Source organism: Phyllobates terribilis, unplaced genomic scaffold, assembly GCF_046119375.1.
Source record: "Phyllobates terribilis strain yellow unplaced genomic scaffold, ASM4611937v1 Scaffold_10__3_contigs__length_209671492, whole genome shotgun sequence".
Taxonomy (NCBI): Eukaryota; Metazoa; Chordata; class Amphibia; order Anura; family Dendrobatidae; genus Phyllobates; species Phyllobates terribilis.
In genome coordinates this window covers 162,293,986-162,582,343 of record NW_027362770.1, presented here as the reverse complement: position 1 = coordinate 162,582,343, position 288,358 = coordinate 162,293,986, and the positions used below count along the sequence as shown (strand labels likewise).

Below are 288,358 nucleotides of genomic sequence, written 5' to 3'. Positions count from 1 at the left end.
AATCCAGGCCTCCATTGGTTAATAAATTTGATTTCCATTGATGATTTTTGTGTGATTTTGTTGTCAGCACATTCAACTTTGTACAGAACAAAGTATTCAATGAGAAGATTTCATTCATTCAGATCTAGGATGTGTTATTTCAGTGTTCCCTTTATTTTTTTGAGCAGTGTATATATATATATATATATATATTATAGTCTTTTCTACTAGTATGCGTAACCGTTTTGAGTCTACGTGGTGGTATTATTTAAGCGCTCTATGGTCCTAGTATTTCACAGTATTATTCATTCCCTGTATTTGCAGTGCTATGTCACAGTGTAAGAGAAAAAGATTTATTCTCTTCTCGCAGTAGAGTGAGTCACTATGGCGGCGCTATTTGTGCATTATATGATAGTAGTGTATTACATATCCATATTATTGATGAGCGAGCACTAAAATGCTTGGGTGCTCGTTGCTCGGATCGAGCACATTGGAATACTCAGGTGCTCGACCCGAGCAACGAGCCCAATATAAGTCTATGGGAAACTCGAGCATTTTTCAGGCGTCTCCCCCGGCGGTCTGCAGAGGGCCTAAAAATTGCCCAAATCGATGGGAACAGTGCTCAAATGACATGGGAACAGCATGGGGAAGAGCCCTGGAAGCATTTTTGATTCCCAGGTCACTGCTGTCAGCAATGTTGTCAGAGTATTATGCCACTTTTACGGGCTCACAATAAAACATACAAAAACTAAACCAAAATGGATTTTCCTTGGAAAAATGTTAATGAACATCCTTTCCAGGGTTGTATGTAAGGCAAAATAAATAACCAAAAACAAAAATGATCTTCCACACCTTGGGCTTTGTTCACACATAGCGTTTTTGATGCTTTTTTGCACTTTTGCATTGCTTTCGAAGGTGAAAAAAACATTTACCAGTAAATGTCATTTTAACATTTTACTACCTTATCTGGCCATGTGGTGTGCGACACATCATCCGACACATCCTGTTTCATTTATGAAGGAGGGACTCTGAAAGTCATAAAGCCTATTTTTATTGGGCCAACAGGCGGCCCTTACTATTCTTAAAGGGCCAGAAGTCGGCCCTCACTTTTGTTAGAGGGCCATCAGCTGGCTATGCCTTGTTGTTCCCATTATTAAAGAGCGTGTCTCCTATAGTGTTATAGCATATGCAGTTACTGCAATGTCTGCCTAAATTTAACAAAAACCCCAATACCAATTTAAAGAGACAAAGAGGAGGGCCTCGGTAACAAAATGCTCTCATTATAAAGGAGTGGTTCTGCTGTAGTGTTATTACGTATGCAGTGACTGCAATGGCTGCCTAAATTTAGGAAAAACCCCAATACCAATTTAAAGAGACATAGAGGAGGGCCTTGGTAACAAAATGTTCCCATTATAAAGGAGCGGTTCTGCTATACGGTTATTGCGTATGCAGTGACTGCAAGGGCTGCCAAACATTTGGATGCACTCCAATGCCCCTTGGAGGAGACGTAGAGGAGGGCCTCATTAAAAAAATGTTCCCATTATAAAGGAGCAGGTCTCCTATACTTGTAATGCCCATATATTAAGTGCATGGGCTGAAAAACATTTACCCCCGGGGGTGTATACATGAACATACTGTAAAACAAACATTTCCTATGGGCATCATAAACACCCTTAAAAAAATTTAGTGGGTGTTGCATCACGGTCACCCTGGTGATATGGTGGTGGAGGATGAGGAGAAGGAGGAGGACAACAGAAAATAGATAAAATCAGGAAGCGTATACCCATGTCTGGGTGTGAAAAGGTGCAAGGGAATAGACCTCCTAAAAAAAAGACACTGGATTTGAGTTTATGTTACACTGCTATCATTCAGTGATGTTGAGAAGTCTGGCCCAATCCAGCCCTTGTTCATTTTGATAAGAGTCAGCCTGTCAGTATTTTCAGTTGACAGGCGGGTGCGCTTATCAGTTATAATTCCGCCAGCGGCACTAAAAACTCGCTCTGATAAAACGCTGGCGGCAGGGCAGGCCAGGACCTCCAAGGCATAGAGAGCCAGTTCATTCCACGTATCCAGCTTGGATACCCAATAATAATAAGGCACAGAGGAATCACGGAGGACGTTGGTACGGTCAGCAAGGTACTCCCTCGGCATCTTTCCAACTTTGCACTCCTTGTGAGAGTACCCAGCGCCTCAGGGCCTGTGCGATGGGAGGGGCTGAGAAAACTGTGACCTCTGCTATCAGCGTTTTCAGATAGGAATTTTTTAATAATTCCACAACAAGGGCCTTCTGGTACTGCACCATTTTAGAAGACCTGTCCGCCATGAGAATGAGAGATAGAAAGTTCTCCTTGTAGCATGGGTCTAGAAGTGTCACCAACCAGTAATGACTGTCACCCAAAATTTGGAGAACGCGAGGGTCACAGGAAAGGCAGCATGACATAAAGTCTGCCATGTGTCCGAGACTGCTAACAGGCAAGACTTCCGTGTCCTCACCAAAAGGACGACTGACCATGCTCTCTTCCTCATCCTCCTCCTCCTCCTCAGGCCATCCACGCTGAACAGACGGTATGACAGTTGTGTGGGTAGTACCGTCTATAGCACATGAAGCTAGCTCATGTTCTTCCTTCTCCTCCTCTTCCTCATTGTCACCCAATCCATGTTGGGATGAGATGAGGCTGGGCTGTGTGGAATCACCCTGTCTGGTTCCTTGCTCCATCTCATCATGCTCTACCTGCAATGCCTCCTCTTCAATTGTGAGCAGCGATTGTTTCAGAAGACAGAGAAGCGGGATGGTAACACTAAGTATAGCGCCATTGCCGCTCACCATCTTGGTGGAGTCCTCAATGTTTTGGAGGACGGCACAGATGTCTGACATCCATGCCCACTACTGAGCTCTTATGTGCGGAGGCTGACCTGAATACTGACGGACGTTTTGAAGCTGGTACTCAACAACTGTCCTGTGCTGCTCACAAATCCATTGCATGTGAACATCGCACACCAGTCGGTGAGCTGGAAGCTGCAAACGCCGCTGAAGCACGGCAAGGGCGGCGGAAGCTGTAGCTGACTTTCTAAAATGTGCACACATGCGGCGTACTTTGACAAGCAGATCCGGCAGATCCGGGTAGGTTTTGAGAAATCACTGAACCACTAGCTTGAATACATGGGCCAGGCATGGTACGTGTGTGAACTCACCTCGCTTCAGAGCCGCCACCCGTTTCCGACCATTGTCACACATGACCATGCTTAGCTGTAGGTTCAGCGGTGACAGCCACAAATCTGCCTGCTCTTTTAGAGCTGTCAAAAACCCTTCAGTGGTTGGTGGTTTGTCATCTAAGCATATTAGCTTCAGCACAGCCTGTTGCTGCTTGGCCGAGGCAGTGCTGCAGTGCTTGCAGTTTCCGACTGATGTGGTCATTTCGGAGATGGAGGCTGAAGAGGAGTAGGTGCAGGAGCTGTAGAATGTGGGGGCAACCTTGATTGACCCAGGACCTGCAATCCTCGGCATCGGGAGGACGTGTTCCATCCCAAGGCCCGACTGGGTCCTGGCTTCCACTATATTAACCTAGTGTGCCATCAGCGAGATGTACCATCCCTGCCCACAAGCACTTGTCCACGTGTCCGTGGTTAGATGGACCTTCCCAGTAACTGCGTTGTTGAGGGCATGGCTAATGTTCTGGGACATGTGCTTGTGTAATTCGTGGACGGCACAACGGGAGAAATAGTGACGGCTGGGGAGTGAGTACCGAGGGACAGCCGCCGCCATCAGGTTGCAGAAAGCTTCTGTCTCCACGAGCCTAAAAGGCAATATTTTGAGCGCAAGCATTCACAAAATGTGTGAGTTTACTAGTGGGGCCTGTGGGGCGTTAACTCAATATTTGCGCTTGCTTTCCAAGGACTGGGGTAGGGACAACTGAATGCTGCGCTGGGACAAGAACGTGGTTGCTGATGTTGGTAGTTGCGAGTGTGCAATGACAGGTGCAGCGCGGGAGGCATCTTCGCATGCACCATGGACAGGGGATTGGCATGCACGCACAACAGCAGAAGAAGCAGTGGTGTCACCCGCAGACACTGTTTCTGGACCCTGGCGTTCGGCCCACTTAGTCGGGTGCTTTGCTGCCATGTGCCTGAGCATGCTGGTGGTGATCAGGCTGCTAGTTTTGCTATCGCTGCTGATGCTAGCCTGGCAGAGGTTGCAAATGGCCTTTTTGGGATTATCTGCAGAGTCTTTGTAATTACTTGTATGCCAAAAATGACAAAAGTATTCTTGGGGTGATACCTTTATTGACTAACCAGAAAATATATATATATATGCAAGCTTTCAGAGCACAGAGGCTCCTTCTTCAGGCGAGATTACAAATGAATTCATAAGACAAAAGGCACAGCATTTGAGAGATGTTACAACAAGACATTTGTTCATGAGGTATAAGTTGTGATACCTCCTACAGATAAGTTAGGCAGAGCAAATTAGTTTTTTTGTTGCAAAATGAGAGGCCTTGGGAATGTTTAATTATCTGGAGGTGTGAATTGTGTCCATGTAGTGAGTCATAAAGCCAGGTGTTATATTTAGTCATGTTGTCAGTGAATTGAACATCCTTATCAATTTGAATTCCCAAATTTTTCTTTCTCTGTTGCCCTTGAAGTGACCTTTTAGTATTAAAACTTTTAGATCTTTCATACAGTGACCCCAGCCAGAGAAATGTTTTCCCACAAGCGTGTCCAGTTCATTCTTAATTGTGTGTCTGTGTAAATTCATTCTCGTTTGCAGCCTTTGCATAGTTTCTCCAATATAAACTCCTTCTGGGCACCTTGTGCATTGTATCATGTACACCACATTGGAGGATGTACATGAAAAGACATCCATGATTTTGTAGTCCTGATTTGTGTTAGGTATGCAGACTGTATTTGATGGTAATATGTGGGTACAAGTTTTGCATTTTTTGTTTTTACATGGGAATGTGCCCGTCACTGATGGTGATGAGAGGACACTTCTGACAAGGAGATTCCTTAAGTTAGGGGGCTGTTTGTAGGAGAGAAGTGGTATTTTTGGCATACAAGTATTTACATCAATTTTTCTGGCTAACACGGTACCACAATATAACTTTGTATTGTACACTGCAGAGTCTTTAAAAAACAACCAGACTCGGGAAGACGTAGCAGCTGTACTGGCAACTTCCATCGTGTTGGTGTTTCAGGGAACGGTGGCCATCCTTGTGTCTGTGGCCATCACACTGCTTGTACCTGCTTGTTGTGGTGCTACACCTCCCTACCCCTGTGTGCTGCTGTCCTCGCTCTGCATGTCACTGTAGCACCCTGAGGATTCGGCTGCTACAGGGGTATTGCACCTCAATCCAGAGGTGTGATATTCCACTCCCGGGTAAGGATGGAGTGTGGATCTGAGCTCGGTAGGCTGCATGCACTACACACATCCCATTTCCGAGGAGCAGGCCGACGGTACTCCCACTTAGAAATGTGCAGGTACGACCGAGTCTGTTCCTGGCTGGAGTGGGAGGGGGGTGGTACATCCCAAGTAGTGTAGGGGCAGATAGGGGGAGCAGCCTGGGTAAAGATAGGAGCTCATTGGGTGCTGGTCACCTGAGCTCACACATAGAGGGTGTATAAAAGGTGGGCACCATCAGAGAACAGGGTCAGTCTGTCAGAGTAAGAAGCAGAGGAGGAGCAGAGAAGCCCCAGAGAGAGAGAGAGGAGAAGAAGGAGAGACCCAGAGGGGGAAACAGAAGAAAGGACTCTAAGACCCCAAATCCAATCCACGGGTGAAGAGTCGGCATCAGGGTACCGGAACCCAAGCTGGTGGGGGCAAAAACACACCCCAGCCAGAGACCGGAGGCCGTGGGCAGCGTCTGCCACGGCCACCCACCATATCCACCACGAAGGCATACCACGTGGAGGGTCAGGGAACCCAAGGCCAAGGGTCTCCCAACAGAAGGCCCGAGGGAGCTGGACCTGGGTGGATCACTAGTGGGGACGGCCAGAGAAAGGACAGAAGGAGAGCTCAGGGTCACGCTCCGGACTCGCTTGGGGGTTGGCTGGATCCAGGACCTGGTGGATGCAGCACGGCTCGGGAGGTCACTTGAAGCTGGAGTGACCGGAACATCAGCAGTGAGTAAATACCCTAAACTGCATAACCCGACTCTGTCTTCCTTTAACATCTATGCTGCACCACCACAACCCCCATCCTCTGCACCTGACCCCCTGAGGCTATACCCCACCCGTTGGGGGTTATACCATCACAAGCTGCACCTACACCATCAGCCTCAGCGGACCCTGCTGCAGCGGCGGCCATAGTGACCGCAATACAACGGGTGGCGTAGTCGACAATAAAGAACTTAATAACATCTGTAGGACTGCCACATACAACTGAGTTTGACACCCTGGGCACGGACCGGGTCATAGCCACTCGGAAGACTACAACTCCCATCTGATCCGGCTCCGGATATTCCCCCTAAAAGAATATGGCCCAGGGGGCGCGTCAACTTTGGCGTAGTCGGCAGGATTACGTGCCCACAACAGCCGGGTACTGCGTGCCTGAAGAAAAGAAAGAGTTTACCTCAAAAAGAAGTCTCCTGCCGGTTCCGGAGGGTCCCCGCCATCGGACCCCATCACAGGTCGATTCCAGCCGGTTGTCCGCCATTAACAGCGTTTTCCCGCCATCTGCAGAGTTTCCCGCCACTGGGAAGCGATTCCCGCCATTTCCAAAGGTTTCCCGCCTTGGAAGAGCGGACGCCATTATGGGCGTGCTAGAGGGTGGCGAGAGGCCACCTCCCATCGTGGGCCAGGACCGAAAATGGCGCCAAAAGTGGAAACCGCCCCCACCAACAGAGACTGTGATGCTAGAGGTGTCTGTCAGCGTGAAAGAACAGCCCCTGGAGCTGACAGTCACCAAGTGGCCCCGGGACCGCCCTCGAAGGGGGAGGAGACGAAAGAAGAGAGCAAAGATGGGTGTCGCTTGGAGCAGTCTAGAGCGAGCGCACCCGGAGGCAAGAAGCCTGGAGAAGAATATCGGAGGAGCTTACCCGGAGATGGCGAGAAAGCAGAGCAGCACCGGCCCGTTGGCCAGGAGCCTGCTAGAAACCGAGGAGGGAGAGCAGAGCAGCACCGGCCCGCTGGCCAGGAGCCTGCTGGAGACAACAGAAGGAGAGCAGAGCAGCACCGACCCGTTGGTCAGGAGCCTGCTGGAAGAAACGACCCCACTAGGCCTAGTGGAGGTCCTAGCACAGCTCCCCCGAGACCGGGAGTGTGCACAGACCGCTCTGGAGGGCCTCGCAAGGAGGATGGCCCGGGTGCAGCGAGAGACGTTAGCAGAGTGGAGCCGTTAGATGGCCCAGCAGACCGAGACCTGTCAGCGGAGCACGCCACCCGAGACGAGGAAACAGACCGCCTCTGAGGATGGCGCGGGAGGATTGAAGGCCGGAGACGGCGCCGAGAAGGGAGCCGAACGAGTGGAGGCAGGTAAAGGGGACGTCTATACCCCAAACCGGGAAACCGCGTACCTGCCCCAGCTCCCCGTCGCAGAGCCCGAAGTCTATCCTGCCGTGCCCGTCGCTGCAACGTCACCGCCGCAGACTAGGCCTCAAACGGGAGCCGCGACCCCTGTGACGTCACACGCCTCGACCCCGAGCGTGACCAAGCAGGAAGTACCACCAGCCTGGTCGCAAGGCCTAGTACCCCCGGGCGCCGCAATACCAACAGCGCCCCCTACCTCCGCGGAGCCCCCGGCCTGGTCGCAGGGCCAAGTAGCCCAGGGCGCCGCCGTCCTTACGGTGCCCTTTACCTTCCAGATACCCCAGGCCTGGCCGCAAGGCCCGGGCATCCCGGGCGCCACCACCACCGCGCCCATAAGACCAAGAGTGCCGCATCTGGGAGAGGACCTGTACGCCCAGCATACGTGCCAGGATGGGCAGCCATTTATATGGCCACCGGAGTTCCACCATCCCCGACTCCGGAGAGAGAGACCCCTGGATGAACCCCTCATCCCGGCTCCAAAGCCCGTAAAGAGGATCTCGCCCCCGCTAGCGGAAGCGCAGTTTGAGTGGGACCCCACCGGAGAAGATCTTATGGGGTTCACTCAAGAAACTCGGGCAGCTGCAGCGGAGCGTGCTGAGTGCTGCCGCCAACAGCTCGAGGACTTCGAGAGGGAGCGGAGAGAGAGGCGGGTCCGGGAACAGCAAGCTCAAATAAGGAGCGCGGAGCAGAAAAGCCGGGCCAGGAGAGACCCCCGTGCAGCGCATAGTCCCCGCACCACCGGGACTGTGATAAAGTTTAACATGCAGCATGGGTGGGGCTTCATCCGAGACCACCACACCCTAGGCGACGTCTTCGTAACCAGGAGAGACGTTGAGTCCCACCTACCGGAGGGACACAGAGGTCGTGACCTTTACATCGGGGACGAGGTCACCTTCACCCGGCACAAGTGTGCCAAAGGTCCCTACGCCCTCCATGTGCATCGCCTGACGGAGGAAGAGCTGCGGTGTGAGGAGCAAGAGCAAGAGGACCCGGACGGGTCTGAAACTAGAGCCAAAGGTAACCAAAAAGCAAGAGCAGGAGGACGCCGTCGCTAAGGACAGCGAAGCAGAAGCTGTATATAGTTGCCCGTCGGGGCACAGTAAACTGAAACCGTAAACTGAAACCATAAACTGAAACCGTAAACTGAAACTGAAACTGAAACTGAAACTGTTACTGTTGATAATATAGTCCCCGTTGGGACCAGCAAGTGTGAACTGTTACCCGTATCTCCCTTAATCCCACTGACCGAGGACTGAGAGCGGTCATTCCTCCCTAATACCTGGCCGAGGACTGAGAGCGGCCACTATCCCTGTATATAGTTGCGCGTCCTAAAGCGCCCCCTACCGGTTTTATAGGAAAACCAGTTTTCCAGAGAGACTGTCGCACTTTACCCGGTCACACGTTGCACAGTGACCGGAGGAGGAGCCAGAGGCGACGAGAATGTTTTATATGCTAATATATGTTGTTTTATATGTTTTATATGTTATGCAAAAATTTGTATGTTTTGGTGTTATGTCTTACAGCCCGAGGACGTGCTGTGATTTACCAGGGGGGAATGTAGCACCCTGAGGATTCGGCTGCTACAGGGGTATTGCACCTCAATCCAGAGGTGTGATATTCCACTCCCGGGTAAGGATGGAGTGTGGATCTGAGCTCGGTAGGCTGCATGCAGTACACACATCCCATTTCCGAGGAGCAGGCCGACGGTACTCCCACTTAGAAATGTGCAGGTACGACCGAGTCTGTTCCTGGCTGGAGTGGGAGGGGGGTGGTACATCCCAAGTAGTGTAGGGGCAGATAGGGGGAGCAGCCTGGGTAAAGATAGGAGCTCATTGGGTGCTGGTCACCTGAGCTCACACATAGAGGGTGTATAAAAGGTGGGCACCATCAGAGAACAGGGTCAGTCTGTCAGAGTAAGAAGCAGAGGAGGAGCAGAGAAGCCCCAGAGAGAGAGAGAGGAGAAGAAGGAGAGACCCAGAGGGGGAAACAGAAGAAAGGACTCTAAGACCCCAAATCCAATCCACGGGTGAAGAGTCGGCATCAGGGTACCGGAACCCAAGCTGGTGGGGGCAAAAACACACCCCAGCCAGAGACCGGAGGCCGTGGGCAGCGTCTGCCACGGCCACCCACCATATCCACTACGAAGGCATACCACGTGGAGGGTCAGGGAACCCAAGGCCAAGGGTCTCCCAACAGAAGGCCCGAGGGAGCTGGACCTGGGTGGATCACTAGTGGGGACGGCCAGAGAAAGGACAGAAGGAGAGCTCAGGGTCACGCTCCGGACTCGCTTGGGGGTTGGCTGGATCCAGGACCTGGTGGATGCAGCACGGCTCGGGAGGTCACTTGAAGCTGGAGTGACCGGAACATCAGCAGTGAGTAAATACCCTAAACTGCATAACCCGACTCTGTCTTCCTTTAACATCTATGCTGCACCACCACAACCCCCATCCTCTGCACCTGACCCCCTGAGGCTATACCCCACCCGTTGGGGGTTATACCATCACAAGCTGCACCTACACCATCAGCCTCAGCGGACCCTGCTGCAGCGGCGGCCATAGTGACCGCAATACAACGGGTGGCGTAGTCGACAATAAAGAACTTAATAACATCTGTAGGACTGCCACATACAACTGAGTTTGACACCCTGGGCACGGACCGGGTCATAGCCACTCGGAAGACTACAACTCCCATCTGATCCGGCTCCGGATATTCCCCCTAAAAGAATATGGCCCAGGGGGCGCGTCATCACCTTACCAGGTTGGGTCAGTTACTATATCATCCACCACCTCTTCTTCCACTTCCGCACCCTGGTCCTCCTCCTGACTTTCTGGCAATTGCGTCTCATCATCATCCACCTCTTGTGGCAGTAATTGCACTTTCACTTTCCCACCTTCGCCTTCGTGTGACCGTGGCTGCTCAAACATTTTGGCATCACTACATGCAATCTCCTTTTGCCCCGCTTGAAGCTGGCCAGGCGAGAGGCCAGAATCTATAAATGGAAAAGTGAACAGCTCTTCAGATTGTCCAAGTGTGGGATTAGTTGTCTCCGGGCACTCGGCATGGTGGAAGGAAGGAGGATCAGGGTGAGGAATATGCGGTCCAGACTCACGGCTACTGAGACTTAACCGTGTGGAAGACAGGGTGGTGGTAGTGGTGGCAAAGTGACTGGAAGCATTATCTGCTATCCAACCAACAACATTTTGACACTTCTCTGGGCCCAATAGTGGTGTCCTGCGGTCCCCTAGTAATTGGAACAGGAAGGTCAGACGACAAGATGTGGATGTTTGTTGTGGCACAATTTCAGCTTGCCCATAGCCTCGGCCTCTGCATGCACCATCACCATCACGTCCACTTCCCCGTCCCTTGGCACGCGCCTTGCCCATTTTAAATTGATGATAATATTTTGCATGGTCCCTACAAATGACTGGATTTGTACCACAGTTATATGGGAAACGACTGACGGACGCCCACGGTTTTAAATACCGGCCTTGTCGTTTCCTATGATTGACAGCGACCACGTGTCAATAGCTTCACCGACACACTTCTGCCTAACTGTAAAAGGAGTATAATATTTTACATGGTCCCTACAAATTGTTGGATTTGTACTGCAGTTATATGGGATACATCTGACGGACGCCCACGGTTTTAAATACCGGCCTTGAAGTTTCCTATTATTGGCAGCGACCACATGTCAATAGCTTCACCGACACACTGCTGCCTAACTGTAAAAGGAGGATAATATTTTACACGGTCCCTACAAATTGCTGGATTTGTACCACGGTAATATGTGATACATTTGACGGACGCCCACGGTTTTAAATACCGACCTTGTAATTTCCTATTACTGGCAGCGACCACGTGTCAGTAGATTCACCGACACACTGCTGCCTAACTGTAAAAGGAGGATAATATTTTACACGGTCCCTACAAATTGCTGGATTTGTACCTCGGTAATATGGGATCACGTCCGATGATGGAAAAGATCTGGCTGTATTCTGCAGTGCTAACAAGCAAATGGAGCAGTAAAATGTTCAACTCTATTACTTTTTAAGAAAATAATCAGGATTAAGAGCAAAAAAAAGCCCTTATATCTAGTCCAATGGCTACCTGTAACAGGCAGCAGCAGCAGACAGAACGTTCAATGGACACTATTGTGCTGTACAGTGTTCAAGAAGTTCTCTTCCTGCCTAACTCCTGCTATCACCACTGAATATATGCAGCTGGATTAGTCCTCAGAAGGACTGTTAGTTCAGATGGATATGTATCCTGGTGTGGAATACCTATACTAACTATTACACCGCCAATTCTTTCCCTCACACAGCAGCACCTCTCCCTACTCTGCCTGTCTAAAGGTTAAACTGTGACGAGAATAGTGTCACCAGGTCTTATATAGACCTGGTGACGCTATGCGGCCAGCCAATCACTGTAATGCCACAACCAACATGGCAGTGAGTGGCAGACAATCCCTGCATGTTCATTGGCTCTCTAAAGAGTGCCAAACCTGCAGGGCGGGGATCCGAGCTCCCACCCGAGCATCCCAGAAATACTCGCTGAGCGCTGAGGATCTTGAGCAGTGAGATGCTCGAGCGAGTACCAAGCAGTGACGAACATGTTCACTCATCACTAATCCATATTGCTTGTGCACCGTATGGCGGTATAATTAGTTTACTGTATGACAGCACTATCACATTTTACTGCAGAAGGTTTTAGTCTCTTCTGCTAGCATTAGTTGTGCAGAATCACTTGAAGTCTATATGTGTCAGGATTCCAGTTGTCCTTCTACAGTTTGACCACTAATAGCCGCTATTGTTCAAATTTTGTGCTGCAATCCCACTTCTTACCACTGGAGGCAGCTGTTATGTTTGTTTTGCAATTGCCCTTTACTAAGATGGCATATTATGAACCTGTGGGATCCATCTTGTTTCCTGTTTGGGCCTACTTAAAGCTGCATGGATCTCTCACTCATTGCTTGAGTATTGTGTCTAGCTGTTAGCCTAGTTTCCAGTCTCCAAGCTCCTGAACATTCTTACCTAGATTGTTCTCACCAATCTACGGATTGTTTCCTACAACTCCTTTTGCTAATTACAAGAACTTCTACTACCGCTTGCTGTTCTGGCTCGTGCTCCTTCGACCACTGGTTTCCAGCTGTACTCCTCCAGTATCGTAACAGTATGGTGGTATTTTTTGTGCACTATATGGTTCTAGTATTTGACAGTAGTATTCATGCACTAAAAGGCAGGGCTATGTCACAGTAAATCACTGAAAGTTTTAGACTCTTCTGCTGATATTCATTGTGTGAAACCATTTATAGTCAGTATGACGGTATTAGTTGAGCGCTATATAGTTTAAGCAGTTGGCACTATACGGCAGAAATATTTCTCTCCTCTAATAGTATTGTTTATGCAGTACCATTCAGAGTCTGTGTGGTGGTATTATACTATGGTGGAAGTATTTTTCAAGATTAGTTAGATTTTACATTTCGGCAATTCCTGTGCTCTGTTTGGCGGGATGAATAATTCCCTGTATGACCGTACTATGTCACAGTATATCCCAAAAAGTTTTAGTTTCTTCTAATAGTGTTAGTTATACAGAATAATTTGGTGGTATTATCTGAGTAGTATATATTAGTAGTGTTTGGCGGTATTATTCATTCACTATATGGCAGTGCCATATAACAGTGTGACAGAACGATTTGGCCTCTTTTAGTAGTTTTGTTAATGTATTACCATTCATAGTGTGGGTGGTGGAGCTATGGTTGCACTACATAGAAGTAGTATTTGGCAGTATTATTTACTCAGTATTGATTGTGCACTGTATGGCGGCATGATTAATTCACTGTATGGCAAGTCTACTTATAAGAGAAGTTTTTGCTCTTTGCTAGTAGTATTAGTTATGTGGTACCATTTGACGTCTGAGATGGTATTTGGTAACTATATAGTTGTGGTATTTGGCAGTATTATTTAGTCAGTATTGCTTGTTCACTGTATGGAAGAAAAATTAATTCACTGTATGGCCATGTTATGTATAACAGAAGGTTTTATTCTTTACTAGTAGCAATAGTTTTGCGGTTCTATTTGGCATCTGAGGTGGTATTTGTTCAATATATGGCTGTGGCATTTGGCAGTATTATTTAGTCAGTATTGCTTGTGCATTGTATGGCGGTATGATTAATTCATTGTATGGCAAATCTACTTATAAGAGAAGTGTTTGTTTGTTTCTAGTAATATTTGTTATGTAGACTATTTGGCTTCTGGGGTGGTATTTATTCACTATATAGTTGTGGTATTTGGCAGTATTATTTAGCCAGTATTTCTTGTGCACTGTATGGAGGTATGATTAATTCACTGTATGGCAATGCTACTTCTAGGAGAAGTGTTTGTTCTTTTCTAGTAGTATTAGTTATGCAGACCATTTTGGCGTCTGAGGTGGTATTTGTGCACTATATAGTTGTGGTATTTGGCAGTATTATTTAGTCAGTATTGCTTGTGCACAGTAGGACGGTATAATTAATTCACTTTATGGCCGTGGTATGTATAACAGAAGATTTTATTCTTTACTAGTAGTATTAGTTACAGTACAGACCAAAAGTTTGGACACACCTTCTCATTTAAAGATTTTTCTGTATTTTCATGACTTTGAAAATTGTACATTCACACTGAAGGCATCAAAACTATGAATTAACACATGTGGAATTATATACTTAACAAAAAAGTGTGAAACAACTGAAAATATGTCTTATATTCTAGGTTCTTCAAAGTAGCCACCTTTTGCTTTAATGACTGCTTTGCACAATCTTGGCATTCTCTTGATGAGCTTCAAGAGATAGTCACCGGAAATGGTCTTCCAACAATCTTGAAGGAGTTCCCAGAGATGCTTAGCACTTGTTGGCCCTTTTGCCTTCACTCTGCGGTCCAGCTCACCCCAAACCATCTCGATTGGGTCCAGGTCTGGTGACTGTGGAGGCCAGGTCATCTGGCGTAGCACCCCATCACTCTCCTTCTTGGTCAAATAGCCCTTACACAGCCTGGAGGTGTGTTTGGGCTCATTGTCCTGTTGAAAAATAAATGATGGTCCAACTAAACGCAAACCGGATGGAATAGCATGCCGCTGCAAGATGCTGTGGTAGCCATGCTGGTTCAGTATGCCTTCAATTTTGAATAAATCCCCAACAGTGTCACCAGCAAAGCACCACCACACCATCATACCTCTTCCTCCATGCTTCACGGTGGGAACCAGGCATGTAGAGTGCATCCATTCACCTTTTCTGCGTCTCACAAAGCCACGGTGGTTGGAACCAAAGATCTCAAATTTGGACTCATCAGACCAAAGCACAGATTTCCACCGGTCTAATGTTCATTCCTTGTGTTCTTAGCCCAAACAAGTCTCTTCTGCTTGTTGCCTGCCCTTAGCAGTGGTTTCCTAGCAGCTATTTTACCATGAAGGGCTGCTGCACAAAGTCTCCTCTTAACAGTTGTTGTAGAGATGTGTCTGCTGCTAGAACTCTGTGTGGCATTGACCTGGTCTCTAATCTGAGCTGCTGTTAACCTGTGATTTCTGAGGCTGGTGACTCGGATAAACTTATCCTCAGAAGCAGAGGTGAATATTGGTCTTCCTTTCCTGGGGCTGTCCTCGTGTGAGCCAGTTTCTTTACAGCGCTTGATTGTTTTTGCAACTGCACTTGGGGACACTTTCAAAGTTTTCCCAATTTTTCGCACTGACTGACCTTCATTTCTTAAAGTAATGATGGCCACTTGTTTTTCTTTACTTAGCTGCTTTTTTCTTGCCATAATACAAATTCTAACAGTCTATTCAGTAGGACTATCAACTGTGTATCCACCTGACTTCTGCACAACACAACTGATGGTCCCAACCCCATTTATAAGGCAAGAAATCCCACTTATTAAACCTGACAGGGCACACCTGTGAAGTGAAAATCATTTCCGGTGACTACCTCTTGAAGCGCATCAAGAGAATGCCAAGAGTGTGCAAAGCAGTCATTAAAGCAAAAGGTGGCTACTTTGAAGAACCTAGAATATAAGACATATTTTCAGTTGTTTCACACTTTTTTATTAAGTATATAATTCCACATGTGTTAATCCATAGTTTTGATGCCTTCAGTGTGAATGTACAATTTTCAAAGTCATGAAAATACAGAAAAATCTTTAAATGAGAAGGTGTGTCCAAACTTTTGGTCTGTACTGTATGTTATAACATTTGGTGTCTTAGGTGGTATTTGCTCACTATATAGTTGTGGTATTTGGCAGTATTATTTGTATGTAAGATTTCGACTTTATTTATTTATGTTCCTGCAATCGATTTATATTTGTCTCAGGCCAAGAATGGATAGAATTTCTCTCTCTTGTTTCATCCATTAGGTGTTCTCTTGCAGGTAATTAGCTAATTCCTGATTCAACCTCTGACTCCCACAGGTAATTTGTCATGCATGCTGCTAATTATCCAGCATTTTATGGCTGCGCTCTAGACCCAAATCCTGCCCTCTTATATTGACAGCCCCCTTCTCTTCTGCGGGTGGTGATCTCCAATATCTACCTAATGTTAATGAAGAGGAGACTGGAGTAGGCAACTAGGTCTGCAAGTGATAAAAAAAAAACAATATAAACATCATAATAAAACAATTCGAGATGGCAGTAATAGCGGCCTTCAGTGTACAGTAACCCGAGCCCTAATTATACCTCAATTGGGACATGTTTATCCACCATAATTAGTGCAATGTATAGCAATCAATAAAGTCTACTCCACCTGCTGTCTGAGATATGTATTAATAAACCTAACCTGCATATTCTAGAGTGTGAAGGAAGTGAAAGATAAAGAGGATTACACATATATGTGTAACTAGATGGTGGCCCGATTCTAACGCATCGGGTATTCTAGAATAGGTATGCGGCCGACCGGGCGCAGTCAGCAGAGAGGTGTTTACATTTGGCGCCAAAATCGCTGATTGCTCGAGGCCGGCAACCGCGACCAATCAGCAAAGCGGTGTTAAAATTTGGCGCCTATATCGCAGATTGGTCACGGCCGGCGGTCGCGACTAATCAGCAGAGGGGGGTTTAAATTTTGCGCCAATAATGCTGATTGGTCGCGGCCAGCGAACGTGACCAATCAGCAGAGCGGGGTTTCAATTTTGCGGCAATAATGGTGATTGGTCATGGCCACGACCATTCAGCAGAGCGGTGTTTAAATTTGGCGGCAATAATACTGATTAGTCGCGGCCGGCAATTTGGCGCCAACAATGCTGATTAGTCGCGGCCGGCAACCGCGGCCAATCAGCAGAGCGGGGTTTAAATTTGGCGCCAAAATCGCTGAATGATGGCGGCCGGCGGTCGCGACCAATCAGCAGAGCGGGGTTTAAATTTTGCGCCAATATTGCTGATTGGTCGCGGACGGCGACCGCGACTAATCAGCAGAGCGGTGTTTAAATTTGGCGCCAATACTGCTGATTGTTCTCGGCCGGCAACCGCGACCAATCCGCAGAGCGGGGTTTAAATTTGGCGCCAATACTGCTGATTAGTCACTGCCGGCATCCGCGACCAATTAGCAGAGCTGGGATTAAATTTGGCGCCAAAATCGCTGATTGGTCGCGGCTGGCAGCCTCGACCAATCAGCAGAGCGTTGTTTAAATTTGGCGCCAAACTCGCGGCTGGCGTCCGCGACTAATCATCACAGTAGTGTTTAAATGTGGCGGCAAGATCGGGGATTGGTCGCGGCCGCTATTTAAATGTGGCGCCCAAATCGGTGATTGGTCGCGGGCAGCGGCCGCGACCAATCAGCAGAGCGGTGTTTAACTTTAGCGCCAAGATCACTGATTGGTCAGGGCCGGCGGTCGCGACTAATCAGCAGAGGGGGGTTTAAATTTTGCGCCAATAATGCTGATTGGTCGCGGCCAGCGAACGTGACCAATCAGCAGAGCGGGGTTTCAATTTTGCGGCAATAATGGTGATTGGTCACGGCCGCGACCATTCAGCAGAGCGGTGTTTAAATTTGGCGGCAATAATACTGATTAGTCGCGGCCGGCAATTTGGCGCCAACAATGCTGATTAGTCGAGGCCGGCAACCGCGGCCAATCAGCAGAGCGGGGTTTAAATTTGGCGCCAAAATCGCTGAATGATGGCGGCCGGCGGTCGCGACCAATCAGCAGAGCGGGGTTTAAATTTGGCGCCAATAATGCTGATTGGTCGCAATCGCCGTGCGCGACCAATCAGCAGAGCGGTGTTTAAATTTTGCGCCAATATTGCTGATTGGTCGCGGACGGCGACCGCGACTAATCAGCAGAGCGGTGTTTAAATTTGGCGCCAATACTGCTGATTGTTCTCGGCCGGCAACCACGACCAATCCGCAGAGCGGGGTTTAAATTTGGCGCCAATACTGCTGATTAGTCACTGCCGGCATCCGCGACCAATTAGCAGAGCTGGGATTAAATTTGGCGCCAAAATCGCTGATTGGTCGCGGCTGGCAGCCTCGACCAATCAGCAGAGCGTTGTTTAAATTTGGCGCCAAGCTCGCGGCTGGCGTCCGCGACTAATCATCACAGTAGTGTTTAAATGTGGCGGCAAGATCGGGGATTGGTCGCGGCCGCTATTTAAATGTGGCGCCCAAATCGGTGATTGGTCGCGGGCAGCGGCCGCGACCAATCAGCAGAGCGGTGTTTAACTTTAGCGCCAAGATCACTGATTGGTCGCGTGCGGAGAGCGCGACCAATCAGCGAATCGTATTGGTGAGGACCGGGGAGCGGAATCGTATTAGTGAGGACCGGGGAGCGCCGCTGCCTGTGCGGATTCTTCCGCTGCGAGAAGCCGAGACATGAGCGATTGCTCGCAGCAGAAGTATCCCGACCCACAGAGCCGCTCCCCGGTCCTCCCTTGACACGCTAGCCGCTGATGTCCCCACAGTAACTGCATGGTGTTACTAAGGTCCGGACATTTGTGTTAAAAATCGCTGATTGGTCGCTGGCGCTGCCCGCAACCAATCACCGATTTGAGCGCCAAATTTAAATATCGGCCGCGACCAATCACCGATCTTGGCTCCACATTTAAACACCGCGGTGTTGATTGGTCGCCGACGCTGGGCACGACCAATCATCGATTTTGGTGCCACATTTAAATAGCGTCCGCGACCAATCAGTACAGCGGTGTTTAAATGTGGAGCAAAGATCGGTGATTGGTCGCGGCCGATATTTAAATTTGGCGCCCAAATCGGTGATTGGTTGCGGGCAGCGCCAGCGTCCGCGACCAATCAGCACAGTCACAGTAGTGTTTAACTTTTGCGGCAAGATCAGTGATTAGTCGCGGGCGAAGACTGCGACCAATCACCGATTTGTGCGGCACATTTAAATAGCGGCCGCGACCAATTGGATGTCAGCGCCACTCCCCGGTCCTCCCTTCGCACCCTAGCCGCTGATGTCCACACAGTATCCGCATGGTGTTACAAAGGTCCAGACATTTGTGTTAAAAATCGCTGATTGGTCGCCGACGCTGGGCGCGACCAATCACCGATTTTGGCGTCACATTTAAATATCGGCCGCGACCAATCATTGATCTTGGCTCCACATTTAAACACCGCTGTGCTGATTGGTCGCGGACGCTATTTAAATGTGGCGCCAAAATCGGTGATTGGTCGCGCCCAGCGTCGGCGACCAATCAGCACAGCGGTGTTTAAATGTGGAGCCAAGATCGGTGATTGGTCGCGGCCGATATTTAAATTTGGCGCCGAAAACGGTGATTGGTCGCGGGCAGCGTCCGTGACCAATCAGCACAGTAGTGTTTAACTTTTGCGGCAAGATCAGTGATTGGTCGGGTCCGAAGAGCGCGACCAATCATGGAATCGTCTTGGTGAGGACCGGGGAGCGGCGCTGCCTGTGCGGGTACTTCCGCAGCGAGAACCCGGGACATGAGCGGGCGCTCGCAGCAGAAGTATCCCGACCCGCAGCGCCGCTCCCCAGTCCTCCCTTCCGCATGGAGGTCAGCGGCGACCGCGACCAATCAGCAAAGAGGTGTTTAAATTTGGCGACAATAGTGCTGATTGGTCGCGGCCGGTGGTTGCGACCAATCAGCAGAGTGAGGTTTAAATTTGGCGCCAATGCTGCTGATTGGTCACGGCCGACAACCGCGACCAATCAGCAGAGCAGGGTTTAAATTTTGCGCCAATACTGCTGATTGATCTCGGCCAGCGACCGCGATTAATCAGCAGAGCGTTGCTTAAATTTAGCGCCAATCTCGTTGATTGGTCGCGGCTGGAGTCCGCAACCAATCAGCAGAGCGTTGTTTAAATTTGGCGCCAATCTCGCTGATTGGACGCGTCCGGCGTCCGCGTCCAATCAGCACAGCAGTGTTTAAATGTGACGCCCAAATCGGTGATTGGTTGCGGGCAGCGGACGCGACCAATCAGCAGAGCGGTGTTTAACTTTAGCGCCAAGATCACTGATAGGTCGCGTGCGGAGAGCGCGACCAATCAGCGAATCGTATTGGTGAGGACCGGGGAGCGCCGCTGCCTGTGCGGCTACTTCCGCTGCGAGAACCCGGGACATGAGCGACTGCTCGCAGCAGAAGTATCCCGACTAGTGTTGAGCCACCCCCGTAGTGTTCGAGTTCGGTTCGGTTCGTCGAACACCCGTGTGTTCGCCGAACTGTTCGTCGAACTGTTCGTCGAACACCTTCGAACACCGTTAAAACCAATGGCAGGCAAACAAAAACACATAGAAACACATAGAAAACACCTTCAAAGGTGTCCAAAAGCTGACAAACTGCTCAGAAGACATAACTAACACATGGAAAAGTGACAAGTACATATAGTCATGCGAAAATAAAAGAGGTGGAGGAGTAAAAGGAGGGGGAGACACAGATATAGGCATGTCATGCCCTTCTAAAATCCAAAAAGTGAGAAGCCGACACGGCCAGTCCGCTCCTGCCCGTGCCACCTCCGTGTCGCCGGGTTTGTGCCAGAGCCGCGGTGAACCCTGACGGCCAGCCCCCCTCTCCCAATACTGGTGCCTGTCCGCTGGTGGGTCGAGCGAGCCCCCCTGTGGTGGAGGCAGCTCTAAGCTTTTTAATTTAAATTGTCCCTCTAATTTGAATGAATACACTTTAAATCCATTTACAAGGATCTATTGGAGGGCAAGTCTCATGCCAGCAGCCGCGGTAATTCCAGCTCCAGTAGCGTCCACTAAAGCTGCTGCAGTTAAAAAGCTTTTATAAGGATCGAGCTCGGCTGTCCACCGCAAGGCATCCTACTGCCAGTCCCAGCCCCTATGCCTTGGGGTGCCTCCTGATGCTCTTCACTAAGTATCCCATGGTCCCGAAGCATTTCCTTTGAAAAAATTAAGTGTCTAAACTACAGGTGGTGCAGCTTGCTTAACAGCCGGGATAATCCGCTTACTAGCAGACACTGCTACTAGGCACAAAGTATTTCCTGGGCTAGATGCAGTTAAAAATTTGTAATTAGATACTCTCGTTGGATGCTGAGAAAGCATTCCATAGAGTCTCCTGGCACGCCATATATGATTCTCTTAAAAAGCTTGGGGTAGGGGTCTAGGGGACCCTTTTATAGCCAAAATCACGGCCCTGTATCGCAATACGTCACCTAGGCTGAAGATAAATGGAACTGTAGCACCCTGAGGGCTCGGTTGCTAAAGACGTATTGCACCTCACCCAGAGGTGTGATATCTCACTCTCAGGTAAGGATGGAGTGTGGATCAGGACCCGACACCTGCATGCATTACACCACATTGCCGTGGGGCAGGGCGACCAATATGCCCCTGAGATGGGCACGACAGTCCCTGTCCCTGGCTGGAGTGGGGGGAGGGAACACTGAGGAAGGGGAACCCTGTAGTGCAGGAGCAGGGAGGAAGCAGTTCCTGGGTGCATTGAGAAGGGAGTATAAAAGGTGGGCACCATCTTAGTTCAGTGCAGAGAAGTCTGAGCAGAAGTGGCAGGGAGCAGGGGCTCTGCATGAGCTCTGCTCCGGAGGCGGGCCTAGTAACAGAGGCCCAGGCCTGGAAGAGGGAGAAGGAAGGAAGAGGAGCGGAGAAGGCTCCAGGAACGAGGAATGAAGGGATCCCAGGGGTGCGGACGGGCGAGTCGCCACCGCACGCCCGAATCCACCTGCGTGGAGGGGTCAGGCCAAAGGGGGAGACCGGTCCCCGAACTAGTGGAGGCAGGAAACGACCCTCAGCTAGAAACCGGAGGCTCTGACATTTTATGTGGCGCAGCCCCTCGCTACACCCGCTAGGAAGGCACCACATAGGGTCAGGGAAACTGGCGCCAAGTTTACCAAGAGGAGGCCCGAGGCAGCCGGACAGAAGTGTTGGTAAGAAAGGCCAGACAAAGGACACACAAAGGGGGTCCTGTGAAGTGCTCCAAAGTTATCTGGGAGTTGTCTGAGCCCCTCACCTGGTGAGCACAGTACGACGTGGGCAGCCGTTACCTGCAGACGTGGTCTGGATAATAAGAACTGTGAGTAAAGGCCCTGAACTGCATCACTGACTCCGTGTCGTTACTGCTGCTGCCCTGCACCATCACCCCCATCCTCCGCATACACTGCCCTGAGGCTATACTCCTCCCGTGGGGAGTTATGCTACGCTCTGCTGCACCCACAACACCAGCCTCAGCGGTCTGCCCTGTAGCGGCGGTTCACTCTGACCGCAATCCACGGGTGGCGTAGTCGGACATTTAAACATGAAAACCACATAAATAGTTCCGCCACTGGTTTGACCGCCCTGAGCCACGGAACTGGGTCGCCGCCACGAAGACTACAACCACCAGCATCCACCAAAAAGGGTCCGGCTCCGGGTGTCCCAAGGCCCAGGGGGTGCGTCAGAACATTTTCATCACCTTTCACAATCACCAATGGGACAAGGCAGTGATGTCCTCTGTCCCCTCTCTTATACATCCTAGTGACGGAGCACCTGCTCTCATCAATTCGCCATAAACCCAATATTAGGTGGATTGAGGTGGGAGGCACCGAGTACAAGTGCTCTCTATTTGCTGATGATGTCCTAGTATATATCACTCAATCACATATATCCATCCCTGCTGTTATGGCTGAAATAGATCACTTTGTTACATGGCAAAATTTTAAAATCAATGCAGCGAAGTCTGAGGCCCTCGATGTCTCCCTCCCCAAATCCATATAGGATTCCATCCAGTCCAACTTTCCCTTTGCCTGGCCCTCACAGGGTATCAAATACTTAGGAATTCCTATTCATAGAGACCTCTCCCATCTATGTTATCTTAATTTTGGGCCCTTTATTGAACAACTCCATACAGACCACGGTTGGCAAGTTAGAACTGTAAGATTCACTACGTGAACCACTGGTGTTTTGTGGAAAAGCACATGTACACTGCGTTCCAAATTATTATACAAAAAGTGTTTAGGAGTGATAAGGGAAGAATTTGTTTGTTTGTCAGTTAAACTCATTGATGGTGATGTGTGTCAGGGCTCTTTATATCACTGTAAGCAATTGCAGACACCTGTGCTAATTAGTTTGGCAGGTGTGTCCAATGAAAGGCAAGACTACTTAAAAAGGCTCTCTCACATTATTAAGCAGCCTACATTTTCTGCCAAAATGGGAAAGAAAAAGGATGTGTCGGCTGCTGAGAAGCAACAAATTGTGGAGTGTTTAGGTCAAGGCATGACTACAATCAACATTGTGCGATGATCAGGATGAAGTGTCCTGGCAATCAAGAAGTATGTAGCTGATTCACAGTACACACGTGTGCGTGCTGATAAGGGCAAATTGAGGACTCTTTCCTACAGGCAATTACGTCAGGTTGAAAGAGCAGCGGCAAAAAAGCCTTGTCATAGCAGCAGACAAGTTTTTGAAGCTGCTTGTGCCTCCAACGTCCCCCGAACAACAAGATGCAGGGTCCTTCAGAGGTTTGCAGCTGTGCATGCGCCATCCTGTCGACCTCCTCTATCCACTTCACACAAGCAGAAACGGCTCCAGTGGGCCAAACATTACATGAAGACTGATTTCAAAACTGTTTTGTTCACGGATGAGTGCCGTGCAGCGCTCGATGGTCCAGATGGATGGAGTGGAGGATGGCTGGTTGATGGACACCCCACGCAAACACGGCTACAGCGCCAACAAGGAGGAGGTGGAGTAATGTTTTGGGCTGGAATCATGGGGAGAGAGATTGTCGGCCCCTTTAGGATCCCTGAAGGCGCTAAAGATGAACTCCATAATGTATGTGGATTTTCTCAAACAGCACTTCCTGCCATGGTTCAAGAAGAAGAACCGTGTATTTCACAGCAAGATCATTTTTCTGCATGATAATGCACCATCTCATGCTGCACATAAAACATCTGCATCTCTGGCTGATATGGGCATAAAAGGGGACAAACTTATGGTGTGACCCCCATGCTCCCCTGACCTCTACCCCATTCAGAACCTTTGGAGCATCATTAAAAGGAGTGTCTATGATGGCGGGAGGCAGTTCACATCTAAGCAACAGCTCTGGGAGGGTATTCTGTCCTCATGCAAAACAATTGAAGCAGAAACCATCCAAAACCTGACAAATTCAATGGACGAGAGAGTTCAGAAGCTCCTTTCGAACAAGGGGTCCTATGTGAAAATGTAACATCACCTAGAATAAAGTTTTGAGTTGAAAACTGTTTGATTTCAGTTTCTAACAACCTGCTAATGCTTATAATTTCAAAAATGACCATTTTTTTGGTCTTTATTAAAATGAAAAGGTTGATCGAAAAGTTTGGGGGATCTAAGAGTGTGGCAACCCAGTAGTCATGATTACTTCGAATTCTGACAATATGAGGGTCATGCTGCAGGTAGTGCAGCAAGAAGGCACTTATGTGCCTTGCGCATCTCGGAGCCCCAAAATTATTTTCCGGGCTAGATGCAGCTAAAAATTATTTTTAATTTTAAATCTGGTGAAGCTTTAGTATAGATGGCCTAATAGGATCAGTGCTGCACACTGCTACAAAGCCCAAATTATTTTCCAGTCAAGATACAGATAAACATGATTAGTAATTTGAAAGCTTAAAACGGTTGGTAGGGTGATTTTAACCAATCATCAAGCTTTTACTCTCCCCAGGATGACACAGGGGTAGAAAAGTCGTTTCGGATCCATGATTTGTTCATCTTTATGAACGTGAGTCTGTCTACATTATCAGTGGAGAGCCGCGTGCGCTTATCTGTCAGCACACCACCAGCAGCGCTGAACACACGTTCAGACAGAACGCTGGCTGCGGGGCATGACAAGATCTCCAAGGCGTAAGTGGCTAGCTCCGGCCATTTATCCAGATTGGAAGCCCAAAAAGAGCAAGGGTCCAGTGACACAGTCGTGGCTTCAATGTTTACTTGGAGATACTCCTGTACCATCGTCTCTAGGCGTTGACTATGTGTCAGACTTCTTGTCTCCTGTGGCCTTGCAAAGGATGGGCTAAAAAAGTGGTGAAATGATTCCGCAAAATTGATGTTACCAGCAGATACTGTGGTTCTGTTACGGTTTGAGTGCTGAACACTTGACGGTCCCACGGTTGGCAAGTTGGAACTGTGAGATTCACTACGTGCACCACTGGTATTTTGTGGAAAAGCACATGTAAGATTCTGCAACAGTCTCTGCTGATACTCCTGCATGCGTGCATCCCTTTCTATGGCAGGAATAATTTCTGCAAATTTACTTTTGTACCGGGGATCTAACAGTGTGGCAACCCAGTAGTCAGGATTATTTCTAATTCTCACAATTCGAGGGTCATGTTGCAGGTAGTGCAGCAAGAAGGCACTCATGTGTGTTGCGCATCCAGGAGCACCAAGTCCCTGTTGTGTTGGTGGCGAGGTAACAATCATGCTTCCTTCCTCTGTCCTCTCCCCCCAACCTCGCACAACAGAAATGTGATCAAGGTCTCCCTCATCTGATGAGTCTTCCATCAGTTCGTCCTCCACTTCTTCCTGGGCTCCTGCACCTTCCTCACTAGTTTGGCTGCTACCATGCGCCCTGGTAAAACCATCTCCCCCACCCTCACATGCCTGCCGCCTTGGTGCTGCCGACCGTCTGGACCTTGCAGATGTTAGCCCTTCCGCATACAACTCCTCCTCCTCTACTTCCTCCACCTCCTCTTGTACCACCACCTGACTCCGAATTCTGTTTAACATGTGCTCCAGCATGTAAATCACCGGAATAGTCATGCTGATAATGGCATCGTCAGCACTAAACATCTTCGTCGCCATTTCAAAACTGTGCAGAAGGGTGCATAGGTCCCTGATCTGAGACCACTCCTCCAGCGTGATTTGCCCCACCTCTGAATCTCGTTGGCCCAGGCTATACGTCAGAACGTATTGCACCAGGGCTTGTCGGTGCTGCCACAGTCGCTGCAACATGTGCAGAGTTGAATTCCACCGGGTAGGCACATCGCATTTTAGCCGGTGAAGTGGCAGGCCCAACGACTTCTGTAGAGATGTAAGTCGCTGAGCTGCGGGATGCGAACGGCGGAAGTGAGCACACAGCGACCGTGCCCTCTGCAGAAGGCCATCTAGTCTGGGATAGTGGGCTAAAAATTGCTGGACAACCAGGTTCAACACGTGAGCCATACAAGGCACGTGTGTGACATTGCCCCGGCGAAGGGCCGCACCCAGGTTTGCAGCATTGTCGCACACGGCCTTCCCTGGTTTCAGGTCCAGTGGAGACAACCATTCATGAAATTGGTTCTCCAGAGCTGACCACAACTCCTCAGCTGTGTGACTCACATTTCCCAGACATTTCAATGTAAAAACCGCCTGATGACGTTGAGCCCTACTGCCAGCATAGTAAGGAGGTGTGCAGGATCCCTTCTGCGCAGTTAGAAAGCTTGTTGCATGACCAGACAGGCTTTGGGTGCAGGTGGAAGACCGAGAGGAGGTTGAGGAGGCAGAAGCAGTGGAGGAACTTTGACATAAAGAGGATTGACGCACAACTCGTGGGGACGGCAAGACTTGGACAGCAGCCCCTTGTCCTGCTGTCACCATAGTTACCCAGTGCCCAGTCAGCGACATGTAACGCCCCTGTCCATGCCTACTCGTCCAAGTGTCTGTGGTGAAATGCACCCTGTCACACACAGAGTTTCTCAAAGAAGCGGTGATGTTGTGTGCGACATGCTGGTGGAGCGCAGGCACACCTTTCTTTGAGAAGTAGTGTCGACTGGGCATCTGGTACTGGGGCACTGCGACGGACATAAGGTCTCGAAAATCCTCTGTGTCCACCAGGCGGAAAGGCAGCATTTCTGTAGCCAAGAGCTTGCAGATGGTGAAATTCAACCTCTTAGCTTTCTCATGGCTAGGAGGAAATGGTCTTTTACTTGTCCACATCTGAGGGACCGAGGGCTGGCTATTGTGCTTAGACGGGGTTGATAAGGGTGTCCCCGGCAAACTGCCGGTCTGTGAGGAAGATGCAGGCGGACATGTTAGGTTGCCTTGATCCAAAGGTGGTGCTATCGATGTCGGACAGCGCTCAACACCAGCTGGTGTTACCACCTCCAAAGAAAATGATGACCTGCCAATCACGCTGGCTGTTGCGGGTAAAGAGGTGGCAGGTCTGCGCCCCAAAACAGGTGTGACTGCTGTCCCCCCAGTCACAGAGGATGAAGAGGCCGCGGATGCACAAGATATGGCAGACGGTGATTTGCCCGGCCGGCTAGGCCGCATTGTAGCACACTGAGCTTCCCACTGCAACTTATGCTTCATGTCCATGTGCCGGTTCATGCATGAAGTACTTAAACTATGTATTTTTTGGCCTCTACTTAGCTTTTGCTGACAAATGTTACAGATAACACGAGTTGGGTCATCTTTATCGATCTGAAAAAATGCCCAGGCTATGCAAGGCTTAGCACCCATGCGACCTGAAGAGCCACCACGACTTGTGGTGAGAGGCAGAGTTGTGTTTGAGGATGCAGTTGTTGACGTGCTTCCAGTACTACGTCTCTGTCCAAGAAGGCGCAACCTGACCTCGTCGTCACTAGCATCTTCCTCCACCTCCTCTGCTGACCTCATCTCTTGGCTGACTGTGGGTTGACAGTAAGTGGGATCTCCGACCTCATCATCATCACCCTGTGCGTTATCACACCCGTCGTCCTCAGAGCCAACCTGTTCCTGCCCTGACAAAAAACTAAAGTTGTCGCTCCAATCAGGTATTTGAGTCTTATCATCGTCTTCCTCATTGTCTCCACCAACAGGAGTTACAGTTTGGGAATGAGGGTCTACATTATGGTCAGAACCTTCTGCGTCTGGTCCTGGATCCGACTCATAAAGATTCTGGGCATCAGGGCAGATCATTTCCTCGTCTGGATTCACAGAAGCGCTGGAGTCGACCTCTGATTCCCAGGCTATAGTATGAGTAAACAGCTCTGCAGACTCAACCATCTGTTCTACCTCATACTCAGACGGGCAGCTGGAGATTTGGGAGCTGTGAGGAAGCAAGTGCGATTTGGGTGACACCTTTGAGGACTGGAGTATTTGTGATGTTGAAGTTGATGTGGAGGAGAGCCCACTTAAAGGAGCACTTGATATCCGTTGAAGCACCTGCTGTTTTTGTGCCTCATCTGGAATTTGTAGCGATTGGCGTGGCCGTAAGAAAGGGATCTTATCACATTGTCCGCTAAAAGAAGTAGACATTTTAGTTTGGCTGGAAGATGGTCTTTCTTCTGCACCTACCCCACGGACACAACCTTTTTTCCCCTTCCCAACACGCCTATTCCCCTTTCCACCAGCAGCAGGCCTTTTTCCACTCATTTTGGTGGTTAACTAATTCACAACTCTGGAGTTGTTTGCACAAAAAAACAATGGATGGTAACCGAGCAGAACTGAGTGGCCAAACTGTGGTATTAGGCCAAAACTATTGGCTGGGTTAGATGCAGAAAAAAATTATTTTTAATTTGCAACCTGATGGAGGTCAGTATAGATGGACTAATAGACCAAGTCCCACACACCGCTAGAAGCCCAAATATTTTTTCAGAGCTAGATGCAGAAAATTTTTTTATTCAATTTGCAACCTGATGGAGGTCAGTATAGATGGACTAATAGACCAAGTCCCACACACTGCTAGAAGCCCAAATATTTTTTCAGAGCTAGATGCAGAAAAAAATTATTTTTAATTTGCAACCTGATGGAGGTCAGTGTAGATGGACTAATAGACCAAGTCCCACACACTGCTAGAAGCCCAAATATTTTTTCAGAGCTAGATGCAGAAAAAAATTATTTTTAATTTGCAACCTGATGTAGGTCAGTATAGATGGACTAATAGACCAAGTCCCACACACTGCTAGAAGCCCAAATATTTTTTCAGAGCTAGATGCAGAAAAAAATTATTTTTAATTTGCAACCTGATGGAGGTCAGTATAGATGGACTAATAGACCAAGTCCCACACACTGCTAGAAGCCCAAATATTTTTTCAGAGCTAGATGCAGAACATTTTTTTATTCAATTTGCAACCTGATGGAGGTCAGTATAGATGGACTAATAGACCAAGTCCCACACACTGCTAGAAGCCCAAATATTTTTTCAGAGCAACATGCAGAAAAAAATTATTTTTAATTTGCAACCTGATGGAGGTCAGTATAGATGGACTAATAGACCAAGTCCCACACACTGCTAGAAGCCCAAATATTTTTTCAGAGCTAGATGCAGAAAAAAATTATTTTTAATTTGCAACCTGATGTAGGTCAGTATAGATGGACTAATAGACCAAGTCCCACACACTGCTAGAAGCCCAAATATTTTTTCAGAGCTAGATGCAGAAAAAAATTATTTTTAATTTGCAACCTGATGGAGGTCAGTATAGATGGACTAATAGACCAAGTCCCACACACCGCTAGAAGCCCAAATATTTTTTCAGAGCTAGATGCAGAAAATTTTTTTATTCAATTTGCAACCTGATGGAGGTCAGTATAGATGGACTAATAGACCAAGTCCCACACACTGCTAGAAGCCCAAATATTTTTTCAGAGCTAGATGCAGAAAAAAATTATTTTTAATTTGCAACCTGATGGAGGTCAGTATAGATGGACTAATAGACCAAGTCCCACACACCGCTAGAAGCCCAAATATTTTTTCAGAGCTAGATGCAGAAAAAAATTATTTTTAATTTGCAACCTGATGTAGGTCAGTATAGATGGACTAATAGACCAAGTCCCACACACTGCTAGAAGCCCAAATATTTTTTCAGAGCTAGATGCAGAAAAAAATTATTTTTAATTTGCAACCTGATGGAGGTCAGTATAGATGGACTAATAGACCAAGTCCCACACACCGCTAGAAGCCCAAATATTTTTTCAGAGCTAGATGCAGAAAAAAATTATTTTTAATTTGCAACCTGATGGAGGTCAGTATAGATGGACTAATAGACCAAGTCCCACACACTGCTAGAAGCCCAAATATTTTTTTCAGAGCTAGATGCAGAAAAAAATTATTTTTAATTTGCAACCTGATGGAGGTCAGTATAGATGGACTAATAGACCAAGTCCCACACACCGCTAGAAGCCCAAATATTTTTTCAGAGCTAGATGCAGAAAATTTTTTTATTCAATTTGCAACCTGATGGAGGTCAGTATAGATGGACTAATAGACCAAGTCCCACACACTGCTAGAAGCCCAAATATTTTTTCAGAGCTAGATGCAGAAAAAAATTATTTTTAATTTGCAACCTGATGTAGGTCAGTATAGATGGACTAATAGACCAAGTCCCACACACTGCTAGAAGCCCAAATATTTTTTCAGAGCTAGATGCAGAAAAAAATTATTTTTAATTTGCAACCTGATGGAGGTCAGTATAGATGGACTAATAGACCAAGTCCCACACACCGCTAGAAGCCCAAATATTTTTTCAGAGCTAGATGCAGAAAAAAATTATTTTTAATTTGCAACCTGATGTAGGTCAGTATAGATGGACTAATAGACCAAGTCCCACACACTGCTAGAAGCCCAAATATTTTTTCAGAGCTAGATGCAGAAAAAAATTATTTTTAATTTGCAACCTGATGGAGGTCAGTATAGATGGACTAATAGACCAAGTCCCACACACCGCTAGAAGCCCAAATATTTTTTCAGAGCTAGATGCAGAAAAAAATTATTTTTAATTTGCAACCTGATGGAGGTCAGTATAGATGGACTAATAGACCAAGTCCCATACACTGCTAGAAGCCCAAATATTTTTTCAGAGCTAGATGCAGAAAAAAATTATTTTTAATTTGCAACCTGATGGAGGTCAGTATAGATGGACTAATAGACCAAGTCCCACACACCGCTAGAAGCCCAAATATTTTTTCAGAGCTAGATGCAGAAAAAAATTATTTTTAATTTGCAACCTGATGTAGGTCAGTATAGATGGACTAATAGACCAAGTCCCACACACTGCTAGAAGCCCAAATATTTTTTCAGAGCTAGATGCAGAAAAAAATTATTTTTAATTTGCAACCTGATGGAGGTCAGTATAGATGGACTAATAGACCAAGTCCCACACACCGCTAGAAGCCCAAATATTTTTTCAGAGCTAGATGCAGAAAAAAATTATATTCAGTTTGCAACCTGATGGAGGTCAGTATAGATGGACTAATAGAATGATGCTATGCCCAAAAGATTTTACTTCACTAGGTGCAGTAAAAAAATTGGTATTCTATACACAGGTGTTATATCTTGCAACACAGATAGGCTACTCCACTGACTAACACACTCTGCAATAGGCCAAAAAGGATTAGCTTTGCTAGATTCAGCCAAATGCTGTGAAAAAAACTTGCACAGCACTGGCACAGACCTGCCTGGCAAAAACTGATAGGAACTGATGTAACCTAGTCCTGAAAAGGACTCCAATTACAATTAGTCTTTACTCCCACAACCTATCTATTTAAGAGCACAGACCTCCCTGATAAAAGTCGTAGGAAATGCTGTAACCTAGTCCTTAAAAGGACTGCAATCACAACTATTCCCTACTCCCAAGCTATCTGTATATTTGTGCGAAAATTGGCTTGAAATTAACAAGGTATAGCGCACACAGCAACAGCGGTGCCGTCTAACACGCAGCTGCAGCAGTGAGAAAATGGTGGCGACGGGGAAAATGGCTTGGTCTTATAGGGCAAGGACATGTGACATACACTGCCAATCACACATGCCCTTGCTTGTGTGAAAAAAAGCACTTCGCTCCGTGTGTGCGCTGCTGATAGGCTGACAGATTGCACCTCCCCACTGCAAATGCGGGAAAGAGAAAAAAAAAATGGAGATCCTTCATTGTTCCTGCAGAGATCCATCCCCTGCCCCTCCCCCCGCCCCGCTGTACACTCAAACTGCGTATTAACATTAATTTTCATCATTACTGAGAAAAAATCCAGTTATGATTTTGGTGCACGAACAGTTATCGAACATAACCTCGAACAGCCGAATTTTTCTCAAATTGTTCGTGTTCGCCGACCGGCTCGAACACCGCCCAAAACAGCTCGAATTTGAGATTGGCGAACAGTTCGAGTAGAACAACGCTCATCTCTAATCCCGACCCGCAGCGCCGCTCCCCGGTCCTCCCTTCACACCCTAGCCGCTGATGTCCCCACAGTATCCGCATGGTGTTACAAAGATCAGGGCATTTGTGTTAAAAATCGCTGATTGGTCGCTGGCGCTGGCCGCGACCAATCACCAATCTTGGCGGCAAATTCAAACACCGCTGTGCTGATTGGTCGCCGACGCTGTGCGCGACCAATCATCGATTTTGGCGGCACATTTAAATAGCGTCCGCGACCAATCAGTACAGCGGTGTTTAAATGTGGAGCCAAGATCGGTGATTGGTCGCGGCCGATATTTAAATGTGGCGCCCAAATCGGTGATTGGTCGCGGTCAGCGTCCGCAACCAATCAGCACCGTAGTGTTTAACTTTGGCCGCAAGATCAGTGACTGATCTTGGCGCCAAAGTTAAGCACTATTGTGCTGATTGAAATATCGGCCGCGACCAATCACCGATTTGGGCGCCAAATTTAATATCGGCCGCGACCAATCACCGATCTTGGCTCCACATTTAAACACCGCTGTGGTGATTGGTCGCGACCGATATTTAAATTTGGCGCCCAAATCGGTGATTGGTCGCGGGCAGCGTCGGCGACCAATCAGCACAGCGGTGTTTAAGTTTTACGATAAGATCAGTGATTGGTCGGGTCCGAAGACCGCGACCAATCATCGAATCGTCTTGGTGAGGACCGGGGAGCGGCGCTGCCTGTGCGGCTACTTCCGCTGCGAGAACCCGGGACATAGCGGGCGCTCGCAGCAGAAGTATCCCGACCCGCAGTGCTGCTCCCCGGTCCTCCCTTCCGCATGGAGGTCAGCGGCACTGGCGGTCCTTCCGCTGCTACCGGCCGGGAGATGAGCGCCTCGCGCCGCTCATCTTCCGGCTGCATCTCCGTCCCGCAGATGGGGCCGGCGGTCGGGTTCCTTCTGCTGTTGCCGGCCGGGAGATGAGCGCCTTGCGGCGCTCATCTCCCGGCTGCATCGCCGCTGAGCTCCGTCCCGCAGATGAGCCGCTAACGGCCGCCATCTTTTTTTAGAAATCCCCCGGCGCTGATTGGCCGCTGCCGGACCAATGAGCGACGCGGGATTTCCTGGACAGACAGACACACAGACAGACAGACACACAGACAGACAGACACACAGACAGACAGACAGACACACAGACAGAAAGACAGACAGACGGGATAAGACGATTATATATATAGATGTATGTGCATAGTTACTGCACCAGCAGAATAGTGAGTGCAGCTCTGGAGTATAATACAGGATGTAACTCAGGATCAGTAATGTAATGTATATACACAGTGACTCCACCAGCAGAATAGTGAATGCAGCTCTGGAGTATAATACAGGATGTAACTCGGGATCAGTACAGGATCAGTAATGTGATGTATGTACACAGTGACTGCACCAGCAGAATAGTGAGTGCAGCTCTGGAGTATAATACAGGATGTAACTCAGGATCAGTAATGTAATGTATGTACCCAGTGATTGCACCAGCAGAATAGTGAGTGCAGCTCTGGAGTATAATACAGGATGTAACTCAGGATCAGTAATGTAATGCATGTACACAGTGACTGCACCAGCAGAATAGTGAGTGCAGCTCTGGAGTATAATACAGGATGTAACTCAGGATCAGTACAGGATCAGTAATGTAATGTATGTACACAGTGACTCCACCAGCAGAATAGCGAGTGCAGCTCTGGAGTATAATACAGGATGTAACTCAGGATCAGTACAGGATCAGTAATGTAATGTATGTACACAGTGACTGCACCAGCAGAATAGTGAGTGCAGCTCTGGAGTATAATACAGGATGTAACTCAGAATCAGTACAGGATCAGTAATGTAATGTATGTACACAGTGACTGCACCAGCAGAATAGTGAGTGCAGCTCTGGAGTATAATACAGGATGTAACTCAGGATCAGTAATGTAATGTATGTACACAGTGACTCCACCAGCAGAATAGTGAGTGCAGCTCTGGAGTATAATACAGGATGTAACTCGGGATCAGTAATGTAATGTATGTACACAGTGACTCCACCAGCAGAATAGTGAGTGCAGCTCTGGAGTATAATACAGGATGTAACTCAGGATCAATACAGGATCAGTAATGTAATGTATGTACACAGTGACTGCACCAGCAGAATAGTGAGTGCAGCTCTGGAGTATAATACAGGATGTAACTCAGGATCAGTAATGTATTGTATGTACACAGTGACTGCACCAGCAGAATAGTGAGTGCAGCTCTGGAGTATAATACAGGATGTAACTCAGGATCAGTAATGTAATGTATGCACACAGTGACTGCACCAGCAGAATAGTGAGTGCAGCTCTGGAGTACAATACAGGATGTAACTCAGGATCAGTAATGTAATGTATGTACACAGTGACTGCACCAGCAGAACAGTGAGTGCAGCTCTGATCAGCTGTTGCTCACTGTGGTGATTGTGGGTGTGGTGGCTGCAGATCCTGCTGTGTGCTCCTGAGGTCTGTGAGAACCAACACCTCTCCACCTGGGGATCTGCTCTCTCTCCTACCCAGAGAGGGAGTGGGATTCTTGGGATGAGTGATGGAGCCAAGTCCCAGGCTTCTGCTTCCCGAACCAGGCCGGCGGGGAGCAGGAGAAACCAGCAACCGGCCTGCACATCGGAGGACTCGGGGATGAGACTCTCTACCAGGAGTCGCAGCAATGTGGTTTCTACTCCCCCTGGGACTGTGGAGACTCCTAGAAGCCACAAGGCTTCCAGCATGGAGGGTAAGCCTGACAGCGTGCATGATGGCGCTCCTTCCGGAGGAAAACTGAGTGCTCACGGAGGTGAGGCCGACCTCACTGAGGAAGGTTGGGAGCTGCAAAGTCCCCGGGAGTCTGTGTCCACCTATGCCTCCCGGGTCATGAGCCACCTCCGTGAGTATGAAGATGCGAGTAAGCTCGTCAGGAGGCTTCGGGAGGAGCTGTGCTGCACAAGCACCAAAGCTGCGGGGGCCTCCAAACAGAGGAAGGCTAAACTCCAGGGGGAGGTAAAGAGGCTGACAACTGAATTAATGAGCTGGAAATAAGGAAAGCTGTCATAAGGGAGCAGAGTGGTCCGTTTAAGGAAAAACTAACTAATGAAGACCGCTTCAGAGAAATGGCTGATAACAGAGAGCAAAGGTAGATGGGGCTGGAGCCTGAGAGCCAGGTGGATGATGAGAGTGATGATGACCAGCAGAAAGCCCCACCTGGCAGCCTGCAAAGTCACCCGCAGGTCACGTGCAGCGAGCTCCCTGCAGGACAGGCGACAATGACATCCGGTCGCAGTTCTGCCGGCTCTGGGGAGGACAGTGACACCAGCGGCCAGAGAGGGGCGCTAATGGCCGAGATAAAGCTCCTGGAGTCCCCAGTGTGGCTCTAAAACTTCCATCTTGGTGACGATCTACCAGAAGAGGCACCTGGGGGCCAGAAAAAGGCTAAGAAGATCAAGCCAAAGCTGCAGGGAGCGGTAAGCTATGTATATGCCCCCCTCCCGGTACCCCCTGAGTTGGCGGCAGGCTTAGCTCGCTGTATAAGCCCCGTTGCCCAGCCCAGCCCGGGTTCTGCTGTGAATCCGGTGCAAAGACGCGGGGAGATTACACAGCGTGGTAGTGAGGCGCAGAGCTCCGTCTCTGCTTGTAGTAGCAGGGACGCAGCAGAAGGTGCATCAGCTGAGAGGCTGGACAGTGAGGGCGGCCTGGCGGCGGGCGTTCCGTCAGGCCACGATGCTGTGGTGCGCTCCTCAGTGGGAGGGGGGAGCAGCCTGGTGTCGGGGGCAGCTCCGGTAGCCTCGGCACCTCTGAATGCTGTTGCCGCTGATCACTTAGTTGAGAAGCAGCGGTAGTGTGAGGGGGCTGTCGGGGCTGAGCGTTCCAGTCCTCCCACGAAAGTGCTATTTTGTGTTGGCGTCGCTGGTCCGGAGGATCCTGATGCTAAAGATCAGTGGCGCCTCACAGCGGCTAAAGATCAGCGGCGCATTATACTGAATGCCAAACAGAAATTACCGACTGATGATGTGGAGGGCACACATAAGACCAGGGATGAGGTCGCCTCCAGTTCTATGGAGGTGACTGAGCCCCATGTGCCTGATGATGCTGAGGTCAAAATGTCATCCACCATTGTTACTGGTCCAGCAGGAATGAATGTGGTGGTGGGTGTGAATGAGGCCAATTCATTGTCTAGTGATGGGGTTGCTGGTTTGGTGGAGGGTGAGATGGAGGTGGGTAATGGTGATGCTCTTGGGGCTGATGTAGTCACTGGTCCGGTTGCCTCCCCCCGGTGGTGGCAACGACTGTCCAGAGTTATGCCAGTGTCACCTCTGGGGCAAATAGGGCATCCTCCTCCTCGTCTCCGGGCTTTGGGGACGGCATGTTGCAACGGCGCCTTCTGGAGGCTCTAAAGATGGGGGAGAGATCACTAATGGTAGAGGGTCGAGAGGTTGATCTATCCTTCTGGATAGAGAGGCATGGCCTCGGGGCCTTCCGAGAGCAAAAAGGGGGGGATACAGTGTGGTCCCTCCCAACAGCCGGGCCAGGCAGTGTGCGTAGGAATGTGGTCCATCTTCGGTGAAGGGGCAGTGATGCATGTCCTCCAAGGTCTAAAGTTGTGGAGCTCCTGCTGAGGATGTGCTTCAAGGCGATTGACATCTACGCCTTGATACATCCCTATTCCACGCCTGAGTTTGATGTCAGCCTTGTTCGGCCGGAGGGGCTTGAGCTCTTCTGGACGAATTATGAATTGGCAAAAAATGAGCCCGGCTGGCGAGACTTTGCCGTTCAGGCAGTGTCTCGCCAAAACCAGATCAAGGAAGTGACCGTGATGACTCGTAACGAGTCGCTTTCTTGTTATGACATCATGACGTGGCTTGGTCGGTATGGAGAGGTGGTGGAGATGCCAAAAAAAAACCACGACGAGTTTGGTATCTGGTCAGGGGCCTGGACGTTTATGGTAAAACGTAAGCGTACAGGTGGTACGGTTGCCCACATTCCATCATCTGCCTTCCTGGATAGGGATCGTATCCTGGTCTTCTACCAGGGGCAACCGAAGCTCTGTCACAGGTGCGGCGACCCCACACACTTCAGTGCAAACTGCACTGTGCAGAAATGTGCGTTGTGTGGAGGTGTCGGCCATCTTGCTGCCTCTTGTGTGGAGATTAGGTGCCACCTGTGTGGTGAGTTAGGTCACCCATTCAGCCGTTATCCTCGCTCCTTCACTAATGCAGTCTAGACCCCGGTGGGAGAAAGCCGTGAGGCCGATTCTGCTGGGGAGGGGACTAGCAGGGGTGAGGGAGCTGAGGGGCCAGGGAAGAAAAGTAATAAAAAGACGCCTGCCCAGCTGAGGCATCTAGACAAGTGCAGACAGGAGAGGCAGCGGGGCGAGCCCGGGCTAATGGGGCAGCCCCTGTCCTGGATGCCAGTCTTGCTGCTGAGGCCCCGAGGGATAATGAGTTGGATGAGGAGGTCAGGAGGATCCACAGGGAGGAAACCGCCTCTGCCTCAGAATCCTCCCATTATGAAAGTATGGATGAGGATAATAAGCGGTGGCTAGAGGACAAGCGTAAGCTTGGCACCAAAAAGAAGAGAAAGAAGGGAGATAAAACATCTTCTCCCGCTCTGACCAAAGTACCTAAGGAAGGTAAAACTGACTCCCCTCTAGTTGGTCTTTCTAACCGGTTCCAAGCCCTAGCCTTGATAACATCTCTTCCTCTGAAGAGGAGGCTGAGGGTGAGGTTCCAGCTTCGGCGGAGCTTACAGGGGGCTCCGAGTCTCCTTCTCCTGGGGATGCAAGGTCCTTGGGGGGAGGAACTGGCCCAGAGTCCGGAGACGAGGATGAAAAAAGAAGGAAAAATGTGGGAATGGACACCACTGTGTCATTAAAGAGGGGGAAGGATTCCTCATCTGAGGCAGAGGATAAGGGGAGTGGGAAGAAGAAAGCCATCTAACTCAATCACCAATGATGGCGGTACCCACTCCGTTGACACTGGCGTCCATTAATGTCACCAGCATTAAGTCAAATATAGCTAGATTTGCGGCCTTTGATTTTCTCAGCCGGGTTGAAGCTGACATTTTCTTTTTGCAAGAGACCAGGCTGCCAAATATGGCAGAGGTGTTTATCGCTAAGAGGGAGTGGAGACTCGGGCCCTCCTATTGGTCTCTTGCGGCCAAGCCGTATAGCGGAGTGGCGGTCCTTTTTACCGCATCGGTAAAATGCCGACGTGTTATTGAGTTAGAAATGGGGAGTTGCCTGATATTAGATGTCCTCATGAAGGGACAAGAGCTATGGCTCATTAACATCTATGGTCCCAAATCTAAGTGGGATCGGAAGTGTCTCTTTATGAGGATCAAGACCTACCTTTTTACGAGTCGACAGGACGTTTTTGGAGGGGACTTTAACACTGTCACGAGGCCCTGGGATAGAGGAGGTTCCAGAGACAAGCTGACTTATGATAACGTCGCCCTTAATAGTATAGCTAGTGAGGCTCGCCTGGTGGATGTCCACATCCGGCACACTGCAGGCCACGAGGGGTTCACCTATCATAGAAGTAACTGTAGGTCCAGGATAGACAGGTTTTATTTAAAGGAGGAAGCCGTCTCTTCAGCAGTATCTGTTGTTGAGGTGGAGTTCTCCGAGCACTGTTTGATTTTGTTTTCCCTGAATGTTACAGAGACCCCCCGGATGGGAAGAGGCTTTTGGAGGCTCAATTCGTCTCTCTTGGTAGAAGCGGAGATAAGACAGTCCTTTGAGGATTTTCTTCAGAGCCAGGTACCCTTACTGGATCTTTGTAATAGTAAGTCAGAGTCACTATTAAAATTTAAGAAGGGCATGGATGCCTTTCTTGAAAAGTATAATATTACAGGTTATAAATACTAGATTCCTTGACAGGGTGTTGATCCAGGGAACTAGTCTGATTGTCGTATGGAGTCGGGAAGGAATTTTTTTCCCCAATGTGGAGCTTAGTGTTTGCCACATGGTTTTTTTTTGCCTTCCTTTGGATCAACATGTTAGGCTATGGGTTGAACTAGATGGACTTAGTCTTCCTTCAACCTTAAAAACTATGTTACTATGTTCAAGAAAAGGGTGGCAAGATTCTTCCGCAAGCTCTCGAGCCTCAGGAGCGTGGACAGGTATCGCCTGTATCAGGGCCTGAGGAGGAAACTCGAGCATCTTGTCTCAACTGGAGGTAGCCGCGATGAGATCTCCAGAGTGAAATCTTTGCTAATGAGGTGTCAGTATGACAGACACGCATCTTTGGTTTTTGAGAGGGATTATGGGAAGTACCGCTCACCCGACCCTTACAGAAACTGCAAGATGTCAGTGAATAGTAAAGTTGTTACAGGACTGGTTGACACTGCGTTGTCCCTGAAAAGATCCAGATCAGGGATCCTGGAGGTCGTCAGATCCTTCTACTCGCACCTCTTGGGGAAGAGGGATCTGGATTGGGATGAGATGTCGGCTTTTCTGGCTGAAGCCGTCCCCGAACCAGGGGTAGACCCCTCTCTTGGCGTTTTGACAGAGATGATCAGGGAAGAGGAAGTTAAGTTGGTGATTGAAGGGCTTGCCCTACAGAAATCTCCTGGTCCAGATGGCTTAACATCTGAATTCTATAAGACCTTTAAGGACGCCTTGGTTCCCCTCTTGACTGAGGTATTCAATGAGTGTCTTTCCTCGGGCACTCTACCAAAGTCAATGAGGAGGTCTGCCCTGATCATCTTGTCAAAGGGTAAGGACCCATCTTGCATTGAGAATTGGCGTCCCATAGCGCTTCTCAATGCAGACAGGAAGGTTTTGGCAAAGGTGCTGTTTAATCGGCTGGTGAAATTTGTGCCCCGACTCCTTTCGGGAGCCCAGCATTGCTCTGTTCCGGGCGGTGGAGCAGGGTAGGGCTGGCCACTGGAAGGGGTACATGCTCTCATTGGACCAGGCAAAAGCGTTTGATCGGGTTAATCATGAGTACCTCTGGTCTGTCCTTCTGAGGTAGGGCCTGCCAGGGGGGGGGGGGTTTGTTGATAGGCTTAAGACCTTGCACGCTGGGGCAGAGAGTTTCCCGCTTGTGAACGGTTGGATTGGCAGCTCTTTTGAGGTTGGATGTGGTGTTCGCCAGGGTTGTCCCTTGAGCCCGCTGCTATATGTGTTTGAGATTGACCCACTTCTTAGGAGGGTGGAGCGTGGACCGTTGGCTGGGATCGGGATGGACCGGGCAGCACCGGAAGCCACTCTGAGAGTGGTGGCGTATGCCGATGACGTCACCATTTTTGTTTTCTCTGATGGGGAGGCAGAATGGCTGATGTCAGAGGTAAATCGCTACTCGGAGGCATCTGGGTCCAAGATAAACCGGGATAAGTGTGAGAGTCTCTGGCTGGGAGGAGGAGATCCTGGTTTCGATCTCCCGGACATCATTCCAGGACCCAAAGTCTCTGCAAAAGTTCTTGGCATCGAATTTGGCCAGGGGGATTACCCCAAACAAAATTGGGACAGCAGGCTAGAGATTGCCACTCAGAAGGTGAACCAGTGGAAGGGTTGGTCTTTGACCCTAATGGAAAGGGTAAACCTGATCAAAACTTACCTGCTCCCTTTGCTGATCTATCTGGGCAGTGTGTGCATCTTGCCGGAGCCTCTCGGGACTCGGGTCTACAGTTTTTTCTTCCAACTGTTAAGGGAGAATAGACTGAACCTGGTCAAGAGGGAGGTTACTTACCGTACGAGGAAACTAGGAGGGTTGGGTATGGTCAACCCTGTGGTATTCCTTGTGAATACCTTCATTAAGATCAATATTGCAAACCTCTGTAAAGAGAGGGCTCCTCCGTGGGTATTCTCCTGTAGGGGATGGTTTCAGCCTTTCTTCCAAGAATGGGAGACAGGAGGGCAAGTAAAGGATCCACGCACACCGCATGGACATCTCCCGGCTTACGCTACCGTGGTTCTGAAGGTAATTCGCCGGTGGGGTCTGGGAATGTGGGAGGTCAGGACTGCCAAGGAAGCTCCTTGACAAAAGGGTTCTGTTGACCCATTTTCAGAGGCCTCTGGCGCTCAGGGATTGCCCAAGTCGGGATCTTTGGGTGGGTCTGCATCTTTTGAATTCTATCAGGATCCCCTCGAAGTTTTGGGACTTGGCTTGGCGCTGTTTCCATGGGAAACTGTGTGTGAGGGACAATCTGAAGTGTAGGAGCTCTGAGGACTGGAACTGTCCTCGGGAGCATTGTGGTACCATGCTGGAAAGCATGGACCACTTCCTGCTTTGTTGTCCCTTTAACACAGAGGTGTACAACAGGGTGGGCGCTTCCATTGGCTGGCCCCGGCTGGCCGGTCTCTCTTATGCGGAATGGGCCTATGGAGCATTCGGGGACCTGGGTGGTCAGGACCGCTGCACCTTATTTCTAGTTAGCACAGTGGTTAGGTATCACACGTGGAACCCACGGTGCTTAGTATCGACGCAAAGGAAAATCCTCCCAGTGGACGATGTGTTTAGGACCATACTTGGTGACCTGGTGAAGGTGCGTTCTCTGGAGTATGAGAGACTGGGTACATGAAGGGCCGCTCTCCCCTGGAGGGGCTTTTCTTTTAGTGTGCCCTAGTCTGGTCATCTCCTCTCCTGGTGGTGGGCTGCTGCTGACACCATAGATTTTTGCTTTGTTTTGATCAGTAGACAGTGATATAGGGCTGCAGGCACCGAACTTGGGCTTTGTCAGTTGTGGTTATTGTATTGTTTGTTATTGTATTGTTTGTTTCTGTATATATTGTATATAAGGATATGGATTTGGGTGTAGGTGTTAGGTTGGGTGGTGGGAAGGTGGAAAAAGGGGGGAGGTGGGTTCATCTTGTGGGGCTTTGGGACACTGGGTATTTGGGTGAAAAACTGGCACTGCCTGATCTGGCCTATGGACATTGGACATGGATTGAGGCATGAGACGCAGGACCAGCTCTCAGGTCAGTGCCGGGGTTGGGACTGGTGGGCTTGAGTGTGTGGTGCTTAGTTTAGTCTTGTATATATTTGTATAGTTAGTATTTATTTTATATTAATTAAACAAAAAAAAAAAAGTTTGTAAACATTTTGTCAGCGATTGTTTCTTTTATGTTTATATTATTTATTGTTTGTGGTTATTATTTTCTTTGGTAACCGGACCAGAAGTCTGTAATATGAGTAGTTGTTATTGTGTATATATGTATAATATGTGTGTGAGGAGAGAGGGAGCGGCTGGACCAGTTCATTACATTGTTTATTTTGTGGCTGTTAATTTTGTTATGTTTCTGTTATTATTATTGTTATGTTTTTCATTTTTATAATAAAAAGATCTACAGGATGTAACTCAGGATCAGTAATGTAATGTATGTACACAGTGACTGCACCAGCAGAATAGTGAGTGCAGCTCTGGAGTATAATACAGGATGTAACTCAGGATCAGTAATGTAATGTATGTACACAGTGACTGCACAGCAGAATAGTGAGTGCAGCTCTGGGGTATAATACAGGATGTAACTCAGGATCAGTAATGTAATGTATGTACACAGTGACTGCACAGCAGAATAGTGAGTGCAGCTCTGGGGTATAATACAGGATGTAACTCAAGATCAGTAATGTAATGTATGTACACAGTGACTGCATCAGCAGAATAGTGAGTGCAGCTCTGGGGTATAATACAGGATGTAACTCAGGATCAGTAATGTAATGTTTGTACACAGTGACTGCACAGCAGAATAGTGAGTGCAGCTCTGGAGTATAATACAGGATGTAACTCAGGATCAGTACTGTAATGTATGTACACAGTGACTGCACCAGCAGAATAGTGAGTGCAGCTCTGGAGTATAATACAGGATGTAACTCAGGACCAGTACAGGATCAGTAATGTAATGTATGCACACAGTGACTGCACCAGCAGAATAGTGAGTGCAGCTCTGGAGTATAATACAGGATGTAACTCAGGATCAGTAATGTAATCTATGTACACAGTGACTGCACCAGCAGAATAGTGAGTGCAGCACTGGAGTTTAATACAGGAGGTAACTCAGGATCAGTTCAGAATCAGTAATGTATTGTATGTACACAGTGACTGCACCAGCAGAATAGTGAGTGCAGCTCTGGAGTATAATACAGGATGTAACTCAGGACCAGTACAGGATCAGTAATGTAATGTATGCACACAGTGACTGCACCAGCAGAATAGTGAGTGCAGCTCTGGAGTATAATACAGGATGTAACTCAGGATCAGTAATGTAATCTATGTACACAGTGACTGCACCAGCAGAATAGTGAGTGCAGCACTGGAGTTTAATACAGGAGGTAACTCAGGATCAGTTCAGAATCAGTAATGTATTGTATGTACACAGTGACTGCACCAGCAGAATAGTGAGTGCAGCTCTGGAGTATAATACAGGATGTAACTCAGGATCAGTAATGTAATGTATGCACACAGTGACTGCACCAGCAGAATAGTGAGTGCAGCTCTGGAGTATAATACAGGATGTAACTCAGGATCAGTAATGTAATCTATGTACACAGTGACTGCACCAGCAGAATAGTGAGTGCAGCTCTGGAGTATAATACAGGATGTAACTCAGGACCAGTACAGGATCAGTAATGTAATGTATGCACACAGTGACTGCACCAGCAGAATAGTGAGTGCAGCTCTGGAGTATAATACAGGATGTAACTCAGGATTAGTAATGTAATCTATGTACACAGTGACTGCACCAGCAGAATAGTGAGTGCAGCACTGGAGTTTAATACAGGAGGTAACTCAGGATCAGTAATGTATTGTATGTACACAGTGACTGCACCAGCAGAATAGTGAGTGCAGCTCTGGAGTATAATACAGGATGTAACTCAGGATCAGTAATGTATTGTATGTACACAGTGACTGCACCAGCAGAATAGTGAGTGCAGCTCTGGGGTATAATACAGGATGTAACTCAGGATCAGTAATGTAATGTATGCACACAGTGACTGCACCAGCAGAATAGTGAGTGCAGCTCTGGAGTATAATACAGGATGTAACTCTTAATCAGTACAGGATCAGTAATGTATTGTATGTACACAGTGACTGCACCAGCAGAATAGTGAGTGCAGCTCTGGAGTATAATACAGGATGTAACTCAGGATCAGTAATGTATTGTATGTACACAGTGACTGCACCAGCAGAATAGTGAGTGCAGCTCTGGGGTATAATACAGGATGTAACTCAGGATCAGTAATGTAATGTATGCACACAGTGACTGCACCAGCAGAATAGTGAGTGCAGCTCTGGAGTATAATACAGGATGTAACTCTTAATCAGTACAGGATCAGTAATGTAATCTATGCACACAGTTAATGCTATTCTAAACTTAATATTCCTTTAAAGGACTGATATATGAGATTATTTATCAGAGACAGCTCCTCTCCTAACCATTGGCTGTTTTTGGTATTATTGGGTGTAATACCGCAGACAGACCACAGGTGTCTCTGTCTCTGAATAAAAGCAGACCCAATCTCAATTATCCCCTATAAATCTATTAATAATCACATCTAAGCTCCATCTACAATCATCTAGAATCACTTCCTCCCCTGGACTTGCACAATCCTCCTATTCTCCGCCAACAAAAATTGGTGCCACTTTCCCTATAATCCTTCATCTTGGCACCTGGATTTATGACAGCTCTGGAGAGCGTCATTAGGAATTTTTACCTTCACTCGGGGGTCTGTGAAATGTAAGGGTTTGGATAAGTGCAATTCGTTTTGCAGAGCGTGGCGTGCACGTGAGCCGCTGACATCCGCATGTTCGCCTGTGAGCGGAGGACACATTTGTGCATTCATCTTTATAAACCGTGCAGACAGCCCGTGGTTAATGAGCGCCTACTGTACCTGCAATTGTTTAAAAAAAAAATCAAGACTGCAGCATTTTTTATTTTATTTTTTTTCAACGTATAAAGAGGTTTTATGAACTAATAGGAACAGTTTTGTTCATTATTAGAAGCAGCTGTCATATAGATATAGTAAAAAGACACCAGGCCACTACATTCTGTCTCCTGTTGCAGATTTCGGCTTTCAGCAGAATCACCAGCAAGGACTTGTGACATTTCAGCAACCATTACAACATGATATGGAGGATGCAAGAGGGAACTGATGCACCCAACAGAGGTCATACTGTACACAAATAATAAATTCATAGTACCTGCACTGCACAAGCCTGCAGCTGTTGTATACTCCAACAGATCCAGCCTAAGAATCAGCCCTTACATTTTTTACATAGATTCACAGTATTGTGGCTTAATTTTGTTGAGGGAATATTTAAAAAATTATTTAAAAAGACGCCGCTTTAAGTCTGCACTAGAATATTGCTTAAAAAAAAAATAGCGCATTAATTAGAGATATTAATTGAAGATACCTGCAGATAAAAAGCAGCCGAAAAAATGCATAATTTACTGCATGTGTGAACATTGCCTTAAAGGGGTTGTCCGACCTTAGACTGCAAGTCTTCAAAGACTCTATGTGACTGAAGACTTGTGAATCCTCCCATCGCGCACACTGTGCACTGTGAGGGTTTTACAGTACCAAAAATGGACATTCATGTAACTTCAAGAATGTGATTTGCATATTTCCGGCCACATTCCGACTAGACGTTGTGACTCGCCCCCTGGGCCGTGGGACATCCGGAACCGGGCTTTAGTGCGATGATGGGGGTAGTAGTGGCAACCCGATCCCGTGGCTCAGGGTGGTCAGACCAAATGCTGTGGCAGTCTATTTATAGATTTGAATGTCCAACTACGCCACCCGTGGATTGCGGTCAGGGATAACCGCCGCTGCGAGGCAGACCGCTGAGGCTGGTGTTGGTGTGCAGCAGAGGGATAGGACAACTCCCCACGGGAAGAGTGTAGCCTCAGGGCAATGTAGGTGGATGCTGGGGGTGATGGTGCAGGCGCAGCATAAATCACACAGAGTCCAATGATGCAGTCCAGAGTTTTACTCACAGTTGTTATCCATGTCATTTCTGTCAGCAAGGACTGCCCAAGCCATGCTGCGTCCACCAGGTGAGGGGCTCGGTCAACCCCCAGGCAATTCAGGAGTATGGCACAGGACCCCCTTCTGTCCTTTCTCTGGCCTCTCGTGCCCCACCAGTGACCAAACTTCTGTCCAGCTGCCGCGGATCTTTGCGGGCAAACGTTGGCCCCCGTTTCCCGCTATCCTATGTGGTGCCTTCCTAGCAGGTTTGGCGGGGGGTCGCACCAATAGATGATCACGACCTCCGGTTTTTGGCTGAGGGATAATTTACCTCCACCAACTTGGGAATCCGGTACCCTTCCACGACCTGACCCTTCACCCGATATAACGTGGGTTTGCAACGGTTGCTGTCCGTTCTGCTCTCTCTTAAGGTCCCTTCTGCCTTCTTGTGTCTGGAGCCTTTCTACTCCTCTGTCTCTCCTCTTTCCTTCCTTCTCCTTCTTCTCTTCTCCTCTCTGGCTCCGGCCTTCACCCCAGGCCTGCCTTCTGAGCAGAGCTCCTACAGAGCCTCTGCTCCCTGTCACCTCTCCACTGTACTGAACCGACCACTGAACTAAGATGGCTCCCACCTTTTTATCTGCTTCTCTGTGTCTGAGCTCAGGTGACCTGCACCCAATGAGCTCCTTCCTGTGCTCCAGAAACCGTCCCCTCTGCTCCTACACCACTGGGTTCTCTCCCCCCTCCCCACTCCAGCCAGGGACATGGTCAGTTGTGCCTGCAATAAATGGGAGCACCGTTGAGCTGTCCCTCGGAAATGGGGTGTGTGTGTGTATGCAGCTACTGAGCCCTGGTCCATACTCCATCCTTACCCGGGAGTGAAATATCACACCTCTGGTTGAGGTGCAATACCCCTGTAGCAACCGAACCCTCGGGGCGCTACAGTTGCATTGAGCGAGGTTGAGCGAGACTAGTCGGCAATATCGGTGGGATCGGATGTATTTATAGTAGTGCATTTGAAAATGCTTTTTAAATACTATAGGGTGCCGACAATTAGTGGGGAAGTTTGGGCATGAAACCCCCACCAATCGGCCAAAATACTGCTCCTATATGACCCGTGTATGGGATAAACATTAAGCTCTATGGGTCGGTACACTACTCCCACAGAGCAGTGGTCAGACTCAGCTGTGTATAGAGATGTCTCCTGTGACCATAACCCTGCCTCTGATGATAAGGAGCCTGCTGAAAACTCTTCAGTAAATATCAGTCTAAAATAGCCCCTATTTGTCATTGTGAATACTGCAAGATTACTAATTTTTTTTTTATACAAAAACATTAACAAATATTTTTAAAAAGTACATCTAACACAAAAACCAGATTTAAACAACAGATTATTTTCATTGAGACATTGTTTCATCTTCACAAGTCCATCTCTAATTTAAAAAACAATTCTGGCAATCATTTAAATCTCCAGTGATCAGTAGAAGTTGTAAGAAGCAGTGTACTTTTCCTGCAGTGGCCGCTACAGGTGAGAAGTGGTATTACATGTCAACCATTCAAGTGAATGGATATCTATAGGCCATGAGTCCTCCAATGCTCAAATCACTCTTTATATCATACAATTGGTCTTAATAGTGCTTAGGAAGGCATACAAGAGCAAAAATGTATTCTTATCTCTGCAGGCAATTTCTTGGATTTGCTTTTTGCGCTGCATACAGTTCAAGAGACTCTTGGATATCTAGGAGGAGGCGTAAATAGGATTTGTATAGATTCATTTGTTCAGCATTGTATGGTTGCAGCTCTAACCCCCAACTGGTTTCGCCTTTGTCTTTCATGTTAAACCTCTAGGGGAATAAAATGACTGTATAAAACACAAAACATGAATATCAGTTATAAATATCCAAGCAGCGCCTCTTATACAGCACACATAATAAATACCACCACCACCTGCTGAATAATTTACCGCCAAGTAGGTCACAGCTATACAATCATCCAGTATGAATGTTTTTATCCTATTTAAACAACTCTACCACTATACTTGGGGTTATAATATATTCTTCTATCTAAGATTAGGAATCAGATGAAAAGATCAACAATGAAATGATAGATCAACTCTAAATCTTTAAAGAGAACATGTCACTTGCTCAAAAAAATTGAGTTAAAAAACTTGCAAAAATCCCTGCGCTCCCCTGATTCTGCCGCTCTTTTCCGTTTTGCTCTGCATCGCTCCATTGCAGAGATATTCACATTCGATTCTTCTGGAGTGCACAATGTGAAATCTCTGACTGTAGACCAGCTGGGCGTTTCTTCACAGTCTTCTCTGGGGGTGTGCACATTCACCCGTCCCTCCCAGATGCTGTCAATCACATCTTAGCAACTGAGCAAGCATTCTAGCAGCCTCAGATGCTACTGAAGTGAGATTGTCAGCGTCTGGAAGCAAGGGCTGAAAGCACACTCCCTCCAAGAAGAGCCCAGTTGGTCTGCAGTCAGCAATTTCACATAGACCGCTCCAGAAGAATCAAATGTGAATATCTCTGCAATGGAGCGACGCAGAGCAAAACGGAAAAGGGTGGCAGAATCAAGGGAGCTCAGGGATTTTTACAAGTTTTTTTAACTCAATATTTTGGAGCAAGTGACAGGTCCTCTTTAAAAGCCAAATGATTAATTTGATATATTGTTTTATGTATGGGTTTATGTTTTTATATTATGTTTATTACAGTGTATCTATTAACATTTTATTGTAATGAACTATTATTTATTTTAAGTACAGCTAGAACAAAAATTGTCTTGGGGTACAAAAAAAATATTTTTCTCTTAGACAAACCCTAAGATAGAAACAAAATGAGCATATACCCTACTGTAAGCAAATAGTAATAGTACATATAAATAACATAAGGTACTTGGCAAACACTGTTTTTCATTTTAAAAAAAAGCATAAAAGGTTTTCCTAAATCAGGATGGTCTTATCCTCTAGTATTAAAATCTCATCTAGATGACCTCAATGTAGATTGGGGAAGCAGGACCGGGGTCCTACTGGTTAGACACCTGGCCATGGGAATGTATGCTCTTATACAATGTAGGTATACCATTCTTCAATAACAACCTCTTTTAGAACCTGGATGCTGGATGGAGTGTGATGACAACTTGTCTCTTCAGAATTCCCCATAAATGTTCGGTTGGGTTCGGATCAGGAGACACTTGGCCACTGAACCACTTTCACCCTGCTCTTCAGAAATGCATCAGATTTGTGTTTTGGATCATTGTCCTGTTAGAAAAGTGCACATCTACCAAGGGCCCAGAGTAATGGTAGCATCTTCTGTATCAATTAGAGAGCAGTACATGTGCAGCCCCCTAGAAGAACACTGCCACCACCATGTCTCACTGTAGGCATCATGCATTTTGAAAAATAGATTTAGAAAAATGCGTGGTGCCTACAGTGAAACCTGGTGGTAACAGTATTGAAAAAGCAGATGCTGTCATCACTTTGTGCCTTTAGTAGTCAAGTATTTTTACAACATGACAGTGATCTGTTCTGAAGAAGAACATGGTGAAAGTGATTCAGGGGGTATGTGTGGTTGATGTGTGTATGTGTGTTTTTGTGGGGCATGTGTGTGATGTGTGTAGTGTGTATTTACAACATGTGTATATTTGTTTGTGTGTGTATGTTTGTATGTATGTACTGGATATGTGGTTGATGTGTATTTTTTTGTGTGTGGTGTGTATATGATGTGTGTATATGTATGTGTGTATGTAGTGCGTCTATGATGTGTGTATGTATGGTTGATATGTATATGATGTGTGTATGTAGTGTGTATATGTGAATATGTCTGTGTGAATGTGTGGTTGATCAGTGCATATGTATGTATGTAGTGTGTATATGATGTGTGTATGTGTGGTTGATGTGTATATGTGTGTGTGTAATCTGTATATATGTGGTTGATGTGTGTGGTTGATGTGTATACTGTATATATATATATGTGTGTATGTAGTGTGTATATGTACGTGCGCATGTAGTCTATATATGATGTGTATTTGTACACGTGTAGTGTGTATATGTATGTGTGGTTAATGTGTATATGATCTGTATATGTGTGTTTGGTTGATGTTTGTGTATGATATGTGTTTGTGTGTGAAATAAGCAATTTTATATATTATAATTTAATTTACTTATTTTCTATATATAACCATTTGTAAATGCTTCTGTAATTTACTGTTTTGGGTTTTTTTCTTGTTCTTTACATATGTAATGCATTTATTCTTCTTCTTCTTTTTTTTTAATTTACTCAAAGAAGCATTTTCCCTAAATAACATTTACCATCTCTATTTTTTATCAAATTTTGTAGTAACCTTTCAGAATAAAAAAAAAAGTCATTTTGAATGCATTAAATTATTTCTTAATCATTTTTCATAGAAATCCGAACATAGTGGGTGGAATAAATATCAGTCACCCCTGAAGTGGTCAGACAGTAGCATGGTCACTCACTCATCGCTCCACCCTGGTAGTTAGATCTACTGAGCAACCAGGTGCAACATGTCTGCGAGGTCCATGGGGATTACAGGCAAGGAGATGGGGGACTTGTTTAGTCCTGGCTGTCATGAGAGACCCTCTTGGGATCCCTGACACTTGGCTATGGTATCGGATGCTGAATGCTGTTACCAGTGACCACGGGGTAAGGAAACATGGATGGATGGATCATCTGGTGATGTGGTGTACAACAATTTTGATGTCTCTTTAAAAGTCCTCTCCTCTTTTTAGGTTGAGCTTGCAGTCACCACTTGCTTGAAAGTCTTCTTGGCACAGACCGGAGGACATATGGCTGAACTGCGATCACACATTACCCGCGAGTGCCCCTTCCCTTGGCAGAGGAGATGTAACACTCTACAGATCCGGGCACTCAAGCTTCTCTTGAAGTTTTATTTTCCATAAAACTCAATGTTTCCTGAAACACTCCAAAACTATTTTAGTTTTGCTGTTACCTTTTCGTTAAACTTTATTTCTTGGCAGCATCACAAAACCGAAAAAGTGCTAAAAAAAATTAAAAAAAATCCAAGTATTTCCTCACTGGCAGAATGAAAAATAGAAAAATTGTTTTTCTTCTTGTTTTTTATACATCAAGTTAGTAGAACGTTACAGTATGGAATTGGTCAACGATGGTTCATTTAGACCAACAATAAGGTGCCAGGGGGTTACCTAGAATCCTATGGGCCCCATGGGTTCCCCAACATCAGGTTGTTGTTTAGATGCGTTGTCCCCAGTGGTATATTCCCCCACCAAAAAAAGAAAGAACAGTAACAAGTAACTATAACTGAAAAAACCTAGTACAGCAAAATCACCAGTAATACCACTATATATGGAATAAATAATACTGCTAGACCATGACCACCATACTGATAATAAAAGAATAAATGTTCAACACTAAATCCAATATTACCACCATACACTAATCATATTGTGGTAGACTACACAGTGGGGAAAATAAGTATTTGATACACTGCGGATTTTGCAAGTTTTCCCACCTACAAAGAATGGAGAGGTCTGTAATTTTTATCGTAGGTACACTTCACCAGTGAGAGACAGAATAGTAAAAATAAAAAAAATAAAATCACATTGTATGATTTTTACATAATTCATTTGTATTTTATTGCATGAAATAAGTACCGGTGACTATAAGACGCACCGGACGATAAGACGCACCCCAAAATTTATGATGTAAAATAGGAAAAAAAATATTTTTTATAAGATGGGGGTCCGTCTTATAGTCTGAATAGGTATCTTTCCCTGGGGGGCAGTGGAGCTGGGATCACAGGAGGCAGGGTCCTTCAGAAAGCCGGCGGAAGTGGAGGCATGCTGGTACCTGGTGGCTGGGGGCCTGGCGCTGAGGGCTTGATGCCCTGGTACCTGGAGTGCTGGGGGCCTGGTGCTGGTGCCTGGCGCTGGTGGCCTGGTACCTGGGGTGCTGGGGGCCGGGGTGCTGGTGGCCTGGTGCTGGTGGCCTGGGGTGCTGGGGGCCGGAGTGCTGGGGCCTGGTACCTGGAGTGCTGGGGGCCTGGTACCTGGGGTGCTGGGGGCCTTGTACCTGGGGTGCTGGGGGCCTGGTATCTGGGGTACTGGTACCTGGGGTGCTGGGGACCGGGGTGCTGGGGGCCTGGTTCCCGGGGGTGCTGGTACCTGGTGTTGGTGGCCTGGTACCTGGGGTGCTGGTGCCTGGGGTACTGGTGGCCTGGTGCCGGGGGTGCTGGTACCTGGGGTGCTGGGGGCCTGGTACCTGGGGTGCTGGTGGCCTGGTGCCGGTGGCCTGGTACCTGGGGTGCTGGTGCCTGGGGTACTGGTGGCCTTGTGCTGGTGGCCTGGTACCTGGGGTGCTGGTGGCCGGGGTGCTGGTGGCCTGGTGCTGGTGGCCTGGTACCTGGGGTGCTGGTGCCTGGGGTACTGGTGGTCTGGTGCTGGTGTCCTGGTACCTGGGGTGCTGGGGGCCGGGGTGCTGGGGGCCTGGTACCTGGGATGCTGGGGGCCGGTGGCCTGCTACCTGGGGGCCTGGTACCTGGGGTGCTGGTGGTCTGGTGCCCTGGTCCTGGTGGCCTCGTACCTGGGGTGCTGGTGGGGCCGGGGTGCTGGGGGCCTGGTGCCGGGGCCAGTGTATTGCTGTGGTGGTGGAGTGGGATCCCAGGGCGACGGCAGAAGAAGAGGTGAGGAAGGCCGGTATCTGGCTGGCGGCCGGGCCTGGCCGGGTACCGGGGCCAGTGTATTGCTGTGAGCGGAGTGGCAGAGCAGAGTGAGCGGCTTCCGGTGGCCGCGGCCATCTTTCTGAAGCTGTGCTCTACAGGAAAATGGCCGCCGACTCGGCAGAGCGCATGCGCCGGCTCCGACGGCCATTTTCCTGAGAGCACAGCTTCAGGAACATGGCCGCGGCCACCGGAAGCCGCTCACTCTGCTCTGCCACTCCGCTCGCAGCAATACACCGGCCCCGGTACCTGGCCAGGCCCGGCCCCCAGCCAGATACCGGCCTGCCTCACCTCTTCTTCCGCCGCCGTCCTACAATCCCGCTCCACCACCACCGGTAAGTTGCGATCGGACCATAAGACGCACCCCCCATTTTCCTCCCAAATTTGGGGGAAAAAAAGTGTGTCTTATGGTCCAAAAAATACAGTATTTGATACAATAGAAAAACAGAGCTTAATATTTGGCCCTGAAACCTTTGTTTGCAATTACAGAGGTCAGACGTTTCCTGTTGTTCTTGACCAGGTTTGCACACACTGCAGCAGGGATTTTGGGCCCCTTATCCATTCAGATCTTCTCCAGATCTTTCAGGTTTCGGGGCTGTCACTGGGCAACATTGAGTTTCAGCTCCCTCCAAAGAAGTTCTATAGGGTTCAGGTCTGGAGACTGGCTAGGCCACTCCAGGACCTTGAAATGCTTCTTACGGAGCCACTCCTTAGTTGTCCTGGCTGTGTGTTTCGGGTCATTGTCATGCTGAAAGACCCAACCATGACCCATCTTCAATGCTCTTGCTGAGGGAATAATAATATAATAATAATAATTTTTATTTCTATAGCGCCAACATATTCCGCAGCACTTTACATTTTAGAGGGGACTTGTACAGACAATAAAAGACAGTACAGAATAACAATAATCACATAAATCAACAGATACCAGGAGAAGAGAGGGCCCTGCTGGCAAGCTTACAACAATCTATGAGGAAATAGGGGAGACATGAAAGGTGAATGGCAACAATTGCTTGTATTCTACGGTCAACCAGCAATGTAATAAATAGGGTAATAATCACCTAATGCTAAATGAACCAGTCACCAAACAGTATTTGAACAAGTACAGACACATAAGTCTATTAAGTACATGGGGGTGTGTGAACAGATTATATGAGGGACCTGGTTTGGAAGGAAATTTTGTATGGGGGGGATAACAAAAGGGGATAGATAGTAGGGAAGGGGGTTGTTGGCCAAAATCCCGCAATACATGACCCCATCCATCCTCCCTTCAATATGGTGCAGTTGTCCTGTCTCCTTTACAGAAAAGCACCCCCAAAGTATGATGTTTCCTTAACCATGCTTCACAGTTGGGATGGTGTTCTTGAGGCTGTACTCATCCTTCTTCTTCTGTCAAACGCGACTAGTGGAGTTAATACCAAAAAGTTTTATTTTGGTCTCATCTGACCACATGACCTTCTCCCATGCCTGTTCTGGATGATCCAGATAGTCATTGGCGAACTTCAAATGGGCCTGGACATGTGCTGGCGTGAGCAGGGGGCCCTTGCGTGCCCTGCAGGATTATAATCCATGACGACATAGTGTGTTACTAACAGTAATGTTTGAGACTGTGGTTCCAGCTCTCTTCAGGTCATTAACCAGATCCTCCCATGTAGTTCTGGGCTGATTCCTGACTTTTTTCAGAATCATCTTTACCCCACGAGGCGAGATCTTGCATGGAGCTCCAGACCGAGGAAGATTGCCAATCATCTTGTGTTTCTTCCATTTTCTAATAATTGTGCCAATAGTTGTTACCTTCTCACCAAGCTGCTTGCCTATTGTCCTGTAGCCCATCCCAGCCTTATGCAGGTCTACAATTTTGTCCCTTGTGTCCTTAGACAGCTCTTTGGTCTTTGCCATGTTGGAGAGGTTGGATTGGGATTGATTGAGTGTGTGGACAGGTGTCTTTTATACAGGTAGCAAGTTCAAACAGGTGCAATTAATACTGGTAATGGGTGCATAGTAATAGGGCTTCTTAAAGAAAAACAGGTCTTTGAGAGAGACAGAATTATTGCTGGTTGGAAGGTGATCAAATACTTATTTCATACAATAAAATGCAATTTAATTATGTAAAAATCAAGCAATGTGATTTTCTGTTTTTTATTTTTAGATTCTGTCTCTCACAGGTGAAGTGTACCTACGATAAAAATTATAGATCTTCCTTCTTTGTAGGTGGGAAAACTTGCAAAATCGGCAGTGTATCAAATACTTATTTTTCTCACTTTATGTAACGGGTCTGGGAGGTGGAACCTCTGAGCAACTATACAAGGGGGCAGTCCTTGTAAGGAAGCAGGTGGCTCCCAGGGAAGGCGGGCAGGTAGTCACGGCTAGTGACGGGGACAGTCTCTTGACAGGCGGGTGGTCACGGCAAGTGACGGCAGAGCCTCCAGGTAGGCTAGCAGGCGGGTAGCAGGTGGACGCTCCCAGGTGAGCGGGCAAGAGTCTCTGGGCAGGCAGGTGGTCACAGCACGTGACGGCGGAGCCTCCAGGTAGGCTAGCAGGCAGGTAGCAGGTGAGCGCTCCCAGGTGAGCGGACAAGAGTCTCTGGACAGGCAGGTGGTCACAGCTCGTGACGGCGGAGCCTCCAGGTAGGCTAGCAGACAGGTAGCAGGTGAGCGCTCCCAGGTGAGCGGGCAGGCTGGTCCATAGACAGACTGACAGGTGTCGGAAGGCAGACCGTCGGACCGCAGGCTTGCAAGCAGGTAAGCGGATATCAGGCAGGTATCAAGCAGGAATCTGGCAGGTGACCGGCAGGTAACAAGCAGGAATCTGGCAGGTGACTGGCAGGTAACTGGTAACGGGACCTGAGGGCTGAAGCAGAGTGAAGGCTTTGCAACAACATTGCTCAGGCACCTCCATTTTGGAGGAGGTGCCTTATATATGGGAGGTCCTCCGGCAATTGGCCGGGGACTCCTTAGGACGGCGCGCGCGGTCCCTTTAAGAGAGGGGGAGCGCGCGCACGCGCGCGCCCTAAGCACACTGCCGGGGAAGGAGCGCGTGCCGGAAGCAGCGGGGAGAGAAGCGCTGGAGGACGCCGCGCCAGGAGCGGGGAGGTGAGAGGGACGGCGTCTCTGCCTAGTACGGGACAGAGATGCCAATGCTACAGTACCCCCCCTTTAGGCCCCCTCTTTTTTTGGCCAGAAAGAAATTTTTCAAGGAGAAGCGGGGCGTTGATGTTCTCCCTGGGTTCCCAAGTTCTCTCCTCAGGACCAAACCCCTTCCAATCTACCAGAAAAAAGGTTTTTCCTCTTACCCTCTTGGAGGCCAGAATACTCTCTACCTCAAAGACGTCATCAGCGGAAACCGGAGCAGGAGGGGCACCTGGATTATTGGAAAAAGAGTTAAAGACAACGGGTTTGAGGAGAGATACGTGGAAGGAGTTGGGAATCCGTAGGGTGGCCGGGAGTTTTAATTTGTAGGCCACAGGGTTAATTTGCCTGAGGACTCTGAAGGGACCGATAAATCGAGGGCCCAACTTGAAGGAGGGTACTTTGAGCCGCACATGTTTGGACAAGAGCCAAACCTTGTCTCCCGGACGGAATTGAGGCGGATCCAGACGTCTCTTATCAGCATATCTCTTCATCCGCTCAGAGGACAGAAGAAGAGCGGACCTGGTACTCTCCCAAATAGTAGAAAATTCGCTGACAAGAGACTCCGCAGCAGGGTTGTCCACAGAAACGGAGACAGGAAGTGGAATCCGGGGATGTTGGCCACCGACTATAAAGAACGGGGATTTGGAAGAGGATTCGCTCTCATGGTTATTGTAAGAGAACTCGGCCCATGGTAGGAGATCCACCCAGTCCGAATGGTGTGCATTAACGAAGTGCCAGAGGTAACTGGTCAGGATCTGATTGATCCGCTCCACTTGACCATTGGACTGTGGGTGGTAAGCGGAGGAGAAGTCCAGGGTGATGTCTAGCAGCTTACATGTGGCTCTCCAGAAGCGTGAGGTGAACTGAACCCCACGATCCGACACGATGTGGAGGGGCAGGCCATGGAGACGGAAGATGTCATTGACTAGTTCTTGAAAGACAGCGGGAGCATTACAGAGACCGAAGGGCATCACAAGGTACTCATATTGACCGTCCCGGGTATTGAATGCCGTCTTCCACTCGTCTCCTTGACGGATACGGACCAGGTTATATGCTCCTCGTAGATCCAGCTTGGAGAAGATCCTGGCACCCTTGAGACGGTCAAACAATTCGGAGATGAGCGGCAGGGGGTATTTGTTTTTTACTGTGATGAGATTGAGTCCTCTGTAGTCAATACAAGGACGTAGCGAGCCGTCATTCTTTTTGACAAAGAAGAATCCAGCTCCAGCCGGGGAGGTAGATTTTCGGATAAATCCCCTAGCCAGATTCTCTTCAATGTACTCAGACATGGCCCGGGTCTCGGCTGCAGACAAAGGGTAGATACGCCCACGGGGAGGAGTGGTGCCAGGTACCAGGTCGATCGGGCAGTCATATGGCCTATGGGGTGGCAACGTCTCTGCTTCCTTCTTACCGAAGACGTCCGCATAGGGCCAGTAAGGAGCCGGGAGACCTGGTAAATTAGCTGGAGTAGGCGGAGGGCGAGCTGGGCGGACCGGAACCAGACAGGTCCTATGGCAGTCTGGACCCCATCGGAATACTTCACCGGATCGCCAATTCAATACGGGTTCGTGTGTCTGGAGCCAAGGTAGACCTAGCAACAGGGAGTGAGAAAGTCCGGACAGCACATGGAATGAGATTTCCTCAGAGTGCAGCATTCCCACCTGCAGGGTTATGGGTTCAGTGACGAGCAGGATGGTCTCCGAGAGAAGTCTTCCATCCACGGAGGCGACTGACAATGGTTCAGCCAGGGACTTGGTGGGAATACGGTATCTCTCTACCAGAGACTGGGAGATGAGGTTTCCAGCAGCTCCGGAATCCAGGTGGGCGAGTTCAAAGTGACGGTTTTCTCCCCAAGCAATAGAGACCGGTAAAGTCAGAGACGGAGAGGGCTTACTTTTGTCTAGGACGACCTCTCCGAGCGGTCCTAGACACTGGAGTTTCCCGGCTTTTCCGGGCAGGAACGGATGAAGTGCTCCATACTGCCACAATAGAAACAGCTTCCCTCGGCTCGGCGAGATTCTTGGCGAGATCTGACCATCTTGGTCTGGTCGATCTGCATAGGTTCAGGCGAGAGCGCCCGCAGAGTGACTGGTTGAGAGGCAGGTCTCAGGGAAGTAGGAGCAGAGCAAGAAAAGTCTTTGTCCCAGGCAGTCTCTTTGGCACGTTCTTGGAACCGGATGCCAATCCGGGTAGCTAGTGACACCAGGTCATCCAGAGTGGTAGGAATGTCCCGACCAGCTAACTCGTCCTTAATCCGACCGGAAAGACCCTCCCAGAAGACGGACACCAGAGCCTCATTTTCCCAGGCAAGCTCAGAAGCGAGGATGCGGAACCGTATGGCATATTGGCCCACGGTGAGACTCCCTTGGCGGAGACGTAGCAGAGAGGAGGCAGAAGAGGTTTTCCGTCCAGGTTCATCAAAGACTTTCCGGAAAGCAGCGAGGAAAGACGGCAGGTCGGACACCAGGGGATCCCCTCTCTCCCACAGGGGATTTAGCCATGCCAGTGCCTCCCCAGTGAGATGGGACATGATGAAGGCCACCTTGGCCCGGTCGGAGATGAACTGGTATGCCAATTGCTCAAAGTGCAGGGTGCACTGGTTTATGAAACCCCGAGCTAAAGTAGGTTCGCCGGCAAAGCGTGGAGGTGCCAGAAGCCGAGGTCCATAGTCGGGTACCATGAAGGGACTGGATTGCGGTACCGCAGGAATGGGCACGGCTGGACCAGAGGTAGACAAAGACGAGTCACACAATGCGCCTAGACGAGAAGTAACGGACCGTAGATAGGACAGTACCACCTCCTGCTGAGTTTTATGACGTAAGACTTCCTGGTGCAGATCGGAGATCTGGGGACCACCGGGTTCCATGGCCCGAGCAAACTGTAACGGGTCTGGGAGGTGGAACCTCTGAGCAACTATACAAGGGGGCAGTCCTTGTAAGGAAGCGGGTGGCTCCCAGGGAAGGCGGGCAGGTAGTCACGGCTAGTGACGGGGACAGTCTCTTGACAGACGGGTGGTCACGGCAAGTGACGGCAGAGCCTCCAGGTAGGCTAGCAGGCGGGTAGCAGGTGGACGCTCCCAGGTGAGCGGGCAAGAGTCTCTGGGCAGGCAGGTGGTCACAGCACGTGACGGCGGAGCCTCCAGGTAGGCTAGCAGGCAGGTAGCAGGTGAGCGCTCCCAGGTGAGCGGGCAAGAGTCTCTGGGCAGGCAGGTGGTCACAGCACGTGACGGCGGAGCCTCCAGGTAGGCTAGCAGGCAGGTAGCAGGTGAGCGCTCCCAGGTGAGCGGGCAAGAGTCTCTGGACAGGCAGGTGGTCACAGCTCTTGACGGCGGAGCCTCCAGGTAGGCTAGCAGACAGGTAGCAGGTGAGCGCTTCCAGGTGAGCGGGCAGGCTGGTCCATAGACATACTGACAGGTGTCGGAAGGCAGACCGTCGGACCGCAGGCTTGCAAGCAGGTAAGCGGATATCAGGCAGGTATCAAGCAGGAATCTGGCAGGTGACTGGCAGGTAACAAGCAGGAATCTGGCAGGTGACTGGCAGGTAACTGGTAACGGGACCTGAGGGCTGAAGCAGAGGGAAGGCTTTGCAACAACATTTCTCGGGCACCTCCATTTTGGAGGAGGTGCCTTATATATGGGAGGTCCTCCGGCAATTGGCCGGGGACTCCTTAGGACGGCGCGCGCGGTCCCTTTAAGAGAGGAGGAGTGCGCGCGCCCTAAGCACACTGCCGGGGAAGGAGCGCGTGCCGGAAGCAGCGGGGAGAGAGGCGCTGGAGGACGCCGCGCCAGGAGCGGGGAGGTGAGAGGGACGGCGTCTCTGCCTAGTACGGGGCAGAGACGCCGATGCTACACTTTATATATAAAGTGTAGGGTTTCTACTCACTTGAGTGCATCGGGCAGCAAACAGGAAGAGTTTTCATTTAAATGTCCATGTCGGTTTATTACCGCAAAAGCAAAACAAACAGTCTTTAGTGCAGGAAAAAGGAAGTAAACAGTCCTTAAGGGAAAGTCTGGCTTAGCCAGTCCTGTGGTCAAGCAGGCTGGATAGCATCCAGTACACTGGCTCAGTCTGGAGAAACAACACACAGGAGGCCGTCTTCCTCCATACACAGACCATGTGCCAAACAACAGCCTCCACTTTAACTTGTTAACCACACCCAGAGGTGAGGTATGTGGATAGCCAGACCCGCCCATCTCTCTGGCTACCTGTAAAAGCTGGCCCAGATGTACCAAACAATCCTCTTAGTGCTTACGTGCACTAGAGCAACATTCCAGGATTACATCACAGATGACAACCATCTCTGTGATACATACAGTACCTCCCATCAACTATGTGTCCGTTAGCTATCTTACATACCTCCCCCCATCTGCCTTAAGCTGTGGGGCTTGGCACCTTCTACTACTAGACAGGGGACTCTCGAGAGGGCATCAGCATTCCCATGTAGCTTCCCAGCTCTATGTTCCACATGGAAGCTGAAATCCTGTAAGGCTAACAACCAGCGGGTGACTCTAGCATTTTTCCCTTTTTTCTCCCTCATCCACCTGAGTGGGGCATGGTCTGATACCAATTTAAACTTTCGTCCCAACAGATAGTACCGTAACGTGTCCACCACCCACTGTATGGCCAAACATTCCTTGTCTTTGACAGAATAATTCTTCTCACTTGAGGATAGCTTCCTACTCAGGTAGCGAACAGGGTGCTCCTCCCCGTGTATCTCCTGAGAAAGGACTGCTCCTAAACCGACATCTGAGGCGTCTGTTTATAGTATAAATTCCCTCTTGAAGTCAGGGGCAACCAGCGCCAGGTAGCTTACACAGAGCCCCTTTCATTTCTTGAAAGGCCGTCTTTGCCTCTGCAGTCCATTTGGCCATTGCTGATTTTGTCCATTGCTGATTTTGTCCATTTAAGGGGGTCAGTCAGGGGTGCAGTCATCATGGTGAAGTTTGGGATGAACCTCCTGTAGTAACTCACGATTCCAAGAAAGGCTCTAACTTGCTTCTTTGACAGCGGTCTCGGTCAGGTTTGGATTGCCTCCTCTTTACTGATTTTGGGTTTGATCTTGCCACTACCCACTACATATCCCAGGTATTTGGCTTCTTCTTTGCCCATGGCACATTTTTTTGGATTTATTGAAGACCCCGCCTTCCTTAGAACATCAAACACCGTCTGGACCTTTTCCAGATGACTTCCCCAGTCTGGGCTGAAGATTACAATATCATCCAGGTATGCCGCGGCGTACTTCTTATTGGATGCAAGAATTCGGTCCATGGCCCTCTGGAAGGTGGCCGGGGCCCCCTGCAGTCCAAAAGGCATCCAGACATATTGGAAGCATCCGCCGGGTGTAGAAAAAGCAGTCTTCTCCTGTGACATGGGGTTTTGACAATATCCCTTCATTAAATCCCTAGTCCTAGTCTCTCAATCAGCTCATCGGCACTCGTCATCAGATACGCGTAGAATTTGGAGAACTCATTCAACTTCCTATAGTCGTTGCAGAATCTCCATTTGCCACCGGGTTTTGGAACCAGGACAATCGGGCTCGACCATCCACTCTTGGATTCCACAATGACCCCGAGTTTCAACATACGATCCACTTCCTTGGAGATCAACTCTCATCGGGCCTCAGGAATTCGATAGGGCTTCGAGTTCATCCGCACATGTGGCTCCGTCAGAATCTCGTGTTCTATGACCTTTGTACACCCAGGCAGTTGCGAGAACAGGTCCCTGTTCTTCTGCCGCAATTCCCGACACTGCTGTTTTTGGGCCTTCGTCAGCGTCTCTGCTATTGCGACTCCTCCAACCTAGGCTTCTGGCTTGACCAGCAAGCATGGAGTTTCAACAGGCTCTCTGTCTTACCATGGCTTGATGAGATTGATGTGGTAGAACTGGTATGGTTTACGTCTTCCTGGTTGATGAATCTTATAATTCACTTCACAAAGCTTTTCCACCACCTCATAAGGCCCTTTCCACTTGGCCAAGAATTTACTTTCCACAGTAGGAATTAGCACGAGGACTCGGTCTCCAGGATTGAACTGCCTCACTCTGGCTGACCGGTAGTAGACCCTGGCCTCAGTCTCTTGTGCCTGGAGATGTCCTTTTACAATGGGCATCACCTTCGCAATCCTCTCCTGCATCAGTGCGACGTGCTTGATGATGCTCCTGTGGGGCGTGACTTTAGCTTCCCAGGTTTCCTTTGCTATATCAAGGACGCCCCGCAGATGTCGGCCTTACAGGAGTTCAAATGGTGAGAACCCAGTAGAGGCCTGTGGAACCTCTCGGATAGAGAACAACAGATACGGTAGGAGACCGTCCCGGTCTCTATCGTCCATCTCTATGGCTTTCGTCAGCATACTCTTAAGAGTTTTATTGAACCTTTCCACAAGGCCATCTGTTTGAGGATGGTATACTGATGTCCTCAGTTGGGAGATTTGCAGGGCCTTACATAATTCCCTCATCACCTTACTCATGAAGGGTGTTCTCTGGTCGGTCAGGAGCTCCCTTGGTAATCCCATCCGGGAAAAAATGTGGACCAATTTGCGAGCTATACTCTTTATCGAGGAGTTTCTCAGGGGGATCGCAGCTTGAGGATAGCATGTGGCATAGTCCAGCATGACCAATATATATTGATGCCCACAAGCAGATTTAACCAAGGGACCGACCAAGTCCATAGCTATTCTCTCAAATGGTACTTCAACGATGGGCAATGGCACGAGGGGACTTCGAAAGTGAGAGGTGGGGGCGGTTAACTCTAACGCAGGGCAGGACCTGCAATATATTAAGATTTCCTGGTGACATCCGGGCCAATAGAACCTCTGCATATCCATTCCTGAGTTTTTTCCACTCCCAGATGGCCACCCAAGACATGTGACTGGGCCATGTCCAACATCCTCCGTCTATAGGGCCCTGGTACGAATAACTGTTCCACAAGCCTCTCCCTCACTTTCGTAACCTGGTACAACAATTCCCCATTCAACATAAAATAGGGAAATCTTGTCAGCCCCCGGCTCCTGTGCAATACCATTTATGACTGTGACATTGTTAAATGCTTCCCTCAGAGTTAGGTCACTATGTTGGGCGGACCCAAAATTCTCGGTGGTCACCCCTAACTCAGGAATGTCAGTCTCAGAGGACACTACCTCCTCATCCTCCACAAGGACACAGAAGGGAAACCCGTCCGACTCTGGGTGTGGTGATACCTCTTTAGGGCTAACCGGTTTCAAATCCAAGCCACCGAGCCCTGAACCTTCCCCCACAGATCCAAAAACAAACAAAAGTCCCGGCCTATAATAATGGGGTGCAACAAGTCCTGGATGACGCCAACCTTGTAGGACTCGTTTCAATGTTCACTCTGGCCACCGGATAGTCTTTAGCATCACTATGAATCCAGCAGAAGCCAACCTTCTTCTCTGGGATCAGCTGGAGGGGAAGTGTGGCCACCAGACTCCCTGAGTCTAGCAGTCCAGTTATCTGACAACCATTTACCTTCACGGGACAAGCTTGTTGCCCCTTGTTGGGTGGACAGTTCACACTGCAGGCCGGATTCGCATAGTATGAATAGCGGAGTCCCAGGCTGCAGTCCATTTGCTCATGTATCAGGGAACAATGGGCGGCTATATGGCCTGGGCCGTGGCATTTCCAGCATATGATATCACCAGTAGGGACCTTTGGCATTACCTTCCCCACCCCTTTGGACCTTGGAATCCCCACCCCCCTTTGAGCCTCTTCCTAAGGAACCCTCAACCTCCTGATACCTCTCGACCAGTCCTATCAGTTCATCAGCATTAAAGGGATCACCCTGGGCAACCCAAGTATGTATTGGCCTTGGTAGGGAGAGCATAAACTGGTCCATCACCACTCTCTCTACCATCTGCGCAGGTGTAGAGGACTCTGGCTGCAGTCATTTTTGGACCAGGTGCAGAAGCTCAAATATTTGGGAGCGAGGGGATTTGTCACGGTAATACGCCCAACGGTGGACCCGCTGCACCCTGACAGTCATCGTCATCCTCAAGCGTGCCAGAATTTCAGTTTGCCATACTCTTTGGCGTCCTGCAAGGCCAAGTCATAGTAAGCCTTTTGGGGCTCAACCATCAAGTATAGTGCCAGCACCTTTGCCCACTTCTCCCTCTCGGCGACCCTTTCAAATACAGTCAAAAAGGCCGCTATGTCTTTCCCCGGGGTCATTTTCTTCAGGGTTCTCCTTACCGCCTTCCGGATGGAGAAATCGTCCACTGACCTTGTCGGAGCTGTCGCCGTGCCACAAATCGCCTCTGCGAGCAAATCAATTTGCTGCTGCTGTTGGCAATGCTGGTCCTGTTGCTGCTACTGCTGTACTGGAGCTGCTGCATATGCAGCTTACTTGTCTCCTGTTGCACCATTTGTTGCTGCTGTAACAACTGCTGGTGCTGTGCCTGCTGTGCTTGCACCAGATGTTTAAGCAGGTCCTCCATTTTATCTGGCGTCACTTGCTGGCTTATTGTAGACTTCACCCAGGACATGCAGTACGGTTTGTAGCAGTCACACGTACTTGCTGGGAACGCTGCCCGCATTCTCCACCAATTGTAGGGTTTCTACTCACTTGGGTGCATTGGGAGGCAAACAGGAAGTGTTTTAATTTAAATGTCCACGTCAGTTTATTACCTCATAAACCATCCATAAGCAAAAGCAAAACAAACAGCCTTTAGGCAAAGTCTCTGGTTAGCCAGTCCTGTGGTCACACAGGCTTGATAGCGTCCAGTACATTGGCTCAGTCTAGAGAAATAACACACAAGAAGCCTTCTCCCTCCATACACTGACCATGTGCCAAACAACGGCCTCCACTTTAACTTGTTAACCACACCCAGAAGTGAGGTATGTGGGTAGTCAGACCCGCCCATCTCTCTGGCTACCCGTAAAAGCTGGCCTAGATGCACCAAACATTCCTCTTAGTGCTTACGTGTACTAGAGCAACATTCCAGGATTACATCACAGATGACAACCATCTCTGTGATACATATACTGTATTTTTCGGACTATAAGACACACCGGACCATAAGACGCACCTGGGTTTTAGAGGAGGAATACAGGGAAAAAAAAGTAAGCAAAAAATGTGGTCATAATGCCCTGTTAAGGGGGAGGGGGTCTGCTGCTGACACTGTTATAGTAGTAATATCCCCCAATTCTGTATTAATAGCCCCCTTCCTGGTATGCATGGCACCACTCATCCTGGTATGCATGGCACCCCTCATCCTAGTGTGCTTGGCACCCCCAACCTTGTATGCATGGCACCCCTCACCCTTGTATGTATGGCACCCCTCATCCTGGTATGCATGGCAACCCCCCTCATCCTGGTATGCTTGGTACCCCTCATCCTGGTATGCATGGCACCCCTCATCCTCGTATGCATGGCACCCCCACATCCTGGTATGCCTGACACCCCCACATCCTGGTATGCCTGGCACCCCCACATCTTGATAGGCATGGCACCCCCACATCCTGGTATGCCTGGCACCCCTCATCCTCATATGCATGCCCCCCCCCACATCCTGGTATGCATGGCACCCCCACATCTTGGTATGCCTGGCACCCCCACATCTTCATATGCATGGCACCCCCACATCCTGCTATGCATGGCACCCCCACATCCTGGTATACTTGGCACCCCCACATCCTGGTATGCCTGGCACCCCCACATCTTGATATGCATGGCACCCCCACATCTTGATATACGCCCATGGGTGTGGGGAGCAGTGAATATTCATTTTCCTTTAGCAACGGGAACAGTGTAGGCTGCACACCACCCACAGTAACAAGACAGTATATTATAAGGTTCGAACTATAAGATGCACCCCCACTTTCCTCCAAAATTGTGGAGGAAAAAAGTGCGTCTTATAGTCCGAAAAATACGATATATATATATATATATATATATATATATGCAGACTGTGAATACGGAACAGAAAAATCCAGTGACAAATGAATGACATTCTCTCTAATTGTTGTTATTCATTTTTCCTTTTCTTCTCCATCCGACCCAGACCACCATGACGACTTCTTTCTTCCAGACATCTTTGGCTCATTGCATTCCCAGCACCGTCCCCATTTTTCCTCCACTTATACACAAACTACAGTGCTATGAATATCCATAGTACATAATAATAATCTCCCCCATTGTCATACATACTAATAGTACCCCGCTTTCATGCCTACTCCACAGTAATAGTGCCCTATAACATTAACAGTGTAGTCTTCCTTGTGCCTCCACACAATAATAGTGTGCTCTCTTTGCCTCCACACAATAATGTTGTCCTTTTTCAGCCCCTAACAAAATAATGCCTGCTTTGTCCCTTCACAAAATAGTGATGCCACCTTGTGCAATCCACACAATAATAATACCAATTTCTACCCCAAAACAACAATAATGCAGCTTTGTACTCCCACACAATAATAATGCTGTTTTGTGCCCCTACACAATAAAAATGCCATTTTGTACCCTAAAACAATATAATGCTGCTTTGTACCCCCACCGAACAATATTGCCGCTTTTTTACCCCCATATAATAATAATGCCATTTTGTGCTCCCACACAACAATAATGCCGCTTTGTAGTCCCACAAAGGTACATGCACAATCTTCTTCAGGCACGCAGTACCCGGTGGTTGCGGGCACGAAATCCTGCCGACTACGCCAAAGTTGACTCACCCCCTGGGCCGCGTGGGGAACCCGGAACCGGGCCTTTTTGTAGGATGCTGGGGGTTGTAGTCTCCGTGTGGCGGTTGTAACGGGTCTGGGAGGCGGAACCTCTGAGCTACTATACAAGGGGGCGGTCCTTGTAAGGGAGCGGGTGGCGACCAGGCAGGCAGTCACAGCAGGTGACCGGGACAGTCTCTGGAAGAACGGGCAGGAGATCACGACAAGTGACTGGGGCAGTCTCTGGGTGAACGGGCAGATGGTCACGGCAAGTGACCGGGACAGTCTCTGGAAGAACGGGCAGGAGATCACGGCAAGTGACTGGGGCAGTCTCTGGGTGAACGGGCAGATGGTCACGGCAAGTGACCGGGACAGTCTCTGGAAGAACGGGCAGATGGTCACGGCAAGTGACCGGGGCAGTCTCTGGGTAAAGGGTTGGTACGACCTGTGGCGGCTGATGGTAGACTTGAGCTCCCAGGTGAGCAGGCGAGAGTCTCTGGATAAACGGGTGGTCACAGCATGTGACGGCGGAGCCTCCAGGAAGACCAACAGACAGGCGGCAGATGAGCGCTCCCAGATGAGCGGGCGAGAGTCTCTGGATAAGCGGGTGGTCACAGCACGTGACGGCAGAGCCTCCAGGTAGGCTAACGGACAGGCAGCAGATGAGCGCTCCCAGGTGAGCGGACAGGAGTCACTGGACAGGCAGGTGGTCACAGCACGTGACGGCGGAGCCTCCAGGTAGGCTAGCAGACAGGTAGCAGATGTGCGCTCCCAGGTGAGCGGGCAAGCTGGTCCATAGACAGACTGACAGGAGTTGGAAGGCAGACCGTCGGACCTCAGGCAAGCAGGCAGGTAGCTGAAGTGCGCTCCCAGGTGAGCGGGCAAGCTGGTCCTTAGACAGACTGACAAGAGTTGTAAGGCAGACCGTCGGACCTCAGGCTAGCAGGCAGGTAGCGGAATATCAGGCAGGAATAAGACAGCAAGCTGGCAGGAATCTGGCAGGTATCTGGCAGGTAACTGGCAACGGGACCTGAGGGCTGAAGCAGAGTAGTGAACAGTGCAACAACATTGCTCGGGCACCTCCATTTTGGAGGAGGTGCCTTATATATGGTGAAGTCCTCCGGCCATTGGCCGGGGACTCCTTAGGACGGCGCGCGCGGCCCCTTTAAGAGGGAGGGAGAGCGCGCGCGCGCGCCCTAAGCACAGTGGCCGGGAAGGAGCGCGCGCTGCCAGCAGAGCGGGAGGAGGACGCCGGGCATGGAGCAGGGAGGTGAGGGGAACAGCGTCCCTGCCTAACAGAGGGCAGGGACGCCGGCGCTACAGCGGTGACCCGGTCCGTGGCTCAGGGTGGTCAAACCAGTGGCAGTCTATTGGTATTGTAATTGTCCGACTACGCCACCCGTGGATTGCGGTCAGTGGGGACCGCCGCTGCGCTGCAGACCGCTGAGGCTGATGTTGTTTGCGCAGCTGAGTTTGGGATGACTCCCCACGGGAGAAGTATTGCCTCAGGGCAGCTAGTGTAGAGGATGGTAGTGATGGTGGGAGCGTCCCAGTACTAATGGTAATGGTGCGGCGATGAAACACAGAGACGTGTGGTTGCAGTTTCCAATGCTTTACTCACAGTTCTTTACTGGTCCTAGTCACCTCGGTACCGGCGGTGACTGCCCAAGCCGTGCTGCGTCCACCAGGCAAGGGGCTCGACCAACTCCCAGGCAATTCCAGAGCGTGGCACAGGACTCCCTTCCTTTCCTTTCTCTGGCCGTCCCCACCAGTGACCCACCTTTGTCCAGCTTCCTCGGGCCTTCTGTTGGCGAAACCTATCTCCGGTTTCCCTGACCCTATGCGGTATGCTTTCCTGGTGGATGTAGTGAGGGGTCGCACCAAGATGTGGTCACAACCTCCGGTTTTGGCTGAGGATTAGTCGCCTCCACCAATTTGGGTTCCGGTACCCTGTTCTGCCAACCCTTCACCCGTTATCTCGTGGGTTCTTAGGGTTCCTTCTTCACTCGTGTCTCTGGGCCTTTCTCTGTGTTCCTGTTCCTTGCTTCCTTTCTTACTGTCCTTTCTGTTCCTTCTCCTTTCTCTCTCTCTCAGGCTCCAGCCTCCTGACAAGGCCTGCCTGCGGAGCAGAGCCCATGCAGAGGCTCTGCTTCCTGTCTTCTCCTCTCACTCTTAACACTGACTCTAAGATGGTGCCCACCTTATATACCTCCTTCTAACACCCGAGCCCAGGTGACTAGCAACCAATGGGCTCCTACCTATGCCCAGAGACCCACCCCTATCTGCTCCTACACCACTGGGTTTTCCTCCCCCTCCCCACTCCAGCCAGGGACAGATGCTGTCGTGCCTGCACTGTTAGAACCTTGCTCTTAGGTTTTTTTTCCTTTGCTGGTCACATGACCTTGTTGGCCTATTTAATCCTGCTCCGCCCTTCTGGCTTTGCTGGACTTCATTGTATATCTACTTTCTAGCTAGCCTGTGCTCTGTGTCTTGCTCTGTTAGTTTGCTTGGTCTACTGACCTCTATGTTCTATATATTTTGTTTGTTCGTCTGTCTGCTACTATTTCTGTTAGGAGGTGTCCCATATTCCTCCCAGTCCTTAGTACTTGTAGGGATTCCTTCCCCACATCTATAGGTCTCTGTACAGACTAGCTTAGGACTTTAGCAGGTCTGATCGCAGGATCAGGTCCCCTGTTACATCGTAGGGATTCAGCTGAGTTCTATCGTAGGGACAGATCTCCTCTCTTTCCTTAGCTCTGGTAGCAGAACATAACAGTAAGTCCAGCCTGCAAATTCTCTAAGGAAAGATTTTTCTGTTCCATCATGGTGTCGGTTCAGGATTTGGCTCATCGCCTGCAGGGACTCTCTCTGGAGGTGGCCGAGCTCCGTCAGCACGTGAGTAGCTGTCCTGGAGCACATTTCTTGGAGCCTAAGGTATGTTTGCCGGATTTATTTTTTGGTGAACACCGAGAATTTTTATCATTTAAAAATGCTTGCTTATTGTATTTTCGTTTGAGACCTAAGTCCTCTGGGGATGAATCCCAGCGCGTAGGGTTCATAATGTCACTTTTGCGCAAAGAGCCTCAGGAGTGGGCCTTTTCTTTGCAACCTAGTGATACATGCTTCAGATCAGTGGATAGTTTTTTTTCTGCTTTGGGACTATTATATGATGATCCTGACCGTGTCGCATCAGCTGAGACTGAGTTGAGACGTTTAAAACAGGGATCAGGTAATGTGGAAAAATATTGTACTCATTTCCGTCGTTGGTCTACTCAAACAGGGTGGAACGATTCTGCTCTGAAAAGTCTATTTCTTGCTGGGCTCAGTGAAAGGGTTAAAGACCTGCTAATTGCTTATCCTACACCTGAAGATTTGCAACAGGCTATGCAATTAGCTATACGGGTGGATAGAATACTGCGTGCAAGGGTTAATGAGAGCAAATCCTCTGCTATGTCAGTTTCTGGTTATGAGAATGTGTGTACTAACAGTGGTGAACCGATGGAGATTGGATCGGTGGCACCTCGCTCTCAAGAAAAAGACCGTCGATTTTCTGAAGGCTTGTGTTTCTATTGCGGAAAATCTGGTCATTTGATTAAAGGCTGTGAGCTTCGTATGAAGAAAGAAAAAAAAAAGGTCAGTGACGCCCGTATTGCCTGTTTAAATTCCAAGGGTATAGTTTTAGCTGCTTCCACGATTGCTCAGAAAAAATTAATGGAATTTCGGGTGTTTGTTGATTGCGGGTCTACTCTGAATGTAATTGATGGGGGACTCGTGGAAAGACTCAATTTAAAACCTGAACCTTTATCATCCCCCATTGCTGTGGTTTCTGTGGATGGTTCCCCTTTGAAGAATATTACTCTCAAGGTCTGTGAATTTCCTCTCACTATTAATGGTGTTCACCATGAGAAATTGGATTTGGTAGTGTTGAATAACTTGCCTTCTCCAGTAATATTGGGATTGCCCTGGTTAAAATTTCACAATCCTGTACTGGATTGGTCTACCAGTGAAATTAAATCCTGGAGCCATAAATGTTATGACAAGTGTTGTAACGGGCGTATTGCAGCTTTGGATAGGGGAGAATTGCCTGTTCTTATTCAGGATTTTTGGAGAGTATTTTCTGAGAAGGAATCGCAGGTTTTGCCTCCCCATAGAGACTATGATTGTTCTATTGAATTTGTCCCTGGAGCGACTCTTCCTAAAAGTCGTTTATTTAACCTTACTATTCCTGAGAGGAAGGCTTTGGAGGAATACATACAGACAAGTTTGGCCGCCGGTCACATTAGGCCCTCTAAGTCTCCTGTGGCGGTTGGATTTTTTTTTGTAAAAAAAAAAGGACGGCGGTTTACGTCCTTGTCTGGATTTTCGTGAGATTAACAAAATTACTGTACGCAATCCTTACCCACTGCCATTGATTCCTGATCTGTTTAACCAGTTAATGGGGGCCAAGTGGTTCTCTAAAATTGACCTTAAGGGGGCATACAATCTGTTGCGCATGAAGGAGGGTGACGAATGGAAGACTGCTTTTAACACTCCTGTGGGTCATTTTGAGAATCTGGTTATGCCTTTTGGTCTTACTAATGCTCCTGCATTTTTTCAGAATCTTATTAATGACATCCTTAGACCTTTGATCGGTAAAAATGTGGTTGTGTATTTGGATGACATTTTGATTTATTCGCCGGATCTGGAGTCTCATTGGCGGAGCGTGCGTGAGGTATTACAGTTATTAATGGACAATTCGCTTTTTGCTAAGCTGGAGAAATGTGAGTTCGCTGTACAGAGAATTAGTTTTTTGGGCTACATTATCTCCAGCAAAGGTTTTGAGATGGATCCGGTTAAGGTTCAGGCTGTGCAGGAATGGCCTAGGCTTATTGGTTTGAAATCGATACAGAGGTTTTTGGGTTTCGCCAATTACTACAGAAAATTCATAAAAAAAATTTCTAGTATTGTCAAACCTCTGACTGATCTCACCAGGAAAGGTGCTGATGCGGTTCAGTGGTCTTCTGAGGCCATTGAAGCTTTTGTGTATCTCAAGGAGAGGTTCACCTCTGCTCCCATCCTTATGCAGCCTGATGTTACTAGGCCGTTTTTGGTTGAGGTTGATGCTTCCTCTGTGGGGGTTGGCGCAGTATTGTCTCAGGATAACGGGGATGGATTACATCCCTGTGCCTTTTTTTTCAAAAAATTTTTCGGAGACTGAACTGAATTACGATATTGGTAATCGGGAATTATTGGCTATTAAACTCGCATTTGAACACTGGCGCCACTTCTTGGAAGGTGCGGAATTTCCCGTTCAGGTTCTTACGCATCATAAAAATCTGATATATCTTGATGCTGCCAAGCGCCTGAATGCCCGTCAGGCTAGGTGGGCACTGTTTTTCTCGCGGTTTAATTTCTCCGTTACTTACATCCCTGGTACTAAGAATGTTAAGGCGGATGCCTTGTCTCGCAGTTTTTCTCCCATAGTCGGTGCTGAGAAAGAGGAGAACATTTTACAAGAAGGTGTTGTGATAGCTGCTTTGGACTCCGTTTTGGAAAATGAGATTCTTAAAGCACAGGAGAATGCCCCTTCTAACACTCCTCATGGGAGGTTGTTTGTGCCTGGGACCTTTAGGAGAGATTTGTTTGTTGAGTGTCACGAATCTCGGTTGGCAGGTCATCCCGGAATCTCTGAGACCAAGAGACTGGTGGGTCGCAGTTTTTGGTGGCCTGGATGGCAGAAGGAAGTCATTAAGTGGGTGCGTCAATGTACTATATGTGCTAGATCTAAGTCCTCACATACTCCTGCTGTGGGGTTGCTTTGTCCTTTGGAGGTTCCCAGTGCTCCTTGGACACATTTGGCTATGGACTTTATAACTGACCTTCCCCCCTCTGAGGGTTTTACTGTCATCTGGGTGGTCGTGGACCGTTTTAGCAAGATGTGTCACTTGGTTCCTTTCGTCAAACTGCCCTGCGCTAAAACTCTCGCTAAGGCCTTTGTCAAGGAAATTGTCAGACTTCATGGCGTTCCTACTGACATTGTTTCTGATAGGAGTCCTCAGTTCGTGGCTCGTTTTTGGCGTGCCTTTTGTGATAGGTTGGGAGTTCATTTGTCGTTCTCATCCGGATATCATCCTGAATCTAATGGCCAGACAGAAAGGAAAAACCAGGATGTTGAGCAGTTCTTGCGTTGTTTTGTGGCAGACAATCAAGAGGGGTGGTCTGAGTTTCTGCCACTTGCTGAATTTGCTCTGAACAATCATACATCTTCTTCTGCTGGTTGTTCGCCTTTTTTTTGTTGTTCTGGGAGACATCCGTCGTTTGGGTCGTTCTCCAAGTTGGGATCTGCCGTGCCTGAGGAGGAGAATTTTTCCGGTGATTTGGAGAGAGTTTGGACGGATGTACGTGGTAATCTTCAGGAGGCCAACAGAAAATCTAAAGACTACTTTGATAGGAAACGACAGGAGGTTTTGTTCGCTGTTAGTGACATGGTTTGGTTGTCCTCTAGGAATCTGCGGTTGAGGATTCCTTCAAAGAAATTGGGTCCCAAGTTTGTAGGGCCCTTTAAGGTGCTTCAGGTTGTCAACCAATCTGCTGTTAGGTTGGAGGTTCCTACCTCCTGGAGAATTAATCCGGTATTTCATGTCTCTCTGTTGAAAAAAGCTGTTGTATCGGATTGTGACGCCTCTGCCTCTATTCCTCCGGTGGTGGAGGATGGGGAATATGAAATTTCTCGCATCCTTAACTCTAGACGGTATAGAGGTAGTTTGCAGTATCTTGTGGCCTGGAAAGGTTTCGGTCCCGAGGATAACTCTTGGGTGAGGTCGGATGATGTTTCCGCATCCAGACTTATCAGAGCGTTTCACAGGAGATTTCCTGATAAGCCTGGTCCTAGGGGATCCGGAGGATCCTCTTAGAAGGGGGGGTACTGTTAGAACCTTGCTCTTAGGTTTTTTTTCCTTTGCTGGTCACATGACCTTGTTGGCCTATTTAATCCTGCTCCGCCCTTCTGGCTTTGCTGGACTTCATTGTATATCTACTTTCTAGCTAGCCTGTGCTCTGTGTCTTGCTCTGTTAGTTTGCTTGGTCTACTGACCTCTATGTTCTATATATTTTGTTTGTTCGTCTGTCTGCTACTATTTCTGTTAGGAGGTGTCCCATATTCCTCCCAGTCCTTAGTACTTGTAGGGATTCCTTCCCCACATCTATAGGTCTCCATACAGACTAGCTTAGGACTTTAGCAGGTCTGATCGCAGGATCAGGTCCCCTGTTACATCGTAGGGATTCAGCTGAGTTCTATCGTAGGGACAGATCTCCTCTCTTTCCTTAGCTCTGGTAGCAGAACATAACATGCACTTCTGTCTAGTGGGAGCACCGTTGAGCTGTCCCTCGGAAATGGGGTGTGTGTGGTGCATGCAGCTTACTGAGCCCTAGTCCACACTCCATCCTTACCCGGGAGTGGAATATCACACCTCTGGTTCGAGGTGCAATACCCCTGTAGCAGCCGAGCCTTCGGGGTGCTACATTCCCCTCTGGTAAATCACAGCACGTCCTCGGGCTGGAAAAGAATAAAACAATTTTCAACATACAAAATTTTTAGAATGCATTCACATATAAGACATTTAACCAAAAACTCATCCCTTTATGGGAGGTGATCTTTTTCTTTTTAACGTTACTGGTATTCTTTTTCTTTTCTTTAACATTCTTCTGTCACTAGCTATGGTCAAAACTACCGGAACTCTTTTATCAAACATTATATAAAACTTTGGCATTTCTATTTTAGCAGCACATAGACTTTCCACATTAAGGCATTTTCAAATAAAACATTTTCTTCAAAAACACATTCTTGAGCTCTGGCCGCGGTGCAACTCGCGACCAGGTGTTCACTCTTCTTTTAAGTGCAACAGTCCATTTAATCTGTCTTGATTTAGACGTTGCAGTTCTTTTATAAAACCAGTAGGGGGCGCTTTAAGAAGCGCAACTATATACAAGGGATTGGCCGCTCTCAGTCCTCGGCCAGTGGGGATAGAGGAATGGCTGCTCACAGTCCTCAGCCTGGTAGGGGATGTAGGGGGGGTAACTATAACACAGTCAACAGTTCCACAACAATAAACAGTTCTCTGTACCCTGACGGGTAACTATATACAGTTCCACTTTACCATTCACTGGTAACGGTGTCCTCCCGATGCTCCTTCCTCGTACTCTTCAGACCCGTCCGGGCCCTCAGGGTAGTCCATGTCTGGGCGGTACCGCAGCTCCTTCTCTGTTAGACGGTGGACATGGAGGGCGTACAGTCCCTTTGCGCCCTTGTGCAGCAGGCCTTGTGGCGGGGCCTGGAGAAGGCCGCTGTTGATGACTCCTGGGGTCAGAGGGTGCGACTTTGGGCCTGGGCGCGGGCTGGTGGTGGCAGTGCCCAGGGCTGGAGGGCTCGGCTGCAGGGCTTGTTGCGGGGTCTGGAGCAGGTCGGTGTCTGCAGCGCCCGGGATTGGCGGCTCCACCAGGGGGCCCGGGAGCAGGCTGACGCTGGCAGCGTCCGGGACAGGGAGACTCCTCTTACCTGCTCCCGCGACCGCTCCTGCATCACGCGTCTTCTCCTGGCGCTGGTCGGGGCCCGCGACGGCTGGGGCACTGCCGATGCTGGGCAGCTTAGTCTGCTGCCGGTCCGCCATCTTGCTCTCCGTTCCTGGTGTCCTCCTCCCCCCTGGTGGACCGTGGCCTACCTTGCGTTGATCTCCCTCCGTAGGCCGCGGCTCCGCAGTCGATCGTCGGGGTTGAGGACCTTGCGTCGCGCTCCTGTGACGTCAGCGTCGCTCCCTCTCCCTTCCAGGACTTTACGCAGCGTCAGTGCGTGGGGCGGAGCTTCGGATCTCGCGCGCTTTCGGCGTCCACGCCCCTCTTCTTCCCGCGCGGCGTCCCGAAGATGGCGTCCAATGGCGGGAAGCAGCTTCGGATGGCGGGAAACGATCCAAGATGGCGTCTGATGGCGGGAATCGGCACTGGATGGCGGGAAACTTCTGGAAATGGCGGGAATCGGCTCCGGATGGCGGGAAAATACTCCGGACGGCGGGAAACTTCTGGAAATGGCGGGAGACTTCTTTTCAAGGTACATGCACAATCTTCTTCAGGCACGCAGTACCCGGTGGTTGCTGGCACGAAATCCTGCCGACTACGCCAAAGTTGACTCACCCCCTGGGCCGCGTGGGGAACTCAGAACCGGGCCTTTTTGTAGGATGCTGGGGGTTGTAGTCTCCGTGTGGCGGTGACCCGGTCCGTGGCTCAGGGTGGTCAAACCAGTGGCAGTCTATTGGTATTGTAATTGCCCGACTACGCCACCCGTGGATTGCGGTCAGTGGGGACAGCCGCTGCGCTGCAGACCGCTGAGGCTGATGTTGTTTGCGCAGCTGAGTTTGGGATGACTCCCCACGGGAGAAGTATTGCCTCAGGGCAGCTAGTGTAGAGGATGGTAGTGATGGTGGGAGCGTCCCAGTACTAATGGTGCTGGTGCGGCGATGAAACACAGAGACGTGTGGTTGCTGTTTCCAATGCTTTACTCACAGTTCTTTACTGGTCCTAGTCACCTCGGTACCGGCGGTGACTGCCCAAGCCGTGCTGCGTCCACCAGGCAAGGGGCTCGACCAACTCCCAGGCAATTCCAGAGCGTGGCACAGGACTCCCTTCCTTTCCTTTCTCTGGCCGTCCCCACCAGTGACCCACCTTTGTCCAGCTTCCTCGGGCCTTCTGTTGGCGAAACCTATCTCCGGTTTCCCTGACCCTATGCGGTATGCTTTCCTGGTGGATGTAGTGAGGGGTCGCACCAAGATGTGGTCACAACCTCCGGTTTTGGCTGAGGATTAGTCGCCTCCACCAATTTGGGTTCCGGTACCCTGCTCTGCCAACCCTTCACCCGTTATCTCGTGGGTTCTTAGGGTTCCTTCTTCACTCGTGTCTCTGGGCCTTTCTCTGTGTTCCTGTTCCTTGCTTCCTTTCTTACTGTCCTTTCTGTTCCTTCTCCTTTCTCTCTCTCTCAGGCTCCAGCCTCCTGATAAGGCCTGCCTGCGGAGCAGAGCCCATGCAGAGGCTCTGCTTCCTGTCTTCTCCTCTCACTCTTAACACTGACTCTAAGATGGTGCCCACCTTATATACCTCCTTCTAACACCTGAGCCCAGGTGACTAGCAACCAATGGGCTCCTACCTATGCCCAGAGACCCACCCCTATCTGCTCCTACACCACTGGGTTTTCCTCCCCCTCCCCACTCCAGCCAGGGACAGATGCTGTCGTGCCTGCACTTCTGTCTAGTGGGAGCACCGTTGAGCTGTCCCTCGGAAATGGGGTGTGTGTGCTGTATGCAGCTACCCGAGCCATAGTCCACACTCCATCCTTACCCGGGAGTGGAATATCACACCTCTGGTTCGAGGTGCAATACCCCTGTAGCAGCCGAGCCCTCGGGGTGCTACAGATGGATGGAGAGATATTTGAAAGGTTGGATGGAGAGATGGATGGATGGGTGGGAGGGTGGGTGGGTGGAGAGATACTTGAAAGGTTGGATGGAGAGATGGATGGATGGATGGGTGGGTGGATGGAGAAATAGATGGATGGGTGGATGAATGGTGAGCTAGAAAGATAATAGAAAGATATATGACAGACAGATAGATCGATCTATCGATAGATAGATAGATAGATAGATAGATAGATAGATAGATAGATAGATAGATAGAGAAATGGATGGATGGATCTCCCAATTACTACCAAGGTACTTTGTAGAAGATGTCAAGCAGCGACGTGTACAGTGCATGCGATGTTCCTTTCAAAAGTCCGCCAAGTGACCACCGTAGACAATAAATCCCGTTTGATTTCCTTTAGGAGCCTGAAAAATTACAAGCCATAAAACTTTGACTATTGACTCAGAGAGAAAAGGTTTATTCAGTTATGGCTCATACCACCGCCACAGTTCAGATACTAAATCAAGGTTTGCTCTCCATCCCCATGGCGGTGGAACGTAATGAAATGCGTTAGCCACTTTGTTTTTCACAGTCAATCTCTTCCTCGGTTCCACAAGAGTCAGGGCTATGAGACTTGTCGAGACTCCGGCTCCTGTAATAATCAGATTGCGGAGATGATGATGACACGTCTACTATCCTCCTGATCACAGGTACAATCTATTGTGTTGCCGGTGGAGGACCGGGATATTTATTTTCGAGACCTCATCGGATGGAGATGACAAGTCTCATTAAGGATTTTAATGTAGGAAGGTTCTTATCTTAATTATGCTGTCACTGCAGGATGGCGACAAAAAGACATCCCCAGGGAGATATTACATCGAAATATGCTCGGAAACGAGCTGTGAAAATGCTACAGCTGCCCGCGGACTGTTCCGCTCTACCAACATCAGGAGGACAGAATAAACCAGATGTTCCATTTTTTTCTTTTATCATGGACCGACTTGCCATTATCCCTCACCTTTCTTCTTCCCTTGTTCACATTTGATAATAATATTTGGGGGATACCTCAATAATAAGTTTATAAAATAAAAAGCCAGCAATTATAATCTGCAGGAGAACCTAGCAATAAGCTCTCAGTTTCCCAACAGCACTCCCACAGGTGAAATAAGGCATTACATGGCACCCAGTGAAATCAAGTTTGCAGTCATGATGTGTCCTCCAGGTAGCCATCTTCTACTTTAGGCCAGTTTCAGACTAAAGTAACACAGATACATATGTGCTCCTGTATTACGGATGCAAGGGCTAAGTCCAACCATGGGTCTAAGGATGCAAATAGGCAGCTTCATATATGTGCCCATAATATGCTACTCTGAAACTGGCCTTGTCTAGAGCTATTGATGTGTGCACCCTTACTTTGGCACAAATTTAGTTAAAAGTATTGGTCATTTTAATTTTTAGTTTATAAATCAATAGTACTCGTGAAAATAGGCAACTTTGTAATATATCTTATCAGTGAATTCTGCTTTTTTTTCCTCCTCCTGGACTGACTCTTAATTCATGGGTAAAACCTGTAAAATTTGTATTCAGATTTTCTAATTACTGAGATAGAAGATGACAGTTGGTGCTTATAAAGTTCTATGAAGGAGGGAGGAGCTAAAGACAGGAAGTTCTACATAGAACTTTACGAGCACCAACCTTCATCCTAGGAGATACAGTAACATACCAAATCAGTATATTTTTGCGACAGTAATGCAAAACCCTCGAACAGGCTGCAATTCACATCGCAACCACTATGTGGCAACAGAGAGATACATAGAGAATAAGCATCTCCTGACAGAGTATTGCAAAATCATGTTTGTTTGTTTTTTTTTAATATTAGTTATTTTGGGCCACTCATCTCCGGATATATCAAGCCAGACGAAAGATTAGGATTGGTGAATATTGTCTTTGCCCTGGCCTTTTTTGCCTTTTTTTTGCACCCTGTCCCAGCCCTTACAAGTTAGCACATATACTAAACTTTCCCTAGAAGAGTATTGGAAAATATTTTTTCCTTTCCAGTCCACTTTCCATTCCAGTCCAGCTCTTAAAGACGAGTATTTCCCTATTATATCAAATAAATTGCCCCCTAAGATATAAGATGCCCTCTATGAAAACAAAAAAGATATTTAGGTCTCTGACACAATCATTTAAAGGAGCTTTTTAGAGTGTTAATAGTATACTATATCTGGCACATCTGTACATTATTACATGGGAAGCTCATGAAATTAAATGAACTGTGTAATACTTCATTTCACCTGTGGGGGAGCTGTAGAAAAATAGAACACTTGCTTTCTAGTTCTTCAAGGTGATTGCTGTGGTTGCCAACAGTGGTACTCTCTATTTCCTGGGAATCCATCTCTAACAAAAGGATGATTGAAGTGGAAACCCTCTTTAAATTTCCTGGATACATGGAGGGAAAGAAAACAGATTATGTTAATCTCTACAAAACATCCTATTTGCAATGCTGAGATGAAGAGCAGACACAGCCACCTGGGCTCTCCTTTGTGCTATGAGCTTTACAGCTCGCTGAATCACGCCGTATCTCCATTGCAGCTATTGAATTTGTCACTGTACGCTCCTTCCTATCAATTGTTCTCGGCGGACAAAAAGAGCATCGGAGATATTGTGCTCCTTGTGTGCACCTTCAGCTTCTGAGACGGTTTTTCATGCTTGAGCTTTTGAAAAATTCAAATATAAGATCGATGACGAAAGTTACAAGTCACATGGATAAGGAGTGTCGCCATCTCTGGATAAGGGACAAAATAATGCAGAATATACAATTACATAAAATAAAAAGGAATTAATAAAAGAACTTACAATACCGATCCCAAAGATGATTCAGCTTACCGCATGGAAGCAATCCGATTGAAAACGTCTGGTTAATGAGATCAAGCCTACACTAGTATATACTCGTACCTTCCTCAGCATTGACCACAGATCATAATTCGCCTTGACCTTTTATCAGCACCTGAGTTACACCCACACACCCTACCCATTCTGATCTAATGTAGGCTGGGTTGTGGAATGTCCTCAGCCCTTCAGGTTTTTCTGAAATTCCCACATGAACAATATCTTTCCTCCCGACAATCACAGAAGTTCGAGATCGCCGCTGTATTTTTAATTGGGATTTTACCTTTCCCCAGAGACCAAACATGACATCGCTGTTGTCAGCGATCTGGCCACTTTTGATTTGGGGCTTATAGGCAGGTGTTACAGTTATGAGAAAAAATGCATAGTCTTTCCCGATTTGCCCTGAAGCTGAAAATGTATGTCTCATCAATATCGGATCTATACAAAAAACGATATTCAGAATTTTCTTTCTGAGGCCCCCAAGTCTAGGCTGGCTACTGTAGATATAACATTTCCCCTGAGGGGAACAAAGCCTCTCAGGATGTACTTTCTGGGGAGACAATAGGCATCCTGCCTTAATTACCTGCCCAATCTATAAACCTCTATCTCACGCACAAAAGACATCCTCCTTGGCACTGCATAGGTCTTTCATTTCCAAAAAGAGCCGCGTGCATTTTAATTAGGATTGTCACTATCCAACTATACTTAATTTCCTACTTCTTATGCCCATTACACCAGTCTATTTCAAGAAAGCCCAGATTGCAAGTTCTTGTCCTACTGCAAAAGAGAGAGGAGGAGGGAGATTTTAATATTTTCTATGACAATAGGTAATTAGTCCCGCCCCTTTGCTCCACCCAGTTGTGGGTGGAGATTCTGTAAACCTTTTTGTCTCTGAACCCTTCAAATTTGCTGGAATTGTTTCTGAAAAATTGGGACAGTCCAAGCAAATTTCGGATAGTTATGAACATTTGCGTAGGTGCCTAATCCAGCCTTTGGCTCTGTCCAATCACATCAGGAACCACCCATTTGTGGGTGTGATTTGTACAAGTAATGCCCCCTTTTTTGGCCAAGGATGCAGCAAATTTGTTAAAATTGATTCTGAAAAATCAGCACAGTTCTGAAAAATTTAGGATATAGACCGCTGCAGGCAATCACTATTTAGTCATTATTCTGCTCACAGCTGACAGCTATTCCTCCTAACCATCACCAATGGGAAAAGGTGAGTAAGCCACTACCAGATAAATCTGCCATCAACTTATCTCTCCCGAGACCCAAAGGATCGGGACTTGAAATTCAATATTATGATGTTGGCAGAAAGTTGGGAGGCCCTCTTCCAAGAATAAATTAACTTAAATGCATGCATTTATGAGCTAAAAATTTACCACTATCTATTGCTGGCTGCAGAATGAGGTTAACTGAGAATCCATCAGTGAGTTCATTCTGACCGGGAGTATGTAACTCTTTTTCTTGTCTTTTGGGGCTAATTTACAACCACAGGCCACAGCTCTAAGTTGAGCTGAACTTTGATGTGATCTTAAATAAACTGAGAGGAGCTCAGAAAAAGGCAGATAAAAGTCAGAATGAGCTCACTGATGGCTTACTGAGTTAACTCTTTCTGCAGCCAGCAGTGTGCAGAAAAATAACCTATAAAAAATGCTACATTTTTAATGAAAGAAATAGCAAAAATGTTTTTTTTTTACCCTACAATACATACGTTTAACTAAAAAAAAATCCCCACCCTTTAAAACAAAAAAGGGATTTATTTTATGGAAACACTAAATAAGGCTGTCCATAGATGCAAAGAAAAAAATGTGCTTGCCAGCGCCACCACTAGGGGGCTAAGTTTTATGTGTGTTATAGCACCCCTAGTGGTGAAAATATGCAGTGACTTTTTTTCCCACATATATCTATATATATAATCGTCTTATCCCGTCTGTCTGTCTGTCCTGGAAATCCCGCGTCGCTCATTGGTCCGGCAGCGGCCAATCAGCGCCGCGGGATTTCTGAAAAAAGATGGCGGTCGTTAGCGCTCATCTGCGGGATGGAGATGCAGTCGGGAGATGACCGGCACGAGGCGCTCATCTCCCGGCCGGTAGCAGCAGAAGGACCTCGACCGCCGGCGCCGCTGACCTCCATGCGGAAGGGAGGACCGAGGAGCGGCGCTGCGGGTCGGGATACTTCTGCTGCAAGCGCCCGCTCATGTCCAGGGTTCTCGCAGCGGAAGGAGCCGCACAGGCAGCGGCGCTCCCCGGTCCTCACCCATGCGATTCGATGATTGGTCGCGGTCTTCGGCCGCGACCAATCACCGATCTTGCCGCAAAAGTTAAACACCGCTGTGCTGATTGGTCGTGGACGCTGCCCGCGACCAATCACCGATTTGGGCGCCACATTTAAATAGCGCCCGCGACCAATCACCGATCTTGGCGCCACATTTAAACACTGCTGTGCTGATTGGTCGCGGACGCTGCCCGCGACCAATCACCGATTTTGGCGCCACATTTAAATCGCGTCCGCGACCAATCAGCACAGCGGTGTTTAAATGTGTCTGCAAGATCGGTGATTGGTGACAGATCTTGCCGCAAAAGTTAAACGACGCTGTGCTGATTGGTCGCAGACGCTGCCCGCGACCAATCACCGATTTGGGCGCCACATTTAAACACTGCTGTGATGATTGGTCGCGGACGCTGCCCGCGACCAATCACCGATTTGGGCGCCACATTTAAATAGCGCCCGCGACCAATGACCGATCTTGCAGACACATTTAAACACCGCTGTGCTGATTGGTCGCGGACGCTATTTAAATGTGGCGCCCAAATCGGTGATTGGTCGCGGGCAGCGTCGGCGACCAATCAGCACAGCGGTGTTTAAATGTTTCTGCAAGATCGGTGATTGGTCGCGGCCGCTATTTAAATGTGGCGCACAAATCGGTGATTGGTCGCGATCTTCGGCCGCGACCAATCACTGATCTTGCCGCAAAAGTTAAACACCGCTGTACTGATTGGTCGCGGACGCTGCCCGCGACCAATCACCGATTTGGCCGCCACATTTAAACACTGCTGTGCTGATTAGTCGCGAACGCTGCCCGCGACCAATCACCGATTTGGGCGCCACATTTAAATAGCGGACGCAACCAATCACCGATCTTGCAGACACATTTAAACACCGCTGTGCTGATTGGTCGTGGACGCTATTTAAATGTGGCGCCCAAATCGGTGATTGGTTGCGGGCAGCGTCCGCGACCAATCAGCACAGCGGTGTTTAACTTTTGCGGCAAGATCAGTGATTGGTCGCGGCCGAAGATCGCGACCAATCACCGATTTGTGCGCCACATTTAAATAGCGGCCGCGACCAATCACCGATCTTGCAGAAACATTTAAACACCGCTGTGCTGATTGGTCGCGGACGCTATTTAAATGTGGCGCCCAAATCGGTGATTGGTCGCGGGCAGCGTCTGCGACCAATCAGCACAGCGGTGTTTAAATGTGGCGCAAAGATTGGTGGTTGGTCGCGGCCGATATTTAAATGTGGCGTCCAAATCGGTGATTGGTCGCGGGCGGCGCCCGCAACCAATCAGCGATTTTTAACATAAATGTCAGGACCTTAGTAACACCATGCGGATACTGTCGGGAGATCAGCGGCTAGGGTGTCAAGGGAGGACCGGGGAGCGGCGCTGCGGGTCGGGATACTTCTGCTGCGAGCAGTTGCTCATGTCCCGGCTTCTCGCAGCGGAAGTAGCCGCACAGGCAGCGGCGCTCCCCAGTCCTCACCAATACGATTCGCTGATTGGTCGCGGTCTCCGCATCAGAATAATCAGTGATCTTGGCGCCAAAGTTAATCACCGCTGTGCTGATTGGTCGCGGCCGCTGCCCGCGACCAATCAGCGATTTTGGCGCCACATTTAAACACTGCTGTGCTGATTGGTCGCGGACGCCAGCCGCGACCAATCAGCGAGATTGGCGCCAAATATAAACAACGCTCTGCTGATTGGTCGCGGACGCCAGACGCGACCAATCAGCGAGATTGGCACCAAATTTAAACAATGCTCTGCTGATTGGTTGCGGCCGCCAGCCGTCCGCGACCAATCAGCGAGATTGGCACCTAATTTAAACAGCGCTATGATCTCCCGACGGCAAGTGTGAACGGAGGACCGAGGAGCGGCGCCGCCGGTCGGGATGCTTCTGCTCGCAGCGGAAGTACCCGCACAGGCAGCGCCGCTCCCCGGTCCTCACTAATACGACGCTGATCGGTTGTGGCCGCGACCAATCAACGATATGTGCGGCAAATTTAAACCCCGCTCTGCTGATTGGTCGCGGTGGCCGGCCCCGACCAATCAGTGATTTTGGTGGCAAATTGAAACACCGCTCTGCTGATTGGTCGCAGTCGCCGGCCGCGACCAATCAGCAGTATTGCCGCCAAATTTAAACCCCGCTCTGCTGATTGGTCGCGACCGCCAGCCGCGACCAATCAGCGATTTTGGCGTAAAATTTAAACAACGCTCTGCTGATTGGTTGCGGACGCCAGCCGCGACCAATCAGCGAGATTGGCGCAAAATTTAAACAACGCTCTGCTGATTGGTCGCGGACGGCAGACGCGACCAATCAGCGAGATTGCCGGCAAATTTAAACAACGCTCTGCTGATTGGTCGCGGACGGCAGACGCGACCAATCAGCGAGATTGGCGCCAAATTTAAACAACGCTCTGCTGATTGGTCACGGTGGCCGGCCGCGACCAATCAGCGATATTGGCGCCATATTTAAACACCGCTCTGCTCATTGGTCGCGGTTACCGGTCACGAATAACCAGCATTATTGGCGACTAATTTAAACACCGCTCTGCTGATTGGTCGCGGCCGTGACCAATCACCATTATTGGCGCCAAATTTAAACACCGCTCTGCTGATTGGTCATGGCCGGCGGTCGCGACTAATCTGCGATATAAGCGCCAAATTTTAACATCGCTTTGCTGATTGGTCGCGGTTGCAGGCCTCGACCAATCAGCGATTTTGGCGCCAAATTTAAACACCTCTCTGCTGATTGCGCCCGGTCGGCCGCATACCTATTCTAGAATACCCGATGCGTTAGAATCGGGCCACCATCTAGTATATATATATTCTTTTTTATTCTATCCATTCTATTATAGATTTAGAAATATGGATGGTTGTCAGGCTCCAATGTCAGGGGAGACAATTGATTTCGTACCGCCAAATGTGATTGTAAAAGTACATTCATGTGAATGAAGTCTTACGTCATTGGAAGGGTATCTCCACTTGTGTGCCCGATTCGGTGACGTGTCAGGCGGTATTAATCAATAGCGGATTATACATAATCCAAGTGTGACATTTCTATCAATACGAGTCCCAGCAGCCAGACGCTATCTATTAATAATCCTTAACCTTCCGCAAGTGGGATCTCATTCTTCATCAAGGATAAAAATAACCGGCACGGATATAACACCCATTTTTTTATCTCGGCATCGGAGAATCACACTGATTGGGCTGTTACTAGAATAGATGATGGTGTCAACAGCCTCGTGGTATTGTTTCCAAGGAGCCGTCATTGAAGGAAGAACTAACACTTAAGTTACCGGAACGCTCTGCACATTTATAGGGCAAATTAATCGAAAGCGGAAATTCCTGAAAATCATCCATATGGGACATCATAATACACCTCAGCTGCTGCAGAACCTCATAATACACCTCAGCTGCTGCAGAACCTCATAATACACCTCAGCTGCTGCAGAACCTCATAATACACCTCAGCTGCTGCAGAACATCATAATACACCTCAGCTGCTGCAGAACCTCATAATACACCTCAGCAGCTGCAGAACCTCATAATACACCTCAGCTGCTGCAGAACCTCATAATACACCTCAGCTGCTGCAGAACCTCATAATACACCTCAGCAGCTGCAGAATCTCATAATACACCTCAGCTGCTGCAGAACCTCATAATACACCTCAGCTGCTGCAGAACATCATAATACACCTCAGCTGCTGCAGAACCTCATAATACACCTTAGCTGCTGCAGAACCTCATAATACACCTCAGCTGCTGCAGAACCTCATAATACACCTCAGCTGCTACAGAACCGCATAATACACCTTAGCTGCTGCAGAACATCATAATACACTCAGCTGCTGCAGAACCTCATAATACACTCAGCTGCTGCAGAACCTCATAATACACCTCAGCTGCTACAGAACCGCATAATACACCTTAGCTGCTGCAGAACATCATAATACACTCAGCTGCTGCAGAACATCATAATACAGCTCAGCTGCTGCAGAACATCATAATACACCTCAGCTGCTGCAGAACCTCATAGTACACCTCAGCTGCTGTAGAACATCACAATACATAGGTGTTAATGATGTAATGCTCTCAGGCAAACAGGGGTATTAAGGTTCACTTATATAATGAATAGGGCTTATTTATGGGGCAATAATGGGCAAACCTTGTTCCGAATGTGGTGCCCTTCATTCCACATGATCAGTAGAGGAGAATAGATGGGAGCTGATGGCCCGGCCAATAAGGAGCCCACATACGTCTATGGAGGCTCAGGAAATTAGTCTTTATTTAGTACAACCTCAGCCGTGTTTTAGATTAGGATTACTCACGGAATTTTTCATTCTGCCATAGTTAGAAACCCAATTATTGCTCTAAGTGTTTTCCCATCCAGATTGTGGCCGAGGAAAAAATAGACTGTTTAGTTTGTTAATTAAGCTGACCTTTCTAAAAAGCAGATGGAAAACACAGATAAATGGCTGGAAGTACACTGGAACGAGGGTTGAAGACAGACGGACGTTATCCAGAACCATGCTGCTACGGTGATTTTCCAGTTTGCTCTAGGCATTTCCAATTTTTGGCTCTGAGACCAAATGCCAGATCCACAATGCCCCTTGTGAATTCCAAGGGAACTACCCTTTAAAATATGAGCAGGATGGAAAATCTGACTGTCCAGTTGGGATCGGGTGTTTAAGGGAACCTGTCACTACTCGGTTTGGGGGCCACTAAATTACCAGCATAGATATGTAGCTGGGCTTCAGTGTATCAAAACAAGCCACTCCGGCATTTGAGTGTAAAATAACTTATAAGCAACGCAATAGCTGGAGCATGCGCATTACGTATTTGTAGCTGGAGCATGCGCATTACGTATTTGTAGCTGGAGCATGAGGATTATGTATCAGTAGCTGGAGCATGCGTATTACGTATCAGTAGCTGGAGCATGCGCATTACGTATCAGTAGCTGGAGTATGCGCATTATGTATCAGTAGTTCGAGCATGTGCATTATGTATCAGTAGCTGGAGTATGCGCATTACGTATCAGTAGTTGGAGCATGTGCATTATGTATCAGTAGCTGGAGTATGCGCATTATGTATCAGTAGTTCGAGCATGTGCATTATGTATCAGTAGCTGGAGTATGCGCATTACGTATCAGTAGTTGGAGCATGTGCATTAGGTATCAGTAGCTGGAGTATGCGCATTATGTATCAGTAGTTGGAGCATGTGCATTACGTATCAGTAGTTGGAGCATGTGCATTATGTATCAGTAGTTGGAGCATGCGCATTACGTATCAGTATCTGGAGCATGTGCATTATGTATCAGTAGCTGGAGCATGTGTATTACGCATCAGTAGCTGGAGCATGCACATTACGTATCAGTAGGTGGAGCATGTGTGTGGCACCCCAGGGGTCTGGTTTCCACAGTAATGTAATGTTATGTCTGAGAGCAGGTGGGAGGTCCTTTGGTCAGGGATCCTGTGCATGCCACACCTCCTGCCCAGTCTTGGGAGGGGAAGAACTTCCCCTATATAAACCCGGGGCTGAGGCAGGGTTAGGAGTCAAGGAGAGTAGAGACGAGAAACAGTCATAGGAAGAAACAGCAGAAGCTCAGTGGGAGCAATACTACTACGAGTCAGGGGCTGGCAGCTGCAGAGCTCGCCCTGACTGAGAAGCTTTCTTACCGGACCCGGCGTCCGAGGCTGTGGGGGACTAACTCTTACCCAGCAGCAGAAGCCGACCGGCAGGGGATTTCAGGTCCTCAGGCCCAGAAACCCGAAGGCAAGGTCACACGCGTGGGACCAGCACCGCCATCGTGGAGCGGAAGCCATTAGAAGGCCCCGAGTCACCGGCCATACGGGTGAGCACCACACGGCACACTCAGGGACGTGGGCTACTTATATCCGCTTCTAGCAAGGTAGCCAGAAGAGTACAGTCAGTTTGGGAGGCCTACAACTCCGCCTGGCCAGGGGAGATCCCATCTGCTCAAGGACTGACCAGGCCCCGTTCGCTAGCAAGTACTCCGGGAGGGTCTATCGTTGTTACCAGTAAAGACCCTGAATTACACCGCACCGTCTCTGAGTGGTTCCTGCTACCCCCATCTTCCACGTCGGCTGCCCTGAGGCCATACACCTCCCGTTGGGGGTTATACTATCACGCTGCACAATTCTACACCGGCCTCAGCAGTCTGCCCTGCAGCGGCAGCTCCATAGCTGCAAATCAACGGGTGGCGTAGTCGACACTCAAATAACACCTATCAAGACTGCCACACAATGAGTTTGACTCCCTGGGCACGGACCGGGTCCCCGCCCCTCGGAGACTACAACCCTCATCTGATCCGGTTCCGGGTAAGCCCCCGTGCGCGAGACGCTGCGTGACATAGCAGGCCCAGGGGCGCGTCATGTGCATTACGCATCAGCAGTTGGAGCATGTGCGTTACGTATCAGTAGCAGGAGCATGTGCATTAGGCATCAGTAGCTGGAGCATGCGCATTATGTATCAGCAGCTGGAGCATGTGAATTACGTATCATAAACATGTATAAATACATCAGGGGGCAGTACAGAGATCTCTTCCATGACCTGTTTATACCAAGGATGGTGACAAAGACGAGGGGGCACACTATGCGTCTGAAGGAAAGGAGGTTCCTGCACCAGCATAGAAGGGGATTCTTTACGGTCAGAGCCGTGAGACTCTGGAACTCTCTGGGAGAGGAAGTGGTGATGTCCAACTCACTTAATGAGTTCAAGAGAGGCCTGGACGCCTTTCTTGAGAACAATAAAATTACATTTTATGCTTAGTGATAGTTAATTAATCCAGGGATTTAATCCGACTGCCAGATTGGAGTCGGGAAGTGAATTTTTCCTCAATGATGTAAATTGGCCTATACCGCATGGGGTTTTTTTGCCTTCCCCTGGATCAACGCTGCGGAATAGCTGCAGTGCACAAGAAATAGGCTGAACTGGATGGACGCTTGTCTTTTTTCGGCCTTATAAACTATGTAACTATGTAACTATCAGTAGCTGGAGCATATGCATTACGTATTAGTAGCTGGAGCATGTGCATTACATATCAGCAGCTGGAGCATATGCATTACGTATTAGTAGCTGGAGCATGTGCATTACATATCAGTAGCTGGAGCATATGCATTACATATTAGTAGCTGGAGCATGCACATTACGTATCGGTAGCTGGAGCATACGAATTATGTGTCAGTAGCTGGAGCATGTGTATTACGCATCAGTAGCTGGAGCATGCGCATTACGTATCAGTAGGTGAAGCATGCGCATTACATATCAGTAGGTGGAGCATGTGCATTACGTATCGGTAGCTGGAGCATGTGCATTACGTATCGGTAGCTGGAGCATGGGCATTACGAATCGGTAGCTGGAGCATGCGCATTACATATCGGTAGCTGGAGCATGCGCATTATGTATCGGTAGCTGGAGCATGCGCATTACGTATCGGTAGGTGGAGCATGCGCATTACATATCAGTAGCAGGAGCATGTGCATTACGTATTAGTAGCTGGAGCATGTGCATTACGTATCGGTAGCTGGAGCATGGGCATTACGTATCGGTAGCTGGAGCATGCGCATTACATATCGGTAGCTGGAGCATGCGCATTATGTATCGGTAGCTGGAGCATGCGCATTATGTATCAGTAGCTGGAGCATGCGCATTATGTATCGGTAGCTGGAGCATGTGCATTATGTATCATTAGCTGGAGCATGCGCATTACGTATCGGTAGCTGGAGCATGTGCATTAGGTATTGGTAGCTGAAGCATATACATTAGGTATCCGTAGCTGGAGCATTCGCATTACGTATCGATAGCTGGAGCGTGCGCATTACGTATCGGTAGCTGGAGCATGTGCATTACGTAGCGGTAGCTGGAGTGTGCACATTATGTATCGGTAGATGGAGCATGCGCGTTACGTATCGATAGCTGGAGCATGCGCATTATGTATCGGTAGCTGCAGCATGCGCATTACGTATCCGTAGCTGCAGCATGCGCATTACATATCAGTAGCTGGAGCATGCGCATTACGTATCAGTAGCGGGAGCATGTGCATTATGTATCGGTAGCTGGAGCATGGTTATTACGTATCGGTAACTGCAGCATGCGTATTGAGTATTGGTAGCTGGAGCATGTGCATTACGTATCCGTAGCTGGCAATGCACATTACGTATCAGTAGCTGGAGCATCTGCATTACGCAGTGTGCAAAGTAAGATGGGGACAGTAATAATTGCTTCACTGCGCAATTCAGTAATGAGAGGTGCACTAACCTCTGCTTCCTCTGCAAAATGTGCATGCACCCTTTGTAGTGAAGCTAGGTATGCAGTCCTTGGATTGATCCATTCAATGAACATGCAACATGAAGTGAGGTGTGATGTCCTTGGCTTCATCTGCACAATTGTTACTCACTTTTTCTGGCCCTGTCCTAATAAGCAACATTATTGTCATCATTCATGGCCTTTTAAAGTTGGCTCAGGCACCTATGTGTGCTTGAGTATTCAAGAATCATTGTTGCTAGCCATCACATAGGCAGGTGTCTAATCATCTCCCCTGTAACCCAGCAAATTGCATCTACTTCATAGAACAGTTTTGTGGATCCTGGTGCTTTTGCATTCTCAGCTCTGTTGCTACAAGGTTCCTGATAACAAAAACACATCTCTGCTGATTCTGGTGTTGTTGCAAGGCACCTGAGTATTATTCATTGCTTCTATGCCTATGCTGCTTATACTCGCACTTCTTCTGTTCCTGTGAGGAATCCCATCTCTGCTAACAAGTTACCAGTTTACCTACATTTCTGCTAGCAAGTTCCCAAATTACCTACATCTCTGCTAGCAAGTTACCAGATTGCCTATACTTTTCCTGTTCCCATGTGTACCCACACACCTTGCTCTGCATTATCTGGTGCTTTATATGCCAGTTGCTGTCCTACATACCTTGCTGTCCTGGTTCTCACTTATCCAAGCCTTCAAGCAACTTAAGTCTTGTTTCTCCACTGCTCCGGTTCTAAAACACCCTAGTGTCAAATGCTCATTCTTCCTTGAAGCGGATGCTTCTGCCATTAGTATAGGAGCAGTTTTTTCACAAAATTTTTCTGATTTTAGAAATTATCCCTGCCATTTCTACCTTAAGATATTCTCACCAGAAGAACAGAATTACTCTATTTGTGATCGAGAACTGTTAGTCATAAAATTAGCTCTGAAGGAATGGTGACATATACTTTGTTATGGTCACCTGGAAATATGCATTCACAAAGCCACAGGTCAAGGTAGACACACAGACCAAGGACATTGGCACAGCAGACTAAAAGGCTTGTGGAACAGACTTAGACAACAGGCTACGATGGATGACAGACAAACAAGTGAGGCAGAACACACTGGAAGTCACACGGAAGAAGGAGAGGAAAATGGCAAGTCTGAAGCAGCACACAGATGTAGGTAGCAAAATCTACAGCAGATAGCAACATAATCTGAACCAACTGCAATGACTCCAATAAGGTTGTGATGCTTATAGCAAATGATGGGTTAACCACAGCACATGCAGGTTATAGAATCTACAGCAGATTCTAATGTAGTGAGAAAAGTCTCTAATAGCAGTGCAAGATGCCTGCAGAAAACAATGGGTCAGCCAGCAGAAGATGCCACTAATGTTAACAGAGTCTAACAACAGTTTGTGGTGCTTATAGCAGACAATAGATTGACACTATCCTGTTCTTTCCTCAGATAGCCAATCTCCAAACTGAACATTTTACAGATTCAATACTCAAACTCAGGGGTGTCACTATTTAGGCCTTAAAAGACCTCGGGAGATGATACCCAAGTGTTCTTCATAAGGTGAATATTGAACAACCCCTGAGCAAATCCCTTCATATCAGGTATCATATTAATCAGCATCACAGCACCATTATAGCCTCTAGTTTATAGGGCTAAATCCTGCTGACAGGTTCACTTTAAAGAAATTTCCCAATTCCAGCTCATAGGGTCTGACAGTGGTGTGCAATTTGTTTCCTGTTTCTGGAGGAATTTTCTCCTTTGATTATTTCCCTCAAAGTAATCAACAAAAAGAGTAAGTCAATCATTCTACAAAGCAATAACTATGGATTTTCTCTAATTCCTAACAAGATAACTGCGTAGATTTGCTCCCTTGGGCCAAATTTGTCCATAACAATGCAGTTTCTGAGTCTTCTGGGAAATCTCCTTTTGTCCCAATGTACGGTTGAGAGCCTCATCTTCCTCTGCCAATTGCATAAAAAATGAACTTCCTGACATCTGGTCTAAGGTGAAATCCAATTTGGTATCAGTCACGACCAAGGCGGAAAGGAGTGCTGATACACACCATCAACATGTTGCCAACACCTCTTCTGGAGACAAGATTTGGCTTTCCACCAAACACATCCATTTAAAGACTCATTGCAAGAAGCTGGTTCCGATTACCTTCCAACTGAAATTACCTTCAACGTTGAAAACTCCCAATGCTATTCATATCTGCTTACTATGTCTTCTAGTGGTCAACAAATTCTCTCCTATCGTCAAGACTGTTCCTGTCCTGGAGTATAAGATCAACCAAATTCTGGACTGTAAGAAGATTTGTGAGAATTTATTCTACATGATTAACTAAAAGGGATGTGGTCCTGAAGAGAAATGCTGGATTTCTAGAAAAGATATTAATGCTTTAATTTTACTCATGAAATGTGATGCCAAACAGCCACTTTCTTCTGTTTCGAACTCTTATAGTAGGAGCCCTAAAAAGAGGTGTAATGTTTATCACCAGTCCCATTTCCAATCCAACACTGGTTTTGCTTCCTTTCCCAATAGCTGTCTCCCTCTGTGCTAGTGACGCGCCCACTGGGGCCATGGGGTACTCGATAGCCGGGCCGGTCGGTTCTATTGGGGTGGTCACGGCGGCAGTGACCCGGTCCGTGGCCCAGGGCGGTCAATCAATGAAAAGTCAATTGGGGGAATAAAGTGTTTGGGGATAAAGTTCTTGATGCCACCCCCTATATGTGGCCGCCGCTGCTATTCAGATCCACTGGGGCTGTTGGTGACGCAGCAAAGATGGTTCAGCTCTCCATGGGCAGAGCTAAGCCCCAGGGCAGTATATAGGACTTGATGAGGTAGTTGTTGTTGGCAAGGACAGTGTAGTGCAGGGCCGGTGACGCAGCAATAATTCAAGGACACAGTGGGGTGCAGTCTTCGGGTTTTACTCACAGTTCTTAAGCAGTTCCAGGTTACCGCTGCAGCTGGTTATAACCGCCCACGTCGTCCTGTGTCCTCCGGGGAAGTGACCAGCCAACTCTCAGATAACTTAGGTGCACTTGAATGGGACCCCTTTCTTATGTAACTTCCCAGGTCGTCTCGCTCTCTGCGCTGGCTCTCTCTCCTCCCCTGCGCCTCACACACAGTGTCCCGAGCCAGTGGCCGTGGGCCTTGTTGGGCGACGTCCAGTCTGTCCCCTTTGTCCTATATGGCCACCTTTTCAACGATTATGTGTGGATATTAGCTACGACACATGAAGATACTGCAACCTCTGGTTTGCTAGCTGAGGTTTGTAGTCCTCCACTAGTCTGGGGCCGGTCTCCTACTGCGGCCTGATCCCTCCATGATCAGCGTGAACTCGGGCGCACGGGTGGCATCCCGCACTCGCCGTGCCCCTAGGATCCCTTCTATCTCTGGAGCCCCTCTCACTGCTCCAGTGTTCTCTCCTCACTCTCCTCCTGGGCCCCTTTCACTGAGCCCCTTCGCCGTCAGGACCTTACTCCTCACGGTCCTCTGAACAACCAACTGAACTCCTGCTCCAAGGACTGGAACCAGGAAAATGGACCCTTCTAGATGTTTCTACGCTTCTTTTATACTGTTCTGTCAGTGCTCCCCTAAACTACTTCCTCCACCCACCTCCTCTACTTAGTTCCACCTTCCTAACAGGTACCAGGCCTGTGCGCTCCCTTAGGAGCTATCTGGACCTTCCCTTATGAAGTGGTGTAGTGTTGGATGTGAGTGGTTGGGTCCCAGGTAGTGCTCCCTCCTTACCTGAGAGTGGGGTACCACACCTCTGGATGAGATGCAGTACCTCTGTGGCAACTGGACCCGCAGGGGTGCCACACTAGCCTGCACGGGGTTACGGTGATAGCAAAATACCATGGATGTCATCATCCAAGGCCTTTTATGGTCGATTCTAGGAAGCAAGTATGCCTGAGTATTTAGGAAGCATTGCTGCTAACTACCACGTATGTTTCATGAGTTTGATTCATCATCCAGTTCTCTCAGCTCCAGCCAGGTGTTTAATTACTTCTCCAGCAAACTCCTGCCTGTTACCCAGCAATCTGTATCTACTTCCTAGCTCAGTCCCGTGAATCCTTGTGCTATTGCACTCTCAACTCTGAGAAAAAACTCATTACGCTAATATTGGTGCTGTTCACAGCCTCGTTTCTGCAAGCAAGGTATCTGATTATTATTTGTTGCTGCTATTTTTGTACTGTTTATATTCACAGCTCTTCTGTTCCTGCATGTATCTGCATCTCTGGAAGCTAGTTATCAGATTGCCTATTCATATTTTTTTCCTGTATGAAACCAAGTCACTGCAAGCAAGTTACCAGATTACCGGTACTTTTTCTGCTCCCATGTGCATCCTTTGCTTCATCATTTTCTTGTCGGTTTGCCACCCTGATGTTGTGGTCATCGCTGATCCACGTGCCAACATTGTCTTTGGTTTATGTTGCGCACCCTGACCTAAGGATTAGAGAATCCATTTCAACAGGTGAGCTCATAACAACAGTTCTCAGTTTGATCTGCACATATGCCTTGAAGCTAAATGTACTGTCCTTGACTTCACCTGGACAATGCACACACGCCCCTTGCAGTGAAGCAAGGTGTACAGTCTTCAGCTTGGTCTGCACAATGTAAATGAGCCGTGAAGCTAGGTGTACTGTCCTTGTCTTTGTAAGTGCAGTAAAGCAAAGTGTACAGTCCTTGGCTTCATCTGTCCAAAGTCCCCTTGGTCTGCCTTCAAGGGTGTCGACATCCCAATGCACTACTCTTTAAAATGGGGCAAACCCAATCAAAAATGACCTCCTTTTTTCCAGGACCACCAGTAGCATGATCTAACTTTATGATATAGATTACCTTTGCACTACTTTTTGGAAATATCTCCCATCGTTTTGTGGACATAAGCCATTCTCGACCTTGTCTCCATCAGATCGACTTCCAGTCTTTTACATACCATTTCCTTAATCTTAAGATTTCCAGTGAACATCTACTATTCCAGGAAATCGCAATGCTCTGCGTTCAGTTAAATCCCTTGTGCATTTTTCCAGCGAGTGTCACCACCGCGCCGAGAGCTGGGAATCCCACTGCAGGAAGTCACGGAGCGTGGGACTAGTTAGACGCTCACTGTTATCCGTGGTGAGACATTGCTATCACTGCATATTAGGCCGGGATGTTAAACTTGCCGTACATCTGACAGATCTTATTTATCAGGCCAGAAGAAATGTAAGGAAATGAAGGGCTGCGCGCTGACTGCCTGGTCGTGATTCACTGCAAGGAAAGAACCAGGATCCCAACATGTGTCTTGGATCACATTTCAAAACAATGTTCCAGTCCCGAGCAGGGTGCCATTATGTGTTTTTCAAAGGGATGGAACCCACATGAAGTGTATCTATCATCTTGCGGTTTTCTTTATAATTCCTAAATCTCATGTTGATTAATTTCATGATTTATTTTAGGAGTTTTTTAGGATTTTAGGAGTCAGGGCTGTTTTCTTCTACAGAGCTCTAAATTCTTTGAATGCCTCAAAGTGTTAAACCATATCTATCTATTATTTACCTATCTATAGTTTATCTTTATTTTGTTCTTTCTTTCTTTTTGGCTGAAAGTGTTGGCACCCTTGAAATTGTTGCAGAAAATGTAGTATTTCTCCCAGAAAACTATTGCAATTACACATGTTTTGTTATACACATGTTTATTTCCTTTGTGTGTATTGGATCGACACAAAAAAAAAACACAGAGAAAAAAAAGGCAAATTGGACATAATTTCACACAAAACTCTCAAAAGTTTGCAACCTGTTACCATCTTTTCAGTTAGCCATTAAAAGGTATCAACCACTGAGGACTCTCAAATTGAAATATTTTTCTATCTATTGGCTAACACGGTACAAATATATATATATATATATATATATACCAGAATGTAATGCATCTTCATGGAACTACTGTAAAGCCACTTCTGAAGAAACGTGCACAATTGGGCAGAGACATTTTTTTTCTTATCTAAATGCAAAAATGAGAATCTAATTCCTAAAGGACTCTGGATTACAAACCCAATTTTTCATACCTACAATACTCATTATGCACAAAACCTTTGCCACAGGACTTCTGAGAGACTAAGGAACCACCTTTTGCATGTCTTCTACAGCAGGGTTCCCCAACTCCAGTCCTCAAGGCCCACCAACAGGTCATGTTTTCAGGATTTCCTTAGTATTGCACAGGTGATGGAATTATTGCCTGTGCAGGTGATGCAATTATCACCTGTGTAATACTAAGGAAATCCTGAAAACATGACCTGTTGGTGGGCCTTGAGGACTGGAGTTGGGGAACCCTGTTCTACAGCATCAAGAGTAAAGTCCAAGGGCAATTTGAAACTCGGAGGAAAACACTTACAGTAAACACAGAGCAAAAATTACAGCAATACTACAACAAACTACGGACCCTTCTGAATCATAACAAGGAAAAGAAGCTACACAGATTGCGCCTAAATTCAGGACGCCATAAAAGCATATACAAATCAAAGCCAAAAGCTGACAACTTGGACAACCACTCCATTCCAGACACAGAAGCATCTAACTGTGTCATCAATCTCTCAGATTATACACCCAACAAACCGGAGCTGACCGTACTTTCTAGAGGACTCTAATTTTGTTCTACTAAGGCATTAGATAAAACTGAACTCTGCAGTGATATGGAAAATTATTTCAGGAGACTGCGCCTGAGGGAATACTTCAGTGCTACAGAAGATTCAGAACTGACCCAAACTGAAGGAAAAGGGATCTTGACAACCTAGAAGAGGTCAGATTGGACACCTCCACCTGGACGCAACCCTATCATAGAATCATAGAATGGTAGAGTTGGAGGGGACCTCCTGGGTCATCTGGTCCAACCCCCTGCTCAAAGCTCATAGACTCCTTCCAACATTTGATAAAATCCACCATCCTAGACACAAACAGGAGACAAGCATCCAACATCAGTGCCCAGGAGAGAAAGTCCATACAATCTAGGAAAACCAACAAAGAAATCATCATTATACCTGCCGACAAGGGTGGTGCAATAGTCCTGATGAACACATCAGACTACATGAAGGAAGCAAACAGACAACTGATGGACACACACTACTACAAAAAACTGGAGTCTGACCCTACACAGGACTATTGCAAGGAACTAAACAAGTTGGTATCTTGTCTGCCTGATGAATCCATAAGAGCCGAAGACCTGATACCAAAGAGTCCAAGAATAGGGACATTCTATATGCTTCCCAAAATCCACAAATCTGGTAATCCAGGAAGACCAATTATTTCATGTGTGGGCACCCTTACTGAGCAAGTTTCTGGATGGGTAGAGGGTGTTCTTAAACCACTGGTAAAGATTACACCAGTTACATTCAGGACACGACGGACCTACTGAATAAACTAGCAGCAATAGGTCCTCTACCAGAAGGAACCATCCTGGCCACCATGGATGTGGAATCTTTGCACTCTAATATCCCACACCAGGATGGATTAAACGCCTGCAAAATCTTCATGGAAAATACAGGAATTGATGCTGATTCTGTGGTCAAACTTACAGAATTCATCCTCACCCACAATTACTCTGAATTTGACAACAACATATATCTACAGGAGACTGCTACAGCGATGGGAAGTAAAATGGCTCCACAGTAGGCAAATCTTTTCATGGCCAAGCATGAAAGTGACTTTTTGTCCCCATGTCCCATCAGGCCTCTGGCCTACTATCTTACATTGACGATATTTTAATCATCTGGAAGGGGTCTAAGCAACAGCTGAAGACGTTCCATGAACACTTTAATCGATTTCATCCCACCATCAACCTAACAATCAACTACTCCTGTACTGAAATTAACTTTTTGGACACCATCATCAAGCTACAGAACAATGAAATAGAGAGATCCTTGTCCCGGAAGCCAATCGACCATCCAACATATCTTAAATGGGACAGTTTCCATCCGAAACACATAAAAAACTCTATTGTCAACAGCCAAGCCATCAGATACAATCGGATATGTTCCAACCCTTTGGATAGAGACAAACACCTTGGTGGCCTCAGAAAGACCTTTTTGAACCGGGGTACCATCCAAGAACAATTGAGAACCAGATTACAAGAGCCACCAGAATATCAAGGAATCATCTCCTACATTACGAAACCAAACAAGAAAGCAACCGGGTGCCTCTAGCAGTCACCTACAATCCAAATCTGAAGGTGCTAAGGAAAGCTGCATGGAAACTACAACCTTTACTACAAAAAGATGCCAAATTACAATCCATATTTCCAGTCCCCCAAATCTAAGAAGCATCATTGTCAGACGCTCCCTGTCATCTCCACCAGCTTCAGGTACCTTTCCTTGCAACCATAAAAAATGTAAAACCTGTCCATTTACAATGACCACAGAAAAGATGAAGATCCCCAATTCACATCAGAACTACAAGATCCCAGGTACTTTCAGCTGTATCACATCTAATGTAGTGTACTTAATGTACTTAATATACCAAATGTCCAGCTGGGTGTCTGTATGTAGGGGAGACGGGGCAAAAACTTAGGACAAGGATGAATCATCATCGCCACACAATAAAAGAAAAAAGAATAGATCTGCCTGTAGCCAAGCATTTTTGTTCCCCTGATCACAGCATCAAAGACATGAAATTACTGGTATTAAAAGGTAACTTCAAATCTCAGAGAGAAAGGAGAGTCTCGGAATATAAACTAATAGTGACCTTTGACACCTTCAGAGCAGGAATGAATGTGTCGCATGGATTTATGTCATTCTACATCAACTAAGGAATGTGTCCATCAGACTTGTGGTGTCATCACAACACTGCACCAAGCAATAAAACTTTCACAGTCCTTATCTATGAACTACTAAAATATTTACAGCCAGAAATGATTATCTCTCCTACAGTAATAGCTCTGCTTTTCATCACCTGTCTCAGCTATTGTATTATTTCTGTGCCATATTGTGTATAAATATGTGACTCTTCAGTTTTTGGGTTATACTAGCCTGATGAAGAGGCCTGAGTGTTACCATCTTTTCAATTAGCCATTAAAAGGTATCAACAACTGAGCACTCTCAAATCTAAATATTTTTCACAAAAAAAAACAAAAATGGGCGGGACAAAATTGTTGCCACCCTCAACTTAATATTTGGTTGCACACGCTTTGGAGTAAATAACTACTGAAATCAATCGCTTCCTATAACCATCAACAAGCTTCTTACACCTCTCAGCTAGAATTTTGGATGACTCTTCTTTTGCAAACTCCTCCAGGTCTCTCAGATTTGAAGGGTTTCTTCTCCCAATAGTAACTTTAAGATCTCTCCACAGGTGTTCAATGGGATTTAGATCTGGACTCATTGCTGCCACTTCAGAACTCTCCAGCACTTTGTTTTCATCCATTTTTGGGGGATTCTTGAAGTATGTTTGAGGTCATTGTCCTGCTGAAACACCAATGACCTAGGAGGCAACCCCAGTTTTCTGACACTGGGCACTACATTGCCACCCAAAATCGTTTGTTAATCTTCCGATTTCATGATGCCTTGTACATAGCAAGCAAAAGAACCCCAAAACATATTTGAACCTCCATCATATTTGACTGTAGGTACTGTGTTCTTTTCTTTTTAGGCCTCATTCCGTTTTTGGTAAACAGTAGAATGATGTGCTTTACCAAAAAGCTCTACATTGGTCTCATCTGTCCACAAGACGCTTTTGGCTTACTCATGTACATTTTGGCAAACTGCAGTCTAGCCTTTTTATGTCTCTGTGTCAGCAGTGGGGTCCTCCTGGGTCTCCTGCCATAGCGTTTCATTTCATTCAAATGTGGACGGATAGTTGGCGCCTACACTGATGCACCCTGAGCCTGCAGGACAGCTTGAATTTTTTTGGAACTTGATTGGGGCTGCTTATCTACCATCCGGACTATCCTGCGTTTCAACCTTTCATCAATTTTTCTCTGCCGTCCAGGGAGAGTAGCTAAAGTGCCATGGGTTGTAAACTTCTTGATTATGTTGCTCACCGTGGACAAAGGAACATCAAGATTTATGGAGATGGACTTGTAACCTTGAGATTGTTGACATTGTTCAACAATTTTGGACACACAGATCTACCTCTCTGGACCTGATATCTCCTCCTTACTAACCAGAATCCCACAATGTCTGTCCACTATTTCATCTTTCTTCTGTGCTAGATTCCTAAAACTTAATATGGATAAAACTAAATTCATAATCTCTCTGTCAATCCCTTCACTGGCTCCACATTTCCCAGAGACTCCAGTTCAAAACCCTAACCATGGCATACAAAGCCATCCACAACCTGTCTCCTCCAAACATCTGTGATCTAGTCTCCTGGTACATACCCGCACGCAACCTCCGATCCTCACAAGATCTCCTTCTCTACTCCCCTCTTATCTCTTCCCCCAATCGCATACAAGATTTTTCCTGTGCATCCCCCCTACTCTGGAACTCTCTACCCCAAAACATCAAACTCTCGCCGACCGTGGAAACCTTCAAAAGGAACCTGAAGACCCACCTCTTCCGACAAGCCTACAGCCTGCAGTAACCACCGCTCCACCATACCGCTGCACGACCAGCTCTACCCTCACCTACTGTATCCTCACCCATCCCTTGTAGATTATGAGCCCTCGCGGGCAGGGTCCTCGCTCCTCCTGTACCAGTCGCTGACTCGTTTTTGTTCAAATTATTGTGCTTGCTGTTTGCGATGTATACTCCTTTTTAAACATGTAAAGCGCCATGGAATTAATGGTGCTATAATAATAAATAATAATAATTATATATCCAATGTTTCTTTCATTCTTTGTTTCTTCTCCATTATTCTATATTTCTATTTGTCTACTTTACATAAATATATCAATTGTACGTCTATAATCTATCTAGTATCTATCTATTATCTATCTATTCTCTATTATCTATCTATTATCTATTGTCTATCGTCTATCTATTATCTATCATCTATCTATTATATATTATCTACAGTACAGACCAAAAGTTTGGACACACCTTCTCATTTAAAGATTTTTCTGTATTTTCATGACTATGAAAATTGTACATTCACACTGAAGGCATCAAAACTATGAATTAACACATGTGGAATTATATACTTAACAAAAAAGTGAGAAACAACTGAAAATATGTCTTATATTCTAGGTTCTTCAAAGTAGACACCTTTTGCTTTGATGACTGCTTTGCACACTCTTGGCATTCTCTTGATGAGCTTCAAGAGGTAGTCACCGGAAATGGTCTTCCAACAATCTTGAAGGAGTTCCCAGAGATGTTTAGCACTTGTTGGCCCTTTTGCCTTCACTCTGCGGTCCAGCTCACCCCAAACCATCTCGATTGGGTTCAGGTCTGGTGACTGTGGAGGCCAGGTCATCTGGCGTAGCACCCCATCACTCACCTTCTTGGTCAAATAGCCCTTACACAGCCTGGAGGTGTGTTTGGGGTCATTGTCCTGTTGAAAAATAAATGATGGTCCAACTAAACGCAAACCGGATGGAATAGCATGCCGCTGCAAGATGCTGTGGTAGCCATGCTGGTTCAGTATGCCTTCAATTTTGAATAAATCCGCAACAGTGTCACCAGCAAAGCACCCCCACACCATCACACCTCCTCCTCCATGCTTCACGGTGGGAACCAGGCATGTAGAGTCCATCCGTTCACCTTTTCTGCGTCGCACAAAGACACGGTGGTTGGAACCAAAGATCTCAAATTTGGACTCATCAGACCAAAGCACAGATTTCCACTGGTCTAATGTCCATTCCTTGTGTTCTTTAGCCCAAACAAGTCTCTTCTGCTTGTTGCCTGTCCTTAGCAGTGGTTTCCTAGCAGCTATTTTACCATGAAGGCCTGCTGCACAAAGTCTCCTCTTAACAGTTGTTGTAGAGATGTGTCTGCTGCTAGAACTCTGTGTGGCATTGACCTAGTCTCTAATCTGAGCTGCTGTTAACCTGCGATTTCTGAGGCTGGTGACTCAGATAAACTTATCCTCAGAAGCAGAGGTGACTCTTGGTCTTCCTTTCCTGGGGCGGTCCTCATGTGAGCCAGTTTCTTTGTAATGCTTGATGCTTTTTGCAACTGCACTTGGGGACACTTTCAAAGTTTTCCCAATTTTTCACACTGACTGACCTTCATTTCTTAAAGTAATGATGGCCACTCGTTTTTCTTTACTTAGCTCCTTTTTTCTTGCCATAATACAAATTCTAACAGTCTATTCAGTAGGACTATCAGCTGTGTATCCACCAGACTTCTGCACAACACAACTGATGGTCCCAACCCCATTTCTAAGGTAAGAAATCCCACTTATTAAACCTGACAGGGCACACCTGTGAAGGGAAAACCATTTCCGGTGACTACCTCTTGAAGCTCATCAAGAGAATGCCAAGAGTGTGCAAAGCAGTCATCAAAGCAAAAGGTGGCTACTTTGAAGAACCTAGAATATAAGACATATTTTCAGTTGTTTCACACTTTTTTGTTAAGTATATAATTCCACATGTGTTAATTCATAGTTTTGATGCCTTCAGTGTGAATGTACAATTTTCAAAGTCATGAAAATACAGAAAAATCTTTAAATGAGAAGGTGTGTCCAAACTTTTGGTCTGTACTGTATCTATTCTCTATCTATCATCTTTCTATTATCTATTATCTATCTATCATCTATCTATTATCTATCTATTATCTATCTATTATCTATCTATCATCTATTATCTATCATCTATCTATTATCTATCTATCATCTATTATCTATCGATCATCTATCTGTCTATTATCTATCTATCTCTCATTCCCACTCTCCATGTCTCAGTTTACAGTATATTTAGTCTATCCCCATACATTACCAGGCAGCTCTGTGCCTATTTAATAGGATGCCAGTTATCCACAGCTGTGGCACATCCATAATAACCCTATAATTTGTAGGTGGGCATAGACCCCTGCAGGGCACTCTCCTACCTAACATGCACATGGGCACAAGAATGCCTCCAATTCCAAACCTGATAATGAGACCAGGAAGACACAGGGACATTGTGACACCTGAAATGATGAAACAAATGTGAGAGATGCAAACTGCTCGCTCCCCTCTCCACCCCCTGAGTGTGAGGAGAGGGGGGTGCAGCGTGTATCAGGGTGTGTTACATGGGTGGGGGGAGTGAATCTGGCAGCTAAAGAGACTCTGTAATTGCCCAGATCCCTCACATCAGAGCTGTCACTGGGAGAGGAGCAGAGGCACAGCCACCATTTGACCTCTCAGATTCGGCTCCTGGATGGCAGCCAGTAAAGCTGAGGAGCAGAGAGAAGCACAGGCAGCTTGTTCCACAGAGCTCAGGGAGGGGGGAGTGAGAGGAAGACAATGAGAACACAGAGGGGACATTCATCCTGAGAGACATTACTTTCCCAGAAAAGTACAAGGGATCTGGAGAAACCTTGCTCCTTGGAGATATTTCTGCACTTTGCGCTCATTCTTGCGCTCTTTGGATCCGGCTTTGTGGAATGATTGCGCCTCCAGCTCTGGACAAGACCCTCAGATCTTCTCTGCGGCTCTCATCATGAGGATTTAAGCCCCTTATGTCTTGTATGCTAAGAGTTACTACTTTTCCCCCTTGGAGTATAGGATTTAGGTGAGGATGCATCTGAACATTGAGTCAGGGCTTGGAAGAGAAATCCCCTCAGCTCAAAGGTAAGTTCTTGGACTGTGAGGTGCACTTTCTGGGGTCACCTGTATCCTGTTGACACTGGGGTGCACCTATCATTACTCTGTACCCTGCTGGGGTCTTCTATATCCTTCTCTGCATCTTAGATGATCCATTATGTCCTTCTGTGCATTTCCCATGCTCGCCATAGATATATCAAATGTTGTCACCTATACCTGCTGTGCAATTTTATAGTCACCTGTACCTGTTGTTCATCATACATCACAACCTGATGTGCCTCTTGCTGGACACTTATACCTTCCATACATCATTATGATCCCATCTACCTGCTGTACATATATATGATAACCTTCACCTGTTGATTATTTTTGTGATCACTTATATGTTCTGTGCATCTTTATAATCACATGTACCTGCTGTGCATCTTCCATAGTCATGTATATCAACTGTGCATCCTATACCTGCTGTGCATCATTGTGATCACATATACCTGTTATAAGTCTTTAGAATCACATGTACTCCATGTGCAACTCCCATGGTTATTTAGTTTAACTGTGGCTCATGAGCCATCTACACCTGCTGTGCATCTTTGTGATCACATGTAGCTGCTGTGCATCTTCACAAGCATATAAACCGGCTGCAAATCTTTCATGGTTATCTATATAAACTGTGAATCCTGTACAGCCAATACTGCTGTGCATCTTCCATAGCCACCTATATTACCTGTGCATCATGTGCAACCTGCTGTATACCTGCTGTGTTTCTTCCATAGTCACCTACATTACCTGTGCATTATGTGCAACCTATATCTGCTGTGATTCTTCCATAGTCACCTACATTACCTGTGCATTATGTGCAACCTATATCTGCTGTGCATCTTCCATAGTCACCTACATTACCTGTGCATTATGTGCAACCTATATCTGCTGTGCATCTTCCATAGTCACAAATATTACCTGTGCGCCATGTGAAACCTATACCTGCTGTGCATCCTTTAGAGTCATCTATACCTGCTGTGCATCTTTATGATCACATACACCTGCTATGCATCCTTAGGGTCACCTATACCTTCTGTATATCTTTGTAATCACATATCCCTGCTGTTCATCTATATGATAACCTTCAGCTGTTGATTACTTTTGAGATCACTTACAGCTTTTGTGCATCTTTATAATCACATATTCCTACTGTGCATCTTTGTGATCAAATGTACCTTTTGTGTATCCTTATGGTTACCTATACCTGCTGTGCATCTTCCATGATCACATATACCTACTGCATATCTTCCACAATCACAAATACCTGATGTGCATCTTCTAATATCACCTAAAACCTGCTGTGCATCTTCCATGATCAGCTATATCCTGCATATCTTCCACAATCACATATACCTGCTGTGCATCTTTATGATCACATATACCTGCTGTGCATCTTTATGGTCACATATACCTGCTGTGCATCTTCCATGGTTACTTAAACCTCCTGTAAATCCTCCATGGTTCCCTATACCCCTTTGTACATCTTCTTGGTAACTTGGAGCACACTTGATCATGGAGATTCCTGTTTCCTATATTAACTTTGTTCCTCCAGGATCCTCTCCCTCCTTCTGTTTCATTGTTAGCAGATGTTTTTCTCAGTATTTACTTTAGGAAATGTATCTTTTTGTGAGTTCTGATACATTGTTACCGTCTAAACAAAGGACGGAATGATAACATTGACGTAAATATAAGAAGCTCTTATAATGCTAAGCAGAACTTTTTATAGTATGGCTATAATGTAAGGTCCACGTGTCTCCAGGAAGGGGCATAGCTGAGGGCTGATGGGGCATGTGCCCAATGGGCTTTATGCCAAGAATGCACCAACATACCACTTTGGCTTGGTCAAGGCATCTAGGGCAGCAGACCCCAAGCTCTAACTCTGCAGACAGGTGCGGTCATTCTGAGTGCAATGCTATGTCTTGATGGACATGAACATATAGGTTCTGGCCATGTATAGATTTCTGGAGGACCATCCTCAATGTAGAGACCCCAGTAAACATCACATGGGCCATTAAAGTCCTATAATTTGCACTATTTTTGGAGCGCTGCCTCCATTTTTTGTTTCTTCGGATGAGCACAATCTGATCTGTTTCAGATTTGATGACAAATTGCTCCTTTTATCTCTCATTTTACAAGGAGCAGCCGCCGTCTGTAACAACCTCCATAAGCTTTTTGGCAGGTGGCAGTGATGTACCTGCCCGGTACCATGTGACGGGGAAGAAGCCTGTGTGCTTGCAGACCCTTTTGATTATTTTTTGCAAATCTTCACAACTTTTAACCCAATCACTACCGTATGTCTTAAGCAGTTATGTTCAGCGTATCATATTTAATGTGTTGAAGGGCGCTCCCTGCTGGCCATTCTTGTTTATTGTTTTTAAAGCATATGTTTCATATTAGAGAATACTGCTTATATGTAAGAAAGATAGTTCTTGCTAAGTAGAAATTATATCAAAATAAATATACTTTTATACAGTATATACTTTAGCCTGGCAAGTCGTGCTGACACTTGTTGCATAACAGCCACAAAGCCTCACAACGGCCAATAATAGGGATAAATTATATATGAGGCATATATCATACATTACTAATCCTGTACTGATCCTGAGTTACATCCTGTATTATACTCCAGAGCTGCACTCACTATTCTGCTGGTGCAGTCACTGTGTACATACATTACATTACTGATCCTGAGTTACCTCCTGTATTATACTCCAGAGCTGCACTCACTATTCTGCTGGTGCAGTCACTGTGTACATACATTACATTACTGATCCTGAGTTACCGCCTGTATTATACTCCAGAGCTGCGCTCACTATTCTGCTGGTGCAGTCACTGTGTACATACATTACATTACTGATCCTGAGTTACATCCTGTATTATACTCCAGAGCTGCACTCACTATTCTGCTGGTGCAGTCACTGTGGGCATACATTACATTACTGATCCTGTACTGATCCTGAGTTACATTCTGTATTATACTCCAGAGCTGCACTCACTATTCTGCTGGTGCGGTCACTGTGTACATACATTACATTACTGATCCTGAGTTACATCCTGTATTATACTCCAGAGCTGCACTCACTATTCTGCTGGTGCAGTCACTGTGTACATACATTACATTACTGATCCTGTACTGATCCTGAGTTACATCCTGTATTATACTCCAGAGCTGCACTCACTATTCTGCTGGTGCGGTCACTGTGTACATACATTACATTACTGATCCTGTACTGATCCTGAGTTACATCCTGTATTATACTCCAGAGCTGCACTCACTATTCTGCTGGTGCAGTCACTGTATACATACATTACATTACTGATCCTGTACTGATCCTGAGTTACATCCTGTATTATACTCCAGAGCTGCACTCACTATTCTGCTGGTGCAGTCACTGTGTACATACATTACATTACTGATCTTGTACTGATCCTGAGTTACATCCTGTATTATACTCCAGAGCTGCACTCACTATTCTGCTGGTGCAGTCACTGTGTACATACATTACATTACTGATCCTGTACTGATCCTGAGTTACCTCCTGTATTATACTCCAGAGCTGCACTCACTATTCTGCTGGTGCAGTCACTGTGTACATACATTACATTACTTATCCTGCACTGATCCTGAGTTACATCCTGTATTATACCCCAGAGCTGCACTCACTATTCTGCTGGTGCAGTCACTGTGTACATACATTACATTACTGATCCTGTACTGATCCTGAGTTACCTCCTGTATTATACTCCAGAGCTGCACTCACTATTCTGCTGGTGCAGTCACTGTGTACATACATTACATTACTGATCCTGTACTGATCCTGAGTTACATCCTGTATTATACTCCAGGGCTGCACTCACTATTCTGCTGGTGCAGTCACTGTGTACATACATTACATTACTGATCCTGCACTGATCCTGAGTTACATCCTGTATTATACTCCAGAGCTGTATTCACTATTCTGCTGATGCAGTCACTGTGTGCATACATTACATTACAGATCCTGAGTTACATCCTGTATTATACTCCAGAGCTGCACTCACTATTCTGCTGGTGCAGTCACTGTGTACATACATTACATTATTTATCCTGTACTGATTCTGAGTTACATCCTGTATTATACTGCAGAGCTGCACTCACTATTCTGCTGGTGGTGCAGTCACTGTGTACCTACATTACATTACTGATCCTGTACCGATCCTGTGAGTGCAGCTCTGGAGTATAATACAGGATGTAACTCAGGATCAGTAATGTAATGTATGTACACAGTGACTGCACCAGCAGAATAGTGAGTGCAGCTCTGGAGTATAATACAGGATGTAACAGGATCAGTAATGTAATGTATGTACACAGTGACTCCACCAGCAGAATAGTGAGTGCAGCTCTGGAGTATAATACAGGAGGTAACTCAGGATCAGTACAGGATAAGTAATGTAATGTATGTACACAGTGACTGCACCAGCAGAATAGTGAGTGCAGCTCTGGAGTATAATACAGGATGCAACTCAGGATCAGTAATGTAATGTATGTACACAGTGACAGCACCAGCAGAATAGTGAGTGCAGCTCTGGAGTATAATACAGGATGCAACTCAGGATCAGTAATGCAATGTACAGTGGGTACGGAAAGTATTCAGACCCCTTTAAGTTTTTCACTCTTTGTTTCATTGCAGCCATTTGGTAAATTTTAAAAAGTTCATTTTTTTTCTCATTAAAGTACACTCTGCACCCCATCTTGACTGAAAAATCACAGAAAAACTGCAATATCACATGGTCATAAGTCTTCAGACCCTTTGCTCAGTATTGAGTAGAAGCCCCCTTTTGAGCTAGTACAGCCATGAGTCTTCTTGGGAATGATGCAACAAGTTTTTCACCCCTGGATTTGGGGATCCTCTGCCATTCTTCCTTGCAGATCCTCTCCAGTTCCGTCAGGTTGGATGGTGAACGTTGGTGGACAGCCATTTTCAGGTCTCTCCAGAGATGCTCAATTGGGTTTAGGTCAGGGCTCTGGCTGGGCCAGTCAAGAATGGTCACAGAGTTGTTCTGAAGCCACTCCTTTGTTATTTTAGCTGTGTGCTTAGGGTCATTGTCTTTTTGGAAGGTGAACCTTCAGCCAAGTCTGAAGTCCAGAGCATTCTGGAAGAGGTTTTCATCCAGGAGATCTCTGTAATTGGCCGCATTCATGTTTCCTTCAATTGCAACCAGTCGCCCTGTCCCTGCAGCTGAAAAACACCCCCATAGCATGATGCTGCCACCACCATGTTTCACTGTTGGGATTGTATTGGGCAGGTGATGAGCAGTGCCTGGTTTTCTCCACACATACCGCTTAGAATTATCACCAAAAAGTTCTATCTTCATCTCATCAGACCAGAGAATCTTATTTCTCATAGTCTGGGAGTCCTTCATGGGTTTTTGAGCAAACTCTATGCGGGCTTTCATATGTCTTGCACTGAGGAAAGGCTTCCGTCGGGCTACTCTGCCATAAAGGCCCGACTGGTGGACGGCTGCAGTGATAGTTGACTTTGTGGAAATTTCCCCCATCTCCCTACTGCATCTCTGGAGCTTAGCCACAGTGATCTTGGGATTCATCTTTACCTCTCTCACCAAGGCTCTTCTCCCACGATTGCTCAGTTTGGCTGGACGGCCAGGTCTAGGAAGACTTCTGGTGGTCCCAAACTTCTTCCATTTAAGGACTATGGAGGCCACTGTGCTATTAGGAACCTTGAGTTCTGCATAAATTCTTTTGTAACCTTGACCAGATCTGTGCCTTGTCACAATTCTGTCTCTGAGCTCCTTGGGCAGTTCCTTTGAGCTCATGATTCTCATTTGGTCTGATATGCACTGTGAGCTGTGAGGTCTTATATAGACAGGTTTGTGCCTTTCCAAATCAAGTCCTATCAGTTTAATTAAACACAGCAGGACTCCAATGAAGGAGTAGAACAATCTCAAAGAGGATCACAAGGAAATGGACAGCATGTCACTTAAATATGAGTGTCTGCGCAAAGGGTCTGAATACTTATGACCATGTGATATTTCAGTTTTTCATTTTTAATAAATTTGCAAAAATTTCTACATTTCTGTTTTTTTCAGTCAAGATGGGGTGCAGAGTGTACTTTAATGAGAAAAAAAATTAACTTTTTAGAATTTACCAAATGGCTGCAATGAAACAAAGAGTGAAAAATGTAAAGGTGTCTGAATACTTTCCATACCCACTATATGTACACAGTGACTGCACCAGCAGAATAGTGAGCGCAGCTCTGGAGTATAATACAGGAGGTAACTCAGGATCAGTAATGTAATGTATGTACACTGTGACTGCACCAGCAGAATAGTGAGTGCAGCTCTGGAGTATAATACAGGATGTAACTCAGGATCACTACAGGATCAGTAATGAAATGTATGTATACAGTGACTGCACCAGCAGAATAGTGAGCGCAGCTCTGGAGTATAATACAGGATGTAACTCAGGATCAGTAATATAATCTATGTACACAGTGACTGCACCAGCAGAATAGTGAGTGCTGCTCTGGAGTATGATACAGGATGTAACTCAGGATCAGTAATGTAATGTATGTACACAGTGACTGCACCAGCATACTAGTGAGTGCAGCTCTGGAGTATAATACAGGATGTAACTCAGGATCAGTAATGTAATATATGTACAAAGTGACTGCACCAGCAGAATAGTGAGTGCAGCTCTGGAATATAATACAGGATGTAACTCAGGATCAGTACAGGATAAGTAGCACAATTTAAGTAGTAAGTAGAGCTGTGATTGTAGCTGTGCAGTAAGATACCAGCTGCTTTTGAAGTTCAGTACAAGGTAAGCACAGTAGCTCTCCTGGGGAGCATTACTTGGACAGTAAGACTCACTATGCCATCTAACGGTCTCTCCATGGAGAACCAGTAGTCCCTAAGATTATTATTGCAATACATCAGGAATACACAACATATGGCCCATGGCCGCATGCAGCCCGCCGAAGGATGTTGTGCAGCCCACAGAGAACCAGGACACAGCGCAGAGGTCACGAGGATGTGACAGGAGATAGTAAGCTCTCAATGGAGGAGCCGTAGATTAAATATACTATTATAGGAGGGGTGAGGCTGGTGTTGATGTTACTTTTACTATGAAGACACCTTATGGGGCAATGGGAAGGGGTAATCGTGAAGGGGGCACAGCATGCAGAGGGGCAATGTGGGACATGTACTGTCAGTGGTTCTGGTGCTGTCTTCATGTACTGATGGTGGTTCTGGTGCTATATTCATGTACTGACGATGGTTCTGGCACTGCATTTATGCACTTATGGTGGTCCTTTCACTGTGTTCATGTACTAACAATGGCCCTGGCACTTGTATTGATGTACTGACAATGGTTTTTGCACTGTATTCATGTACTGACATTCATTCTGCCACTGTATTCATGCACTGATGGTGGTTCTGGCTCTGTATTCATGTATTGAAGGTGGTTCTGGTGCTGCATTCATGTACTGACGATGGTACTGTTGATGTTCTGGTGCTGCATTCATGTACTGACAGTGGGTCTGATGCAGCATTCATGTTCTGACAGTGATTCTCGTGCTGCATTCATGTACTGACTGTAGTCCTGATCATGTAGCAATCCATAACGTGCTTTATGTTAAAACTGAAATATCCTCAAAACTTATAAGTTTTGAGGTTATGAGGTGGATTTAGTTGAGTTTCTGCTCCTAAAACTCAGTGTAAGTTTTAGTGTGTTCACACTGATTTTTTTGGGATCAGAAACTGAGCAGAAACTCTCCAGATCTTTCTCAAATACTCAACGCTTGGTTCTGATGCTGTATTAATGTACTGACGATAGTTCTGGTAATATATTCATGTAAGTACCCTTTTAATTTTTTTTGCGGCTCCTCACATTGGATTAGCATGAGAATGTGGCCCTTGGACTCAAAAATTTTGTGCATCCCCACAATAGAATAAGTATGCACTGCCTATATATTGCTTTCGTTATCTAGAATTCTGCCTTTACGAGTACATTAGATACAGGTCTAGGGTTTAGAGTTGGATTCTCGCTGCAGGTGAAGTAATGCCTAGATATTACTTTGAATACAGGTACAATAACTCTAAATAACTGGCTTTTCAGAGTGCCAGTCAGCGGCTTTAACATGCGCCTCTAATTAGATAGCCCCTCCCCTGCGGAGCCAAAGAAGTCACATGACTCACACATGGCACTAAAATTCCTTGCCTGGCTCTCTATTAGAGTCACTCTTTCTATTGACACATCCATACACAACTTTTTTAATGATTTTATTTTAATTAAACAAAGATGAGTAAGTTACAAAAATAAATAATTTCATAAATTTTTTTGGCAAGTTTTGAGTCGGCAAACACATTTTCTGCAAATCCTACTCTGTACATTCCCACATGACAGTGCTCTGGTCCAGTTGGCTGAGGTAGCCTGGTCTACTGGTGGTGAACTCTGTGCCATTGACCATGTGTGCGCAATTTATTGCCACCGCTAGCCTTGGCGGTGGATCCGACAGATGCTGACGCGGAGAGTAAACAAGCTGAGCAGATAGGATTTGGCACTGCAAGACAATAAAATAAACAGCTAATGGCCTAACACTGCAAACCTACACAAATATTTTCCCCAGCATTCAGCCTACAACAGCTCGGTAAACACAAACAGCCCCGGACAAGCGCTGCGCAGACTAATAACGCGCGCCCCGAGCCAGATTTGTCATACAAATTGAATCTTCGCTTAGACAAAAAATAAATGTGTTCTAGATTTTTCTTTTTTTTTTCTTACTACCTTTCGTTTGGTTACATAACTCATCATTAGGGCGATTTGAATGACTACGGAGAGAGCGTATCCGGAAATAATGAGGAGTAGTAGGCGCGTACGGAAATTTCTAAGAAAATACGAAATATCTGCATGTTCGAAAAGAAAAGCCACATTGTGTCAAGAGCCAAAAAAGAGCAAAATATCACATACTTGCTTCCAATCTTGGATTTTGTTATGCCACGGTCACCAATGCCAACGGCTGAGCTGTGGTCCTCTGCCACAGCACGTGCCATACCAAAAGTGAGTGTTTATGAAGTTCTAGAACTAGAGTTGAGCAAAAAGATTAGCAGGACCATGGTCAAACAGTTTCTGGCACTGTATTCATGTACTGACAGTGGTTCTGGTGCTGTATTTATGTACTGATGTTTGTTCTAACTCTGTCAAACTCCGGGCACCTCTTCTGATTAGTATTCCTGGGGAGACGTCATACATGCATCACGTCACAATAATGACGTCGCTCCAGTCCTACTAGATAAAAGTGGTGCCGAAGATGCCTGGAGGTAGGAAAAAGTTCCCGCTTGACCATGATCTTTTTGCTCAACTCTACCCAGAAGGGGTTGTCCTATAAAGAACATATATCCCCTAACCACATGGGGGTCTGACCACTGGGAGCCTCTCTGACCACAAGAGCAGGGACCCCGCCATGTAAATGAAATACTACAGAGCCTTGAAACATGGTGGTTTTTCGCTTTTGTGCATCCATTTATTCCTCCTCACCTTCCAAGACATAGCTGTAGGATGGTTAATTTTTTTTTTTTTGCAGGATGAGTTGTAATTTTTAATGACACCGTTCACTTTACCAAATGATGTGCTGAAAAACAGGAAAAAGAATTCCAAATGGGGAAAACTAAAAAAAAATAGAAATTCTGTAGTCATATTTTGAGTTCGTTTTAATGACGTTCATTTTTTTGGATAAAAATGACCTTGTAACTTTATTCTGAGTCTGTACGGTTATGGTGATACCAAATTTATATTGCTTTTATTGTTATTTACTACTAAAAAAAGAAAAAAAAATTGTCTTTAATCACCATATTGTGATAACTTTCTTATGTTTTGGGCGACAGACTTGTATCAGGTCTTGTTTTTTTGCAGGACGAGCTGTTAGTTTTTATTGCTACCATTTTGGAGTCTACAGGGCTTTGTGACCTTTTTTTAATTAATATTTTTGGGGAGGCAGCATTACCGAAAACAGTAATACTACCACTACAATTTTATTTTGTTTTGATATTTTTATGAGCTTGTACAATTACATACACAGAGATAAAAAAAAATAATAATGAAATATTTAGTATTTTTATTTTATTCTCGATATTTTCTCTTGGAGGTGGATTTTTATATTTTCATTTTCTTTTTATATGTTTTTTTAATATTTTTTTAACTTTTAATTAGTCCACTTCAGGGACTTGAACCTGTGTTTGCTTGGTCCCAAAATATTGCAGCCTCCTGGTAGTAAGATGGCAGACAATGGATGACAACAACCCATTGGCTTTCCACGTCAACTGATCTGCGTATCTAACCTCTTACATGCTGCTGTCACAATTAACAGCTGCATCTTATCAGTCAAACTGTTACTTTCAGGTGCCTGTTGAATTTATTTATTTTTTGGGAATCTGGCTTCTGAGACCCCCAATGGTCCTGAGAATAAGTGAAGATTGGAGTATGTGGCTTCTCAGACCCTCAGTGGTCCTGTGAATAAGTGAAGACCTAAGAATCTGGCTGTTGAGACCCCCAGTGGTCCTGAGAATAAGTGAAGACCTAAGAATCTGGCTGTTGAGACTCCCAGTGGTCCTGAGAATAAGTTAAGACCTGAGAATCTGGCTGTTGACCCCCAATGGTCTTGAGAATAAGTCAAGACCTTAGAATCTGGCTTTCGAGGCGCCCAATGGTCCTGAGAATAAGTCAAAACCTGAGAACCTGACTTCAGAGACCCTAAATGGTCCTGAGAATAAGTGAATACCTGAGAATCTGGCTTCTGAGACCCCCAATAATCCTGAGAATAAATCAAGACCTGAGAATCTGGCTTCTGAAACCCCCAATGGCCCTGAGAATAAGTCAAGACCTGAAAACCTGACTTCTGAGACCCTAAATGGTCCTGAGAATAAGTGAATAACTGAGAATCTGGCTTCTGAGACCCCTAATAATCCTGAGAATAAATCAAGACCTGAGAATCTGGCTTCTGAGAACCCCAATGGTCATGTGTGAGTGAAGCGGTAGTGAGCAATGTGCGACCACCGCTCCATTTCCTGCCTATAAGAGTGGGTGGTCAATAATTTTTCACTCATACGAGCTACTTTCGGCCCCTTATTTTTGAGAATAGTGGGGTTCTTGGCAGCCGGACATTCAGAAATCATACTTTTCTCACCTATCCTGTACGTAGTGGCTGAATTTGTTGTATATAGGACAACCCCTTTAAATATCCAAAACATTGTGCCAACCACACAGCCGGGACCATAAAACGTTGCCAAAACTCAATGTCAAAAATCCGTAGTCACCCCTCATCTAGGCAAAATTTGTGGAAAACTGGGTGACAACATCGGCAGGAGCAGAAATGGTGGTACAAGGGTTGTCAGCCTTAGCCTAGAATTTTTAACCCCTTATATTGTCACATATTTTAGTCTTGCTATACGGCGTTAGTGATCATCATCTTCCCTGATAATGTCGCCCCCCACGTTTGAGAACCCGAATCCCATGGGGCGGGTGGTGAAACGAAATGCTGATTTTGAACCAATATTTACGCTATTAATTCGGCTGATGTCTTGATTAGGTGATTAGTGTTGTTTCCATGGCGACGCCAGCAATGGCTGTATCATGGATTTCATCGCCTCTTCGAGCTCGTTCAAATCCACACGTCTGTGACACCTGTAAGCCCTCCTGTCTAATTAAAGCTCGCGGTATCGTCACACCTGACTGTGCTCCTGAGCTACAGAGGGAAATACAGATAGAACCGTATCTATAAGATTACCGCGCTGGTAAATAATGGCGTCTCCTGCCCCTGGAGGACCGGGGGATGGACAGTGTACCACTATAGGGATGTAGGAGAGAAGATACCCTGAAATGTCCGCCATCAGAGGAGCGCCACTGCCCTCACATCACACAGCAGAGGTTAAATAAGGAGTCTTTAGGACCCAGCGCCCGAGAGTTGTAATTTAGGCAGTGTATGGCGGTATGATATCATTTTTGTATTTTTGGCACTGTATGGCCATTTTAATTGACCATTGTATCCCACTGTGATACCATAATTTCCGTTCTGATTGACGATACCATCACGGTTTTGTAGTTTTATCTCAGCAGTATATGGTGGTATTTTATGGGAAAAACTTGACTGTAGTATTCGTGCACCGTATGGCGGTATTATTTGTACATTGCACGGTGCTAATGTCTTGAGACAATATCAACAGAACAGACAACATAGTGTGTTCAACTACACGTCACAAAGTGGCCTATCTGCCACATAGACCCATAATGGTAGAGAGACTACACACTCCAAAAATATGGAATATAGCACCAAAAGCACGGAGCCAAATAGTCAATAAATTAAGGTGGACGTTTCTTTATTAAATTGTAACCAAAAATATAGGCAATCAGATATAATACATATAACAGACAAGATAATTAATAAAAAGGAGACCACTCTTACCCATGTTCAACCCTGTGCGATCCCAAACCTGCCGCCCCAACGCACGTTTCGAGTGGGCTTCCTCGGTGCAAATGTCTGTTTGCTGAATGCTCCGGAAATTGCATGATACTGTAATTAGTGGATGGTGTGATGTGTTATTCATGGTGTTATTTGTGCACTGTATGATGGTATTATTTACAGTATGCACTGCATACTTTTTTAGCTGTTTATTGCATGGAGTTTTAATTTGGGAATGGTTAAGGCTTTTTTTTTACTTGTGCACGGAATTATTACAGTTATGTTATGAAAGTATTATTTATGCACTGTATGATGTTGGGAATTGTGCAGTATTACAATTTATGATGTGTTATTTGGTCAGTCTGTCGTGCTGATATTTGTCCATTTTATTATATTATTATTGGGGTTTTGCAGGATCTTGTTATTTGTGCCCTTTATGATCACATTATTTGTGCACTGCATGGTGGTATTATATGGGAGTTGTATTGTTTTATTATTTGTGCATTGTATGGTGTTATTATGTGGGATATGTATGGAATTATAGTTTGTGCACTGTATGATAGTATTGTTTGTGCACTACTTGGTGTTATTTGTGTACTATATGGTGATATTATTTGTGCACTTCATTCTTTTACCATTTGGGAACTCCACGGGTTTTGTATTTTGTGCACTGTATGATGACTTTATATGTGCAGTGTGTGGTGCTCTTATTTCTGCATTTTATGGTAGTATTATTTTTGCACTGCATAGTGCTGTTATTTGTCTACTGCACAGTGATATTATTTGGGAATTGTATGGTATTGTAATTGTGTACTGTATGATATGATTTGTGCACTGTGTGGTACTCTTATGTGTTCATTGTATGGTGGTATTATTTATGCACTGCATAGTGCTGTTATTTCTGTACTGCATGGTGGAATTATTTAGGGATTGCATGGTTTTATAATTTATGAACTGTGTGATTGTATTATTTGTACACTGCGAGGTTTGTGCATTGTATGGTGGTATTATTTATGCAGTACATGGTGCTGTTATTTGTGTATTTTATCATGTCATTATTTGAGTTCCTTACTTTTAAAGCTAACCTTAAAGGGGTTATCCAGGATTACCCAACACTCTGCACCCCACCAAGCTCTGGTTGCAGCTGTATATTAACACAATGAAAAGAGCTGCACTGCTTTTTGAGCAGGAGATCAATATGTAAAGAAACCAGCAGTAAATGTTCAATTTCCCTGCAGCGCCACCACGGGAGAAATGAAGAATTACACAGTCTTCAATTAAATCATTATGTTGTCCATGAAATGCATGGATGAGTCCTAATAGATGAGGTTCATTGGCGTGAAATCAGCTGAGCTGCAATACCACATAAGGCCATCATGAAAGGTGGCACTGTTACTAGAAAAAAGCTGAATTTTTTTTTTCATCATTGAAGATCATTTGTCAGACGTGCCTGACATACATACATCCCCATCCATGAATCTAGACCTTTCCCCTGCATGTTATGCTTACAATATGAAATCATATTATATCCAATTATCCCGAAAAATTTCAGTTTTTATTGTTGCTGCTTTCTTTGAGGTTTTTCTGCAAGAGCCGCGCAGATGTAGCAGGAGCCGGCTGTGATCTCAGATCAGAGATTCTCCACTTTCAAGGGAACTTTCCTATTTTGGTCGCTAATGATACAGTTGTGTCTCGGTTCTGCTTCCACCATTTCGGCTTCCACAAGTCTTTTCTTATAAAAGGGATCTCCGGACTTTATTTCAATGTATTATGGCCAATTAATGAGATTTAAATGCAGTTACACTATATGGAAAAAAATATTGGGCCCCACATCTAATCATTGAATTTGGGTTTCTCTTTCAGTTCGATTGCCCCCGGTGTATAACATCCGGCCCCATTGTCCCCTGTGTATAACATCCAGCCCCTCACCCCCAGTGTATAACATCCAGCCCCTCACCCCCGGTGTATAAAACCCAGCCCCATTTCCTCCGGTGTATAACATCCGGCCCCATTGTCCCCTGTGTATAACATCCAGCCCCTCACCCCCAGTGCATAACATCTGGCCCCTCATTCCCCAGTGTATAACATCTGGCCCTATTGCCCCCCGGTGTATAACATCCAGCCCCGGATTCCCAGGTGTATAACATCCAGCCCCATTGCCCTGGTATATAAAATACGGTCCTTCACTCCCCGGTGTATAACATCCGGCCCCTTAACCCCGATATAAAACATCTGGCGCCTCGCTCGATGGTGTATAACATCTGGTCCTTCACCCCCGGTGTATAACATCCTGCCCCTCGCCCCGGTTTATAACATCTGGCCCCATTGCCCCCCGGTGTATAACATCCGGCCCCGGATTCCCAGGTGTATAACATCCGGCCCCGGATTCCTAGGTGTATAATATCCAGCCCCATTGCCCTGGTATATAAAATACGGTCCTTCACTCCCCGGTGTATAACATCCGGCCCCTTAACCCCAGTGTATAACATCTGGCTCCATTGCCCCGATATATAACATCTTGCGCCTCTCTCCCTGGTGTATAACATCTGGTCCTTCGCCCCCGGTGTATAACATCCGGCCCCTCGCCCCCGGTGTGTAACATCCAGCCCCATTGCCCTCTGTGTATAACCTCCAGCCCAAATGCCCCCTGTGTATAACATCCGGCTCCATTGCCTCAATATATAACATCCGGCGCCTCGCTCCCTGGTGTATAACATCCGGCCCCTCACCCTCGGTGTATAACATCCGGCCCCTCGCCCCCGGTGTATAACATACGGCCCCTCGCCCCGATTTATAACATCTGGCCCCATTGCTCCCCCGGTGTATAACATCCGGCCCCGGATTCCCAGGTGTATAATATCCAGCCCCATTGCCCTGGTATATAAAATACGGTCCTTCACTCCCCGGTGTATAACATCCGGCCCCTTAACCCCGATATATAATATCTGGCGCCTCGCTCCCTGGTGTATAACATCCGGTCCTTTGCCCCCGGTGTATAACATCCGGCCCCTCGCCCCCAGTGTATATGATCTGGCCACTGATTCCCAGGTATATAACATCTAGCCCCATTGCCCTCAGTGTATAACCTCCAGCCCCATTGCCCATGATGTATAACATCTGGCCCCTTACCCCCGGTGTATAACATCCAGCCCCTGATTCCCAGGTGTATAACATCCAGCCCCTGATTTCCCAGGTGTATAACATCCAGCCCCATTGCCCTGGTGTATAAAATCCGGTCCTTCGCTCCCCGATGTATAGCATCCGGCCCCTCACCCCCGGTGTATAACATCCAGCCCCATTGCCCTCAGTGTATAACCTCCAGCCCAATTGCCCCCTGTGTATAACATCCGGCTCCATTGCCTCGATATATAACATCCGGCGCCTCGCTCCCTGGTGTATAACATCCGGCCCCTCGCCCTCGGTGTATAACATCCGGCCCCTCGCCCCCGGTGTATAACATCCGGCCCCTCACCCCGGTTTATAACATCTGGCCCCATTGCCCCCCGGTGTATAACATCCGGCCCCGGATTCCCAGGTGTATAATATCCAGCCCCATTGCCCTGGTATATAAAATACGGTCCTTCGCTCCCCGGTGTATAACATCCGGCCCCTTAACCCCGGTGTATAACATCTGGCTTCATTGCCCCGATGTATAACACCTGGCGCCTCGCTCCCTGGTGTATAACATCCGGTCCTTCGCTCTCCAGTGTATAACATCCGGCCCCTCGCCCCCGGTGTATAACATCCGGCCCCTTGCCCCTGGTTTATAATATTCGGCCACTGATTCCCAGGTGTATAACAACTAGCCCCATTGCCCTCAGTGTATAACCTCCAGCCCCATTGCCCCTGGTGTATAACATCTGTCCCCTTACCCCCGGTGTATAACATCCGGCCCCTGATTCTCAGGTATATAACCTCTGTCTCCTCACCCCCGGTGTATAACATCTGGCCCCATTGCCCTGGTGTATAAAATCCGGTCCTTCGCTCCCTGGTGTATAGCATCTGGCCCCTCACCCCCCATGTATAACATCTGGCCCCATTGCCCTCGGTGTATAACCTCCAGCCCAATTGCCCCCTGTGTGTAACATCCGGCTCCATTGCCCCGATATATAACATCCGGCACCTCGCTCCCTGGTGTATAAAATCCAGCCCCTTGCCCTCGGTGTATAACATCCGGCCCCTCGCCCCTGGTGTATAACATCCGGCCCCTCGCCCCGGTTTATAACATCTGGCCCCATTGCCCCCCGGTGTATAACATCCGGCCCCTGATTCCCAGGTGTATAACATCCAGCCACATTGCCCTGGTATATAAAATACGGTCCTTCGCTCCCCGGTGTATAACATCCGGCCCCTTAACCCCGGTGTATAACATCTGGCTTCATTGCCCCGATGTATAACACCTGGCGCCTCGCTCCCTGGTGTATAACATCCGGTCCTTCGCTCTCCAGTGTATAACATCCGGCCCCTCGCCCCCGGTGTATAACATCCGGCCCCTTGCCCCTGGTTTATAATATTCGGCCACTGATTCCCAGGTGTATAACAACTAGCCCCATTGCCCTCAGTGTATAACCTCCAGCCCCATTGCCCCTGGTGTATAACATCTGTCCCCTTACCCCCGGTGTATAACATCCGGCCCCTGATTCTCAGGTATATAACCTCTGTCTCCTCACCCCCGGTGTATAACATCTGGCCCCATTGCCCTGGTGTATAAAATCCGGTCCTTCGCTCCCTGGTGTATAGCATCTGGCCCCTCACCCCCCATGTATAACATCTGGCCCCATTGCCCTCGGTGTATAACCTCCAGCCCAATTGCCCCCTGTGTGTAACATCCGGCTCCATTGCCCCGATATATAACATCCGGCACCTCGCTCCCTGGTGTATAAAATCCAGCCCCTTGCCCTCGGTGTATAACATCCGGCCCCTCGCCCCTGGTGTATAACATCCGGCCCCTCGCCCCGGTTTATAACATCTGGCCCCATTGCCCCCCGGTGTATAACATCCGGCCCCTGATTCCCAGGTGTATAACATCCAGCCACATTGCCCTGGTATATAAAATACGGTCCTTCGCTCCCCAGTGTATAACATCGGGCCCCTTAACCCCGGTGTATAACATCTGGCAACATTGCCCCGATATATAACATCTGGCACCTCGCTCCCTGGTGTATAACATCCGGTCCTTCGCTCTCCGGTGTATAACATCCGGTCCTTCGCTCTCCGGTTGTCACGGGTGTGTTGCCACGAAGATCGTCACGAGTACACAGCCTGACTTCTCGCAGCTGACTTGTTGGTGCTTTGTGTTTTCTCGGCAGTGTAGGAGTTAATTCTCTCTCTCTCTGGGCTAGCTGAGGTCCAGCCTCGCCCAGCTGCAATCAATGCTTCTTTAGTGAGACTCCTTTATATTCCTGCAGGTCTGTTTGGGAGGTGTCGGTGAAAGCTTTTCATTCAGACTTACAGAGCGGATCGTGGTGTTTGGAGTTGCTGAGATAAGTGTATTTGGAAGTGTTTTTTCCCTTTCCTCGCTTTATCATTTATCTCCTTTCCCGTTGGTGTTCCCTCTGTTGTAGTTGTGTAGAAGTTGTATGCAAGGTGGTTTTGGTTTTTCCCTTGTACTGTCTCGTTCGTCTAAATACTGTGTGTGGGCATATTATTTCTGGTTCCCTATTGTTGTGATCGGGGTCCTTCTCAGGACTAGATTACTTAGGTGCAGGGATCCTCAGGAGGTAGGGGTTACGCTGGCGGCCTGGACCTCTGTACCTTTAACAGTACCTCCAGGTTGAGGGGTTAGTCAGGGTCCCAGCTTAGGGTCAGCTTAGGCCCCCTACCTCCAGTATTCTGTGACAGTGTGACATTTTCACCGACCCACTTAGTTTTCTCCAGCTACCATGGATCCAGTAGCCGGTCTAGCTCGGCAGTTGCAGAGTTTGTCCATGGGGCTGGCGGACGTTAAGTCCAAGGTTTTGCATCCTCTGGAGCAAGCCGGACCAGAACCTAAAGTAGCTCTCCCTGACAAGTTCACTGGGGGGCGGGACAAGTTTTTTGTTTTCCGGGAGGCATGCAAATTGTACTTTCGGCTGCGGCCTCGGTCATCGGGCAGTGAAGAACAAAGGGTGGGAATTGTCATCTCGCTCCTACAAGGGGACCCTCAATCTTGGGCGTTCTCTCTTCCCCCAAGCTCCCCGGTTCTCCAGTCAGTGGATAGGTTTTTCGCTGCTCTGGGACTCGTATATGATGACCCAGATCGGATCTCCCTTGCTGAGTCTAAGTTACGTAGGATTCAGCAGGGAGATCGTCCGGCGGAGGAATTCTGTTCGGAGTTCCGTAGGTGGGCCACGGACACCCAGTGGAATGACCCGGCTCTTAGGAGCCAGTTTTGTCATGGTTTATCCGACAAATTACAGGATGTGTTGGCACAGTATGACTCTCCCGCGTCACTGGAAGCCGCTATGGCCCTTGCTATTCGTGTTGACAGACGGCTTCGTGAGAGGTGCGGGATAACTCTACCCCCTGTAATGTCTCCACCTCCTACAAGGTCCCCTCATATGGTGGTTCCCCTGGTCAGTCCGGAGGAGCCTATGCAATTAGGAGGGACATCATTTCGGGGAAGGGGACCGGTGGTGTGCCATAAGACAGGAAGGTGTTTCCTCTGCGGGAAAAAGGGACATTTTATTGGGGGGTGTCCATCCCGTCCCTTGCAGAGTAAAGAGTCGTCGAAAAAACTGTTGATCCCAGGTTGTGTGGTGGACGGCAATCTGGGAGTAGGTATTTCGGACCTAGGTTCGTCTCAGTTTCTCGTACCGGCGGAGGTGGTGGTGGGTACGAGAACTGAGAGGATATCTGTTCTTCTGGATAGTGGGGCCGGGGCTAATCTGGTTGATGCTCGGTTTGCCCGGGTTCAAGGTATGCGATTGAGTGAGTTGGCTAAACCCATCCCCATATTCTCGATCGATGCCAGGCCTCTCGGTCAGGGAAGTTTTTTGCAAGCTGTGCATGGTGTAAAACTTCAAGTGGGGGCAATACATAAAGAACTGTTGTCTTGCTACGTGTTGGAGGGTCTTCCCACTCCTATAGTGTTGGGCCTTCCTTGGTTAGCTAAGCATAACCCGGTTATTAATTGGCAAACCAGAGAGATAAGCCAATGGAGTAAATTCTGTAATAAAAACTGCATGAACACGGTCATCGGTGTGGTTACTCCTTGGGTCTTACCTCCATTTCTGGCGGACTTTGAGGATGTATTCTCGGAGAATGGGTGTCAGGAACTACCTCCTCATCGCGAGTATGACTGTTCTGTAAAACTGCTCCCTGAGGCCAAGTTACCTAAAGCTAGGTTGTATAACCTTTCTGGTCCTGAGAGGCAGGCCATGAAGGATTATATTTCTGAAAGTCTGGCTAAGGGGCATATTAGACCTTCATCTTCACCGGTGGCCGCGGGGTTCTTCTTTGTTAAGAAGAAAGATGGAGGCCTACGCCCTTGCCTGGATTTCCGTGAACTTAATCGGATTACGGTCCGAGATCCGTATCCGCTCCCACTTATTCCCGATCTCTTTAATCAGATCGTGGGCGCCAAATGGTTCTCTAAGTTGGATCTCAGGGGGGCGTACAATCTGATTAGGATGAAGGAGGGGGATGAGTGGAAGACGGCTTTTAACACTCCGGAGGGGCATTATGAGAACCTTGTCATGCCATTCGGTCTGACTAATGCCCCGGCGGTGTTTCAACACTTTGTTAATGATATTTTTCGCCACCTGGTGGGACAGTTTGTTGTCATATATCTGGATGATATCTTAATTTACTCGCCGGATCTGGTGTCTCATCAGGAGCACGTTAGACAGGTGTTACAGATCTTGCGGGATAATAAACTGTATGCCAAGTGGGAAAAGTGTGTGTTCGCCGTACAGGAACTCCAGTTTTTAGGCTTCCTGGTTTCAGCGTCCGGTTTTCGTATGGACCCTGGGAAAGTGCGGGCAGTTCTTGAGTGGGATCGGCCGGAGAATCTTAAGGCACTACAACGTTTCCTGGGGTTTGCTAACTATTACCGGAAGTTCATTCGTAATTTCTCGTCCATGGTTAAGCCTCTCACAGACATGACTAAAAAGGGGACGGATTTTTCTAGGTGGTCTGACAAGGCTTGTCAAGCATTCTCCTCCTTGAAAAAATGTTTTGCCTCGGCACCCATACTCATTCAACCTGATGCGTCTCAGCCATTCTTTGTAGAGGTAGACGCTTCCGAGGTAGGGGTGGGAGCAGTATTGTCACAGGGTTCGTCCCCTGGTAAGTGGCATCCGTGCGCCTTTTTCTCTAAAAAGTTGTCGTCCGCTGAGAGGAATTACGATGTCGGCAATAGGGAACTCTTGGCCATTAAGTTAGCTTTTGAGGAGTGGCGCCATTTTTTGGAGGGGGCAGTTCATCCGGTCACCGTCATCACCGATCACAAGAACCTGCTATATCTGGAGTCCGCTAAACGTCTGAATCCCAGACAAGCTAGGTGGTCATTGTTTTTTACCAGGTTTAATTTCGTCGTTACATATCGTCCTGGGTCTAAAAATGTAAAGGCGGATGCCTTATCTCGCAGTTTCCCTGGGGCCGGGAATACGGACGACCCGATTCCTATTCTTCAGGAGGGGGTGGTGGTTTCGGCAGTATGCTCTGAGCTGGAGGAGGAGATATTGGAGGCTCAGGGGGACGCCCCTGTTGGACCTTCGGGGAGACTGTTCGTTCCAGATCAGTTGCGACAAAAGGTGATCGAGGCACACCATAACTCAGTTTTTGCAGGACACCCGGGGAGTAAAGCAACTGTGGATCTCCTCTCGCGTCGGTTTTGGTGGCCTAACTTACATAAAGAGGTGGTAACTTTTGTCGCGTCCTGTGGGGTTTGTGCGCGCTCTAAGACCTCACATACCCGTCCGTCTGGGGCCCTCTTACCTTTGAAGATCCCGGAGCGTCCTTGGACTCATCTGTCTATGGACTTTATTACGGACCTCCCTCCGTCTTCGGGTAAAACGGTCATACTCGTTGTAGTGGACAGGTTTAGCAAGATGGCACATTTTATCGCTCTTCCGGCTCTCCCTAATGCTAAAACTCTTGCGCAGGTGTTCATTGGGGAGATTGTGAGGCTTCACGGGGTACCCTCCGAGGTGGTGTCTGATCGGGGGTCTCAGTTTGTGTCCAAGTTCTGGAAGGCGTTTTGTGCTCGGCGGGGGATGCATTTGTCATTCTCGTCGGCTTTTCATCCTCAGACCAATGGTCAGACGGAACGTATGAACCAGAGCTTGGAGACATATCTTCGGTGTTTTGTGTCAGAGAACCAGGAGGACTGGGCTTCTTTCCTACCTCTGGCAGAGTTTGCTCTCAATAATAGGCGGAGCGAGTCCACTGGTAAGTCCCCGTTTTTTGGGGCATATGGTTTTCACCCCCAGTTTTGTACTTTCAGTAGGGGGGGCTCTTCGGGGGTTCCGGAGGAGGAACGATTTTCCTCATCTCTCGCTTCAGTATGGAGAGGGGTGCTGAAGAATCTGAATACTATGGGGAACCGATACAAACGTATGGCTGACAGGAGGAGAGTGTCTGGTCCGGACCTAAGTGTGAACGATCAGGTATGGTTGTCTACCAGGAATATTAAACTTAAGGTTCCCTCCTGGAAACTGGGTCCCAGGTTCATCGGGCCGTACAGAATCAGTTCTGTTATTAATCCGGTGGCATTCCGTCTTGACCTCCCCCCTACGTTTAAAATTCACAACGTGTTTCACAGATCATTGCTTAAGAGGTATGTGGCGCCGGTGGTACCGTCACCTTTACCTCCCCCTCCTGTGGTTGTCAATGGTAACTTGGAGTTCCAGGTATCGAGGGTCATTGATTCACGCTTTAATCGCCGGTCCCTTCAGTACTTGGTTCATTGGAAGGGGTATGGTCCTGAGGAGAGGATGTGGGTTCCTGCATCGGATATTAACGCAGACCGATTAGTTCGGGCCTTCCACTCGACTCACCCGGATAAACCTGGCCCTGAGGGTCCGGAGGCCCCTCGTAGAAGGGGGGGTACTGTCACGGGTGTGTTGCCACGAAGATCGTCACGAGTACACAGCCTGACTTCTCGCAGCTGACTTGTTGGTGCTTTGTGTTTTCTCGGCAGTGTAGGAGTTAATTCTCTCTCTCTCTGGGCTAGCTGAGGTCCAGCCTCGCCCAGCTGCAATCAATGCTTCTTTAGTGAGACTCCTTTATATTCCTGCAGGTCTGTTTGGGAGGTGTCGGTGAAAGCTTTTCATTCAGACTTACAGAGCGGATCGTGGTGTTTGGAGTTGCTGAGATAAGTGTATTTGGAAGTGTTTTTTCCCTTTCCTCGCTTTATCATTTATCTCCTTTCCCGTTGGTGTTCCCTCTGTTGTAGTTGTGTAGAAGTTGTATGCAAGGTGGTTTTGGTTTTTCCCTTGTACTGTCTCGTTCGTCTAAATACTGTGTGTGGGCATATTATTTCTGGTTCCCTATTGTTGTGATCGGGGTCCTTCTCAGGACTAGATTACTTAGGTGCAGGGATCCTCAGGAGGTAGGGGTTACGCTGGCGGCCTGGACCTCTGTACCTTTAACAGTACCTCCAGGTTGAGGGGTTAGTCAGGGTCCCAGCTTAGGGTCAGCTTAGGCCCCCTACCTCCAGTATTCTGTGACAGTGTGACACCGGTGTATAACATCCGGCCCCTCACCCCCGGTGTATAACATCCGGCCCCTCGCCCCCGGTGTATAATATCCGGCCACTGATTCCCAGGTGTATAACATCTAGACCCATTGCCCTCGGTGTATAACCTCCAGCCCCATTGCCCCAGGTGTATAACATCTGGCCCCTTACCCCCGGTGTATAACATCCGGCCCCTGATTCTCAGGTATATAACCTCCGTCTCCTCACCCCCGGTGTATAACATCCGGCCCCTGATTCCCAGGTGTATAACATCCAGCCCCATTGCCCTGGTATATAAAATCCGGTCCTTCACTCCCCGGTGTATAGCATCCGGCCCCTCACCCCCGGTGTATAACATCCGGCCCCATTGCCCTCGGTGTATAACCTCCAGCCCAATTGCCCACTGTGTATAACATCCGGCTCCATTGCCCCGATATATAACATCCGGCGCCTCGCTCCCTGGTGTATAACATCCCGCCCCTCGCCCCCGGTGTACAACAACCGGCCCCTCGCCCCCGGTTTATAACATCCGGCCCCTCGCCCCAGTTTATAACATCTGGCCCCATTGCCCCCCGGTGTATAACATCCGGCCCCGGATTCCCAGGTGTATAACATCCAGCCCCATTGCCCTGGTATATAAAATACAGTCCTTCGCTCCCCGGTGTATGACATCCGGCCCCTTAACCCCGGTGTATAACATCTGGCGCCTCTCTCCCCGGTGTATAACATCCGGTCCTTCGCTCTCCGGTGTATAAAATCCGGCCCCTTACCCTGGTGTCTAACATACTGGCCCCTCGGCATGCTGTCCACCTTTACTAACATGACAGAACGGCTGGTGGTAATATTCTAGAGTGTGAACGCAGAGTACTCCAGTGTAATTGGCCCTAATGTGGTTCAATGGAACTCCCCTTTAAATATTAACTCCATCCAGAATACCAATTTTTCCTTCTTTTTTATCCCCTTCTGCTCATTTTTTATTCTTTCCCAGGTTCGTGAGATCCACAAAGCCATTAATTCTAGTTATTTCTTGTATAATCTATTCTCCTGTTTGTAAAAGTGAATAAGTAGATGTTAATGTGACCCGTAAGTGTAGAACTAATGGATGGCTCTACTCAGAGGTGTAAATTCTTGTAGGATCTTCCCCAGAGGATCTTAGAAAGAAAAACAAAGATTTTTTTGGCTCTCTTAGCTTCTTATCCAATTCCGTCCAAGGATTTTTTTTTTGTTAACCTGTTGTCAATTTTCCCATTATCTCTTCCATTTATGGAGTAACAGATGTTTGGGCAACGGGTCAATATTTTGAATATGATGTTTTTCTATAACAAAAATTTTTCTTTTTTTTTTCCAAACCCGAGCAGGAAAATAATCAGAGCGTGACAGTGGAAGCCAAGAAAACAGATGTGAAGGGGAGCAGTGAAGACGTTACGTTGAAGCCACGCTCTGTAGATAATGCTCGGCAACCCTGCTGGCTTTTCATGAGTTTTCTGACATCAGGAATCGAGGGGAAACCAGAGAAATAATTGGAAAGTGTTTATGTTCAGGAGCCTCTGAAGACCACAATCAGCAAAATGGAATTTAAAACTCAATTCAGCAAAACATGCAGGTGGCGGAGGATGAAGTTCATCGGTCTCATGAAATTGTTAGAACACTCAGGAATATTCTATCGGAACCCCGAATGTAGACATTCTTCAAGTCTGAATTTAGCTCTAAATTGTGACGATCAACTCAAAAATTCCACCAAACGTGGTCATCTGTTGGCCAGATGCACTTGACATCAAGGTTTGCACCTTTTCCAAGCTAGATCCCTCTTCGTCCAATTTTCACCTTCTTAGCACCCTTTCCATGCCTCTTCTACATGAAGGTTTTGAAAAATCTACCAAATCTCCCCATTTTTTACAAGGTTCTTGGACCTTGCGGGAATTGTTAGAACACTCAGGAATATTCTGTCAAAACCCAGATTGTAGAAGTTCTTCAAGTCTGAATTTACCTCTAAATTGTGATGATCAGCTCAAAAATTCCACCAAACGTGGTCATTCGTTGGCCAGATGCGCTTGACATCAAGGTTTTGTACCTTTTCCAAGCTAGACCCCTCCACGCCCTATTCCATGCCTCTTCTACATGGAGGTTTCGGAAAATCTACCAGATCTCCCCATTTTTTACAAGGTTCCTTAACTTTCCAGGAATTGTTAGAACAGTCAGGAATATTCTATCAGAACCCAGAATGTAGAAGTTCCTTAAGTCGGAATTTAGCTCTAAATTGTGACAATCAACTCAAAAATTCCAACAAAAGTGGTCATCTGTTGGCCAGATGCATTTGACATCAAGGTTTTGCAACTTTTTCAAGCCAGACCCCTCCATGCCCCATTCTCACCGTCTTTGCAACCGTTCCATGGCTCTTCTATAGAGGTTTCGGAAAATCTACCAAATCTATCCATTTTTCTACAAGGTTCCTGGACCTTCCGGGGAAATTGGGAAGCGTTAGGAATCAATAATGTCGCCACATTGTCACTTATTTGAGTAACGCTTACTGTAGGTATTTCATGATAGGCGAGTGACCAATATAAAACATGGGCAAAAGGGGTAATTGCCCCATGGCCTCAACCACATACCCCCGCTACCATTCCACACGGAAGCTTAAAGTTTTCTACTCTATTGAGGAACTAAGACTTCCTGATCCAAAAGATTGTTCAATGCACTCAGTGTATGACGGTCTCGGTGTATGGTGTTGTTTGTGTACTATTGGGTGGTATTATTTCTATACTGTATGATGATATTATATGGACACTTCTATTATTTTATAGCTGTAAGTTGTTATTAGTTGAGCACTACATGTTGGAATTATATGGAGACTGGTGTTATTATATTATAACGCTAGATTGATATTATTTGTCCACTGTATGGCGGTATTTTATAGAGACTGGTGGTATTATTTTATAACTGTAGATTGATATTACTTGTGCACTGTATGACAGTATTTTATAGAGACTAGTGGTATATTTTTATAACGGTAGATTGATATTATTTGTGCACTTTATGGCTGTATTTTATAGAGACTAGTGGTATATTTTTATAACGGTAGATTGATATTATTTGTGCACTTTATGGCTGTATTTTATAGAGACTAGTGGTATTATTTTATAACGGTAGATTGATATTATTTGTGCACTGTGTGGCGGTATTTTATAGAGACTAGTGGTATTATTTTTAGAACTCTAAGCTGATATTTGTGTACTATATGGTGATACTATGTGGACGCAATCTGGTGTTATTAAATTTTAACTCTATAGTATAGCGATATTATTTAGGTACTGTATGGCGGTATTATGTGGACACTGTAGTTATTATTTTTGAACTATATGGTAATAATATTTGAAACGGATGATATTTTTGAACTTTATTAGAAAACTTTATGGTTGTATTAAATGGACACTTGTGTTATTATATTTGAGTTGTATGACTGTTGTATTTGGGTGCGATACGGCATTATACTTGCACTGTATGGTTGATTTATTTTTTGGAACAATCCATGGTGATATTATAAAAGCACTATATGGTGGCTTTTATGCACACTGTATAGTGGTAATGTATGCTCACCGTATGGTGGTATTTTTAGGCAGTAGCTGTTTTTTTGTGCACTGTATAGGTGTATTATTATTCAGCACCATGATGCTTTCAGACAGGATAGTTTCCGATTGTGGACACGTTTTTTTCTCCACCACAACTTAGCACTGAGTAAGGAATGAAAGGGACAGTTATATCTAAGGGTCTTTAAACTTTAAAGTCCAAAAAGAATCTAAAATTTGACGATTTAGTAAAGTTTGCGAATCTGATAGTAAAAGAAACGTGTTAGACAAGACACGGGGTCGGAGATCACAGAAGTGCTTGTTAATAAGACGCTGGGAATATTGCGAGTGGCACTTTCATGGCAGCTGAGCATAATATCAGCCTTTACAGAACAATACCGACGGCAGCTCCTAATAACGGCGGCTTGTGACAAGCAACAAAAAATAATTGTGCCTTAAGGAAACATTTCACGTGTTCAGTGCCAGTCAGCGAAAAATGTTACGGATGGTACGGGAGGCTGAATGACACGTCTCAGTGATATACCTCGCCTGGATTAATGTGACACGACGTGTGCGCAATCACCGGGAGGATGTAACCCGAAAATCAAGTGTCTGCGGTGGAAATGATAAGAACTCGTAACAACAGAGGCTGCTCCGACTCAATAAGTGAAATAATAAGCAGAGTCATAGATCTGTATCAGTCACTGTACAGGAGGAGGAGGAGGTGAGCTGTGACATAGATATGTTATCATTATCAGTCATTGTACAGGAGTAGGAGGAGGTGAGCTGTGACATCATCTATTGTGAATGGTGGATCCTGTGTTATATACTGTATATAGAGGTATTATCAGTCATTGTACAGGGAGGAGGAGGAGGTGAGCTGTGACATCCCCTATTGTGAATGGTGGATCCTGTGTTATATACTATATATAGAGGTGTTATCATTCATTGTACAGGAGGGGGAGGAGGTGAGCTGTGACATCACCTATTGTGAATGGTGGATCCTGTGTTATCTACTGTATATAGAGGTGTTATCAGTCATTGTACAGGAGGGGGAGGAGGTGAGCTGTGACATCACCTATTGTGAATGGTGGATCCTGTATTATCTACTGTATATAGAGGTGTTATCAGTCATTGTACAGGGAGGAGGTGAGCTGTGACATCACCTATTGTGAATGGTGGATCCTGTGTTAACTACTGTATATAGAGGTGATATCAGTCATTGTACAGGAGGAGGAGGTGAGCTGTGACATCACCCATTGTGAATGGTGGATCCTGTGTTATCTACTGTATATAGAGGTGATATCAGTCATTGTACAGGAGGAGGAGGTGAGCTGTGACATCACCTATTGTGAGTGGTGGGTCCTGTGTTATCTACTGTACAGTGGGTAAGGAAAGTAATCAGACCCCTTTACATTTTTCACTCTTTGTTTCATTGCAGCCATTTGGTAAATTCTAAAAAGTTAATTTTTTTCTCATTAAAGTACACTCTGCACCCCATCTTGACTGAAAAAAACAGAAATGTAGAAATTTTTTTACAAATTTATTAAAAAAGAAAAACTGAAATATCACATAGTCATAAGTATTCAGACCCTTTGCTCAGACACTCATCTTTAAGTTACATGCTGTCCATTTCCTTGTGATCCTCCTTGAGATGGTTCCACTCCTTCATTGTCCAGCTGTGTTTAATTAAACTGATAGGACTTGATTTGGAAAGGCGCACACCTGTCTATATAAGACCTCACAGCTCACAGTGCATGTCAGACCTAATGAGAATCTTGAGCTCAAAGGAACTGCCCAAGGAGCTCAGAGACAGAATTGTGGCAAGGCACAGATCTGGCCAAGGTTATAAAATAATTTCTGCATTACTCAATGTCGCTAAGAGCACAGTGGCCTCCATGATCCTTAAATGGAAGAAGTTTGGGACCACCAGAAGTCTTCCTAGACCTGGCTGTCCAGCCAAACTGAGCAATCATGGGAGAAGAGCCTTGGTGAGAGAGGTAAAGAAGAAACCCAAGATCACTGTGGCTGAGCTCCAGAGATGCAGTAGGGAGATGGGAGAAAGTTCCACAAAGTCAACTATCACTGCTGCTCTCCACCAGTCAGGCCTTCATGGCAGAGCGGCCCGACGGAAGCTTCTCCTCAGTGCAAGACATATGAAAGCCTGCATAGAGTTTGCTCAAAAACACATGAAGGACTCCCAGACTATGAGAAATAAGATTCTCTGGTCTGATGAGATGAAGATAGAACTTTTTGGTGATGATTCTAAGTGGTATGTGTGGAGAAAACCAGGCACTGCTCATCACCTGCCCAATACAATCCCAACAGTGAAACATGGTGGTGGCAGCATCATGCTATGGGGGTGTTTTTCAGTTGCAGCGACAGGACGACTGGTTGCAATTGAAGGAAAGATGAATGCGGCCAAGTACAGAGCTATCCTGGATGAAAACCTCTTCCAGAGTGCTCTGGACCTCAGACTTAGCCGAAGGTTCACCTTCCAACAAGACAATGACCCTAAGCACACAGCTAAAATAACAAAGGAGTGGCTTCAGTACAACTCTGTGACCATTCTTGACTGGCCCAGCCAGAGCCCTGACCTAAACCCAATTGAGCATCTCTGGAGAGACCTGAAAATGGCTGTCCATCAACGTTCACCATCCAACCTGACGGAACTGGAGAGGATCTGCAAGGAAGAATGGCAGAGGATCCCCAAATCCAGATGTGGAAAACTTGTTGCATCATTCCCAAGAAGACTCATGGCTGTACTAGCTCAAAAGGGGGCTTCTACTCAATACTGAGCAAAGGGTCTGAAGACTTATGACTATGTGATATTTTACCTTTTCTTTTTTAATAAATTTGCAAAAATTTCTACATATCAGTTTTTTTTCCAGTCAAGATGGGATGCAGAGTGTACTTTAATGAGAAAAAAATTAACTTTTTAGAATTTACCAAATGGCTGCAATGAAACAAAGAGTGAAAAATGTAAAGGGGTCTGAATACTTTCCGCACCCACTGTACACAGTATAGAGGTGTTATCAGTCATTGTACAGAGGGAGGAGGAGGTGTGCTATGATATCTCCTATTCTCCTATTGTGACTGGTGAATAGTGTTAGATCCTATATTTCCATTTAAGCAATTGTTTGCTTTATTCTAAAAAGCGGCTTCAAAGCCGTCTCACACTCCATGGAGATTTTCCTCCACCTTCATCTTCATCAGCCTCCCTAACATATGTAAGTAACAGGAAGGTTCTTATACATTTTTTGATAAAAAGCCAGAAACACCATTACATCCCATCTTGATGCCCCTTGGGACGATATTCAGGAAGTTCCTCGCCCTTTACGGGAGATCTTGTAGGAGGACGACGTTACATTTTGGCATTTTCACATAGTATGAAATATATTATTGATTTTGTGGTGGTTGCATTAGTCATTGACTACGAGGAGCAGATAATCCCCACAGTCGTTCATCTTCCTAATGGAACAAGGCTGAGAATTAATGTTTTGCTTTTAGGAGAACATATAATGTTCTGGGTAATGGATTCTGCCGTCATTTTTTTTTATATATACCATTAAATGTATGTTGGCGTCCTACAGCCTGGAGTGATTTGCGTTGAGCGCGGTTTGTTTTTCAGCCAATGAAGACATAATTTTATGGAAGGAAGACAGAAAGTACATCGCATCGCTTCACACTTATCTTATCATTATTTTATATGGCTCCATAAAGACATCCGCGAAGCGTTGGATCCTTACGAGATACGTATTTAACCCCTTTGCCACCTGTAGCGTGCGTATCCGTCTCAAATCGGGTTCTGGTGTATGGAGCATGCTCAGGAGCTGAGTCTGCAACATGCACAGCAGGTGGCGGCTGTGTTGTACAGCCAGCAGAGATCGGAGCCAGCTCTGATTGCTTCTGTTTCACCATTTTGATATCACTTTTAGCGGCATTTCAATGGTTTGAAGGCGTCCATTCATATCCCATACAGAAATACTGGTGGGGGGGATGGATTACCTACGGGGTCTCCTACTGTAGGTCCCTACAATCAATATCTTGATCCCCCTTTAAAGCTCAACCTGTAGCTAGTCTTCATAAAAGATCAATATTTTTTCTATATACTGTAGTATATAATAATCAACCATATGAGTGGAGGTTTAAGTCCGAAAGGGGGATTAAAGAAATAAACAAAAAGTACATAAAATAGTTTGTAAAAGATATATATAAAACGTGTAATCTGTCTCAAGACCGTTGCAACCTTATTGTTGCAAAACGTACTGATGGCATTGCAAATATATTTACTTACATGTTCAATTTTTACAGAACCAGCTGGATATATATACACAGCTGGTTCAATAAGAATTGAACATGTCACCAATTTTCTAAATAAATATATTTCCAATGTCATCAGTATGATTTGCAACAATAAGGTTGTGAAGTTCTTGAGACAGCTCACTGGATTTACCCATCTTGAGATGTTTCTTGTGTGGCACCTTGGTAGTGAGACACCTTTTAATATGCCATCAGTTGAACAAGCTGATACTATTTTTCACTGATAGATATCAGCTGCTGTCATGACTTTCTATGGTCTTTTGCACCTCTTTTTCTTCATGTGTTCAATACTTTTTGCCTGTGTCATTTATGTTATTACATGGGATCCAAGGTGTAATGTTTCTCCTTGAGGAGAGTGACATGTTAAGCATGACAAGGTGAGCAGACTTTTAAGACGCAATGCTCTTCTGGGAAATATGTAAATTGTCTCTTCAGAGACGAAGAGGACTTGAACTCTAGCGCCACCTATAGGAAGTAGAAATCCTAAAAGTCAATATCAACTCTCTAACAAGCCTTGTCACACGACTTAGCATAAAAGCCAAACCAGAATCTCAATTTGCAGACACTGTGTTTCGGGTTACTGCCCCTCGTCAGTGCAAAGTGTGGTCAAACGCCTCTCACCTAGCCAAACCAAATCTCACACTTTGCACTGATGAGGGGCAGTACCCCCAAAACATAATGTCTGCAAATTGAGATTCTGGTTCTGGCTTTTATCCTAAGTCATGTAGATTAAAACTTAAAATTAATTAAACCATACCTTAAAGACATAAAGTAAAAATAAAACTTAAGAATGACAGAATTGCCCTTTATCAGGCATAAAATGGAATAAAAAGTGGTCAAAATGTTATATATTTTTACCCCATTATGGTGCAAATAAAAATCTGCTATGCAAAAAAAAAAACAAGTTCCCTTACAGTTCCACATTTGGAAAAATAAAAAAAAGGTCTGGGTCTTTACAAAAAGGCAACAAAAAACTGAAAATTGAAGAAAAAAAATATTAATTTTTGAAAATGCAATACAATAAAAAAAACTATATAAGTTTGGTATTGCCGTGATCGTGCTGACCTGAAAAATCAAGTTGCCAGGTCATTTTGAATAATAGAAAAATAAAACCCCCAAAAAAACAAATGCAGAATTGTGGGAGGGTTAGGGGTTTCACTATTTTACCCCACTTGGTATTTTCTTCTGGTTTTTAAGTAGACTGTATGGTAAAGTTAATGGTGTCATTCAAATCTACAGTTAATCTCATAAAAAACAGGCCCTTATATGGCTGTGTAGATGGAAAAAAAAAAGTTATGTCTCATGGAAGAAGGGGAGGTAAAAAAAAAAAATGAAAGCGCAAAAAAAAAAAAAATAACAGCCACCACTAGAGGGAGCAAATCATTCTATTATTCTCTATGCAATAAGCTCCTAAGCTCCCTCTAGTGGTGGCTGCAAGAAAAATCGCAAGGGAGAAGGCGATGGGGTGACAAGGGGAGACCATACCATCTAATTGGATGATATGGTTGCTTTGATTGCAGTATCTAAACAGCCAGGATCAGAGTTATCTCTAATCCTGGCCATTGCATCAGAAAGTCAGAACCTCCAGAAACTCTTATGTTACTGATATCATTAGCTCTTCTTATTTACTGATCTTTCAAGAAATTGAAAAAAAATTGGTTCATTTCTCCTTTAAGTAGGATCGTGAGCGATCAGTGGTTATATATGTGGTTGTAAGATTTCCCTGCAGCACCGCCACAGGTGAAATGAAGTATTACAATGTAATTTGTTTTGTGTGGACATGTTGGGTCCTCCAGGGCGAGTGACGCTCCTAGTGCCTGAAATTCACTCTACATTAAAGAAATCGATGAGGATTCTGATAGAAAGGTCAGAACTCACAAAGTAAAAGAAAACAATTGATTAGAAACTTAACTACCCCTCCAGCACTAATGTGTGTAGTAAGTGCATTGTATTACTTGTTCCGACCCTATCGTGTACTATCCTGAGTTCACATCTCTCAGCACCCCCTGCTTCAGTGTTTGTATTAGGCTCTCAGTGGTCATTCAGGATCTGGAAGCAAAGTCGTTTTTTTAGGAAATTAACCTATATACAGGTGTTATCAGTCATTGTACAGGAGGAGGAGTAGGTGAGCTGTGACATCACCTATTGTGAATGGTGGATCCTGTGTTATTTACTGTATATAGAGGGGTTATCATTCATTGTACAGTAGGAGGAGGAGGTGAGCTGTGACATCACCTATTGTGAATGGTGGATCCTGTGTTATCTACTGTATATAGAGGTGTTATCAGTCATTGTACAGGAGGGGGAGGAGGTGAGCTGTGACATCACATATTGTGAATAGTGGATCCTGTGTTATCTACTGTATATAGAGGTGTTATCAGTCATTGTACAGGAGGAGGAGGAGGTGAGCTGTGACATCACCTATTGTGAATGGTGGATCCTGTGTTATATACTGTATATAGAGGGGTTATCATTCATTGTACAGTAGGAGGAGGAGGTGAGCTGTGACATCCCCTATTGTGAATGGTGGATCCTGTGTTATCTACTGTATATAGAGGTGTTATCAGTCATTGTACAGTAAGAGGAGGAGGTGAGCTGTGACATCACCTATTGTGAATGGTGGATCCTGTGTTATATACTGTATATAGAGGGGTTATCATTCATTGTACAGTAGGAGGAGGAGGTGAGCTGTGACATCCCCTATTGTGAATGGTGGATCCTGTGTTATCTACTGTATATAGAGGTGTTATCAGTCATTGTACAGTAAGAGGAGGAGGTGAGCTGTGACATCACCTATTGTGAATGGTGGATCCTGTGTTATATACTGTATATAGAGGGGTTATCATTCATTGTACAGTAGGAGGAGGAGGTGAGCTGTGACATCCCCTATTGTGAATGGTGGATCCTGTGTTATCTACTGTATATAGAGGTGTTATCAGTCATTGTACAGTAAGAGGAGTTACGGATGGTACGGGAGGCTGAATGACACGTCTCAGTGATATACCTCGCCTGGATTAATGTGACACGACGTGTGCGCAATCACCGGGAGGATGTAACCCGAAAATCAAGTGTCTGCGGTGGAAATGATAAGAACTCGTAACAACAGAGGCTGCTCCGACTCAATAAGTGAAATAATAAGCAGAGTCATAGATCTGTATCAGTCATTGTACAGGAGGAGGAGGAGGTGAGCTGTGACATAGATATGTTATCATTATCAGTCATTGTACAGGAGTAGGAGGAGGTGAGCTGTGACATCATCTATTGTGAATGGTGGATCCTGTGTTATATACTGTATATAGAGGTATTATCAGTCATTGTACAGGGAGGAGGAGGAGGTGAGCTGTGACATCCCCTATTGTGAATAGTGGATCCTGTGTTATATACTATATATAGAGGTGTTATCATTCATTGTACAGGAGGGGGAGGAGGTGAGCTGTGACATCACCTATTGTGAATGGTGGATCCTGTATTATCTACTGTATATAGAGGTGTTATCAGTCATTGTACAGTAAGAGGAGGAGGTGAGCTGTGACATCACCTATTGTGAATGGTGGATCCTGTGTTATCTACTGTATATAGAGGTGTTATCAGTCATTGTACAGGAGGAGGCGAGCTGTGATATCACCTATTGTGAATTGTGGATTGTGAATTGTGGATCCTGTGTTATCTACTGTATATAGAGGTGTTATGAGTCATTGTACAGGAGGAGGAGGTGAGCTGTGACTGTATGATGTTATCAGTCATTGTAACCTATCTGTGATGATAAATTTCCTTTAAGAATATATCAGTTGACTAGTAGTAGATAGCATAACATTAGATAGATAATAGATAGATGATAGATAGATAGATAGATAGATAGAGAGAAGGTGGAGTGTGACCCAATATTCCGTGTCTGATGTTCTTTGTTCCCCTGTTTTGTTCTCCGCCTCATCAGACCCTGCCGTAGACATAACACAGTGCATCATTATAACCTAGAATATTTCTTAAAATGCTGGAACAATATTTTTTTTTCACATTCTTTTTCCATAAATTCCAAATATTTCCCACCAGCCAACCCTTATAGTTTCCTTTCCAAGCGCTGAAAGCGAATCAAGGTGTCAAATGTAATTTATCGTCCAAAATTTTTAGAATCTGCATAAAGCCGAACTTCACGATCAGGGGCTGCGTGAGCCCTACTTCTGCCTCTTTCCCCTCCTGCGTCCGGATTTTCTGCGGTTGGGACTCGATGAGTCATATTTTGATTTTGATTGGATTTTCGTTGTCAGACGAAGGATAACACAAGTGGTTTTCATTTCGCGATATCGTGTTTTGTCCGCAGTGAACACGTCATAGGAACCGCACGCTCGGAAAAAAAGCTGCCAAATGAGGCCCTGAAAACTCGCTCCGGGCTTGTATGGGGACGGCATACTCGGTCATATATTGGTCAAGTCTGCATAACTTGCGAATATTCGGCCAGACGTGGTCACGAAATATTTGTACACTAGCAAGGTCATCTTGACCCTCAACAGGGATGGGAAAATTTAAGGAGTACCGTCATTTTAAAATGTTTTTTTCTGCTTCAGTCGATTCAGTAGTCAACTTTGGAGCTTTTTTTTCCCAAGCAAAATCACCTCTAGAATTCACGTGTGGCTTCTTTTTCCACGTGGAAGGAGTAGAAAACTTTTCAAAAAAAGTTTATGCAAACTGAGTCTTTTTGCTGAGTTTTTGGAGTGGAAACTGAGCGGAAACACTCAAGTTTTTGACTTTTTCTGGAAGAGTTTGGAGAGTTTATTTTCCACTCCAAAAAGCGATTTGGCATGAACATATCCAAACTATGGACTTTAGAGCAGAATCAGCTCCGAAATCCAAACTAAAAATCTCCTTGTTAAAAAAAAAAACCTTAAGGAGTTTTTGCTTGGAAAGAAAAAGCTCCAGATTTGGATACTGAATAAATAAAAACATAAAAAACCCGATAAAGAAACATACTAAAAGAGTGGCCAAAAAATCAATCCAGAAAAATGTATGTAAAAAACCTGTGTGTCTAAATGCCCTAATTAGGCAAATAAGGGGCTAAATCACTTAATATTTGTCACTTATATTATCTGGGCATGTTAAGGTATGATAAGGTCCTTGAGATTTCTATGGGTGCCATATCATGGATCAGAGAATCTGGAGCCCAGGCTGATCTAGAAGAGTAGGAGCTCATGGCTCTCTTAGGAGGACAGCCAGGAGAATAGGAGGAGGAAGAGGGGTTTTATTGGGTGTGGAGCTATATGTGAGTCAGCAGGGGGCAGAGTAAATGAATCCGCTTTGAGTCTGGTATTGTAAACGATCCCACCCGCCTGCCCTAGAACTCTCTAGATAAAGTTAGGCAATTGGACACGGGATCAAAATGGGGGTACTTTCGCATGAAAGGAAGCCAAGCTGATCATGGTAGCCTTGTGGAAGGTGGGGTTTTTTTGAGTTTTGAGTTGGTAGTAAATTGGTTGTTGGAGTTCTTGGAGTTGGTGGTAAATTGGTGGTGGGAGGTCTTGGAGTTGGTGGTAAATTGGTTGTTTAAGTTCTTATAGTTAGTGGTAAATTGGTGATGGAGGTTCTTGGAGTTGGTGGTAAATACTGATGGAGGTTCTTGGAGTTGGTGGTAAATTGGTGGTGGGGTTTAACGAGTTGGTGGGGGGTTTGTGAATTTGTTGGTGGTGGAAGTTCTTGGACTGGGTGGTAAACTGGTGATGGAGGTTCTTGGAGTTGGTGGTAAATTGGTGATAGAGGTTCTTGGAGTTGGTGGTAGGCTGGTGGCGGTAGTTCTTCTAGTTGGTCTGTAGTTCATGGATTTGGTGGTAAATTGGATGTCTGGGTTCTTGGAGTTGGTGGTTAGTTGGAGAGGTGGTTTTGGAGTTGATGTTAAATTGGCGATGGGGGACTCTTAGAGTTGGGTATGGTCACCTTAATAAGTTTGTGTTTTCAATAAGTAAGATGTTTGAAGAAGTTTGGAGCTTTTTCATAGTGGTGTCCCTGGCAGTCAGTTGTGGCACGCAGAAGTAGCGCTGTTGCAGACTGTGACATGCAGAAGTAGTGCTGTTGCAGAGTGTGACATGCAGAAGTAGTGCTGTTGCTTTAAAAGCATTCAGCAACTATTAGAAGTAACACAAGCACATGAAACAGGAAGTGTTGTGCTCCAGAAGCATCCAGCAACTAGAGAGGTTAACACAGTCACAGGAGAAGGGGAGTGTTTTAGCAGAGCCCCAGGGGGATTGTGGGAAAGTTGTTTACTGTCTGGCTGGAGCCGAAGAGAAAGGTGGTGTGTGTGTTCTGTATCTCACAGAAGAGTCCCTGCAAGTGAAAAGGATTCAAGTCAGGAGTGAAGCTAAGCACAGGTCAGGTAGAGTTCCTGAACTAGCAGTGCAGAGTATTGTCAGGCAGAAAGAGAAGGACTGTAAGAAATGGTGTCACAGGGATCATCTCCCTCTGAAAACTTTCCCCTCCTCCATCTCACTGTGCTGTAAAGAATGCTGTGTTCATTAATGTGCCTTTGCATTAGAACTGTGCTGTCCTGTACTACTGGGAAGACTGTGAACTGCTATGCTGCTAAGGAAACTGTACTGTTTGTCACTGGAGCCTGTTGCCCATAAGACTTAACTTGCACTGGCTGTGCGGCTTCTTATAAATGCTACTGTTCTACCATTTATGAGTACTCTTGTCAAGTGTGTCTGGTCAGCAAGTGAAACAACCTACGTGTCTGTGCTTGAAGGTCAATACCTCTGTGTGCCTGAGAGAAGCTGCAGCACATGGTCTATGGTCGCCCTGAATAACCGTTCCCCCAGGATTCCAAAGAATTTGTGTAACCTGTCTTGCCCTTATCTGAACCTAGCGGCGTGCGTGTAACACAGTGAAAGGTAATAAGCCCAAAGGTGGCTTGCTTGCCCCTGAGATGATAGTCACGACTGAGAGTAATGCTGTAAAGTTTCCACTCTAAGAAGCATCAGGCATTTGTGGCTCCAAACATTATGGTTCCTGTTTGGTCTAATTAAATTGCTGCTGTCGCCAGTTTAATCCAATAAATATTTTTAAGTGGTATTTTTTGAGAAAAATTGCAAAAGAAAGTGGGGTGTAAACGAGTTATGGGTAGGTGGGTCAAACAGGAGGCCAGCCTCCCTCTTCAGTACTCGAGTCAAATAGAACCCAACTATACACAGAGTTCTAAAAAGATTCCCCTAAAACAACAAAACTTTTTCATAAAAGTAGGAATACCCGTCTTCATACCAAGACTAAGAGGGATCCAGGTCTTTATTCCAATAGTATTTTTGAAAATTCCACTCTAAACATTTGTAATGATCCTGTTTATGTCTATGGAACTGGACTCCTTGTTCTTTTTCCCAGAGGTCGGAGTTACACCCGTTGCACTTTTTTTTTACCTACCTAATTGAGATCTTTCAGATGGTGATGGCCTATCTCAGGTTCTTCTTGGTTGGAGGTAAATTGTTTGTGAGCGTTCTTGGAGTTGGTGGTAAATTGTTGGAGTTGTTGGCATTTGTGGTAAATTGGTTGTTGGGGTTTTTGTAGTTAGTGGCAAATTGGTGGTGGAGGTTCTTAGAGTTGGTGGTAAATTGGTTGTTGGGGATCTTGTAGTTAGTGGTAAATTGGTGGTGGCGATTCTTGGAGTTCACTCCTCTCCATACCTTCCTTTATTTACTCGAATCTAGCAATATCTTTCTTTCTATTCATTCCCGTTGAAAAGACACAAAACCGTCAGCTGTGCTTGTCAGAAGACGAGCCCGGCAATTCATCCCGTACCACCCCTGTCTCGTTATTCCTAAATGACTTGTCACTCGGGATGAGATAGGCCATTTGGAATAGAACATTAGCTGTTTTCATCTTAGAACACGTCAGCAAATATCGGCCATACAAGGAGATGATTGACTGAGATCAAAAGCCTCAGAGGCATTGGTAATTGGTGAGTATGTTTCGCGAACGTTGGCGAATGTGTCAATTGGTAAATGGAAGAAATATTGGACTTTTTAAGAAATTGATGTAAACCATAAAAGCTATTAAACTGGCATCTGTTCACTGTAATGACCAGGAAGGGTTATTTATGGAAAAAGCAGAGTAAGCAACTGATAAAACTGGTGTGGCATCAGTTTATAAGGCCGAGGAACAAGAGGATCTGGAATTTGAATTCCAACCAACTGATCCTTATTTCTCCGACCATCTCTACGTCCCCCACTAGTCAGCGGCCACTGTAATCTCAGCTTTCTGGGAGGAAAAGTGCTGCTGTTCTGCTGACCTCACAGAAGACTGGCTGGACTTATACATTGTAACAAAACTGCAGCTGTGCTCCCCCTAAATCACTATGATTTTGGGCGGGAAAGAATTATAAGATCACAAATGAATGGAGCCAACAGTCAAGATAATTCTGAGAATAGAATCACAAAAGAGAATGGGTTTACCAAAATTATGCCAAAAACTACTCTTTTAAAGGGGCGATCTCTGAGAGTGAGGCTTAACGGTCTAAAATTTGGCATTCTAAATGCTGGTAAGTCTGTAGTAAATTGGTTGTTGGGGTTCTTGTAGTTAGTATTAAATTTGTGATGAAGGTTCTGGGAGTTGGTGGTAAATTGGTAGGGTAATTTTTAGAGTTGGTGGAAAGTTGGTGGTGTTAGTTCTTGAAGTTGTTAGTATATTGATGGGGGGTCATGGAGCTGGTGGTAAATTGGTGGGAGTTCTTGGAGTTGGTCGTAAATTGTTTTTTGGGGTTCTTGTAGCTGGTGACAAATTGGTGGTGGGAGTTCTTGGAGTTGGTGGTTAATTGGTTGTTGGGGTTCTTGTAGTTATGGTAAAATGGTGGTGGGAATTTTGGGGGTTGGTGACAGATTGGTGGTGGGAATTCTTGGAGTTGGTGGTAAATTAGTTGTTGAGGTTCTTGTAGTTAGTAGTAAATTGGCAATGAAGGTTCTTGGAGTTGGTTCTAAATTGGTGGAAATTTGGTGGTGAGAGTTCTTGGAGTTGGCTAATTGGTGAGGTGGTCTTGGATTTAGTGGTAAACTGATGATGGGGGTTCTTCTAGTTGGATATAGTCCCCTAAAAAAAGATTTCTATTTTCAACAAGTAAAACCCAGGTATCTCATTGGAGGACCCAACTGTGTAATGCTTAATTTTCCCTGTGGGGGCTCTGCAGAGAAATTGAGTATTGTTGCTAGTTTCTGCTGCTGAATCACAGCTGATCACTGGAGATATTCCAGTGCTAAATAAATTTGCATTTCCAGCCAAAGGTATGATAAATGATTCATTTTCTTCAGCCCTTGCTTTTATGTATGGACACAGCAGATAGAATGAGAACACTATTAATGCGCTTCCCATGGACTCCTTTGTGCGGAGATCCCTCCGGCTGTACAGATGACCCACTTATCTAGTGCAATGAATTCTGCGTCTGGTGCTTGGATACTCCAGATTTGCTGCACTAATACACAAACAAGTCCTCGCTCCTATATATAGCTGAGAACCGTCTGCGTAACGTGGGGCACCATATTGATCGAAAGGGAAAAAAATCTATATTTTCTTGGACCTGTATATTAAGGTATAAATTACTTTACTGCTCAGACTAAAGATATAAGACATTGCGCCACGAAATAAAATGGATTTTTTTAAAAAAAAGAAAAAAAAATGAATAGAAAATCAATCAATGTGGAGACGTCAGGAGCTGATGGGAACATACAAATGAAGAAGCCACATTCTCAGCATTGGAGAGTGAGATGAATTTCTGATTTTCAGATGTTTTGGATTATCAGACAGGGAGACTAGAGGTGGGTTTGTCTAATCCTGCCGTTATTGACCCCAGTATGAAGAGGATGGACATCTGAGACAATGCAGGAAAAATCTATGGAGGACTATAATCTATGGAGGACTATACAGAGGACAGTAATCTACAGAGGACTACAATCTATTGAGGTGTACAATCTATGAAGGAATATAATCTATGTAGAACTGCAATTTGTAGAGGATTATACAGAGGACAGTAATCTACAGAAGACGATAATCTATTGAGTTTTACAATCTATAGAGGACTATAATCTGCAGAGGACTATACTCTATGGAGGACTACGATTTACAGAGAACAATAATCCACGGAGGACTACAATCTATGGAGGACTACAGTCTACAGAGGACTAGAGTCTATTGAGGTCTACAGTCTATGGAGGACTATAATTTATGGAGGACTATAATCTACGGAGGACTATAATCTACGGAGGACTACAATCTACGAAGGACTACAATCTATGGAGGACTTCAATCTATGGAGGACTACAATCTACGGAGGACTACAGTCTATTGAGGTCTACAGTCTATGGAGAACTATAATCTATGGAGGACTATAATCTACAGAGGACAGTAATCTATGGAGGACTACAGTCTATTGAGGTCTACAGTCTATGGAGAACTATAATCTATGGAGGACTATAATCTATGGAGGACTATAATCTACAGAGGACAGTAATCTATGGAGGACTATGAACTATTGAGGTCTACAATCTACAGAGAACTATAATCTAAGGAGAACTATAATCTAAGGAGGACTATAATCTAAGGAGGACTATAATCTACGGAGAACAAACAAAGTAGCACACTGTAACGCTGAGTATATAAATATGAATTATGAAATATGAATAGCATTACTGCTGTGGAAAATAGAAATAAATGAGAAATTTTAGCGCATAAATAGGCCAATTCATGTGTACCTGACAGCCGCAGTAAGGCGTTTCTCGATGTCAGGACCTAACAATGTGAATACCTCTCTAAGGGACATCCCTCTGCTTATGTATCAGGATCTTTCTTTCCCATACATAAGCAGACGGATGTCCCTTAGAGAGGTATTCACATTGTTAGGTCCTGACATCGAGAAACGTCTTACCGCGGCTGTCAGGTACACATGAATTGGCCAATTTATGCGCTAAGATTTCTCATTTATTTCTATATTCTACAGCAGTAATGCTATTCAGATTTCATACTTCATATTTACATGCGCTAAAATTTCTCATTTATTTCTATTTTCCACAGCAGTAATGCTATTCATATTTCATACTTCAGCGTTACAGAGTGCTACTTTGTTTGTTCATTGTATATGGAGGTAGCTCCTCTTAGTAAGCACCTGTTCACACCTATTTCTTGTAGTGGAAGTGCCATCATTTTCTTAGTTATAATCTACGGAGGACTATAATAATCTATGGAGGACTATAATCTTTGGAAGACTACAATATATGGGGGACTATAATCTGCAGAGAGCTCTTCTCTTTTTAGGACTGCAATCTATGGTGAATTAAAGTTTATGAAGGACTGTAATCTATGAAGGATTATAATGTAAGAAAAACGATAATCTATGGAGGATTGCAATCTGTCAAAGGATATTCTGTTACAGAGGACTATAATCTAAGGAAAACTATAATCTATGTAGGAATATAGTCTAGGAAGGATTATAACCTATGGAGGATGATAATTTATGAAGGACTGCCATCTTTGAAGAACTTTAATCTATGAAGGAGTATGTATGATGGACTACAATCTATTGAGGACTATAATCTATTGAAGACTATAATCTATGGAAAACTATAATCTACGAAGGACTATAATCTATGAAAGATTATAACCTATGGAGGATAATAATCTGTGAAGGACTTCCATTCTTGAAGAACTATAATGTATGATTGACTATGATCTATGAAGAACCATATTGTATGATTGACGATAGTCTATAGAGGACTATAATCTATGAAGAGCTGCCATCTATGAATCTATAATCTGTGGGCTACTCTTGAGCCCTGCGTGTGGCTGATTTCACGTAAAACGCTGTATGTGATGACAGCTGGTGAGATCCCGACTACGATGGCTTCTTCTGTCCTTTACATCTTCTTTGGTGCTGACACTTATTGGTTGCCGACACTTTCCATAAATTGACGATCAAGATGTCATTGGGACGATATCATCGTCCCGTAATCCCATTGCGTGGGGTGATGGGTCTCTTGATAAATCTTTTGCTATGCACCTGCTCTTGTCTTAAAGGCCCAGAGAAGAGATTCTTTGGATTATCATTTCCAAGGAAAGAGCAGGATTAATGGATGATGACGGAAATGGCTGGAGGAAGGGGAGGAACTGGATCTCAGACTAAGGGCTCATTCAGATGTGGTCTGTGTCATGGACGCAATTCCGACCCAAACACAAGTCCAATGATCTGATCTAACAGCTTCATAGGGGATTATGAGGTTTAATCTTCCTGTCACTCTGGTGTTACATGGAGCGATGGGAAGAGTAACCTGAGGATTTTAATGGCCATAACTTCTTCCATCCGCCATACTACCCACAATCATGCCGCACATGAATCTTGTATTGGGCCCCAATGCAAATATTGTAAGTGGGCCCCCACCTACATATTAGCCAACAGTCCTGCTTTGCCGGAACAATCCCACGAACTGGGCAACAAAAGGGACCTGGTTTAGCAAAGCCACGCTCAAAATGATTTGGTGGAGTTTCCAGATGTTCCTCAGGGGTGGAACCTAAATATCTTAAGTATGAAACTACCATGTGCCATTCATCCTATACAGTGCCCCTATCTCCAAACACTGCAGAAGTAATACCTCTCTATAGTGAAAACTCCTGACAACCACCAAAATTCTATATATAAAGTATATGACGGAACTGAGAATCTGTCACAGACAATAAGGGGGTGGTCTTTAAAAAAAAATAAATACTTAGTTTAAAGAGAAGCTCAAAGGCGTTATATTATAAACAACATCCTTCATATTTCCACAGGGTGGACAATGAATGTATATGGGACCCCGACAAATTCTGAGAACAAGATTCCTAGGGTCAGGTGTAGTGTTGAGCGAGTATGTTCTGTTCCGAGTATGCTCGGGCCGAGCTCCGAGTATTTATAGCTGCTCGGTGATATGGTTGAATCACTCCCGTGTGCATGATTTGTGACTGTTTGACAGCTTTATTACATGTGAGGAATGTGTAAGAAGCAAACATTCCTCCCATGTAATAAAACTGTCAAACAGTCGCAAATCATGCACACGGGAGCGATTTAAACATATCACCGAGCAGCTGTAAATACTCGGAGCTCGGCCCGAGCATACTCGGCGAAAGGGTTAATAGAACAAACTCGCTAAACACTAGTCAGGTGCGAATAAAATAATAGTGCGCATTCGCAACCACCACACCATTCACTTTTATAGGTCGATGGGAACAGTATCGCACCTGTGTGACCACCATACTATTCATTTCTATAGGTTTTTGAGAAAAATAGTACACATGCGCGACCACCAAAAAATTCACTTTTATAGGGTTCTGGAAACAATAGAGCACATGTGCGACCACCATATCATTCACTTTTATAGGGTTATCGGAAACCAGCAATGAGCATGCTTGACCAGCACACCATTCACTTTAATAAGGTTCTGGGAACAGTCATGAGCAATGCTTGGCCACCACACCATTCACTTTTATGGGGTTATGGTGACAGTAGTGCGCATGCTTGACCACCACACCATTTACTTTTATAGGGTTATGGGAACAGTAAAGAACATGCTTGACCAGCACACCATTCACTTTTATAAGATTATGGGAACAGTAGTGCGTATGCTCAATCACCACACCATTCACTTTTATAGGATTATGGGAACAGTAAAACACATGTACAACCACCACATCATTCATTTTTATAGGGTTATCGAAAAACAGTAATGAGCATGCTTGACCATCACACCATTCACTTTTATAGGGTTATGGTAACAGTAGTGCGCATGCTTGACCACCACACCATTTACTTTTATAGGGTTATGGTAACAGTAGTGCGCATGCTTGACCACCACACCATTTACTTTTATAGGGTTATGGGAGCACTGCTCAACAAACCACACCACTTCTATAGATCTATGGGAATGGTAGTGCGCATGCGCGAGCACCATTCAAATACATACTTCCACTCCACTTATACGGGTTACACAGGGCTTTCGTGATCTGTGTAAAAAAAAATTTGGTGGTGAGATAACCCCTTTAAGCAGCAGTATCACATCTGTCCTTATACAAATGCCGCCAAACAGTGCTCAAATAATACTAAGATACTGCACATGTGTAACTATAAATAAAACTGCTTTACTATTTGTTATTAAAGTTTGTGCTGGTTACATGTTTTGGATGGCGTTTTTTTTTTTTTTTAGTCGCCCTCCTCAAAGGGCCAACCCTTTCAGAGTTCGCGTGGCTCCTATAGTGAAGTAGAAAAAAAACAGCGGAAGCCCAAGGGTTAATCCGAGTTCATCTATTAAAGGCGCCTGTGATGTTGCTCCGCACACTAGAATGATGTATTTAAGCGATGTCCTATTTATAGCCCCGTAGACGTAGACAGGCGGGTTTTTTTTTTCCACTGTTTGAATATATATTTTACGGCTGGAAATGTTTTTGATATTTGGCCGATGCTGTCATTAAGGAATTCACGGCCAAAAATAAATATGTCTTAATATATACATTTCCTGATCATGAAGGTTATAGAGAGGTTTCCTTCAGACGCTGATTATAATTCTCAGATTACAAAAACATGGCTGTTATTTTCTGAAATAGCGCCACACCTGTCCATAGGCGATGTCAGGTATTGCAGTTCCGTTATAGCTAAGTGAATGGAGCTAAGCCGCAATACCGGACACAGCCATAGGGAAAAGAGGCGCTGTTTTTTTAAGATGTTTTTGTGATCTATTTTTTCCTAACCCTTTGGCGCATACAAAGAAACTGGCCTGGACGCCGATACGCCTGTGAGTGCCAATAGATTACCAGATCCTCACTGAAGGCCCCTGTCACTGCCATCTTGGTCCTCCTTACTATATTTTATAATCGCAGGTTCATGGTCCCTAAGAAAACGAAAAAAAATAAAAAAAATATATATGTAAAAAAAAAAGCTAAAAATGTATAAAACTTTGAATTTCCCAGTTAAAAATAACTAGATAAAATAAAAAATAAAAGTTTTAGCTGTAAAAAAATACAAAATTAATTAACCGCAAAGTGAAAAAAAAAAAGGATCGAATCTCCAGAATTGCTGTTTTTTGGGTCCCAAAAATTGCAATGAAAAGCGATCAAAACATCGCGTGTACTCTAAAAGGGTGGCAATAAATATGTCGGCTCACTAAAAACAAGTCCTGGAAAAATTTACAAAAAAGATACATGATTCAGAATATGGTGGAAAAAAATGAGCCCTCATATGGCTCAAAAGGTAAAGGAAAAAAAAACAATTAAAAAGTCAAACGAGTGAATGAGTTAATGGAGTTGTCCCAGTTTAGAGGGTAAATGTATGAAGTCCCGCTGTTGAGACCAGCACGGATTCCGAGAGCGTGGGATCTAAAGTTCACCGTGTGATTTCAGTGGTACTGAGCATGTGCTGCCACCACTTCTATAGCAGTTTTTGCACATGCTCAGTTCAGATTTTTACTAACAATTTGGACTCCTGTTCTCCTGATTGATGGGAGTTCCAGTGATTGGACCCCCAGTATTCATATTGTACTCACCAATCCTGTGGATAGGTAACATGTGTTGTTTATAGGAAGTAGGCAAAGGAACCTGAGTAGTGAAAGAGTACCCTTTTCAGCAGCACAGAGTAATTCAGGAGGAACTGTTCTGAGATTCATGGAGACAGTGACCTATCTATCCACGGGATGTGGTTAGCGACAACAGGACTGAAAGTGACAGAGGCAATATTGTGATGTAGGGAGGGAGGTCAAAGTATGATACAAGGAATGGGCCCAGTGCGATGCAGAGTATTTCAGGAGGAAAATGTGCTGATCTACAAGAAAAGCAGAATTCACTGTCCATGCTTGTAGTGGTGCAGAGGTGTAATTCTTATCATCACCATGACGCACATGTCCCACCTGATATCCACAGTATGCAAGGGTGAATCTACTCAGTGGTCCGATACCTGGAGTGATGAAGGAGTTAAAACGTTTCATTGGTTTCTTCTGCCAAATAACATATTGGAGAAACAGAAAGGACAAAATAAATAAGTGCGCATAACTATTCACCCCTTAAAGTCAGTACTTTGTAGAGCCTCCTTTTGGGCAATTTCAGCTGCAGGTTGCTTTGAATAAGTCGCTATGAGCTTTCCACATTTTGCTACTGGGATTTTGCCCATTTCTCAAGACAAAACAGCTACAGCTCCTTGAAGTTAGATGGTTTTCTCTGGTGAATAGCAATCTTCAAGTCTGACCATAGATTCTCAATTGGATTAAGGTCTGTGCTTTGACTAGGCCACTCCAAAACATTTACATGTTTCCCCTAAAACCACTCGAGTGTTGCTTTAGCCGTATGCTTTGGGTCATTGTCTTGTTGGAAGGTGAACCTCGGTCCCAGTCTCAAATCACTGACAGACTGAAACAGGTTTTGCTCAAGAATATCCCTGTATTTGCCACCATCCATCTTCCCTTCGACTGCTGAAAAACATTCCCACAGCATGGTGCTGGCACCACCATCATGTTTCACTGTGGGGATGGTGTTCTTGGGGTGATAAGCTATGTTGGTTTGGTGCCAGGCATAGCGTTTATCTTAGTGGCCAAAAAGTTCAATTTTGGTCTCATCTGATCACAGCACCTTCCTCCATAAATTTGGGGAGGCTCCCACATGTCTTTTGGCAAACTCAAAATGAGCCTTACAATGTTTGTGTGTAAGTAAAGGCTTTTTTCTGCCCACTCTTCCATAAAGGCTATCTCTATGGAGTGTACGGCTTATTGGGGTCGCATGGACAGATACTCCAGTCTCTGCTTGGGAACTCTGCAGCTCCTTCAGGGTTACCTTTGGACTCTGTGCTGCCTCTCTGATTAATGCCCTCCTTGCTTGGGTTCAGAGTTTTGGTGGGCGCCCTCTCTTGGCAGGTTTGTTTCTGTACCATTGTGGCGCCCCTGAGGGTTCGAGCGCCACAGGGATGCTGCACTTCTCTATTGGAGTGTAGTGTTCCTCCTCTGAGGTAAGAACAGCGTGATGGTCAGTACCCAACCTCCACATCCAACACCACATTTCTCCACAAGAGGGGGCTAGAATGCACTAGGTGCTGCCCTCCTGGTTACAGGGAGACTGGGGAACCAAGAGCTAGGGGAACCAGTTAGTGGCTGAGGGTGGAGGACTCACATTCTAGTGACACTGTAAATTTCATATTTAATAAAAAGCCATCTTGGTTCTTGGTCCTTGTTAGTCAAGTTTACTGGCTGTCATGTACTGTGATCTCCTACCCTGAAAGTGGATCCTGTGTGGACCTGCAGGGGATGGAGGCACAGCCCTCGTACCCCGGCCTTGGGACGAGGGGCAGGTTGCAGATAAGGAAGGTCTCAACCCGGTCAAGGACCACTACCAAGAAGGCCCGGAGCTTAGGAGTGTAGCTCCACCGCAAATGGGTCCCAGGGAGGATGCAGACGGAGCGGTATACGCCACCTGTCCTCTCCCACCTGATGTATTCAGAGGGAGCCCGGCTGCAAGAGAGGTACCGGCCCCCGACACCTGACCTTGCTACTCCACGTCCTGGTCGGGAAAGCCCGGTAGGCCCTGAGGATCCCACCGGGTAACGGAAAGAGCAGAGCTGCCACCCGTGCCCTTTTTCTGAGAGGAGTTCAGAGGGAGACCTGGCCTATCTACACATACGGACAGGAAAGGACCCGGTCTGAAGTCTAGGAACACTCTGGTGCAGGGTCCTGATTAAACGCTGGACTTACTCGGAGGTTGTCGGACCCTCGTCTCTGGTGGCCGCAGAACTCCGCGAGGAGCAGGGAGTTGCCTTCCTTCTGCCATCTCTGATGTGAGTAAAGCCTTGGAAGTTCACCCCTATGGCCTCCGGACTCTTTATTCTGCGCTACACCGCACGACACAGACTTTCTAGACTACTACCCCTGTCATCCTGTCTCTCTGCCCTGAGGCCTTGCTCCGCCTGTGGGGAGTAGTAACAACGTTGGCCGCTATACCACCATGCCTCAGCGGACTGCAGCGGCGCTGGTGGCCTTCACCAGGTGCCACAGGTGGCGTAGTCGTAATCAGCCACTCAACCCGGACAAGCCCGTACCATCTCTTTTTTTAATGTGACGCCCCTGGGCACAGAGCGGGTCCGGGCCACGGCTGCATCCCATCTCTCCAACTTAGGACCCGACTCCGAGTCCCCATCTCTCAGTGTAAAAAAAGGGACTTACAGGAGGCTTTGAGGCGTCACACCATGTTCTTTCCATTTGATGATAATGAATTTGATGGTGCTCCGAGGGATCATCAGAGATTGGGATATTTTTCTATAACCCAACCCTGACTTCTACTTCTCAACAACTCTGTCCCTGACTTGTTTGGAGATCTCTTTGGTCTTTATGGTGTTGTTTGGAGATCTACTTGGTCTTCATGGTGTTGTTTGGCATCTCCTTGGTCTTCATGGTGTTGTTTGGAGATCTCCTTGGTCTTCATGGTGTTGTTTGGAGATCTCCTTGGTCTTCATGGTGTTGTTTGGTTAGTGGTGCCTCTTGCTTAATGGTGTTGCAGCCTCTGTGTCCTTTCAGAAAAGGTAAAGTGTATAAACTGACAGACATGTGACACTTAGATTACACACAGGTGGACGTCCTGTCACTAAGCATATGACTTATGAAGGGAATTGCTTGCACCAGAAATTTTTAGGGGCTTTATAGCAAAAGGAGTGAATACATATGCACATGCCAATTTATGATCCCATAAATTAAATTTAAACCTAGATTTTTCTCACTTTTCACTTCACCAACTTAGACTATTTAGCGCCGATGCAACATATAAAAATCGGATTACAAAAACATTTGAACACAGGTTGTAATGTAACAAAATAGGTAAAAAGCCAAGGGGTTGAATACTTTTGCAAGCCACTGTAGATAGATACAGTGGCATGTTAAAGTTTGGGCACCTCTGGTCAAAATTACTGCTATTGTGAACAGTTAAACACTTTGAAGATGTAATGATCTCTAAAGAGTAAGACCTAAATTACAGATGACACATTTTCTTTGTATTTTAGACAAAAAAATTATATATTTTCATCTTTTACATTTTATAAATTACAATAATAGGCCGATGCAAAAGTTTGGGCACCCTGCATGGTTAGTACCTAGTAGCACCCCTTTTGCAAGTATCACAGCTTGTAAATGTTTTTTGTAGCCAGACAAGAGTCTTTAATTCTTGTTTGAGGGATTTCCATCCATTCTTCCTTGGAAAATTCTTCCAGTTCTGTGAAATTCCTGGGTCGTCTTGCATGCTCTGCTATATTGAGGTTTAGCCATAGATTTTCAATGATGCTCTGATTAAGGGACTGCGAGGGCCATTGTAAAACCTTCAGGTGGCGCCTTTTGAGGTAGTCTATTGTAGATTTAGACGTGTGTTTAGGATCATTAATTATCCATTTAGCCATCCTCTTTTCAGCTTTTTTACAGATGGTGTTATATTTGCATCAAGAATTTGTTGAAATTTCATTGAATCCATTCTTCCCTCTACCCGTGAAATGTTCCACGTGCCATTGGCTGCAACACAACCCCAAAGCATGATTGATCCACCCCCATGCTTAATGGTTGGCGTGATGTTCTTTTCTTAAAATTTTTGCCCTTTTTTCTCCCCACATACCTTTGATCATTGTGGCCGAATAGTTATTTTTTAACCTCTTCGGTCCACACAACTTGTTTCTAAAATGCATCAGGCTTGTTTAGATGCTTTTTTGCATACTTCTGACACTGAATTTTATGGTGAGGAAGCAGAAGAGGTTTTTTTCTGGTAACTCTTCCATGAAGGCCATATTTTTGCAGGTGTCGCTGAACAGTAGAACAATGTACCACAACTCCAGAGTCTGCTAAATCTTTCTGAAGGTCTTTTGCAGTTAAGCAAGGGTTTTGATTTGCCTCTAGAAATTCTACGAGCAGCTCTCACTGAAATTTTGCTTGGTCTTTCAGATCTTATCTTGACCTCCATTGTTCTATTGTTCTTGGTAACTGCCATTTCTTAATTACATTTCGAGCTGAGGAAAGTGCAACTTGAAAACGCTTTGCTATCTTCTCATAGTCTTCTCCTACTCTGAGGGCCTCCACCATTTTATTTTCAGAGTGCTAGGCAGCTGCTTAGAAGAACCCATGGTTGCTGTTTTTGGCACAAGGTTAGAGGAGGCTGGGTTTTTATAAAACTGGGAAATTTGCATCACATGACCTTTCCTAACGATGATAGTGAAGCCATAACCCTAACAGCCTAATTAAGCCTGTCAACTTGTGGATAGGAGTGGCGCCATTTGTGAAATTACAAGCACCATATCTTATTTAACTGCCAAGGTGTAGAAAATTGAGGTATTGAGCATTATGCGCAATATCAGGAGAAAAACGGAATTAATAATCTCTTTAATAAATGTCGGTAACATATACTGTGCGAAGTATACAGTGTGAGTATTTGTATTATTAGTGAAGGTGTAAGATGTGCATTTCTAGTCACCGTTATTCCCATTTCTCTTCTCAGCGAGGACATGTATTTTGCTTATTCGACTTGTTCTGATCGGGACTTTTCTCCCATTGTGCTATTATAATTAATCCTCTGACGCTGCGGTCTCCATCTCCCCTCGCGCCCCATCCCTTCATTAGTCTTTGTACTATAGCATTTCTTCCATCACATCATAAATCCGGAGAGTTCTTTGCTTTTTATTTTTTTATTTAATACACATTTTTATTCAGCTGTGGAATTTAAAGGGGGTCTCCACTGTGGAAAGTCCTCATCTGTTAGAAGGGTCCCACTGCTGATATCCTTAGTGATCACTGTAGTCCATTAGGAACGCAGCAGCAACTGTTCATTTTGTCTGCAGCACTACCGCAGGCGAAGTGAAGCATTACATGAGGCCCAGTGAAATCAAAGGGACAGGAGGAGTCCTCCAAGGTGTTATAGGGCCAGAGTTGCAACATGAACCTCCTGGGGCCAAATTTAGAACAAGGCGGATAATAGGATCGTCATGACTCATTAATAATAATGGCCCCTTTTGAGGACCCATCAGTCACCTGTTCCGCCTGTGTCTCTCATTTCAGCGCACCAATATCTGACCCAATGTGTGAGACAGGGGACCCAGTTCTGTTTGGCTTCTTTTTGACTCAATATGGGGGTTCTTAGAAGGGTCACCTGTCAATAAACTGATCACACAGTGTCCTACTCCTGCTGGGACCCCCAGTGATTGGCTGTATCGTTTCCCTACAGCACTCCCGCAGGTGAAATGAAGTATTACACAGCGTCCATTCACATCAATGGGATGTCCGCAATTTTGCTGAGGCAAAAATTATAAGTCAATGTAGAGACGTGAGAATAGTTTTGTAACGAAACAACTTTGCTACGAATTTACCAAATACTTTGGATTTTTAGAATTTTTGGCTTTTGATTTTGCGCGGTTCTTTTGCAGCCTGACAAGAAGTTAAAATAATTAAATATACAGTATATACTCCCCGGTCCTAGATTTTCGCCTGACTCCTTACGCCACCTCTGCTTCCATTTCCCCGCTTGGGTCTCTTTGGTTTTTCAAGTGCTGAGGTCACATGGGGCACAACGCTGGAGGAACCGAAGAGATGCGCGGAGGAGCAGCGGAAGGAGTCAAGTGAGGGACAGAGAGTGGTAAATATGATGAGCTTTTTTACTTTTGCACCCCTTTTCTCTCTTCAGTTTATTAACCTTTGGGGTCTGAAGTGACCTCAGAGCATGATAAATGTCTTTTCACGGAATTGGGAGGTACTTTCAGTTCAGACCGAATCTGCCGGCCAGTTTGTGTAAATCTGTCCGAAACTAATTGTGGGGAGGTTAGCTGACCTCTACCCCTGTAAGTTCCTTGGATTAAAGGGTTAAAAGGCCGATGTAATGAGATCATACTTAAGCACATCGTCCCCTGACTGCTGGTATTAGACTGAACCGAGCCGCTGACCTAGTTTTGCACATGTGAACCTTTTATAAATGGAGGCCTGGTAGCCTAGTTTGGTTCTTTGTGACGTCACGTAATAGTATGATGCTGCGAGCCGGTAAGAAAACTGGAACAGACTTGTCTTCTTGTTACCGTCTGACATGACAATGTGGATTAATTAAAAGTAATGAAGCCTTGGAGGCAGATGGAACGTTTCCATCATAAGATAATTCATGAAAAAGCACATATGAGCATATACTCACAGGCCTATATATATACAGTCATATGAAAAAGTTTGGGCACCCCTATTAATCTTAAGCTTAATGTTTTATAAAAATTGGTGTTTTTGCAACAGCTATTTCAGTTGGATATATGTAATAACTGTTGGACACAGTAATGTTTCTGCCTTGAAATGAGGTTTATTGTACTAACAGAAAATGTGCAATCTGCATTCAAACAAAATTTGAAAGGTGCATAAGTATGGGCACCCTTATCATTTTCTTGTTTTAAATACTCCTACCTACTTTTTACTGACTTACTAAAGCACTTTTTTTGGTTTTGTAACCTCATGGAGCTTTGAACTTCATAGCCAGGTGTATGCAATCATGAGAAAAGCTACTTAAAGTGGCCACTTGCAAGTTGTTCTCCTGTTTGAATCTCCTCTGAAGAGTGGCATCATGTGCTCCTCAAAACAACTGTCAAATGATCTGAAAACAAAGATTATTCAACATAGTTGTTCAGGGGAAGCATACAAAAAGCTGTCTCAGAGATTTAACCTGTCAGTTTCCACTGTGAGGAACATAGTAAGGAAATGGAAGAACACAGGGACAGTTCTTGTTAAGGCCAGAAGTGGCAGGCCAAGAAAAACATCAGAAAGGCAGAGAAGAAGAATGGTGAGATCAGTCAAGGACAATCCTCAGACCACCTCCAGAGAGCTGCAGCATCAACTTGCTGCAGATGGTGTCACTGTGCATCGGTCAACTATACAAGGCACTTTGCACAAGGAGAAGCTGTATGGGAGAGTGATGCGAAAGAAGCCGTTTCTGCAAGCACGCCACAAACAGAGTTGGCTGAGGTATGCAAAAGCACATTTGGAGAAGCCAATTTCTTTTTGGAAGAAGGTCCTGTGGACTGATGAAATCAAGATTGAGTTATTTGGTCATACAAAAAGGCGTTATGCATGGTGGCAAAAAAACACAGCATTCCAAGAAAAACACTTGCTACCCACAGTAAAATTTGGTGGAGGTTCCATCATGCTTTGGGGCTGTGTGGTCAATGCTGGCACTGGGAATCTTGTTAAAGTTGAGGGACGCATGGATTCCACTCAGTATCAGCAGATTCTTGACAATAGTGTTCAAGAATCAGTGATAAATATGAAGTTACAAAGTGGATGGATCTTTCAGCAAGACAATGATCCAAAACACCGCTCCAAATCTACTCAGGCATTCATGCAGAGGAACAACTACAATGTTCTGGAATGGCCATCCCAGTCCCCAGACCTGAATATCATTGAACATCTGTGGGATCATTTGAAGAGGGCTGTCCATGCTCGGCGACCATCAAACTTAACTGAACTGGAATTGTTTTGTAAAGAGGAATGGTCAAAAATACCTTCATCCAGGATCCAGGAACTCATTAAAAGCTACAGGAAGCGACTAGAGGCTGTTATTTTTGCAAAAGGAGGATCTACTAACTATTAATGTCACTTTTCTGGTGAGGTGCCCATACTTATGCACCTGTCAAATTTTGTTTGAATGCAGATTGCACATTTTCTGTTAGTACAATGAACCTCATTTCAAGGCAGAAACATTACTGTATCCAACAGTTATTACATATATCAAACTGAAATAGCTGTTGCAAAAACACCAATTTTTATAGAACATTAAGCTTAAGATTAATAGGGGTGCCCAAACTTTTTCATATGACTGTATATATATATATATATATATCTACTATATAATTGTCTTATCCCGTCAGTCTGTCTGTCTGTCTGTCCAGGAAATCCCGCGTCGCTCATTGGTCCGGCAGCGGCCAATCAGCGCCGCGGGATTTCAGAAAAAAGATGGCGGCCGTTAGCGGCTCATCTGCGGGACGGAGCTCAGCGGCGTTGCAGCCAGGAGATGAGCACCGCGAGGCGCTCATCTCCCGGCCGGTACCAGCAGAAGGACCTCGACCGCCGGACCCATCTGCGGGACCGAGATGCAGCCAGGAGATGAGCGTCGCGAGGCGCTCATGTCCCGGACGGTAGCAGCGGAAGGACCACCGGCGTCGCTGACATCCATGCGGAAGGGATACTTCTGCTGCGAGCGCCCGCTCATGTCCCGGGTTCTCGCAGCGGAAGTAGCCACACAGGCAGCGCCGCTCCCCGGTCCTCACCAAGACGATTCGATGATTGGTCGCGGTCTTTGGACCCGACCAATGACTGATCTTAGTGCAAAAGTTAAATACCGCTGTGCTGATTGGTCGCGGACGCTGCCCGCGACCAATCACCGATTTGGGCGCCAAATTTAAATATCGGCCGTGACCAATCAGCACAGTAGTGGTTAACTTTAGCCGCAAGATCAGTGATTGGTCGCGGGCCAAGACCGCGACCAATCACCGATTTGTGCGGCACATTTAAATAGCGTCCGCGACCAATTGGATGTCAGCGCCGCTCCCCGGTCCTCCCTTCACACCCTAGGCGCATGGATGTCAGCGCCGCTGCCTGTGCGGATAGTTCCGCTGCGAGAACCCGGGACATGAGCGGACGCTCGCAGCAGAAGTATCTCGACCCGCAGCGCCACTCCCCGGTCCTCCCTTCACACCCTTGACGCATGGATGTCAGCGGCGCTGCCTGTGCGGATACTTCCGCTGCGAGAACCCGGGACATGAGCGGGCGCTCGCAGCAGAAGTATCCCGACCCGCAGCGCCGCTCCCCGGTCCTCCCTTCACACCCTAGCCGCTGATGTCCCCACAGTATCCGCATGGTGTTACAAAGATCCGGACATTTGTGTTACAAATCGCTGATTGGTCGCAGGCGGTGCCCGCGACCAATCACCGATTTGGGCGCCAAATTTAAATATCGCCCGCGACCAATCACCGATCTTAGCTCCACATTTAAACACCGCTGTACTGATTGGTCGCGGCCGCTATTTAAATGTGGCGCCCAAATCGGTGATTGGTCGCGGGCAGCGGCCGCGACCAATCAGCAGAGCGATGTTTAACTTTAGCGCCAAGATCACTGATTGGTCGCGTGCGGAGAGCGCGACCAATCAGCGAATCGTATTGGTGAGGAGCGGGGAGCGGAATCGTATTAGTGAGGACCGGGGAGCGCCGCTGCCTGTGCGGATACTTCCACTGCGAGAAGCCGGGAGATCAGCGACTGCTCGCAGCAGAAGTATCCCGACCCGCAGCGCCGCTCCCCGGTCCTCCCTTCACACCCTAGCCGCTGATGTCAGCGACCAATCAGCGATTTTTAACACAAATGTCCGGACCTTTGTAACACCATGCGGATACTGTGGGGACATCAGCGGCTAGGGTGTGAAGGGAGGACCGGGGAGCGGCGCTGCCTGTGCGGATACTTCCACTGCGAGAAGCCTGGAGATGAGCGACTGCTTGCAGCAGAAGTATCCCGACCCGCAGCGCCGCTCCCCGGTCCTGCCTTCACACCCTAGCCGCTGATGTCCCCACAGTATCCGCATGGTGTTACAAAGATCCGGACATTTGTGTTACAAATCGCTGATTGGTCGCTGGCGGTGCCCGCGACCAATCACCGATTTGGGCGCCAAATTTAAATATCGCCCGCGACCAATCACCGATCTTAGCTCCACATTTAAACACCGCTGTACTGATTGGTCGCGGCCGCTATTTAAATGTGGCGCCCAAATCGGTGATTGGTCGCGGGCAGCGGCCGCGACCAATCAGCAGAGCGATGTTTAACTTTAGCGCCAAGATCACTGATTGGTCGCGTGCGGAGAGCGCGACCAATCAGCGAATCGTATTGGTGAGGAGCGGGGAGCGGAATCGTATTAGTGAGGACCGGGGAGCGCCGCTGCCTGTGCGGATACTTCCACTGCGAGAAGCCGGGAGATCAGCGACTGCTCGCAGCAGAAGTATCCCGACCCGCAGCGCCGCTCCCCGGTCCTCCCTTCACACCCTAGCCGCTGATGTCAGCGACCAATCAGCGATTTTTAACACAAATGTCCGGACCTTTGTAACACCATGCGGATACTGTGGGGACATCAGCGGCTAGGGTGTGAAGGGAGGACCGGGGAGCGGCGCTGCCTGTGCGGATACTTCCGCTGCGAGAACCAGGGACATGAGCGGGCGCTCGCAGCAGAAGTATCCCGACCCGCAGCGCCGCTCCCCGGTCCTCCCTTGACACCCTAGCTGCTGATGTCCCCACAGTATCAGCATGGTGTTACAAAGGTCCCGACATTTGTGTTAAAAATCGCTGATTGGTCGCTGGCGCTGCCCGCGACCAATCAGCGATTTGGGCGCCAAATTTAAATATCTGCCGCGACCAATCACCGATCTTGGCTCCACATTTAAACACCGCTGTACTGATTGGTCGCGGACGCTATTTAAATGTGGTGCCAAAATCGGTGATTGGTCGCGCCCAGCATCGGCGACCAATCAGCACAGCGGTGTTTAAATGTGGAGCCAAGATCGGTGATTGGTCGCGGCCGATATTTAAATTTGGCGCCCAAATCGGTGATTGGTCGCGGGCAGCGCCAGCGACCAATCAGCGATTTTTAACACAAATGTCCGGACCTTTGTAACACCATGCGGATACTGTGGGGACATCAGCGGCTAGGGTGTGAAGGGAGGACCGGGGAGCGGCGCTGTGGGTCGGGATACTTCTGCTGCGAGCAGTCGCTCATGTCCCGGCTTCTCGCAGCAGAAGTAGCCGCACAGGCAGCGGCGCTCCCCGGTCCTCACTAATACGATTCCGCTCCCCGCTCCTCACCAATACGATTCGCTGATTGGTCTCGCCCTCTCCGCACGCGACCAATCAGTGATCTTGGCGCTAAAGTTAAACACCGCTCTGCTGATTGGTCGCGGCCGCTGCCCACGACCAATCACCGATTTGGGCGCCACATTTAAATAGCGGCCGCGACCAATCACCGATCTTGCCGCCACATTTAAACACTGCTGTGCTAATTGGTCGCGGACGCCAGCCGCGACCAATCAGCGAGCTTGGCGCCAAATTTAAACAACGCTCTGCTGATTGGTCGCGGACGCCAGACGCGTCCAATCAGCGAGATTGGCGCCAAATTTAAACCACGCTCTGCTGATTGGTTGCGGCCGTCGACCAATCAGCCATTTTGGCGCCAAATTTAAACCCCGCTCTGCTGATTGGTCGCGGTCGCCGGCCGCGACCAATCAGCAGTATTGTCGCCAAATTTAAACACCGCTCTGCTGATTGGTCGCGACTAATCAGCGATTTTGGTGCCAAATTTAAACACGCTCTCCAGTCCTCACTAACACGGTTCGCAGATTGGTCGCGGCCGCCGCCCGCGACCAATCACCGATATTGCCGCCAAATTTAAACACCGCTTTGCTGATTGGTCGCGGTTGCCTAACGCGACCAATCAGCGATTTGGGCGCCAAATTTAAACGCCGCTCTGCTAATTGCGCCCCGTCGGCCGCATACCTATTCTAGAATACCCGATGCGTTCGAATCGGGCCACCATCTAGTAGTATATATATACTACGAGTACATATATACATATATATAGTACTCGTAGTATTGAGGGTTCTGTGTAGTGATCCCTACATACATTGCTCCCTACTGTGCTCGTACACTAAAAATTTCCACCTTTATATAATCCCACCATCAGATTCCAGTGCTAGTTCATGTGAAACAATATGTACGGAATAGGGAAGGGCATTTGGCTATCTTGTGTCTGGTTGTATGGCAGATTGCTATTGCAGAAATCTTCTCCATACTTTTCTCATACGCTAAAACTTCCATGTTTATATAATCCCACCATCAGGCTCCAGTGCTAGTGCATGTGAAGCAATATGTTTCATGCTGGGATGGGTCTCTGACTGCTTAGTCTGGTTGTTATGTAGATTGCAGCAGCAGAAATCAGCTCCTCACTGCTAATAGACACTACACTCTTTATATAACCCCTCCATCATGCTCGAATGCTAATGCATGTAAATCACACTATAAGGTACCAGTGTGAGTGTATGCAAATCAGTATGTTTTGAATAGGGCGGAGCCTTTGAATACTTTGTTTCTGGTTGTAGGGTTGATTGCTGCAGCAGAAACATTCTCCCTTATGTTCATAAACTGCCCCCACTTCCCCCCCTTATATAGTCCTCTTATCAGGCTCTAGTGCAAGTGCATGTGAAGCAATAGTCTTATATTATTCCTTGGTTTTGGGATACTTTGTCTCTGGCTGTAGGACAACTTGCTACAGAAGAAACCTTCGCCCTACTGCTCATAAGCTAGACCCCTCACCCTTTATATAATCCTACTATCAGGCTCTATTGCAAGTTTATGTGAAACAATACGTTTGGAATAGGGCTGAGCCTTTAAGCACTTTATTTCTGGTTGTAGGGTTGATTGCTGCAGCAGAAGCCTTCTCCCTGCTGTTCATAAACCAAACCCTACACCCTTTATATAATCCTATTATCAGGCTCCATTGCAAGTTTATGTGAAGCAATACGTTTTGAATAGGACTGAGCCTTTGAGCACTTTGTTTCTGGTTGTATGGTTGATTGCTCCAGCAGAAATATTCTCACTTATGTTCATAAACTGCCCCTCCCCCTTACATAGTCCTATCATCAGGCTCTAGCACAGGTGAAACAATAGTCTTATATTATTACTGGGTTTTGGGCTGCTTTGTCTCTGGTTGTGGGGCAACTGGCTACAGCAGAAACCCTCTCCCTACTGTTCATAAACAAAATCCCTTACTATTTATATAATACTACTATCAGACTCCATTGTGAGTTTATGCAAATCAATATGTTTGGAATAGGACTGAGCCTTTGAGCACTTTGTTTCTGGTTGTAGGATAACTTGCTACAGCAGAAACTGTCTCCCTACTGCTCATACACCAAACCCCTCATCCTTTATATAATCACATTATCAGACTCCAGTGCGAGTGTATGCAAATCAATATGTTTGGAATAGGGCTGAACCTTTGAGCATTTTTTTTCGGGTTGTAGGGTTGATTGCTGCAGCAGAAACCTTCTCCCTTATGTTCATAAACTGCACCTCCTCCTTACTTAGTCCTGCCATCAGGCTCTAGTACAGGTGAAGCAATAGTCTTATATTATTACTGGGTTTTGGGCTGCTTTGTCTCTGGTTGTGGGGCAACTTGCTACAGCAGAAATCTTCTCACTACCTTTCCCTTTTTCATCCCTCTTTTGATTGAAAAATAGATGACCCCACAAAATGTTTTGAGGTTCCTGGTTATTGATTAGGTGTACGGAAAGCTATCGTTCCTTGCTTTCACCACCAGATACCTACAGGACTGGCCAACAGACGTTTTCTTTTAGTCCACCCCAGTATATATACATTTATAGCACACGTGTGCTCCATAAATGTATTATTTATATCCCCACAGTAAGCCACTATAATTAGATTTACTCCTGGGTCCTACTTGTCTGATATAACTGATATTGTGTGCAGTTCTTTAGGAAAACATAAAAAGCAGAAAAACGATCTTTGGATGTAAATTTGCGGTGGTGCCTTCAAGCTCGTTTCTAAAAATCAAGGCTAGCCCTATATAATAACCCGTTAATGACTTCTCCCTGGATGTAACAGAGTTGGAAGCAGAATCGTTAAAATGCCTGAGCTAAATACTCTAGCAATCAATCAATTATCGCACTGACCTGGAAGTTTTCCATTAATACCCTCCAAAGCTCTGTTGGCATCCAGACAAAATTAAGTACATCTCCCGGTAGAGGCGGCACGGTGGCAGATTCCGCTTTATATTTAGCGCTAAAAAATGTGCCACTAAAAATAAGTGTCACAGTTCATGCAGGATTTTCACGGATCTTGTGGAGCTCTTGACTGTATCATAGATTAGGGACCGCGTCCCCATAGTGTCTATGAATCGTAATACAAATGAATGCTTAAAGGCATGTAACATGATCACATGTCAGGGGTAAAATACAAAGCCCTTTAAAACCTTCCAAACACTAAAGGTTCGGCATGGGTTCGTGCCCGAGCATGAGGTATTAGCAGTAACACATATGGAGAAAATAAGTATTTGATACGATGACGATTTTCCAAGTTTTCCCACCTACAAAGAATGGAGAGGTGTGTATTTTTTCTCGTAGGTACACTTCACCTGTGAGAGACAAAAATCTAAAAACAATCCAGATAATCACATTGTATGATTTTTAAATAATTAATTATCATTTTATTGCATGAAATAAGTATTTGATACAATAGAAAAACAGAACTTAATATTTGGCACAGAAACCTTTGTTTGCAATTACAGAGGTCAAACATTTCCTGAAGTTCTTGACCAGGTTTGCACACACTGCAGCAGGGATTTTGGCCCACTCCTCCATACAGATCTTCTCCAGATCTTTCAGGTTTCGGGCCTGTTACTGGACAACATTGAGTTCCAGCTCCCTCCAAAGATTTTCTATTGGGTTCAGGTCTGGAGACTGGTTACACAACTCCAGAACCTTGAAATGCCTCTTACGGAGTCACTCCTTAGCTGCCCTGGCTGTGTGTTTCGGGTCATTGTCCTGCTGGAAGACCCAGCCACGACCCATCTTCAATGCTCTTACTGAGGGAAGGAGGTTGTTGGCCAAAATGTTAATCATAGAATCATAGAATCATAGAATGGTAGAGTTGGAAGGGACCTCCTGGGTCATCTGGTCCAACCCCCTGCTCAAAGCAGGATTCACTAGATCATCTCAGACAGATGTCTGTCCAGCCTCTGTTTGAAGACGTCCATTGAAGGGGAACTCACCACCTCTCGTGGCAGCCTGTTCCACTCATTAATCACCCTAACTGTCAAAAAGTTTTTTCTAATATCTAATCTGTGTCTCCTCCCATTTAGTTTCATCCCATTGCTTCTAGTCTTTCCTTGTGCAAATGAGAATAAAGATGATCCTTCTACAATGTGACAGCCCTTGACATATTTGTAGACAGCTATTAAGTCTCCTCTCAGTCTTCTTTTTTGCAAGCTAAACATTCCCAAATCCTGCAACCGTTTCTCATAGGACATGGTTTGCAGACCAGTCACCATTCTGGTCGCTCTTCTCTGAACTTGCTCCAGTTTGTCTATGTCTTTTTTAAAATGTGGTGCCCAAAACTGTACACAGTATTCCAGATGAGGTCTGACCAAAGAGGGATAAAGACCGATAATGACTTCACGTGATCTAGACTGTATGCTTCTGTTAATACATCCCAGAATTGTATTTGCCTTTTTTGCTGCTGCATCACACTGTTGACTCATGTTCAGTCTATGATCTATTAGTATACCTAAGTCTTTTTCACATGTACTGTTGCTTAGCTCTATTCCTCCCATTCTGTATATGCTTTTTTCATTTTTATTGCCCAGATGTAGTACTTTGCATTTTTCCCTGTTAAAAACCATTCTGTTGGTTGCTGCCCACTGCTCCAGTTTATTTAGGTCTTTTTGAATACTCTCTCTCTCTTCTCTAGTATTAGCTATCCCTCCTAGCTTTGTGTCATCAGCAAATTTAATCAGTTTACCCTCAATTCCTTCATCTAAATCATTGATAAAGATGTTGAACAATACAGGTTCCAGGACGGAGCCCTGTGGTACCCCACTTGAGACATTCATCCAGCTGGATGTGAAGCCATTTACAACCACCCTTTGAGTCCGATCACTAAGCCAGTTATGAATCCACCTAACAGTTGCCTGGTCCATTGCATACTTGGTCATTTTTTCAATAAGGATGGTGTGAGATACTTTGTCAAATGCTTTGCTGAAGTCAAGATATACTATATCTACAGCATTTCCCTGATCCACCCAGTCAGTGATTCTGTCATAGAAGGAAATTAAGTTAGTCTGACATGACTTGTTAGTTACAAACCCATGCTGACTCTGGTTAATCACTTCATTCTTATCCATGTACTTACATACATGTTGTTTAATAATTTGTTCAAAGATCTTTCCTGGTATAGAAGTCAGACTCACCGGCCTATAGTTCCCTGGGTCCACCTTCTTCCCCTTTTTGAAGATAGGAACAACATTTGCTCTTCTCCAGTCTTCTGGGACTTCTCCTGTTCTCCAAGAATTTTCAAAGATTATGGAGAGTGGTTCTAAAATTTCTTCTACAATCTCCTTCAGTACTCTGGGGTGTAATTCATCTGGACCTGGAGACTTGAACTCATTTATGTTAGCTAAATATTCCCTCACAATCTTTCTGTTTACAGATAACTTGGATTCCTCTATTCCTTTAAAAGGACAGTGAAGATCAGTTGATGTTACATTTTCTTTCTGAGAGAAAACAGATGCAAAATAGAAATTAAAAAGTTCGGCCTTCTCAACATCCTCTCTTACCATTTCTCCATTTTCATCCTGTAGAAATCCTATAGCATCTTTGACTTTTCTTTTACTTTTGACATACCCCCAAAATCCTTTTTTATTGCTTTTGACATCTCTTGCAAGCCTTAATTCATTGTCAGCTTTAGCTAACCTGATACGTGCCCTGCAGGATCTGCAGACTGCATTATAATCTTCTTTAGATATGCCTCCCTCTTTCCATTTAATAAACATTTTTTTCTTTCTTTTTAGCATGTGTTTAAGTTCTGTGTTCATCCATCCTGGTTTCCTTAAATGCTTCCCATTCTTCCTACTTTTCGGGATTGTTAACGATTGTGCTTTGAGAATCTCATTTTTAAAAATTTCCCATCCTTCCTGGACATTTTTGTCCTTAAGGACATCCAGCCATTGGATCCCTCCTATTCTCTTTCTGAGTCTCTTAAAATCTGCCTTTCTAAAATCTAACCTTGAAGTTTGAGTCTTCACATGTCTTCCTCCTCTAGTTATCCAAAATTCTATAATAGCATGATCGCTGCCTCCTAGGGTCCCAGCCACCTTTACCTCCTCAACCATTTCCTCCCTGTTTATAAGGATTAGATCCAAAGTAGCAGATCCCCTTGTTTTCTCCCCTACCTTTTGGAAGATAAAGTTGTCAGCAAGAGAGGATAAGAATTTGCTTGACCTGTTAGTTTTACTTGAGAGAGATTCCCAACAAATGTCTGGATAGTTGAAATCTCCCATGACCACTACGTCATATTTTTTGGAGAACTTGGTCATTTGATACATAAAGAGTTCATCCATATCTTCAGCTTGCCCAGGTGGCCTGTAGTAAATGCCTACAATGGTGTCCTTTCCGTTGTTCTCTCCTTGTATTCTTACCCAAACAGTTTCCACAGAACTCCCAGTCTCTGAAGCTTCAATCTCTGTGCAGATATACACTTTTCTAACATACAATGCAACACCTCCTCCTCGTTTATCAAGTCTGTTTCTTGCAAATAAGTTGTATCCTTTTAGCCTTTTATTCCAATCATGTGTATCGTCCCACCAAGTTTCAGTGATTCCAATGACATCATATTCCTTTTCCTGCATTAGTAGTTCCAATTCTCCTTGTTTGTTGCCCATGCTTTGTGCATTTGTATAAAAACATTTTAGTTTGTGATTGGTTTCTCATGTTGCGATACATGACCCCATCCATTCTCCCTTCAATACGGTTCTGCCGTCCTGTCCCTGTTACAGAAAAGCACCCTCAAAGTATGATGTTTCCTCCACCATGCTTCATGGTTGGGACAGTGTTCTTGGAGTTGTACTCATCCGTCTTCTTCCGCCAAACACGGCGAGTGGAGTTAATACCAAAAAGTCTATTTTGGTCTCATCTGACCACATGACCTTCTCCCATGCCTCTTCTGCATCATCCAGATGGTCATTGGAGAACTTCAAATGGGCCTGGACATGTGCTGGCATGAGCAGGGGGACCTTGCGTGCCCTGTAGGTTTTTAATCCATGACGGCGTAGTGTGTTACTAGCGATAATGTTTGAGACACAGCTCTATTCAGGTCATTGACCAGCTCCTGCTGTGTAGTTCTGGGCTGATTCCTGACCTTTCTCAGAATCATCCTTACCCCACAAGGCGAGATCTTACATGGAACCGAGGAAGATTGACAGTCATCTTGTTGTTGCCTTCTCACCAAGCTGCTTGCCTATTGTCTAGTAGCCCATCCCAGCCTTATGCAGATCTACAATTTTGTCCCTGGTGTCCTTAGACAGCTTTCTGGTCTTGGCCATGGTGGAGAAGTTGGAGTGTGATTGATTGAGTGTGTGGACAGGTGTCTTTTATATAGGTAACGAGTTCAAACAGGTTCAATTAATACAGGTAATGAATGCAGAGTAGGAGGGCTTCTTAAAGAAAAACTAACAGGTCTGTGAGAGCCAGAGTTCTTGCTGGTTGGTAGGTGATGAAATACTCATTTCATGCAATAAAATTTAATTGAATTATGTAAAAATCATACAATGTGATTTTCAGTATTTTATTTTTAGATTCTGTCTCTCACAGTTGAAGTGTACCCACAATAAAAATTACAGACCTCTTCATTTTTTTTTTGTAGGTGGGAAAACTTGCAAAATCGGCAGTGTATCAAATACTTATTTTCCCCACTGTACGTGCCAACTTGTCAGGACCTTTTTGGTCTGTTGGAAACAGCAGGAAAGGGGCAGGAGTCCAGAATAATAAGGTCTCAGATTGGGGCAGACCCAGTCAGGATTAGGGTAGGACTAAAATGTTCCAAAATTGCCAAGATCAATGTTGGTAACATCCAACTGATACCCCACTTTCCAACGAGACGTGGGCAGCCTCGATCAATTCACTTGTATTGAGTGAGGCTGTGCACGTCTAGTAAGCATGTGACCACATGTATGTGACTCACCCCCTGGGCCAGTGCTGTAGTGCGGCGCGCGTGCGCGCGGGGGATACCCGGAGCCAGATCCGATGGGGGTAGTAGTCTTCGTGGCGGTGACCCGGTCCGTGCCCAGGGTGTCAAACTAAGTGGCAGCTATTGGTATGATGGTATTAGTGTCCGACTACGCCACCCGTTGAATGCGGCTATGAAGCCGCCGCTGCAGGGCAGTCCGCTGAGGCCGGTGGTACGGATGTGCAGCGTGGATGGTATAACCCCCAACGGGAGGGGTATGGCCTCAGGGCAGAGGATGAGGTTGATGTTGGGAGTGATGGTGTGGATGTCCCAGCACTAATGGTGCGACAAGGAAGCACGGAGACGCGAGGGTACAGTTCAGGGTCTTTACTGATGGTACAAGGCAAATTCCCCCGGGAGTACTGGCTAGTAGTTGGGGCCTGGTTAGTCTGCGAGTAAGCCGGAGTTCCCCTGGCCAGGTGGAGTTGTAGGCCTTCCCGCTAGTCTGTACCCTTCCTGGCTACCCTGCTTTCGGCGGTTACAAGTAGCCCACGTCCCTGGGTATACCGTGTGGTGCTCACCCGTATGGCTGGTGACCTGGGGCCTCCTGTTAGCCTCCGCTCCGGGATGGCGGTGCTGGTCCCTTCGTTGTGACTGAGCCTCCGGGCTTTTATGGCCAGAGGACCTGGAATCCCCTGCCGGATGGATTCTGCTGCTGGGTATATCTTAGTCCCCACAGCCTCGGACTCCTGTGTCCGGTTTTAGTACCTTCTCCCAGGGCGAGCTCTGCACAGCTCCAGCCCCTGGCGCTTCTCCTTGGCTCCTACAGAGCTCCTGATGTCTATCTGTCCCTGTTTCTGCGTGTCCAGACCAGACTCCGTCTCTGTCTGGAACTCCTCTCTCTAACCCTGCCTCAGCCCCAGTTTATGTAGGGGAAGTTCTTCCCCTCCCAGGACTGGGCAGGAGGTGTGGCATGCTTAGGATTCCTGCCCAGGAGACCTCCCACCTGCTCACAGACGTAATATTGCTATTACTGTGGAAACCAGACCCCTGGGGTGCCACATTCCCCCCTAGTGAAATTTAGTACTCCCGGACTAAACATATATATATTTTTTTTTTTTTTTAAAAAAAACATAACAGGGTATAAACAATAACAATTAAATACATGAGATGGTCACGGCGTGTCCGTAACCGGGAAGCAATAAGGGTGTCCATTTCACCAAAGAACAGGGAGCCGTAACCAGGTAGGGGTCTGTCCTGCCCCGAGTCTTTAACAGTCTTTAGTCCATTCCTGGGTTACGCTCCAAACATATTTACAACAGAGTTCCGGTTACTCACTGTCCATAACCTGTCAGTCCATATAAAGAAATCTGTAACTGAAAAACATAATTAGCAACGGCTACAACAAAACAGGTAAACATAAAATAGTTAAAGCAACTAGCCAACTTAGATTCTCCAACGTACGGGCATCTGGCCTCTGGTAACCCTAGTGGACCTACGGAGCTCACTCACTGGTCCTGCACTACAGGGTGTAGGAGGTGTTATGGGCAAGCTGGGCAGCTTTCTGCGCACTCTTTGGCTCACTAGGGGCACGGCAGGCTCACTACTAGCAGAGGGTTGATCCTCCTGTACTGCTGGTGTGGACTCTTCTGCCTCTTGGGCCGGCTGCTCTTCCAGCTCTTCCGGTTCCTCTGTAGGCACTTGCGGGGCTGGCTGGAGAAAGGTGAGGACGGGTACCACGACAGCACCGTTTACTTGTGTCCAAGATCGGGGGAAGTCTCCGAGTACAGTCCTGATCATTTCTTCCCTTTCCTCTGCGGGTCGAGGGTTTTCTTGATCTTCTTCTTCAGGGCTTTGCAGCTGCTCGGGACACTTCTTCAGGTGGTCTCTGGAGACAACGGCTGTGGTTTCTCCTCCATCCTTACTGATCACGCAAATCTTTGGGCTCTCATGGCTTGATGGCAGTACGGTGTACGGGTCCTTCTCCCACTGGTCGTCCAACTTGTGGAGCCGTCTTTTCCTCTTCAAGACCTGCTCTCCAGGTACCAGGGGAACAGCGGGAGCATACTGATTATAAGCCCTCTCTTGCCTTTTTCTAGCTTGAGACAGACTTCGCTCGACGCTCTCCTGTACTTTCCGATACTGCTGCTGCCGTTCTGTATCCCAGTCTGCCTCTGGCGAGGTGTCCTCGGGCGTCAGGACTCCCATATCCAGGTCGATAGGCAGCTTACCAGGTCTCGCTCTCATTAGGTAAGCCGGGGTACAGTTGGTAGAACCTACAGGGATGTGGTTGTATAGGTCCACCAGATCAGGCAGCTTCTCAGGCCACATACTGCGTTCTTCCAGGGGCAATGTTTTCAGGAGGTCCATCACCACCTGGTTCATCTTCTCGCAGAGTCCATTGGTTTGAGGGTGATAGGGCGTTGTTCTTATCTTCGTGCAGCCATACAGGTTGCAGAACTCCTGGAAGACTTCCGCTTCGAAGGCTGGCCCTTGGTCTGTCAGCACTTGGTCCGGGTACCCGTGTGGATGGCAGAAGTGCTGCTGGAAGGCTCTAGCTGCTGTTTGAGCCGTTAAGTCCTTGACCGGGACCACCACCAGGAACCGGGAGTAATGATCTACGATTGTGAGGGCGTAGACATACCCAGATCTGCTTGGAGCCAGTTTCACATGGTCCAGGGCTACCAGTTCCAGTGGCTGTCGGGTGATGATGGGCTGCAAGGGGGTCTTCTGGCTGGCACGGTCCTTCCTTCTTAGGTGGCACGGTCCACAGTCTCTGCACCACCTCTCGATGGCTCCTCTCATGCCTACCCAGTAGAACCGTTCACGCAATAAGAACTCCAGCTTCTTCCACCCGAAATGTCCTGCTCCGTTGTGGTACGCCTCCAGAATCATAGCCGCGTCTCGTCTGGGGACCACTACCTGCCAGGTCAACTCATGCGTTCGAGAGTTAACCATTCTCCGGCACAACTTCTCCCTGTAGAGGAACAGCCTACTTTTCTCCTTCCACAGTTGCTTAGTCTCCTCTGGGGCGTCTGGGTCCAGACTGGCATCGGCTTGGGTCAGCATTTCCTTCACCAGGCGGACTGCAGGATCACTGTCTTGCGTCTCCGCCCAGTTGTAGTGGGGCAAGGGATTGAACGTCGCGGAGCGCCTGTCCTTCACACGGTTGGAATACAGGGTAATCCCATGACGGTGGAACGCAGGGAGCTCAACTTCTTCCAGATCTTCTGGATCTTCCCCTACATCCGGTAAGTTCGGCATTCTAGACAGGGCATCCGCGTTGGCATTTGAGCGTCCTGCCCGGTATTTGATGGTGAATTCAAAGTTGGACAGGCGGGCCATCCATCTCTGTTCCAGGGCACCGAGCCTTGCAGTGTCCAGGTGTGTCAACGGGTTGTTATCCGTGTACACAGTGAATTTGGAGGAGGCAAGGTAATGTTTGAAACGTTCGGTCACTGCCCACACTACTGCCAGGAACTCCAGCTTAAATGAGCTATAATTCTCAGGGTTCCTCTCTGTGGGCCGTAGCTTTCGGCTGGCGTAAGCGATTACCCGTTCTTTTCCCTGCTGGATCTGGGACAGTACGGCTCCTAGCCCGATGTTGCTTGCGTCCGTGTGGAGGATAAAGGGCTGGCTGTAGTCTGGATATGCCAGGATTTCATCCCCCGTGAGGGCCATCTTCAGCTGGCAGAAGGACTCCTCTTCCAGCTTTTCCCACCTGAAGGGCGGCTTCTGGTTTTTGGCTTTCCGAGATTGACCTATCAGGAGGTCCTGCATAGGGGCTGCCATTTTGGTGAAACCGGGAATGAATCTTCGGTAGTAGCCTACCAACCCGAGGAACTGCCGCACTTCCTTTATGCTGGAGGGTCTTGGCCAGTCCTTAATTACGGTGATCTTATCAGGGTCGGGAGCCACTCCGTCAGCACTCACCACGTGTCCCAGGTATTGCACCTTTGGTTTCAGGAGGTGACACTTGGAGGGTTTCACCTTTAGGCCGTAGTTTGCCAGAGCTTCAAACACTTCCGCCAGGTGTTTCAGGTGGTCCTCGTAGGTCTTGGAATAGACGATGACATCGTCCAGGTATAACAGGACCGTCTCAAAGTTCCGGTGTCCCAGACAGCATTCCATCAACCGTTGGAAGGTTCCTGGTGCGTTGCAGAGCCCGAACGGCATACAGTTAAATTCGCTGAGACCCATCGGGGTGGTGAATGCGGTCTTCTCCCGGTCTGCCTCTGCTACAGGAACCTGCCAGTACCCGCTAGTGAGATCCAAAGTAGAGAAGAAGTTAGCAGATTTTAATGCAGCTAAGGACTCTTCTATCCTTGGTAACGGGTACGCATCTTTGTGTGTGATACGGTTGACCTTCCTGTAGTCTACACACATTCTCATAGTGTTGTCCTTCTTTTTCACTAAGACTAGTGGAGCTGCCCAGGGGCTACAGCTGTCTCTGATTACCCCAGCCTCCTTAATGTCTCTAAGCATCCCCTTGGCGTGTTGGTAGTGTGCAGGGGGTACGGGTCGGTATCTCTCCTTTATGGGAGGATGGTCTCCCGTGGGGATGTGGTGTTCTACCCCCTTTACTCGCCCGAAGTCTAACGGGTGTTTACTAAACACTCTCTCGTACTCTTGAACCACCCGATAGACTCCTTGTTTCTGGTGTGAGGGAGTGGAGTCGGTACCCAGATGTAGTTGCTGACACCAGTCCTCCATTGGTTTCTTAGAGCCGTTACCTTCCTCTGGTTGAGATGGAGGCAAGGGTTCCACGGCCTGTACAGAATTCTGGTTTATGGTGAACAATTTAGCTAGCGTGGCATACCGGGGCAGGTGTACTTCTCTCTCACCGATATTTATGATGCGAACAGGCACCCTCCCATGGCGTACATCGACCATCCCCCGTGCTGTCAAAATGGTGGGCCTACTGTCTGAGTAGACGGGTTCTACCATTGCTTGGTAGTCTCTACCTCTTAGACCAATAGCTGCCCGGCACCAAATCATCATCTCAGTTTTTGGGGGCATGGCAATAGGGAACGGGTCACACATTCTCACGCTACCTATCTCACCACCAGATAGTTCCACCTGTTGCCGCTTCATCAGTGCCCGGATCTCTTTTTGGAGCACATGCTGCTGGCCGGAACTGGCGTTCTTGGCAACCTGCTGTAAAATGAGAATCACCTCTACAAGACAATTTTCAATTACATTGGTTCCCAGGGTGATTCTAGGGTGACTCTCATGACGGTCTATGTCCACTATAATCAGTCCTTGTGCCGCCAGTTCGACTTTACCGATTTTAATGGTCACCTCCTTGAATCCCACCTGCGGCACGGGCTGACCATTGCTGGCGATGATACTCAGGTCGTCGTCTGGGTAGCGGGTTATGTCCGAATCATTCCAGTACTGCTTGAAGAGCACGTACGGGATGGTGGTGACCTGTGACCCAGTGTCTAGTAGGGCACTCATAGGAATGTCATCCAGTACCACAGGCAAGATTGGACGTCCCCCTACGTATTTATCACGCCAGTTTGATGGGCCTGATGGTCTTATGCCTGGGGGTTGGCCCTCTACCCCAGGTTGTGCCCGTTTAAATGACAGTACCTTGCCACATGTCCGGGTTGATTGCAGCGGCGGCAGATGGGTCGTCCGTCCTCGTTGTATCTGTCGCTGGGTCTTCCTCTGGCCGGTGGGGTCCTCCTCAGTCGGCGCCACGGCACGTCCTCCGGTCCGGATGCCAGCTGGATCTTTCCTGGAGAAGAGACCTGTAAAGACTGCACAGTTCGGGTTAGCGCGGCAACGCTTTTAGTTAGCTCTTGGACCTGATGGTGCAGGTCTGTAGCTGGGTCATTGTTTAAAGCCTGCGCATCAGCTCCCACAGGCCCTGCAGACAAGGGCGCCGTCTCCTGGTGATAAGTGATAGCAGGGCGCCTGTGGGTCACAGCGCCACCTGGTGCCGGTTCTCGGAGCACCCGGATGGCTCTGTCCTTGAACTGTGCAAAGTCCAGGTCAGGGTCCTGTAAGGCCATTGCCCGCAACTGGGTTCGGTGGGCATTGCACAGTAGACCCTCAATGAATTGTTCAGTCAACAGCTTATCTTCATTTCCCACGCTGTCAGGGTCTGCCTGCTTAATGGCTCTCAGGGCCTCTTGTAGGTTTAGAGCATAGTCTCTTATACTCTCATGTGCCCGTTGTTTGCACCCATAAAATCTTAGTTTTATTTCGGCTGAGGTGCGGGTGTCAAATGTGTCTTTCAGCCGGGTTAGTATGTCTCTGACAGTCCTCTTCCTCCCAGGTGGCCAGGACTTTACCTCCCTTTGGGCTGCCCCGATTAATTGGGCCACCAGGATGCTCACTTTTTGCGCCTCCGTGAGGGGATACACCTGGAAGAGGCTATCCAGCCTTTCTCTGAAGTCATTTAGGGTATGTGACTCCCCTGAGTACTGGGGTAGCCAGGCTGCCCCCGGGATATAGGGCATGGTGAAAGGCATGACCGCAGCAGCGGTGGCGCTGGCGGCGGCTGTGGTGGTGAAGCTCTCCTCCGTATCCGACATCCTCCTCCCCCCTAGTGGACCGTGGCCTACCTTGCGATGATCCTCTTCCGTAGGCCACGGCTCCGCAGTGGATCGTCAGGGTTGAGGACCTTCCGTCGCGCTCCTGTGACGTCGGCGTCTGCTGGGCTCCTTCCAGGACCTTACGCAACGTCCGGACGTGAGGCGGGGCTTCAGTTCTCGCGGGCTTTCGGAGTCCACGCCCCTCTTCTTCCCGCGCGGCGCCCTCAAGATGGCGTCCAATGGCGGTAAAACTCCACGGATGGCGGGAAGAAGGCAGAAGATGGCGTCGGATGGCGAGAATCGGCTCCAGATGGCGGGAAACGACTCCGGACGGCGGGAAACTTCACCACAGGTAAGTATAAAAGTCTCTTTTTTCAGGCACGCAGTACCCGGTGGTTGCGGGCACGTAATCCTGCCGACTACGCCAAAGTTGACTCACCCCCTGGGCCAGTGCTGTAGTGCGGCGCGCGTGCGCGCGGGGGATACCCGGAGCCAGATCCGATGGGGGTAGTAGTCTTCGTGGCGGTGACCCGGTCCGTGCCCAGGGTGTCAAACTAAGTGGCAGCTATTGGTATGATGGTATTAGTGTCCGACTACGCCACCCGTTGAATGCGGCTATGAAGCCGCCGCTGCAGGGCAGTCCGCTGAGGCCGGTGGTACGGATGTGCAGCGTGGATGGTATAACCCCCAACGGGAGGGGTATGGCCTCAGGGCAGAGGATGAGGTTGATGTTGGGAGTGATGGTGTGGATGTCCCAGCACTAATGGTGCGACAAGGAAGCACGGAGACGCGAGGGTACAGTTCAGGGTCTTTACTGATGGTACAAGGCAAATTCCCCCGGGAGTACTGGCTAGTAGTTGGGGCCTGGTTAGTCTGCGAGTAAGCCGGAGTTCCCCTGGCCAGGTGGAGTTGTAGGCCTTCCCGCTAGTCTGTACCCTTCCTGGCTACCCTGCTTTCGGCGGTTACAAGTAGCCCACGTCCCTGGGTATACCGTGTGGTGCTCACCCGTATGGCTGGTGACCTGGGGCCTCCTGTTAGCCTCCGCTCCGGGATGGCGGTGCTGGTCCCTTCGTTGTGACTGAGCCTCCGGGCTTTTATGGCCAGAGGACCTGGAATCCCCTGCCGGATGGATTCTGCTGCTGGGTATATCTTAGTCCCCACAGCCTCGGACTCCTGTGTCCGGTTTTAGTACCTTCTCCCAGGGCGAGCTCTGCACAGCTCCAGCCCCTGGCGCTTCTCCTTGGCTCCTACAGAGCTCCTGATGTCTATCTGTCCCTGTTTCTGCGTGTCCAGACCAGACTCCGTCTCTGTCTGGAACTCCTCTCTCTAACCCTGCTTCAGCCCCAGTTTATGTAGGGGAAGTTCTTCCCCTCCCAGGACTGGGCAGGAGGTGTGGCATGCTTAGGATTCCTGCCCAGGAGACCTCCCACCTGCTCACAGACGTAATATTGCTATTACTGTGGAAACCAGACCCCTGGGGTGCCACATATGCAAATTGTATAATTGCAGGATGTCTTGGGCAGAAAAGGGGCAGGAGTCCAAAGTAGGGAGCTCACTGATTGGGGCAGATCCAGATGGGATTAGGGCAGGGCTTAAATGTCCCAAAATTGCCAAGATCAATGTTGTTAACATACAGCTGACACCCTGCTAGCTCTGATCATGGATATTTAAACCCTGAGATGCCACAGTCATAGCGACTGCAGCATCTTAGGAGGCTAATCAAGGGAAGGACCCAGCAAGGCAGTTACAGGATGCCCATGGATCGTTATGACAAAAACCTGATAATCCCCACATCTGCCATGTATGAAAGCCTATTAGACCCAGTATAAGACTAGTCCTAATAGGTTGCCTATCAGTAGTATATACTGACAGGTAGGCATAATGAACTCCAATACAAAAGTAGTGCAGTGTATTATGGAAGAAATCAAAGGATCGCAAATTCAGACCTCTTTTTCGGACTAACAAGTCTCACTAAAAAATATTTTCTTAAAAATTGTTTTTAGAAATATAAGTCAAAATGATGATATATGTCCCATACAGGGAATTCTGTAATAAAAAAATGCTAAAATTATACCCAAAAATGGTGTCAGTGAAAACACAGGTTGCCTTGTAAAAAAAGCCCTCACACAGAAAAATAAGTATATTCCAACACAAAATCTGCATTCTTTGTCCAGTGACAGCGCCACATCTGTCCATAGGCTGTGTGTGGTATTGCGGTGGCTCAGTCCCATTGACTTGAATAGAGCTAAGCTGTAATACCAGAAATAACACATGAACAGGGGTGGTTCACTCTTTAGAAGAAAGCAGCATGTTTTTCTTATTCTGTACAACCCCTTTAAGGAAATGTAGAAACATCCAGTATTCATTTTTTTTTGCCATATTTTCAACATTTTTTATATAGATCTCCAAAACCATTTGATACAGATAAGTAAAATTATAAAATATTCTTTACCTGCAGCCACCACTAGAGGGAGCTTACAAGTTCACTGCATACTGTTTTAACATAGAGTTCTGTGTATACACAGTATGCAGTAAACTCTTGAGCTCCCCCTAATGGTGCCTGAAGGTAGATAGAGTTTTAAAATTTGATTCTATGTCCACGGAAATGATTTTGAGTTTAAAATATGAAATGAGTGAGTTCTATGACTTTTTTGTTAGCTTTTAATTTTGACAAGCCTTCTGGATCTTTACTCTAATTTTCTGTCTGTGTACCATTCTTTACTATCCATGAACCAGGAGGCTCAGGATGCGCAATGCTAAAGGTTCTACCCAGATGTTGGAAGGACAGAAAAAAATCAATTGAAATTCAGTTTGTGTTATCATGTATGTGGATCCTTCACTTATCTCTCAAGATCTTGGGCGTCTGTCCTCCAGCATCTCCTTTGTTGATCCTTTGAAATGTGAAGTTTCAGTATTCTTTTGATGTCTCTTTACAATCCTGTGGCTAAACAGATTGTCCAATTTTATCATGAAAGTGACAGGAGGACATTGATGTCATTGGGTGGATAGAATACATTTATTGTCTGCGCTTTCTTTACAGAAAAGGTCTCATGTCTCAGATATCATATTGATAGATGACGACTTACACATATCCACTCTTACCTCTCCGACCGTTTCATGACCAAACAAAGTAAAGAAACAGAAAGACACAGTGTAAACACTTTATTTGAAATACAACAGACACGTTCTTTAATCATTTAAATGAACCAATATACTCACCCCAGCTCTTATGGTAATCCAATGGCTTAAGCAATGTCCCACCAAATTTATTTAGCTCCAGAAATCATTCATTGATGCTCAAAAATGCTTTAAAAAAATGCATGTAAAAATGCATGTAAAAACGCACGTAAAAATGCATCAAAAACGCATGTAAATTCGCATGCGTTTTTTTCTGCCAGGGAGAGACAAAAACGCTCAGGAAATTTCTGCTTCAAATCTGCATCGTGGGAACATACTCTTAAAGGGGTTGTCCAGGCTTGGGGCTCAAATCTACAGTCACTCTCTGTGAATCCTCACAGTGTGCACAGTGCACGCTGTCAGGATTCCCAGGTACCGGCGCGGTCATGTGACTGCAAGTATACGATTTGTATACTTCCGACCACATTCCAACTAGACTTGTATTGAGTGAGGCTGTGCACGTCTAGTCAGCATGTGACTGCATGTATGCAAATTGTATACTTAGAGTCATGCACCTGCCTGTTCATGTCTCCTGTCCTGGATTCACAAGTCTGCAGTCACATAGAGTGACAGCAGACTTTAGTTACAAGCCTGGACAATTCCTTGAACTTCAATTTCTCACGATACAAATACATTATCACAACATGTTAGAAAAACCATTGATAGACTGCAATGCTCATCACAACCACTGGGTTGCCACACATAGTCACATGTAAAATAAACATCTCCTGACAAAGTGTTACAAAATCATGTTGCTGTTTTTTTGTTTGCTTATTTTTTTTAATATGCTTATCTCGTGCCAATCATCTGGGGATATGACAAGCCGAGAGGAAATTAAAGGGTTATTCCCATCTTCATAGATGGATATTGTTGGATAGAGCTTGTAAATTCAAGCACTTTTGCAATTTACTGTTCGTTAAAATTTGCAGCCGTTCTTGAGATATTAACACTTTTCTTTTGTTTACAGCTTGTTGCCTGGGAAACCGACCACTGCTGCTGTCTAGCTTGAAAGCACTGTGATGAAGCTGGCCAAGATTAGACCTTATTATCACTCTCTAGCTTCAAAACAGTGCTTACAAGCTCAGTAGAAAAGAGCTGGTAAGCACAGGGCTTGTTTCGCTGTCTAGCAGCGGTGGTCCATCTTCAAGGCAACGAGCTGTAAACAAGACAAAAATGTTAATATCTCAAGAACAGATAATAATTTTAATAACCAGTACATTTCTAAATTGCTTGTATTGTAAGCACTATTCGACAATGCCAATTTCTGAAGGTGGGAATAACCCCTTTTAATGAAGGACATATAGTATGGTGCAAAAATTTTAAGTATGGGAAAAATGCTGCAAGTAAGAAGGCTTTAAAAAATATATGTGTTAATAGTTATTTCTATCAATTAACAAAATGCAAAGTGAATGATCAAAAGAGAAACTTACATCCCAGCAATATTTAGTGTGATCGCCCTTTGTCTTCATCAGTTTTTCTAGATACTTGTACTTGTGCATAGTTTTTGAAGGATCTCGGCAGAAATTTTGTTCCAAGCATCTTGTTGAACAATCCACAGATATTCTGAGTTGGACGATAGGCACCATGATAAAGAAAAGCTAATTGTACGGACATTTCCTTGGAACTGCAGACCCGAGTTGGTAGACAGTCACATTGCATAGTAACATAGTTTTTAAGGTTGAAGGAAGACTAAGTCCATCTAGTTCAACCCATAGCCTAACATGTTGATCCAGAGGAAGGCAAAAAAAAAACATGTGGCAAACATTAAGCTCCACATTGGGGAAAAAAATTCCTTCCCTACTCCATACGACAATCAGACTAGTTCCCTGGATCAACGCCCTATCAAGGAATCTAGTATATATAACCTGTAATATTATACTTTTCAAGAAAGGCGTCCATGCCCTTCTTAAATTTTAACAGTGAATCCCTCATTACAACATCATGCGGCAGAGAGTTCCATAGTCTCACTGCTCTTACAGTAAAGAATCCCCGTCTGTGATTATGATTAAACCTTCTTTCCTCCAGATGTAGAAGATGCCCCTTGTCCCCGTCTCAGGCCTCAGAGTAAAAAGATCAGTAGACAGGTCTTTGTACTGTCCCCTCATATACTTGTACATAGTAATAAGATCACCCCTAAGCCTTCTTTTTTCCACAGTAAATAACCCCAAGTGTAATAACCTGTCTTGGTATTGCAGACCCCCCAGTCCTCTAAACCTTGGTCGCTCTTCTCTGCGCCCGCTCTAGTTCAGCTATGTCTTTCTTATACACCGGAGACCAGAACTGTACACAGTATTCTAAGTGTGGTTGCACTAGTGACTTGTATAGAGGTAAAATTATCTTCTCCTCATGAGCATCTATGCCTCTTTTAATGCATCCCATTATTTTATTTGCCTTTGCAGCAGCTGCCTGACACTGGCCACTAAACGTGAGCTTGTCGTCCACCAATACACCCAGGTCTTTTTCAGTTACAGTTTTGCCCAGTGTTTTACAATTAAGCATATAATTATACATTTTATTTCCTCTGCCCAAGTGCATTACCTTACATTTATCCCCCTTAAAGCTCATTTGCCATTTATCAGCCCAAGCTTCTAGTTTACATAGATCCTCCTGTAATATAAAATTGTCCTCCTCTGTATTGATTACCCTGCAGAGTTTAGTGTCATCTGCAAATATTGAAATATTACTCTGTATGCCCCCTACAAAGTCATTAATAAATATGTTAAAAAGAAGTGGGTCCAATACTGACCCCTGTGGTACCCCACTGTTACCTGAGACCCAGTCTGAGTGTTTTCCATTAATAACCACCCTTTGTTTCCTATCACTGAGCCAATTCTTAACCCACATACATATATTTTCCCCTATCCCCATTGTTCTCATTTTATGTATCAATCTTTTGTGTGGAACCGTATCAAAAGCTTTTGAAAAGTCCATATACACAACATCCGCTGCATTTCCTTGGTCCAGTCCAGAACTTGCCTCCTCATAAAAACTGATCAGATTAGTTTGACAGGAACGGTCCCTCGTAAACCCATGTTGATATTGGGTCATGAGGTTATTCTTCTTCAGATACTCTAGTATAGCATCTCTTAGGAAACCCTCCAGGATTTTACCCACAGTAGAGGTTAAGCTTACTGGCCTATAATTTCCAAGTTCAGTTTTTGTCCCCTTTTTGAATATTGGCACCACATTTGCTATACGCCAGTCCTGTGGTACAGACCCTGTTATTATGGAATCTTTAAAGATTAAAAATAATGGTCTATCTATGACGTTACTTAATTTCTGCAGTACTCGCGGGTGTATCCCATCCGGGCCCGGGGATTTGTCTACTTTAGTGATTTTTAGACGCCGCTGTACTTCCTGCTGGGTTAAGCAAGTGACATTTACTGGAGAATTTTTGTTATCACTAATCATGTTTTCTGTCATGCGATTTTCTTGTGTAAATACGGTTGAAAAAAAATCATTTAGCATATTGGCTTTTTCCTTATCCTCATCCACCATTTCACCCAGACTATTTTTAAGGGGGCCAACACTATCATTTTTTAGTTTTTTACTATTTATGTAGTTAAAGAATATTTTGGGGTTATTTTTACTTTCTCTGGCAATGATTCTCTCTGCCTCAATCTTTGCTGCCTTGATTTGTTTTTTACATAATTTATTTAATTTTCTATATTTATTTAATGCCTCATCACTACCCACTTGCTTTAGTTCTCTAAATGCTTTCTTTTTGTCACTTATTGCGCCCCTTACAGCTCTATTTAGCCATAGTGGTTTCCTCCTATTTCTAGCATGTTTATTCCCAAAGGGTATATATTGTGCACAGGTCCTATTCAGGATGTTAATAAATGTCTCCCATTTGCTTTGTGTAGCTTTATGTCTCAGGATATCGTCCCAGTTTATTGCACTAAGATCATCCCTTAACCGTTGGAAATTTGCCTTCCTGAAGTTTAGTGTCCTTGTAACCCCTCTACTACACATCTTATTAAAGGTTACATGAAAACGTATTATTTTGTGATCACTATTACCCAAGTGACCCCCAACTCGTATATTTGATATACGGTCTCGCCTATTGGTTAATATTAGGTCTAGCAGTGCCCCCCTTCTTGTTGGGTCCTGAACCAGTTGTGAAAGGTAATTGTCTCTCATAGTTGTCAAAAACCTATTACCTTTGCTTGAACTACATGTTTCTGTCCCCCAATGTATTTCAGGGTAGTTGAAGTCTCCCATAATAATGACTTCTTGAGTCGCTGATTCATCTATTTGTTTTACGAGGATATTCTCCGCTACTTCCATTATTTTTGGAGACTTATAACAAACCCTTATCAGTAATTTATTATTTTTTCCCCCTCCCCTTATCTCCACCCACAGTGACTCTACATTTTCATTAGATTCACATATATCCTCCCGCAAGACAGGTTTTAAGGATGATTTTACATATAAACACCCCCCCCCCCTCGCTTGTTTGTACGGTCATTTCTGAACAGACTATAGCCCTGTAAATTAACTACCCAGTCATGGCTCTCGTCCAGCCACGTCTCAGATATCCCTACCATGTCATAATTATTTTCCAACAAAATTAATTCTAATTCCTCCATTTTGTTGGTGAGGCTTCTGGCATTAGTGTACATGCATTTTATGTATCTCTCTGTACCTCTATTCCTTCTTACTTTATTGACTGTTCTAACCCCACCCCCAATTTCTTTATTTGTGCCCAGGTCACTATCTGCACTATCTTCCCCACCTATAAAATGAATACCCTCCCCCCCAATCCCTAGTTTAAACACTCCTCCAACCTTCTAGCCATTTTCTCCCCCAGCACAGCTGCACCCTCCCCATTAAGGTGCAGCCGGTCCCTAGCGTAGAGTCTGTAGCCAACTGAGAAGTCGGCCCAGTTCTCCAGGAACCCAAATCCCTCCTTCCTACACCAGTTCTTGAGCCACTTATTTATCTCCCTAATCTCCCGTTGCCTCTCTGGCGTGGCACGTGGTACCGGTAGTATTTCAGAGAATACCACCTGGAGGTCCTTGCTTTCAGCTTGCAGCCTAATTCCCTGAAATCATCTTTAAGGACCTTCCACCTACCTCTAACTTTGTCATTTGTGCCAATGTGCAGCATGACCGCTGGGTCCTCACCAGCCCCTCCCAGTAATCTGTCAACCCGATCAGCGATGTGCCGGACTCGAGCGCCAGGTAGGCAGCACACTGTTCGACGATCCCTGTCTTTGTGACAGATTGCCCTATCTGTTCCCCTAATAATTGAGTCCCCCACTACCAGCACCTGCCTGGCCTGCCCTACTCTCCTATTTCCCTCTTTACTGGAGCTAACACTCCTCCGGCTTTCAGGGGACATGCCTTGCTGCAGTAGTGCTACCCCTGTACCGTCACTCCCCTCATCTGCCAACTTTGCAAACTTATTGGGGTGTGCCAGATCAGGACTAGCCTCCCTGGCACTCTTCCCTCTACCCCCCCCCCCTTCTAACTGTCACCCAGCTAGCTGCCTCACTACCACCCTCCCCCACATCTACCCCAGTGAGCTGCTGCTCAGTGAACAGCAGACTCCTTTCCATGTTGTCAATGGATCTCAGTGTTGCCAGCTGCTCATTTAGATCCAGTATCTGGGCTTCCAAACGCACAACGTGCACACATCTCGCGCAGCAGTAAGCAACCCCACCGACTGTTGAAGGAATACATACATGTGGCAAGATGTACACTGGATAGCATTGTCAATAATGGAGCTCATTTCCTAATGGGGATTGCACTAGACAGAATGTTAAGTAAAAAGAAAAGTAAAGAATTAATACAGTCAGCAATTCAGTCCAAAGTCCTCCCTTCCAAACTCCCTGAATCCAAAGTCACTGAAAAACACGTCACACACTTAATTTCGTTCGCACTTACGCTCCGGACACACGCAGCTCGTTCACACTCGCAAACTAAGAGATTTAAAGAGTTTTTTTTTTTTTTCCCTTTTCCAGCAATGCACCCTTCACCTCAATGCACTTCCAAAGGGATTGTAAGATAGGCACCATGACATAGCAGATCCGAGAGTGAAGTAAGCACAGGAATTTAGGCACACTTATTCCACATATATGGTAGCCAGCATATGCCAAACAACCTGAATACTCAGGCAAGAACCACCTGTCTGAGCCAGGCTTAAAAGAACTAAGAGCTTGACACTGGAGATGAGTGGCAGGATACCTTGTTAACCTGACGTGCTCAAGAGCTGAGAGAGTCAGCCACCAGGGTGAATAACATGTAAGCAGAAGCAAGGAGTCTATAAAATAGATTGGTAGCAAGTGGGGGTATGCTACCTCGAGGACAAGCTAGAGACAAAGAGCAGCATGCAAAAAGCTTCATCCACCACTGCAGGTAATGTAATATGTAAGAAAGTCCTTACTGAGAGCTGAAAGATCTGACCATTCTCTTAAATAGTATGTCCCTTGATTAAGAGATTAGTCATCTTTAGTGAGAACCGCAATTACAGCGAGAGAGTGAAAGTTGCCACCATTGAGGCTTATCCCTGTGCGCGAAGAGCGTATCTGCTGACAGGGTCAACGTTTTGTTTGATGTCTGCCACAGAAGACATGTCTGAGTGCTGAAGTCTGAGTGAGAAGACAATTTTCACATCAGAGGCAGCCAGGGTCAAATGCCTGAGTGAATAGGATGCAGAGTGTGCAAGTTGCCAGACCACAGACTACTGCAGGACACTGCTGCCAAAAGAAGTAACTTTATGTAGGGGCTATGATCATCACTGTAGCTGTGTGCTGCGCTGTACTGTGAAAGTGACAAAGAGATTGTGACTGTGAGAAGGAAGTGCTGCTGAAATGTTTGCCAGCAGATTGTTTCAAGATAAGCAAAGTGTCACCAGTGTTAGCTCATAGATAACCGTGTAACCACCAAGCTCATTGGGCTATGATGAGCAATGTAGCTGTGTGCTGCGCTGTACTGTGAAAGTGACAAAGAGATTGTGATTATGAGAGGGAAGTGCTGCTGAAATGTTTGCAAGCAGGCTGTTTAAAGACAAGCAAAGTATCACCAATGTTAGCTCATCGGTAACCGTGTAACCACCAAGCTAACTGGCTACGATAAGCACTATAGCTGTGTCCTGAGCTGTACTGTGAAAGCGACAGAGATTTTACTGTGAGAAGGAAGTGCTGCTGAAATGTTTGCAAGCAGATTGTTTCAAGAAAAGCAGTTTCACCAGTGCTAGCTCATAGATAACTGTGTAACCACCATGTTCATTGCCTACCAGTGAGCTAAACTGTTGGTGTTGGCCTGCATTCCTTTTGCCATCCAAAAGTGGGCAAACCACTCTGTCCAACAAGGGCCAGTGTATAAATTCTATTTTAAGTACGCCCTCCACCGTATAAGTATCTAAGCTTACTTCTCCTCCACGTCTGTGGTAATATGTACTCCTTCCAGGCATCATCACAATTCATTGGATTCTCTGGGATACTGACATTTCTCTCGGCCATTATCTGCCAGGCTAATATATGTGCAGTGGATCCTTTATCACAATGGTGAGGCATGCCAGGGCGCTGTAGCTAGCGTACAATTACATTTTTGACAGTGCACACCAGAAGGAATCCATGATTAGATGCGCTGTCAGCTGTTAGACCTCGGTGTCATTCACATGACGGAGCGTCAGAGCGGATAGCTGTACAAAGCCGTCAGCGCCAATAACAAAACATCAATCATCTGGATCCTCTTTAGGCACTGAATGATGGGAGAAGTCAAAGAAGGTGTCACCAAACCTCGAAAACAGTTCTGAGCCAAACTGCATAACTCAGCATATGTGTTCTCCATCCAATTTATTTGTGCCTTTCGATCTGTAAAACTTTAAGATTTTTGCCATTTTCTTCAATTTCACCTCTCCTATACTTGGTGTCTGAGCTTTTGTGATTTATCATTGGCTTTTATGTATGCAGTGAGCTCCCTCTAGTGGCGGCTGCAGGTTGCCATCATTTTTTTTTCATTTTAAAGTGGATTTGTCAGTACGTCAAAATTAACCAGTTTTTGCTCCTATTTTTTCCCCCTTCTCCTCTGAGTATTCTGTTTTTTGATTTTTTTTTCTACAATCCACCTTACGGTTCCAGAGATATGAGACTTTTTATTTAGAAAGTATTCTTTATAAGTGGGTGTGGCTCACAGGGTAATTATGCAGAGCATCCTAAAGACACGCCCCAGAGGATCCTGTGGGCCACGCCCCCTTATTAAAAGTCATAAAAATTAGCTCTGAAAAAAAATGCCCATATCTCTGGAACCGTATGGCGGATTTAAAAAAAATAAAAAATGGAATACTTAGGGAAGCAATGGGTATAAAGTAGGGTAAAAAAATGGGCACTTTTGATCTATTGACAGGTCTTCCTTAAAGGGATTTTTCCTCCAAATAAATGAATCACCTATCCAAAGTGTTTATTTGCTGTGGATATGACCACTTCAATAAAGAGAACAAGGATCATAAAGTCCCATGTATGAATGGAGAGGTAGTGTACCTGCTGTCTATGGGAACGATGATGGTGTGGTGTGGTTTTATGGACAATCCCTTTATTTAAAGGGATGCAAAGGTTTTGGAAGCTGGTCAGAATTACTACAGATCGGGCCCCTCTGAACATTTTATGATAAAGAATTTGCCCTCTTGGCTTGCCAGTCAATAGGACTCCATTGTGGTGTGTATGGCATGGCTACCACTGTATCGTACCATTATTACTGAATATATGGCAGTATTATTTGGCACTGGGATTATGCTAGTTTGTACTGAACTATTATTTTTTTCATAAGGGGCCTCCCATAAAGTTTTGTTGGGGTCCACTAGGGACTTTGATGTTATAGGTTATTATTATTTACACGACCCTAAAATTACATAAGCTCCTCCCATTTTGTACAAGCCCCTCCCCTAAGTCCCAAACATCACATTGTAATTAAAGTATATAGTGAAATTTTGTATCTTCTGCCCTTTATACTTTCTTTGGAAGCTTAGCCTTGAAAAAAATCAGATAACATTAGTCGCATGAACTTATGTTCGTACTTACTGCTATTATGGCATTTGGGAAGGTTCTGGCAGAACATGTCCCTTCTTTTCACCATCTGGAACTTTATTCCCCTGGAGGGGCTCAGATGCAAAAATAAGAGCAAATGTCACAGAAAATAAGCTCTAAATGTAAAAAGGTCACAGCAAAATATATGAGAAGATAAAAATCGTGGTGGACAAGAGAGAAGCGTTACACTCTCCACTTTAGTGAATCTTTGTATACATAAAATAATCTGGATTGTATTTTGCTAGCACTTGAATCACGTTGTCCCTCTGTTATTCCGCTTGGAAAAGTTTTAATAATTGAACAATGAACATTCTATGTGACTGCAGACTTGTGAATTCTCACAGCTCACACAGTGCGCGCTGTCAGGATTCTCCAGTGATTTGCATACTTCTGGTCACATCCCAACTAGACATGTCCAGCCTCGTTCAATTCACTTGTATTGAGCGAGGCTGTGCACGTCTAGTAGGCATGTGACTTCATGTAATTAAACGACATACTTGCAGTCACGTGCACACCTGCTACTGGAAAATCCTAACAGTGTGGATTGCGCACGCTATGAGGATTCACAAGTCTGCAGTCACATAGACTGACTGCAGACTTTAACCCCAAGCCTTGACAATCCCTTTAAGAATGCAGAAATGTGTTCTTTCCCCAAGGGTAAAGTCCAACTGTCAATTTAGTCATATATTTTTAGAAGGAATAATACATATCTGTTCTTTTTAGCATTATTTAAGCGCTTTTTCAGGAGGAATTCCCCTGAGAAAGATGTTTTATGCACAAACCTAAATCTTTTTTTGCTGAGTTTTTGGTGCGGAATCTCCAAGTTTTGGATGAGTTTTAAGGAGGGTTTTGAAGAAAAGCACCATACACGGCAGTGTTTTTCCTGAAGTAACTTTTCTGACGACTCTTTGGACTTCTATGGCTAGTTGCTCACCACAACTTTTAAACTCAGGTGAACTCGACGAGTTCTTCAAACAGAAGGCGCTTCAAGGAACTTTGGAGTTTTTTGTGTCATTTTTTTCGGTACTTTCCTATAGTTGTTTCCGTTTGTTTTGTTTACTTCATTGAACAATCAAGAAAATGCTAGCTTTTTATTAAGCAAGAATTATGACAAAATGGTCCAAAAAAAACATCCAGTGGTCTTCCGGGGGGCAACTTTTTAAGTTTTTCCATTGACTTGTATTGTGATGTATAGAGCGTCTTCCGAGCAAAAAACAATGAAAAATAGACGTCACTTCTTTAAACTGCCTGACGTTTTTAGAAACCTAAAGGGGTTAAAAGACGTTGAGTGCTCATAGCCCATGGCGCAGTGGCATTGCCAGCCGGTGTATTTTCTTTAAAATCTATATGTAAAATATTGGTGTCTTTCAAGTGGAAGCCACCAGAAGAATGGACAGGTCAATTCTTTTACCTGCTTCACGGCTTTCGAAGCCTAAAGCCATTAAAAGAAGTGAAAAAAGATGGAAAATATGCACAGCATGTTGTTTTGAAATTGCTGTGCATGTGTTCGTTCTTTTTTACTTTTTTTAGAACTTTGAGCAGAAACTCTCTGAATCCTCCTCAAAAAGACGCAAAACTCCTCAACATTTTGGAGTTTCTGCTTTTTCAGTTGGATTTTGCACATCTTCATTCTTATGTCCTTTCTTTTGACCGCTTCAGGGTTTGGATACCGTGAAAAGAAGTAGTGTGATCATTCTTTGGGGCGGCTTCATTAGGAAGCACTTGAAAGCATAGAGCAAAGACGCTGTCGGCGGAGTTGTCGTAAGAACAAAGGTAAAACTGCCGGTGAAGTTGCTTCAGGAAAACGACCACTAGGGTTTTCCTGAATCATTTCCGCTATGGAAAACCAGACATTGTGTGCACGACCCTTAGACTATGTGGACTCAGAGTTTTCTTTGAAGCTGATCCTCTCTAAAGTCCTCGTCAAAAACTGCTCCAAAAACTCTTGGAAGACTCTTGTAAGAGTCAATGCAAGAGCGCTACCACAGGTTAACAACTGACAGCATTTTTATGAAGTTCAGGGGTGTAACAATCGAGGTCACAGAGGGTGCTACCACAACCGGGCCCTCGCAGGAGGGAGGCAGGCTGACATCTGTGCTTATTTCAGCTGGAGGTGTGTCCGATGACACAGATTCAGCTGAAATGGATTGCAATGCAGAGACCCACCGGCTCCCTGCACTGCAATAAGTGCTGCCGGCCAATCAGAGGCCAGCAGCTGATGTCGGCAAGCCAGTCACGAGAGATGCATGGCAGTAACGTTATGTTCTGTCTGTGGCGGGTATACAAGAGTACTCTGCACGTTGTGGCAGAAGAGGAAGGTAAGAATCGTTTGGTTTTTTTAAAAAAATGTGTTGGAGAAGAACGGCAGAACGGAGGACAGGGAGGGTCCACGATCGGGGACTTGTTCCAGGAAGGGGCCCAGGATGGGGGACCTAAATTACTGGAAGGGGCCCAGGATGGGGGACATAAATTACTGGAAGGGGCCCAGGATGGTGACATTACACCAGAATGGGGGATATTATTACTGGAAAGGGCCCAGGATTGGGGACATTATACCAGGAAGGGTACATGATCGGGGACATTATACCAAGAAGGTGCCCAGGATGGGGTACATTACCGGAAGTGACCAAGAATGGGGAAAATTTTTTCAGGAAGGAGCTCACTTGGGGGACATTATTACAGGAAGGGGCAGGGATGGGAACATTATTAGAGGAAGGGGCCAGGATGGGAACATTATTACAGTAAGGAGCCCAGGATGGGAGCATTATTATAGGACGGGGCCCAGGATGGGAATACTAATGCAGGAAGGGCCTAGGATGGGAACATTATTATAGGAAGGGCCTAGGATGGAAACATTATTACAGGAAGGGCCTAGGATGGGAACATTATTACAGTAAGGGCCTAGGATGGTAAAATTATTACATGTAGGGGACAGGATTGGTGACATTATTACAGGAAGGGGCCCAGGATGGAGGACATTATTACAGGATGGAGCCAGGATGGGGGAAATGATTACAAAGGGGCAAGGCACAAATGTTATATAGGATCTAGAATGCTACAAGAGCCCATACATCTGACCAACATGCAGGTGGAGGTCCAGGTCCAAATTTTGCACGGGGTCCTACAGTTATGCCATAGCTGAAACGGCTTCTCCAGGAAAAACTCCACATCTAAATGATGCTATTGATACTTATCCTTATTCAGTTCTATGGGAAATTCACTTTGCTGTCCATATGAGAAGTTTTTTGAGCTTTTTTTTCCACCATGCATTTTAAAAAACACGCGGTGGGAAAAAAAAAAAGGAAGCGCCTATCACATGTTTGAAGCAGAGGGAACCCTCTCCAAATTAGGCATTGTCCAATCAATAGACTGCAAAGAACACATCAGGGAAAACAAAAACGCTTCCGAAATGCTTCAAAATTGCTTAAAAAAAAGCGAATTCCACTTACAAACTCATCATTTTTGACAGCCTGAACAAAAAAAACTTCCTTGACATTAACGCCCCGGCTGGATACATGAGATGCAGCGTCAGCACCAAGTCTTTTAGGATTTGGCGCCTGGCGTCTGCTATAAGGTCGGATAAATAAACCAAGAATTAAAAATTAATCTAAACTCAATATAGCTTGGACCAGCACGCTTTGTTCTCCCAGGTCCGTTCCTTCACGAAATTGTTGATATTTGGACAGAAAATGTCATTTTTATGTATCGGATAAACTTCCGAGAACAACAGTTTTGGACGCCTCGATGAATAAACACATTCCTCAATGAGACCCCCGGTTGTGGCTGCTAAACCCTTTTGGAATCAGTTTGGAATTTTTGATGTTTTTGAGACTTTTTTCAGAATATTTTTTAAACCTTGTTAAAGTAATGCAGCAGCCAAAGGCAGAAAAAAAACTGTATTTCAGGGAATTGTAATAAGAGCAATTTCCTAATTCTGTAATATACAAATGAGAGAGGAGGAAGGGGGGGGTCCATACCAAATATCAAACTGAGCCCCCATATTACAGTGGTTTCTTAACCAGGTCGGGAGGGCCTGGTGTTTGTGTCCCCTTCCATGGCTAATAGCTGCACCTCATCGTTCACAACACATTTACTATATGGGGGGACTAGTGCAGGTTCTCGTTATCCAGTACTAAAGAAAGATGGACCACCCATGCCTGGGCCCCTATTGCAAAGGGCCCATAGGCCACTGAATGGTCTTTCCCCATGAGCTTAGTCCTGATGACTCTTCTGCACTGAACAGTAACAGGTTGTGCTCGTCTGCGTCCATCATAGACCTGACTACCTGTGCAGCAGACATAGCAGTTGTTATAGGGCCCAACAACTAACGGGGGCCCATTCGCACTCAGACAGACTGTAGGCTGAAGTTTAGATACTGATGGGTGCATTATGCCTTCTAGCTCTGTGACATCATTAGATGTTTCTTTCCTTTTGCTGTGAGGTCACAAAGTACTTTGATATTATGGTATGAAATGTCCCTGTACTGTGACGTAGCTGTGTGCTTTAGTTCTATACTTTGACATAAGTGTGTGCATTATTCCTGTGTTGTAATATGACTGTGTGTATTATCCCCTGTACTGCGACATCACTGTATGCATTATATCTGTACTGTGACATCACTGTGTGCATTATCCCCTGTACTGTGACATCACTGTGTGCATTATCCCTGTCCTGTGACATCACTGTGTGCTTTATCCCCTGTACTGCGACATCACTGTGTGCATTATCCCCTGTACTGCGTCATCACTGTGTGCATTATCCCTGTCCTGTGACATCACTGTGTGCTTTATCCCCTGTACTGCGACATCACTGTATGCATTATATCTGTACTGTGACATCATTGTATGCATTATCCCCTGTACTGTGACATCACTGTGTGCATTATCCCTGTCCTGTGACATCACTGTGTGCTTTATCCCCTGTACTGTGACATCACTGTGTGCTTTATCCCCTGTACTGCGACATCACTGTGTGCATTATCCCTGTCCTGTGACATCACTGTGTGCTTTATCCCCTGTACTGCGTCATCACTGTGTGCATTATCCCTGTCCTGCGACATCACTGTGTGCTTTATCCCCTGTACTGCGACATCACTGTGTGCATTATATCTGTACTGTGACATCACTGTGTGTATTATCCCTCTATGATGACATCACTGTGTGCATTATATCTGTACTGTGATATCACTGTGTGCATTATCTCTGTAATGTGATATCGCTTTCTGCGTGTATTATCTATGTACTGTGACATCACTGTGTGCATTATCTCTATACTGTGACATCACTGTGTGTATTATCCCTGTACTGTGACATCACTGTGTGCATTCTCCCTGTACTGTGACATCACTGTGTGCATTATCCCTGTACTGTGATATCACTCTGTGCATTATCCCTGTACTGGGACATCACTGTGTGCATTATCCCTGTACTGTGACATCACTCTGTGCATTATCCATGCACTGTGACATCACTGTGTGCATTATCCCTATATTGTGACATCACAGTGTGTATTATCCCTGTACTGTGACATCACTGTGTGCATTATCCCTGTACTGTGACATCACTGTGTGCATTATTCCTGTACTGTGACATCACTGTGTGCATTATCCATGTACTGTGACATCACTGTGTGCATTATCCCTATATTGTGACATCACAGTGTGTATTATCCCTGTACTGTGACATCACAGTGTGCATTATCCCTGTACTGTAACATCACTGTGCGTATTATCCCTGTACTGTGACATCACTGTGTGCATTATCTCTGTACTGTGATATCACAGTGTGCATTATACCTGTACTGTAACATCACTGTGCGTATTATCCCTGTACTGTGACATCACTGGGTGTATTATCCCTGTACTGTGACATCACTGTGTAAATTATCTCTGTACTGTGACATCACAGTGTATATTATCCCCGTAATGTGACATCACAGTGTGTATTATCCCTGTACTATGACATCACTGTGCGCATTATCCCTGTACTGTGACATCACTGTGTGTATTATCCCCGTAATGTGACATCACTGCGTGTATTATCCCTGTACTGTAACATCACTGTGTGTATTATCCCTGTGCTGTGACATCACTGGGTGTATTATCTCTGTACTGTGACATCACTCTGTGCATTATCTCTGTACTGTGACATCACTGGGAGTATTATCCCTGTACTGTGACATCACTGGGTGTATTATCCCTGTACTGTGACATCACAGTGTGCATTATTTCTGTACTGTGACATCACAGTGTGCATTATCTCTGTGCTGTGACATCACAGTGTGCATTATCTCTGTACTGTGACATCACAGTGTGTATTATCTCTGTAATGTGACATCACAGTGTGTATTATCCCCGTAATGTGACATCACAGTGTGCATTATCTCTGTAATGTGACATCACAGTGTGCATTATCTCTGTAATGTGACTTCACAGTGTGCATTATCTCTGTGCTGTGACTTCACAGTGTACATTATCCCTGTACTGCGACATCACAGTGTGCATTATCCCTGTACTGCGACATCACAGGGTGCATTATCTCTGTAATGTGACATCACAGTGTGCATTATCTCTGTAATGTGACATCACAGTGTGCATTATCTCTGTAATGTGACTTCACAGTGTGCATTATCTCTGTAATGTGACATCACAGTGTGCATTATCTCTGTAATGTGACATCACAGTGTGCATTATTCCTGTACTGCGACATCACAGTGTGCATTATCCCTGTACTGCGACATCACAGTGTGCATTATCTCTGTAATGTGACATCACAGTGTGCATTATCTCTGGTAATGTGACATCACAGTGTGCATTATCTCTGTACTGTGACATCACAGTGTGCATTATCTCTGTACTGTGACATCACAGTGTGCATTATCTCTGTAATGTGACATCACAGTGTGCATTATCTCTGTAATGTGACATCACAGTGTGCATTATCTCTGTAATGTGACTTCACAATGTGCTTCTGCATTAGGGAGACCAAAACAATGGAAAGTTTTTCTTAACCTCTGAGTTGCATTCTAAGTCTTGGTTACTTTTTACGCCCCTGATATCTATTACATAAAATTGTTATCCACTGGAAGAAACACAAAAAAGGTTGCATTATATGATTGCAAGCAGAGATCTTAAAGATCATGAGAAATCAAAAGTATGTTGGGAAAACTGTATAACCTCACAATGAATATCATGCATTTACCGGAATGGAAATACCCCTTTAAATTGTGAAATTTAAGAGACTTCAGTGATGTTAACCGCAACATTTGGCAAAGCTCGCACCTCATGGAGCAGCAGAAGTTCCCCTGGTTCTCACCTAACACCCACCTTAATATTTACATATTTATTCCATGTTTTGAAGACATCACTTTGGTTTATTCGGAAAGTCAGATTTATCATAAAAAAAAAAAGAACAAATCATGGTTGTGGGAGATAATTTGTTTTGTGACTACACACCGTGACCCAGATAAACTTCTTACAAAGAAAAAACTCTCAGGCGTGAAATAAGAAATTTAAGCTAAAATATCAAGATTGGGCCAGATGAAGGGAGAGGAATATAAATCAATGTCTCCAACTTTTGGTTTATTTTTTGAAGTTCTCTTGAAAAGTTTTCCCATTTTTTCTACTTTATTTTCTGCAGAATAAGTGATAACAGCGGGATCCTCTCTCCCAACGAAAAGACGCAAGAAGTAGAACCACAGAAACACAATGCACTTTTTTCTTTTTCATTTTGTTATTATGCTTAATAAAAAAACATTTTTTTGCATGTTCACTCCAGATCCACACATTTGTCAGAAACTGGGGTCACCTGGCCCATTTTCTCACTGGGAAGGTTGCCATTGGCACTTGACATGCGCACCTCTATCCATTCACTTTTGTCAGAGTTTCAGTGCAGGATCAAGGGCCCTCTTTTTGGACATAGGTAGTTATTGCAGAGTTGAGACCGGTATCTACCAGATATTTATTAAAAATGTCATCACTACAATATTCAAAGTAGTTATTAGATAGGGGGTGAGATTCAATTAGGTCTCATGGAACCCAGTGGTCAATACTATGGGACCAAGCTTCATTTTTCCACATCTCAGACTTTTTTTTATGGAAAGCGGTAGGATTCACAGGCTTTTTCTATGAAAGAATGTAAGGAAGTGGGACCAACAGGCTTTTTTTATGAGCATTTGGATGGAACTAGCACTCACAGGCTTTCTCTATGATTGGATGGAAGGAAGTACGACTCAAAGGCTTTCTTTATGAGGAGTGGAAGGAAGTAGGACTCACAGGCTTTCTTTATGAGGGATGAAAGGAAGTAGGACTTACAGGCTTTCTTTATTAGGGGTGGAAGGAAGTAGGACTCACAGGCTCTCTTTATGAGGGATGGGAGGAAGTAGGATTCACAGGCTTTCTTCATGAGGAGTGGAAGGAAATAAGACTCAGAAACTTTCTTTGTGAATGTTTTAAGGAAGTAAGACTCACAGGCTTTCTCTACTATTGGGTGGAAGGAAGTAGGACTCACAGGCTTTCTCTACTATTGCGTGGAAGGAAGTAGGACTCACAGGCTTTCTTTTGATGGATGGAAAGTAGTAGGATTTACAGGCTTTCTATCTGGGGTGGAAGGAAGGGAGACGGACAGGCTTTTGTTATGAATGTTTTGAAGGACATATGACTCACTGGCTTTCTTTATGAGGTGTGTAAAGAAGTAGGAGTCACAGGCTTTCTCCATGTCAGGTTGAAGAAAGTAGGACGGACAGGCTTTTGTTATGAATGTTTTGAAGGACATATGACTCACAGGTTTTCTCTATGAGGGATGGAAGAAATAGAACTCACAGGCTTTCTTTAAGAATAGTTGAAAGGAAGTAGGACTCACAGGCTTTCTGTATGATGGGTGGAAGTAAGTCAAACTCAAAAGCTTTCTATATTAGGGGTGGAAGGAAGTAAGACTCACATGCTTTCTTTATGAGTGGGTGGAATGAAGTAGGACTCACAGACTTTCTCCATGATTGATTGGAAGGAAATAGGACTCATGGGCCTTTTTATGATTAGGTGGAAAGAAGTATGAGTCACAGTCTTTCTTTATGTTTGGGTGGAAGGCAGCAGGACTCATAGTCTTTCTCTATGATTATGTGGAAGGATATAGGACTCATGGGCTCTCTCTATGATTAGTGGAAGGAAGTAGGACTCACAGGCTTTCTCTGTGAATGTTTGGAAGTAAACAGTACTCACAGGCTCTCTCTATGAAAGGATGGAAGGAAGTAGGACTCACAAGCTTTCTTTATCATTGGGTGGACTGAAGTAGGACGCACAGACTTTATGATTGAGAAGAAGGAAATAGGACTTACAGGCTTTTTTATGATTAGATGGAAGGAAGTAGGGCTCACATGCTTTACCTATGTTTGGGTGGAGGGAAGTGGGGCTCACAGGCTTTCTCTATGATTGAGTAGAAGGAAGTAGGAGTCATAGGGTTTCTCTATGAGTAGATGGAGTATAAGGACTCGCATGCTTTCATTATGAGTAAGTAGGGAAGCAGGATTTACAAGCTTTCTCTATGACTGGACAGGTAAAGAAGGATAATCAGGTTTTTTTCTATAAGTGGACAGGGAAATAAGGACTCACAGGCTTTCTCCATGAGTTGGCGAGTCAAGCAGGACACACAAGCTTTCTGTATAAGTTTCTGGCAGCAGTGAAACAGCTTTTTAGGTGAAATTGGTCAACTCGTAGAAAACTATACGTCCATAGTCCAGTATCTCCTCCTCTACTTTTTGTTGCCCTCACTTTGGATAGACAAAGCCACATTAGATTACCCTTACAAATAGGATATCATTCAGACAAAACAAATCAATTTATTTACCTGGGAAAAATAAAAAAAACTGAAAAATACCAAGTATGATAAGTTCTTCAAGACTCTTCCAGTACTGCGTATCTTTCCAGATAGGTTGAAATCCAACTGGTCTGATCCTTGTTTTCTCCGATGGTAGACGCGGTCATCGTCTAGGTTTTTTGCGTGTAAATCTGCATAAATTGACCTCTCTTGGTAATAAACACAGCACGACAGTGCCGTCAGCTTGTTTTGCAATCTGTAATCAAAGGGAATTTTCTGGATATAACCAGTGTTACTAAACAGTGACTCATTCTGTTGTATAACTCACGGATTTTGGAAATTATAGACAAGTCTCGGGCTCGTTGCCCAGCAGCATATCTTGGGGTATAATGTGCAGATTCTCCAGATATCAGGATTCTCATCGACTACCAATCTTTGGTACTGGTTGTGTACAGGATCAAAGCTTCAGGGGGCACAGAGGTAGCAGAGATACCAGGGCGGTGGTACATGGTCAAATGTTTGCTCCACTTTTCGTGAGCCTTAGACCCTTATTTGCAAACATAGGAGTCTTGCGGTCTGAGATTGGACCATCAAGGTTGTGCCCTGTCTCTCTAAGGAGTCAATAGAGTTTTCTACCTTATAGTAAGTAGATAATTGTCTTAGGTTCTACGTTGACTATCCATCGTCAAATGTTGCCATTTAACCCAAGGTCTACCCAAAGAGCCATTGACTTGATCCAGCCATTGTGTCCCGTAGTGGAATGCAGTCAACGCTAGCGATGTAAATTCCTGTGGCCAGGACATGGAGCTTCCTCCATATTGACTGATTATTTCTCTTTTTTCGTTCTAGGTGATTCTCTAGTGGACAGATGAGAGCAAAAGGATGACTAGCTGGGCTCACCGCTTTCTCAACGGTCTCATCTTATTTCTCTTAGTAATGTCTTCAAAAGGTAAATTATGTAAGTGGAACTTAAAGGGGGTGTTCAGTTTTTAAACTTTAATGGTCCAAAGGCTTGCTCTCTATAAAAATTAACATGTCGTTGTTGCTTACCTTCTGCTCTTAGATGGTCTTAGTTGACATGGCTGCAGTGTTGATATCACGACTGCAGCTGAAGCAGGAAGTCAAGGAGCTTAGCGGTACGGCATGACCACTAAGCCTAGTCATTGGCTGCAGCAGTCACCTGCTAAAGTCAAGAAAACACTTTTGCAGCTATTCAACAAAAACCGGTACAATTTTGCAAAAGTTTGCACGACCCTTGTCCAGCAGCCATATCAGTAGTCCATGGCCTCCAAACCAGAACACTTTGAACCTCCTCCTACTTTCCAGCATCCTAGGCAACTCTTTTGTTTGGAAATTCCCATATTGTAAAGTGATATTTGATATATCTTTAGGATATGTCATCAATCTATGATTGGTGGAGGTCCAACCTTTTGGTCACCACCAATTCTAAAAATAATGAAGATACAGTGCTGGTTTCTACAGTTTATCAAATGGGAAAATGACCAATCATGAAAAGGAGATGAGGCAAATATACCACATGTGCAGCCAATTCAGCTGTATAGGTGCTTGAGAAGGGGTCTGGTCACATCCACATGTGTCTCATTCAGGTCCTCACCATCTGTCTGTGCTCAGCAGATGCCCTTAAAAATAGTTAGTTAAATATTTGTGTTTGGTGAAATCTTCTTGTTTCTCAGGAGTCAAACTCTCAACCTGTACCATGGTAGGCAGAAACTTTATCAGTAAACGCTAGGCTTCACTGATAAGGTTATAAGAATTTTCTCTGCCTAAAGATCCAAATGGTATTTTTCTTTTCTACAGGCTTATTGTATTGGTACATAAAGATACATCACTATATACCAGTGTGTGAAGACACTGGGTTTTCCGTGGGCGTAAAACTACTCAGACAACACAGGGCGAGGGTAAAACAGTGTGGCAATACTTTATTGAACAACCAAATGGACAATAAACACATAGAACAGTCCCAGCAAATACCCAAGATGGTACAACATTACACAGTCTCACCCTTCTGCTGGCCCGCCTGGGATAGAACAACTGTGACTTTGGGACTTCCATGGCCAACTACCTCAACCAATGCCCCCCCATTTTTGGCGGGCCCCCACCGAGAGGAGGTAGCGGAAAGCTTGGGAAGCTGGCAGTCCATCTAGGTACAAGGCCAGGAGACCCGAGGGTCCCACCCTGGATCCTCCGAGAGTTTCCATGGAGCGAGATGACCAGCTGGTCCCAATCTGGCTTCTCCGAATGTCTCCATGGGTTCCAGGCGACCAGAGGGTCCCGTCTGGCAACCCCAAACAGCATATCCATGGGGCCAGGTGACTTCATCGTCTCAACCTGGACTCCCCAAATATATCCATGGGCTCTCTGATGGTCAATGGAGCAGATCCATATCTTTCCAGTCAGGGCCATATACCCTTAGGCTGGAATCATGCAGAATCCAAATCTGTGTCTCTTTGAATAAAGTCATGCTACCAAGCTGATGGTCTGAAGAGAGTCTGATCCTTGATTCTCCCTGTAAATTCTCCTTCAATTCTCTGTTTCAAATCTCTCTGCTACATAGGCATATGTTCCTTAAATAGTTCACATTTATTCTTTCAATTACACATCCACAGGGCAAGGGTTAGGGAGGGCATTATTCCACAGGGCTCAGGTCTCATTGTTTGAGCCTTTAATCAACCCACACCGCCGGCATAGCAGGGGGGGCTCATTAAATCTAGCTGGCTTTAGTATAATATGCAATTAGCATAGTAGCAAATATCATTGATTCAGAACCTAGAGAAGACAACATTCAGGGTTATACAAATACTGGTCTGTCCTTCTTGACCAGCCATAGAAACACACATACATTCACAAGTCAACACAAATACAATAGGGTATTTCTCTTGACTTAGCAAATCTAGATTATGATTAGAAGCTGTACTGTCACACAGTGTATCTCTATAAACCTGTATATTAGAAGTAGAATGAAAGTCAGAGATTATTTTTTCTTATACTTTTACTAAAAAAATAATAAATAAACAATTACAATTATTTTCTAATATCTTTTTTTAAATATATTCCCTGCAGATAAACAAATCCTACTGTCCTAAGTGGCTGCAACTATGATGGTGTAAACTGGTACCAGATACAGGTCCATTGGTAGGTTTCACCCCATAACCACTTTACACACCCTTAGACTCAACATGGCTGTACTTATTTGCCCCATTCTAGATACCCCTTTATAACATCCCAGCTGTTTGCGGTCATGCTAGTCCCATATCGCTGTATATATATGATATGGTCAAATCAGTTACACAAATGGACCTTTCAAAGTGCAATCCTATTTAATTATCAAATCCAGACTGATATTAGTACAATAAGTGAAGCCTGAATATTCCACATTTTTTAAAGCAAATTACATCAGCTGGGTGCTGCTGGGGCTTCCCCAAAATGCCTTGCAACTATCACATCTAATGGTATAACTCAGCCAATCGGTAGGGACTATTATCCTGTATAAAAGCAGAGGTAGGGAATGCAGCAGCCATTTTATAGTATATCTGGATAGTGAGAGGACGTCACAGTTGAAAGCATAGCCATAGAGATGGGGAGAGAAAATCATAAACCACTGAAGAAATCATACAGATAGTGTGTGATGGCACAGAAGTGGAGATAAGTTACCATCCATTTACCTCCAGCTAAATATATGGAGTTCACTTGGATATTAGTATGGCTGTTTTGTAGTAAAGAGTGTGGAAGGGGTTGGATACCATCCTCGGAGACCTTAGATTGTCCTACACATCTTTTCAGGGCAATTGGAGACATGACAGTACTTACAATTCGTCGCCAATAAAATTTTGAGGAAAATTCAGAACAGCTCGCTTTGTAAGGCCGATCACTAGACCACGGCTGTACATCCCTCCTCTAAATACTGTCCATAGGATATCCTCATACCAGTTAAGCAAACCTTTCTTTATAACCCCAACCCTTCCTTTCCTAACTTAACCTTGGCATTCATCACTGTCAGGTAGTCATCCCCTTGGTTGCACCTGTTACTTATCATTCCTTACTCTTCAACCACATGAACCATTGTGCATAATGTAAACTACTGTGTGCATCGGTGGTTGCTTTAGGGGGTGTCGAAATAGCAATTTCACTTGGACCCAGTGGCGTAACTTAAAACTTGTGGGCCCCAATGCAAATTCTCCTCCAGGTCCCCCAATTATTGTAGATTTTTAATAGTAATAGTCTTTTCATGTGGGCCAAAGGAATCTTTTGGGCCCCCTAGGCTCCAGAGCCCGAGTGCGATTGTAACCCCTGTACCTATCATAGTTACGCCACTGATTGGACCTTGATATCTTTTTTTTCACAGTCCTACGGATTTAAGGGTTATCCCCTATAACTTGCTGATTGTTGAGGGTCCAATCACTGGAACACTCTCTGATCCCATGAACGAGCTGTTGAGGGTCCAACCACTGGAACCCTCTCTGATCCCTCTTCATCCCTGTCTTCAATGGACCGGATGGGCGAATGCTTGGCCTCTACTCTATTAATTGTCTATGAGACTCAAGCAAAAGCCGGTTTTGTACAAAGTAATCGCCGTATTATCAATCTTATTGACAATGAATAAAGCAGAGGTCAAGAATGTCCACCTCAATCATTCAAGATGGGCCTGAAGAGCCACGTCCTTGGGGTTCCAGAGCCATGATCTCGCGATCGTTGTGGATAGGAGTTAACTTACTTTTTTAAGGAATAACAAAGAGATCTACCCTTGCATCATCGTGTTAGTCTCTTATCTAGAAGGTCGTTGCGTCTCCTTCAGAAAACATTGAGAACTTTTTGTATTGTACTTTTTAAGATCGGAGAAGTTTTTGATGAGCTGCCCAGTCCCTTGGAAAAATCCAATGCCATAAACTATTTTCACGAGCCCCAACTCATCAAAATGTCTAAATTGCGACGTCTGGATTTGCTGAATAAAACATTGGAAGTTAATGCAGGATGAAGTCATGTTGTATTACATCCATCATAAGAGATTTCTAGGAGAAAGTGAGACGAGAGAGGTGACCTCACAACCGAAATAGCAGCGTAGTGTCTTAGACTTTCCAAGAAAACCAAGCTGATGCGGGACGTATGTAGGTTACTGTCTCATCGAGTCACATCTCTCTCTGTTCTCTTGTGTGAGCCATTTAATTGTCTGAATCATAATTACAATAAAATATCATTTCCTTTTTTTTCGCTGGAAGAATTAATTCAGGCAACGCCGTCTGCTAGATTTCATGCATTTCCCATGTGGATAATGCAGGCGTAAAATAGAAGAAAAAAGGAGACATGTCAAGAAAATTGCTAGAAACAAAGCAAGTTTGCTCTCACGGAGCGCTGGAGATGATGTTCCTCTCCCTTAAAAAAGAGAAAGTGGAAACGGCTTTCATGATCAGATTATGGAGTCCAAAGGCTCAATGTTCCTAATACCTATTCTTTTCTATTGGTAGTCGGACATAAACACAACATATGCATATACGCACTATACACATATATACACATTACACACATATACACATTACACACATTACAAAATATATACACACTACACAAATATATACACTGCACACATATACACATTACAAATATATACACACTACACACATACAGTATACACACTATACACATTACATACATATACATATTATATACATATACACACTACACATATATACACATTACACATATACACATTACACACATATGTACATTACACATATATACACATTACACACATACGTACATTACACATATATACACATTACACACATATACACATTACACACTTTACAAAATATATACACACTACACAAATATACACATTACACATATTTACAAATATACACATTACAAATATATACATACTATACACATTACACACATACAGTATACACACTATACACATTACACACATATACATATTATATACATATACACACTACACATATATACACATTACACATATACACATCACACACATATGTACATTACAAACGTATACACATTACACACATCACACAAATATGTACATTACACATATTCACATTACACAAACATACACATTACACACATATGCACATTACACATGTATATACATTACACAAATATACACACATATGGACATTACACATGTATACACATTATATATGTATACACATCACACACATATGTACATTGTGCACATATACACATTACACACGTGTACACATCACACCGATATGTACATTAGACATGTATATACATTACACAAATATACAGATTACACACATCACACACATATGTACATTACACACATATGCACATTACACACTACACACATATATAACATTGCAGGTGCATGAACATAAGATTTTTTTTGTTTTCTCCCTCCCCATCCATAGCCATACCAGTCATACATAACTTTTTATTTTACGTTAACATCTGTAGAGAAGCCGTAGTGTTTTAGATGATATTTTGCCATCTACTATGCTAAACATACACATGCAGTATGATATACAGTACAGAAGTTTTACTTTATTGATCCATAATATATTGGTAAATAAAGATGTATCTGTATATACCTGGGACTATAAAACTGTAAAAAAAAAAATTGTGGATCATTCTAATTTTTTTTTCTAGCTAACTGGATTTATAGCCAAAAGACTGATCTTCCTTAAAGCATAACCCACTTATAGATTTCTCAAAGAAGATGATAGCATTAGGAATGATCTGTCAGCTCAGACCCCCGCTGATTAGACAGAACGGGCCTGTCACACTTCTTTGGCTTACACCCTGGAGGTTTCCATGTCTCAGGGATTATTTCCATGACTGCTGTGCGCCTCCATTTCTATAGTATACTGTGTATCTTTCTTGTATTTTGGACAATTTACAAAGGTTGGCCTTTGGGTGGCCATACACCTTAGTTATCCAAGGTGTATGGCCACCTTAAGGCCAACCTTGACTATAACTTGTCCAAAATACAAGAACATTTGGCTGACAGTTATGGGGGAGGTCAGGAGAAATAATATAACTGTTATCTAAGGTGTATGGACACCTTAAGGCCAACCTTGACTATAATTAGTCCAAAATACAAAAGCAATTGGTTGACAGTTGCAGTATTTCTCCTGACCCCACAATACACATACACACTCGCTTCCTCTAGCATTCATGTGTCCTCAACGAGGAGAGGGGAGTAAGTTACTACCAGACATCTATGGTGGTACGTTATCTTTTGGGAGAAGAAAAGGATCAAGCATGTTGAAATTCAACATGCCCAATCCTTCTTCCCTAATTATCTGTTGAGGGAGAGTCGAAAAGCCCCAACAATACACATATATTGGCAGCCATTCGTACCAAAGTTGAGTTTTAGTCGCATATTGGGGTCTTTAGTAAATCCATTGTCCCTGCTGATGAGGCGCCACTGATGGCCTGACACTTACAATTATGACAAATCTTAATTTTGATAGTATAGCAGTACTATTTATACATGAGACAACACTATGATTAGGTTATTTTATGTATGGAGCTGTGATTAACATTATACAGTATGTATGATATCTTTTAAGCATTATATGGCGGTATTTGCTTTGGCACTACTACTTAGACACTCTACAGTATCATATATTTACAGACTATGGTGACGGCACTGTATAGTATCATTATTTAGCCAAATGTGTAGAAGTCCTTCTGGGTCGATATATGGCGTTATTGGCACCAGTCTGTATGGCAGCCATAATTAGGCAGTGTAGTATGGTTATTTGTACACTGTGCACGCAATAATTACGGGGGCATCAATAGAAGATACCAGGTCAGGGAATTATCCAATGTAAGGGGTTTGATTTCAACATGTAACATAAGAAAAATTGAAGTCTGACCGCTCCTAATATGTTACTTTATCTAGTGACCATTTTTCTCTGGAGTTTCGCATTGAGTCATTTCGTCCTTTATTTTTACAGTTTGCTTTAGACTTTTAGAGTGTTCTCTTGAAGAGTAAACTTTTTTTTTATTTAATCACTAATCATCTTTTGTAAATCTATTACTTTTTGTAATATACGAGTATTTTGCTTCATTCTATCTTTAACACCATGCAGAAAGTGCTGATTTGTCTGCTTAGTTCTTTCTACTTAGTAGCTGATTTGAAGTGCAGGTCTAGATAAGATTCTTATTCAGAGAGTCCATTTTTCTTTTTACTCATTCCTGGCTCACTGTCATGGGTGTATCAGGTTTGACAGACAGTCGTTTTAGATCCAGCTGTAGAAGGTAGCTGCGCTTGACTTTGCAGACACCGTCTTGATCTTTTCATCATCCTTCTCTCACTAGGACCCAGTGGTGATCGCCACCTTCTGCTACTAATTAACACACCCTTGCTTGATATTTAAAAACCCTCGGTGTCTCCAGATAGTCACCGGTGATAGCTCTATTTTCCTCTGTTCAAACCTGGAGTTCTAGCAGTCGGCTAGTTTCTTCTTGGCGGATGGCTGTTGTGATCTCTCTGGTGTCTTCTCAAAGCTAAGTGTATCCCCTTGTCTGTATCTTGTTTGTCTTTAGTTGCAGTGGGGCTGACTAGTGCTCACCCCTTCCCCTCCCTACCTAGGGCCTAGCTCTAGGGTCAGTTAGAACCTATTTAGGGACAATAGGGGAGTCAGGGTGTTGTTAGATCTGCCTAGGGGTCTCCACTCTCCTTAGTTGTTGGGCTTCCCCCCTTTTCCCATCGTCGTACAATGTGTTCTTGCCATACCTAGCATGACACTCACACAGGGAATAGTATTTGAACTTTGGGAAGGGGAGCAGAGAAAATCCCTCTAAGATTTTAGTGTAACCTACAGTTCAAATCAGCTGCTAAGACATCATGAACTAAGCAGACAAAACAGCACTTTCAGCATGGTGTTAAAGATAGAAGAAGGCGAAATAAGGTGATAAAGCAAATTACAAAGATTCATAACTTCACAAAGGCTTATAAATAATTAAGAAAAAAGTTTAGTTACTCTATAAAGTAGTACCGCACCTTACATGTTAACCGTTCTTACCATATTTATCGATATTGAGTTGATACGTATTTTTCTCCAAAGTTTCGCTTCAAGTCATTTAATCCTTCATTTTTACAATTTGTTTTAGATTCTTTTTTTTTTCTCTTTCTCTCTGTTAGATTGTAAGATAACTATTTACCCACAATTCTCCCAGACTGCATACTTAAGATGTTAATGTCAAGTTTAATGGTTTTGAAAAGCTTTTCCAATGTAAAGGTTAATCCTCTAAGGCAAAAAGGACCGTTTTTCACGAAGCACTCGACTAGGTTTACTTTGAAAAATGACATCCTATCATTATATTGTCATGGATGCCCCTGCTATGTGGAAAGACAAGCTAAAGGTTATATAATAGACGATGGTAATGTACGCTTCAAACTCGATTAGTGCTACGGAGCCGAGCGCGTGCCGATAGGAAGAGTTAATACCAGATGTAGGCGGGCTGATCATTTCCGCTTTTAAAGGATACAAGCTCCTTTGGAAGAATTCTTTTAGTAATACTGTATTATATATTTTTGCAATTGGGTTTCATTATAAATTCTGAACTGTTTGGCTTCTACAGCCTCTATGAATCATAATACATAGTAGTTTGTAACCCTTATCGCTTGGACTTTAATGTGTTCATAAAAGCATACAAGAGTTCAGTAGAACAGGGATAAGAGTTCCAAATTCTACCAGCTCCATAACACATTCTGCAGCCTTCTATATACTGTGATACATACAGGCTCGGACTGGCCCACAGGGGAACCGGAGAATCCTCTGGTAGGCCGCCCCTGTGTTGAAAAAAATTATCATCTAATCATTCAGTAAACAAGCTTGCCAATTTAAAATTACATAGAAGCAAAAGTAAATTTGCTATTAGGGTCAAAACGTTTTTGCATCCAGATGAACAGTGGGCCCCAAGACCAGCTGAACAGTGGGCCCAAGAGTCAATGGTGGGCCTTTGCAATCCAGTCCGACACCGGATACATAGAGGCTGTAGAAGCTGGACAGTCCAACATTGTTAAAAAAAAAAACTTTTACAAAAATGCTTTTTAGCCAAAGATCCTTTCATTTAAAGAGTAACTAAACTAAATAACTTTTATCTATACTTGAGTGCCCTTTTGATTTGAAGCAGATCGGTGGGGGGTCTAAGTCCTGAGACCACCACTCATCAGTCGAAAAAAATCCTGAGAGGTTGCGCAGCTCAGACAACAGGAGCACACAGAAAAAGTCTGTGGGGTATGGATTCAATAGAAGGCATAGACTAGGAAGCTGTGTACCTCTCAGGGGATGGGGTTGAGCGATCGATGGTGGTCTTAGGGGACCCAAGTTTTAGTTACTCTTCAAAGGGGTTGTCTGGCATTGGGGTCAAATCTGTTATCACTTGATGTGACTGCAGACTTGTGAATCCTCACAGAGCGAGCCAGGAGCGAGAGGATAAGTGAGCACAAGTATGCCACATTCCGACTAGACTTGCCCAGACTCGCTTAATTCACTTGTATTGAGCGAGGCTTCGCACGTCTAGTCGGCATATGACCACATGTATGCAAATCACATAATTGCAGCTCCCGACACCGGAGAATCCTGACAGTGCGCACACTGCACACTGTGAGGATTCACAAGTCTGCAGTCATATAGATCCCCAAAACTGGACAACCCTTTTAAGTAAAAAAAGAAAACATCCCCAAAGGCGTTCATATCTTTTTATGTCATAATTATGACCTTAAAGGGACTCTTCACATTTGGAAATTATACATCAAGTAGATCAGACAAATCTTATGAGCAGATCATTTGTCACTTTGTGCACTTGGAACGATCTCCTTGATCTCCCAATTAAGTCTGGTCCATTACTGGTTGGATAAGTCATACTAACTATCCAATGGAAAATTGATCATCCGCATTCTGTCCAATGTGTATGACCAGCTTAAAGGGACATTCCCATCTCAGACATTTATAACATATTGACAAGATATACCAGAAACATCTGACTAGATGTCAGTGGAGAGGTGCGACACACGTCTATCATACATTTATACCATAAATGTCCTTGATTTGAACTATATAATTTTGTAAATACATTGTGTAAAAGTAGAGCTCTCCTTTAAATTGATTTAAAGGGGTATGGCAACAATGGCCATTGTATCATATTGGTTGGCTCTTTAGAAGTAAGGTTTTAAGCAGCAAAAAAACAACATTGGGTTACTGTTCTCCAAACTGGTGGTGGATCTAGGTTGCTTGACGGTCCCTCATAAATTACCTTGAGGGACTGTCTATCAAACTGGGGAGCTTACACAGATTTACATAAAAGAGCCATTCTACACTTTTTAGAATTCCTAGGTGGGGTGATTTATAACAACCCTCAATTTGGGTGGTATACTACAGAGACCATAGAGCCCTTAACTGGTCAACATGATCTTTTAGTTCCAGCTGATCCCTTGGGTTCATATGAAGTTCCCACCAAACTATCAGTCTTTCACATATGTCTCGGATTAGACTTTCCTGCCACTTTACAGTCAGTGACCGAGATGTTACTAAAAAATTCCCTTCATGTGACCGCATCAAACATCAGAAGATAGGATGTGGGAACTAAAGATTGACTTTCGACCAGATATCTAACCTGGATTCAGGCCAATCCTCTAAACACATGCCGGCCGGCTGTGTGCAGGCCACCGGAACTTCTGCTTCCACTTTTTTGGGGGATTTTTCAAAATTTAAACTGAACTGGACTTTTAACCAATTGATGGTTATGGGGGGGGTACAAATATATTCATAAATTAGTATCATGGTGGTTATTGGGGGGGCCACAACTATTTCATTAAATTAGTATCAAGTAGACGATGGTTGTAACAAATTTTCGAGAGGCAAAAGTAGACTATTTGGTTCATAAAGTATTGGCCATGGAGGGACCACGCGATCTTGCTCAGTTTGGGTTCTCCATATATTTTGAGTATTGGGCCTCAAGGGCATTTTGGTAAAGCAGTTTTCCCCTGTGTATGGGCCAATGGTGAGGATTTAAAGATATAAAACCTTTACTTAATTCCCGGAGTGCTTCCTTCACCTCGTCATCTTCTGAATCCCCTGCCGATCTCCAAATGTCCTGTGAAGACTGTAGCCAGTGACTTTTATATTTATTTTATTTTTTTTTTTTAATTCCTCACCCATAAGCCATACATAATAAGTTTTTAAAGTTGGGAGAAAACCCTTTAAGCCAAAACTATTGTGTGTCAATGATCTTTAATATTCAAAGCCATAAATTTTAGCTCATCAATGTCAATAGATCCGTAGGCCAAGAATTTTGGACCCTTTGGCCACCAAGGTATACGCTATGTCTGATGTCAAACCAACACAGCTCATCTCCCCAAGAACACCATCCCCACAGTGAAACATGGTGGGAGCAGCATCATGCTTTGGGGATATTTTTCGGCAGCAGGGACAGGGAAAACCCATATCAACCACCAAAGTTATAAAACACAGTCATGTGACCAATCAATGCCTACTTATGTTTCCTTTTTTTACTATGAGTGGCAGCCATCTTCCTTACTCTGCAGCGTCCGCTATTAAATAAAATTTATATGAAGTGAATAATGATTTGGTTCAAACTGTTATTTTTGCTTCACCTTCGAATATTTTTTCTAGACTGTAATGAATTTTACTCACTGCGCAATATATTACTTCCTACAACTACATGGAGACAAAGAGCACTGTACAACACTTTTCTGAATGAGAGCGCACCATGTGGTCCGGAGGGGTACTGCAAGCAAAATTTTTATATAGGAATTATTTTAGCACCTTTATCAGATTTTCTTTTAAAGATAAGGATTGAAAAAATCTGTACAATGTTTAATATTAATTGTAATCACTTTTATTTAATTTATTATTTAATGTGGTTCGTGTGTATGAATCCTGCCACTAGCTGGCGCCGTGAATTGTTAGACGTTGTTCAGAGTAGTGCCCTCGCTTCCGTTCTTAATAGAGCCTACTCTGGATTTGTTTTCAAACAAATACTGACAGAACCTTCTGAAATAATGAAGGGATTTATCTGGTTTCCGTGGTGGTTCTGGTATTTTTGACAACAGGAATTGCTCTGCAGGCTAAGTTATCAAAAATAAAGGAGAAAAAGCGTAATGTGAATAGAGCTTTATAGAGAGAGCACTGTATGTTCCATCAAACTATATCTACTTGTTTTGACAGCGCACCGTGTGGTTGGGCATGGTATTACAATTTTGAAAAATATATATAAAATACGTTTATGGTGAATATTATATATTATGTATGGTATTCATGTATATATGGTGGCGTTGTATACTACATACAGATATCTAACTATCCTTTCGTATCCCACAGCCTCTTCTGCACACTTCAGAGTTTGCGAGCCGTACACAGATCACAAAGGACGATATCATTTTGGATTCCACTGTCCGCGCCTTTCAGACAATAAGTCATACGTCTTGTGCTGTCACCACAACAACACCGTCTTCAAGTACTGCTGTAATGAGACAGAGTTCCAGAACGTCATGCAGATGAATCTCACGTTGGGTTCTGATGGCTACATGCATAAGTAAGTGACATCGTCACTCTCAAAAAAATTTGACATTGTACTTTTTTAGGCAAATGCTCCCATTGCCGACAGACTAAACAACTGTTATCTCATTTCCTGTGTTCTGTCAGAATTTTCCTCATGGATATGTTTACTGTATATTTATGCCTTATTTTTCTCCCTTTATATCTTATTTTTTTTACTTGTAAGGAATCACTTTCACTAGGTTGAAATTTCCTGAGTGACTGCAGTACAAAAATCCGCCACTAGTTGTCACTTTTATTTATCTACTCAAGGACTTAATAAATTGGACAGCACACCAAGTGGTTAGGCATGGTACTGCAAGCAAAACATTCCTTTTTATCAGGGACTTTCTGTGATGGCTTATCCCTTAGATATATGATCAGTGAAGGCATCACCCTAGTACCAACACTGATTAGCAAAATGAGGCCTTAAAAAGGACTTGTCACTTGCCATAAATATGTATTTTTTTAACCTGGTGTAAATGGCGCTGTTTTCCTGTTTTTCTTTTGTTCCTGCATCTCTTCCCTTCATATAAAGCTAGTTTTTATAGTCAAGTAGGCGTGGTCCTCATATCATCTCTGTAGGAATTTTCTTTCTGACCCCACCCAGTTGGCTAAAAAGAAGCAAATCATATACAAGGAAAAAGGAGCTATATCTTAGGAACGGAGAGGTGCAGGAGCAAAAGAAAAACATCGCCGGATTCAGGAGAACAGCGGCATTTACATCTCGCAAAAAAAAAATACATATTTATGTTCCTTTTTTGCTATAGTTCCTGACATAGTCATATCATTGTGTGCAACTGACCTGAGCTTAAAGGGGTTATCTAGAATTAGAATTACACACTTTCTTTTTAAAACAGCGCCACACTTATGTGCAGGTTGTGTCTGGTACTGCAGCTCAACTCCAATAAGGTGAGTGAGGATGAATTGCAGTACCATTTACAACCTGTAGGTGGTAAGAAATGAGCCATGTTTTTTTTCTGATCCTTGTCAGCCCATTCAATCGCAGTCTGCAAGAGCTCGTATAGGTAGGGGGTTCAGGGGGTTGAATTAATGAGGTGCTGGATGATCAAATATTCTGGATTATCAGTCATAGAAAATTGAATAGTCTCATTTAACAAAAAAAAGAGGGTTTTCCTTGGCTCTAAGGTTCTAGAAATACGGCAAAAGACTGTATAAAGGGGAATGAAAGTAAGATGAAAAGGTTATGGATCAAACGGCTCCTTTCGTCCATTGTTCTGCATGACAATCCTTCTGACAGACAGTTGCATCGGCTTCTTCATATGCAGATGAACTAAAAAAAAAATCATACCGCCTGAACGTGCACAGACTGATTTCCATTTCAATTCTGGAATCCAATTAATACCATTTATAAATAAATCTATAATCCATCCATTAGGCCATTGCTATGGTAACTATGTGAATCCTAAATAAAAGAAATAGGCGGAATCACAAGATGAGGACCCGAGCTGGCTGTTTGCTGTGATTCCACTTTCATCTCCCCGCCCGCAGGAAAATAACCCTTTACTGCTCGAATCGAGTCTCGTCTCGACTTATACAGAGCGCTAGAATGTTTTATAGGAAATTTTGCATCAGTAGGTGATAAAAAGTATAATTTTATATTTTATTTTATAAAAAGTTCATGTTTTTTTTTTTTGTTTTTTTTTTTCTGACCTATCACCATTTTTAGCATATGTGCCATTGTTTTATAAATCCCACCCAGGTCAGACCCCAAAAGTAAAAAACTAATCTTAGACCTGACCACGTAAAAAAAAAAAATATGGACCAAACCCAATTAAAAATATTCAGACCCCATCCGGTCCAGACCCTCTAAATAAATTGAAATCTTTGACCAGACCCCTTACTTAACTTCGCACCCCTGACCAGACCTCTAACCTTCAAAAAATGGCCAGAGGAAATGGATCATTGTTAAAAAATATAAATACAGTTGAAACCAGAAGTTTACATACACTATGTAAAAAGACACATATGCATGCTATTCTCAGTATCTGACATGAGATCAGAATAAACTTTTCCCGTTTTAGGTCAATTAGGTTTACCATAATTTTTAATATTTGCCAAATGCCAGAATAATGAGAGAGAGAATGTTTTAAGGCATTTTATTACTTACTGCAAAGTCAAAAGTTTACATACACTAAGATTACTATGCCCTTAAACAATTCTGGACTGCCCATATGATGATGTCATGTGTTTGGAAGCTTTTTTGGCAACATCTGAGTTAATTAGAGACACACCTGTGGATGTATTTTAATATGCACACCTGAAACACACTGCTTCTTTGTGTAGCATCATGGGAAAGTCTAAAGAAATCAGCCAAGATATCAGGAAGAGAATTGTGGACTTGGGTACAATTTCAAGATACCTGAAGGTGCCTCGTTCATCTGTACAAACAATTATACGCAAGTACAAACAAGATGGGAATGTCCAGCCATCATACCGCTCAGGAAGGAGACGGGTTCTGTGTCCCAGGGTTGAATGTGCTTTGGTCCAACATGTGCATATCAACCCAAGGGCAAAAGCAAAAGACCTTGTGAAGATGATGGCGGAAGCTGGTAAGATTGTGTCAATATCCACAGTGAAATAAGTACTGTATCAACATGGGCTGAAAGGCCACTCTGCCAGGAAGAAGCCATTACTCCAAAAGAAACAAAAAAGCCAGATTAATGTTTGCAAATGCACACAGGAACAACGACCTTAATTTTTGGAGACATGTCCTGTGGTCTGATGAAAGTAAAATGTAACTTTTGGGGCACAATGACCATCGTTACATTTGGAGGAAAAAGGGAGAAGTTTAGAAGCCTAAGAACACCATCAGAACTGTGAAACACAGGGGTGGCAGCATCATGTTGTGGGGTTGTTTTGCTGCAGGAGGGACTGGTGCACTTCACAAAATAGATGGCATCATGAGAAAAGAAGATTATGTGGCAATACTGAAGCAACATCTCAAGACATCAGCCAGGAAGCTAAAGCTTGGGCGGGAATTGGTCTTCCAAATGGACAATGACCCGAAGCATACTGCCAAAATGGTAACAAAGTGGCTTAAGGATAACAAAGTCAATGTTTTGAAGTGGCCATCACAAAGCCCTGATCTCAATCCTATTGAAAATTTATGGGCAAAGCTGAAAAGGCTGGTGCGAGCAAGGCAACCTGCAAACCTGGATCAGTTACACCAGTTTTGTCAGGAGGAATGGGCCCAAATTCCAACCAACTATTGTGAGAAGCTTGTGGAAGGATATCCAAAACGTTTCACCCAAGTCATTCAGATTAAGGCCAATGGTACCAAATACTAATGAAATGTATGTAAACTTTTGACTTTACAGTTGTGGCGCCCCTGCTGCGCATGAGTGCCACAGATCCTAGAGGGGTGCATGGATGGATTCCTCCACAAGAGGCCCTCATAGCATACACACACCTCCATCTTCCACCTCAGACCACCAGAGGGAGCCCGTTAGGGATATAAAAAGGGAAGGTGGAGCTAGGCAGTTCAGTCTAGTCCAGAGAACACAGCTAATAGTTCAGCAGTGGAGCACGAGGCTCCTGCAAGCTAGACTCAGGGAGCTCAGTTAGAGCCCAAGGCGTGCCGACGCCATAAGAGCGGTGAAGCGCTGCAAGGTGCCGCTAGTGTGTATAGCCTAGTGAGGGCCTCGAGCGCGGCCGAAGGCTAGAGGAGTGAGTAGCATTGGGGGCAGAGGAGCTGTACAAGCTCACCCCAGAAAACATATACCGGACACCGGGTCCGCGTCTACAGGGCCGTATATCCTCTGTAGAGACAACCGGAGACCCCTGGAAGACTTCATGTCCCAGGATCACCCAAGAGCTGATATGTTCCAGAGCCAAGAGTCACGGAGGCCCCGCAAGCTGGGAGCGTGTACTCCAAGAGAAAGCCCTACCACAAAGTCAGCCGGTGCAGGACAGAGACAAAGTTAGGCCTAGCTACAGGCAGGTCAGAAACTTACTACACAAAGGCAAGAAACAGGAGGCCCTACACCCTCTCACTGGGGAGAATCCTGATATGCACCCTTCACCCTACAGTGCTCCGGATTGTGCCTGGAATTCCATCAGTAAAAGGTACTGAAGTGAACTGTGTGTTTGCCTATCCTTCTTCAGACCCGGCTGGGTCCACCCCCGTCCTGCTTCCCTACATCCCCGCTGCCCTGAGGCCTAGCTCCACCTGTGGGGAGCTATACCACCCAAGCTGCCTTAACACCGACCTCAGTGGGCTGCCGAGCGCTTGTGAATCTCACCTGACACCACAGGTGGCGTCACGACTCACGAACTTTCACATAATTATCCACCCTTTTAAAGAGAGGCCCAGGGTACGGGCCCGGGAGCTGACTACCGCGACATCCCCAAGACCAGGCAAAAAGGCCCGGGCGCCGAGTCCTCCCCATCCCCTGGGCGCGTCACAGTAAGTAATAAAAATTCCTTAAAACATTCTCTCTCTCATTATTCTGGCATTTGTCAAATATTAAAAATGATGGTAATCCTAATTGACCTAAAACGGGAAAGGTTTATTCTGATTTCATGTCAGATATTGAGAAAAACACGAATATGTGTCTTTTTATATAATGTATGTAAACTTCTGGTTTCAACTGTATATATTGTTACTTACCCCCTCCAAAACACTGCCACACCAATGGACAGTTTCAAGTTCATACAGTCACCTGACCACCGAGGCCACTGATTGGCTATGGGATCAGATGACTGATGGACAATGATGTCATCACTTCTGGTTCCATCGATTAATCACCTGACCTTGCAATAAGTGACCTCAGCAGTGAGGTGACTGTATGAATGAGACATCATCACTTGTGGTCCCAACAGAGACCACCAAAGAGGGTTTTGAGATGTAAATAATGCTTCTTTTAAGTTTTACAATGATCTCTTTCTTCTGATTACTTCTGAAAAAGGGATGAGAAAACCCCTTTAATTACCTCCAGAGACACTGTTTGTAGCTGTTTTGCACTCTGAGGATCCCATTCTGGTAAATCAGAACTCCCTAATAAAAATCCCTAAAAGTGGACTTTTTGCAATTGGGTCTCATTAAAAATTTTGCATCGTTTGGATTTTACAGTCTCTTGTTTCCTTGCACATTGCTGGCTGCAGAATGAGTTAATCGGGAATCTGTCAGTGAGCTCTTTCTGATGGGAGAGTTTGTAACTCTTTTATCTGTTTTCTGCTCAGCTGATTTATGACCAACAAGTTCAGCTCAACGGTCATGTGGTCATAAATCATCTGAGAAAAAATGGATGAAAGAGTTATAAACTTCCTGTCAAAACGAGCTCACTAACAGATTCTCAGTCAACTCTTTCCGCATCCTGCAACATTCAACGTCATAGAAGGCAAACGGTGAAAAATTTTTAATGACACCCAATTACAAAAATGATATTTAGCACAAAGTACATGCATTAAAGTAAAAATAATATAAACCCAATGTTGTCCTAGATCAAAAATCCACTTTGCAAAAAATCACAAGTTCCCTCGACAATTTAAATGGATAGAAGTGGATAAACGTTGAATCATAAAAGTTAATGTAATGGAGATAAGTGTCCCCTCCATTTCTCTTGTTTTGAAGCAATGGGGCTTCTGTGCCGCTGTCAGCTGAGAAAGCATCTTGTATGATAGACAGATGTTATTTAGAGGGAGCAGATGGGAAGGCCACAGGCTGGGAGATTAATAAATTGCTGAAGATTGTATTCATTGAGAATGGCTGTTTGTTTAAGCTCTAGCTGTAATTGGCGGTTTTCAAATTCAATGTGACCGTGACCGCCAAAATAAATGACTCCATGGAGATCTCAATGCTGGATGTAAAGTGACAATATTACAGCGATTATTAACACAACTGGAGGCAATGCGGTATAGGAAATTAGCTTAATTTGTACCAATCACATAAAAAAAAAATTCTAAATTCTACAAGAGTCAAGAATTCTAAAAGAGAAGAACCACCTCCCAGAATCAAGAGATCTTCATTACTCTTTCATGTCTGTACAGGGAAAGGAAGAGAGAAAACCTAAAAGTATAACAAATTTGTGCCTCGTTGTTGGATTGTATCATGGAGATCCGGTGATGATTTTTAGGAACCACCATGGGGTAAAAATTTGGCACCTACAAAGCAGTTTAGTAAATTAGCTTCATTTGTAACAATCGCAAAAAAAAAATTCCAAATTCTACGAGCGTCGAGAGTTCTAAAAGAGCAAATCCAACCCCAGAATTAAGAGATCATCATTACTCATTCATGTCCGTGTGGGGAAAGGAAGAGAGAACACTCACAAGTAGTACAAATTTGTTCCTCGTTGTTGGATTGTATAATGGTGGTCCGTTGATGATTTTTAGGAACCACCATGGGGTAAACTTTTGCCACCTATAATGCAGTAGATTTGCTTTTCTGGAAAACATTCATAGAAGAGATAGAAGAGTAACATCACAATCCATTTGGCAGGAAGAATTAGGAAGATTGAGTGCCGGTGACAAAGTTAAAATTCAGTACTGACGATGAATAAGGACACTTGGCTTCTTGACCAACTAAAGCTATGTCTTACTCTTGAAGGACAAAGAACAAGGTTGACTAAAGGACTATATATCATGGAAGCTGCTCATACTACTAGTACGGAGCTCCTTGAGAGAAAGGCTCATTGTCCTTTTTGTACTTGGTGATAAGAAGTTCCATCAGGACAGTAATGTTAGTCCTCAAAGTGGAAAATGCACTAACATAGTAAAAATGCGGTGGGAGCACCAGGACCTCTTGTTATGATTGAATAGGAAAGAGTGTGTTCGTGTTGTGACGCCTCTACTCGAAAAGCCCTTTTCTTTACCCTGGGAGATGGGGGACTCGGAGACGGGTCCTACGATGGAGAGATGGAGTGCAGCCGTGGCCCGGACCCGACCCTTGCTCAGGGCCATCACAGTTAAAAAAGATAGTGAGGGCTTATCCGGGTTGAGTGGCTGGTTAACGACTACGCCACCTGTGGTACCTGGTGAAGGGCAACCAGCGCCGCTGCAGTCCACTGAGGCATGGTGTTATGGCGGCCAAAGTTATTACTACTCCCCACAGGCGGAGCGTGGCCTCAGGGCAGAGGGACAGGATGGAGGGGGTAGTAGTAGAGGAGTACCGGCCCTGCGTCGCACGGAGTGGCGTAGAATAAACAGTCCGGAGGCCATAGGGGTGAACTTCCAAGGCTTTACTCACATAGATGGCATGATGAAGGTGACTCCCTGCTCCCCGCGGAGTCCTGCGGTCACCAGGGACGGGGGTCCGACAACCTCCGAATAAGTCCAGCATTCAGTCGGGACCCTACTCCAGAGTGTTCCTGAACTACAGGCCGAATCCTTTCCTGTCCGTGTGTGTGCAAATAGGCCTGGTCTCCCTCTGAGCTCCTCTCAGAACAAGGGCACGGGTGGCAGCTCTGCTCCGTCTGATACCCGGTGGAATCCTCAGGGCCTACCGGGCTTTCCCGACCAGGACATAGAGTAGCAAGGTCGGGTGTCGGGGGCCGGTACCCCTTTTGCAGCCGGACTCCCTCTGAATATATCAGGTTGGCTAGGACAGGTGGCGTACTCCGCTCCGTCTGCATCCTGCCTGGGATCCATTTGCTATGGAGCCACACTCTTAAGCTCCGGGCCTTCTTGGTCCTGGTCCTTGGCTGGGTTGAGACATGCCCAGTCTACAACCTGCCCCTCGACCCAAGGCCGGGGTGCGAGGGTTGCGTCTCCATCCGATGCAGGCCCACACAGGATCTGCGCTCCGGGAGGGAGGTCACAGTGCCAAGACTTGACTACCGCTGTCAGTCAAAGAACGGTCAGTGAACAGACAAAGAACCTGGACCAAAGATGGCTCTTTATTAAATATGAAATTTAAAGTGTAACTAACTTGTAAGTTCTCCACCCTCACCCACTAACTGGTTCCCCTAACTCTTGGTTCCCCATTCTCCCTGTAACCAGGGGAGCAGCACCTAGTGCATTCTAGCCCCCTCTGGTGGAGAAATGTGGTGTTGGATGCAAGGCTGGGTCACGACTATCACACTGTTCTTACCTCAGAGGAGGAACACTACACTCCATTAGAGAAGTGCAGCATCCCTGTGGCGGTCGAACCCTCAGGGGCGCCACACTGTCAAGAAGCTCCTTAAAAGGGCTTCATTTTTATATCCTCTACGAATGCCAATGTGTTGAATCTTTGTCTGGATGTAGGGAACGGACCCAGATTTTCAGAAAATACAATTACATGTTGACATCAAGAAAACAAGCATTATGAATAACAAAATTAAGGAAAGCAACCCCAAAAAAATCATGAGCACATGAGAGACTGAAGACCGGGATAGAGAGAAGAGACCTTCTGAAGAACGGCCATTCATATGGTCTTCAGGAGCTGGATTATTTGTACCATGATTTTGAAGTGTTGCCATGAAATTCTGGTCAGATGTCAGAATTACCAAGACCTATAAAAAAAAAGGTCTTCATTTTTGGAATTTGATTGGTCAAGAATCTCAAGATGTCAATCATACACATTCTAAAAAATAATCAAAGGACACTTTTGGCTATCACCAATTTGCTTTTCATTGGGTCTATGGCAATGTTCACATGGAGTATTTTCATTCAAAAATGATAAGATGGAAACCTCTTCAGGAGGAGTTTTTCTTTTTTGAAAAAGGTTTTTATTCCAAAAGCTTTTTATTTTTTAAGCCATTCGTTTGGAACAGACTTCATCACAATTTGCTTCAAAGAAGTGACGTGTACTTTTTTCCTTCAGATATTTTTAATAACACTTCTTCAAGAAAAATAAACACGCAAATACGTAACTCCTCATGTGAAGAGCTAAATGGATAAGAAGGGATTTCCAAGCATTTTTTAATGGGGTTCTTGAGCAGCATTTTTGAGCAGATCCTCTTCAAAGACTAAAGGCCCCCATACACATTAGACTAAGGTTGGCTGAACCCACTGATATCAACGGGATCGGCCAACAGTCTGATGCATATGGGGGAGCTGACCAACTGATGGTCGGGAGAGATGTCATTTGTGCATGTCTGATTTCATACTGCCATTCTCATTTTCTCCCATAGATAAGCCACTGGCCAACTCGTCAGTCGGCAACTTTCTCATAGAGAACACAGTTCTTGGCCAAGCCAGCAGCTGAGATGGCCAATCAATCAACCAAAGCATTTTTCGGTCAACAGCCATCTAATGTGTATGGTTGACATAAGAGCAATTCCAAAAGTGGGCTTGGTTATAAGCTCTACAACTTCAACTAAGGAGATAAAATGATGGAGGTCCACTATACAAGGGCCATCACGAATATGGAGATAAGGACTTTGGGTTGCGTCATCTACTAATCATTCCCCTTTCTACTCGAAGCCCCATAAAGTTAGGGTTTTCTATGTTCCCAGGAGTGAGAGAAGTATCATGATGTGTAGATCGTAGATGAAGGAGCAATGTGTAAGTTCCTCTAATCTATAAGGTTTGGTAAACCTCTCCAATCTCCTTGGACAACGCTGTCCCAGTTTTGATGGGCGTACTTACTTTATGATGTCTGGTATTTATTACTATTCTGAATAAATCGCTTTCCCCTGTGTTTGCGAAGATGAATTTGTGTGCACCAATATATTCCTCTCACTGGCTCCATAAATCTTATTATATGAGGATACACGATCCCCTCCAGTCATTTTTACATTTTATAAGGCAGTTGACTGGGAATTTCAACACCGCATTGTATAATTACGAAATACTTTTATTTTTTTACTACTCGCCCAGTGTTTGCGCAGACCAGGGATAGAATATCTATAAGGTTTCTGTAAAATGTCAGCATGTATTTACTGAGTGCGAAATATTCATTATTATTTATTATATGGTCACTTGATAACGTACGTTGACCTGGATCCTCTTATTGTGTTGCACAAGAGAATGGACTGACATGGCCAACGCTGGTGGTCACAAGGGGTACATGAGCCATCTGTGTTTAAAGGGGTGCCTCAGATGGCCAGGAACCTTAAAGGGGTTATCCGGTTTTGGAACCCCCTTTATCTCCAGCTACAGTTTGTTTCAAATAAAAAAAATGCGCCTTACTCACCCTCTCTGGGCCCAGTGTTCCTGGTGTATTATTTTTTGCAGTGCTGCAACCAATCAGTGAGCTCAGCCTAAGTAGACGGCACTCAGGGCTGCTGAGTTCACTGATTGGATGCAGCGTTGTCGATGTAACGTTAGTAGTACAGACAATAAGAGTCATCATCAGCAGTGGCAGAGACTCAGTTCTGGACCCAGGGAGGGTGAGTAATGCATAGTTGCTTTTAAAACACACTTTAGCCGAGGGAGAGTGGTTTTCCGAAACTGAAAAACCCCTGTACCAGCTCCCTAACTTTGACACAGGCTCAGTAATTGAGGCTTCTTTGCCGGCTGATGATGGTTGTGTTTTTCAGCCATCATCTGCCTCTAATAGCCAAGGGTGAATCAGAGCTGTCAATCTGTGACAGTGTCATTAACAGCATGTGGCCCAGAAGGGGGGAGCTGTTCTAACAGCCCATCGGCACCCCAGGAATGAGATCGCGGGTCGCCAGTGGGTTATCATATCAGCCAGGGGTCTACTGAAGACTTCCTTGCCCGCCATGACTGTGTTCCTATGAAAATCAACCTGTGGTTGTTTCTTACAACCCCTAACACACATGCGTGCTCAGTTCGGGAAAAGGGCAGAAGGTTAAGGCAACTGACAAAGGAACAAAGGAATGGGGAGACGTAATTCAACATGCCTGATCTTTCTCTCCCCCTCGACATCCGTTAGAGAAGATTTAGGAGGCCACCGTAGATGGTGAGCCGGTCTTGCCGAAAGCGGCAACCTAATGTGTATCGGGCCCTATAAAATATAAACTTAGGCCCCAATTCATTCAGGAAACTGGTGAAAAACAATCATCAAAATTAAAATGTTTGCACAACGTGTAGTTTTGTATGTTATTGAATAGGAACTTGGAAGTCAAAAAGATTTTCAAACCCTCCAAGACTTCTTGCTCCATCCTGGCGTACAGTCAGAGGCGACATGCCTCATAGTCAGATAATTCCGGCACCATCATGCACTGCTGTGAAATTATTTTCTCAGGGGGTCTTCTAAATATTTCCTCTCTCTTTGTGAAATCCTCGGTGCCTGAGCTATGATCATCAGTTATGACCCCTTTGGAGTTTCCTTCAGTCACGTTTGTTAAAAGGAATATTTTCTGTCTTGTGAAGTTAAGATGCTTTATGATTCCCTTCCACATCTGTGAACCAAAGACTTAAAGGCACGGAACTCACCAGACAAATATAGAACTGAGTCTGCTTAAAGACACGGATACACAGTCACATAAAGAGGACCTATCTTCAGGTCAGAAGTGGCCAGTTTTTGATCCTATTTTATTTCTGCTTGTTCCCCTGAGTATTCCGGTTTTTGTTTTTTTTAAATCCGCCTTATGGTTCCAGAGATATGGGACATTTATATTCAGGGCTAATTTTTATGGTTTTTACAAAGTGGGCGGTGCTCATAGGGTAATTATGCAGAGCTGCCTAAAGACTCGCCCCCGAGGAATCACAAAAATACCATAGAAATTTGAACTAAATAAAAAGCACCATATCTCTGGAACTGATTGGCGGATTTAAAAAAAAATAAAATCGGAATACTCAGGGGGGCAAAACTGGTTGAATACTTGCCAGCAATTCTGATTTTGCCAGGAGGGTTCCACGAACTGAACCTCAAAAGGGGTGAGACTTATAAAAAAAATCATCTAAAAGTGGCAGTTTGGAGGAGTTTCTGTATTTTTTTCTGGGGGTGGCCCTGTTAGTAGGTATGTGGTTGGCGTCTGAGATTAATGTATAGAACAAAGGGGTTTCAGAACTTATTAAATCATATATAGATATATCTATGGGTCTTCCGGAAACCTATGGGAGCTCTTGGACCACTAGCTTTTGGTTGACATGTCTAAAAAAAATGGATCATAGGAGAACTTAAAATCATTGAGTAGATGGGAGTAGGGTCATATAAAACCCATCCATTCATCTTCATAACAGTAGTAGGGTCTATTTTTATCATGGGTTGGTTATTGGGCTAAAGGTATTGTCCACTTTGGTCGATCACTTTTTTTTTGTAAATTCCTCCCACCCCCCTCCGTGATAAACTGATTACAGTGTTTCCGATGGTGATCAATTCTAGTCTAATAAGAAATCAAGAAAATTTCCTGCAGCGCCCCCAGAGGAGAAATGAAGAATTACACAATTCTCATTGAAATTAGTGCCCATCTTTGTAATAACTGGGCAGTTTAACTATGACTTAATGGGAATTTATTGTATAAAGGACCCTTTCTATAATGTCAATAGCCTCTTAAAGGGATTTTCTCATGAGGACAACCCCTTTAATGCTACATCTAGCACCATGCATTATAGCAGAAGATGCCTGTAGAGATACACTAAGGGGCAGCATTGAAGCAGAGAAACAGATGTAGCAGAATTCTGAATGTGATTGGAATATAATAACCTGATTTTTAGTATTTTCAGAGTTTTAGTCACGTTATGAATTTTAATTTTTTTTGCCTGTTTTTTCACAGTAACTACAGTGCACTGGTCGGAGTGTGGGTCTACGGATTTTTCGTGGTCATCCTGCTTATTCTCGATCTGATCTATTACTCAGCAATGAACTATGATATTTGTAAAATGTACCTTGCAAGGTGGGGGATCCAAGCGAAATGGATGAGGCAAGGACAGCGGCAATGGAATAAAGCAGCACCGGAGCCTTCCCAAGTACAGACTCAGTCTCAGATGTCACATGCTGTACACACTTTAAAAGGAGATACTGTTAGTCCAACACTGATGTCCTTTCAGACTTCAACTGCCTGGTAAGACGACGGATATTCCTTCCCATTGCCAAATATTTTTTTTAAGTGAAAAAAAGGATGCTTTCTTCAGAAAACAGCGCCACATTTGTTCTCAGGTTGTCTATGGTATTGCAGCTCAGCTCCATTCACTTCAATGAAACACCAGCTTCTAAGGCTTTAACATGTGTGTAGCGGTAGTTAGAGGCTACATGTGAGGAAGCTGAGGTTTGTATTCTAGGTTGGGCTATGCTATATAAGGAGGCAGGCTAATGCACCACTTAGTCCATAGCCGCCACCAGTCCCGAATTTGCCAAGACTATCCAAAATTTTTATAACCATGAAGCTCTGTGACTCAGTTATGATGTGTAACCACCAAGTTCTGTGTCTCATCATTGATATGTGACCACAAAGCTCTGCATCTCAGCAGTGATATGTAACTCCCAAATACTATGCATCAACTATGATGTGTAATCATTAAGCTCTGTGCCTCAGTCATGTTGTGTAACCACCAAGCTCTGTGGCTCAGTTATGATGTGTAACCACCAAGCTCTGTGCCTCAACTATAACATGTAAACACCAAGCTGTGTCTCAACTATCTATATATATAATCGTCTTATCCCGTCTGTCTGTCTGTCTGTCTGTGTGTCAGTCTGTCCAGGAAATCCCGCGTCGCTCATTGGTCCGGCAGCGGCCAATCAGCGCCGCGGGATTTCTGAAAAAAGATGGCGGCCGTTAGCGGCTCATCTGCGGGACGGAGCTGAGCGGCGATGCAGCTGGGAGATGAGCGCCGCGCCGGCAACAGCAGAAGGAACCCGACCGCCGGACCCATCTGCGGGACGGAGATGCAGCCGGGAGATGAGCGGCGCGAGGCGCTCATCTCCCGGCCGGTAGCAGCGGATGGACCGCCGGCGTCGCTGACCTCCATGCGGAAGAGAGGAACGGGCAGCGGCGCTGCAGGCCGCGATACTTCTGCTGCGAGTGCCCGCTCATGTCCCGGGTTCTCGCAGCGGAAGTACCCGCACAGGCAGCGGCGCTCCCCGGTCCTCACCAAGACGATTCGATGATTGGTCGCAGTCTTCGGACCCGACCAATCACTGATCTTAGCGCAAAAGTTAAACACCGCTGTGCTGATTGGTCGCCAACGCTGCCCGCGACCAATCACCGATTTGGGCGCCACATTTAAATATCGGCCGCGACCAATCAGCACAGCGGTGTTTAAATCTGGAGCCAAGATCGGTGATTGGTCGCGGCCGATATTTAAATTTGGCGCCCAAATCGGTGATTGGTCGCGGGCAGCGTCCGCGACCAATCAGCACAGTAGTGGTTAACTTTAGCCGCAAGATCAGTGATTGGTCGCGGGCCAAGACCGCGACCAATCACCGATTTGTGCGTCACATTTAAATAGCGGCCGCGACCAATTGGATGTCAGCGCCGCTCCCCGGTCCTCCCTTCACACCCTAGCCGCATGGATGTCAGCGGCGCTGCCTGTGCGGATACTTCCGCTGCGAGAACCCGGGACATGAGCGGGCGCTCGCAGCAGAAGTATCCCGACCCGCAGCTCCGCTCCCCGGTCCTCCCTTCACACCCTAGCCGCATGGATGTCAGCAGCGCTGCCTGTGCGGATACTTCTGCTGCGAGAAACCGGGACATGAGCGGGCGCTCGCAGCCGAAGTATCCGGACCCGCAGCGCCGCTCCCCGGTCCTCCCTTCACACCCTAGCCGCTGATGTCCCCACAGTATCCGCATGGTGTTACAAAGGTCCGGACATTTGTGTTAAAAATCGCTGATTGGTCGCTGGCGCTGCCCCCGACCAATCACCGATTTGGGCGCCACATTTAAATATCGGCCGCGACCAATCACCGATCTTGGCGCCAAATTTAAACACCGCTGTGCTGATTAGTCGCGGACACTATTTAAATGTGGCGCCAAAATCTGCACAGGGAGGGTGTCGAGGGAGGACCGGGGAGCGGCGCTGTGGGTTGGGATACTTCTGCTGCGAGCAGTCGCTGATCTCCCGGCTTCTCGCAGCAGAAGTAGCAGCACAGGCAGCGGCGCTCCCCGGTCCTCACTAATACGATTCCGCTCCCCGGTCCTCACCAATACGATTCGCTGATTGGTCGCGCTCTCCGCACGCGACCAATCAGTGATCTTGGCGCTAAAGTTAAACACCGCTCTGCTGATTGGTCGCGGCCGCTGCCCGCGACCAGTCACCGATTTGGGCGCCACATTTAAATAGCAGCCGCGACCAATCACCGATCTTGCCACCACATTTAAACACTACTGTGATGATTGGTCGCGGACGCCAGCCGCGACCAATCAGCGAGCTTGGCGCCAAATTTAAACAACGCACTGCTGATTAGTCGCGGACGCTAGACGCGTCCAATCAGCGAGATTGGCGCCAAATTTAAACAACGCTCTGCTGATTAGTCGCGGACGCTAGACGCGTCCAATCAGCGAGATTGGCGCCAAATTTAAACAACGCTCTGCTGATTGGTCGAGGCCGCCGGCCGCGACCAATCAGCGATTTTGGCGCCAAATTTAAACCCCGCTCTGCTAATTGGTCGCGGATGCCGGCCGCGACTAATCAGCATTATTGGCGCCAAATTTAAACCCCGCTCTGCTGATTGGTCGCGGCTGGCAACCGCGACCAATCAGCAGTATTGGCTCCAAATTTAAAACACGCTCTGCTGATTGGTCGCGGTTGCCGGCCGAGATCAATCAGCAGTGTTGGCGCCAAATTTAAACACCGCTCTGCTGATTAGTCGCGGTCGCCGTCCGCGACCAATCAGCAATATTGGTGCAAAATTTAAACACCGCTCTGCTAATTGGTCGCGGTCGCCGTCCGCGACCAATCAGCAGTGTTGGCGCCAAATTTAAACCCCGCTCTGCTGATTGGTCTCGGTTGGCAACCGCGACTAATCAACATTATGGGCGCCAAATTTAATCCCCGCTCTGCTGATTGGTCGCGGTTGCCGGCCGAGACCAATCAGCAGTATTGGCGCCAAATTTAAACCCCGCTCTGCTGATTGGTCGCGGTTGCCGGCCGACATCAATCAGAAGTATTGGCGCCAAATTTAAACACCGCTCTGCTGATTAGTCGCGGTCGCCGTCCGCGACCAATCAGCAGTATTGGCGCCAAATTTAAACCCCGCTCTGCTGATTGGTCGCGGTTGCCAGCCATGACCAATCAGCAGTATTGGTGCCAAATTTAAAGCCCGCTCTGCTGATTGGTCGCGGTTGCCAGCCGCAACCAGTCAGCGATTTTGTTGCCAAATTTAAACACCGCTCTGCTGATTGGTCGCGGTTGCCAGCCGCGACTAATCAGCATTGTTGGCGCCAAATTGCCGGCCGCGAATAATCAGCATTATTGGCACCAAATTTAAACCCCGCTCTGCTGATTGGTCGCGACCGCCGGCCGCCACCAATCAGCGATTTTGGCGCCAAATTTAAACCCCGCTCTGCTGATTGGTCGCGGTTGCCAGCCGCGACTAATCAGCATTGTTGTCGCCAAATTGCCGGCCGCGAATAATCAGCATTATTGCCGCCAAATTTAAACACCGCTCTGCTGAATGGTCGCGGCTGTGACCAATCACTATTATTGCCGCAAAATTTAAACTCCGCTCCGCTGAATGGTCACGTTCGCTGGCCGCGACCAATCAGCATTATTGGCGCAAAATTTAAACCCTGCTCTGCTGATTAGTCGCGACCGCCGGCCGTGACCAATCAGCGATATAGTCGCCAAATTTCAACACCGCTTTGCTGATTGGTCGCAGTTGCCGGCCGTGACCAATCAGCGATTTTGGCGCCAAATTTAAACACCGCTCTGCTGATTGGTCGCGTTCGCTGGCCGTGACCAATCAGCATTATTGGGGCCAAATTTAAACCCCGCTCTGCTGATTAGTCGCGACTGCCGGCCGTGACCAATCTGCGATATAGGCGCCAAATTTTAACACCGCTTTGCTGATTGGTCGCGGTGGCCGGCCTCGAGCAATCAGCGATTTTGGCACCAAATGTAAACACCGCTCTGCTGCTTGCGCCCGGTCGGCCGCATACCTATTCTAGAATACCCGATGCATTAGAATCGGGCCACCATCTAGTAATGTATAACCATCAAGCTCTGTTTTAACGATGATGTGTAACCACAAAGCTGAGTGTCTCAACTATGTGTAACCACCAACCCAAGGTCTGTGTCTCAGCTGTGATGTGTAACCCGTAAGCTTTGTGTCTCAACAATGATGTATAACCAACAAGCTTTTTGCCTCAACTATGATGTGTGACCACCAAGCTGTACCTCATCTCAGATGTGTAACCATAAAGCTCTGTACCTTATCTCTGATATAAAATCACCAAGTTCTGTGTCTGAACTGGGCAGTGTAGCCACCAAGCTCTATGTCTCATCTCTGATCTGTAACTATTATTCTCTCTGTCTCAATTGTCATGTATAACCAACAAGCTCTGTGCCTCATCTCTGATGTGTAACCACAAAACTGTGCCTCATCTCTGATATGTAACCGCTAGTAATGAGCGAGCATGCTCGCTACTGCTCGGTGCTCGCCCGAGCATCTCCCTGCTCGAGATGCTCGGCACTTGCCGTGTATTTTCCTGCTCAAGATGCTCGGCGCTCGCCGAGTATTTCCGTGGGTTACTTGGCGGGAGCGCAGGTCCCCTCCCTGCAAGTTTGGCGCTCTTTACTGCACCAATTAACATGCAGGGATTGTCTGCCACTCACTGTAATGCCGCAGCCATGTTGGTTGTGGCATTACAGTGATTGACTGGCCGTACAGCATCATCAGGTCTATATCAGACCTGGCGCCGCCATGGTCGTCACAGTCACTCCGGAATCAGACAGTGTAGGGAGAGGTGCTGGTGAGCTAGGGAGATATTTGCTTGTTTCTAGTTAGTGTAGGTATACCAGACAATATTAGAGACACATATCCATCTCAACTAACAGTCCTTCTGAGGACTAATCCAGCTGCAGAGATATCAGTGCTAGGCAGGCAGGCAGGATATATAGCAGACTGCAGTGCACATAGCAAGAGGGTCCATTCCAGTTCTGTCTGCTGGTGCTTTTACAGATATTTGTAGAAATAGACCCAGGTATCAGGGGCCAGGAATAAATTTTTTGTATCTTAATCCTGATTAATTGCTTAAAAAGCAATCCAGAGAACACAGTTTTCTGCCCCATTTGCTTGTTGGCACTGCAGAGTACAGCCAGGTCCATTCCATATTACAGCGCTAAAAATCCGGCTATTTTAAACTGAGGTCTATTTCTGGCCTCCATTGAATTTTGTTGCAGTGTGTCAGTGAACTTATTGACACGAGGTCGGCGTTGTTAAAAATAGTTATCTACAGGCCAGCTATTTAAAACTGTGGTTTGTCCGTCACACGGATCACATAGAATTGCGTTGAAAATATTGCCATTTCTGGCCTCCATTGAAATTTTGTTGCAGTGTGTCAGTGAACTTATTGACACGAGGTCGGCGCTGTTAAAAATAGTTACCTACAGGCCAGCTATTTAAAACTGTGGTTTGTCCGTCGCACGGATCACATATAAGTTCGCTCCAAATTCAGACATTTGTAGTGAGCGTGGAAGATATTGTCCTCCATTTAAAATGGGCAAGGTACGTGGCAAGAGACAGAGAACTGGACGTGATGGTGATGATGGTGCATGCAGAGGCCGAGGCCGTGAGAAAAGCTGAAATTGTGCCACAACAAACACCCACATCTTCTCGCTCGACCTTCCTGTCCCAATTAATAGGGGACTGCAGAACACCACTACTGTATTTAACACAGAGCAGTGTGAAAAGGTTATTGGTTGGATAGCAGATATCACTTCCAGTCACTTAACAACCACCACCATCATCACCCTGTCTTCCACATGGTCAAGTCTCAGTAGCCTTGAGTCTGGACCGCGTATTCCTCACCCTGATCCTCCTTCCTCCCACCATGCCGAGTGCCCAGAGACAACTGATCCCACACTTGGACACTCTGAAGTGCTGTTCACTATTCCATTTATAGATTTCGGGCCTCTCGCCTGGTCCACTTGAAGCGGGGCAAGAGTAGATCGCATGTAGCGATGCCCAAATATTTGAGCAGCCATGGTCATACAAAGGCGACGGTGGGAAAGTGTCACAAGAGGTAGACAATGATGAGACACAATTGCCAGAAAGTCAGGAGGAGGACCAGGATGGAAACTGGAAGACGAGGTGGTGGATGATATAGTAACTGACCCAACCTGGCAGAAGGACATGTAGAGTGAAGAGCGAGGACAGAAACACACAGGGGGAGGGGAGCACCCCAACAGGCAGGAACAAGCAGTGTGGTGGCCGCAGACGACGGAAGTTGCCAGTACAACTGTTAGGTCTTCCTGAGTCTGGTTGTTTAAAGACTCTGCCGATAACCTCAAAAAGGCCATTTGCACCACCTGCCAGGCCAACATCAGCAGGGGTAGCAAAACTACCATTCTGATCACCACCAGCTTGATCAGACACATTTCAGCAAAGCACCCGACTTTGTGGGCCAAACCCCATGGTCTAGGAACAGTGTCTGCGGGTGACACCACTGCTTCTTCCGCTGTTGTGCGTGCAAGCCAATCCCCTGTTCATAGTGCATGCGAAGATGCCTCCTGCCCTGCACCTGTCATTGCACTCTCTCAAATAGCGCTATCAGCTAGCACGTCCTTGTCCCAGCGCAGCGTTCAGTTGTCCATACCCCAGTCCTTGGAACGCAAGCACAAATACGCAGCCAATGCTCCACAGGCCACACTACCAAATTCCCACATTTCATGACTGCTTGCGCTTGAAATGTTGCCTTTTAGGCTCATGGAGACGGAAACTTTCCGCAACCTGATGGCGGCAGCCATCCCTCAATACTTGGTCCCCAGCCGCCAGTATTTCTCCCGGTGTGCCGTCCCCGCATTACACAAGCACGTGTCCCACAACATTAGCCGTGCCCTCAACAATGCAGTTACAGGGAAAGTCGACCTAACCACGGACACGTGGACAAGTTCTTGTGGGCAGAGACGGTACATCTCACTGACGGCACACTGGGTTAACATAGTGGAAGCCGGGACCCAGTCGAACCTTGGGACGGAACACATCCTCCCGACGGGGCCTTAGGTCAATCAGGGTTGCCCCCACAGTCTACAGCTCCTGCACCTTATCCTCCTCAGCCTCCTCCTCCTCTTCAGCCTCCATCTCCGAAATGACAAAATCAGTCACAAGCTGGAAGCACTGCAGCACTGCCTCAGCCAAGCGGCAACAGGCTGTGCTGAAGCTAATATACTTAGGTGACAAACCGCACAATGCTGAAGAGCTGTGGACAGCTCTGAAAGAGCAGGCAGATCTGTGGCTGACACTGCTGAACCTACAGCCAGGCATGGTCATGTGTGACAATGGCCGGAACCTGGTGGCGGCTCTGAGTCGAGCTCACACATGTACCATGCCTGGCTCATGTGCTTAACCTCGTGGTTCAGCGGTTTCTCAAAACCTACCCGGAGCTGCCGGATCTGCTTGTCAAAGTACGCCGCCTGTGTGCCCATTTTAGAAAGTCAGCTACAGCTTCCGCCGCTCTTGCCGTGCTTCAGCAGCGTTTGCAGCTTCCGGCTCACTGACTGGTGTGTGATGTCCCCACATGTTGGAACTCTACACTGCAGATGTTGGGAAGGATTTGTGAGCCGAAGAGGGCAGTTGTTGACTACCAGCATCAACAAGGCCGTCGGTATTCAGTTCAGACTCCACACATAAGACCTCAGGAGTGGACATGGATGTCAGACATCTGTACCATCCTCCAAAACTTTGAGGACTCCACCAAGATAGTGAGTGGCTATGATGCCATAATTAGCGTCACCATCCGTCTTTGTCTTCTGAAACGCTCTCTGCTCACAATCAAAGAGGATGCATTGCAGGCGGAGCATGATGAGTGTTAGAACCCTCCTGTTTGTTTTTTCCTTCTTGTGTTTTGCGGTCACGTGACCATCTGCCTTTTTATTCCAGCTCTGCCTTTTTGGCTGTGCTGGACTTCAGTGTTTGACTGTTTCTCTAGCCAGGTGCTTCTGTGCCTTTCTAGGTCAGTTCGTTTGGTCCTTCTGGGACCTCTAGTACCTTTTTGTCTGTTTGTCTTTTTGTGTTCTGCAACAACTTCTCTGTTTAGGAGGTGTCCCATTTTTGTTCCAGTCCTTAGTTCTTTTAGGGACCCCTCCCCTTATGCTATAGGTCTTCGTTCAGACTAGCCGAGGACTAAGGCTAGGAACAGGCAGCCCGCTACATCGTAGGGATTCAGCTTAGTCTTACTGTAGGGACAGTTTTCCCTTATCTTTCCTTAGTACATTTTGCAGATCATAACAATGAGATGGAGCAAGGAACCATACAGGGTGATTACAAACACCCGAGTCTCATCTCATCCCAACGTGGATTGGATGACAATGAGGAAGAGGAGGAGGAGGAAGAACAGGAGCTAGTTTCATGCGCTATAGACGGTACTACCTGCACAACAGTCATGCCGTCTGTTCAGCGTGGATTGCCTGAGGACAGGGAGGAGGAGGAGGAGAGCATGGTCAGTCGTCCTCTTGGTAAGGACACGGAAGTCTTGCCTGTTAGCAGTCTGGCACGCATGGCTGAGTTTATGTTATGCTGCCTTTCCCATGACCCTCACGTTCTCAATATTTTGGGTGACAGTCATTACTGGTTGGTGACACTTCTAGACCCACGCTACAAGGAGAACTTTCTATCTCTTATTCCTGAGGTGGACAGGTCTACAAAAATGGGGCAGCACCAGAAGGCCCTTGTTTCGGAACTATTAAAAAAATTCCCATCTGAAAACACTGGCGGCTGAGGTCACAGTTCGTTGGACAACCAAGGAGTATAGCCGAGAGAGACACAACTCCAATCCAGAAGAGGCAGGGGAACACTGTCAAAGTTCTGGGAGAGTTTTCTCAGACCCTCCCATTGCACAGGCCCTGAGGCGCGGGGTACTCTCACAAGGAGTGCAAAGATTGGGAAGATGCTGTGGGAGTACCTTGCCGACCGTACCAACGTCCTCCGTGATTCCGCTGTGGCTTACAATTTTTGGGTATCCAAGCTGGACACGTGGAATGAACTGGCTCTCTACGCCTTGGAGGTCCTGGCCTGCCCTGCCGCAAGCGTTTGATCAGAGCGGGTTTTTAGTGCCGTTAGTGGAATTATAACTGATAAGCACATCCGACTGTCAATTGAAAATGAAGACAGGCTGACTCTTATGAAAATAAACAAGGTCTGGATTGGGCCAGACTTCTCAACACCACCGAATGATAGCAGCGTAACATAAACTCAAATCCAGTGTCTTTTTTTGGGAGGTGTATTCCCATGCACCTTTTCACACCCACACATGGGTATATGACGCGCCCCCTGGGCCAAGTGTACAGGCGTGTGGGTTACCCGGAGCCGGGTCTCTGGGGGTTGTAGTCTCCGTGGCGGCGACCCGGTCCCGTGGCTCAGGGTGGTCAAACCAGTGGCAGTCTTTATAGGGTTTTGTGGTTTTAATGTCCGACTACGCCACCCGTGGATTGCGGTCAGGGTGTACCGCCGCTGCGAGGCAGTCCGCTGAGGCTGGTGTGGTATGCGCAGCTAAAGATAGGATAACTCCCCACGGGAAGAGTATGGCCTCAGGGCAGGGAATGTGGATGATGGGAGTGATGGTGTGCGGGCGTCCCAGTACTAGTAGTGCTGTATGCCGTGAGAAAGCAGGAACGACTCAGAGTCTTTGCAGTGCAGTTCAGGGTCTTTACTGATGATATTAAGGCAGACCCTCCCGGGAGTACTGGCTAGCATGAGGGGCCTGGTCAGTCTGCGAGCAAGCAGGAGTTCCCCTGGCCAGGTGGAGTTGTAGGCCTCCCCGTCTATCTGCACTCTTCCTGGCTACCTTGCTGTAAGCGAGTGGAAGTAGCCCACGTCCCTGAGTATACCGTGTGGTGCTCACCCGTATGGCTGGTGACTTGGGGCCTTCTGATAGCCTCCGCTCCTCGATGGCGGTGCTGGTCCCTTCCTTGTGACTGAGCCTCCGGGCTTCTATGGCCAGAGGACCTGGAATCCCCTGCCGGCTGGGTTCTGCTGCTGGACTTAGAGGTTCCCACAGCCTCGGACTCCGTTGTTCGGTAGTAGTCTCTTCAGCCAGGACGAGCAATATATCTGCTTCCAGTCCCTGGCACTCAGCTCCTGCTCCTACAGAGCTCCTAGCTGTCTCTTGCCCTGTGTCTGGAACTTCACTCCAGGCTCTGTCTCACTAATCCCGCCCCAGACCCAGTTTATAAGGGCAGATTCCTCCCCTCCCAGGTCTGGGCAGGAGGTGTTGCAGGCTTGAGGGCTCCTGACCAGAGAAACCTCCCAATTGCTCTCAGACATAATATTTCTATTACTGTGGTAACCAGACCCCTGGGGTGCCACATATACGCTTCCTGATTTGGGCTATTTGCTCTTGTCCTCCTCCTTCTCCTCATCCTCATCCTCCACCACCATATCACCAGGGTGATGCAACATCCACATAATTTTTTTAAAGGGTGTTTATGATGCCCTTAAAAAAAAATGTATACAGTATATTCATGTATACCCCCCAGGGGTAAATGTTTGTCAGCCCATACAGTTAGTGCATGGGCATTACAAGTTTAGGTGACCCTCTCCTTTCTAATGGGAACATTTTTTTATGAGGCCCTCCTCCACGTCTTTTCCAAGGTGCATTGGAGTGCCTCACAATTTTTGGCAGCCTTTGCATTTACTGCATAGGTCAACACTATGGGAGACCCACTTCTTAATAATAGGAACATTTTTTCATGAGGCCCTCAAAGTCTCTTCCAAGGGGCATTGGAGTGCCTCACAATTTTTGACAGCCCTTGCATTCACTGCATAGACCAAGGCTGTGGGAGACCCACTTCTTAATAATGGGAACATTTTTTCATGAGGCCCTCTACGTCTCTTCCAAGGGGCATTGGAGTGCCTCCCAATTTTTGGCAGCCTTTGCATTCACTGCATAGGCAAACATAATAGGAGACCCACTTCCTTATAATGGTAACAGAGGGATTTGGATAAGCTGGGTAGGTGGAGCATTAAATGGCAAATGAGGTTTAACGAGGAGAAATGTAAGGTCATACATATGGGAAGGAAAAATGGAAGTCACCAGTACTCACTGAATGGGAAATCATTGGGGAATTCAGAGATGGAGAAGGACTTGGGCATCTTGATTGATAGCAAACTAAATTGGAGTGCCCAAAGTCAGGCCGCTGCTGTAAGGGCAAACAGGGTAATGGGATGTATCAGAAGAGGTATAGCTGCAAAGGATGAGAACATTGTTCTTCCACTGTACAAAGCACTGGTCAGACCACACTTGGAATACTGTGCTCAGCTATGGGCCCCAATATATAGAAAGGATATAAATGAGCTTGAAAAGGTACAAAGGAGGGCAACAAAATTAATAAAGGGAATGGAGGGACTGCAATACCCAGAGAGGTTGGCAAAACTAGGACTATTCAGCCTGGAAAAGAGAAGGTTGAGGGGGGACATAATAAATGTGTACAAATATGTTAGGGGACAGTATAGAGATCTTGCCCGGGATTTGTTCAAAAGGAGGGATATTACGGTAACAAGAGGGTATTCACTAAGACTGGAAGAGAAAAGGTTTCAGCACCAGCATAGGAAGGGGTTCTTTACGGTAAGAGCAGTGAGAATATGGAATTCACTGAGTGAGGAGACGGTAATGTCGGATTCACTACACCAGTTCAAGCAGGGACTGGATGCATTTCTAGATACCAGGCAGATTTCAGCATATACTTAAAAATAAAATAAAATAGTAGGTTGATACAGGGATTTATTCTGACTGCTGGTTTCAGAGTCGGGAGGGAATTTTTCCTCAGGTGAAGATTGGCCAAATCATTTGGGGTTTTTGCCCTCCTCTGGATCAACTTTAGCAATTACAGAACTAACAGGTCGAACTTGATGGACGCAAGTCTTTATTCGGCTTTACAAACTATGTTACTATGTTACTATGTTTTCAGGAGGTCCTCTGACCTCCACATCTCTTCCAAGGGGCATTGGAGTGCCTCCAAATTTTTGCCAACCCTTGCATTCACTGCATAGGCAAACACAATGGGAGACCCATTTCCTAGCCGGCTGATGGCTCTCTAACAATAGTGAGTGCCGACTGCTGACCCTTTAAGAATAGTAAAGGCCGCCTGATGGCCCTATAAAAATAGGCATTGTGACTTTCAGAGTCCCTCCTTCATAAATGAAACCGAATGTGTTTGATCATGTCTCACACACTATATGGCCAAATAAGGTTGTAAAATGTTAAAATGACATCTCCTGGTGAATGCATTTGTCTTGGTTGAAAACAATGCAAAAGTGCAAAAACGCATCAAAAACGCTACATGTGAACATAGCCCAAGGTGTGGAGGAGCATTTTTGTTTTTAGTTATTTATTTTGCCTTTTATACAAGTCATTACCCTGAAAAGGATTTTCCTTAACATATTTCCCAGGAAAATCCATTTTGGTTTGCTTTTTGTGTGTTTCATTGTGAGTCTGTAAAAGTGGCGTAATACTCTGACAACATTGTTCACAGCAGTGACCTGGGAGTCGGAAATGCTTCCAGGGGTCTTTCACATGCTGTTCCCATGCCATTTGAGCACTGCTCCCATCGATTTAGGCAATTTTTAGGCCCTCTGCAGACCGCTGGGGGGAGCCGCCTGAAAAATGCTCGAGTTTCCCATAGACTTATATTGGGCTTGTTGCTCGCGTCGAGCACCCGAGTATTCCAATTTGCTCAACCCGAGCATCGAGCACCCGAGCATTTTAGTGCTCGCTCATCACTAGTAACCGCCAAGATTTGTGCCTGAACTATGATGTATAACCACAAAATTCTGTGTCTCATCTCTAATGTGTAACCACAAAGCTCTGTGTCTAAGCTGTGATCTGTAACCCACAAGCTCTGTGCCTCAAATATGATATGTAACCACAATTTCTGATATTTAGTTGTGGCACCCCTGAGGGTTCAGTCTCCACAGAGTTATTGCATCTCATCCAGAGATGTGGTACCTCACTCTCAGGTAAGGAAGGAGTATGGCTCAGGACCCTAACACTACATCCACTACACCACATTTCCGGGGGACAGGGCGAGATTGCTCCTACGGGAGAGCACAGTCCCTGGTCCCTGGCTGGAATGGGGAGGAAGCACTTAGAAAGGGGGAACTATGTAGTGGATGGGTGGAGGATGTAGATCCTTGGAGCACTGGAGTAGGAGTATTAGTATGGGAGCCATCTTAGATCAAGGGAGTCCCGACAGAGAGTTCCAGTCCAGACGGACTGAGGTGAAGACAGGGAGCAGGGGCTCTGTATGAGCTCTGCTCCACAGGCGGGCCTAGTCAGGAGGCCTGAGCCTGAGAGAAGTGGGAGCAGGAAGGCTCCAGGAGCAGAAGGGACCCCAGGGGTACGGGCCGTGCAGCAAGCCACCCGTACGCCCCCGCTACTAGCATAGTAGGGGGGTCAGGCCAGAAAAAGGGAACCGGTCCCTCAGCTAGCACGGAGCTACAAGGCCCAACTAGGAAACCGGAGGCTGCAGCACTTCAAGTACCGCAGGCCACAAGTCCACACCAGTACACTAAGAAGGTAGCCGCATAGGACCCAGGGGACGGAACACACGTCGCCCGCCAAGGCCCGAGGATACCGGATAGAAGTGCCACTGGGTGTGAGGTGCAGGGAGAAGGCCAGAGAGAGGACACACAGAAGGGGGTCCTGTAAAATGCTCCGGAGTTACCTGAGGGTCGGCTGAACCCCTCACTGCGTGAACACAGGACGCCGTGGGCCTTGCACTGGCGCCTGTAACTGGAACTGCTATAATCGTGAGTAAAGACCCTGGGACTACACTATCTGACTCCGTGTCATTACTGACTACCTGCACCATAACCACCATCATCTATACGCGCTGCCCTGGAGCTACACTCTTCCTGTGGGGAGTTACACTACCTTAGCTGCTATACCACCAGCTTCAGAGGACTGTTCTGCAGCGGCGGTTCCTATTGACCGCATTCCTCAGGTGGCGTAGTCGGACATTAAACACCTTTACACATAAACTACCCTTAGATTGACCGCCCTGGGTCACGGACCGGGTCATCGCCACGGTGACTACAAGCCCCAGCATCTACAGGCCCGGCTCCGGGTATCCCACGGCCCAGGGGGGCGCGTCATAGTCACTAAGCTCTGTGCCTCAACTGTGATGTGTAACCACCAAGCTCTGTGCCTCAACTATAACGTGTAACCTCCAAGATTGTACCCATGTTGAAATAATAAGAGTTCTAATACAATAAACCAAGCTGGTTTCAGCCATAAATTCACCTCTTTCACTCTGGGGCCTCCTTCCTTACGTCTGCTGCTTTCCGGCACGCTAAGAACCTTGTTGGCCCATGATCATTGAAGGGGTTCTCCAGTTTCAGAAAAACCCTCTCTTCCTGCTGCGGTTTGAGCTCAGTGGTTCTTCCCAAGTTGACGGCGCGAGCCGCTCAGAGCCACTGAGCTCAGTTATTGGCTGCAGCGCTATAGACGTTATGTCATCACTGCAGCCAATAGGAGATACAGGGAGCAGCGACAGAGACTCAGTGCTGGACCCAAAGAGTTTTAAAACAAACTGCAGCCAGAAGACAGAAGTTTTTCTTTAAAGGGGTTGTCCACTACTAGGACAACTCCTTCTTAATCAAAATGTTTGGCCCCAATAAAATAAAAAAGCTTATAATCACCTCCCATGCAGGCGCCATTCCAGCAATGTTGGCACTCGCGGTACTGGGCCTCGTATGCAGTTGTTGTGACACTTGAGCCCGGCACCCAATCAGCGCTGGCGTCACTGTCCCCACCTTCTGTCGAATTGAACATGAAGAGGAAGTCCAGGATCAGCTGATCACTGACTTCCTCTTCATTTTCTATTCGTACAAAGGCGGAGACAGTGACGCCAGCGCTGATTGGTCGCCTGGCTCAAGTGTCACAACAACCACATGGGAGCCCTGGTACCGCGAGTGCTGACACTGCTGGAACGGCGCCTGCATGGGAGGTGAGTATAAGCTTTTTTATCTTATCGGGGTCAAGCTTGGGGTATGAGAAGGAGTTGTCAAGGTAGTGGACAACTTCTTTAAGCAATGCTAATTCCAGAGCCAGCGTTGCAATGTCAGATTTCTGTAGGCGGGCTGGATTGACATCCCGTGAACCCAGCAGACAAGTTTTCGTGCAGCTTCTGACTTTGGTAAATTTAGTACATTCGTAGAGACATTAATTGGACGCACTAAATGGACTTTCACATCAAGCAATTTTCGCAGCGCTCAGTTCGGCGTGAAAGAGCCAAACAGGCTACCACCAGGACAATACATGAGAGGAAAGAAAGCGGGATTGTTCGTGTCTACATTCGGATTATACATAATGAAGTCTTTTGAACTCGAGTTGAATTGAAAAGAACATTTTGAATACGGAGCGGCCGTGTGGAGGAAACCAATGACGGGCTTTTGTGTTTCTTGTATTCTGCATTTTGCTGGGATAATAGCGGCACTCAAAGTACAGCTCGGGGAATATGATGAGATTGCTGCCACTGCGGGCCAAGATCTGCTCTTGTTTATCCTTCCGTTACGATATTGGCATTCATTAAATCAAATCCTTCACTAAAACAATCTTTTAATGCACCTTTAAAAAAAGGAAAGGAATGGAAATAACTAATATGCAATGCTGAATGAACTTAAAGGGAATATGAAGCTTAAAGGATCATATATGTATATTCTGTCATAGAAGTAAATTATAATATTAAAGCCAACACTAGGGGGAGATCATGAGCTTAATGCATACAGAAGATACATTGAACTGTATGGTAAAATAGTATATATACAGTACAGACCAAAAGTTTGGACACACCTTCTCATTTAAAGATTTTTGTGTATTTTCATGACTATGAAAATTGGACATTCACACTGAAGGCATCAAAAGTATGAATTACCACATGTGGAATTATATACTTAACAAAAAAGTGTGAAACAACTGAAAATATGTCTTATATTCTAGGTTCTTCAAAGTAGCCACCTTTTGCTTTGATGACTGCTTTGCACACTCTTGGCATTCTCTTGATGAGCTTCAAGAGGTAGTCACCAGAAATGGTCTTCCAACAATCTTGAAGGAGTTCCCAGAGATGCTTAGCACTTGTTGGCACTTGTGCTTTGCTGGTGACACTGTTGGGAATTTATTAAAAATTGAAGGCATACTGAACCAGCATGGCTACCACAGCATCTTGCAGCGGCATGCTATTTCATCCGGTTTCCGTTTAGTTGGACCATCATTTATTTTTCAACAGGACAATGACCCCAAACACATCTCCAGGCTGTGTAAGGGCTATTTGACCAAGAAGGAGAGTGATGGGGTGCTACGCCAGATGACCTGGCCTCCACAGTCACCAGACCTGAACCCAATCGAGATGGTTTGGGGTGAGCTGGACCGCAGAGTGAAGGCAAAAGGGCCAACAAGTGCTAAGCATCTCTGGGAACTCCTTCAAGATTGTTGGAAGACCATTTCCGGTGACTACCTCTTGAAGGTCATCAAGAGAATGCCAAGAGTGTGCAAAGCAGTCATCAAAGCAAAAGGTGGCTACTTTGAAGAACCTAGAATATAAGACATATTTTCAGTTGTTTCACACTTTTTTGTTAAGTATATAATTCCACATGTGTTAATTCATAGTTTTGATGCCTTCAGTGTGAATGTACAATTTTCATAGTCATGAAAATACAGAAAAATCTTTAAATGAGAAGGTATGTCCAAACTTTTGGTCTGTACTGTAAATAGTTAGCTCCCTTAGTAGTGGCTCAAAGTACTGAAGTTGTATATTTTTGCTGTATGTCAATAAAGGGAATATGGAACTCTATATTAGTAAAAAAAAGTAAAGTTGAACAAAAAGATTCAGAGCCAGAGCCTTACGAATCTCCTATGAAGCCCCTTCTACCTGTGGCATCACCGGTGCCTCTTCCGATTAGAAAGCATGGCATCATTACATTGTGGGGCAACGTACGCATGACGTTCTGGGTGCCTACTAATCAGGAAAGGCTCTTTGGATGCCGCAGGTAGGAGGAAGTTTGCAAAGTTCAAGTCTGGTGGCCACAGGCTACCGATGTGGCTGCTGTAATTCACAGCCCAGACATAAAAGACATCAAGACCAGCAATTTTTACACCGGTGTTGATGGGGAGTAGTGATGAGCGAGTCTGTTAACCCTTTCGGCGAGCATGCTCGGGTGCTCACCAAGTATTTTCAGCGTGCTCGGATGTTATGTTTTAGTCGGGTTGTGTGCATGATTTGCAACTGTTTGACAGCTTTAATAGATGTGAGGAATGCCTAAGAAACAGGCATTCCTCACATGTATTAAAGCTGTCAAACAGTCGCACCCCAGGGGGTCGTGCAGGGACAGGGACAAGGAAATTGTCTGTTGAGGTCTGTGTGAGGTAACACAGTCCCAGGTGTGAACCTATGAACAGGATCCTGAGATAAAACTGTTCAACCATTAAAATTTCATTGGGAACTATTCAAAAGGGAACACATGCTATATCCTGAAGCTGTTCACAAACTACAAGATGCCTTTAAGGACAATTTTAGTACTAAAACAAGCATTACGGCTGTATAGTTCCTACTGTAACAATAAACATGACACTTGTCTTGTAGTAATCGGATGTGCCAGCGCTGAGAAATCAAGCTTTGAAGCCATATGCAAATTAGATTGAGAGTGCATTGAGTGCTCTGAGTCACTGACACGCCCCCAGTGCACTTCCAGGCCAATATACACGTGGCATCAAAGCTCGATTTCTCAGCACTGGCACACCCGATTATTACAAGACAGGTATCATTTTTATTGTTACATTAGGACCTATTCAGCTGTACCACTAGTTTTAGTACCAAAATTAGCCCAACCGGTTTCCTTTAAATGGTTTTCTTGGGTTTGTAAGTCACTTGAGTAATATTCTTCAGTTTTTAAATATACATTGTTTACAATTTTCACAAGCATAACTTGCTGTCATTGAACGGTCAAATTATTAATTTTTTACTTTGATACACATAAACCAGTCTTGATCATGTCTAACATTGGCACCGCTCCTTTTAAAGTAGCCCAAAGTGACCAAGGTCAAGGTCAAATGGGCATGTGTTCCATTGAATTCTTCTTCTGTCATATGAGACAGATTGGTTGCTAAGAATACATTCACTTACAGCAATAGAAACAACAGAGTTGTTAGGTACCATGTGTTCCCAGTAACCAGTCTGTGTTAGGCTCACTCCCGTCTGGTTTTTGTTGCTTTTGACTAATGAAATAAATTAGCCTGCAATGTTATGGCAGCTTGTAAAGAAATAAATAGACATCCCCTTAAATGCATATAAGATTTACTGACTTAAAACAAGTCCCGCAGTCAGATACCCACCGACCAGAATTTTTTTAACTAAATGCTTGTATTTGGGTTTAAAAATCCTTTTTGCAATTGGGTTTCATTAAAAATTTTGCACTCTTTGCCTTCTATAGCTTCTGGCTGCAGAATGAGTTCACTGAGCATCTGTCATTGAGCTCAATCAGGCTGAATGACAGGAGAGTTTGTAACTCTTTTAAAAGTAATCTGTCAGCAGGTTTTTGCCATGTATGATGTAGGGACAGAGATCCTGATTCCAGCGATACATCACTTAGTTTACTGGGTTCAGCAGTTGTGATAGAATCACAGTTTTTTCTACTGCAGATCTGGGAATGTTAATCTCGGAATGTTGAGCTCTTGGAATACTGAGCTTGGAATGTTGACCCCTCGGAATGTTGAGCTCGGAATGTTGAGCTCTCGAAATATTGAGCCCTTGGAATGTTGAGTCCTCGGAATGTTGAGCTTAGAATGTTGAGTCCTCGGAATGTTGAGCTCGGAATGTTGAGACCTCGGAATGTTGAGTCCTCGGAATGTTGAGTCCTCAGAATGTTGAGCTCGGAATGTTGAGTCCTCGGAATGTTGAGCTCGGAATGTTGAGTCCTCTGAATGTTGAGCTTGGAATGTTGAGCACGGAATGTTGAGCCCTTGGAATGTTGAGCTCGGAATGTTGAGTCCTCGGAATGTTGAGCACGGATGTTGAGCCCTCGGAATGTTGAGCTTAGAATGTTGAGTCCTCGGAATGTTGAGCTCGGAATGTTGAGTCCTCTGAATGTTGAGCTCGGAATGTTGAGCACGGAATGTTGAGCCCTTGGAATGTTGAGCTCGGAATGTTGAGTCCTCGGAATGTTGAGCACGGAATGTTAAGCCCGGAATGTTCAGCTTAGAATGTTGAGTCCTCGGAATGTTGAGTCCTCTGAATGTTGAGCTCAGAATGTTGAGCACGGAATGTTGAGCCCTTGGAATGTTGAGCTCGGAAAGTTGAGTCCTCGGAATGTTGAGCACGGAATGTTGAGCCCTCGGAATGTTGAGCTTAGAATGTTGAGTCCTCGGAATGTTGAGCTCGGAAAGTTGAGTCCTCGGAATGTTGAGCTTAGAATGTTGAGCCCTTGGAATGTTGAGCTTGGAATGTTGAGTCCTCGGAATGTTGAGCACGGAATGTTGAGCCCTCGGAATGTTGAGCTCGGAATGTTGAGTCCTCGGAATGTTGAGTCCTCTGAATGTTGAGCTCGGAATGTTGAGCACGGAATGTTGAGCCCTTGGAATGTTGAGCTCGGAAAGTTGAGTCCTCAGAATGTTGAGCCCGGAATGTTCAGCTTAGAATGTTGAGTCCTCGGAATGTTGAGTCCTCGGAATGTTGAGTCCTCGGACTGTTGAGTCCTCTGAATGTTGAGTCCTCAGAATGTTGAGCTCGGTATATTGAGCACGGAATGTTGAGCCCTTGGAATGTTGAGCTCGGAAAGTTGAGTCCTCGGAATGTTGAGCACAGAATGTTGAGCCCTTGAAATGTTGAGCTTAGAATGTTGAGTCCTCGGAATGTTGAGCTCGGAAAGTTGAGTCCTCGGAATGTTGAGCTTAGAATGTTGAGCCCTCGGAATGTTGAGCTCGGAATGTTGAGTCCTCGGAATGTTGAGCACGGAATGTTGAGTCCTCGGAATGTTGAGCTTAGAATGTTGAGCCCTCGGAATGTTGAGCTCGGAATGTTGAGTCCTCGGAATGTTGAGCACGGAATGTTGAGTCCTCGGAATGTTGAGCTTAGAATGTTGAGCCCTTGGAATGTTGAGCTCGGAATGTTGAATCCTCGGAATGTTGAGCTCGGAATGTTGAGCCCTCGGAATGTTGAGCTTAGAATGTTGAGTCCTCGGAATGTTGAGCTTAGAATTTTAAGTCCTCGGAATGTTGAGCTTAGAATGTTGAACCCTCGGAATGTTGAGCTCGGAATGTTGAGTCCTCGGAATATTGAGCACGGAATGTTGAGCCCTCGGAATGTTGAGCTCGGAATGTTGAGTCCTCGGAATGTTGAGTCCTCTGAATGTTGAGCTCGGAATGTTGAGCACGGAATGTTGAGCCCTTGGAATGTTGAGCTCGGAAAGTTGAGTCCTCGGAATGTTGAGCATGGAATGTTGAGTCCTCGGAATGTTGAGCTCGGAATGTTGAGTCCTCGGAATGTTGAGCTTAGAATGTTGAGCCCTCGGAATGTTGAGCCCTCGGAATGTTGAATCCTCGGAATGTTGAACTCGGAATGTTGAGCCCTCGGAATGTTGAGCTCGGAATGTTGAGTCCTCTGAATGTTGAGCTCAGAATGTTGAGCTCGGAATGTTGAGTCCTCGGAATGTTGAGTAATCGGAATGTTGAGCTCGGAATGTTGAGTCCTCGGAATGTTGAGCTCAGAATGTTTAGCACTCGGAATGTTAACTCAGAATGTTGAGCCCTCGGAATGTTAACTAGGAATGTTGAGCCCCGCCCACATTACTGATTGGCAACTTTCTGTGTACACTGTATACTGACAGAAAGCTACTAATCAGTGTTGTGTGTGTGGTTGGACTAGATGGCACAAGTCACCTAGTCCTGTAGTGATAATCTCCTGCTGATAATACACTGATTTTATTGAAACAGCAAAACAAAGCCCAGTAAGTGACATATTGCTGGAATCAGGTTCTCTGCCCCTACATTATGCTGCTCTCAACTTACATAACTAAAAACTGTTTTTCTTTTTAGCTCCTCTCAGCTGACCATATCCAAGTTAACTCTGCAGAAACAAAGAGCCTGTGGAAGCCAAACGGTGCAACAAATTTTATGAAACCCAATTACAAAAATAATTTTTAGCCCCAAATACATGCATTTAACAAATAATAATAATAATAATAACAATCCCTTTAATAGCCTATTTGCCCTCAGCTGCACTTAATAGGTAATATCATTACAATGCCTATAATAGGATGGGCATGTTTTGGGTGGGCGGGCGCCTATCGAGGGTATGTAAAATTCCCTGGCTCTCTGCCATTTGAAAGTTCTTGGGAAATGAAGAGAGTGTTAATAGTTTTTGGTGAATAATGGATAATATGCACAGACTTGTCTAAAGAAATCTTCAAGGGAGGAAACCTATTTGATCTGCAATAATTAAACTGGCACAGAAGTCGAGAGAGGAATTATCTAGGGCATGTTTTATTCTATTTTTTTTTCTTTTTTAAAGGAAAAAAAATCTGTATCTCCTATCAGTTTATAAAGACTATAGTAAAGCCAAAAATTAACTTCAATTTTGTAGGTATTGTATGCGACTAGATGACCAAAAGTGTTCCTTCTTCCCCTGACACAGCGCCATTCTTGTGGATGTCTCTGATATTGCAATCTATTGAATTGGGCTGGATATGGAGAAAAGTGGAAGCAAAAAGAAAAAGCAGACCGTAGGCTGGAAAAATGTACAGGCATGGCATGTGCAAAAATATGTGCAACTTTGCAATTGATCAATTTTTTTATTATTTTTTTTCTTTTTTTCTTTAACCTGCTGCTGTTATATATTTCCAACAGCAGTCCATGTGGCTAGGAGTGGTACTGCGAGTCAATAATCTTTGGCAATTACTGAGTTTTCCTGGGACCAATTAGTTAAGGGGTCCACGATTTCAGGCAGACTAGACCAAACAAAAAACATTGAGTGTAAGTCATTAATATATATTTTAGAGGATTTTCTTTAAAAAAGCAGTACAAGACCCAATAGAGTAGGCATTCAAAAGTATATAACCTGTTAAGGATCGCTAGGTGAGGTGGATCACCTATGCCATAGGTCTGGGTGGGCACACAGGCCCCGGGCGTTGATGCAGCAAGCAGGAAGGCATGAGGGCAGCGAGGCTTCGGCAACTCAGGAATCTCAGCAGCAGGATGGACAATGTGGAACCTAGCAGGGATGAATACAAGCACAAAACACAAAAGTACAGAAACAAAGGACTAGAGTCTCAACCCCAAGACACAGGAGTGTGTCTAAATGGGTTATAAATAGGTCTAGGGCAGCGATGTCACTGATCCACTCATTGCGACCTACAAAACCCAATGTGGAGCAAAGCAGAGGGCTACGGACCAGGGGAATGAAGCGGTGCCCAGGATATCCTGGGCAGATGTGTAAGAGTCTCAATCCCAAGACACAAGTGTGTGTCTAAATGGGCTTTAAATAGGTCTAGGGAGTTTATGTCACTGATCCACTCACTGCATCCTGCAAAACCAGATGTGGAGCACAACTGAGGGCTACGGATCCAGGGGAAGGAAGTGGTGCTCAGGATATCTTGGGCTGATGTGTAAGAGTCTCAATCCCAAGACACAGGGGTGTGTCTACATGGGCTTTAAAAAGGCCTAGGGAGATGATGTCACTGATCCACTCACTGCAACCTACAAAACCAGATGTGGAGCACAGCAGAGGGCTATGGACCCAGGGGACGGAAGCAGAGCCCAGGATCCCCTGGACAGATGATCCCCAGTTCCCCAAATAGACAACATGAGTTGCTGTTTCAGTCGTTACACAAAGTAAAAACAGTGACATCTGATATTATTAAGGGGCCACAAATACGTAAAGGTGCTCAGGTTGCACAAATATTAACAGAAATGCCTTTTGGTTTTGTATAAGAATTTATGAATATTTTTTTTCAGTACTGGTAGGAATTCTGACATTTATGTTTTTCACATTGTGAACCCGCTTGGCATAAAACAGAATATTAAATGACTTCGGAGAGAAGAGGCAATGGCTTTTAAGTCACAAAAATGTAAATAAAATAAAAGAGAATAATAGAAAAATATTTCAACATCGAGAGAGAATTTTATATAATGCAGAAATGCCGAGGACATAACATTTACAGAAATCCTATTGACTTGTAACTCGTTTAGGTCACAATAGCACTAATGGAAGCTAATGTAGAAAAGATGGGGGCTGGAGTGGTTTTCATAGTTGTTGGATATTTTTTATTATCAAATAATACTAATGCATTCTGAAAAGTTATAGGAAAATGTATTTCCACTGGTAAAACATAACGAAATATTAAAAATATTCTACCTTTTTTTATACTGTGTAGCAAGGGCATACATAGAAATTATGGGGGCCTCATAGCTGAAGTCCTAATTGGGCCCTGAACAGCCAACGAAAATAATAATATTTGGCGGGGTCAAAGAACAGCATATAGCACAACTTTGCAGTCCTTACAAAGTAATTTTGCTCCTATTAATGCACCTTAGTGTTCCCACACACTAAGATCATGAAGCATGATGCCAACAAAAGTGTCCTCAAAACACAGTGTGATAACCCCACGGTGAATTCCTCATCAGTACCCTACCCACGCACAATATGATGACCCTACAGTACCCACCATGAAGTATGATACCCCACAGTGCCCCAACACAGCATAATGCCCCCACAGTGCCCCAACACAGTATGATGGCCACTATAGTCCCCTACACACAGTAGGATGACCCAAACACAGTCCTCCCACACCATATGAGGCCCCCACAAAATATGATTGCCCACACACAGCCCTCCATACAGTTTAATGGCCCTCCAAACAGTATAATGGTCACCCACATAGCCCTCCAAACAGTATAATGACCTCCACATAGCCCTCCAAACAACATAATGGCCCTGCACATAACCCCCCAAACAGTAAAATGTCCCCTTACATATTCCTACAAACAGCATAATGGACCCCTACACAGTCAGCCACCCAGTATAATTGCCCTCCATACAGTATAGTGGCTTTCCAAACCATATAATTCCCCCACATAGCCTTCCAAACAGTATAATAGCCCCCAACATAGTCCTCCAAACAGTATAATGGCCCCCACATAGCCCTCCAAACAGTATAATGGCCCCCACGTAGCCCTCCACACAATATAATGGCCCCCACATAGTCCTCCATACTGTATAATGGCCCTGCACATAGCCCTCCAAATAGTATAATGTCCCCCCAAATAGTATAATGTCCCCCCACTGTTTGGAGGGCTACTCCACATAGCCCTACAATCAGTATAATGGGCCCCACATAGCCCTCCAAACAGTATAATGACCCCACATAGCCCTGCAAGCAGTATAATGCCCCCACATAGCCCTTCAAGCAGTGTAATGACCCCATATAGCCCTCCAAACAGTATGATAGGTCCCCATTCAGCCCACTAAATAGTATAATGATCCCAACATAGCCAACCAAACAGTATAATGGCCCCCACACAGACCCTCAATCAGTATAATGGTCACCACAAAGTATGATGCCTGCCCCCCTGCATAGCCCTCCTAATCAAATAATGGCCTCCACATAGCCCTCCAAATAGTATAATGGCCCCCACATTGCCCTCCAAACAGTATAATTGCCCCCCATACAGCCCACCAAATAGTATAATGACTCCAACACAGCCCTTTAAACAGTATAATGGCCACCACACAGCCCACCACACAGTATGATGATCTTCGACATAGCCCTCCAAATAGTATAATGACCCCCACGTAGACCGACAAACAGTATAATGACCCCCACATAGCCCTACAAACAGTATAATGGCCCCACATAGCCCTCCAATCAGTATAATAACCCCCACATAGCCGTCCAAACAGTATAATGACCCCCACATAGCCTTCCAAACAGTATAATGACCCCCACATAGCCTTCCAAACAGTATAATGGCCCCCACATAGCCTTCCAAACAGTATAATGTCCCCCACATAGCCTTCCAAACAGTATAATGACCCCCACATAGCCTTCCAAACAGTATAATGGCCCCCACATAGCTCTCCAAACAGTATAATGGCCCCCACAATGTACTCAATTAATTTTAGAAAATAAATAAATAAAAACAACACTCACCTCTCTCTGTTTCCCCGTTGCCACAGTCTCTGCAGCTTGTCGTCTGAAGCTCTGCACAGTGGGCGCGATGTAGTGATGTCATCATGCCTGTTGCGCTGAGATGTCAGAGCTCTGACGCACAGGGAGAATGATGGGGGAGGGTTGCGGACCTCTCCCTGTTCCATCATTCATTTCTTATCTGAATCCATGTAGATGTAGATACAAGTTGAAAGTGTGATTCTTGAAATGGTGATGCCAGGTGAGGGGTGGAGAAAAGGGGAGCACCGTGCCCCCCCTGACTCATGGGCCCCATGGCAGCGTCATGTTCTGCCACTATTAGCAGTATGCCACTGCTGTATAGTCTAATCTTGCAGTGATATGTTATTAGTCCCTTCCATTTTTTTCTATCTGTAGATTAGCAAAAAGGAGAAGAGGGAGAGGTGTGTTACATGACCACAGGACCAGACTACATCAAGGATTTGTTTGTAGTCTGTAACCATGGAGACATATAGGTTTGCAAAATAGCTGTATACAAAAAAAATTGTACGATTGCCTTATTTTTTTAAGCTTAGACGATTCGGTGCTGTACAAAAATTGATTTCAAAATTCACGCATAAGGCTACATTCACACGTTGAGTATTTGCAGCAGATTTTTCGCAGGAAAAAAGCTGGATAAAATGCGTGCATTTTTTTAGTTTTTTTTGCATTTGTTTTTTAATGCGTTTTTTTTTCCCATTCGTTTGAATGGGTGAAAAATGCTGCCAAAACACTGAAAGAATTGACAAGCTGCAGGTTTGAAAAAAAAAAAACGTTTTGATGGTTCAAATCTGCAGGGAAAAAAATAAGCAGCGTGTGGACAACATTTCAGAAATCTCATTCACTTTTTGCTGGTAGTGTAAAATGCTACGTTTTTTCTAAGTGGTAAAAACGCATGTGAAAAAAGAAAATGTGTGAACAAGCCTTATACCCTATAACGTGCTGTCAAAAACTATACATTTACAAATGATTTCAATGTATCCCAATATCACTCCCCTTTATGTCAAGTATGGGGACGTAGAAGATGAGATATGGAGAGCTGTTTACAAGGAGCTTCACACTGTAGAGTTGTCGTAGGGGTCTCTGAACCTACTGGTGACAAGGGAAAACCTCGACTCATATCTAGCTAATAATGGCTCTAAAGGGGTTATAAAATCTTTTTGTATGGCCCCCACAATATTCGGAAAACACTACTGGTGACTAAAGACTTTCCTACAGTTGGACCACACCAAACAACCACATATATCTCAGCTTCCTAGGGTTTGGCTTGGGGTGGAGGATATCGGAGTTATGTGAACCTCCATCAAAAAATTTTCGGTTTCGAACTTCGGTAGACCCGAACTGGTTGTGATGTGTAATGAGTCTTTTGATACTGTTTTGGGAAGTGTGTTCATTAATGATCTGTAGATCCATGTCTCAATGTTTTGGACATTCTTGGAATTCTATGCTTTCCCTCTATATAATTAGTCGATTAACCAGTCACTTGTTCCTCCTCACATTGCATGTTGATAGACCGTAATCGGTAATCATCGAGCCTCTAATGACTTTTTGATTTCTCTTCCAGAATAACTCTAGTGCCTAAAGATGGGAGAAGATTATTACCCAGGTGACAGCCCGAGTCTAAAATGCCAATCGAAACGGAAGGAGGAATGGAGGAGAATGACTCTTACGGAATTTTTACACAAAACAAAAAGGGGTTGGCGGAAAAGACTCTCACAGTCATCGGGATGTACTTTCTAACTGTTTGTAAGCAATATTTTTATCTCTAGCGTGAGAAGATTATTTTTGAAATGGACTGTCAACGAGGAGTAGATGGACTATGTAGCTTGCCCTCAAGGTCATATGGGAAATGATGGGGCACCATTCGATAAAGCAATGGCAGGCGGGTGATTAGCCTGCCTTACGTGTTCATATGTTGTCAAGTACTTAGTCTAAATGTCAGGCTAATAGGTATGAGCTGGCCACAGTTCACTACCAAAAAGAGTAAGGCAACATGAAGAACCCCCAGGTGTAAATTATAAGGGTTCTACGGAGCACATAAGACCACATATTGTAACCTTATAATCTACTGTTCCAAATCACAGGTCACCCATAATGGCATCACGTCAAGCCGCGAAGACCAATATTATTTATGGGAGGTTCTATGTAGATTGACGTCAATTGTGTATTTTGACTCTTTAACTTTAGATGAACTCCTGCAGGAGAAATTCTTTTTCCACTTTCGTTACATATGACAATAAATACTATCAGGATTAAATATTAATGGACTGTCTGACTTCTAATTACTGGACATGGTTTAGGGCACAATGTGTGACCAGGTTATGTTCTTCTGGGGTTGTTACCCTACAATCAGGGCCTGAAAGGACCAATAGGTTCCGCTACCATGTAAGAAGCCACCATTATTATAAATTGTACCTGGAAGTAAGAAAACTCCCCTTTTACCCATTTTGTTTTAGGGCCCAGGAGCTTCAAGTTGTCCCAAGTTCCTTCGGTAGACTTATGGTTATTATTAGACATATTCTATGTTTATGATTCCTTTTTGTCCAGGAACCAGACACCGATATAATTATATGGTCATCTTGGGGTTTCAGAATGAAATATGAAAACATTACTTGGGGTCCAGCTTAGTCGGTCTACTAAACATTTTGGCACAGTTTGAAGGTTTTTGAGGCCACCAGAGATGTTTACTTTAAAGTTGATATTTAGGGATATTTAGTCCAAGAATGCAAATATTTTTTTCAAAGCACAGTATCTGTATGACTTTTGTCAAACTACAGTACAAGCCCAACGTAAAGTTTCTTTCTTGTACCTTTATACATTTTTTCATCTCCTTCTGCCCCTCTGTGAATCCAGCTTTTCAGAGCTCAATAGGTGGTCTCATTTTTATGCGAAAAAACAAAATTTCCCAGCAGCACCCTGCTTCTCCTCAGTGCTGCAGGCCCCTTCTTCTGCTCTCCTGTGTGAATCCTGAAAAAAAAATAGATTGTAGATAGGTTGTACTGGCTCACATGATTAATCCTGTTTCTGATTTTGGGAATAACCCTTTAAGGAATTCACCATTGGAATCCACCATTATGTCAGGATATAAAAAGTTTGAAGGAACTTACGAGGAAAGGCATAATTTTAACCATTGGTGAAGGTCAATGGTTTCGATGAGCATGACAAGTAATTGAATGGTCTCCCAATTATGAAAGACAATCCTATTTAGTGGCTTCAAAGGAGAAAAATGTATGATTTGAAGTTGGAGATGTGATCTCGAAAACATGTTTGAGGATTTGGGTGGCATCAGATGGGAGCTTCCCACTAGTTAGCTAAAGACAATAGGAACCCAGTTGATGACACTTTGGTTCAGTGTCAAATCATGTGAGGATGTGGATCATGATTATCCAATTTGCCATTTCTTTGAGTTATATTATTGGGGGGAGGAGGAAATTAATCCCAGTGGGTACATCGTAACAACTCAAAATATTGAGGAATATTTAAAAAAAAAAGTTTTCAAAAATCATATTGACCGCAATAAGATTGAGATGTAGGATCTAATTGGTTAAAGCGGGATCCCCACTCTTTCCCGTTTTCACAAGTTTTTTGAAAATATCTCCAGATGTTATTTTAATTCGGAAACAACCATAAAGACATTATTCCAAGTCTTCTTGTAACCACTTACAAACACGAAACATGCTTGGAAAATATCCTTATGTTTTATTATATTTTGGTGCTGGAAAATACGGGATAATTTTAACAAGTCTCCGTCGGCTTCAGCAAAATATCTCATAAACTGAGAAGTACATTGGACTGACAAGTCAACGAGACAAAGTCAAATATCAGCATGGTATGACCTTCAGAGAATGGACATCAAATAGGAATGAATATTTATGATCGTGACGGGATAAAACCATTGCTCATTCTTTGTATTAACAGTAATATTTATATTCTTGGATTGTTTTTTTTAAAGGGGTTGTCCAGTTTAGAGAATCTCTTTTTGTTAGAAGAGACTCTGGATATACGAAATCCTAGGGTGTCCTTCTGCTGAGTCCTCTACTGAATAGCTGAAGTCAACCACAGCTACTCAGTTTTCCGGCAGTGCCTCCGCAGGAGAAATGAAGCATTACAAGCTAATTAAATTTAACTTTATACACATAAAAAATCCCTACGTGTGCAATAAAAATAATTAGAATTTATTTATTATTAATGAATAATCAGTCTTTTTCTATAAATTAGAATTAACCATAAATGTCACCAATAGGACCCACATCTGTCTCAAAAACAGGGCCCACCTCACTCCACCAAGAATAGAGTTTGGGAGTCTAAACCCATCCATGCCTCATTTCACCACGCTCTCAAAAGCTAAATAGGATGCAGGGGCTCCTCCTAAAGTTAGGTTATCCCAGTGTCATTCATTAGAAAACTCATAGAAGGCTTAGTTTTGGTGGAGATATGCCAACTCTTCTGGGAGTCCAGGACGTCTCCTCATCTGGGAGCCGGTCGGAGGTTTCGGGAAAGTTGTCACTGGACAAGTATATCAATGAGAGTAGCATCCTCCTTGGCATGGGTGTATATATCATAGAGGCAGACCATGCGGCTGCTATGGGGCCCTTGAAGGCAGCAGATAGGGGGCCAACTTTGGTTGACCCATTCCCTTTGTTATTGGGTAATCAGAACCTGTGCAAGTCTCTCGTATCTTGGAACTGGCCCAAGGGTGAAGGAGGGGTAAAATTATCTAGTTCTTCTGTCTTGGTCAGCCAACCCCTACTATGGGGTCCCCTTTCCTTTAAGCCATCCATAGTCATATTTTTTAAAGTTTTCTAAACCCTTGTTGACATTCACTGTCCTTGAAAATCGAATAGCAAATGTCCTTCCATCCAAAAATGACTGATGAAGAAAGAACACCATTAAAAAGAAGGAATTCATCAATGTCATTTTTTTCCCCCTTTGGCTAAAAATTGGAATTCGAAAGCACTTACCTACGATATGAGAAAACACGTCCATCGCCTGCTACGTGTGATTAACAGGCGCCACTTTAAAGGAGAGAATTTCTTTTATTCCAAATCCAGCATTACAGCATGTGCTCTGCAACGACAGAACCCGGAGCCAGGAAAATGAGTTTCCAGAAACTCAGGATTTTAACAATATTTATACATTTTTATTGGTTGGAAGTTGGTGTTTGAGTAAAAAATCAATGCAACATAGCAGGGAGATGGCTCGTTAGGAAATAGGATAGACGTAGCTCTCAGTAGGGGCATACAGAATATGGAGAAGGGTCATAGAAGGGGAAAAAAACAAAACTAAACCCTCCCAGTTCAAGGTGGTTAAAATGGGCACCAAAGCATGGGGGTCTATGTCCCTATGTGAATGGAGCAGTAGTGCTCATACGTTACCACTGATCCATTCACTATCTATAGGAGCGGTGGTCAAGCATCCCCAAAAAAATACATAGATCAAAAAAATATATATATAATTACCAGCAATCTCCTCCCTTTATTTCTTTGCGCATACCCCCTTTTTATATTGAAATCAAAACTGTAAGAAATGTATAAAGAATTCCTTGATATGTGTCCTGAGAAATCAGCCATTTCATCCCTCTTATGTGTAACAATCCTGACTCTGGCTGTAAGGCCATGGCCCCACTATCAGTATTCGGTCAGTATTTGGTCAGTATTTTTTCTCAGGAGTTGGGAGCCAAAGCCAGGTGAGGAACAGAGAAAAGGTATAATAGAAACAAGTCACTAATTCTGCATTTATCACCCACTCCTGGTTTTGGCTCCCACTCCTGAGAAAAAAATACTGACCAAATACTGATAGCGGGGCCGTGTCCTAAGGCTAATAGCTGCAGCAGAAGCTCTCCCACACTGCTCTGGCTGTAAGACAACTGGCTGCAGCAACAGCTCCCCCAATGCCCTGGCTGTAAGGAAACTGATTACAGGAGAAACTCCCCTCAACTGCTCTGGCTATAAGGCAACTAACTGCAGCAAACACTCCCACCTCCCCCACCCCCACTGCTGTAGCTGTAAGGAAACTGACTACAGTAGAAACTCTCCCCACTGCTCTGGCTATAAGGCAACTGACTGCAGCAAACACTCCCACCTCCCCCACCCCCACTGCTGTAGCTGCAAGGAAACTGACTACAGCAGAAACTCTCCCCACTGCTCTGTTCTGTAATGCAACTGACTGCAGCAGAAGTCCTCCAACACCGTTCTTGTTGTAAAGCAATCAGCTGCAGCAGAAGCTGTCAACCACTGCTCTGGCTGTATGGTAACTTGCTGCAGCAGAAGCTCTCCCACACTGTTCTGGTTGTAAGGCAACTGGCTACAGCAGAAGCTCTCACTTGCTTCTCTGGTTGTAAGGCAACTGGTTACAGCAGAAGCTCTTACACGCTTCTCTGGCTGTAAGGCAACTGGCTGCAGCATAAGCTCTCCCACATTGTTCTGGCTATAAGGCAGCTGGATGCAGCAGAAGCTCTCCCACACTACTCTGGATGTAAGGCAACTGACTGCAGCAAAAGCTCATCTCACTGCTATGGCTATAAGGCAACTGACTGCAGCAAAAGGTCCCTCCACTGCTCTGGTTGTGAGACAACTGGCTGCAGAGACAGCTCATCTCACTGCTCTGGTTGTAAGGAAACTGGATGCAGCAGAAACTCTCCCCCACTGCTCTGCGATGTAATGCAACTGACTGCAGCAGAAGTCCTCCACCACTGCTCTTGTTGTAAAGCAACCAGCTGCTGCAGAAGCTATCTCTCACTAAATTTGCTGTAAGGCAACTGACTACAGCAGAAGTTCTCCCCCACACACTTCTTTGGCTGTAAAGTAACTGGCTGCAGCAGAAGCTTTCCCCCACTGCACTGGCTGTAAGGCAACTGGCTGCAGCAGCAGCTCTCCCCCACCCCTCTGTATGTAATATGAGGTTAAGAATGCCCCTTTCTGAGGATCACACTGAATTAGCAAAAAAGAAAATTGGGGGGAAAGGTAGTCAAATAGAGGTTGGTCTTTTTCCTCTGCTTCTAGGTTGGCCCCAGTACATGGAAAGTGGGGGACATATCAGGGAGAATCCAGCAGCATAATGCTATGGAGCCATCTCTTGCGAGCATTTCCATTATTGCAAAACGTGTATAGTGTTAAAAATGCTTAAAGGGGCGTTTCCTGGTAGGAAGGGGTGGTGATCACACACACTCTGCCATTTTGGGTCCAAATTTTGGTTTAAAATGAGATATGGGAAAAAGAATAAGAACGGTGGAGTAACTATAGTGGCTGCAGGAGTTGCAGTGACACGGTGAACCTGGAGCCTATGGGAGCCCCCAAAGGTCCCTTTTCCCCATAGAAGACCATTATTATAAAAATAACGTAATAATTGGGGGCCACAAGTTCCAATTTATGCTATTGAAGAAAGCAAATGGTAGAAAAAAAATGGTACAATCTGTCATATTATAGCAGCAATATGACGTTGGACAAATAACTGTCCACTAACAATAGTGACAAAAATTCCATAAAAAAGCAATATATATTTATTTATTTATAAAAATGGTGGCGCCATCTTCTTTTTCTGTAAATCTTCTTATTAACAGAACAGTCCTATAATAAATCCCTCATTAAACCGGCAACTCGTCCCATCCTTCCTGCCGGGTTGTGGGATGATCTATTAGGATTTTACAGATTTGCAGAAATATTTCAACAATTACATTTATGTATATTCCGCCTCAGACAGCTCAGATGTGTTGTTTCCTGATTTATAAAGAGGGGGTATCTCCTGTCCCGGATGCTCCTATATTACAAGAGTACTGATCTGGAAGACCCATTGATTTTAATAACACCTGTAATACCTAAGGTCCCCTGTGGTGGCACTGCAGGGAAATTGAGCTCTTGCTTTTGGTTCCTCCACAGACAATCTTCCTGATCAGTGGAGATCCTATGATCAGCTATTTGTTTGGAACGGTACTAACAAAAAGAGTTAGTCCAAATCGGACAGACCCTTTAAGGAAACTATACTGATAATATCTTTATGGCAGGGAATAGCTAGTTAAGTAATTTCCTTATATTTTATATTAAGAATTATTGGATTTTTTTTAAAACAGCTGGTTCTGATTAAGGAGATCCAGGTGAAGCAGTGTTCCATGGGAAAAGTATGCAAATTAGTTCTCTATAAGGAGGAAAACTGACTCTCTAGTGCCACCTATTGGAAGTAGATGGAACCAGAGAATTTTTTTTTTCTTCTAAAATGGAAATAATTTTGCACATTTTTAAGGGGCTTCTAGTCTTTAAAAGGATTTTCTAGGCTCCTTTGTAGAGGCCGTCAATGTATGACTGATTTGGGTCCTACCCCAAGGACCACGCCCTTATTAGCAGAATAAAAGGCAGCATGGCTCGCTAGGAAAAATGCATAGGACTGTATCTGTATCTCATCCAAGTCAGGATAGGCCACCATGTTCCTTCTACTAATGTGCTCAATAAATGCCCCCTTTGAGTTGATAAGTGGAAGTTCAGTCCAAATAACAAAGTAGCCATTTACAGCAAATGTTCACTTCCTACGGCCATGTTGTTTTACAATAAATTTCTTAATCTATCAGAAGTCTATTTTTCTGGTACAAAGCTCCAAATCTCCTGTATAGATGTAGAGTTAAATAATAAAATTTCAGCTACCCGCAGCCACCACTAGAGGGAGCTCACCGCATACTGTTAATACATTGAACTCAATAATAAAACTGCATGCGGTGGACTCCCTCTAGTGGTGAAAGAAGGAAACCAGAATTTTGTCATGTAACTCTGTGTCTTCCATTGAACTGAGATAAAAAAAAAAATGAGAAAGGTTTTACATCGTGGCGGACCCTGAACTTATGTCCTCTTAAACTTTAAACTAATGTAATTCTTATGGAGACATGTTAATCAGTACTGAGCTGTGTTCTGTACTCTGTGTGTCAGGGAGCTTTCCCGCCGGGGATAGTGTGCTATACATGAGCAGTTTTATGCTTTCTTATTGTAAATGTGTATTGTAACAAAATGTACGTTTTTTTGGATTATTATTACTATCTATCAGCAAATGAATCGTAGAAAGTGGAAACAATTGGTCCGTGTTTTTATTTCATATTTCACACTACATCCGAGTATTGTACTATATATTTATATTATGTAGTTCTATTAAAGTATATTACATAATAAATCATCTAACAGCTCATGGATCATCTATTACCTATACATCTATCTATTTATCTATCCATCCATCTATAGATCGTTCTCTTTATCTATTTATTATCTATCTATCTATCATCTATCTATCATCTATCTATTATCTATCTATTATCTATCATCTATCATCTATCTATTTATCTATTATCTATCTATTATCTATCATCCATCTATTATCTATCTATTATCTATCTATTATCTATCATCTATCATCTATCTATTTATCTATTATCTATCTATTATCTATCATCCATCTATTATCTATCATCCATCTATTATCTATCTATCATCCATCTATTATCTATCTATTATCTATCATCTATTATCTATCTATTATCTATTATCTATCTATTATCTATCTATTATCTATCATCCATCTATTATCTATCATCCATCTATTATCTATCTATTATCTATCATCTATTATCTATCTATTATCTATATATCTATTATCTATCTATTATCTATTATCTATTATCTATCTATTATCTATCATCTATCATCTATTATCTATCTATTATCTATCATCTATCTATTATCTATCTATTATCTATCATCTATCTATTATCTATCTATAATCTATCTATTATCTATCTATAATCTATCTATTATCTATCTATTATTTATTATCTATCTATTATCTATCTATTATCTATCTATCTATTATCTATCATCTATCTATTATCTATCTATTATCTATCATCTATCTATTATCTATCTATCATCTATCTATTATCTATCTATCATCTATCTATTATCTATCTATTATCTATCTATCTATTATCTATCATCTATCTATTATCTATCTATTATCTATCATCTATCTATTATCTATCTATTATCTATTATCTATCATCTATCTATCATCTATCTATTATCTATCTATTATCTATTATCTATCATCTATCTATTATCTATTATCTATCATCTATCTATTATCTATCTATCATCTATCTATTATCTATCTATCTATTATCTATTATCCATCTATTATCTATCTATTATCTATCTATTATATATTATCTATCTATTATCTATCATCTATCTATTATCTATCATCTATCTATTATCTATCTATCTATCTATCATCTATCTATTATCTATCATCTATCTATTATCTATCATCTATTATCTATCATCTATCTATTATCTATCTATCTATTATCTATCTATTATCTATCTATCTATTATCTATCTATCATCTATCTATTATCTATTATCTATCTATTATCTATCTATCATCTATCTATTATCTATCTATTATCTATTATCTATCATCTATCTATTTATCATCTATCATCTATCTATTATCTATATATTATCTATCATCTATCTATCATCTATCTATCATCTATTTATTATCTATTATCTATCTATCATCTATCTATCATCTATCTATTATCTATCTATCATCTATCTATTATCTATTATCTATCTATTATCTATTATCTATCATCTATCTATTATCTATCTATTATCTATCTATCATATATCTATTATCTATCTATCATCTATCTATCATCTATCTATTATCTATCATCTATCTATTATCTATCTATTATCTATTATCTATCATCTATCTATTATCTATCTATTATCTATCTATCATCTATCTATTATCTATCTATCATCTATCTATTATCTATCTATCTATTATCTATCTATCTATCTATTATCTATTATCCATCTATTATCTATCTATTATCTATCTATTATATATTATCTATCTATTATCTATCATCTATCTATTATCTATCTATCATCTATCTATTATCTATTATCTATCTATTATCTATCTATTATCTATATATTATCTGTCATCTATCTATCATCTATCTATCATCTATTTATTATCTATCCTCTATCTATTATCTATTATCTATCTATTATCTATCATCTATCTATTATCTATCTATTATCTATTATCTATCATCTATCTATTATCTATCTATTATCTATCATCTATTATCTATCTATTATCTATCTATTATCTATCATCTATCTATTATCTATCTATTATCTATTATCTATCATCTATCTATTATCTATCATCTATCTATTATCTATCTATTATCTATTATCTATCATCTATCTATTATCTATCTATTATCTATCTATTATCTATCATGTATTATCTATCTATTATCTATCTATTATCTATTATCTATCTATCTATCATCTATCTATTATCTATCTATTATCTATCTATTATCTATCATCTATCTATTATCTATCTATTATCTATCATCTATCTATCTATCTATTATCTATCTATTATCTATCTATTATCTATCTATTATCTATCATCTATCTATTATCTATCTATTATCTATCATCTATCTATTATCTATCTATTATCTATCATCTATCTATTATCTATCTATTATCTATTATCTATCTATTATCTATCTATTATCTATTATCTATCTATTATCTATCTATTATCTATCATCTATCTATTATCTATCTATTATCTATCATCTATCTATTATCTATCATCTATCTATTATCTATCTATCTATTATCTATCATCTATCTATTATCTATCTATCATCTATCTATTATCTGTCATCTATCTATTATCCATCTATTATCTATCATCTATCTATTATCTATCTATCATCTTTCTCTTTATCTTTGCATTCTCAAAATTGGACCTTGCTAAGGAAAAAAAATAGAATAATATACTGTCATATCATAGAAATGTTTTGTGCAAACATAACTTAAAAGTGAGCTGTCACTTTTTGTAAATATGTAATTTTTCTACCTGGTGTAAACGCCGCTGTTCTCCTGAATCCGGTGATGTCTTTCTTTTGTTCTTGTGCCTCTCCGTTCCTGAGATATGACCCCCTCTTCCCTGTATATAAATCTAGTCTTTTAGCCAAGCGAGTGTGGTCTTCAAGAAAACTCCTGTGAAGAAAAGGTGATGAACACACCCACTTGGCTAACAAGATTAGACCTACGTAGAGGGTCGCGGGGGCTATATCTCAAAAATGGTGAGGCGCAGCAAGAAAATAAAAACATCAGATTCACGAGAATGGAGGAATTTAAACCTGGAAAAAAAAGGCCACAGGTCACAATTTTAGGGCCTCACATCACATCTCACTATAGCTCCATGCTGAAAGCTCCTCAAAATGTTCTTTTCCTTTATTAAAAGTCCAGGAATTCTGTCTTTAAATCCTAAATTGTGTGCTGCTTTTTCAGAATTGATAAACTGTATCATTCTGGTTACCGACAGCCACCACTAGGGGGAGCCTACTGTATATTGATTATGGCTGCATGAAGCCACCACTAGGAGGAGCTCATTGTATATGAATTATTTCTGCATGAAGCCACCACTAGGAGGAGCTCACTGTATATGGATTCTGGCTACATGTAGTCACCACTAGTGGGAGCTCACTGTATAAGGATTCTGGCTATGTGAAGCCACTACTAGAGAATGCTCACTGTATATGGATTCTGGCTACATGAAGTCACCACTAGAGGGAGCTCAGTGTATATGGATTCTGGCTACATGAAGTCAACATTCGGCATTTCACTGGATATAGATTCTTGCTACAAGAAGCCACCACTGTATATGAATTCTGGCTACATGGAGCCACCACTAGAGGGAACTCACTGTCTATGTACTCTGGCTTTATGAAGCCACCACTAGAGGGAGTTCACTGTATTTGGATTCTGAGTACATGAAGCCACCACTAAGGGGAGCTCACTGTATATGTATCCTGGCTACATGAAGTCACCACTAGGAGGAGATCACTGTACATGGATTCTGGCTCCATTAAGCCACCACTAGGGGGAGCTCACTGTATATGGATTTTTGCTATATGAAGCCACCACTTAAAGGAGCTCACTGTATATAGATTCTGGCTGCATGAAGCCACCACTAGAGGGAGCTCACTGTAAATGGATTTTGTCTACATAAAGACACCACTATTGGGAGCTCACTGTATTTGGATTCTGAGTACATGAAGCGACCACTAAGGAGAGATCACTGTATGTGGATTCTGGCTACATGAAGTCACCACTATAGGAGATCACTGTATATGGATTTTGGCTATATGAAGCCACCACTAGGGGGAGCTTACTGTCTATGGATTTATGGCATGGTATCAACAGAGGCTGTAGAAAATTGTCTTCAGTGAGCTCCCCCTAGTGGTGAATGCAGTGGCATAGCAAGAAAGAGAACCAGTCCAATCATCTCTCTCTGTGGCAGGTACAAGACTCAAATACCAACTTTTTCCCCCAATCCTCCTCAGTCTCAATTAATTTAATCCAAATCTTCTTTTTCTGCTCTTTTGAGAACTATCGAGCAGACGGTTATTTTATCTCTGACAAGTTGATAACGTCTCTTGCATTTGCTGTTCCATATTCATAGTTTGTCACTTTAGATAGAAGTTCAAAAAGCCTACTTGTTTCCCTCAGAAGACACATTAATACATGTTCAGAGCTATTTATACCAGTCACAGACATTAAAAACAAAATATATTTAGTCTAACCATGTTCCCGAAGAAGGAGTCGCAAAAACTGTTGACTCTTTTCCGAAATTTGATACAAAATAGTGTTACAAAAATGCATTAACGTATTCATTTGTTTTGTGGCATGCATTTACGTTTTTTCACCCCAAATTCTTCAAAATTCACACATTTTTGCTCAGTATTAAAATGCTCTTTATTTATGGCTTTTCTTTCTTTGTGCCTTTTTAGGGCAAAAAGTCGCATGTTCCACTAAAATGTTGCAATGTCAGGTGTATAGGGAGGCGGATACTGGAGAACAATTGCGCAAAAATTGGTGACATTTTAAAAAGGGAATCAGCTGAAAAAATCTGGAAACCTGAAATCTTGCCCATAGTGTCGAACAAAAAAATAGCAACACAGTAGGACACGTATGAAATAGACTTTAAAAAAGGCGCAAATTAAAAGAATAAGGAGCATAAGAAAAATGGTGAAAAACACCGAAAACTAGATTAAAAAAGGTGCAAATGCAATAATGAATTAGGCCTTAAATCTTCAATGCAAAGTTGAGGCACTAATCACTTGAAGAGGTTTGATCTCCATGTGGAGCCAACTAGAGGTGCAACCAAGTGTTCCAGTGCCCTAATACAAAAATGTGTATTAGGGCCCCCAGCTAACTTGTTGTGAAGACCTGGGGTCTTCCATGGGCGTAATACTACTCAGACAACACTGGGGCAATATTTTATTGAACCACCAAACAGACAATAAACAGATTGAACAGTCCCAGCAAATACCCAAGATGGTACAACATTACACAGTATCACCCTTCCTCTGGCCCACCGAGAATAGAGCGGTTGTGAATTTAGGACTTTCAGGGCTGCTTTTGGCGGGCCACCACAGAGAGGGGGTAGCAGCAAGCTTAGGAAGCTGACAGTCCATCGAGGTACACAGCCAGGAGACCTGATGATCCCACCCTGGCTTCTCCGAGAGTTTCAATGGGGCCAGATGACTGGCTGGTCCCAATTTGGCTTTTCTGAACGTCTCCATGGGTTCCACCTGGCAACCCCAAACAACATATCAATGGGGCCAGGTGACCTCATTGTCCCGACCTGGTTTCACCAAATGTATCCATGAGTTCTCTGATGGTCAATGGAGCAGATCTGTATTCTTCCAGTCAGGGCCGTGTACCCTTAGGCTGGAATCCTGTAGAATCCAAATCTGGGTCTCCCTGGATGGAGCTAAGCTACCAATCTGCTGTCCTGAAGAGTCTGTCTGATCTTTCATTTACTTTGCAGCAGGATAGAAGAACCCTTTTTATATTTACATATGTGGCTAAGGTCATCAGTCACAGGTCGAGGGGAAAGGTGCAGCGCTCAGGTCTCATTGTTTGAGCATTTATGAATTTGCATAGTTTGTTCTCCTGTTTGGTGAGTCAACAAGCCACAGGTCCACACAATGGTTAATCAACATATTTAGCAAACATTCATTGTTCCACCCTGAGTCACTGTCCTTCTTGACCAGCCAAAGAAACACATACATTCAAAAGTCAACACAAACACAATAGTGTATTTCTCTTGGCTTAACAAATCTAGACGTCTGGCTAATTAAGATTAGAAGCTGTGTCCTCACACTTGTGCTATACTGTTGTTTTCTTATATGGCACCTTGGCACCTGGGATTCGGCATGTCCAAATTCAGCAGTTGATCCTTTTGTTCTTCAGAAGGCTGGCCACCAACAGATGGGTTTGTCACTAAATCTCCTAGAGAAAACAGAAGCGGTAAGGTCAAGCGTTCTTGGATTTAATGGAGTTATGAGAGATAGCTGTCAGCCAAAGCATTGCTCAGCCAACAGCTATCTAATGAATATGAGGGGCTTTAGGCTTCACTTCAGGATTTTGGGTCCGATGACTTGCTTTATAGTACCAAAATGAAATTGTAACACGCGATGCTCTAAGAATCGTCTACTAAAAAGGACCTTCACGTTCCAGTTGGACTTTGAAGAGAAGGCCATTTGTCCTCACCTCTTCTTCATCTTCTGTACCTTGCCTTACTTTTATAACCATAACTATGTAGCTTCGATTAAAGATATGGCTGCAGACCCAAGTCCTGTAATGACAACTTGTATATCACAGAGCAAAAGTTTGGCTACCACTAAACATTTACACCCATTACCAGTAAAGCAAACATGGCAAATATTGGCCAAACTCTGTTTCTCCAGAATAGAAGGTCCGTCTTCTAGAACTATAACATTTTGCTGTTCTTCTTATACTCACTTGAGCTTGGCCAAGTGCTACAAGAACTCTCTTGTTCAATGGTCTCCTAGGGAAATGACCAGGGTCTTAAGGTGTCCAGAGGTAGCAGTCATACTCAGGTTCTGGTGCCTGAGGAAGTCCTAAAAGCTCTTCTGCCAGATATAAAGGTACCAATGTAATAAATAGTATATGTAAATGAGGGGACCCTATTTCACATATTGCATTGGAGCCAAAAAAGGTCAAACTTTGCATCTGGAATTGCCCCTAATATTGTTCTCTACGTGTCTGGAAAATAAGACAAAGTCCAATATGGGCAAACTCCACATACAACGTCGCGGAATATTTTGCAGCTTAGTCCATGATATTCCACAGTGGTACACTCATTTGTAGTGAAGAAAACTTGCAAAATAACTTTCCAGGAAAGAGGAAAACACTGTAGGTGTTCAGTAAGCTGACGAAGAGCCAGGGGACGGATCACCAGAGCAGGCATCTGTCTGAGAAATTGAACATTTTTTGGCTCAATCGTTCTGGATGGACTGCAAAGGAGAAATTTCAAGGCAAAGAAAACGTACGAGCAGTCAATTTAAGATATTCCAGATGTGAGAGGTTGAAAAACAGGATTAACTGAATAGTGATAGCAGACACGCTGGGCAAAGTGATACCTTCAGCAATAATTAATATTTGGTGGAGTAAGGGAAGCAGTGAAGACTTCAATGATTGATTTTTAGAGGTTCGGTAGTAAAAGAAAAAAAAACAAAAATAAATAAACAGCTTCATATTAAAAGCATATGCCATAAATGGATATCAGGTGGGACCCTCACCTATTAGTAGAATGAGAATCCAATGCAATGGGCAATCAAAATTGGCTGGATTCCCCAGGGTCGTTATTCCTTGAAGGCTCCAGAGGTAAGCTGGTAGACCATATGGATAGAGGGACTATCAAAAAATAGGTCATACATCAGTAAACATAGATGAGATACATGAAACACACACGTGCATAAACATACACACCAAAAGGGCCACGAGGAGATACCACATAATAAAGTGCCAGTGCGAATAATATATATATCACAGATAAAGTGCCAATAGTGCCTGGTACCTGGTTCAAGATGAGAGAAAACTCCTACTAAACCCAATATTATAAGACCGAACAGAAATATAAGTCACTTATAACTAAAGGATCCTATATGGCTAACAATTCACTGCGACCTTGACGCGTTTCTCCATCCTTGATATAGCTTCATCAGGAATATATTAGAGTCTATGTTATGTCTATGGTGGATATGCTGTCTGTGGATATACTGCTTTCTGACTTAGCAGGGTTTTCTCTTAAGCTGAACCAGGTACCTTCACAATGTAAGCACTGCTGGCACTTTATCTGTGATGCATATTTTATTTGCACTGGCACTTTATTATGTGGTATCTCCTCGTGGCCCTTTTGGTGTGTATGTTTATGCACATGTGTGGTTCATGTATGGCATCTACATTTAATTACATATGACCTATTCTTTGATAGGATATTCTGTCTCTTTGCTCTCCCAAATTCATCCAGATTAGGGGGTAACTTTTTGTGAGTACAGGGCTCCCTAGGGTTTCTCTAGGGTTAGACGACGGTGAGCGGGGGTGCCACATCTCGCGTGCCAACCTCCGCGGTCAGGTGGAGCATTTCTTAGGGAAAGTATCAGGTCCTCCTTTGCCCTCAATCCGGACCTACTCAGTCCTGTAGTTTGCGTCAACCAGGCCAACATTATATGTATATTCCAGGAAATAGTGTGATATTTTGTTTTAATTGTGATAAATAAAAGTTATCTTTTATTGGAGGGAACTTTTTGAATAGCTAGGTTTTGGCTATATTCCTCACCTCATTATTATACATTTGTTAGTCCCTTTTTGCATAGTGCAAATTTTTATGGTCTTTACCAAAGGGGCGTGGCTCATAGGATTCCCCGAGGGGCGTGTTTTTAGGCTGTTCTGCATAATTACCCTGTGAGCTACGCCCACTTTTGTAAACATCATAAAAAAATTAACATTAAATAAATCGGTCCATATCTCTGGAACCGTGTGGCGGATTTAAAAAAAAAAATAAAAAGCGGAATACTCAGGGCAGGAGAATGAATAAAATAAAAGCAATGGTCATTTTAGACTTGGTGACAGGTCCTCTTTAACCCCTTTCTGACGTGTGTGGTGATAGTACATCTGTGTGCCCTGGGCCTATTGGGCCAGGGACATACTATTACACAGATTGTTTAATGCGGTCCCGTGACCAAAGTCGCGGTGATTGCATTAAATTTCCCTCGTCATCTTACCTCAAGGTAGATGACGTTGTCATCCCAGGGGGTGTTGCCGCACCAGAAGCACCTGTGACACCACAAGACCTTTCTCTTACCAGCTCCGGTCGCTGCTCCTGCTCTGGTCTCCTCGGTGTCCTGCTCCAGTGTCCTGGGTCTCCTGCTCTGATCTCCTGTCTCCTGCTGCTGCGGTAAGCTGTGGATCCTGCTCCAGAGCCTGACCAGAGCCTGCTGCTGATCCTGCTGCTGATCCTGCTGCTGCTGAAAGAAGAACAGAGAAGACTGTGATAAGTCCATCTCTGATCTCCCCTCATCTACCCCAATTCTGCCCCCCCCTTCTTTTTACCCCCCTTCTCACCCCAATCCCCCTCCCCCCAGTTTGTTTGTGTTTTCGTGCGTCCCGCAGCGGCCGAGCGCTGACCAGTGACAATGTGGCACCCCAGGGGTCTGGTTTCCACAGTAACGGCAATGTTATGTCTGAGAGCAGGTGGAAGGTCTCTTGGTCAGGGATCCTGTGCATGCCACACCTCCTGCCCAGTCCTGGGAGGGGAAGAACTTCCCCTATATAAACCTAGGGCTGAGGCAGGGTTAGTGAGTAGAGAAGAAGTAGAGACAGAGAAGAGAAGCAGATATAGGAAAGAACATCAGGAGCTCTGTGGGAGCAGTACTACAAGGAGTCAGGGGCTGGCAGCTGCAGAGCTCGCCCTGACTGAGAAGTTATCTCCGGACCCGGAGTCCGAGGCTGTGGGGACTAACTCCTATCCAGCAGCAGAAACCGACCGGCAGGGGATTGCAGGTCCTCTGGCCCAGAAACCCGAAGGCACGGTCACATGCGTGGGACCAGCACCGCTGTCGTGGAGCGGAAGCTACTAGAAGGCCCCGAGTCACCGGCCATACGGGTGAGCACCACACGGTACACTCAGGGACGTGGGCTACTTATACCCACTTCTAGCAAGGTAGCCAGAAGAGTATCGTTAGTTTGGGAGGCCTACAACTCCGCCTGGCCAGGGGAGATCCCATCTGCTCAAGGACTGACCAGGCCCCAATCGCTAGCCAGTACTCCGGGAGGGTCTATCGTTGTCACCAGTAAAGACCCTGAACTACACCGTACCATCTCTGAGTGGTTCCTGCTACCCCCATCATCCACGTCGGCTGCCCTGAGGCCATACCCCTCCCGTTGGGGGTTATACTATCACGCTGCACAATCCTACCACCGGCCTCAGCAGTCTGCCCTGCAGCAGCAGCTCCTTAGCTGTACTCAACGGGTGGCGTAGTCGTCCAACATCTACCGCTAATACAGCGCCACTTAGTCTGACTCCCTGGGCACGGACCGGATCACCGCCACGAGACTACAACCCTCAAGAGATCCGGCTCCGGGTAAGCTCCCGCGTGCGCAACGCAGCGCGACACAGGCCCAGGGGCGCGTCAACTTTTGGCGTAGTCGGCAGGATTTCGTGCCCGCAACTACCGGGTACTGCGTGCCTGAAAAAGACTGTTCAAACTTACCTGTTGTCATGAAAACAACACCCACTCTTGGGTCAGACCTTGCAGCTCTCTGGCGCCCCCTTATCCTGCTGGTCAAACACGGTATTGACAGAGGATAAGCACGGGTGCAGCTGCTCTCATTTATGTCGACTATTGCGGCACGTGATGTGACAGGACGTATATATACCACCAGTTCCTTCCAGGAACGTATATATACCTCCGACCAGCCACCCTCAAACCACAATATCACATAAATACTGGTATACTGCCACCACCGATCGCTTAACAGGTGGATCGGGTACCTGGTAGGTAACGTGAATTAGCGGGTGAGGAACGTGTTTGCTCGACATAGGACAAGAAGAAAGAAACTGGTAAATAATTAATGATTTACTCCCAAAAGGTGGGCAGTGTTTACAAAATATATACAAGATATTATAAAGGAGACAATTTACATGTATGCATAAACAGTTATTAAAATAAAAGGGATAAGTAATAGCAAAACCTGCTTCACAAGGTGATGGTCTCAGATTCTGTGGGAGGGACGGCTCCCCGGAAATTAGAGGTGATTCTTCTTACGCCGCGTGAAGTGCGTGCATTCGACGTCCCTGAGAAGAATGACCTGAAAATGGCCGATTTGCTTTTTAGTAAGCAGCCAAAACTCTGGGGAACACCCCTTATTTACCTTACAAGGGGGGCTCGGCTTTGCGAGCCCACCCAGCTGCAGAAGACCTAACAGATCCTTCAGATTCCATATCTTGGTGTGGGGGGGTCCCACATCCAAGAGGGAGACATCATCTTGACCGTCACCAATATTCATGAAGATAGATATTAAATATGAAACCTCTATGACGCTCAGAAGCTCAGAATCCATTATCTCAGTTCCCGGTCATTCCTCAGTTATGCAAGTTATACTATTGTAATGGGAAAAAGGTAAGCATTCAAAAAACGTGGTTCCGATGTTTCTGTCAGACCTGTGCGTGATTAAAATTGGCATAAAACGTTTGTACAATTAAACAATGGGATTTTTTGGAGGGATTTTCCGGTTTGTACTAGCGCTTGCCCTGGACTGAGGTTTTATGGCGGGTCATAAAAATTCCTGGTTTGGGGAAAAGCAAAAGTGAGTTCTATGTCTTCACTTACAAACAGATAGGGGGTGGGGTTTTTTTTTCCTTTTTTAAAACATCTCTCATTTTTAAAAACTCGGGCAAAAATACCTTTTGCCTGACACCTCCCCCTTTTTGACTGCGCTATGGAGGTAGGACCTTCTGGTACTCCTCCAAGCGTATGTCTGGAGGCTCCCCTCGCCGGGACAACCCATCGGCATTGCCATGCTCGCTGCCCTTGCGGTGTTGAACAGTAAAGTCGTACTGCTGGAGGGTGAGGCTCCAGCGTAACAACCTTCCGTTGGCACCTGACATGGTGTGCAGCCAACTCAGGGGGTTGTGGTCAGTCACGACAGTGAAGGGGCGCCCGTACAAGTAAGGCTGTAAGCGGTTGAGGGCCCATACAATGGCCAGGCACTCCTTCTCTATGGTGGAATAGGCCACTTCCCTCGGCAGCAGTTTCCGGCTTAGGTACAACACGGGGTGTTCTTGGTTCCCCGAGTCGACCTGGCTGAGTACAGCACCGAGGCCAAATTCACTGGCGTCGGTCTGTACTAAGAGTGGCCGTGTGCCGTCGACCGCCTTTAGTACAGGAGAGCTGCTCAGGGCAGTCTTCAAAGCCCTAAAGGCCACCTCGCATTCATCCGTCCATTTGACGGAATGGGGTAGGCTCTTCCTGGTGAGGTCTGTCAAGGGCTTCGCAAGGCTACTATAGTCCTGCACAAAGCGTCTATAGTACCCTGCGGTGCCCAAGAAGGACTGCACCTGCTTCTTGGTCCTGGGGGTGGGCCAGGACACGATAGCGTCCACCTTCCCAGGCTCTGGCTTCAGAGTACCCCCACCTACCCGGTGCCCCAGGTAGTGGACCTCGTTCATGCCCATCTGGCACTTTCCCGGCTTGATGGTCAAGCCCGCCTGGTGAATGCGCCCGAGCACCTGCTGCAGATGCTCGAGGTGATCCTCCCAGGTGGGACTGAAGATGGCAATGTCATCCAGGTACGCTACTGCGTACCTCTCCAGTCCCTGGAGCAGGTGGTTGACCATTCGCTGGAACGTGGCAGGGGCATTTTTCATGCCGAAGGGCATGACCGTGGATTCATACAATCCGAAGGGGGTGATAAAGGCGGACTTCTCCTGAGCCCCGGGGCTCAAGGGAATCTGCCAATATCCCCGACTCAAATCCATAATGGAGAGATAGCTCGCGCTGGCTAACCGCTCCAGCAGCTCCTCAATGCGTGGCATTGGTTGTGCGTCAGAGGCGGTGATAGCGTTGAGCCCCCTGTAGTCCACACAGAACCGGGTGGTCCGGTCCTTCTTAGGCACCAGGACTAAAGGTGAGGCCCACGCGCTCTTGGACCGCTTAATCACCCCCAACTGCAGCATCTCCTCGACCTCCTGGCGCATGACATGCTGCACCTCGTCGGAGATTCGATAGGCTGTCCGCCGGAGTGGGGCATGATTCCCGGTGTCCACTTCATGGACCGCCACTTCAGTCCTGCCAGGCAGGTTGGTGAACACTGCTTGGAAGGGTTTCAGCACTGCTTGCATCTGAGACCTCTGGTCTGCGGATAGCAAGTCGCTTAGCTCTACATCCTCTAGGGACCCGCTGGCCTTCGCTTGGGCGAGCATGTCCAAGAGGGGGTCATCCTCCCCATCCTCGGGCAGGTTGCAGACCGGTAGGACGCAGGTTCCACGTTCTTGATGAGCCTTCATCATATTAACGTGAAACGCCTTCCGCCTACCCCGCTCGTGGTCAAGTGTGATCACGTAGGTGACCGGGTTGAGCTGTTGGTGAATGACGTACGGGCCTTCCCAGGCCGCCTGAAGCTTGTCCTTTGGTACGGGGACCAGCACCCACACCTTCTGACCCACCTGGTAGGTCCGTTCTCGGGCGTTCTGGTCGTACCAATGCTTCTGGTCAGCCTGGGCTTGCGCCATGTTGTCATGCACCAACTGCGTCAAGGTCTGCATCTTGTCACGGAAGCGCATGACATACTCCACGATGGACACTCCTGGGGAGCTCGGCTCTTCTTCCCAGAATTCCCTTATCAACCCAAGGGGTCCTCGGACACGCCTGCCATACAGGAGCTCAAAGGGGGAGAACCCCGTCGAGGCCTGTGGAACCTCTCTGTAAGCAAATAGCAGGTGTGGGAGGTAACGCTCCCAGTCGCGACCCTGGGTCTCAACCAGCATTTTTAACATCTGTTTGAGGGTACCGTTGAATCGCTCACACAAACCATTGGTCTGTGGGTGATACGCACTCGATACCAGATGCTGCACCTGCATTTTCTTACATAGGGCCTCCATTAAGCGTGACATGAACTGAGTCCCCTGGTCGGTAAGCATCTCCCTGGGAAATCCTACTCGCGAAAAGATGGCCAAGAGGGCGTCCGCCACCTTATCCGCCCTAATTGAGGACAGGGCTACTGCCTCCGGATACCGGGTAGCATAGTCTACCACGGTAAGGATGAATCGTTTTCCAGAGCTGCTGGGTATGGCCAGTGGTCCCACAATGTCCACAGCAATCCTCTGGAAAGGCTCCTCTATCACTGGCAAAGAGATCAGGGGGGCTTTGGGGGCCGGCCCTGACTTTCCCACTCTTTGACACGTGGTACAGGAGCGACAGTAGTTCACCACATCTGTCCTCATTTTGGGCCAATAAAAGTGATGAGACAGCCGGGCCTTGGTTTTGCTAACCCCCAAGTGTCCAGCGAGTGGAATTTCATGGGCGATCCGCAACAACTCGTCCCTGAATTGGTAGGGGACGACCAGCTGTCTTTCCCTCAGCCACTCCTGTTGGGGTGTACAGGGAACTGTCTCCCGGTACAACCTCCCTTGGTCCCAGAATACCCTCTCCTTATCCGACTCGGAGGTGGGTTTCTCCGCGAGGCTCCTTAACGTCTCCAGACTATCATCTGAGTGCAGAGCTGCCTGAAACTCCTGGCTGGAGGAAGCCAGAAGTGAGGTTAAGGCCACGTCCTCACTGGGACCCTCTGGGACCGGCTCTGGGTCCATACCTGATTCAGTTATTCCTCTGTTCGAGGGGGGTCCAGAAGGCAGGGCGTTACTTGCATTCTGGGCACTCTGACTGCGGGTAACAGCGGCTATATAGGCCGTCTCCCCGGGGAATAACACCGTCTCATTAGCCTGAGAGGCCATGAGAACTACTTCTCCATCATCCTCCATTACCTCAGGCACAGTGCTACGTATGCGGCAGCTACCATCAGCCAGGTCTCCATCTGTTGTGACACTGGTCACTGGCACAGCACCACCTGCTTCATGGTCCTCGTGCCTCTCCCCATTACCCTTGGCACTGACATTTGCTCCTGCTAGGGGATCCTCAGCAACATCACCCCGCAGAGTGACATGGCTGAGTTCTCCTGCACCTTCCAATACAACAACATCATCATCATCATCATCATCATCATCATCACCATCATCATGTAAAGCATTGACATTCACATTATTAGCATTAACCTTACCAACCGTATCAGATCGGGGAGGGGTGTCAGGGACATAATAAGCAAACATCCTCCCCAAATCAGTTCCCAACAAAACATTTGCAGGTAGGTTTTTGGATACTCCCACTTCCTTCACCCCACTCCCCGCACCCCAATCAATAAAAACCCGGGCCATGGGCAAGGGGCATCGGACGCCCCCAATCCCAGTGACAGTCAGGGTCTTTCCTGGAATAAGCGCTTCAGGGGACACCAGTTCGGGTCGGATGAGGGTTCGTTCGGCCCCAGTGTCCTTGAGGCCTACAGTGAGAGTGTCCCCCACCCTGACAGACTGAAAGTTTTCACAGGCCCTCCCAACCGGCCCACCCACCAAAAGAACTGAAGCATTAGGCCCTGGGGCCTTGGATGGGGGGTTCTTCCTCTGCTTCTCTGGGCAAGTGGCGCTGAGATGACCAGTCTGGTTGCAGGAATAACACCTGCGGGCATCGGATGCAGGCAGGGCCTTGGCAACGGGAAAAAGGCCTCCGGAAGGTCGGCTGGCAGGGGCAGGGATGGTGGTTGATGGCTTACCCCCTTTCCAGCTGGCGACGACCGGCTTCCGCACCTCTGGTCTCCGGTTGGCCTCGTAGGTGTCTGCGATCTGCGCTGCTTTATTGGCATCAGGTGGCTCCCGATCCATCACGAACTGCCGTACCTCAGTCGGACACAGATGCAGGAACTGGTCTTTCACCATCAGGTCCTTTAGCTGCTCAAAGGTGGTCGCTGACAGTCCTTGGATCCACTGCTCAAAGTTGGTTCTGAGCCCGTCTACCACATCACGGTAGGTGTCCTGTGGTCCACGCTGGAGGGTTCTGAATTTTTTCCGGTAAACCTCCGGAGTCAGCTGGTACTTTTTTATCAGGGCCTGCTTGACGGCCTCATAGTCTCCATCCTGCTCTCGAGGGAGGGAAGCAAACACCTCCAAAGCTTTTCCTCGGAGCCCTGGAGTCAAATATCTTGCCCATTGGTCCATGGGCAGCTGATACTGCCTGCAGGCCTTTTCAAAGCCTCGCAGAAATGTGTCCAAGTCCCCATCCTTTTCCATCACAGGGAAGTGCTCAGGACGAGGTTTAAAGCAGCTGGCACTGTTGGACTCACGGGTCTGCGTAGAGGGCGACTCCTTCTGAATCCGGGCTAGCTCCAGCTGGTGTTGTCGGTCAGCTTGTCGCTCAGCAGCCTCTCGGTCAGCTTGTCGCTCAGCCCGCTCCTGGAATTTCAGGATCAGCTCCAGTCGTCCATCATGATTGTCTGTGGCGAGCTCCTCCAAGGCCATCTGCAGGTGGGGGTCCACACTACCCTGGTTGCGGGTATGGCTGGCAATCACCGGTTGGACCCCGGCAGCAACACCATCCGGGCCCTGGCTGGCCGCCCCCTCATCAGGGCTCTGCTGTCGGACGGGCTCTGCAGCACCTTGTAACAGTTCAGAAATCATTTGTTCTTTGCTTTTGCCGTGGGGGTCAATGCCTTTGGTTATACATATTCCAGTAAGAGTGTCCTTTTTCTGCTGGTGATACCAGGACTCCCCAACTACGACCATGATCACCAAAATAAAAATAGAAAAGAAAAAGCGAAGAAGGGTAGGGGTAACTGCTACACATACAGTATTGTCTCAGATCTAATAAACACTGAGTTCGATCTTCAAAACTTTTGTGCAAGTTTTTAGTGAGAGGAATGATTGCTCAAACCAGATCACTAATGTCCTATGATCCCACCGCTTGCCACCAATTTGTCATGAAAACAACACCCACTCTTGGGTCAGACCTTGCAGCTCTCTGGCGCCCCCTTATCCTGCTGGTCAAACACGGTATTGACAGAGGATAAGCACGGGTGCAGCTGCTCTCATTTATGTCGACTATTGCGGCACGTGATGTGACAGGACGTATATATACCACCAGTTCCTTCCAGGAACGTATATATACCTCCGACCAGCCACCCTCAAACCACAATATCACATAAATACTGGTATACTGCCACCACCGATCGCTTAACAGGTGGATCGGGTACCTGGTAGGTAACGTGAATTAGCGGGTGAGGAACGTGTTTGCTCGACATAGGACAAGAAGAAAGAAACTGGTAAATAATTAATGATTTACTCCCAAAAGGTGGGCAGTGTTTACAAAATATATACAAGATATTATAAAGGAGACAATTTACATGTATGCATAAACAGTTATTAAAATAAAAGGGATAAGTAATAGCAAAACCTGCTTCACAAGGTGATGGTCTCAGATTCTGTGGGAGGGACGGCTCCCCGGAAATTAGAGGTGATTCTTCTTACGCCGCGTGAAGTGCGTGCGTTCGACGTCCCTGAGAAGAATGACCTGAAAATGGCCGATTTGCTTTTTAGTAAGCAGCCAAAACTCTGGGGAACACCCCTTATTTACCTTACAAGGGGGGCTCGGCTTTGCGAGCCCACCCAGCTGCAGAAGACCTAACAGATCCTTCAGATTCCATATCTTGGTGTGGGGGGGTCCCACATCCAAGAGGGAGACATCATCTTGACCGTCACCAATATTCATGAAGATAGATATTAAATATGAAACCTCTATGACGCTCAGAAGCTCAGAATCCATTATCTCAGTTCCCGGTCATTCCTCAGTTATGCAAGTTATACTATTGTAATGGGAAAAAGGTAAGCATTCAAAAAACGTGGTTCCGATGTTTCTGTCAGACCTGTGCGTGATTAAAATTGGCATAAAACGTTTGTACAATTAAACAATGGGATTTTTTGGAGGGATTTTCCGGTTTGTACTAGCGCTTGCCCTGGACTGAGGTTTTATGGCGGGTCATAAAAATTCCTGGTTTGGGGAAAAGCAAAAGTGAGTTCTATGTCTTCACTTACAAACAGATAGGGGGTGGGGTTTTTTTTTCCTTTTTTAAAACATCTCTCATTTTTAAAAACTCGGGCAAAAATACCTTTTGCCTGACACCTGTGGTGAAGATTCCCGCCATCCGGCGCCACCTTCCGCTTCCTTCCCGCCATCGGTGGAGTTTTCCCGCCATTCGGCGCCATCTTCGGCCTTCTTCCCGCCAGCCGTGGAGTTTTCCCGCCATTGGACGCCATCTTGAGGACGCCGCGCGGGAAGAAGAGGGGCGTGGACTCTGAAAGCGCGCGAGAACTGAAGCCCCGCCTCACATCCGGACGTTGCGTAAGGTCCTAGAAGGAGCCCAGCAGACGCCGACGTCACAGGAGCGCGACGGAAGGTCCTCAACCCTGACAATCCACTGCGGAGCCGCGGCCTACGGAAGAGGATCATCGCAAGGTAGGCCACGGTCCACTAGGGGGGAGAAGGATGTCGGATACGGAGGAGAGCTTCACCGCTTCAACCCCCGCCAGCGCCACCGCTGTTGCGGTCATGCCTTTCACCATGCCCTATATCCCGGGGGCAGCCTGGCTACCCCAGTACTCAGGGGAGTCACATACCCTGCATGACTTTAGAGAAAAGCTGGATAGCCTCTTCCAGGTGTACCCCCTCACAGAGGAGCAAAAAGTGAGCATCCTGGTAGCCCAATTAACCGGAGCAGCCCAAAGGGAGGTAAAGTCCTGGCCACCTGGGGGGAGGACTGTCGCAGGGATACTAACCCGGCTGAGGGACACCTTTGATACCCGCACCTCAGCCGAGATCAAGCTTAGATTCTACGGGTGCAAACAGCGGGCACATGAGAGTATAAGGGACTATGCCCTGAACCTACAAGAGGCCCTGAGAGCCATTAAGCAGACCGACCCTGACGGCGTGGGAGACGAGGACAGGCTGTTGACTGAACAATTTATAGAGGGTTTATATTGCAATGCCCACCGAACCCAGTTGCGGGCAATGGCCTTACAGGACCCTCATCTGGGATTTGCACAGTTCAAGGACAGAGCCATCCGGGTGCTTCGAGAACCGGCACCAGGTGGCGTTGTGACCCCCAGACGCCCCACTACCACTTACCACCAGGAGGCGGCGCCCTTGTCGGCAGGGCCTGTGGGAGCTGATGCGCAGGCTTTGAACAATGACCCGGCTCCAGACCTGCACCATCAGGTCCAAGAGCTAGCTAAAAGCGTTGCTGCGCTAACCCGAACTGTGCAGTCTTTACAGGTTTCCACTCCAGGGAAGATCCAGCTGGCATCCGGACCGGAGGACATCCCGTGGCGTCGACCAAGGAGGACCCCACCGGCCAGAGGAAGACCCAGCGACCGATACAACGAGGACGGACGACCCATCTGCCGCCGCTGCAATCAACCCGGACATATGGCAAGGTACTGTCCTTTAAACTGGCACAACCTGGGGTAGAGGGCCAACCCCCAGGAAAAAGATCACCAGGCCCATCGAACTGGCGCGACAAATATGTGGGAGGACGTCCAGTCTTACCCGTGGTACTGGATGGCATTCCTATGAGTGCCCTACTGGACACCGGGTCACAGGTCACCACCATCCCGTACGTGCTCTTCAAGCAGTACTGGAATGACTCGGATATCACCCGCTACCCTGACGACGACTTGAGTATCATCGCCAGCAATGGTCAGCCCGTGCCACAGATTGGATTTAAAGAGGTGACCATTAAAATCGGTAGAGTCGAACTGGCAGCACAGGGACTGATCATTGTAGACATTGACAAACACGAGAGTCACCCAAAGATAACTCTAGGAACTAATGTAATTGAAAATTGTCTTGCAGAGGTGATTTTCCTTTTACAGCAGGTTGCCAAGAACGCCAGCTCCGGCCAGCAGCGAGTGCTCCAGAAAGAGATCCGGGCACTGATGCGACGGCAACAGCTAGAACTCTCCGGTGGTGAGATTGGTAGCGTAAGAATGTGTGACCCTTTCCCTATTGCCATGCCCCCAAAAAGTGAAATGATGATTTGGTGCCGGGCAGCTATTGGTCTGAGAGGTAGAGATTACCAGGCAATGGTAGAACCAGTTTACTCAGACAGTAGGCCCACCATTTTGACAGCACGGGGGGTGGTCAATGTACGCCATGGGAGGGTGCCCGTTCGCATAATAAATATCGGGAAGAGGGAAGTGTACCTGCCCCGGTATGCCACGCTAGCCAAATTGTATACCATCAATCAAAATTCCATACAGTCCGTAGAACCCTTGCCTCCATCTTCCCCGGAGGAAGGTAACGGCTCTAAAGAAACAATGGAGGACTGGTGTCAGCAACTACATTTGCGTACTGACTCCACTCCCTCACACCAGAAACAGGGAGTCTATCGGGTGGATCAAGAGTACGAGAGAGTGTTTAGTAAACACCCGTTAGACTTCGGGCGAGTCAAGGGGGTAGAACACCACATTCCCACGGGAGACCATCCTCCCATAAAAGAGAGGTATCGACCCGTACCCCCTGCACACTACCAACACGCCAAGGGGATGCTTAGAGACATGAAGGAGGCTGGGGTGATCAGGGATAGCTGTAGCCCCTGGGCAGCTCCACTAGTCTTAGTCAAAAAGAAAGACAACACCATGAGGATGTGTGTAGATTACCGGAAAATCAACCGTATCACACACAAGGATGCGTACCCCTTACCAAGGATAGAGGAGTCTTTGGCTGCTTTAAGATCTGCTAACTTCTTCTCTACCTTGGATCTCACTAGTGGGTACTGGCAGGTTCCTGTAGCAGAGGCGGACCGGGAGAAGACCGCATTCACCACCCCGATGGGACTTAGCGAGTTTACCTGCATGCCGTTTGGACTCTGCAACGCACCAGGAACCTTCCAACGATTAATGGAGTGCTATCTGGGCCACAGAAACTTTGAGACGGTCCTGCTGTACCTGGACGATGTCATCGTATATTCCAAGACGTATGAGGACCACCTGAAACACCTGGCGGAAGTGTTCGAAGCTCTGGCAAGCTACGGCCTAAAGGTGAAACCCTCCAAGTGTCACCTCCTGAAACCAAAGGTGCAGTACCTGGGACACGTGGTGAGCGCTGATGGAGTGGCTCCCGACCCTGATAAGATCACCGCAATTAAGGAATGGCCAAGTCCCTCCAGTGTAAAGGAAGTGCGGCAGTTCCTCGGGTTGGTAGGCTATTACCGCAGATTCATCCCCGGTTTCACCAAAAAGGCAGCTCCTATGCAGGACCTCCTGATAGGCCAGTCCCGGAAGGCCAAGAACCAGAAGCCGCCCTTCAAATGGGGGAAGTTAGAAGAAGAGTCCTTCCGCCAGCTGAAGATGGCCCTCACGGGGGATGAAATCCTGGCGTACCCTGATTACAGCCTGCCCTTTATCCTCTACACCGACGCAAGTAACATCGGGCTAGGAGCCGTACTGTCCCAGCAGGGGAAAGAACGAGTAATCGCTTACGCTAGCCGAAAACTGCGACCCACCGAAAGAAACCCTGAGAATTACAGCTCATTTAAGCTAGAGTTCCTGGCAGTGGTGTGGGCAGTCACCGAACGCTTTAAGCACTACCTCGCTTCTTCCCGGTTCACCGTGTACACGGATAACAACCCGTTGACACACCTGGACACGGCACGACTCGGTGCCCTAGAGCAGAGATGGATGGCCCGTCTGTCCAACTACGAGTTCACAATCAAATACCGGGCAGGACGCTCCAATACCAACGCGGACGCCCTGTCCAGGATGCCAAACCTACCGGACGTAGGAGAAGATCCAGAGGGACTGGAAGAAGTCGAACTCCCCGCGTTCCACCGTTATGGGACTATCCAGTATTCCCATCGGGTAAGGAGTAAGCAAGCCGCTACGTTTAACCCCTTGCCTCACTACAACTGGGAGGAAACGCAAGACAGTGACCCTGCCGTCCGGCTGGTAAAGGAGATGCTGACTCGGCCAGAGGCTCGCCTTGACCCAGACGCTCCGGAGGAAGCCAAGCAACTGTGGGCTGAGAAGAGTCGACTGTTCCTTTACAAGGGGAAGTTGTGCCGCAGAATGGTTAACTCCCGGACGCATGAACTAATCTGGCAAGTAGTGGTGCCACGGAGAGACGTAGCCATGGTGATGGAGGCATACCACGACGGGGCTGGACACTTCGGATGGAAGAAGCTGGAGTTCCTGCTGCGTGGGCGGTTCCACTGGGTAGGCATGAGGGGAACCATCGAGAGGTGGTGCAGAGACTGTGGCCCGTGCAACCTAAGAAGGAAGGACCGTGCCAGCCAGAAGACTCCCCTGCAGTCCATCGTCACCCGGCAGCCGTTGGAACTGGTAGCCTTGGATCATGTAAAACTGACCCCAAGCAGAAGTGGCTACGTCTACGCGTTAACCATTGTGGATCATTACTCCCGGTTCTTGGTTGTCGTCCCCGTTAAGGACTTAACGGCTCAAACAGCAGCTAGAGCCTTCCAGCAGCACTTCTGCCGTCCACACGGGTACCCGGACCAAGTGCTGACGGACCAGGGACCTGCCTGTGAAGCGGAGGTCTTCCAGGAATTCTGCAATCTGTATGGCTGCCGGAAGATAAGGACGACACCCTATCATCCGCAAACTAATGGACTTTGTGAGAAAATGAACCAGGTGGTAATGGATCTCCTGAAAACGTTGCCCCTGGAAGAACGTCTGTGGCCTGAGAAGCTGCCCGATCTAGTGGACCTATACAACCACATCCCGGTAGGTTCCACCAACTGTACCCCGGCTTACCTAATGAGGGCGAGACCTGGTAAGTTACCTGTTGACCTGGAAATGGGAGTCCTGACACCCGAGGACACTTCACCAGAAGCAGACTGGGACACAGAGAGGCAGCAGCAGTACCGGAAAGTACAGGAGAGCGTGGAGCGAAGTCTCTGTCAGGCTAGGGAAAGACAAGAGAAAACTTACAACCAGTATGCTCCCGCTGTTCCCCTGGTACCCGGAGAGCAGGTCTTGAAGAGGAAAATACGGCTCCACAAGTTGGACGACCAGTGGGAGAAGGACCCGTACACCGTACTGCCCTCAAGCCACGAGAACCCGAAAGTCTGTACCATCAGTAAAGACGGAGGGGAGACCATAGCCATTGTATCCCGGGATCACCTGAAGAAGTGTCCTGAACAGCTACGGAACCCTGAAGAGGAACAGGAAGACCCTCGACCCGTAGAGGAAAGGGAAGATATGGTTAGTACTGTGCTCGGAGACTTCCCTCGGTCCTGGACTCAAGTCAATGGTGCAGTTGTGGTACCCGTCCTCACGTTCCTCCAACCAGCATCCCAAGTGCCTACGGAGCAACAGGTAGAGCTGGAAGAGCAGCCGGTCCAGGAGGCAGAAGACTCCACACAAGCAGAACAGGAGGATCAACCCTCTGCTTATAGTGAGCCTGCCGTACCCCTAGTGAGTCAAAGAGCCGGTAGACAGCTGCCCAGTTTACCCTTGACAGCTCCTACACCCTGTAGTTCAGGGCTAGACAGTCAGCTCCGTAGGTCCACTAGGGCCACTAGAGGCCAGTTACCTGCACGTTGGAGGATTTGAAGTGTATAAATTGTTTTATTTGTGGTTACCTGTTTTTCTTGTTGCTTGTGTATAATTATGTGTTTCTAGTTATTTATAGGAGTCCTTGGTGGATTTACCGGGAATCCTTGTACATGGTTGGAGCGTAACCTAGGAATGGACTAAAGACTGTTAAGGACTCGGGGCAGGACAGACCCCTACCTGGTTACGTCTCCCTGTTTTGGTGAAATGGACACCTTGCTTTTCTTCAAAAACTGCACCCGGTTGCGGACACGCCGTAACCATCTTTATGTGTTTTTCTTATTGTACTATTATTGTTTATACCTTGTTATGTTTAAAAATATGTTTAGTCCCGGAGTACTAAATTTCACTAGGGGGGAATGTGGCACCCCAGGGGTCTGGTTTCCACAGTAACGGCAATGTTATGTCTGAGAGCAGGTGGGAGGTCTCTTGGTCAGGGATCCTGTGCATGCCACACCTCCTGCCCAGTCCTGGGAGGGGAAGAACTTCCCCTATATAAACCTAGGGCTGAGGCAGAGTTTGTGAGTAGAGAAGAAGTAGAGACAGAGAAGAGAAGCAGATATAGGAAAGAACATCAGGAGCTCTGTGGGAGCAGTACTACAAGGAGTCAGGGGCTGGCAGCTGCAGAGCTCGCCCTGACTGAGAAGTTATCTCCGGACCCGGAGTCCGAGGCTGTGGGGACTAACTCCTATCCAGCAGCAGAAACCGACCGGCAGGGGATTGCAGGTCCTCTGGCCCAGAAACCCGAAGGCACGGTCACACGCGTGGGACCAGCACCGCCGTCGTGGAGCGGAAGCTACTAGAAGGCCCCGAGTCACCGGCCATACGGGTGAGCACCACACGGTACACTCAGGGACGTGGGCTACTTATACCCGCTTCTAGCAAGGTAGCCAGAAGAGTATCGTTAGTTTGGGAGGCCTACAACTCCGCCTGGCCAGGGGAGATCCCATCTGCTCAAGGACTGACCAGGCCCCAATCGCTAGCCAGTACTCCGGGAGGGTCTATCGTTGTCACCAGTAAAGACCCTGAACTACACCGTACCGTCTCTGAGTGGTTCCTGCTACCCCCATCATCCACGTCGGCTGCCCTGAGGCCATACCCCTCCCGTTGGGGGTTATACTATCACGCTGCACAATCCTACCACCGGCCTCAGCGGTCTGCCCTGCAGCAGCAGCTCCTTAGCTGTACTCAACGGGTGGCGTAGTCGTCCAACATCTACCGCTAATACAGCGCCACTTAGTCTGACTCCCTGGGCACGGACCGGATCACCGCCACGAGACTACAACCCTCAAGAGATCCGGCTCCGGGTAAGCTCCCGCGTGCGCAACGCAGCGCGACACAGGCCCAGGGGCGCGTCAACTACGTCACTGATCAACGTCGGTGCTCGCTGCTTTTCAGGACTTTTTTTTTTCCCCTGTCCATTTTTTCTCGCCCCCACACTTTGTACCACCTCCGTGTGTGCATCGAGCAGCCAACGAGCGTTGATCGGTGAGACAAATCACCGATCAACACTCGCGCTCGCTACTTTACACTTTTTCCTACCAACCTTTTTTCTTTTGTAGAGTGCGGTTGCGCTGTCCGATTGTGCACCGTGCTGGGCCTTGCAGTGCCACAGAAGCCTGTGACACCACAATCACCACTCCTGCTGCTGCTACAGAAGACATCTTACAGAAGACATTTGACAGACAACAACTGTAAGTAGAATTTTTTGATCCCTCCTCATCCACCCCAATCCCCCTCTTCCCTTTCACCCCTTCCCGTCCCCCTTTCTGCCACCAAGTACATGACTTTTGTCAGCTTTTTTTCTTGCTTCCTGCAGCGGTGAAGCGCTGATCAGTGACCACAGTGACCGCTGTTTTACACTCCCCACCTCCTTTGCACCACATCCGTGCGCACATCCAGCAGCCACCAAGCGTTGATCGGTGACATAGTTCACCAATCCGCACTCGTGCTCGCTCTTTGCACCACCTACGGTTTTTCCTTTTTTTTTCAGGAAAAAAAAAGTTTATACCAAGCACACTGACACACACACACTCTAAACAAAGTACTGACACACACGCACCACATACATAAAAAAAAATGTCCACCTCATCCCAAACTCACTATTTAGCGGAGGAGGCATATGCTTTTCTTGCCTCCCGACACTGACAGCGAGGATCCCACCTTTCTTTATTTTTCAGACTCCTCATCGTTGTCCTCCTCCTCCTCTTCTTCCTCAGATGCAGCTGAACCGCCCCGCAGTCGTCCCAGGAGAGAAGATGAACCAGCGCCCCCTACTACTGACCCCATATGGACCTGGCCCCCCAAAAATTATGAGCCATTGATTCCTGATTTTGTGGCGGAATCAGGAATCAAGCTTGACACCACCGACATCACAGAAATAGACGACTTTTTCAAAGTCTTTTTCTCTGAGGATTTTGTAAACCTCATGGTGGGCCAAACTAATATATGCGCTCATCAATTTTTGGAACAAAACCCCTCTTCATCATTTTCTAACTGGTCTCCTGTAGACGCAGTAGAAATGATGAAGTTTTGGGGCCTGGTCCTGGGGAGTTCGGCAATACTGGAGTGTTGAGGTTTTGTATAACACCTCAGTGTCCCGAATGGTCATGATCCGGAAACGTTTTCAGGCCATCCACAAGTTCTTGCATTACAACAATAATGCAAGGTGTCCTGCACGCGATGACCCGAACTCTGATGGTCTTTTCAAAGCTCGGCTGGTCATCCAGCACTTCAACAACAATTTTGCTGAAGTGTACGTGCCCTAAAGGGACATCTATGTGGATGAGTCCTTAATTGCTTTTAAGGGGCGACTTGGATTCCGGCAGTACCTGTCCAGTAAAAGGTCCAGGTACGGAATCAAGCTGTATAAACTTTGTGAGAGTACCTCAGGGTACACTCACAAGTTTAGAGTTTATGAAGGGAAGGACTCCCGGATTGAACCCGCTGAATGCCCCCCTGTTCTGGGAGTGAGTGGGAAAATTGTGTGGGACTTGGTGTACCCACTGCTGGATCAAGGTTATCACCTCTACGTGGATAACTTTTATACCACTGTCCCTCTCTTCATGTCCCCCTCTGCGTGAGGTACCGCAGCCTGTGGTACTGTCCGCAAAAATAAGAGAGGCCTCCCAAAGACGCTAATTGGGCTGATGCTCAGAAGGGGTGAGAGCAGAGTCCAATGTAGCGACCGCTTTCTGGTGATCAAGTACAAGAACAAGAGGGATGCCTCCAGCCGTACAGTGCCTTGAGAAAGGCCAAGGTGTGGTACAAGAAGCTGGCCATGCACATCGTACAGATGGCAATGCACAAGGCTTTCCTTCTATCATAATGTGCAGGCCAGACTTCTACGTCGTACCTTCACTTCCAGAAGTTAGTGATCAAGGCCCTGATATTTGTCAGTGGTGACGGAGCGGGCCCCAGTATTTCTGGAACTGAAGGACCCCGAATTGTGCCAGGCCAGCATTTCCCAGGGTAGATCCTTCCAACAGGAAAAAAGGTAAGTCACAAAAGAGGTGCCGAGTGTGTTACAAAAGTGAAATACGCAAGGACACCATTTATCAATGTGACACCTGCCCCGACAAACCTGGCCTTTGCATGAAAGAAAGCTTCAAAAGGTACCATACTTCCTTGGACTACTAAATTAATTTCTGACGTATGACAACCTGACGAACACTACACAACTGACGTAGTGTTCGTCAGGTTGTCATAAGTCAGTTGTGTAGTGTTCGTCAGGTTGTCCTACACAACTGACGTATAATGCTACATTATAAAATTCACAAATCAGGTATTAGTTCCAAAAAGGGGACACTTGTTGGGCATTTCCACTGTTAGGCACATCAGGGACTCTGAGAACGTGACATGACGCCCACAGACCATTCCATCAAAGTCTGCTTTCCAAAGCGTCATTCCTTCCCTTCCGAGCCCTGCCGTGCACCCAAACAATGGCTTTCCCCCAAATGTGGGGTATCAGCGTACTCAGGAGAAATTGCACAACAACTTTTGGGGTCCAATTTCTCCCGTTACTGAGGCGCCCCCTGGGCCGTGGGGTACTCGGCATCCGGGCCTCTGGTTGCTGGGGATATCACGGTAGCTGGCCCGGTCCGTGACCCAGGGCGGTCAGTAAAAGGGTGAATAGTTTATAGAGGATTTGGGAAAGTGTTCGTGACGCCACCTGTGGAATGCGGCTAAGAGGTGCCGCCGCTGCGGAGCAGTCCTCTGGAGCTGGTGTTACGGCAGCAGGGATGGTGTGACTCTCCACAGGTAGAGCTAGGTCCAGGGCAGCATGGGGTGTAATGGATGGTGGTGCAGGGGAGAGACGGCAGGACGGTCCCGGAGGAAAGACGGACACTCACACGGGGGTAAGCTTTAGTACCTTTACTGGTGATGGTGCAGGCACGGTCCAGGGTACTCCAGACGAAGGGCGCACTTTTGGACTCTCCCCAATGAGCGGGTATAGGGTCTCCTGATCCGTGGCTTTACTCGCTAAGCTTCTGACCTGCCTGGAGCTAGGCCTAGCTTGGTCTCTCTTTGCACCTGCTGACCTGGTGGTAGGGCCTTCTTTTGGAGATCAATCTCCCTGGACGCTGGGGCCTCCGTGACTCCTAGCCATGGTACTGTAATCAGCGTTTGGTGAGCCTGGGACCTGTAGTCCTCCAGGGGTTCCAGTGGTTCCTACTGGGTGTAAAGGGTCCCTGTAGGCGTGGACCCGGTGTCCGGTATATATATATCGGGGTGAGCCTGGTATGCTCCTCTGCCCCCTCGTTACTTCTTCCTTCTCCTCTCGCCTTCGGCCACTCAGGGCCCTCACTAGGCCTTCACACGTGCTGTAGGCCTTGGCTCGCCTAAGCACAGCAGCCAGCTTGCTGCCTCTTCGCTGCTCTCTGAGCGTCAGCACGTTCTCTGCTCAACTCTGAGCTCTGTCTGAACTAAACTCACTTCAGACTAACTCTCTCACAAACTGAGCTGCCTGCCTGCACCCTCCCTATATATATCCCTATCAGGGCTCCCTCTGCTGGTCTGAGGTGGTAGGGTGGAGGTGTGTGAATGTAGTGAGGGCCTCTTGTGGAGAAGTCCATCCATGCACCCTTCTGGGTTCTGTGGCACCAGTGCACAGCAGGGCGCCACATTACCCTTGTGAAAAAAAAAATTGCAGCTAAAAGATCGTTTTTGTGGAAAAAATGATTTTATTTTCCACAGCTCTACGTCATGAACTTTTGTGAAACACTTGGGGGTTCAACATGCTCACCACACATCTAAATAAGTTCCTTAAGGGGTCTAGTTTCCAAAATGGGGTCACTTGTGGGCGGTTTCCACTGTTTAGGCACATCAGGGGCCCTCCAAACACGACATGGCGTCCGCTGTCAATTCCAGCGAGTTTTGAGTTGAAAACATCAGAGGGTGCTCCTTCCCTTCCAAGCCCTGCCGTGCACCCAAACAATGGCTTTCCCCCACATATAGGGTATCAGTGTTCTCAGGAGAAATTGCACAACAACTTTTGGGGTTCAATTTCTCCTGTTCCTTGTGAAAATAAAAAAATTGGGGTCTAAAGTAAAATTTTAGTGAAAAAAAGGAAAATGTTCATTTTTTCCTTTCACGTTCGATTAATTGTTGTGAAGCACGTGAAGGGTTAATAAGCTTTTTGAATGTGGTTTTGAGCACCTTGAGGGGTGCAGTTTTTAGAATGGTGTCACTTTTTGGTATTTTCTGTCATATAGACCCCTCAAAGTGACTTCAAACGTGGTGTGGTCCCTA

At 45.8% G+C, this 288,358-nt stretch overlaps 1 protein-coding gene across 3 annotated transcripts; it reads left to right on the top strand.

Annotated features, from left to right (window-relative positions):
- Positions 1-103,275: 103,275 nt before the first annotated feature.
- SHISAL1 (shisa like 1) lies at positions 103,276-258,165 on the top strand. Of its 3 annotated transcripts, XM_073650045.1 has the most exons (5): positions 103,290-103,975; positions 199,157-199,265; positions 211,666-211,879; positions 224,451-224,738; positions 251,544-258,165. In XM_073650045.1, coding segments are annotated over exons 2-5 (579 nt in total). In that variant the 5' UTR covers positions 103,290-103,975; positions 199,157-199,189; the 3' UTR covers positions 251,545-258,165. The 3 variants fall into 3 exon arrangements, with proteins under 3 accessions (XP_073506145.1, XP_073506147.1, XP_073506146.1); XM_073650044.1 differs by lacking the exon at positions 251,544-258,165 and having other exon boundaries at positions 103,276-103,975; positions 224,451-224,742; XM_073650046.1 differs by lacking the exon at positions 251,544-258,165 and having other exon boundaries at positions 103,278-103,975; positions 199,157-199,256; positions 224,451-224,742.
- Positions 258,166-288,358: the final 30,193 nt, after the last annotated feature.

Coding starts and splice junctions, on each gene's coding strand:
- SHISAL1 (XM_073650044.1), top strand. CDS start 199,190: ATGACTAGCTGGGCTCACCGCTTTCTCAACGGTCTCATCTTATTTCTC. Junction 199,266..211,665: donor GTCTTCAAAAGGTAAATTAT/GTAAGTGGAACT, acceptor CGTATCCCACAG/CCTCTTCTGCACACTTCAGA. Junction 211,880..224,450: donor TCTGATGGCTACATGCATAA/GTAAGTGACATC, acceptor GTTTTTTCACAG/TAACTACAGTGCACTGGTCG.